Genomic DNA, 243793 nt, shown 5'->3' on the forward strand with positions numbered 1-243793 from the left:
ATGAACATTTATGGTCTGATTAAAAATTTTTATCACCTTAAATGGTGTTGATGTTTCCTAAAGTAGGACCAACAGATTGTTGAATTGTTCCCCCCTTTTTAGAAACAGATCGTACATCAAAATTTTAATGGAGCAACTTGCATGCGAGTTTTAATCTCTCATCCAGTTTGAAACAAAGAATATACGCAAAAGTTAATTAGGGTAGATTTGGCTATCTAAATGTTTAAAACTTCTTTTACAAATACTATAAACATACATAAAAATAGAAATGGTGAACTAGGAAAGAATATTTGCCACACAAAGAGCAGTCAAAATCTGACTGCTTCTAACTGAGTGATTATTAACCCATGCCACTAAAGCCAGAGGTGGGAGGAAAAGTTGGGACTTGAGTGAACTGGAAAATCACACAGAAGAGAGGTGCATGACCCATGATCATGAATATATAGAACTGGCAATAAGATGCATACAAACGGAAATAAAAAGGTAGTGTTTCCCATTTATTAAACTGGAAAAAACCAATGAGTACTAAGAGGTATTAATGAGCATGTGACATTGCTGCTGGAGAAAATGTCAGTTGTTGCAACTTAGTCATTCAGGGCACTGGCGAAGGAGATAGTTCATTGGGTAAAAGTACTCACTGAGTTTGATGGGAAGTCAAACAAAAAGCCAGATCCTGTGGCAGGCACCTGTAATCACAGCTCTCCTCCAGCAAGAGGGGAAGCAGAGAGAGGAGAATCACCCAGAAGCTCCCAGGTCAGGTTGGTCTGGAATACACAACATAAATGCAAGACAAGTTATTCTCCGACTGCTACCCCATTGGTATGACTCGTGTATGTTTGTACTCATGCGAGCATACATACACATGTTAAATTAAAATAATTAAAGGATACATTAAAACCTATAAAGATGTCTTAATGTGGATAAGTTTTGATTCAACAAGGGATGACACTGTTCCAAGACTTACCCAAGTAATCTACTTTCACCAAAGAAGCTCTACCTCCTAGAATTTCTTCAACTTTCCAGAACTGGACTTCTCAGCTTGGAGCCAAGCATCCAAAACATATGAAGGTATTTCATATTCAATCCATAGTGACTTCAATTTTTGAGCTAGCAAGCTTCAACTAAGGAATAAAGAAGAAAGTAGGCTGTTTCCTAATTTTCTGAGAAATCGCCACACTGACATCCAAAGGTGTTTACCAGCTTGCATTCCCACCAGCAATACAGGAGTGTTCCATTTACCCTACAACCTCTCCAGCATAAGTGTTTTTGATCTTGGTCATTCTTACAGGTGTAAGATGGAATCTCAGAGTTGTTTTAATTTGCATTTCTCTGATGACTAAGGATGTCGAACATTTCCTTAAGTGATTTTCAGCCATTTTATATTCCTCTGTTGAGAGTTCTCTGTTTAGATCTGTACTCCATTTTTTTATTAGATTATTTGTTCTTTTGATGATCAATTTCTTAAGTTCTTTGTATATTTTGGAGATAAGACCTCTGTCTGAAGTGGGGTTGGTGAAGATCTTTTCCCATTCTATAGGCTGTCATTTTATCTTGTTGACTGTGTCCATTGTTTTACAGAAGCTTTTCAGTTTCAGGAGGTCCCATTTATTAATTGTTTCTCTCAGTGTCTGTGCTACTGTGGTTATATTTAGGAAGTGGTCTCCTGTGCCAATGCGTTCAAGTATACTTCCCACTTTCTCTTCTATAAGGTTCAGTGTGGCTGGCTTTATGTTGAGGTCTTTGGTCCATTTGGACTTGAGTTTTGTGCATGGTGATAGATATGGGTCTATTTTCATTCTTCTACGTGTTGATATCCAGTTATGCCAGCACCACTCGTTAAACATGCTTTCTTTTTTCCATTTGAAATTTTTTGCTTCTTTGTCAAAAACCAGGTGTCCAAAGGTGTGTGGATTAACATCCGCGTCTTGGATTCGGTTCCATTGGTCCTCTTGTCTGTTCTCATGACAATACCGGGCTGTTTTCAGAAGTGTAGCTCTGTAGTAGAGTTTGAAGTCAGGGATTGTGATGCCTCCAGAATTTCTTTTATTGTACAGGATTATTTTGGCTATCCTGTTTTTGTTTTTGTTTTTTTTTTTTAGGTTTTTTTTTGATTTTCCATATGAAATTGAGTACTGTTCTTTCGAGGTCTGTGAAGAATTTCTCTGGGATTTTGATGAGCATTGCATTGAATCTGTAGATTGCTTTTGGTAAGACTGCCATTTTTACTAAGTTACTTCTACCTACCCAAGAGCATGGGAGATCTTCTGGTGTCTCCTTAAATTTCTTTCTTCAAAGATTTAAAGTTCTTGTCATACAAGTCTTCCACTTGTTTGGTTAGAGTTAGTCTGAGATACTTTATGCTATTTGTAGCTATTGGGAAGGATGATGTTTCTTTGATATCTTTCTTGGCCCATTTATCATCTGTGTAAAGGAGGGCTACTGATTTTTTTTAGTTAATCTTGTATCCTACATTACTGAAAGTGTTTATGAGTTGTAGAACTTGCTTAGTAAAATTTTTTGGGTCTCTTATGTAAACTATCATGTCATCAGCAAACAGCAAGAATTTGGCTTCTTTTCCGATTTGTACTCTCTGCCTGTCAGTATCGCCTGTCCTTGCTCCTGCCTTGCTATTGGCTGCTCTTTATTAGACCAGAAGGTGTTTTAGACAGGAAAAGAATCACAGCTTCATAGAGTTAAACAAATGCAGCATAAACAAAAGTCACACACCTTAAAATAATATTTTCCAGCAACAAGCCCCTTTTCTTTAAAAAAAAATTCACAAAACTCTAATTTGAGGATAATTTACAGATGGGCTATTTTAATCACTAACAATGTAAGATGTTTATTCCAAGTACTCTTAAAATATTGCTTACACTGTGATGATGCAAACCCAGAGACGTGCTTAACTCAAGGACCAAAGAGAATTTCTGGGAAATTCTTAGGCTCTCCAAAACAAATTTATGCAGAAACAAAGACACTCTTGTTATTAATGTATGAAAGGGGATATGGGTACATCTTTTTAAAAATGATTAATCACAGATCTGATAGAATGGCTCAGTGGATAAAGATGTTGCCAAACCAGATGACCTAAGTTTTATCCTAGAACCCAATGAGAAGGAGGGAACTGACTCCAGCCAGTTGCCCTCTGACCTTCACATAGATGCTACAATCTCCATATGGTATTGTGGCATGCTCAAGCCTTGCTACACACACGCACGCACGCACGTGTGTGCATGTGTGTAATAAAAATTAATTGCAACTGTGGTTTGCTCTGCCTTGCACTAAATTACGTTTAGAAACATGATTCCCGTGCCTTACTGAGTCTGACACTACGTTAGCCTGTTACAGAAACGCGGCCCCTGCTTGTTTTCATCTCCCTCACATTTACAATGTCCTGCAGGGTGGTGGTGTTAAATTTAATTTGTCAGTCTACATTTAATTTTACAAGAATCTGAATCACTCTGCTGAATAAGCAAAAATTGCCTGGCACGGGCTTTGGTGATTCAGATTGAGAAGTCACAGCTGAACTAAAAAAATATGCTGCCAGGAGTATTTCCCCCCATTTTCCTCCCTTGTAATTTTAGTGGTGCAAATGAAAGGACTGTTTTCCCTGTAACAATGGTGTCCTTGTTAGGAAGGGCTTTAAAACACCACTCAGCTCTACTGACACCACCTAATTAAACGCTTACTAGAACAAAACTGCCAACAGTTCTAAATTCAAAGAATGCAACCCCATCTCGTGGCAGATAGTAAAGGTGATCTCCCCCCAGTGTGTAGCTTCATTCCCACGTCGGGAACCCTTGTTCATCGGCCATTTTCTTGCAGAGAAGCATCATTAATCTGTAAGACTTACCACAATAGCGTATTATTTTCCTCAACAGAGGCTGCCATTGAGACTGCGTATTATCAAGGCAGCTGTCCAATTAAGTTTTGACAAAGGATTAGGGAGTCATATGAGTCCCTAACAGCTGTGCCAGCTAGGATAAAGCAATGGCTCCCAGATCATATGTTTCTTGGGGTACAGAAGGATACAATATATTCTTTACCCACACAGCAAGAAGTTAATAATTGAAGGGAAAATCAAATTAGACGCAAAACCTCCTTTAACTGAGTACAAGCATTGTGTGACTAACAGTGGAGAATGAAAAGAAATATGAACTATTACCCATGTTCTCAGGATGGCCACCATAGTCTCAGAGGCATGGTTAAAACATGCAAGAAAACTGAAAACTTCAATTAAAAAAAATGAAGCACTGAAAAAACACCACAGGGATGTAGCTTGGTAGTAGAGAGCTTGCCTAGTATGTGTGGGCCCTGAAAAGAAAGAGAGAGAGAGGAGCAGGGGAGTGGGGGAAGGTTGAAGAGAAAAGAGAAAATACAAGTGACTGTTAGTTCATGAGTTGTTCCATTATGTTGGCTGCTGTGGAAGTTTGAAAGCAAGAAACATAGGGGCCAGAGACTAAAGAAGAAAGGAACAAGCCTTTAATCCCAGCACTTGGGAGGCAGAGGCAGGCGGATCTCTGTGAGGTCGAGACCAGCCTGGTCTACAGAGCTTGTTCCAGGACAGGCTCCAAAGCCACAGAGAAACCCTGTCTCAAAAAACCAAAAAAAAAAAGGAACACATTAACAGCTCACATTGCCTCTAGGTGTAGTAGGGCATGCCTTTAATTCTAGCGAGGTATTTGAGAGGCTGAGGCAGGCAGATCTCTGTGAGTTCAAAGTCAGCCTGGTCTACAGAGCAAGTTTCAGGACAGCCAGAGATACACTGTGACTGACCCCCCCCCTCTAAAATAGATAGATAAATAAATAATCAGTGAAGACCTTAAAGACTAGTTGAAAGTGAGTAAGAAAATTTGGAGTAACCTAGGAGATCTTCTTCTACTTCAAGTTTCTTAAACTTACCTGGTAAAAATATTTATTTGATGAAACTTCTAAACAATGAAATTCTCCAAAATCTTTATCTCCCCTGCTACCAAAAGAAATATATATATATATATATATATATATATATATATATATTATAAGTTAAGCAGTGATCTCAGCAAATAAAACATTAAACAAATACTAAAAATTAGAAATAAATGCAGAGTAACAAAAGTTTGTGTTTGTGTGTGTTTGTGTATGTATATGTGAGCGTGTGTACATATGTGTGTATGTGCAAACAAGGACTTTTCATTCATTTCCTGGCTGTCCAGACCCAAATAATCACACAGAAACTATATTAGTTACAACACTATTTGGCCTATTAGCTCAGGCTTCTTATTAACTAACTATAACATCTCAAATGAGCCTATTTCTATTAATCTGTGTATCACCACAAGGCTGTAGCCTACGGGTAAGTTTCTGGGGTCTGTCTCCATCAGCAGTACATGGCGTATCTTTGGTTCCACCTTCTTTCTCTCTGTATCTTTGTTTGAACTTCCTGCCTAGCTATATTCTGTCTTGCTATAGGTCAAAGCAGCTTCTTTATTAACCAATGGTAATGGAACATATTCACAACATATAGAGAGAAATCCCACATAGAGCAAGTGCGTGTTTTTAAGTATGTGGAAGTGTATGTGTGTGTGAATGTGTATATGGATGTGTGTGTGCATATGTGTGTGGGGTGTGTGTGTGTGTGTGTGTGTGTGTGTGTACAAATAGTAATTGGCAGAACAGACCAGGCAGGGGCCAGAGCTAAAGAGTTATTCCCCAGTGTTTCTTACACAATGAACCTTAGAGTGATACCTTATATGGACTGCACTAAAGTATCGAAGCAAATAGCCAACTAAACTGTAACTCTGAAGCCTTCCTTGCCCCAGCATTACTGATTACCACCACATGTTCAATTCATTTTGTAAAGCCTCTAACTGGAGACATGAACCATGAATCTTGAGGAGTCCCCTGTGGGTTGTGTAGCAAGCATGAGTGAAAACACTCAGTGCCTGGAAAATGTAAACCAAGGACATGGAGAGACTCCGCTGCAAGGAGGTGGGAGAAGCTCTCAGCTGCACCTCAGAGCACACAGGCTGACGCTTATTAGATTGTGGCGGACCTCTGTGAGCCCATGACAAAACGAATGCTTCACAGAGGAATTGTGAGCTGCCTTGGAGGACCTTGAAGAAAATCACTGAAAACCAGTTGAGCCCTGAACAAACCACAGAAACAAAAAACTACCGTATGGGGGATAATCTCACTGGTCAGTAGAGTGGAAGACTATCCCCCACTACCAAAGTGAGCTCTTAAGGCCCCTGTGCATTCCTCTGGTCTCTAGGGGTTTCTTTCTTCTTTTTTTTCTCTTTCTTCTTTCTCTTCCTTCCTTCTTTCCTTTCTTCCTTTCTTCATTCCTTTCTTTTTTCCTCCCTTCCTTTCCTCCCCCTCCTGTGTGTATATATATGTGTGCGTATGTATATATATATGTGTGTGTATGTATATATGTATATATATGTGTATATATACGCTTGTATGTTTTTAAAGAAAGAAATGTCTGTTGTCATATTCTAATGAAATTTTAAATTACGACAATTTTCTCTCACAAATACCCCACTTTTAAAGTGTTGGAGCCAGTAAAATGGTTCTGAAGATAAAGGCACTTATCCCTAAAACTATAACATGAGATTGAGCCCATGTGGTGGAGTCAACTATTGCAAATTGTTCTCTGACCTCCACACATGCAAATACACACACACACATGAGAAATAAATGTAAAAAATTAAGATATTGAATGTATGATGTAATTTTATTAGCATCAACTTATAAAATGTAAGTAAAATAATAGGTTTTTTATTAATGGTTTATTTTTTGAGTTACAGAGTGCATTTGTTTTAAATAGCAACAACAGAATCTATCAGAAATTCAAATTTTTATTAAATTGTTTACAGTAAAGTTTTCTAAAAGCTTTATGTTTGTTTCATTTGGCTTTGCTTGGGTTTTGTTCTTGGTATAACTTAAAGAACAGAGAGTTTGACATTTTCCATAGGATAAAATTATTAATAAGGATGTCAATCATCTTGATAAAAAGAAAGCTTTTTGATAATCTGTTAGAAGATATACGTAGGCAGTAAGGCTTGCCTGCTAACAGTATTTCACCAATGTGAGGGCTGGGCCATTCTTAGTCTGTGAGCTTCAAATTCTTAGAGATAAATACATGTATAATCATTATGATTTTTCACTTTATTTTTTACGGGCATGGACATTTTGCCTGAAAGCATACATAAATACTACTTACATGCCTGATGCCAAGGGAAGCCAGAAACGGGCATTGGATCCCCTGGAACAGAGGTTACAGATTGTTGTGAACTGTCATATGGGTTCTAAAACTTGAACCTGAATAGTCTGGAAGAGTAGGCAGTGCTCTTAACTGCTGAGTCAGAGCCCTCTGTAATATTTTATGAAATAAAAGAAGGAAGGAAATGAACTTCTTTTCAGTGCTGATCAGAATACAAATGCAACCATAACACATTGTAAGCTTGGTAGCTTATATGTAAGAGAAGTTCATTGCTCCTAGCTCTGGAGGTTGAGAAGTCCACAGAGGAGATGGTACATGTCTGGAGATTTATCTTCTCATGGGATAGCAAGGCTAACTTGCTCTCTGGAATCTCTTTTATAAGGTAATAATGTATTCATGAGGGTCCCACCCTCATGACCAACCTAACTCCCAAAGGCTTCACATCTTAACACTCATGTTGTGGGTTCAGTTTCAATATTTGAATGTCAGGAGGACAAATTGCGTATATGAGTCTGATACATCATATATCTAGTGATGTGTTCCCATGAGTATTTATTCGGTGTGTTTATTTACTGTTTTCACCAACTGTAGTTTAAGATAACAAAGAAATGCCATCTACTGAATCCAGCATTGGACTTTTTTGCAAAAAAAAATTTTCATGCAGGTCTTTGAGGTGTTTTGAACCCAAATTTTCAAGTAAAAAAAGAATGTATCAAAGAAGCTAAGTAGCTTTCAGCGGTTAGAAACAGATGAAGCCAAATTTTGGACTTGGGTTTATTGCTGTCTAGAATTTTTATTTTTAATCATTGGACTATAGTTAAATGTCTCTCCAGAGTTTTTGTGGTTATTATTGGTTTATGATGTAAAATGGCAATCTTATGCTATTTTCCAGACAGAGAACCTGGTGTCAAATAGGCCAGACAAAGGGAAGTCTCATGTGTTTAGTTTTTCTCTTTTCTTTGCCTCTAGAGTCAGTATGCACACATGTGTGGGGGTGTGCTTGCACATGTGTGTGAACCTGAAGGAGCAAAGTCAATGGCCAGTGTCTTCCTCAGTCCCTCTCCACCCTATATGTTTTTCAGCGTGGCCTGGAGCTCACTGATTCATCTATCCAGGCTGACCAGCAAGCACTAGGATCCTCTTGTCCCTGCCTAGTCTCAGTCTTGGGTTCTTTCTATATTTTTAAGGTTATATTTTTAAACACATATTTGTGTATGTATCTTTGTGTATGTCACATATGTGATACCCTTGGGGCCCCAAAGACGGTATAATATCTAGTTGCAGGTGGCTGTGAACTTCCAGTATGGGTACTAGGAGCTAAACGCGTGTCTCCTACAACGGTAGAAAGTACTGCTGACACTTCTCTCCAGCCCCCAGTCTTGGGTTCTTTGTTGAACCCGAGCCATTAACTCTTCTACAAATGCCTCTCAAACCACAGGGTTCTCTCCGGTCCACACACATAGCTTATCTTGCCCGCATTTAAGTGATACTAACTCAGACTTACAGCGTTAGTCCTTGTCGTATGCCTGCGGTAAGTGAATAAGCCCAGATAGCAACTGGGAATGCTGAGCAAAACTCCCTGGCTATTCCAAAACAGTTTCTGTCAGCAGAAACCACGCTTGCATTTTGAACATTTTTATTTTACCTTATTTGGAAATTTACAAAATGGAATACAGAGATACTTCTCCGAAAAAAAAAGAGCTTAGTGTTCACAAATATTTGTTGAGATTAAAAAAAAAAATAAAGTCCTGTTCTGAAGATGCTAAGAACAGGTCACATTAATAAGTACAATTTCCATTTTTCTGTCAAAGCCAAGTAAAATTTCTTACTGTTTTTCAATGAAGAAAAGCACCATCTCCAATAACAATAATAACAAGGCTTTAGTAACAAACTCACAAGTGGAGGGCTTTTATTGAAACATTTCCTCAGTTATTAAGAAGCAGATTTGTGAGGGGCCTGCAAGGACTCTCTTGCACTGGCCTCTGGAAAATAAGCTAAGAGTTAGAAAGTTTGAGCTGTTTTTTCTTTCTGTGAGTGTGCGCAGTTTTTGTTCCCGTCATTGGAAGGAAGCCCTCAGAGATGATGAGGCCAAGAAGAATGCAGAGCTCGAGTCTGAGCCCTGTGACAAAGCAGTGACCCCGACTTTTCCCTGCTTCAGGTCCAGCTGTTTTAGCCTCTGAGAGGCCCCCTCGTGAGGACCTGAAGGTGGGCCAGGATGCTGCCCGGGACCTTTAAAACTAAGCCTATGTTCATACTAATTTCACCCAGCTACTGTTCCCTTTGATGTAGAGCTAACTTATCTGACTCCTCCCTCCCCCACCCTATCCTTTCTGTGGCATAAAGGACAATTAGAGGCCCATCAACGCACACCGCAAATTGAGCAAAGAGTCCCAGAACAGAAACGGGCTCTAGGCCCACATGGTGGGAGCAGGGTTCAGCCGGCTCAGCACAGCTTCCATTCAGAAGGGCCCAAACTCTGTTGATGAAATCTATCGTCCAAGACAAGACGCGGGCAAATCCTTCGTCCTAAAAAGGGCAGAACTCAGAAGGGTAGAGTGGGGAGAATGAGTCACTGGCAGCTGTTGAGAACCTTAGCTAGCCTCTATTTTGGATTCAACTCTCCTTTATTTACCTCCAAGGCCAATTGACTGGCTCAAACCTAGACTGCTGAGGCCCGACTCAGCGTTTTGGACACCACAGACCAGAGCAGGACTAGGGGACCTTTCTAACAAGTTCTCAGGAGACATTGCTTAGAAATAGCACACTTCAGGCAGTACTTCAGAGAACCCAAAGCCAACTTATTTACATAAGAAGCCAGCAAGACTTTAAAAATATATATATATATATATATATATATATATATGATATGCAGAAAGGGGCACTGCTGACAGATGGGGTAAGATGTCATCACAAGGACAAACTTTATCCAACAAAAGACATCCCCACCTCGCCCGTCCTGGGGGAACCAGTTCATTGTGTAGGTAACAGAGTCCCGTTAGCTTTGAACTTGAAATCTCAGTCCACTGTCTAAGATGATGACTCTTCTCTAGTCAGCCACTTTTCTACTGGGCAACTTTATCCATATGAAATTGGAAATGCGATACATCGCTCCTACCAGGGTGTCACACACATCAAATGAAATGGTTTACAAGCTTTAACGCAACGACTCAAGCGTAGTAAGGTTTTAACACACCCCCAACAATACGGATTACGTCATAATTAAACTGACAGTACTTTGATAGTGTTGTGTAGCCAACACATACTCAGCAAAGGTTAAGTTATCCCATTTTCAGATTTAGAAACTGAGGCACTGAGGAGTTAAGTTCCTTAACTAAGGAGGTCTTAGGGAGTCTCTGAAGATGTACTCTTGGGGACTCCGTGGCCATCAGTGTCCTCCCCGACAATGTGATTGGAACCAGATCTAGATAACCCTCCCTCCCAAGAACCTGGCCGCATGCCTCAGGATAGAAGGTAGTATTATTTCGCCAGGCCTCCTGGAGTCTCTCTCAGCCCCTTCTGGCCACATACTGCTGTGTGCTGTTTGTGTCTGAAATGGAAAATTTCTGTAATACAATACCCAGCTCTGATCCCCACAGACTCTCAAATAATCCTATTTTTTTTTCATTCTAATTCTTTGCTTTGGGTTAAAATATGACTTCATGTCCCAGCACTCTCAGCAGATTCAGAAACACCACAGAATTCAAACCTGTCTGGTTCTTAAGAGGTCTAAAGAATTAATTTTGCTTTTCTGGAAAGGGAGAGCAATGAACGAGGAAAGAGGAGAGAAACGGTTCCGGAGCCATTGCTCTGAGCACCTCTTCTTCATCCCCAGCACAGGGGAGATACTCAATCTCCAGCAACTCCCACCCCGTAGCCCAGAGAAAGTCAGGAAGCCGTAGCTGCCACTAACTTTAGGACCAACCCTGAAATGAATGGTGGGCAATGGAAATCTCCGGAAGTCACTCACCTCCTATCGCCCTTCCTTTCTAGAAGACCAACTCTTCACGTTATGACGTGGTTCCAGCCCTGTCTGTCCCCTTCGGTGGACTCCAATATGTTAGCACTTCTTATTGGCCTGAAAAAATTTGAACTTGAGATCCTGGCCTAGTACCCAAAGTGGCAATACTTTTACAAGGCAGCTTCATCATTATAAGATCAGAAATGTGATACACCTGATCTCATTAGATTGTCATAAGTATCAAACGGAATCATGTTCGAGAAACTTTGTCACGGTGGTTCAAGCACAGTACAGCTTTGATACATGCCAGCAGTAAGTACTACGTATTAATTAAACTAGCATTACATATCTGTGTATATATGTATATATAGCCAGCACATAATTTTGTGCTCCACAACGTCTGAGGCTTTATACTCTTCATCTTTCTCTTGCTGCAAGAAAGGGAGTCAAGCTGGAATCTGATTTCATCTCCCCAGATTCCCACGTTAAAATTTTATCCCCCTCAATGCTGTAGTAGTAGCTGGTTTGTGCCCTTGTCACATAGATACACACTGAGCAGGCCTCTTCCGCTAGCCAGGAAAGAGACGTCCTCATCAGTCGGCAAGCTTACAAGAGCCTTGACTTTAGATTTGCCATCCCCCAAACCTAAGAGAAATAAAATTTCTGTTGCTTCTATGGTACCCATCTAGGATGTATCCTTATGACAACCCTGAACAAATCTGCTTAAGAAAATATAATACCCTATAGACAGGAAGAAGACTGATCTTCTGGCAGCAGTATAGCACTGGCATTGGACATACCTGAACTTGACCCTGATGCGACTTCTCAAGTTGCCTGGCCTTGCACAAGCTTTGGAATGTCTTTGAAATCCAGCGTTCTGTTTGCATAGTGGAGATAACAGAACAAACCTCATAGGGTTACAGGGAAGACATAGTGCAACAATGTTTGGAAAGTACTTGACTTCTGGTCTCTAGCCCAGAAATGGATTCTCTTCTGTGACAGAAAGTCCCCCTGACCCCCACTGCTCTACTCCATGGAACTGACTAGAATAATTGCAACATCTGGGATTCTTACCCAAAGCAGTTTTCTCAGTAAGTAACAAAGTACAAGGGAAAACAGTCTAGCCCTTCGCATTTTTTGCCTCTTGTGTAAAGTGTGCCTCCGTGTACAATTTATAAATTGATGTGTGGTTATCGATTTAGGGACGAGGGTATCTTGGACCTAGACCTCTTCAAGTTCAAAAGCAATTACACTTTTGTCCCCTGTAGCTAATAGATGCCACAATCGAATTTTGTCTGATGTCATAGGCAGCAGGATCAAAGTGAACCCCCAACACTCACGTTTCCAGAAGGTTTAAAATTGTGTGCTGAGGCAGATGGCAGCACTCTAAATTCCAGGGAGCAGTTTGTTTCCGATTGTCATAAAACTGGGCTGCAGTGATTCCCTCAATAAAGGTGCAGGCGTCCATGAGAGGGGCTTGGACCTCAAGTCAGGTCCGAGAATGGTACTTACACTTGGACCCTCACCTCCCATCCTTTGATGACTCAGACTTCCTTTACCCAGTCTTAATTTATCCTTGCTGAGTGAGAACATGCTAATCCCCCAATGATGTCATTCTAGAAGGAATTTCTCAGTCTCAGCTGCTGAGAGTTGAAAATCCTTCACAGGCCTCTCCTTTTCAGGGCCCAGAAGAGCATACATACCAGAGACACTCCTATCAAAGCTTGACTCCCAAGCAAGTTGGAATTTAGCCTTTTCTGCACAGCCCTGAAGCACCCTTAGCCTTCAGCTCATCCCACCACACCAATGTTTTGAAGGTTCTCAGTTCTGTTTAATGTGCTTCCTAAGAAGTGGGAGAAAGGAGTAAGGCTGCCATTCAAAATGCTGATGGGTAAGGGAGGTACCCAAGACACAGGTGTAGAAAGCTATGGAAAGTAGTGGCTTTTTGTAGAATACCCTGCCTTTCTTCCTGGTCACTGGTTCCTTCCAAATACAATTGCAAAAGTGATTTATAGCTAAAGTCCGTGTACAAAGTTATTTTTCAGTTGAGAAAATGAACCTCAGATGTCAGGGAGGAAACACACATCCAGAAATCACTTTTGTGTTAGTTGCCAATAAAGAGGAAAACTAATTTAATATCCAGTCTGTGCTATTTTAACTCTATCCCTTGGATATGAAGTTAAGGCTTAAAAGCAAGGAGATACTAAGTTCTCTTCTCTGCTTCCTAAATCACTCTGCTGTGTTAGTCACCTTCAGACTTGAAGTGAAGACCAGAGCTAGCCAAAAGCCAGTGACTCTCCAGAAACTGAAGCTTGGGGAGAGGGGATTCCATTCTTTGAAACAAGAAGAGGTGAAGGAGGAAAAGGGAATGAATGAAGAAGAATACACTTTTATATTTCCTTGTTCCTCTTTCTTTCTCTCCACATGTAGATACCCTCTCACACACAAGCATAGATATGCTCTATACATATACTATCCCACATACATTCACAGATACCTTGTCATACACATGCACAGATGTGCTCTACATATAAACCTCTAACACACATGCACAAATATGGTCTATACATACACCCTCTCACACACATGCACAGATATGTTCTACACATATACCCTCTCACACACATGCACAGATACGTTCTACACATATACCCTCTCACACACATGCACAGATATAGTCTATACTTACACCCTCTCACACACATGCACAGATATGTTCTACACATATACCCTCTCACACACATGCACAGATACGTTCTACACATATACCTTCTCACACACATGCACAGATACGTTCTACACATATACCCTCTCACACACATGCACAGATATAGTCTATACTTACACCCTCTCACACACATGCACAGATATGTTCTACATATAAACCCTCCCACACATATGCACAGATATGCTCTGTACTTATACCCTCCCACATGCATTCACAGACACCTCTCATACACATGTGCAGATATACTTTGTGCATATATCTGTACATGTACAAAAAAGAAAAGGAATGAATGAGATGAGAGGATGGGATTATTACTTGTGAGCTATATTTATAGATGATTTTCATTGATATAGATTCTTATATATTGATACAAATTCAAATTATATTTTTTATATCGAATATACTCCTATTTCTGTTTACAATATTGGTATGCAAAGTTGTTCTGTCATATTGTATGCATGCATGTTTCTACCTCTATTTAAGATATTTTATATATTGTTGCAATTTTAGAATATATTTATCATATTGTACTATACATTTCTACTTCTGATCAAGATATTTATATATATTGTTTACACTTTAAGGTCAATGTCCTAATTTGCTGCACATTTGCTTAAAGACTGTTTAATTTTTTAAATATGAAGTCTTAGTCTTTAAGTTGAGAATTAGAGGTCAATAGTCATACATGTTTGTGATATTTATAGTTAGACTAGTCAGGTTCTTTAGATGCATAGAGGTTGTATTACACATAGGTAGGTAATCTTCAAACACGTCAAAGAACTGTAGAATGAATATGGCATTTAAATAACAGGATTCTGTTATCGTGAGACATTATTGCTCCTGGAAGTACTGATCTATTCCTGAAAGAGTGTAAGGCACTGAAGACACTCCTTTTGGAGCTTATTTTCTGCTTGACAAAACTGGCCTTTGAGCAAAGAACTGCCCCTGCCTCAACTACTGACAAAATGCATTGTGCCCAACTATATAAGCAAGATACAAGCAAAAATGACTGCCAAACATTGCCTAGACAGGGTAAGACAGCTTTTCAAATTTTCCTGCTTTTGAAAATGGTCTGTCAGATACTATAGGCCTTAGTCAAATTTGGTTACCCCAACATTGTAAATGAGACTTTGGGTGATTGACCAGGTAGCCAGTTGTCTCTGTCATTTCTTGCATCTTTTGGAAGCTGCCTGATTGCATTTACTATTAACTCAGATAATATTATTCCCTTCCTGGGTCTTTGATAGGGTTGAAGATTAGATAGTCATAGTTACTTTCCTCTCATGAATTAGCCAAGTTATTTCGAATATAAGACTTAGACTCCTTAGAATAGGGTAACTATTGAAACATTTAGCATATGTTTCTGTCAGGGAACAGCCTCTATGAAAATACCTCATGCCAGGGTAAAGGCATGGGGATTAGAAATATAGTAAAGAATATGAAGACACAAATAAACATAATAAAACAAAGAAACATATAGGATAGTATCAGGAGGGTGCTTTTGTGAGTACTGAAAACTTGCCTGCATTTAATTTCCAACTGCTTAAAATATCCTGACCCCATAAAGTAGGAGTAAGACAAAAGATAGCATTAACATGGTACAAAGAAATGAACATACCAATTGAAAGTCACGGGTTACATTCATATTTAAATATGCTGTTTCTAGAACAAAACAAGTCATGCTTACACCCTAGACCAAAATATTTCTGTAGGTAAACCACTCCCTGGAATGGAATAACATGGAATCCCATGTTATTTCCATAAAGGGAACTGGAACTTAGTTGGATCCTTAGACTTTTGTTTGAGGTAGGAACAAATCTATTTCTGGAGCACAGGGTCTGGCAATTGGCCACACCTGTTGACAATAACCTTGGGAGATCAGAACTCTCTGAACAGCTTGGTGGGGCCTTTGTTTGTGGTAAAAGCAGAATAACCTTGAAGGAACTAGAGACAAGTACCAACTCTCTGACTTTTGGCCTTTTGGGACCTCCACATGTTTCTTGTTTAATGTTGTTCATGCTGGTTGTAATTCTAATTTTTAGGTAGGTTCTTGCCTCTTCTTTTCCTTGAACAATACTTGATATTTGTTCTTATTGTATATAGTTTTGTATTAGACTTAGAATTCTCTTATTAGACAAAAGGGAGAGTTATGAGAACTCCTTCAGACAATAGCCTTTAAGATACTGGACCACTTTGGGCATGGCCTCATGTACTATAAGTGCAAACAAAGAGCATGCACAGCCCTCTTTTCTGATGGATTCAGTTCCAGTTCCTAGTGTACACAGAGGAACATAGATTGCTATTCTTACTGTGAGGTTATCCTAAATAAATAAACCTTGTCTTACTCCATTCCAGGATATCGTGGAACTCTTTGGTACTACTACATATACCCTCCCACATGCATTCACACACATGCACAGATATATACTCTACATATACCCTCTCACATGCATTCACAGACACCCGCTCTCACACATGCACAGATATATTCTGTACATATAACCTCCCGCATACATTTATAGACACCCACTCACACATAAGAACAAACACCGTCTCACACACTTATGAATTTGCATAAACACACACATACTACAGAGGGGAAGAAGAGTAATCCCAAGTGTTAGGATAAAACTAAAATGGTGCCATTTTCTGAATGGCTGTAGCAGCAGAAGGCGACAAAGGCAGCCATTCCAGGCAGGGAACCATGTGGCGGGTGAAATTCAGAAACCTAATAGGCACACCATGCAAAATGAACTTGGATATTTATTTAGTGGGTTATGGAGAAGAAAGGAAAAGAGGGGAAGGGGAGAAGGGAGAAAAGCAGAGAGGCAGAGAGAGGGAGAGAAAGAGAAACAGAGAGGGGGAGAGAAGAAGTGGGAAGAAGAGAGAGAGGCAGAAGCTGCCTCTTCTGAAGAGAACCAGAAAGGAAGGAAGTCAGGCTGGAAGTGGAAGAAAGATCTGCTTGCCTCAGCAGATGGAAGAGGGGAAGGAGTGGGCAGGGCTTGTTTCTAAAAGGGACAAGACAGACCATTACATTCCCATCTCTTTTTTTATAATAAAAAGGCAGGAGGTTAGGCACAACAGGTTAAAGAAATTGGGACTGCAGATTCTCAAGACTACTTGTGGGCATCATCTTGGCAGGAGAACCTGAGAAAGCTGGTCATATCCTGGTATAGCTGGTCTCTTTGCTCCTGTCTGGTGTTTGCATTATGAAAATGTCTGGTGTCTTTTTTACCTGTTTACGGTATTGGCAGAACAGAGGACTAAGTTAAGTTTAGGAGAAAAAAAAATTAGGACCATGGAATTGAGAGGGATGTTTCTGACTAGTTTAAGGTAGATCTTTTAATTTGGCTTCCTGGAACTCACAAGAATTTTTTGAATTAGTGAAAATGTAAGTTTTAAGCAGCAGTATATTTATATCAGAATGACTGTGACAGATTTTTTTTGCATAATGAAAAAATATCTTTAAGACTATGAAAGGCAGTGTTATTCTTTCGGTCCCTGCCCTAGCCCCGCCCACTCCTTTTTTACCTCTGACCTCCACTGCCATCTCTCCCTCTCTCTCCTTCTGTTTTCTCCCGGTATACACACGGGGCTTTGCTCTCTCCTCCTTTTCTCTCTCTCTTTCTTTCTCTCTCTCTCTCTCTCTCTCTCTCTCTCTCTCTCTCCCTTTCTCTCTCTCTCTCTCCCTTAATAATTGTTTATGGCTATTTTCTGTGTTTATGTGTCTGTTACCCGCCACCACCGCCCATTCAGCACGTGCCCTCCCACTAGTGGGAAACTGTAGCCGCTTGTCGCATGGCAGGCTTTGCCAGCCCACCTGGGGATCTTGCAGGGACTGACAACCATCTCTGCTGGGCCAGCAGCTGCACCTCAAACATCTTAGAAACTTCTTAGGAATAAGAGGCAACATGAGAAAAAAATTTGTTAACTTGTATTTGTCCTCACACCTTAATAACTTGTACTTGTATTTTACTGAAATTTAGTGAGGTTGTCCTTTTAAACTAACAAAACCTTTCAACTGTCAAACAGATCTTTGAGAAGGATAAAATTTTACTTGAGGAGTTATTGATCAAAAAACTACAGATAACTTACTTGGTTGGCACCCAGAGCTACTCCTCACGGTCCTCCACAGGCACTGAGGGTCATATTTACCTTTTGCTGTTTAACAGAGTCTACCAGGCACCAGAAGATCCTTTGGGCTAAGGAATCTGTAGGAAGACAAGCCTGCCTTGACCTGAGCAGCTAGGCTGTTGATTCTGGTAATTCTGTCCACTGTCTGGAGATCTTCAGTTTAGATGAAAGGCAGTTTTTCCCAATGGTCGGAACTTGGCAGTTGAAGTGAATTGTGAATGGATGTTGTTTTCTGTTCATCTGTCTTCTGTCTTCTTTGGAAGAAATAGAGTACTGCTGCTAGGAGCCAACCTGTCTTTTTTTGTTATGAAAAGTTTTTTAATAATTAAATATTTAAATGCCATATTCCCTAGATTTCTGAGTAATTGAAGGCTGTTTACTGGGTATAGATAAGTTTTAGAATCTGCCTAGAGAGCTAGACCCAAGTTTGACTGTACTGGCTCACAACTTAACAGGTAAAGCAATTTTGGATTAAAAGACTTAAAAGTACATACCAATTTAAAGCATGAAACTTATCACTTTGTAGTCTGGAATGAGATAAAATGAGCAAACAATTATAACATTTAACAGTAAACATGGGTGTATTTAAATTACACGTATGCACATACACACACAGAGTGAACAGGATTTGGGAAAAATGGGTGCTTTTGATAAGCCCTACCAAAGGCATGCCACTGCACAAAATACACAGCACTGAGAGAACAGACAGGGAATACCTCAGTAAAGATGGTGAGACATGGTCACCTGACCCAGCTCTTAGTTAAGATGGTGGGAAAGTTACCTGACCTCAGTTAAGATGGTCACCTGACCTCAGTAAAAATGGTGGTAGTCACATGTTGTATGGAAAAGCCACATTTTTTGAACCACGGGAGTTTTAGACATAATAACAAGAGAGACCTAGTGGTGTGATCCACCCTGTTGCCAAGCCACCACACCACAAGCCGCACCACAGGCCATGGCAGAAAACAAAGACTGGAATTGAAAACAGCTGTCTCACGAATCTGACTAATCTTGTCTGTTTTGTGGCATTAACAGTAGTGGTAGCAGGGATAGTTTGAGAAAAAGTGGAGCTGATGGGACACTGGCAGAGCATTCACAGGTGGGTGGCTGATAGTTTGAGGGTTTATATCATAGCTGAAAACAGCGAACAAACACTGCAAGACCTATAGAAAAACATCTCCTCTGGGTGAACAGGTTGGGTGTTAAAGCCTGACTGGCTCCAGTCTGGGTAACTTGAAAGCCAGAGGCTAGAGTCTGCCCTAAGCGGTCTCTCATGGTGGGGACCACTTATGAGTGGTCCAAAAGAAAAGAAAAAGAAAAGAAGAAGAAAGAAGAAAGAAAAAATCCAAGGGACCCTCGGCCTCAAATTGAATGCACTGCACAGCATACGCAGTGTTAGCGCAGGAAGACCAATCCAGTTAGTCTGGTCACGTTTTTAGCTATGAGAAGCAACCAGAGATGAATGTTAGCAAAGGGCTCAACTGTAGCCGTGGAGGCTGTGGTTGGCTGACTGGAAGGGGAAAACTCACCACCGAAGCTGCTGGTGTGTGTCGAGGTCGGGTTTAGGCAGATAGAATGCAGAGCTGTTGTGAAGAAAGCTGGTCCTGGAGCCCAGGGTTCCACGCATCCTTAGCTGGCCTGCCTGTGGGCGGGAAAGAACATGAGAGAGCCTGGCCTAGTCAGGAGCACCAAATGTTATGGTAAAACTAAAATGGTACCCTTCTCTGAGTACCATACTCTCCAGTGGGCAGCAGGCCAAGAGAACATGGTGGGCCATGAAGGTAGCCATCCCAGGCAGGGGGCCCTGTGATGGGTGAGAGACAGAGACCTATTAGGCATTCCATGCAGAGTGAGGTTGGATGTTTATTTTGTGGGTTGTGGAGGGGAAAGGCAAAGGGGAAAAGGAAAGAAGGGAGAAGAGCAGAGAGGCAGAGAGAGAAAGAGAAACAGAGAGAGAGAGAGAGAGAGAGAGAGAGAGAGAGAGGAGGGGGGAGGGGGGAAGTGGGGAGAAGGGAGAGAGTCAGAAGCTACCTTTTCCAGAGAGAGTCAGAAAGAAAGGAAGTCAGGCTGGAAGCAGAAGGAAGATCTGCTTGCCTCAGCAGACAGGGGAGGGATTGGGTGGAGCTTGTCTCTTAAAGGGACAAGACAGACATTACACCAAGTCTGAGCCCTGAAGTCTTCTATTTGCTATGCTTACCATTTTCCTTATATTGTCACTTTCTGTAAGCTGAGGCTGATCATAATATTTTTCTCATAGCAAAGGTGTAGGATCAAATAAAACAACTATATATATATATATATATATATATAGTAAACCATAAAAAAGTAATTTAATAACGTGATTTATGGGGCTGGAGAGATGGCTCAGTAGTTAAGAACACTGACTACTCTTCCAGAGGTATTCTCAGGAACCACATGGTGACTCACACCTATCCATAGGAAGAATTAATGTCATCTTTTGGCATAAAGTCATACTTGCAGATAGAACACTCACATAAAATAAATAAAGAAATAAATCTTTAAAAAACTACCTTGGTTCAAGATCCTTCTTAAGAACCAAGTGAAAGCAGAGGACCTTTTCTGAAATTTCCATGTGTAAACACATATGTCTCACAGATAGTTTTAGAGGTGGTTCAGACCCTTTGTAGACCCCAGCATAACACTTGCTCTCAAAGTGCTTATTTAATATCGAATACTCCACCCAGAAAAGTGTGTTATCATGCTATGAGATGCTTTATAATAAGGTAGCCGTTTATCCGGTTAACCTTTACTGGACCATTGCTCGATAGCAGGGGCTACCTGGACACAGACATCCTTGGCTTCAAGAAGTTAATGGTCAAGAAGAACCAGGGCAAAGAGGCCTTCTCACGAGGCCCAAGAAGTTTACCTCACTTTGGCATCTGGCCTTCTGCCTGTCTCTCTCTCTGCTTGCTCTGGTCACAAAGGGCTTGAGAATGACAAGCGAAGAGCAGCTGTGTTCAACTTGGAATTCTCGAGTCTCCTGACCTGAATCCCTGCCATCAGTGGCAAGGCATCTGTAAACATCTGTTGTTTGCCATATCTCACTGCCCTTTGCAGATAGTTGCCATGAAATTGGCAAATCAAATGTATGATGACAAAGAATTTTGGAAAGGCATTTTCACTATGAGCAGAAGTCGCTTTTTTTTTTTTAATTTTCCTGGAATTCAGTTTCAAGCAAGTTGGACACAATCTAGAGGGCAAAAACATATTTTTGTTATTTGCAAACTCAGATAATAATCATGACTTCTGGGTTTAATTGTTGTAGAATTAAACGACAGAGTTTAAACGCACGGTGAAATCTCAACAGTCCTCATAATTTGCTCATCTCATTCTCCACAACTCTGCCTTTGCCACTGTCAGAGACCCATGGATGGCTCCTGATGGGAAATACTCTGTGGTTGACATTTCCTAAATCATTGGGTTATGGGAGTGTGTGTGTGGGGGGGGTGGCTACTAAGTTTCTACAGAAATAGTCAATTCTGTAACACCTCAGTGTTCATTTTTAAACTTTGTGGTTCAGTTTGAGATGAAGTGGATGACACACAGGAAACAGAAATTGATAAGTATTGACAGCATCTGGTAAAAACTGAGAATTGGAAGTTAATTAGGACAAGGAGAATTGATGGCAGATGATCGATCTTGTTTGGTATTTTTCAGGGAGCAGTTATAATAAAAGCAAAGTAGATAGTCTCAACTGGGGACAATGACCCCATATGAGGAAAAGCCTAGGGAAGCCATCAGTGTCACTACCAAGTAATATCCAGGGTGACTGCCTCACAAAGTTTTGAGTCATTTTCACAGAAAACGCCAGAAAGCAAACATAATTTTGCATGAACATGAACTAGGAGCCATGTCCATGGAGGAACACTAAGGGATTCCAACATAAAGTCCTGTTAGGTGAACCTGGACGCCATGACTGGGTTACCAAACCCTAGTGTCCCATAGAGTCCATCAAAATGAGGTTTACAAGTGCTTGTGGTGCACTCTGTAAACAGCGGGCTGATATAATGATGAGGTTGTACAGGAGAGAATTATAAGAAGACAACAGATTACAGTGTGGTCCTAAACCATCCACTAAAGAGCACTCGTTTTCTGCAGACCAAGCACTACTCCGTGAACGATAACAGGCATATCAGGTACAAAAATGCAGGGAATGTAGGGAAACTCTGAGTGCTGATCCCTCCATCAGCTGGTTAACCCTTCTGCCACGCCCTCTCAGGCTGCCACAAACATCAGAATCACTGCCACTGTGCAGGCGGGGTCAACAGGCGTTATGTGCACAAAGGTTGGCAAGATGGCCTGGGATTTAAATGTCTTCTTGACCGCTCTCATCACCCAAATCCACCCCCGAGCTTCGAGCTTGCTCTGCCCTGCCAGCCCTTTAGCATGGCCTTGCTAAGCCCACGTGCAAAGTCCGGAGAGACAATGCTTGGATTCACTTCTGGAATGCTTCCACATACCAACAAACCCACTCCCACTCTTATCTGCACCCGAGGAAGAGATCCAGAAGGGCTCACGGAGCCCTCTGGCCATCAATGAGCAGTTTATAGAGTCTTTAATTAGGAGCCAATGAAAACAATGCTTTTAGTGAACCGCTGCCTCCCTTTAACCCCTGACCCACAGGCAGACACGTGGCAGTGAATGCTGCCAGATGGAATTGAGTCTGGAGATCCACACTTAACAGGACGTTATTTATGACCTAAGAGCAGTGCTCATCCATTATCCTCTGGCTTGACTTGTGCTTAGTGTATGAGTGACTTCAGTCTTGAATGTGACTCCTTTGAGTTTGGATCAGGCCTAGCCTATGAAGGAGAGAGAGGACTTTGTCCCCTCCAAGTTCCCTTGCCAAGCCCAAGGACTGTGCAGAGGATGGGGAAGCCAGCCCAGATCACCAGATCAGGAGGTAACACAGACTGTCTGAAAGGAAACCCAAAGCCCAAATAAACACTCTAATCTGGGTCCGGTACTTTGCTCAGCCCTGCCAACCAAGTATGTCTTTTCCCCATCCGAATGTTTCCTAGCTGCAGATCAAGCATGTGTTAATGTCTAATCCCAAACAACAGAACCGGAGCAGAGGTTATGGTAGCATGATAAAGAATGCTCGGCTTCATGGGTGTGTGTTTGAATTCCCCATTCTCAAGTTTCCCAGGCTGAAAAGTGCCCCTCTAAAAACAGTGTGCCAGGAGTCCCTTGCTCTCTGAATGCATAACACAGTCTATGGCCCGAAGTTTTAAAGAGCTGTTCTTTTGATTTGCTCTGTTTGGTTTATCTTTACCCTGTATGATCTTTAACCAAACATTCAGTAAGTATTTGGGCAGATGGTTGAGAATTTGGAGCAATACATTTAGTCTGAGCAAAGACTGAAAACACAGGGGCTGAGGAGTTGGCTCTCAGGGTAGAGTGCTTGCTGCTTAAGTATGAAGGTCTGATGTTGAGCTCAATACCCATGTGTAAGCTGGGCATGGTGGTACATGGCTATAATCTCAGCACTTTAGAGGTAGACATAACAGGGCTTGCTGGTCAATTAGTCTAGCCAAATTAGGGAGCTCCAGGCCCAGTGAGAGAGCCTGTCTCAAGAAAATAAGGCGAAGAACAGTTGAGGAAGACGCTAACATTGACCACACAGACAGATGCACACATGTGCACACACAGACTCCTAGTCCTGCAGGATTGAATATATCTCTGTGGCAATTGCAACAAGTACAGTAGCTACTTATGTCATGTGGATCAATGAACCCACAGAGATCTACTGTCGGATTTGAATTATTTTACTTTGTAGTAGATCTTCATGTTGTTTTTAAAAATTCACGTTCCTTTTCAGTATTCTCACAAAATACTTTAAAGAAAGGGAAGGATCGTCATTAAGTGGAAAAGCTAGGTAATGAGAAAGACAGTCCAGAGCCACACAGCTGAAGATCTTTGGCTATGTCCCAAGGTCCACTCCTCTGTGGAAGGTGCTTCCTCTGGGAAGGGTTCTCATTACATCATCGATGTACTTTTCCAAATGTCAAACTCCCTGGGGTAGGAAATCTGCCTGGGGAAGCGTTTATCATCCCTCAGCAACCTAGTAGTCAGCTCTTGTAGAAGTTATTCTTTTTTATACCATTTTCCTGGTATGTGTATGTGTGTGTATATACACGCGTGTGTGCGTGCATGAAGGTACGTGTTTTCTCACCTTTCTCTTAAGATTACTAATTAGCAAAACACTGCAAATTTAATTTGACCTCTAATTTGCTACTATTCTAATGCAAATGTCAAGTTGATGTCCTTTGGGAAGCTATGTTTTTCAGGGTGTTTCTCTCAGAAACAATCCTTTTGTCTGAAGTATCTGCACACACAAGCACACGTGCAACATGCAGTATGCCAGATTATAAAATTCTGGAAATACACTTGAAAATGCTGGATAATGTACACAGTTCTTCCATTTACATCGTCCTAAGAAATATTACCGTGCCTGTTTTAGCAATGGAAAAAAATGTATTCAAAGAAAATGACTTTCTAAATATTACATCAGAAATAGAACCAGAAGCCAAAGGAGAAAGAGCACTTCTCATCCGAGGACGTGGTCAGATGTGCCTCTTTGCAGATGAGCAAACAGAAGCCGGTGTAAGAACTTCCTTAGCCAACCATCTCTCCATATACAAGGCAGAGTGCCAGTGACAATGGGCCTCAACAGAGCAACCAGCCTAACAAAGCAGCTGTTGTTGGGGTGAGAAAAGACAGTGAGTCCGGCAGCCTCAGGATGCTTCATTCTGCAGTGTTCAGCATTCTCTTTATTAATGGATGCTGTGGTCGGTTCACTCAGGGAAAACCGTTGGCATTGCAGCAATCCTGGGTTTTGGGAAAGAAGCTGCTGAGTTAGGTACACCTTGTTAATTTCCCAGGGAAGCTGTGAGAAAATTCCATGAGCTAGATGGTATTCATAATACAAACAGGCTGTCTTCGGTTTCTGACCTTCAGGATGGAGGTGTCAGCACTGCTGGTCCCTCCTGAGGGCTGCCTGGGAGATTATTCTTCTTAGCTCCAGTATGGTTTGCCGGGGACCTTGGATGTCTTTGGCTTGTAGATGTACCATCCCTGCAGTCCTTCATCTTTTTGAGTTAAAGCCACCTTCTTAATGAGAACACTGTTTACGTGGAGTTAGAACTTCCTCCCATGACCTCATTTTATCTCAGAGAGATCCTTTCCCCAAATAAGGCCAAAACCACAGGTATCAGGATTGGACTTCAGCACGCTTTGGGAGTACGTCCCCAGCTGCATCCCCAGCTTGCTTTTAATATTTGCATTTTGACAAACCATGGTTAGAATTAGCAACAGAATACTTTGCATACCCCAAAAGAAATCTTAAGAGCTGTACTGAAATGAAGGCTGTGACCTCTCTGAAAATTTATTGTCTTTTATACTGCGACCTTCCATCCATTCCCATTTCCTAGAACAGGGATGACAGAGGACATGCAAGGGGCGTGTGAACATCAATGCCAACATGGACTTTAGGGACCCTTCAGGGGCTGTGAAATCACAGCAGTGTAAAATGCATGTGAGGAAAGATTTGGATCCTGACAGCCTCGACACCTGAAGCTTTGTCCCCAGGATGCGTCTCAGCTGTGTTCAGTGGTCCCTTTCATTCACGGCACTTTTGATGAAGCTCAAACGCCTTAGATGAAACCGTCAACGTCTCAGCAATCATGGATCCTGTGAAAGATGATGCTGTATCTCCGAAAATGTGTCATTTTTCCTAGGAGTCTGCTAAGAAAGCTCCGTAAACTGGATATCTTGAGCAATGCACATTTTAAACATGTGTTTTAAATAAGATCTGTGATGCTGAGATCGAAGGCAAAGTGTGTTTCTAGAATCTTGCGGTCTCTTCATCACTTGACATGGTGCCCATGCCATAGAAATGATCAAACCTATTTACTTGAATTTGGGCAGACAATGAGTCAGTGTATTCCTGTCTTTTTGAACCTCTTATCTGATAGAATGCCTCTACTAGACAGATAGTCAATAAACTTTTGTTCATTATCTGGTTTTATTCACCAGAAGTTTAGCAAGCAAAAACTCTGTAGGAAATTACTGAGTGTTATTATAGGCTTAACATGGGACCAGACTGGCTGGGTTCCTTCCATGAGTTTATTCCTAATATCACAGGATAGCAAAATTTCTTCCCAAATGCTGCCAAGTCATGTCTTGAGTTGGAGATGTCTTTATACATTCTTTCCCCATGTTTGGAAAAGCTATGCTAAGAGAAAGTTCCAGGTAGAGGCCAAGCTGGCTGAACTGTTGAGAAATCTGTAATTGGTTTGATTTTATTTGGTACCATCTAGCCAGGATATTGGATGAGTTACTGATGGCAGTGTTGTGAAGTATAGACTTCCCCACTGCTGCTCTCTGTGTGCAGAAACATCAAAGAAGAGAGAGACAGTGCCCAGGGTGTGCCTTCAAAAGAGACCTCCATGTTTTCCTCTCCTGCTGAGGGCTCTCTCATGAAAGGGATTCTTTCGGTAAAAGCAGTGAGGTGTACCAGGGGGATGGATATGCTATGGGGATACATTTTACAGGACTATTTCCCCAGATCACTGTTAAGTTGCAGAGTCCCTCTCCAAGCTGAGACCCTTCCAGCTTGAGAAATTGACAAAGTAGGAAGAAGAAGAAATGATCCTGAGTCTTGATGCTGATGAACACAGAGTCTCCTGGAAATGGACAGGGATCAGACAGGAAGAGTTTGGGGATACACACGCCTAGGGGCTTGGTGCATTTGCTCTTCAGTGCCGTCTGTCTGAGGGCGTGTTGGGATGAGGAATATGAGAAGCGCAGCATCCTGAGAAAAGACCTCACTGCTGGGGCTTGGGTGCTTTGCAGGCTTTTCTTTGTTCTGTTTTCATCTTTCAATAAAATAAAATAAAGCTGACTTGAGATAATTTCAGTCATATGTGTATCCTAACACTGCACATTTTTTGTCTTGTGAAATTCCTGTGATTTCAAAGAACCCTGTCAATTTTCTAGGCCCCAAATTCATGGTGTTTTTAATTTAAACACAGGGTTCAGCAATCCTAGCCCTAAAAGAAATATTTTCGTGGTCCAGTTCTTTTATCAACTCCACATCTTGGGTGTGGTTTCATTGCCCAGCCCAGCATCCCTCTGTGCTGTTGAGAAACAAAACACACTGGCTGGGAAAATATTCTCAATGGACAAGAACCTTCTTTCATCTCACATCAGGGTGTATAGTAGGGAATGGTTTGGGGAAAAATAGGCTAAATTCAGATTTATATTTAATAGTGCTGTGTTTTAAAAAATGAGGGAGCAGGGTTAGGCAGATGGCTCATCCGTATGCTCTTGCAGAGATCCGAGGTTAAGTTTCTCACACTTGAATGACGGCTCACAGTCATACATAGCTCCATTTCCAGGGGATCTGAGGCAGCCTTCTGACTTCCAAGGCCTGCCTGTCATTTTATTAACTGTATGCTTGATCCACACACTTCAAAACAAGCCTTAAGAATCAAAGTCTGAACTATTTTGTTGGGCTTACTTCTCCCATGGATTGAAAAGGTGGCCAACTGTGGAAGAGAATTATGTAGAAAGAAACACAGATGAATCTTTAGGGTGTCTGGTGTCTTAGTTAGGGTTTTATGGCTGTGAAGAGTCATCATGACCACAGCAACTCTTACCAAAAAAATTAATTGGGGCTTGCTTGCATTCAGAGATTTAGTCCATAATCATCATGGCAGGAAGTATGGCAGACATAGTAGCTGGAGAAGGAGTCCAGAGCTCTACATGTGAATAGGCAGAAAGCAATAAGGGGTGGGAGAGAGAGAGAGAGAGAGAGAGAGAGAGAGAGAGAGAGAGAGAGAGAAGGCTTTACCCATTTAAAACCTCAAAGCTCACACCCACTGACACGCTTTCTATAACAAGGCTACACCTCCTAATAGTGCCACTCACTAATGACCAAGCACTCAAATATTTGGGGTCATTTCTATTCAAATCACCATGTCTAGTGAATAAGAACTGAGACTGGGTATGGGCTGCACATGGGTGCTGCAGGTGGAGTCTTGAGATAGCCCAATGCCTCTGTGAGACTGGGGTTTGGAAACAATTGAATGGTATTCAGTTCAGGTGTTCTATGTTCACTCTTAAAGCCTTCTTCAACTTGCACCTTTTAATAATACAGTTCAACTCATGGGCCGAATCTCACTTAATTTGGAGGCTAAACAAAAAGGAATATATAGATGTATAATAATCATGAAACAAAAACTCAAAACCGAAGATAATGAAATGTTCACTTAAAAGCTGAATTAAAGAATAAATTTTAAATATGCTTTTCTCTCATAACTAAGTAAATAAAAGCATCCGCTTTGTTTTTTGCATTTTTCTACAATTGCTCATTTGGGAACCCATTTATATCTTATTGTTAAGTTGATGAGAGCTTAGATATTTACTGGGTTTCTGGACATAAGCATTCATTCCTCAAAGAAACTCTAAATTCATTGTTTTGCTATAAACTTAGCCCTGGAGGATTCTCAGAGTGGCGGGTACAGGATCTGGAAAATATTTAGCTTTTTTTCCCCCCGAAGATATTGAGTTCCCCTCTAAAGTTCTGAGGACAACTGTTTCTCAGGCATCTCTGTGACAATACACATCCCTCCAGCTGATTTTGTGACTGCCTGGAGCAGGGAGGGAACTCTAGTAACCACTCTTTGAAAGTCCCTCCTATGGTAGAGGCTACATTCCTATACGAACCTCTAGGGAATTACCTATAAGAAGGAGTATGTATGGATTTGGGGATGACACTATTTTAATACATAAATTCTTTGAATAAATAAGAGTTGAAATCGCTCTAAGTCTTTCCTTGTCAATTAAGTAGGACTGGAGAAGAAAGCAAATAGGAAAAGAGAAATGACAGAAAATCAAAATTATTAAAATGGAATCACTATTGCTTCCTAAATGGGTCGTGTCTTCTTACGTGACAATCTAGAATATATATGCAGGATATAATTTGATGTTAATATTCAGATTAAAATTTAGGCTCACTATTTGTGGTATTTCTTTTCTCTTGTTTTGTAACAAATGACCATTTAGTGAGTCATTGGAAATCAGGGCTCTTCCCAATGTGAATTTGCGAAAATGAAAACTCTAGAGATACTTTCTTTTTGTTTGCCTTCCTTTCACTTTCCATCTTTGTATGATTTCTCTCAACTGATCTTTTTCCCTTCAAAAGATACTAGCTTGGTATACATCATACTCCCAATTCATTTGATACTGTCTGTACAACACAATGGGGAAAAATTGTCAGACATATTATGTTAGTTAATTGTCAAGTCCGGCCCAACTGGTTCGTATGTTCCTCAGAAGGAGAGTCAGGATGAGGAAAGCAGTAGACAGGAGACAGAAGATACAATTGGGAGGGCTTCCAGTGAATGCTGTAACAAAAATTTATTACTCACGATCCTTATACACCCCAATCAAAAGGGGAGGGCACAAGACTTCCATGATACAAAGAACAAGCAAGTATAATTACCTCTTTACATCTCAAAATACCTGGTAACCACACACTAAGTCAAACAACCTGTTGCCTGACTTTTGAGGAGCAAAGCACTCAGTAGCCACATCTTTGGTCAAACATCCTGTTGTTTGTCCTTGAAGAGGTTTAAACTCTCTTACCTATAGTCAAGATGGACTGTATTCAAAACTGTGGGCCCTCACATTGAATTTCATAAGATCCCAAGAAATGTGTAACATTATCTACAGGACAAAACTGTGGGTACTAAAACTTCTAACTGGCTTTTCCATCTCTCTCCTAAAGAGGTAGCTGCTGCTGTGGCTCCTCTTTTCTCCCCCTGCCACTCTTTTCCTCTCTGTCTGTCTCTCTGCTTCTTTCCTTGTCTCTATTCTCCCTCCTTCTCCTCTTCCCTTCTATAACCCACTAAATAAATATCCAACCTCAAAAAAAAAAAAAAAACCCTGATTCCAGATGGGAAACATGTGATTTCACCCCTTATATATGGTGCACATTCTTCTCTATTATTGTCTTCTCTTTTTCTGGCTTAATTAAACAGGCTTTTTAGTAAGTCCATAAAAACTAACAGACACCAGTAAATAGATGTTTTATGCATGGAAACTAAGTTTTGTACTACAACTCAACTGACTTCCTATAATATGTGTGAGTATGAGTCTTCATTTGAAAAAAATGTAGATACTATTATTGGTTGATTGGAGTCCTGCCAATTTGAAATGACAACCCCTAGAACCTCACAATGCAACTGTCTTAGTTACTTTTCTATTGCTGTAAAGAGATGTCATGACTAAGACAACTTAGAGAAGAAACAGTTTACTGGAGCTTACAGTTTCAGGATGTCAGTCAGTGACCATGTTGGATGGCAGCATGGCAGTAGGCAGGCAGATTTGGCCCTGGAGCAGTAACCGAAAGCTTATATCTTTATCTGCAAGACTGAGGCAGAGAGAGAGAGAGAGAGAGAGAGAGAGAGAGAGAGAGAGAACTGGGGATGTCATGAGCTTTTAAAACCTCAAAGTCCACCCTCAGTGACATCCCTCCTCCAACAAGACCACACCTCCTAATCCTTCCCAAACAGTTCTACCAACTGGGGACTAGGTATTAAATAGTTGATCCTACAGTGAGCATACAGTGTGCTTTCCTGGGTCACAAGGACAGATGGTCTGAGTCCTGAATACAATGTGTTCTCCTGTGTTGCATGGGGAGACTTCACTGTGATCTGAGTCCTGAATACAATGTGTTCTCCTGTGTTGCATGGGGAGACTTCACTGTGATCTGAGTCCTGAATACAATGTGTTCTCCTGTGTTGCATGGGGATACCTCACTGTGCTCTGGGTTCTGAACATAGAATATGAGCATTTTGCACTGAATGCCATCATGCCACACAATGTCAAGGGATACAGCCTGGAATACCCCAACTTGGATACTTTCATGTTATGATTTTCATGGGTTTTTGCTTGATTGTTTGATATTTTCTATTTGTACAAAGTTTTCCAGTCCTAGAAAAATAGAATGGTTTTATTTCAGAAAGCAAATGCTTTGAGATCTTCCTACTATATCTCATCTAGTGTGCCTTTAGATTGATTGGGTTAGAAGGCCTTATTTTAAAAGTTGATTTTGGGTTGTTGGCTTGAGCTTTGTTTTTAGAAATAGTAAATGATTTTTGGCTTGAGATTAGAACAGATCCTAAAAGTTTCTGAGATGGTCAGAAGCCTCCTTCTAATATTTTATACTATTTATTTATTTATTTATGCAAAGCAACAGACTCAGCATGATTGACCGTAAAACCAAAACACCAATCAACTCTGCAAAATGTTGAGATAAAGCATCAAATATTTGACAAATCTTTAATTATTCATACCAAAATAAGTGAACACATTCATCTCATTAGTATGTAAGTTTGCCCTCATCATTGAAAACAGCAAAATTTTATCTGTATACAAAAGTTATTTTAAGACAAATATGTGATTTATTATCAATATAAGTTTGACATATATATATATATGCCTGGGATTATATAAACTATCTCAGACAAAAGGTGGTCATGGGTGGAAAAAGTTAAGAAGTCCTGCATTAGGCCACTCACACGGCTTCTCTTTTACTACTTTTAAAATAGCGAGGCTCTCAGTTTGAGCAATAGCCTGAAGACCTGGTAGTATGGGAAACTTGAGGTGTTGGTCCCTATTCTCAGAACCTTGGTTTAGAGCTAAGGGGAGGCATGCACTGGTGTCTAGATGATGCTGGTCCATGGACCACATGTTAATAATCATCGTTCTTTATAATGTATGCATGCTTCGACTTTTACTGGCATTTCTACAACCACTTAGACATTTCTAGAAAACTATTTGCAGGCTCAAATCCAACTCCTCAGTCATTATCGGTCATTGGCAATCCCATCCGCTGGTCTATTTAGGATAATAACCCAATCAGCTGTTGCTGCTGAGAGGCTGAATCATGCCATCCAACATTTGCCTGTGTGTCATTCTCCCTTTTGCAGACTTTACATGTAGAACATCTGGAGACTCTAACGTGAATCTGGTTCACAAAAAGTGGACCCAAAAGTTTATTTATAAGTCAGGTAGTTGTTACAGTGAATTATTTGGTTTAAACTCCATGCTATACATTAGTAGAAAGGCTAATAAATCCAGCCAAAGAGGTCAGATTAGACTAAATGTTAGGGTTAAAACATACATTGCTTTTTTTTTTTCTGGTGAAATCCCAATGAGCTATTGTCATGGAATATTAGTTAAGATGTGTTACATTCATTTATGCTGTGGAACATTTGTTTAATGATGCAAAGATGTATTGCATTCTTTAATGTTGCATTTGTTTGACTCTGTGAAGCTGTGTTACTTTGCCTGTCTAAAACAACTGATTGATATAATAAAGAGCTGAGTAGCCAATAGCTAAACAGGAGAGATATAGGCAAGGCTACCAAGCAGAGAATATAAAGAAGAGAGAATTATGAGAAGCAGGAGAAAAAGAAGAGAAGGATGCCAGGGGGCAGTCATCCAACCACACAGTCAGCTACAGAATAAGAAGGAAAGAAAGACATATAGAATAAAGAAAGGTAAAATCCCAGAGGCAAAATGTAGATGAGAAAATTTAAGTTAAGAAAAACTGACTAGAAACAAGCCAAGCAGGGCATTCATAAGTATGAATAAGTCTCCCTGTATCTATTTGGGAACCAGTTGACAGATTCCCAAAGCTCAAAAAGGTAAAAAAAAAAAAAAAAAAAAAAAAAAAAAAAAAAAAAAAAAAAAAAAACAAGCTACAAACTATGACATGCTTGCACCTTTGGAGACTAGGCAGATGATCCAAATACACAGCTAACATTAAAATAATGTTTCTCCAGTGAAACTCTCACCATCCAGCTTAGACTGGCCTTGAACTCACGATTTTCACACCAGCCTACCATGCTGAGATGAAATCCTAGATCTTGATAGGCATTTTCATATGTGAGTATATTATTTAGATGCTAGGATTTTTCTGTGAGACTTCATATGTAAGTTCCTTTACACTACACAATCTTGACTTTCTCCTGAGTTCAGTAAATACACATATTGTTGATGCTTAATAACCATTTAACCAAAGAGTGGATGATCATTGATACTTGTGCAGCATGCAGAATGTTTTCACTACGCATTAGAAAATATGAATTTTCTTGGAAGTTAATTTTCAGCTTTTCGGACACAAATTTGCATCCTTGCCTCTTTCACAATGACGTCACCACTGAGAAATACCTATCTGGTAAAAATTCCAAAATATGATCTCTTGTGCAAAAGGCAGCTATTGATCATGGTAATCAAGTCTTTAAAATCTCCCTAGCTTGCTCTCTTTCTTCTCTCTTTAAACCCTAAAGCTACTCCCAAGCCCACCTTCACACTCCACTGGGATTCTATTTCATACTGCTCCTTTTCCTTTTTCTTTTTTTTTCCAAGTTTTTTCCAAGTCTACATTAAACACCTCAAAAAAGGATTTAATGTATATATGTGTTGGTATAGTATAGCACTGTTTGAATCGGTATTTATAGACTGACCTTATGCAACCTATATTTTTGTATTCCATTTTCTTTTTTGGTTATGTTTTTTTCTTCATACTTTATACTGCTTTTTTTTTCTTCTCTGTTTTCAATTGCTATCCTGAAACAGAACTTTCTAAAATTCCAGAGCTTCACATTTCTTAAATTTCTTGCTCGGCTTTATGTGTTTATTTCTAGAAACTGTGCTTACTGGAGTTCTAAAACTGGTGGCTCCAGTCTGAGGGTCGTGGGAAAATCCCAGCTGCTCCTAAAGAGATCCCTAGAGCCCTTCAATGGATGTGTGTGTTTATCACTTGTCTCGTTGCTGTGACAAACACCTGGCAGAGTCCGCTTAAGGAAGGAAAGGTTTATTTTGGCCCACAGCTCAAAGGGTCGTCCATTCTGGCAGAGAAGGGACGATGACAGGCATGACCTTGACATTGCTGAGTCTGCAGTCAGGAAGAAGGGACTTACGTATTTTTAGATTTGACTAGCCTTTTCCTTTTGTGCAGTCTAGGACCCCAGCTGATGGACTTGTGTTGCTCACAGTCAGACTGAGTCTTCCAATCTCATTTCAACATGCCCAGATGTTTGTCTTCAAGCAATTCTAAGTCCTGTGAGAGTCACCGTAGTCACTATCAGATTATGCCACCCCCTTTACCCTACAGCATGGAGGAGCCAACACAGATTACTTGGAGCAAGCCTACTGACCCTTCGCCGACCATCCAGGGAGGGAAACATAAACATACGTAAAGAGCCCTTCTAATTTAGACAGCAGTAGTCTTGTTCTTGAACTCCAGCAAGATCACAGAGAGGATGTTAAATATTAAATAGCCAAGTAGTGACCCAAAAAAATCTTGCCTTGATCGCCCAGGTGGGAAGGTGATTTGAAAAGGTGAAAGTAATGTCAACTCAAAACCCAACATCAGGTGAGCATCAAGGAGTTTGAGGAGCCAAGCCACAGAGAGGATGCAGCAATTCAGAGTATGTACTGAGTTCAGGGAATCCAGCATCCTCTTCTGGCCTCCAAAGGTACTGTACTCATGTACACACACACACACACACACACACACACACACACACACTCACACTCACACACACACACACTCATTTAAAAGTAAAAATAAAATATTTTTAAAAGGAGTTCCATTTCAACAAATCTCATGATGAATTTTAGATTCATTATTATCGAAATGACAAGTTAATGACCATAGAAAAGTTATATTGAGTAAATTTCAAAAAATTCTATGAGTATATTAAAGGTCCCCACTCAACGAACAATCTCCCTGGCATGTGAGAATCCTCACGCCGCCTGGTGTCATGTAGTTGATAATTTTAATGCTTTTCAAAAATGCCAAGATTATCAAAGTGGGAAGTAAAATATGCTGGTTAACAGAATCAAGATTAAAAAGTGAGAAATATTTTACCAGGCAATAAAAATAAAAGAGCCAACATTCCATGTACTCAAGATTAAGGCCATGTGTCCAAACAGTGGCTTTTATTAGTCAAGTATCATCCATGCTAAATGTTTTAAAAATCAGAAAACACAAACAAGTAACTAGAATGGGAATGGCAGTATGGTAGTCATTAGGACAGTCTGCAGAAATTGCAAATTTCTGAGCTCATTATGGATCGCACTTCTTACTCCCTTTGAAGTACAACATGATCTTGTGATTTTTACTGAACAACAAAATAGTGGAAGAATCAAGTTCTGTGTACAAGTTGGCCTGCATTTTCCAGCACTGAGAGAAGCTTCTGAGGCCCCATCTTCTGGGTCTCTAGCAGCCAGGGCCCCTCTTATAAACCATATTGGCAAATGTCACAAACTCTGTTTTGTTGGATTTAGTAATTGAAATAGGGGACTAGTTGTCACTGCCACATAGTCTGACCCCTTTTGAGCAAGAAAAAGCATTTCTCACCTTTTTAGAACATAGGTACTACCCATCCATCCATATGCATTATAACCTATAAGAAATGTCATCCTGTACTTTGTGGCACATTGTTTCCATTCATTATATAATAAACTTATTTGTGTGTGTGTGTGTGTGTGTGTGTATTTGCATGTATGAGGTCACATGCTTGTGTGAGGTGTACATGTGCTTGTAGGTAGACATGCTTGTGAGGGACTGAGGTTGATATTGGTTGTCTTTCTCAATAATACTCCACTTTATTATTGAGCCCAAGTCTCTTCCCTAACCTGAAGCTTATCAGTTCCAGCCAGTCCAGTGAGTCAGCATGGCCCTGGGATCCCATCGCTGCCTTTTAAGTGCTGGAAGTGCTGGACTTACAAGAAGCTCCTAAATCAAGCTAGCTTTGCCATGAGTTGTGGACCCCACGCTTGTGTAGCAAACATGGTTTCCACTGAGCCATCTCCCAAGCACTGTAAATAGATTTTTTTTTTAAGATTTGTTTATTAAGTATACAGTGTTCTGCCTCTATACACGCCTGCAGGCCAGAAGAGGGCACCAGATCTCATTACAGAAGGTTGTGAGCCATCATGTGGTTGCTGGGAATTAAACTCAGGACCTTTGGAAGAGGAGGCAGTGCTCTTAAGCACTGAGCCATCTCTCTAGCTCCCTGTAAACATATTTTTATAACATCAGCTTCATAACTGAAAAGTCATAACGGTCCATTATTTAGACATGTTGACCATTAGTCAAACAATCTCCAATTGTTAGAACTTTGCTTTTCCTATTTTTTAAATACAGTATAGGGTGATCTCTGTGATAAAACTCTGTGGATATATCTTTAATAATTCCCTTAGGATGAATCAGGAAAAGTGATATTAGGAGAACTAAGCTTATTGCCTTCTAAAGCTTTTACAGCATATATAAAAACTTACCAAAATAAGCAATACAAATGCATGGTCTCACCAACTGTCTATGAGAAAGTCTCGGGGTTTTTTTCTCCAGAAACTTTAATAGAATATTATATTCGCCACTGTTTTCATTTCACCAAGATGACTTTGGAGGCACCTTTGGGAACTGGCTTGTTTGACTATTTTATTGTGTGTCTTCATTTTAAATCTTCATTTATGACTCATTTCTTTATGTTATTCATCCATCTTTCCCAGCATCCATGTAAAAAGCTAGGCACAAGCACATGTATTCCTGTTATCAATGCCATGGGAGGCAAAAACAGGAGTATTTTTGGCATGTGATTGTTGCCAAGTGGATTTGAGTTTCAGAGAACAACCAACCCTGTCTCAAGGGAATATAGTTCAGAGAGATGAAGCTGGACATCCAATGCCCTCTTCTGGTTTTTACTCATCCATGGGCATACACAAAAGGGCACACACATGATATAGATAGATGATAGATAGATAGATAGATAGATAGATAGATAGATAGATAGATGATAGATGTATACATACATATATAGATACATAAATAGACACACAAATAAAAAACAAACAAATAAATTAAGTAACTGGAACCTCTCTTCCCTGCCCCTCTAAAAAGACCTAAAAAGATTTTGTCAATGTGGCTGCTAACTGAAGTCAGGGCATGTACTAGTCAAGTATCCTACCACTAAACTACACCCCCAACCTAACATGTAAAGTTTTGGAATTACCTAATACTGAACAAGAAGCAATTGGTTTAAAATAGCAAATAAATTAATGTAATTTAGGCTTCTTTAGCAAAAATCCAGGGCATACACAATAGAATAAATAATTCCACTACCTTCTCTGTTTGATTATATCTACAATCAAATTGGGACATAATAACCTGGATGAGAGACAGAGACAGGCAACCAGAACAGAGATGGTTCTGGAAACCAGATCTCTTAAAACAGGAATATTGTAGTTAGAAAAGAGATTTGTGTTAACAATGAAAATTGCAGGGCTGAGGAGACCACTCAGAGAGCACAGTACTTGTTGGACAAGCATGAGGATCTGAGTTCAAGTCCCAAGAATCTGTGTAAAAGTCAGGTGCTTTTGCAACTCTAAACCCAGCACTAGATGACGGAAGCAGGCAGATTCTAGGGGTTCACTGGTCCACCAGTCTAGTCAAAGCATCAACCTTGCTACCACCAAAAGACTCCCTCTACTAATGAGAGACCCTGTTTTAAAACAAGGAAAGTCCTTTCAAAGATCTCACAGTTTGGCAGTGATGACTGCTTCAAAGACCTACAATTATCCTGCTACGTTATGATTGTCTTGGATATTTTCAATGTATTGACAAGGATAGCTACCAACTAGTTCAGTCTCAGAACAAAGGTCTAGATGTTGCCAGAACTAATGGAGTCAGAGCCTGGTCTCTGGAGCCCTAACAAGCTAGACTGCCCTCCACAAGCCCAGCAATAAGCAAGTAATAGTGAAATTTTCAAACAAAAATAGAAACCAACATATCCATGTGGGGAAGAGGAACAAAGAGGTCACTGACTCCTCAAATCTGTCTCTGAGGGGTACTGAGATGAGGGTATGTTTAAAGGCAAGAGGTATACACAGCTAAGCAAGACTGGTCATGAGGAGTCTCTCTGTCCCTATCTGGGTCCCAGTTTCTCCTTCAAGATGATCTGACACGTGATCTAATCTGTGTGAAAGGCAGGTTTTCCCACTGGCTGGCTCCAGACTTCAGTCCTTTTTTCTCCCAGCGTGAGATTCCTGGAGAAATTCTAATTTCTCAGGAACCGCTGTTTGAACAGTCTGATAGCGCAAAGGTCTCTTTAGAATTAATCTTCATTCCTTCCAGGACAGTTACAAGAATGGTACTTCAGCATCTTTCTTCCCCTTCCTGGTGAGCACAATTCTTCCCTTTCAACTAGCGTTGCCTATTCGTCATATGAAGACACTCTGAACGCTGCCCCAAGGTTCAAAGCAGAGACCGACTCACAGCTACTGATTTAAGGTGACAAAGCCTCTGGAGGCCCAACTTGTAAAAGCATAAACATTCTCCTTGGGCTCTTCCTGATGAATACTTTCTCAGGACATTTGTCATGGTGCCTGGCATACCTAAGATTTCCCAGAATCATCTGGAAATCAAACTTAAACAGATGCCTTTCCTGTCCTTTTGCTGCCTGTTCAGTCAGGACATTTTGTTTCAAGGGAGGGTCAGTGACACATCTGTACAGGAGTCACCAGGTGTGTGAGTCAGTGATTTGGCAATGGGAGAGGGGATTATGTTATCTCCACCTAACCTGCTCAGAGGAGGTTACTCATCATCCCCTTAGAGACTTAGGGAAGGATTCTCACATCATTCTGCTTTGGAGCACTTGCCCCCGGATTCCCATATTGTGAAATTCCAACTCTTGTTTCCTTAGAGACAACCTGGCAGGGTCTAAATCAGAGCAAATGAAGAGACAATACAGTACTTGACATAATGGAGCACTCCAAGATCCCCCACATCCCCCAACGCAGTTGTTTCTCCCATTCCTAAATTTCAAATACAAACATGTCCATGGATGGACAGGAACTCAAGAGAGGCAAGAACACTTACAGCCATTGTTTAAGTGGCCTTAGAGCTATGCTGAAACAGAGCTCAGAGCCCACACATCAGTCTCTAAATCTTTTATTTTGCAGTGGGTTTTAATAACTTACTTTTTTTTTTTTTAACAAGTTCCCAATGAGGCTTGAACTGGTGGCCTAGGGACCAAGCTCTGAGCACCACCACTCTGGGAGGTACTGAGATTCTGATGAATGCCTCCCTGTAGGGATCTTCCCTGCCACAGGGTGGCTTCTGTGTTTACTAGACGGCTTCCTGGTGAGCTCTATCAGAAACAGAAGGATGCAGAGATAGTTAGAGTCCTCATTGAACCAAATGGAAAGATAAGAATACAATAGAGACTTTTGACTCATGTTCTAAACCAACAGCATCCACTCTAGACTATTTCCTAGGGTTTGCTGAGGAGGTGCAGCTTGAAATTCCAGGACTTGAGAAACTGAGATAGGAGGATGGTGAGTTTGAAGCCTCCCTACGCAATATAACAAGGCAGGCGTGGTTATGGTATAATATACAAATACATATGAATAAATAAAGTAATGCATTTGCATATATGGTATATAACATGCTGTTTTGATACTTATGCACATAGTCAAATGATACACATACACATAGTTAAATTAGTCAAATAATTTATCTCTCATTGCTACCTGTGTAGCAGAAGAGCTTAAAATCTGTTTCCCTAGCAAATTTCCAGCGTACAGTCCATTACTAACCACCACTCCTGTACTAGACTTTAGATCTCCAGGCTTATATAACCACCTCACATAATGATTTTATTTAACATTAATTCCATCTTTTCATCAACCTCCACTTAAAGCATGTAGGCATCATCACTGAGGAAAATGAACCGTTCAAAAGTCTAATGCAAGCAAGGGATAGGCTTAAAATACGGGTGAACTAACAATGACTTCAGGGTCTTGTGAAGACCGGTCGATGTCTTTCAGAATCATAGCAGCTTTTCTCAATTCAGGAATGTTCTTTCTGAATGAAGTGTCTAAGCAACTGGTGGCCTAACGTGAATGAGTTTGGGGAAATAGAGGCAGATCCTCTAGGGTGATGCTTTGAGCCAGTGGTGGACATTTCTCTCCTCCCTCAGAAGCACCTAGTTTCTGAGCTCCGGTGGGTTGGTTGGTTACTGTGGTGTCAATGGAAGCTGAAAATCAATAGTCTTGCTTTATTTTGAGTGGTCCATAGACAGCCTAAGACTCCACCTTACACTTCTCATCCATGTGACTTCAATCTACTGAAGGGGGAGATGGTCCCTATTTTCAAAGGTTTAATAGATGATCAAATTTGCTGTATGTTCTAAAGTATTCCGTGTTAGACTTTACTTAATGAACAGTTAATCTCAGATAAAATGGTCTTTGTCAATTACATTTCTTGCTCTTTCTTCAGTCCTCATAAAAGATCTCTCTCCCTCTGGATTCTTTCCTGCACTTGGGTCTCAAACTCTGGAAATGACAGTTCCCTCCACTCTGCCAAGTGTCGACTCCTCTGTCATTTCAAGGTCAGAGTGGTGTGTGCGCTTGTTTCCTGGGTTTCCAAAGCCATTGCTAATGGCTTGAGCTCACACTAGGCTTTCTCTCTCAGTCTTTTGGGCTCTGCTTGTAGCTCTGCATGTTTCCTGCTGTTCCATTTTGCCTTAAAGAAGACAGTGAACTTTATGGAAGAAAGGTCAAGCATTCCATAGCCACAAGCCAGAAAAAAGACCACCCCAGGGTACAGTCACTGGCAACCTACCCGGGCTATTCAAGGATAGATCCAATTCAATAATGGACTCCTCAAAAATAGAACCAAGTGGAAGACACACCAAATATTTTTGAACAAATACAGTTTTTGTTAAGCTCCCAAAACAAACCTTTAAAAGTAATTGGCAAAAATTAAGCTAATATTATAAATAAGCAATAAATCCTCTAATCTAGAAAAGACTGGAATGAGAACATACATGAACTCTGGATCAAGACTTCTAGCTACAAATAGGCTCCTTGCTTTAATCAACATTATCTCCCCACGCATTCTGGTCAGTGGGAAATGGTAGGACCTTTCAGCCATAACTGTGCTGAATTAACAAGATCAATGCACTTAGACACAGAAACTGGAAGCAGAGGACCTTGACGCTCCTTGCATGAATGAGACTTCCAGTGGCCACTTGGATGCATGCTTTACTGCTTCTCATGAACGCAATGGTGGTAGATCTGGAGCTCTTAACTTTTATTAAGTATTTTGTAAACTTATTCGAAGTACACATGTACAGAGGAGATCAGAGGATAACTTGTAAGAATCAATTCTCTCCTTCTATCATGTGAGTCTCAGAACTTGAATTCAGATCAGCAAGATTCTTTACCTAATGAGCTATGTCTGTGACCCCAGTACAGTTTTAAATAGTGTTGACCACATGGTCTCTAAATGACAAGAGGACTATTCTAATGGTCATCTGCTTCTTCCCTATTTACTTCTCTCATTTGTCATTTCTCTTCAAAGAGTCACAGGTAAGACGGTGACTTTGGCATGGCTTCCTAGACACAGGGTGGTGCATTCAAAATGCCTACAGCTTGTAGGAACAGTCAGCAGCCAGAGAATAGGCGCTCGGTAAATACAGGCTCTCTTCTTACTTGTCAGCAGAGAAACAGTACCACAGGACTGTGGGCCACTGGAGTCAAACATCAACACATCAAATCCCTACGTGGTACTTTTACAGATTGCACTTCCCCCAGTTATCACAGCAGGGTTTTCAACTAGGCAACAGACAGAACAGGGTCCTTCATGCCTGGCCCATGGAAGAAGGCCCTGATAAACAACTAATTATACTCACAGTTCCAGGTTCTATCAGACTCCTGGCATCAGATGAGAAGTTTCTTTGAAGAAAAGACTAGGCTTGAATAGAACTCCTTATTAGCCTGTCCTCTCAGAAGGGATAATAATATGTTCCACAAGAACTAGGTGGTCATTTGTTCAACCAACAATTAAATAAGCACCACCATGGTTGCTTACATGATTGACTGACACCTTCTTGTGTGGACAGAGGTTAAAAGAGCGAAACTGTTTTCCCAATAGATGCGTTCTCTTTTAAAGAAGGAGGAGAAAGAGGAAGAGGAGGGGGAGGAGGGGCAGGACTGAATAGTTGGCCATGTATACATGCACTGTACTGTTGTGGAAGAGGCCGTGGGCTTTGAGTCCAGAATGGCCTGAGTTCACATTTCCTTACTAATCTTGTGGACTTAGGAAAGTTCACAGTAACTTTTCTGAGATGCGTTTTTTTTTTTTTTCTCACTATAAGATAGTAATGTTAACACGTTACCTCGTGAGGTTAGGGATTACAGCAAATAATCTATATTGTGTGCTTAGTCCATGCATGGAATAATAATAGAGCCATATCTACTGCACAGGAGTCCATGCTGCCATCACTGAATCTAGTGTCCTGAGTATATTTGCTTGGTCCTTACTTTCACTGACTAAACAACATAAAGTCGAGCCTTAGGCACCTCCATTACATGGTAAAAGACTCATTAATCTCCATTTTACAGGTAATATTTACTTATGAATGAGTACACACAACCCATGCCCAGAGAGTCAGCCCACCCCTGATACTGCCAGGAGTACCAGGATCCACAGGCCAGATGACCCAGAGAGGGGGAAATTGTCAATGTATTGATGCCGGCCAATATTCTGCTATCCACTGATTGGTGCCTAACCCAATTGTCATCAGAGATGGGTCATCCAGGAACTGATGGAGGCAGATGCAGAGACCCACAGCCAAATATTAGGTGGAGTTTAGGGAGTCCTGCAGAAGAGGAGGAGAAAGGATTATAGGAGCCAGAGGGATCAAGGACACCACAGGAAGGCTCACACAATCAACAAACCTTGGCTGATAGGGACTTGCAGAGATGGAACCAACAGCCAGGGAGCCTGCATTAAACTGATCTGGGCACTCTGCATATATGTTACAGTTGTGTAGCTTGGTCCTCTTATGGGACTCCTAACAGTGGGTACAGGGGCCGTCTCCAAGTTTTATTGGCTCTAAGGACCCTACTCCTCATACTGGGTCACCTTGTGCAGCCTTACTACATGGGGAGGTGCCTAGTCTTACTGTAACCTGTATGCCATGGTTTGTTTATCCTCATGGGTAACCTTCCCTTTCCTAAACAGAAACTGTGAAGCAGCGGATTGGGGGGTGAGAATAGAGGTGAGGGAGGCTGGGAGGAAAAGGAGGGGGAGAAACTGTGGCCAGGATGTAAAAGAAAATTATTACAAAAAAAAACTTAAAAAAGAAAGAAAAATTCCGAAAACTATGACTCCTTGGATTCCTGGGCTATCATATTGTTAAGTCTGTGATCATCCAGATCCTTCACAGCTTTGAGATGGTGTCCCATCACTTCAAAGGGGTTATCATGCCCATCGATTTGAAGGCTCCATTAGGTATAAGACCTTTAATTTGCCTTTGGATCTCAGTGCCTGAAAGGTGTTCAGCTAGGCAGCTCCTAGAAGGCAGAAGTCTGGCCTTCTAATGCTTGCTCCTGTTTAGAGATAGACCTGTCATCATTCTCCATGGTGTGAGGGCCCAACAGAATGTCTGTGAATATTCCATTTATCCTGATAGAAATTAAAGTGATTATACATTTGGTAAATTGCTAATAAAAAGACTTCTACTATCACAATACAGAGGATAGTTCTAGCTCTTTGAAAACCACACTCATCCCTGCCCACATTCCAGACACCTCCTTTCCAACTACCAAAAAGCTTTTTCAGGTAGATATCGCTCTTCTAATAATGAACCAACTGCTGAGGTCCTTGAGAACTTTACTCTTCACCTTCCAGAAGTTTCTGTGCCCTGATTAGAGTCTTCACACTCTCTCCACAGCACTTGAGACATTAGAGCTCTCTCTGGGTTGCTGAGTGATCCCAGATCGGGACTCCCAGATTGTGCCCCGGAGAACTAATAATATATCTGCCACCTCCTAAGCACAGTGGTTCCTAGGGGAGGCAACCTTCCCAGGAGACGTTTGTCTGGTAAGGCGAGTATAGGGTGAGGCAGTCGCCGGAGTGAAATACCCTGCACCTAGAGCAACAGCACAGAGCTAACAGCCATCTCTAGCCCAAGCCCTGTTCTGATGCGAAGGGATCCACTTTTAACCTGGTTTTCTTTCTTAAAAACAGTAATTCAACAAAGACATGACTATTCGAAGGAAAATTAATATAGATAAACACATTTTAGAAGTAAACATTTTTCAGAAAACTGACATATATTGTTAATACAATAAAATAATTTTAAGTCTTATGAATAACATTGGAAGTAAATGGTTGTTATTAGACAAAATTATTTCCTGATGAGTCCTAAATAGTGTGTTTGCTATGTGAAGTTAAACACAACATTTTACTAATGTGCTCATGGCTTTGATGGAAAACATTTTGTACCAGACTCCTGTTGAGCAGGTGCCAGGATTGGTTTCTCTAGAGTGGGCATGCTGGGTCTTGGACAAGTGACTCCATGGTGATGGCTCCATTTTCCTAGGTCAGTCCTGCTAAGGTCTAACTCATCTGGGCACTCGTACATTTTGCAACAATGCATATTGGAAGATTTTCTCATTATTGATCAATGAATCAAGATTCCTATTAAGTAACTTCAGTGAACAGAAATCCAATTAAGAGAAGGGAAGATATAAATGTTTGGAAGCCACTTATAGATATTATATCTATCCTTAGAAAAGATTAAACAATTTATATTCTCACCAAAACGAGTGCCTAGTTCCCCGTGACCTAAATTGTTCTAGCCATCTGAAGCAATGGAAGGGGATAGCCTGGGCTGAGAAGCCTCCGTTCCTAAGCTCTGAATGGCAAAGCATATGGTTAATACTTGCCATGCTCATCTTTGCCCAAGGCCTGCCCGCTTTCATCTGATGTTGGGAGATGGGTTATGAAGCACGGGGAGGTGGCTAAAGAGCCATCTGGAATGCCTTTGCCACCACTGCCTTTGATGGTTTCCAGATGGAGAATGGACCACGTGCTCTCCAGCTGTTTTCTGTTCACTTCAGCCACAGCCCTCTGTGCAATAACATCACATCTTCTTTTCATTGCCATTCTAAGTATTACTGGTTCTCTACCACCATCGCCATGAACAGAACCAAATAATGCCTGGTAAATGTTTAGGGTGCCGTAAGAACCAACTATAAACCAGCATAGCACCCCATCCCGCAGATAGTCTGCTAGTTTTGAAAAGAAAGCTTAGTTCTGTCTCCACCCTTGTCATGAGAAATTACATCTCAGCAACGCCGAAGAGCCTCTTTTTCCCAAAACTAACACGAGAGAGAAATGACGGAGGAGAGGATGTGCTGCCTAGGAAACCCAGTTCGTTAGACAATCACATTGTCCAAGCCTGTGGTTCGTAACATCCACTCAAACACATCTTCCTACATCCACACCTGCCAACTTCTCACAGTTTCTACACTAGTGGGAAATGTTTAAAATACAAATCAGAGTGTAGAAGTAAACAAAGAATCTCCATCCTGAGCTCCACAGAACCACATAGTTCCCAGCCTTAGTCCCTATTCCTCTTCCCTACTTGCTTTACATGAGCACATTTGCTGGTTTTTATATCACACTTAGCTCCTGTTTTTATTTTTAAGCAATTTTAAGATTTTTTTATTCTAAATGCTTATTTGTGTTTTTCTTTAATTTCTTTTTTCTTTTATTGGAAATATTTTTATGCAATGTATTCTGATTACAGTTTCCCTTTCCTCATCTCCTCCCAATTCCTCTCTACTTCCTCACCCCCCCCCAACCACACCTTTTCTGTCTCTCATTAGAAAACAAACAGGCATTTAAGGATTAATAATGAAATAAAATAAAAAGAAGCAAACTGGAATAGAACTAAACAAATTAACAGTAAAAAGAAAGAGAGAGAGAGAGAGAGAGAGAGAGAGAGAGAGAGAGAAATAAAAAACATAGGAAACAAATACACACAAAAAGACACAGACTGGCATGCATGAAAATTCCATAAAGAATTCAGAACTGGTTTTATCCCAGGCTTTTCCAGACCCAGGCCAGCTGGTCTTGGTGAGTTCCCAGTAGAACATCCCCATTGTCTCAGTGTGTGGGTGCACCCCTCGCGGTCCTGAGTTCTTGCTCGTGCTCTCTCTCCTTCTGCTCCTGATTTGGACCTTGAGATTTCTGTCCTGTGCTCCAATGTGGGTCTCTGTCTCTGTCTCCTTTCATCACTTGCTGAAGGTTAATATTCAGGAGGATGCCTATATGTTTTTCTTTGGCTTCTCCTTATTTAGTTTCTCTAGGATCACTAATTATAGGCTCAATGTCCTGGGTCTGGAAAAGCCTGGGATAAAACCGGACTCTCTGAACATAGCGGACAATGAGGACTACTGAGAACTCAAGAATAATGGCAATGGGTTTCTGATCCTACTGCACGTACTGGCTTTGGGGGAGCCTAGGCAGTTTGGATGCTCACCTTACTAGACCTGGATGGAGGTGGGAGTTCCTTGGACTTCCCACAGGTCAGGGAACTCTGATTGCTTTTCGGGCTGGGGGGGGGACTTAATTGGGGGAGGGGGAGGGAAATGGGAGGCGGTAGCGGGGAAGAGACAGAAATCTTTAATAAATAAATAAATTTAAAAAAAAAGAATTCAGAACTGGAAGCCATAATATATACATAAAGGACCTGTAAGGTTTAAAAAAAAAAGGAGAATAAAAGTAAAAAGAAAAAGGAGGAGGAGAAGAAAAAAGGAGAAGGAGGAAAAGAAGGAGAAACCCCACATAAATAATCACAAGACAAATAACCTGTTTCAAAATCTCAGAATTCCCATACCTTTCCGGTTGAAATCTTTTCTAACCACCTCCTATTCATACCTCACATCTTTACTTAATGCCGCTCTCTTAGCAAAGCTTCACTGACTGCTGGCCAGAGTGGTCCTGATCCAGCTCCTCTCGCGCCCTTTATTGATCTTTCTAACAATGTCGGTTTGCCACTGACTATGTGGTCATGTGATTATTTATTGATTTTCTGTATTCCAAACATTGCCCACATATGGCCAGGGTCTACCAGATTATAGGGAGCTGAGCAATTAATGAATGAAAACGGATGGAGTTTTGCAAGGTTTAAGTCTTCTTTAGGAGCACCCCCAGTAGTCATAGCAGGTTCTTGTGCATCCTCACTCCATCCCAACTCTCCTCTCAGACACTGGGTAACAAGGGGCCCAGGCATTGGGAGAGCCTTCCTGTTTCATATTATCATTGCCTGCCATGCTTGAAAGCAATTCAATCCATGTGTGAGATTCCATAAGGCATGTCATGAGACAAAAGCAAAAATGCCTTAGCTCTATATTTGCTGCCCTTGATGTCTTTTTAAAATCTGTCCTATTTGGGGCGTTTTTGATGCTTGGGATACCTCTGTAATGTGACAAATATGTTCGCAAGCAGCCTCCACAACCAGCCTCCATCAGCTCGTTCCTGTTTCCATACCATCTCAGAAAGCACAGACATGCAAAATCTCCCAAACCTTACAGGCACCAGAACGAAGGCTCACCCAAAGCTGCCAAGCAATGATAACATAATGATATAGAGAAATGAAAAACAAGACAGGTTTCTGAGAACTTGATCTAGAGCAGGCTTCTGCACTTTTCTGTTATTAAAAAACGAGGCAGTGGAGCCTGGGGAAGCAAGATGTCTCGGAAGGTAAGGGTGCTTGATGCTAAGCCTAACGGCCTAGATCCCAAGGTGGAAGGAGCGTGCCTGCTCCAGAAAATTGCCTTCTTCCCTCTGCCTATGTGATATGGAAGTGTACACACACACTTGTGCACACATGTGTTGCACACTCACAATAATAACAATGAATAAAACTTTAAATAGTTGAATATGAGGTCACATTAAAGGGCTGGTACAGAACTGACATACATAGTTCCTCCAATCCATCTAGGTAATTTGCAGAGGGAGTGCACATTGAAATGTAAAGCTTTTGGGGGGGAAAAGGGGGGGGATTATTCAGGGTTTCAGGACAATAGGCCTATGCAAGTCTACAGTCTCAGACTCACAAAGGTCAAAGCCGGCTCCCAGTGTGGTCATGAACAGGGGTTGGATCAGAGAGCAAGTGAACTTCTCAACAGCAATTTATAACACAGCAGTATTTGACCATAAAAAAGAAAACCGTGATCCATGCTGCAACCCAGAGTAGATGTTATACTATGTGAAAGAAACCAGACGAGAAAAGTCGGGGATTACATCGTTCCATTTGTGTGAAACATCCAAAGAGCCATGTCTGGACAGAGAGAAGGCAGATCTGGGGTTGTCTCTCTACAGCTGGGAGAACGCACGCATAGAGAGAGACTGCTGTGACATATTCGTATGGTTGGTTTCGGTATTTTTAGAGTGATGAAAACCTTCTGATAGATTAGATTTGTGGTAGTTATGCGACTTGTGAAAATACCAAAAATCCCTGGACCGTTCATTTTTAAAGTGTGATTATTAAGAGTAAGAGAGCTATACCTCAGTGTAAGGCAGTAAGCTTCCATTGAGACATACAAGTGACATGCTTTTGAAAAAAAATCAAATTTCTGAGTAAGTGTGAGCATGAGCCTAACACCAAATTCTTGGCTCCTGACTATGGCTTTTCCCAGCCTTGGAGGTGACCTCCCAGAATTCTGCAGGGCATCTCCACCTGCAAGCTTCCACAGAGTACAGTTCACGTGTCTAAGAAACCTCTCAGATGGAAGCATAAATTTACCAGTAGCTACATTCATTTCTAGTGGCTCTAATCACTATACATGCTGTATAAAGCAGAGAAACCACCAGGATGAAAACCTTCCAGAAAGCTCATTTTTTTCTGCTATCCTAGATACCATCCAAGTAACCTTTGCATCCCAGCTCTTACCTGGAAACCAAAATACCTCACAGCCTCTTACCTGCCTGTAGTGCAGCAGGAGACCTTGGGATATTCACTTCCTGTTTTCTCCAGTTGAGTTTGTTTCTAAGCCAACACAGAGCAATATGATGTGTGAACTCTTGGGAAATGCCTGGTATTTGTCCTTCAGGGGAAACATTAACTCTTACTAATTGAATGAATGCAAAATAGAGCAAGCACAGCTTGTCCTTATTTGTGGATCACAGAAGAGTTCTGAGATTTCTTTTCCTTTCCACGGGCATTCATTTGCTGCAGTAGAGGGAGGCAAACAATACACTTATCTCTTTTGAAGGAAAGGAAATGACCATAGCACTTAAATTTCCACCTTGTAGCTCCTAGTTAATTATTCTCTTTTGCTCCTTCAAAGGAATCAAGCAATCTTTCCTGGACTTATTTTTCTTGCCTGGAGCGGGTTGGGAGGTAGGGGATTATGGGAACATGGGCTTTTTGTCATTTCAGAAAAAGGTAAAAGTTAAGGTCCCTCTTTCAAGGTTTGCCTTCAAGGTTAAAATGGTGGCTGACCCTGGAAAAAGGAAAGGAAGAAATACAACATAAAATAGGAATATTGGATTAGGGAGCCCCCACAGAAGCTAGAGATTCATTTGTAAAAGTTTTTTTTCAGGGAGGGAGTTTTGTCCCCTTTCCCGGTGTTATGAATACCGCACAAGTGGGACCCTGGCGGGTGAGGGCATGGGCAGGAGACAAACACACCATACAGACAGAGCTTGAGGTGGAGGTTGTTGAGATAAAGGGAATGCAGGAGGAAAGAGAACGGGAAAGAGAGAGACAGAGGAAGAGAGAGACAGAGGGGGCGGGAAGAAAAAGAAGAAGAGAAAGACAGACAAAAAGCTCCCTCCTCAAAGAAAATGGCAGAAAGGAAGAGAGAGGAAGTAGGCAGGACTTATCTCTTAAAGGGACCTTTTGTAGGTGGGTACAAGAACCCTGGACTGGCCAGGGTCCTGCCTGTGTGCGTCCCACCAGAGCCAGGGCAGGACAGTCTAATGCCTGAATCCTACCACCAGGCACAGCGAAAGTGTGGCCTCTGTCCTTGGTCTGAAAAGGAATGTTCTGATTTTGAAATAATAACCCTGTGCTACTTGGGAGTGGAGAACACGGAGGACAAAAGGCCCGCGTTTCTTTTGCGAAGCAGAGAGCAGAGCAGCAACTAGCCTCATTTCCGTGGTTCTTCAAACTGCATCAGAATGCCTCTGCCCCAGTGATCGCTACGGAATGGAATGTAAGGTTGTGACTAATGAATTCTCTGCAATCCCCAGACCAGTTCTGCTGGATCCTGACTTCTAGGGTTCCTGTCTGCTCTGGTCTGGTCTAACTGAGCCTCCCTCCAAGGCACACCCTCCTTTGCTTGCAGAACTTCTGGGGTGGCTCAGAAATAGTCTCACCACCACTAGACAGCCAGGAATTGGAACTGTGGGAATGTCTCAAGTCTTGACACCAGCCTTTGAATGGAGTTTTCAGTGAGCTCAAGATAACTGAATGGGGCTCCATTTTGCCCATCAGCAATCAGTGGATATGGTGTGGGGGAGGGAGGATACAAGATGGGAAAGGCGGGATTCAGGTTCTTTTTCTGCTTAAGTCTGTAGCAATGCACATTGTATGTTGAGCATACCCCCAATACCATGCCACAGCATCCCACTTCTCCCCCCTCTCTCTCACACCGGAGAGTCTCCTTTGTCTTCTTAGGCAATTTCACATCACAAATATGTACATGACTTAATATAGCTATATGAGGAGCCTATATATAACCTAGGAGCCACTTCTGAGAGAAAACACAGCATTTCTCTTCCTATGACTACTGAACAACACACCTTAGATTCTCTGACCCCAGCTATACTATGGATTTAAGTTAGCCTCAAGCAGTGGTTCTCAACCTTCTTTAATGCTGTGACCCTTTAAAAAAATTCTTCAGGTTATGGTGACCCCAACCATGAAATTATTTTTTTTGTTACTTCATAACTGTAATTTCGCTGCTGTTATAAATCATAAGTTGATCAAATCATAAAATTTGATATGCAGGATATCTGACCTGAAAAGGGCTGCAACCCACAGATTGAGAACCACTGTCCTAGAGTTAAACAAAATTATCTAAGTCAATACCTACTTTATAGTAAAATGTCTGTACCAAGTGGTTCATTGAATAATATACTGAAAGCAAAAGTCACGATGGTCATACGAATGCATTTTCATGCCATTGAAACATTATGTTGAACCATCAAAATTGGAGACTGTCTACATATTGAGATACTCTTTTCATATATAGGCAGCTGCTTGATTTTGTTGAATGTATATATGTATTTATGTACCTATCCCCAAACTCCAGTTCAGAATGTTCCAGAAAATGTGTTCCCTCATGCCTCCATAGCAGGTAATCCTTCTCCCAACCCTAAACAACTGCCAATACATGCCCTATAGCTTTACTATAAAAATATGATTAACAGCCTTGTTTTTATCCTTTGAGCTTTTCTCTTCTTTTTGAATTCTTAAGATGAAAAAAAAAAAACCAAAGTCAAAATAGTGAGGGACTCGCTAGAGACTCACGTCAGCCCTAAGTCCAGGGAAGAGCATGCATTGCAGGTCCTCAGTAAGGCACTAGTCCACAATCCTACCACCCTGTGAGGACACAGAGAACCAATGCAGAGATGCCATGCATGGGCATCAGAGATGCTGCGATGCCCAGGCAAACAACTAAATGTCTCTGAAGCTGTTCTCCTCATATACTATGAGGATAATAATGCCCAATGCATAGCTCTGATGTGAAGGATGAATTAATATACAAAGTGCATGACACAGGCTAGACAAGCTTTAGAAATGGCTGTTCCCCATCTTTAGCGAATGATGGTTACTCTTGGCTAGACAGTCATTTAAAGCACATTTTGAGATAAATAATACAAGGAGAGAATATGGTAAGTGAAGAATAGAATTGAAACACTGACTCCACTAAGTTTTAATCAAAGAGTGAGTCTCAGAGATGCACTGTAGAGACTGCTTTGCTCAATGCATTCAGCTGAACGCTGCTCCATTTCCTTGCTAGACTATGTACGCTTCTGTTTTTTTTCTTTTATCTTTTTCTAGGTTTTGGTTTTGGTTGGTTGGTTGGTTGGTTGGGCTTTTTGTTTGTGTGTTCGCTTGTTGCCTAATTTTAAGTTTCACTCAGTATTTCTCAGTTATAACTAAATATTCAAATCAGCTAGGGAATGTTTTAAAAATTACCCATGCCTGGGCCTAAGCCCAGAAATTCTGATTCAGGATTAGGAGGATCTCAAAGCTTCCCTTGGTTTTAGTAATGTCTAACCACTACACAGAGCCCACGACTGAATCAAAACATGATTTGTTTAGGAGGTTTTAGCAATGGTCTCTCAACTGTAGACTAGATTGCCTCACAGTACACGACTTCTGACATCAAAGGAAGACACCAGCTGCAAGACCCAGATGTGTCATAACTTTCTTGTTTTTCTAATGGTAAGATGATTATATGATCTTGCATGAAGGTCTTTTGTGAGTGACAGAGATGATTTCCATTTGGAAAAAGGCTTTCCTTCACCTTCAGGTCCTCTGATGCCTCATCTGCCAACAGTCAGAGTTAGCTGTTTAAATCCTAATGGTCTGGAGTGGTAGGTGTATCTCTCAAGAGTCTGAAATGCAAGACAAAACAGACTGTTCCTCTAACTAAAAGCTCTGCCTACCTATGAAGCCCAGACAAGCCTCAAGTCTCTTGCTCTCCTTGGTCTTCAAATAGTTTATAAAACAAGTAGAGTTTATCTTATGAATGCTAAGGAATTTTCCAGGTACTACAATGTTGCAGTTTTCATGACTAATATAATCATAAAAAATTACTCAGGGTCTTGTTGTTAACTTTATTGCTAGTGTTTAAACAAGGGGAAAAAAGAAAAGCATATCTCAAAAGCAAGCATTTCATTCTTTATTAAAATCATCGGTGCAGACATGTAAATAACATATTTTGTTTGAGTGGCATATTTAAGTTTTACTTCTCAGGAAATGCAAGGGCTCTATATTTTGTAGAAGGAACTGATAGCTATCTAATCAAGGAATTGCTACATTGATAAATCATTAGTCTGTACAGATAAGGTACTGGCTCATTAATTAGTTTATTAATTGACCAACTATCTTATCATAAAATGGAGCATGACATTAGTTGTTACTCGATGAAATGATCAGGAGACCCGAGTGATGTGTGCATCCCTGGGAAAATCTCTCTTCGGTTCACATAGCTCCAAGTGCCAGAAGAAAGTTCTCCTGTGGAACTAAAGGAGAGTTTGTTTAAAGAAAGGAAAACAACTTTAAATAGTAAAATAAATATTTTCCTCTGCCTGGGGGTGACCTGTACTCAACCTCTTCCCTATGAAAAGGCTGTCTCCGAGCCTGTGGTTTTGCGGTATGTCAATAATTCTGAAGAGTCTGCCTGCATTCAGGCACGGGCCTCTTCCAAGCCACACTTGGACTACACTTGCCCACTTTTACCATAGATAACATAGACACACTCACTAAGTCCCTCTTTTTAAAAAAATGAGTTCTCTTTATTTAATGCCAACTACAACTATATGTCAGGTTTTTACCCTTGAAATACCTGGAGGAGATTCCACCTTCCTCATTTCTAAGGCACAGCTTATCTGATGGACAGCTCTGCTGCCTATTGGTACTAGAGTTGCAGGAAATTCGGGTCAGTGAGATAATATATATGAAATAAGAGTCACTGTGAATTGAATTTATTGGTCTAGTCAGCTGCAGAGGCTTGAGGACAGCAATAATGCTGCAATCAAAGAAAGTGTTCAAATGCAGGAAGTTAAGCAAAGCCTCAGGGAAATGATATAGGGTCCTTGTTAGACACTGTAAGATAGGTAGTTCTGGGGTTACAGTTAACAATTCAGTGGTGTGCATTTGAAATTCTGTTATGTGTTTTTAAAAATCTAAGGCAGGGCTGGAAATGTCCTATAGTATAGCACTTGCCTAGCATGTGTGAGGCCCAAGTTCAGTCAACATAAACAGACAGACAAATAAATAGGTAGACAGATAGACAGACAGATAAATATAGACAGATAGGTAGATAAATTTATGAGAGCTAGATAGAAGATAGATAGATAGATAGATAGATAGATAGATAGATAGATAGAATAGAATAAGGCAGGGTTTGATGCGTCAGATCATTTGCTGAAAATCCCAGGGGAGCCTCCCTGGTGCATCACTATCACTCCAGTATTGTGCACTCTGGAAGAAGCTAAAAACCAAAATAGTCAAATGAAAAATTCTTCAAACAAAGGCTATTCCCACTGACCAAACACTGGATGTGTGAGACGGGAATTTGTGTCCCAGGAGGGGACTCATTGGGGCCACACTACTGTGCATTTTTATGTGTGCTACTGAAGCTAGATCTGTTACTCCTGGCTCCCTTAGTCAGCTTAGTCTGTCATGGTGAAATACTGCATACTGAATGGCGGGAGCACCAGAAAACTTTTTCACACAGATCTAGCAACTGGAAAGTCCAAAGTCAGGGTTCCAGCACGGCCAGTTCCTGGCAACGCTCTTTTTATAATGTGGCAAGCCCATGTCCATGCTCATGGACAAATCCATAGATCACATGAATCATGTGTGACTAGTATGAGCACTTGAGAAGTGGAGAAGAGAGGATCAGGGACTCAAGGTCATCTTGGCTAATGAGTTGAAGGCTAAACTTGGCTATATAAGACCTTGTCTCAGAAACAAACAGAAAATAATGAAATCTACAGGAGAAAGACCCTACCTATACTCTTTTAACCTTAATTACGCTCTAAAAGTCCTCTTCAAAGGCGGTCACTTCGGAGAGTAGAACTTCAAGACGGAAATCAGGGGAAATACACGTTCAGGCCATAGTAGGGACATAGGAAGTCACACAGATGATGCCCAAAGGCAAAAATGGTTTCATTCTTCAAAACCAATGTCTTAGTTAGGGTTACTGTTGCCATGATGAAATACCTCGACCAAAAAGCAAATTGAGGAGGAAAGGGTTTATTTGGCTTGCACTTCTACTCTGTAGTCTATTATTAAAGGAAGCCAAGACAAGAATTTAAACCCACAGGCAGGAGCTGATTCAGCGCCCATGGAAGCATGCTGCTCACTGGCTTGCTCTACCTGCTTTCTTTTAGAACCCAGGACCACTAGCTCAGGGATGCCACCACCCACAATGGGCTTGGCCCTTCCATAGCAATCACCAATTAAGAAAATGCCTAATGACTTGCTCATAACTGGACCTTTTTTATTTTATTTTATTTTATTTCTATGTAACAGCACTGGCTATCCTGGAACTTACTCTGTAGACCAGGCTAGCCTCGAACTCACAGAGATCTGCCTGCCTCTGCCTCCCAAGTGCTGGGGTTAAAGGTGTGTGCCACCACCTCATGGCTATAGCTGGATCTTATAGAGGCATTTTCTTAATTGAGGCTCCTTCCTCTCTCATGACTCTAGTCTATGTCAAGTTGACATAAAACTAACCAGTACAAGCAACACACGTTTAAAAGTACTTTACAAATGCCTTTTATTATTATTATTACTATTATTATGTTAACATTATTATTTTGTTATTCTGAGACAGGATTTCACCACAGAAATCAGGTTGGTCTTGAACCTGTGATCCTACTGCCTGCCTTCTGAGAGCTGGAATTAGGAGCCTAAACTAGCATGCCCAGTTTTTGACAACAGATCCTTTTGTCCATGTTTAATTGTTTTGAAGAGAGATAGTATGTAATTAAAAGAAAGGAAGAAAAGGAGTGAGGACTTAGAGAGAGAGAGAGAACAATGGGAGGGGAGGTTGGGTGACTTGCTTGGGTGATGGTTGCAGGTTCTCCAAACCAGCAATCAGAGAAGACACATGAAAGATTCCCAAAGACCTGGCATGCTGGGCAAATGACACAAATACACACTCCAGGACACCTACAGAGTCTGTCTCTAAGAGCAGCCCCGTCTCTGTCACCATGGAACAGAGTGGATTCAAACGTGAGGCATGTGAAAGAGGAGACGGAGCCAGGAGCCATCCTGAGTCATCAGAGCAGTGCTTAGGGTTGAAGCAACTGGCCACGCCTGTTAGAGCAGCGCCCTTAGGAATGCACTGCCCTTAGCACTCACTGATAAAATCAAAATACCTACAAAACCAGAAACTTCACCTCAGTTAAGGAGTCTTTGCAAGGCCTGGTATTTGCAGAAAGCAGGATGTAGTCATTAGCATGGGAAACCCCAAGCCCCTTCATCAAGTGATAAGAACTTGTTGGGCTAAAGTCAGAAGGCACAGAGTCTCTGCTGAAGACGTAGTTTGGTTTCCTCACCACTGAATGAGACAGGACTGGGGCTGGGAATCTCAAATTCTGCTACAGGTAAGACTTCGTTATATAATTTATTTTCAGTATAAGTTTACTGACCTGTAGTCTCCCACCTCGACCCCACTATCCCTCACACACCACACCACACACACATACACACACACTCACACACATACACGCACACGCGCACACACACACACACAACAAAACCTCACACAGAAAAAAAAATAAGTTTTGTTTTTCATCTTGGAAAACTCAAGGTCTGGTTCCCAGTTTGGCCAGTTCCTGACAATCCTCTATTCATAACAAAATCCAAAATTTTGCATTATTTTCTATTTTGTTATTTCCTGAAATCCTCTCGTTATGATACATGTGGTCATACACACACACACACACACACACACACACACACACACACACACGCCCCTTGAGAAACAATGACCCAGATGTCTTTAAAAGTCCTTTTCTCCAGATCTCATTGTTATTGTAGGGTCATAGCCTGGCTACTAATAGTCTCAATAAACAAAGCTTGACCACCTTTGTCCAACATGCTAATTAAAGAGAAAAATGATAGCAAAAAGCAGGGAAAAGAAACTTAATTCAATGCGGCCACTGTGGGAAAAGGAAGAGATTAAGATTTCCAGGGACCCAGAGTCCATCTTCAGGGCACTGATATGAGGTACAGATTTAAATAGAAGGCCAATAGGATGCATAATTAATTAATCCTGTTCAAGATGTGGTCCAGCCCATCATTGCCTTCCCTCGGGTCTATGCTGAAAAGCAGTCCAACACGTTCTCAGAACTTGGTAGAGTAACTTCTTGAGAGGTAGATTCTTCCTCTAGCAAGCAGGACTTTAGCCTTTCTCTTCCCTAGCACGAGATTCCTGTGGAAGTCTAATTCTTGGGGTCATTATTCCAATAGTCTGAAAGCCAAAGGAAGGAGTACTTTATCATTCTTTAGAATATCTTCATTCCTGCCAAGGAAGTTAAGTTATAATTTTATGTTGTAAATTTTTATTCATAATCACAAAAAGAGTTGTTATGGTTGTATATACATATGTGCATGTGTGGGCACTAACATGCCTTGATGGTGTGGGACGTCCTTCTACCTATGTGTTGCTTTTATTGGTTATTGAATAAAGAAACTGTCTTGGCCTGTGATAGGGAAAAAGACTATCGCTAGGCAGGGAAAACTAAAGTGAATGCTGAGAGAAAGGAGGCGGGTCAAAGAGAAGCCATGGAGCCCTGCCGGAGCTGGACAGAACTTTAGCCAATAAGCGACTGTCACATGGAGATACACAGATTAATAGAAATGGGTTAAATTAAGATGTAAGAGCTAGCCAGTAAAAAACTAGAGCTAATGGGCTAAGCAGTATTTTAAATAATATAGTTTCTGTGTGATTATTTCAGGGCTAAGCCCCTCCTCCATCACCTTGACTCATGTAAGATCAGAGAATCAGTTCTTTCCTTCCACCATAAATTCCTGAGTTTAACTTAGGTCCTCAAGTTTGCATGATAAGCGCTTGACCCACTGAGCCATCTCACCAGGCACAATTTCAGGTTTTTAAGGTCTATCTATGCAGAGCAAGCATATTAGGCCTGCTTTTCTGATGCATCTGGAGCAGTTTTTTCAAAACAAGTTTATTTGCTTACACTATGAAACAAGCTGATAAGACGAACTTAAAAAGGACAGAAGAGAGCAAAGGACCACATCTGAGCTGTTTTCAAGGCTGCTACCTTTAACCTGCACAGGCTGGTGATTTTTTTCAGCAGTGTGTATTCAAAGCATACCCTAGTGTAAGAGAAAATTGCTTGGAAAGTTCTCTGTCATTCTTTCAAAAATCTTCTGCTCTCCTTCTCTTCCTGCTCAGAACCTGATTTCCAAAACCCAGATAAAAACCAGAAACCCCTAAGAACTTCACTGATATGGCTTACCTCCAAGTTCATTTCCAAAGCCATGAATACTTGGACAAGAAAGGTTTATTTTTCTTCACAAAGCACTGTATTCACTCTGAAGGTGTTGCCAGGTGATATGAATATCATTTGTGTGTCAAAGGCACCTTGCTGTGACCACTGTTTTCAGTTTATATGAACAGAGCTCAAGACAGATGCCTTGGACAGAGGCTGCTGCACACAGGTTGTAAATTGATGAAAGTTAAATAACCGAAACTTAGTATTTTATCAGCTCCATATGCAAAAGGGAATTGTGGAAGGACATCATGCTTGAGTTTGTCTAGTGGTGGCTGGATACTGTCCCTGAACTGGCCTTCCTTCTAGGAGACCCTAAGAAACACTGTGACCCTCTAGCTAAAGGCAGGGCTTACGGAGGTCAGGTGATTAATGGCGTTTTGACTGAAGTCTAACTCACAGCATGTCCAGTGGGTCCCCAAGTCCATTCTGTGGTTGTTTCCCCAGTTCCAGAATGAATAACTGGAATACATACACTTAGACGTTGGCAGAATTCCTACATTGGTTCCCTAACCTGTGGAGTGAGGGTTATTATGGTTGGAAAAGGCCAAAAGGAAGCCGCTGGAATCACCGCTACCAAGGAAAACAGTGAACTAAAGACAGTATTGCATTCCTGGAGGATTTGCAGAAATTACTGCCCCTGTAAAAGACTTGAAAGATGTGGAGGTGGTGGTTCTGCCGCAACTCCATTTAACTGTGCTAGCTAACCTGTACAGAGTCCAGAAGAATGTCAGTTGGCCATTGCAAGCTTAATCAAGCAGTAATTCTGGTTGCAGCCGCTGCACCAGAGTGATGCTTTGACTGAGGTAAAGTGCCTTTACTTAATCCACCTCCTGGAGCATGGTATACAGCTACTGATCAAGAAAATGCCTTTTCGTCACTGCTGGACCGTGAGGACCATCGGAAGCATTTGATCTCAGCTGGCAAGGCCAGCAGTATACCTTAATAGATTTACCTCAAAGGTGCACTAACCCTGCAGCCCTGTGTCATAAGTTAGCTTGAAGGGATCCTGATTGTCTTTTCTACAAAATATCAAACTGGTGCCCTATATGGATGACATTATGATGATTGGACCAAGTGAGCAGAAGGTAGCAACCACTTTGAACTTGTTGGTAACACATATGCACATTAGCGAATGAGAAATAAACTCCACCAAACTCTAAGGGCCTTCTACCCCATTGGAATTCTAGAAAACCAGTGGTGTAGGGCAAACATCAATGAATTTTTTTTTCATAATGGGTAGTTTCGTAATTGAGCTGTTCAACTTCAGAAGGAAGCAATGAAGAAAGGAGAAATAACAACCTCTGTAGGACATTCTCAGTGGGCCTCTTGCATTCTAGGAAGTCTTCTTCCAACTCAGGGTCTGCTCCCTTACTACAAATCACTCTAGAACAGTTCTTCCCTGATTTTACTTCCACAGTCAGTACCTGAGAAGACTGTCCTTGAGGGAAGGACACGGCTGGGGGTGCGGCAGACCACCCAATAACACTTGTTTTTTGTCTTTCTGCAACGAAAGTTAATGAATATAGATAGCTTGGCATCAGACAAATTAATGTTTTACATCTCTCCATCTGTTTTCAAATCTTGTACCAATGATTTACTAGACAGAAGAGACAGCAGCTTTCCCTGTGGGAAACCCGGGGTGGAGGTGGTAGCTTGGAAAAGAAGTTATGGTCATGAGTTAGTAGGGGCGGGTGAAAGGGGGAGAGAGTGTAGGTGTGTGTGATGTGTGCTCACATGCTTCAGCTTATGTGGATGGCCAACTCTGTTGGTTTGGAGTTGGTTCTCAACTTCTGTCTTCACATGGGTTCTGGAGTTCAACCTGATGTCATCTGGCTTGTATCATCCGTTAGCAAAAGCCATTACCAGTTGAGCCAACTCATCAGCCACATATATCTCTCTTTCAATATTCTTGGAACATCTCCAAAGAAGAATACATCTTGAATTTTGCTTGAAGTAAAATTTCCATTCAAGTATTTTTTTTCAGTTAGAGGTTAGTCACAAAATTTCAGCTTGAAAGAATAGTTTAAGGATCTATTATCCAACATTGTGACTATAATTAATAATATTTTGTTCTGTTTTGTAAAAAAAAAGTATGTGTGTGTTTCATATATATGCATGTGTGTGCCCCCCAAGAGGCCAGAAGAAGGAGTCAGCTGCCCCTGGAAATGGAGTTATAGGCTTCAGAGAGCTACCACTGGGGTGCTGAACTGAACCCAGGTCTTTGTGAGAACAAGAGTTCTTTTTATCTTTTTTTTTCTTTTCCTTTTTTTTTTTTAAGTTTTTTGAGACAAGGATTCTCTGTAGCTTTGGAGCCTGTCCTGGAGCTAGCTCTTGTAGACCAGGCTGGCTTCGAACTCATAGAGATCCTCCTGCCTCTGCCTCCCAAGTGCTGAGATTAATACCATGCGGCACAACTGCCTGGCTAGAACAAGTGTTTTTAAGCACTGAGTCATCACTCCACTCTCAGCCTCTAATATTTTGTTCTAAAAAATTATTGAGAGGCAAGGTTTTAAGTCTTCTCACAACAAAAAAAAATGACAAACTTGGTGAAGTAATGCATATGTAATTAGCTGTTTTGTTATCCACAATGCAAACATATTTCAAAACTCATATCATACATGATAAACAAAAGCTTTTAATTTGCCAGTTAAAAATCAGTGATCTAGAATGTGTCTAACTCGATATTTTGGAGGCTCGGGAAGTTTTTGGTTTGTTTGTTTTGAAACAGGGAAAGAAAAAGGTCATTTTTCATTTATTTGGACTTTCTTCCCTTTTAGATTTTAGTCAGTCTCTAACAAACAAAATAACTAACTGGGAGCAGGAAAGTTAATGACTTACAGTTCAAGCGAACCTCATAGACATGCTTTTTTATACCAAACTTCTCCAGCTATCAGGAGGAAGAAGATGTAAACTTTAGGCGTGAAAGTCCACAGCACAGAATGGTACACAAAACTGAAAGTTATGCAGAGACAGAACAGCTGGAAGGCAAGGACAGCAAAGAGTGGCAGAAACTGCTCTAGCCACAGAACAGCTGGAAAAATTGCATGCATTTCACCGTGCTGAGATTTCATCTTTGCCACCATTTCTTGAACGAAACAATTATTGCTTTCTTATGTCTACCATGTATTGTGAGTATAATGTTTAAACCACTTAGCTATAGACTGTAGACTTTTACGGAAGGGGCTCAAACCAGTTGTGTGTCGGATAACCCAAGACACAGGCTATCTATTTCCTTCCATGTTCTTTCTTCAAAGGTCTCATATTTGCTTCAAGGGAGATCTAAATAGACTCTCACAGTGTGCTGTAGTAAACATAAGTCTGCTTCACACATATGCAATTGGAGTCCAACTGAAAGGTGGGACAAGCCAGGTTTTTCAAAACGTGAGATATGGCACCACATCAGAATCTAACTTGGGGTCTCTTGTGGCTTTCTTGGCCTAGTTCCCAATATGGGCTTCTGTCACAGCATACATTTTCTCATAGTGAGATCTTCTGTAAGTGTCCTGCCACCCTTGCCCAAGAGCTCTAGGGACGGAGTTTGTCTCCAATAGCTCAGGACAGCTTTCTCTATTTAAGACAGAGGTTTGGTCGGAGCACTATTGTCATGGTTTCTCACTGTTATGGTTGAAGATGGTCTTGCAACATCTAAGCTTTTTATGCTATTGTCCTCAATAGCCTGAGCCTTCCTGACACTAGAGGAAAACTCCCAGTAGGGAGCCAAAGTTTATTCTCTTGGGACATGCTCTGTAAGCCTGAGACTAGTCAAGACAAGATGAATCCTAAGGAGGTCTGCCATCAGCGCCATGTTGTACCACAAACATCACTATAAATCTTTTTGTTATTGATTTTTTGTTTGTTTATTATTTTGAGACAAAGTTTCAATTAACCCGGGCTAGCCTTAACTCCTGATTCTTGTCTTTAGCTTTTGAGCACTACATTACAGACAGGTGAGTCTCAAACCTTAGTTCAAGGTTGACTGTGCTCTGTAAGGTTGGTTTTACCTCACAAATTTTGCTTGTGGCTCCTTCATTGTTCTTTCCAGTACTCATGTCCACCTGTCTTAATTTGGACTGCAGTATCAAACTACCGTGAAGTAGTTCATTTAAGGAATGTATTTATTCTATCGTCTGGAAGGTAGAATTCCAAGATCACAGTGCCAACATAGTTGGCATCTGATGAGGGATCATTTCTCAGCTAGGAATGGCTTCTCTTTCACTGTGCTCTAAGGAGACAGAAATGAAGAAGACGGTGGAGCAGGGTAGCTCTCTCCTGTTTCTCCTTATTAACGCACGAATTATATCATGAAACTCTCATCTTCGTGACCTCAGCTAAGCCTAAATATCTCCCTAAGCACTCCATTTCCCTTGGGAAATTAAGGTCTGAGCATAAGAATTAGTGAGAACAAACTTTAGCATGTAATACCTTAGTTCACAGTGATACATGTTTCTGACATGGAAGATGGAGAACACTAACCAGTAAGTTGTTCTGCAACATCCATAAAAATCCAGGACTGACATCATTGAAATTCCATTTTCTTCATGAGTCGTGGAAGACCTAGCTGCACCTTGATTGCATGATGGAATAGGAGATCTCTCTTTTTCTGTACTGATTGTCCTTACCCTTATAACATTAGGTAAGAAAGCTGCCTTTTCAACTTAGAAGATTATATTTTTTTAATCTTTTTAAGAGAACTTAGGTCTTAGAGTATTTTGAGAAGTTAGCTAAAATACACCCAAACTAAAGTGTCCTAGAAATAGCATTAATACTTTTTCTACAGATATACTATACTTTTTCTAGACACCCTCTACTTTTCTCAGTGTTTGTCCTCCAGAGTATTCCCCAGTCTCATATCGTGGCTCGTATTGATTTTCTTTTATCTATTTTCCCCAAAGATAAACAAATGTCAATTAGACTCATGCATCTCTTGACACATCTATATTTATCAAATAAATTTTTAAGTTGGAAATCAAACGAAGCTAGAGAGACCTCATTGAGCAACCATAACTGGCATGGCTCGTTGGTCATGAGATTTTGGAGAAAAGTAGTATTCAAGTAGACAGTCTGGACAAAAGGAACATTGGACTAATGTCAAACTGCCCTTGCTCTAGTGGCTGGAGGTGACTTTCCTTTGTTTTCTTTGAGTTTCCAGAGAAGGATTTAGCCAGATCCTTTTGCCTTTATCACATATAGAATCAGGGTTGCCAGGGGAACTGGCAGTCGGCCTTTATGTAAGTCCCATATCCCTTCCTTGTTGTGATAATTGACAGAGATAGTGTAGAACTCATAGACAGATGGTGTAGAGCCCATAGACAGATGGTTGCCCGTATACTGTGTCTAAATTCTTAAAAGTTAAAATGAGGTTTAAGCATGGTTAAAACCTCATTTTGGTATCTTCCAATTTTGATTAAAAAATAACTTGCAAATAAGACTCAGATTTAGAATTCTCAAATTTCTTGGAATTGTATAGAATATATTAATGTTTGGATAATTAGGCCTGGATTAGTGTGAAACTTTTCTAGGTTAAGTATTAGACACATTTTATACCTCACTGTGCCTTGCATAGGTTGCACATATACTACTTTCACATCTAAAGGTTTCCCCACATTGGCTACAAGTAGTCTTACAACCATCCCTCAGTTATAACTGTAAATACCCTTTGAGAAAACAGACCCTTCAGGTCCTGAACAGAAAGTAGGACTGTGATTTCTTCTTTTAACATCCCCAACTTGGAGGAAATATAGGTCAGAAAGAAGGGTAGCACCATGAAAGGATGGCCAGAGGAGCATGGCCAGTATAAAGTTTTCATAGTGACTGATGAGGCAGGTAGCCTTTGGTTCAAGCCTCGCTGTTCCTTTTTATCTTCAAATTACATATCTACACAGCTAACTAACCATGAATCAAAGATATTTGGAAAGAATTGCATTTTCCCTGAATATGTATAATTTTCTTATCATTTTTTCATTAAGAATTATGTTATTTATATAGCATATGCTATATACTTATATATAGCATATACAATATATTATAAATAAACTAGAAATGTCTTCATTACACAGATGTGTGTTTGTAAGCTGTAAGGAAACACTCTTGCAATTTATATAAGGGCCTTGAGTATCCACACAGTTGTGGCTGTGAATAATATTCTTCTGTGATGTAGCCATCACAGTCATAATCAGAGTTGGCAGGGGACATGGGGAGGGGGTGGTCCCCTAGCCTAAAACTTTTTTTGAGACCCAGATTCTTTTGTTGGCCTTTTCTGACTAGATCACAGGGAATCTGGACCCAGTCCTCAGTGATAACCGGAGATGGCTGTACAAGGGTGGTGCTTTAGTTTGTCAACAGCGAGAGTTGTCAGGTTGCTAAGTCACTTTAGAATTAAAATAGCAGCATATCAGTAGGACAAATTCCAGAGCCAGGCAAAATTCCTCCTCTAGACAGCTGCTGCCAAAAAGTGCCATTTGGGAAACTCCAAATTCTACAAAGCTTTCTTCCAAGGGCCTCAGAATGTCTCCTTCTCTGTTGACATCAGAGAAGGTTTGCTGCTCAGTCGGAGAATGGAAGTGAATCTGAGAACAAGATCAGCTTCGTCAATGCCGTTATGGCAGGACCAAAAGAAACATAATGAGACAGAACCAAAAGAAACACAGAGCCCATCACCTCCATGAACTTTACATGCCTTTTGTGAAATCTTCCAATACCTCGCGACCTGGGCCCAGGAGCCTGAGAGACGGGCTCTTCCATGGTTCCAAGTCCGTGAAGTGGAGAGTATAGAACGGTTGTGTATTACTCCAGAAAATCCAGAAAAACAGAACCAATAGAAGGAGAGACAGAATGAGATAAGAAAAGAGACAGAGAGGAAAGGGGAAAGAGAAAGAGAAGGAAACAGGAAAGGGGGAGAGAGGAACATTTAAACAAATTTAAAAAAAAAACACATATTGATGAGATCTAGAAATTCGAAAACTGCAAAGTAAATTAGCAGGCTAAAACTCTATGGAAGCATTTCAGTTGCAGTTCAAGCCCTGGAGCTGGCAAAAATTCCCGATTTTCCCCTTAGAGCCTCCAACTAATTGAATGAGTTGCTGTGAATGTATCTGCTTTGGAAGAAGTCCTTATTAAAAGTTTAAATGCTAAATGCATTGAAGGGGTTCCTTCGCAGCAATATCGAAGCTAGTGTTTAACAAAACAGTTTCTTGTCCTCCTCAAGTTGACTCACGAGGCTAACCACCACGGGCGTCACGGCTAAAGCATTCTTGGAGGCGATATCAGGTAATTCTAGTAAAACTCAGACCGTGTTTGCCAAGTGTTCTCAAGTTTTTAAAGTTGTACTTGTATGCGTCCATCTTTCCACTCTAGCTAGGAAAATACTGCTAGCCTCCGAGAGAGCAATGGGAAGGAGCTCCAGGTTTGATTTCTGTCCCAGGTTGCTGGCAGGCAAACTGCCCTGTGCTGAGGTGTCATATAACCCCCACGAGGTAGCAGCTTTACGAGGCATGACTGCATTTCCACAGACACAGTGTAAGGCCAATTGTCAGGACATTCTGTATTTGGCAAATTGGGCCAATGAACCAAACCTCATAAATAAAAGCAAGTCAGGTTACTTATAATTATGCTTCCAGACCACTTTCTGAGGCCAGACACTCAGGACATAAAGTTACATACTCATTTCTCACACAGCACTTTTCCTGGCTTCTTCTTCGCTTTCCATTAGAAAGGAAAGTATCTGTTTTTAAAAGGTACTTTTCACTTACACATGATATCTTATGTGTGCATATTTGTCTGTGTGCCATCTGGATTAATTCGTGGCTCATTAAGGGTTTTAAATCAAGTTTGCCAAGCTCTGTAGACACTCAAGTTAGAACTCACAAAGAGTTTATTAAAGAAGATGAGAGAAATAGATGTATAGGCTGGGAAGTGGTAACTCTAAAAATGATAACAATAGCGTGTATTCAAACTAACAGGTGGATTATGTATACATCAATTTTACTTAAATGTGACAGATGGGGCCATTTATTGCTATAACATTGCCAATGTCTAAATTATTTACCAGTGAATCACAGACAATAACCCAAGAGGCCAAGACTCAGCAGTTTATTTCCTTGTGGAAAATGGCAGGGGGTTAAGAAGGGTGCCCCTCGGGGGCTTCTCAGTTCTGGGATATCGAGGAGCCGGGAGAGCTTCTCTAGACTTACAGAGCGGCCTCAGTTGCTTGAATGGAAACTAATCTTCAGCAGTCACCACAGCACCTCAGGTGTCTGCAATATGTTCACCATAATTTAGTTTTATGTGTACCATCACAACAGAAGTCCAAGACAAGGGATCAAAGCCAAGGCCTAGGATCTCTTCTGAGTTCTCAGAAACAGTGACAAAAGGGAAGGGAAAGTCTGAATTCAAATGACTTGAGTTTTTGTCTTAACTTTTCCATCATTTATGGAAAGTTCACCCATGTAGACAACACCAAGGTCACAAAAAGACTGTGTTTCCTACATACCATATCTCAGACATAGTAGTACAAATAAATATATAAAGGACATTATTGTTGCCTTTCATCAACTCTAGCTTTAGATATCAAAACAAATATAAATAATTGTCATTAGGTATCCCTTCTAGGCCTCCCTGTGAGTACCAAACTTTTTAAAGTTAACTAAACATAGGGTAGTATAAAAATAACCAGCACAGGCTCTATTCCAACAAATGCATTCTTAGGTTCGAGAGTATAGGACAACGCTCCTGAAAACTAGTTGACCTTGCTCAAATCTCTTTATAAAATACTATTCAATTTACATGTAACCTATATACACTCTCCTGTGTACTTTTTAGAATATGTAAAATACCTGAAACAATACCACAGCTATAAACATAATCATACTACGTCATTAAAGCAGTAAAAGCAAGCACAAATTGCTCAACATGTTCAATATAGATACAATGTTTTTCAAATATTTTTCAATTAATCATGGCAGAACCACAGATATGGGGGTCTGGCTGTACTCTTAACTGTAACATAGTTGGTTAAGTCCTAGATTTATATGACAATGGCATATGGGCAGAGAAGGGGGCCTCTGAAGCAGTAAGCACTTGTCTTGCCTGGGAGGAGCCTCTGATGTCATATCAGAGATGCTCAGAGAAATGACCACAGTGATCAGTGGCAGGTAGGATGACCGGGATGCTGGCTGCTCAGTCAGGGTTTCTTCCAGAGCAGCTGCAAGCCTGGGGACCTAGGGTCTGAAAGGGTGGTGGCAGTGGTGAAGACGCTTCAATACCCTTCTCCTTGGGCCCAGAGTCAGTCATTGAAAGGATCTGTAGTTCCAAGAGTTTCCATGGGGTCAAAGAGGGGGTGAATGGGTCTCCTAAAATGTACACTCCATTTGTCCTGGGTTTGTATGCTTCTTCTGTCATTGTTTTAAAGACTTGATAATTTTGCATTTTAATTAGCAACTTAAAGTTTCAAACGAAGCTGTCCAACATCGTACTGTTCACAGAAAGGTATTAATCACTGAATGGAAACTCCCAAGTCTGAGGACGAAAAACATGTAAGCCCAACAACACCCCTAATCTCTGATTTCAAGAGCCCTCTCAGAGAAGCCCTGTGGTGCAGTCTGTGAAGTCCCCGGGTCAGCCCTTACACTTGCACACTGACCAAATACTCTGCTGGACTTCCACAAACTACGCAAAAGGCCTACGTATTAACACCTGCACATAGAGAGCGAAATCCCTGGCAAATGAACTGGAGACGGGTATAAAAACCATGATCCGTATGCATTTATTAACATATTTTGAATTGTTAGGATGACCTACCATTGCATAATGTAGACTTGTATGATGAGTTCACCAATCATTGAGAAGCTGAAAGAAAATGTATTTTCTTGATTTCTCTAAGACTGTTCTGATGTCCCTAACCAGTCCCCTGGCCTCAAGGTAGCTGAGCAGTGCATGGATGGGGTGGGGGTGGGGGGGCAGAGGCGGCAGGGAGTGAAGATTTAGCTTCTTCGTACCTCTTACTTGTCTCTGTGTCACGTGGTTTCATCTTGGACCTTTCAACACCCTTCCTTCTCTAGACTGAGTTCCAGGATGGTGTGAGCAGTGGTTCTCAACTTTCCTAAAGCTGTGACCCTCTGGTTCCTTAGGATGTGTGGATCCCAGCTATAAAAGTATTCTCATTGGTACTTCATAACTCATCTTGCTACTGTTGTGATTCATAATGTAAATATTTTTAGAGATAGAGGTTTGCCAAAGGGGTCATGACCCACAGATTGAGAACCATTGGTGTACTAGCTGACTGTCTTGATGTAGCCTGGGGAAAATATATTTCTAGGACCTTGGCTGTGCCCCCACAGGTCTTTGCTGTCCTCTTCAGTGTCATGGTGGATCTGGGTTGTTTTCTGGTGATTGTTGTGCTGGCGTTGCTGCTGAAGGCAGGCTGCAGCTGGTTGTGTTCATAATGTACAGTGTGCTTCTCTCAGCTCATTTAGGCCCAGGAATTTCCCTTGATGACCCAGTCCTTCCTGAGTCCTCACCAGAGATGCAAACCCTGCCTGGGGTCTATCACACTTTCTCCCGGACACAGTTACAGGTCAGGTTTGCTTTGGAATTCCAAGCTCCGGGGTCACTGGCCTTGACGCTGAGCGTCAGGGAACTTTTCCTGGGACGAGTGGGTGGGAGTACTGAGTCTGTCTGCACTCTTTGGAGACATTGCTCAATTCCATGTTGTCTCAGTTTATTCTCCACTGTTTTTACTTCCTTGTAGCCTCCAGGTTTGGCTTGATTTGCATCCCCACGAAGAATTATGCTGAAGTTGTAGTTCTCAGTACTTTGGATTGTGTTCTTATTTGGAAATAGGATTTTTAAAATATTAAAATCAAGATAAAGTCAAATAGAAGATGGGTCCTTATTCCAAATATTACTGATGTCTTTATTTAAAAAAGAAAGAAAGAAAGCATGGCAGGGTGGTGCAAGCCTGTAGGCCCAGCATGTGGGAGCTGGAGGCAAGAAGCTCAGGAGGTCAAGATCATTTATAGCTAAACTTGCTAACTTCAGCTCATGAGCCTGGGCTGCACGAGACTGTCTCAAAACAGCCACAGTGATGAGGAGAGAGACACAGAGAAAAGACACTAAGAGAAAACATCGTGCTGCGATGGAGACTGTCTGAGGTGCTGTGGCCCCAAGTCAAGTACTTCCAAGGATTTGAGCTCAGAGGAAACAAGAGAGCACAGAAGGCACGACCTTGTCAGTCCCTCAAAGTTGGACTTGTAGCTTCAACCATGAAACCATAAATTCCATGGTTTTTAAGACAAACACCTTGTAGACCTCCGTTGTAGCAACTCTGGGAAGCCATTATTCATTCCATCCAGGGCTGAAGAGGGATCTCCTGAGAGGAAGCCTCCACTTCGAGCAAGAAGTGGGACAAGCAATAAGTTCTTGTCCACCTAACATTGCTGTATATCACACCAACCTTTCAACCTTGAGGGCCAGGCCTGCAGACCACTTCCTGCATCCTCTCTCTCCTCCTGGAAATCCAGCGGGACACAAAGGGATGCAAAGATGCTTTGGAGTCTTCCTTTCCTATCTGATTCTGAAAGTCTGTTTTCCAAAACTCTACAATCCAAACCACTAAGCCCACTCATTGGTAGGTTAAAGAAAAGACAAAGGAAAATGATGAAAAAAATTAATTTAGGATATATTTCACTCTCAAAACACCCACAAAACAAATTTTCCGGTATTTGAAACTTACGCTTTGTGGCAAATTCAGATTTTCTGCTTTGGATAGCAGAAGCTGGGTCATTCACTCACCCTGACAATTCCAAACCTTGTGTACACCAGAGGATTATCTTGTGTATCTTTCTGTGGTGAGCAAAACATCCCAACGTCAAAAATACAGGAGAGCAGGGTAGTTAGGCTGTGGGCTGTGGCTCTGTTGCTTCCCGATTTCTAGACACACATAACCATCTTGTCCTTGAGAGAGGAGGGCATTCTTACCATGCCCTCTGGTCCTTCCCAAGTAGTTGTCCTCCAGTTTCGTCTGGAAGACTGGGTCAGTAGCCCCTCACAGATGCACTGTAAGTCATGCTGGTCTCAAGGAACCAACATGAGTTTGATGCCTTGGAAATAAATTATCTGATTCTTTTGGTGACTCAGTTTTAGTATATATGCTAAGTCACATGGTGAATTTGCACTCACTGTATAGGAGGTCATTACTCTTGGCCTTCAGCGTTCCAGGGACCTTTACTTTTATTGCCCTGTCAACAGAGTTGTGAGTTTGCCGGGGTGTTCCCTCCTTCCTGACTCAGGCTACATTTCTCAGTGACCTGGTTACTGAAAAGTAATCTCACGATGTTTCCCACAGTTGGTTCTGGAGTTGGTGCAGGTCCTAAAACAGAATAGGCTTTCCAGGTAAAGAGCTTTCTGCCCTTGGGGACACTTTAGGAAAGGAGATTTTGCCACACTGGAAGCTAAAGTAGAAGCATGTGGTCCTGTGTTGCAGCTGAGAGCTGTCATCCAGCAGTGAGAAGAACCATTCTGAGGATGAAAACTGAGTTCTACGGAGAGCAAGGACAGAAAACTTGCAGGGCAAATTAACCGAAATCCCAAAGAATCTATAGTGTCCCATAATAAAAACCAGTGTCTTTCCATTGCGAACTTTACCCGGGCATTTAAAAGTATGTCCTATGTGGAAATGCCTGAACAATGTAGCCTTTTACTTATCTTTTATTCATCTCTCATCTACTAGATACTGACTGTAGTTTTCCCTCCCTCCCCTTCCCCAGTCTCTCTACCTCCAATCCCTTCTCCCCCAAGTTGATCCCAACTCCACCCCTGTCAGAAAAGAGCAGGCCTCCCAGGGACAGCTACAATAAGACCAGGCTGGTCACATCAAAGCTGGCTGAGACAACCCAGTAGGAGGAAAAGGGTCTAACAAGCAGGCAAAAGAGTCAGAGATAGTCTTTTATTTACTGCGACATCAGCAATTCCTTGCTTCTGGCTGTTCTTGAACCTGTGGAGGAAGTGTTCCTGGAGGTTTTTCTTGTAGACTCTGTCTTTACATCAACTTTTGATTGTCTTTTCTAATCTTTGAGAGCTTAGCATTCAGCCTGTAAATCCAAAGTGTGACTGGTCCATGGTATAGTCCAGATGAAATGTTTCTAGTTTTCAACATTGGACTGTTAACATTATTAATAGTCTATAGTTGAGAAAATAGGAAAACTCCCTAGTCCCGGGAATACAACGACAGGTAGATCCCTGGAGCTTCTGGCCAACTAGTCTAGCTGAAGGGATAAGTGCCAGGTCCAGTGAGAAAGACCCTGTCTCTGAAAACAAGGTTAGAGAAATGATAGAAGACATCCAGTGTTGATTCCTGGCCTCCTCACATGCAAACACCCACCCAACCCCAGCACAATTCACAGCTCCACACTGCACCTCAACTCCTCCTACAGACCACATGTACCATACTATACACACATACTCACACCACACACACACCTCCCATATACCATACACCCACATACACCACACCACACACACCGCCCATATACCATACACCCACATACACCACACCACACACACCGCCCACGCACTGCATACCACACAGACACACCTGTGTACTTGAGCATGCCCGTACCCACACTTGAACACATATACATACATGCATTATATACACACACAGCATAAAAACTAAGAAAATAAAAATTTGTATAAGCCTACAAATTTTCATTATTCAAGCTTTCACCATAGACACAAGTCACCATAGAACAATCAGACAAACATGTAAATGGTTATGATTCTTCTCTTCTAAATCATAACCAGTCAATGTAGCCAATACAGCCTACATTGCTAAAATATGAGGTTCTCATACTGTGAAAAGGAAAGGACTGGGAGAGGTTAAGATATTTTTTTTCAAAAGATTCCACCATTTTAAAACTCATCGTGTAGAGGAATACCTCAGAAAAGCATACCTCTCACGCATGGGACAGAGAGACGAGAAGTAGATATTCTCCACTGATGGGACATACAGGCTAAAGTTTCTATTTTTAGTAAGTCCTAAGTGCTCCATCTTGCTTTTCACTTGATGCTCTCATTCTGGGCTCACTGAAGTCATTATCCTGGAAGAGAGCTGAGAAAGCAAAGGAGGCTGAAGTGTAGCCAGATGCTCTGTGATTTGGGGACTTAACTTTTAAAAATAATTATTTGGAATAAAACTTGAGCTGTCTTTAAGTTCATTCATCGGTCATTTCTTTTCATCATGTTTAGTATTACTTACATTAATACATCATAATATTAAGTATTTGATGATCTAATCAAATAAGTCTTTTAAATAAAGCATCAAAATATATACTCAGATAAAACTCCTTCAATATGAAAGTTGCTGAAGTCATTCAGTTAGTCAGAGGTCCAAGCCCAAGACATTTTGGGTAAGTTCACTCACAAAACTATATTTCAAAAATGTTTTTCCAAGGCATGTAGGTTACCTTAAGTACTTCTGCATTTTGTTTCTTTGCTTAAACATTGAAAAATTTTGGCAACTTCAAAAGAAATTGTGCCCAACATTTCCCCACAAATATGGAGAGTTCTTCATAGGGGAAATCAACATAAAATCCTTAGTAGGAGAAAGGGGAAACCCTTGAAGACCAGCAGGAATGTCCTAAGTGTGCTCCACGCCCAGGTAGGAAAGCACCAGCTCTGCCGTTCCACATTCCTTCCGCAGTGCTGCCTGGAGAGGTGTGGTCATGTGGTGATGGAGTGGGTGTGAGCCAATCAGCCGAATCAGTGCCCTTTTGGCAGAGGGCTCTATGTCTCTATTCCAGCACGCAGACTACTTCTGGGAGCAAACAGACTGCATAGCTGGCCTTTCTAATTATAGGATGGCATCCAGACAAGACTTGCTTGGTTGTTTGGAATCACCTTTTGTCTTTAATCCCATTACCTCTTACAAGCGCAAGTCCCATACATTGGCAAAGAAAAATAGCACTGGTGGGTTTCCTTCCAAAACTAGAAGGTTTAGAAAGAGCAAAGCTAACACAAGTGTTGAAATACAATTCTAAATTGATAGATATTTGCTTATTCGTTCTAAATGAATATAAAGCAATGGAATCCACTTTACCTTATTAATACAAACAGGTAAAAATTATGTCTGAATGGTTTCAAGGACTAAAGCTCACTAACTTAAGGCAGTTGACATGTGATGCTAGAGTCTATATCGTGTACCTCCTTTTCCTTCTCTGCCGGCCTAGTCACTCTGCAAGCACCTCTGTGCCCCCCAAGAATGCTAGCACAGAGGCAGCCATGCACTAGCTGGCAAACGGAAGTTATTGATTACAACCTCCCATCCATCTAAATGGAATCATGCATCAACTATGCATTGTCAGTATCTGATTAACGATGAATGATCCAAAGCAAAGGGTATAACAAAAATGAGTTTCTGCCACGATAATTTTAGTTAGATTTTCCAGGCTATTTAAGGTGAAAATTAAAATTTACTCTATGAAGCTGTGGGGGTGGGGCAGGCATGGCTTAGTGGATAAACTGGTTGCTGTTTAAGTGTGGGGTCTGAGTTCGGATCCCCGGAATGGATGGAAAAGGCAGGCAATCATGGCAGTCTTCCTATAATCTCAGTGCACAGGAGGTAAAGACGGGGATTTCCAGGGCCAGACTGTCCAGCTGGACGAGGTGAACTGATGAGCCCTGCCTTGGGAAAGGAAGTGAAATGCAATAGAAGATGATGCCTGATGTCAACCTCTGGCCTATGAACACGCGTGCGCGCGCACACACACACACACACACACACACACACACACACACACACACGGCATATAGACGTGGGGGAGGGGAATCTTCTCATCTCTAAAATAAAATTAAGAGTTGAAATATATTTTGTAAAAACTCACTCTATGTGTTTATATGGCTAAAATTTGGCCAAGGAAATATTAATTTGATCATCTACGTACCAGCTGTCTTTTGCGATTGCAAAGGGTGGTATACACTGTTTCGATGATGGTTTTATTGTTTCAATGAGAAAAGGCAACTCTTTGGAACGAACTGAAAGCTAACCTTAGGATCAGGTTAGAGCCTCTGACGGACACCCGTCTAAGGAAACACTTTGTAAAGTGGTAGGAAGTTTTTTTTACAAGGCCCAGAGCTATCTGAATGGGAACTGGTCAGAAAGGCCTGAGTTTCTCCCCTGTTCGCTGCCTGCCAGCCTAACACCCTCAGAAGAGTTTTAACTCCATAAGCCTTGTTTTCTCATATGGTGGAAGAGCATCAGAGGCCCTAGAGTGTGTGTTCAGTGTATGTGACCGAGGGCAGAAATGTAATCATGTTATTAGGATTGATCCTTTGCAGGGCTTGAATGGGCTGAAGACACCAAAAGCAGTATTTCCTCAAACATGCTTGGAAACAATGAGGAGATAGACACGGACGTCTGGCACAGGGAGATAAAAACGTCATCTCCATTACTCAGAAGCTCACAAAGTTTGGCACAGCTTAGGCGCATGACAAGGAAGCCCTGTGAACGGTGCACCCCAGAATGAGATGCTCATAGCCACCTGCCCCCGTCCAGGAGGGTTTTCGTGTGTAAAAGGCAGCCAGCAATTGTAACTTCTATGGTCAGCTGGCTCCCAGCTATGAAGAATCAGTTTATTTTTCCAACACAACAATGAGACAATTGACCCTTCTCAAGAACAGGGTGAATCAAGTGGGGAAGAGAAGCCAACAGTAACGAAGTCCACGTACTGTAAACACACAGCCAAGGGAAGCTGCTCTGCCCTGCCCCCGACGGCAGCACAGCACATGCTCAGATCGATTTAGAAGACAGCACTGTCCCACAAGCGACAGCAAAACTGGATCACAAAGAAACCCCCATGTCACATCTGTCGATAGATCATCGTTTGGTTTCCTCTCTCTTAACTTTTTCTGTTCGGCTGGTCTATGAACACAGGTCGCCGAGGATGTTTAGATAATTTTCCTCCTTGGTTCTGAGACTAGAGCCTACGGACTGTTACATGCTAGGCCAGCGTGCACTACTTCTGAGCCTGTCTCGCGGTCCTGGGTAAGATGCTCTGAAGCCTTTCATATGGCTTTAACTTCTAGAGCCCTTAAACTATCCCCTTTTACTCTACCCAAGTAAACCCAAGCCTCAGACACCCAGAGAATGAAGACTCCTGGTTTCCTGGTTTCCTGGTTCCCAAAGCATGCAGCATCCTCTTCTCTCACATGGAGAAACAGAAACATGACCGCTGGCCAGATCAAAGGAACAGCAGACAAATATTTATAATGCTGCTTTTCTCTCTAATTTTCAATCTTTTTTTCTGATAGTTATGTGACTTTTCACCCAGAGTTTAAGATTTGTGTCCTTAGCATTAGACCCAAGACACCGACTTTAAAAGGTCGTGGATTCAGGGCAGGGTCACTTGTCTTCTTTTTTCTCTCAGCTCCCGACACCATCACCCTGAAGTCTTTGATTGGCAGAGGGTAGAACTGGACAAGGCTGGAAAAATTGTCCAAATCCACGAACACACAGAAAACCAAACCAAGGCAGCAGAGGGATTCGCTCTCTTCCCAACGGGGAATCCCCAGTTTTCTCGATCTTCTAGTCTCTGAAAGAAAAAAAATTAATCCTTGCATTTCTCATAATTCCACTTTTTTATCTATCTGAAGCCAAGAAGACTGCTCATATTATTAATTGTAAACTCACAATATAAATTGTTAAACTTTTATTACACAGTATTTTACATTTTTTCGTCTCCAAACTGACAGAATTATTACAAGAAATGGGACTTGCTTATGACTCTAATATTTAATTTGATTCAGATTCATAGTTGATCACCGACTATAGAATTTTTTTTTCTTCCAGATTTTCAAGACAGGGTTTCTCTGCGTGTACTCCTGGCTGTCCTGGAGCTCACTCTGTAGACCAGGCTGGCCTCGAACTCCCAGAGATCTGCCTGCCTCTGCCTCCCAAGTGCTGGGATTAAATGTGTGCCTGTGCCACCACCGCCCAGCCCAACTGCAGGTTTTAGCTAAGCTATTGTGAATAAATATGAATTAATAATACTGTCCCCTCCCCAGAGCCACATTACATGATGCATATAAAGCTACTAAAATTCGTGGAAGACCTTTATATTTTCTGCATTTTACTTTATATTTTACTTCCGACAATCAGAGATAGCATTCACCCTTTCTCCTCTCTCTTCCAGGCTTCCATGAGGTTAATAAAGAAAGCATAAAGTCATTTCTAAAGAAACTTCCCATTTACTGGTTATAATTGTTTGGCCACCACTAGTCCATGAAGAGAAACTGGTTTTCTTTTTAGGAAAAACTGAAAAAAATTAAAACAAACCAAGCTTGTTTTCTATTATTGTGAAATTATCTTGCCTATGAGTAGTGATTTTGAAAAGAATGCATATGGTTTCATGAGTTTGTATAAATCCTTTGTTTTTAAAAGTCATAAATGAGCGAAATGGGGAGAGCAACTCAGCCCACGTGCTTGTGAATATGAAGGGCTGTGGGAAGCATAGGAAATCAAGCTTCATCCCTAGTTTTGAAGAGAGGGGGAGAGGACTCTTAAAAATCCTTATATTACTAAAACTCTGCATAAAAGGAAACTGTAGACAGTAAAATCACAGAGACAACAGACTCTACAAAACAATTTGCGCATGCATTTTATCATCTCTAAGGAGTCACTTACATTATCTCACACAATACAAATGAAATACCGAGCAGGATTTAAAAAGAGGCTTTTGCGCATTTCAGAATTGTCTTGTTAGGCTTTGGAGACAGCGTTCACGTCGTGAAACATCCACGTGTTTCTTTTCCTCAAAGCCATCTGCAGTGGTAAAGCTAAAGGGCTTCTACTGGAGCATATTCTAGAGTCGATGAGCTAACAGGGCCTCCTTCGCAAGCATTTCCTTACGAGCCTCAATTTAAATCCATCTGGAGAAGTAATCAGCAGTCATGCAATAAAACACTGCTTTATAGCGCACCACTATGATACCCCATGTGGGAATGATTTTTATAATACGCTTGCACTCTCCTTAATATATTCCAGTATACAACTGTTCAAGGACAAATTTCAATAAATACCGAGTGTCCTTCATAAGAATAGACAGATAGAGCTATTCATCTATAGCCATCTATGTAAACAGATGTAGCTGAAATGAATATGCAATACATATAGTTACAATGGTAAGTGCACATACACCGTAAGTTAAGATATGAGCAAGTCCAAAGTTGGGAGATGAGATCATATGGATTGATATCCTAAGTAGGATATTGTACTGCTTTCCAGCTCTTGTATGGGGTGGAAAGCCAAGAGGTGGGTATTGGTAGAATAGATGGTGAAGTAAGCTTCCTTTTAGAGAGACCTTTCCTCCAGTCCTGGGATCAGACACCAGGAAGGATGACCTAGGTTCGGGACCCACAGTGCTAACTTAGGAACCTTGCTTTCACCCTATGACTCGGGCTGTAATCAATTCATTCCACATTGACAACATCTCTTGTCTGAGTCCTTACAAAACACCAAAGCCTAGGAAGCCTGGCCAGCAGGACATCCTTGGCTGCTGCCAGCAACTGCTGCAGCTCTACCCACAATCCAAGGCTTTGGGTCAGCCCCCACTTACTACCAAATACAGTTAATCTGCTTCTAGTCACCAGCTTTGCCCAGAATCCAGGAATCTATACAGTTGTTACTTTTCTGTCCATTGTGCTATTTGCTTGTAATGGTTTGAATTTTGAAAATGTAATGTGTTCTCACCTTTTCATTAGCACACACACACACAAACACAGAAAGACAGTGGGAGAGAGAAAGAATTATACAAATAAATTAGTATAGGGATTTTAATGCCACACTATTCTTAGTATCCAGAAGAGTATGGCGTCTATCTATCGTTATTCTTTTATGACATTTAGACTTTCCTTCTGCTTCTAACAAATATCAGATGTCATGTAATAAAAGAGCGGAAGGGGGCCTAACTGGAGGGAAAATGGCACCAGCTGCAAAGGAGGTGCGGAGACGGGGGTGCAGTAGTAGAACAAAGTGTAATAACACGTGGAAGAGGATATCATGGTGAGGCCCATCCATCACTCCGTGTGCTCATCTAAAATCTTAGCTGAAGGAAGAAAAAAATAAGATGTCATAACTTGTACTGACCTTGGCTCTTTTCACTTAAGTCTCGCAATTCAGCAGAGGGGACAGTGCCATCCCCTCTCACAGTATTCCATCTTCCCATAGTCTCATTGAAGGCTATCAAGTTTTTATATTGGTTAGCACAATATACTTTTACTATCATTTTTTGAATACAGCATTGTGTAGCTGAGATGGCCCAATTATAGAATATCCTATGTGAACAAATTTCAATAAATGTTGTCCAATTACTGAAACTGTTTTGGACATTTCTTTCTTTTAGTCAAATGTCCTTTAAGCATTCCAGAACAGTCTATTAAGGCCTTCTAAACATCCTTTGTCTTTGTAGTATCAGCCTGTGATTTATTCCTGACCTGACATGCATCCAGCTACATTTTTTTTTTCGGTTCATCATATCCTGGATTTAGTTTCCTGACTGCTTTTCACATATCCGGTCTCTCATATATCCAGTCCCACTACCGCTATATCAACCCTCTCAGAACTTAACCTTCTGAGAGTCTGTAAGGCTCTGAGAGTCTGTAAGGCTCTGTGAGCTCTCAGTGCCGAAAGTGAGCCTTTGTTGTACACTCAAGACCCTCTCAGTTGAGCTGGACGCCTACTTTTCTGCTGGTTTCTTTTGTTTAAAACTGAGAGGGGAGAGTAAGGAAAGAACCGAGGAAGGAAGGGAGAGAGAAAGGGAGAGAGGGAAGAGGGAGGGAGGGATGACAGAGACAGAGAGACAGAAAAAGACAGAGAGAAACAACCATGAACCATACAATCTGAGACACTGTAGCCGGGGTTCTCAATTTCCTAACACTGCCAACCTTTAATGTAGTTCCTCATGTTGTGGTGATCACCAACCATGAAGTTATTTTGTTGCTACTTCATAACTGTCATTTTTCTAGCGTTATGACTCATCATGTAAATATTTTTTGGAGACAGAGGTTTGCTGAAGGAGCCATGACCCACAGAATGAGAATTGTTATGCTATAGCGTCTCTTAAATATTTGATCCATTGATAATTTCCAAAAAGAGGAAATTGAAGACCAAGGGGGTGACAGACTCCCTACCACACAGCTGTGATGGCCAGAGGCTAAGTGCCACATCTGAATGCTAGTGCATGTCATGACTCTGTTTCAGTTCAAGCCAACAAATGTTTAGACAACACACACCACGTGGAAAGCACTTCATTAAGTGTTACAAATGCCTAAAGATTGAAAAGAATAATGGGTATGTGACGCTTGAGAATAGGGTTTTTCTCCCCAGTATCACCAGTACTTTGTGCCAAGAGACCCCCAACAAGAGCTGGTTAAAAGTTTTAGTTCCTTCGTTTAAGAAAGACACTCCACAACTAAGCATTAAAACAATGACATTTGAGTTGCTCACAGGTCTGCTCAGAGGAAGCAGCTTCTCTGTCCCACCAGACATCAGCTGGAGTCATTCAAGGGCAAGTCTAGAAGTCATCTGGTCTGGCTCACTCATCTAGTTCATGCTAGCTCTCAGTTGGAGGTTGGGGGGAGGGAGAAACCTGTATCTATTCCTTTTAGGAATTTAAACTGATGCAGGCCCTGTGGAAGTCAGTGTGAAAGTTCCTCAGAAAACTAAAAATGGACCTCCCACGTGATGTAGCTCAAGGCAAATGGAGCTCAGCCATGACTGTATACATATGTCTACTACAGCACAACACCCAGTTAAAGGAATCAGCCTAGGTTAGCTAGCAGGTGAATGGATAAAGAAAGTGAGGGACAGAAACACAGTGGAGTTTTACTCCAATATCAAGAAGAAGACAACCATGCCATTTTCAGAAGAACAGATGCCACCGGAGACCTTCACTGAAATGAGTCAGACCCCAAAAGACAAATGTTTACTCTCTCTCTTGTTTGTGGATTCTAGATTTTGCAAAAGTTACATAAAATCAGTTGGGTACTCATGACATGCAAGTTGAAGCAAACTGTTTGGGGAAGCAAACGGGGACCTGCAGCAAAGAAGAGAAAAATGGGATGGCATGGAGAATACTGCCCCAGGACAAGAGCGGCTTGGGCTAGAATGTCTCTGCGAGCCCCATTATTGTGTTTAGTGAATACATGCCAACAAAAAGAGTTCAAAATTACTTTACTTTAAAAATAACAGTAGCAGAAAGGCAGCAGGTTCTGCTGATGAAAGGGATTCTGGGAAATAGAATGTCAGTTATTTTTAAGTGCCTCCTCAGCCTGGGCACTGAGGACTGTGAAATCTAGACTGTTCCATAAAAAGAGAAATGGGAACTTTCAATGTGATGTGTTTACTCTGGCTCACTGTTGGAGGAGATGGGGGAAATACGCAGTCATATTTGGGAAAGACTGTTCAGAAGATATAATAAAGATAGATACTCTCCAATAAGTCATAACGATTATGAGGCAGTATAGGAAGGGAGTTTATGGGGGACAGGAGAGTAAAAGGGGCCTGTCTTCCCAGAATCTGGCTGAAGCTTCTCATTAGCTGGGAAGCAGAACTCCAGAACAACCACCAGCATTTACTGTGGAGGCCGCCAGCACAGAGCTGATGCTTATTTCATTCACAGGCATGTTGTGCGAAAGTGGCAGTGAGCCAGGCTGTAGGCTGCAATGTGTATGACCTTGAGGCGGAATCGACCTCAACCCTTTCTTCAGCGCTCACACTTGGATGTACCCCACCTACTTTGTGCACCTCTTTTTCTCTTAGGCTTCATGTTTACGCTTATATTAGAATATCTTTCATAAAATTTCTAACTTGGCTCCATAAAATGGCTAGTTCCCTGAAATTCTCTTCTGTGTCAACCAAACCATGAACCCTGGTTTGGTCTGAGCTGAAGTTCCTAGAACTCGGGACAGTGGTTTCTCAACCTCCCTATTACTATCACCCTTTAATACAGTTCCTCATGCTGTAGGGACCTCAACCATACAATTAATTTTATTGCTACTTCATAAGTGCAATTTAGCTACTGTTATGAATTGTAGTGTAAAAATCTGTATTTTCTTTCCAATGGTCTTAAGTGACAACTATGCAAGGGTCATTCCCATCCTAACCCACAGGGGACCTTCTCAGGCTGCTGAGAGTAACAGGTGAGAGCTGTGTCTCCTTTGACTCTATCCCCAGAGGCTGAGAAAGTTGGCTATTCATGGAACAATACACTTCGAGCAACTTTCAGAGTCAATATGGATGAAAATTAATGATTTTATTTCCAAAAATATTAATTACAAAAAAAACCTACAGGCTTTGCATTTAAAGAAATATAAACAAACACTCTATGTAATAATCTGGCAGGTTTATAGAAAATGTCCACTGAGCCTGAGGCAATAGGGTAGTGACCTCCAAGGAACACGCACTAGCACAAAAGGGACAGAGGTGCTCCCAGCAAGCCTGGCTAGCATTTACTAGAAGGACAGACTTTTTGACAAACTTACTTGGAAAGGAGTCAGATCTGAAATCCATTTTCCAGTTGCGCTTTGGATCTAGAAAGATTCAGGGAAGAGTGACTGGACTAACGTATTCCTATATTTATAGCCAGCTTCAAAGCTTTTATGCTTCATATAAGATAAAGCATGACATCACTTCCAGGTTCCGCTCCACGCTCACTTAATTAGCCATTTTATGTGTCTGGCAAGATGGGGTTTTGTTCGTGGTCTCTGTGTTTGCATTTTTCATGAGTTTTTAATTGGGCAGTGGAGGGAAAGAGGATGAAGAAGTCTATGAGAGGCCACATGCTGCGTTCCTCCAGGCTGAGGAAAGGCTAAAGAGACATGGCATCCAAATGGGACATGTGTTTCTAGACTGGAGATGACTGGGACAATTGATGAAACTTGGGCTTTCCTGTTTCCTGTTTGGATCCTTCAGCTGTGGTTGTTTGATGTGCGCTCTCTGAATGATTACACGTTAAAGTCTGCAGGCGTCTTGGGCACTATGTGCACAGCTCATTTCCAAGAAGAAAAAAAAAATCTTTGTGCTGTTCTTGTAATTTGCCTGGTTTATTATTGACTTTCTCAGGTTCTCAATGTAAGCAGCTCTCATCTATTGGATATAGGTTTGTTTCTTGGTTTCTACTTTCTACTCCTATTGTGCTCCTTGAGCAACTCCCAGGTAAGCAGCAGAAGTAGTGAGCACACCATTCCTTTTTAACCTGAGTGGAAGCCCCTCTACTACTTCCCCATAGCATTTATTTTTGGAGCAAGGTATTGTGTTTAGAAAGTACAATCAATTCTTATTCTCTTGGGTGTGTTTTTTTTAATCAGCAACAGGGTCATATGTTTATCAGAAATTTTATTCTGTATACATCTGGAGATAATCATGTGATTATTCTTATATCTTATATATTTTCTACCATATTTAGATGAACAGATTTTTGTCATATCGAGTCATTCTTGCACTTCAACAGCAAATCTTACCTTGTTGTGATTCCTCTTTTTTATTATTGTATTTGTGTGTGCCTGTGCAATTGTATGCAAGTGTGTGCATATGTGTGCTGGTGCCCACAGACGCCAGAAGAAAGCACTGGAACCTAGTGAGCTGAGTCAGAGGTAGTTATGAGAGGACCAACATGGGTTCTAGAAACCAAACTCCAATCCTGTGCAAGAGCAGTGCTCTTGACCTTGGAGTCATCCTTCTGGCCCCATAGCAGATCTTCTAGTACAAATAGATCCTGTATTCTAAAAGTTAATCTAATTATTAAGTAGTATTTACAGTGGTGTTTGATGATCAGTTGTAAATATATTTACATGTTATAATTAGTTTCAGCTATTTTTTGGACAGCAATGTCCATGAAAAGGGGATTGTTAATAAGAAAAGACAAGGGAAAGAGGATTATGTAGAGACAGAGAGGCCTGACTTTAAGCCCCATAGACACTGAGGATCTAATTGATGACTGATGTTATTATTTGATCAATGACAGTATTTAGCTCTTGCCTCTGCCAATTTTATTTTCTTGAAACCTCAACCTTCTCTTTTTAAGACTATTTGGAGCAGTTTCAACTTTGTAAAGCACACACATCCTGTAACTGCTGATTTGCTTATGATGCACATTTCATTAACATAGAATCACATAGGACCAGGGAGGTGCCTGCATGGGTAAAAGCTCTTGTACCCAAGTCTAATGCCTTGAGTTTGATCCCTCAATGTATATGATTGGAAGCTGAGAAATTAGTCCTGCAAGTTGTCCTCTGACGTCCATATACATCCCTTGGCATACATGTACCCTCATGCATTCACAGATAAATAAATGTTTTTAAAAATTAAATGAAAGCATAGAATCACAAAATATGTCACATTCTTTACTGTCTTCTTTTACTTGATGTTATCAAGTGTCCCAGGTTCAGCTATAATAAAAATAATGTGATATTGTATCTTTCTGGCTGACAATGTCCTGCTGCATAGATAAATGACATCTGACTTATTCACACCTGTGCAATGACATCTGGGTTGCCTACACTATTTGGCTCTTGGAAGTAATGACAGTAACACTTTCATCCAAGATGTTGTACAGAATGCTTCATTTTTGGGGAGTGTGTACATAGGAATGGAACTTCTTAACCCCATGGAAGCTCTGTATTTAACTCTTTTTTTTCTTTCTTCTCCTCCTCTTCTTCTTCTTCTTCTTCTTCTCCTCCTCCTCTTCTTCTTCTTCTTCTTCTTCTTCTTCTTCTTCTTCTTTTCTTTTTCCATGTCTCCCCATTCACAATACAGACCAGGCACAGTGGCCTGGGCTGAGGTGTACATGGGGTGGCTTTGTTATGCCTCCTCTTTCTATACAGCCAGTGTAAGAACACAGCCTGTGGTAAGCACAAGGAGGCTTTTAACTCTTAAATGTAGATCTTTTAAACTCTCTTTCTCTGTGTCTCTGAGTCTGTCTGTCTGTCTCTCTTTTTATGTGTGTGTGGTGTGTCATGTGTGTGCATCACATGAGTGTGGATGCCCTCAGAGGCCAGAAAAAGGCATCAAATTCTCAAATTCCCATAGCTGGAGTTACAGGTGGTTGTGAGCCACCTGATGTGGATGCTGAGATCTGACCTTGGGTCCTCTACAAGAACAGGAATCACTCTGAGCCACTAGGCTATCTCTGTATCCCATCTATGCTTAGCTTTTTAAGAAGTTGACCTGCTATTGTAAACACCCACATTCTGCATCTACACAAAGAACACGTGAGCATTCTCATCTCATAATTTCCTCACCTCCTCCAACACTGGATATGGTATCTTCTTCATTACAGCAACCATGCCGTGTGTGAGTTGCTATTATACATATTATACCCTGGTGTGCATTTCCCATTTGGGTCATGATATTCAGCATTTCTTTCTGTGCTTCTTGGATGTCCATACCTTTTCCTTAAAAACTTTGTCTAGCCCTAGCATTAAAAGAGTTTGATCTTTAAGAGCTCTTATACAAGACAGTAGTGGCTCATGCCTTTAATTCCAGCCCAAGGGAGACAGAACCAGATAGATTTCTGAGTTCGAGGCCAACCTGGTCTACAGAGCAAAATCAAGGACAGCCAGGGCTATAAAGAGAAACACTGTCTCAAAAAACAACAAAAAAGTTCTTGATATAGTGTACATTGAAATCTCCTATTGGATGTGTGGTTTGCCAATATTTTCTTCTGAGGCTGTGTTTTTCCCTTTCTTGTTGGAACTGTTTGCAGGACAGGGCTTTGGCACTTTTCTTTTTAATATGTATAGAAGTTCATAGGTCAGCATTTGTCTCCTGTGAGAGGCAATAAGAGTCCTCAGCCTGGTGGACTTCCAGTGAAGTTTGTCCTTGTACCTCGTTGACAAAAGGAATGAGAGTATGAAAATCTCCCACTGGTGAGTTCCTGACCCAGGCCCGTTGTCTACCTGATATCTCCCTTCTTCTCCTTCTAGTTATTCCTGGAAGTGGTGCTAACCAAGACCAACACACCAACTCTGTTCTCAGCCATGTTTTTCCTCTCTCCTCTCAGGATCTTTCTTAGTCTTCTCTCCTTGGTTTTTCTTCTTGATCTTTCTCTTCCCTCAGCCCCTGTGCTAGCTTGACTTGCTTACTCCCATCTCAGGAAATAAGGAACATTTCAAGGTCTACATCCCCCCTCGAAACACATCCCCAATAACCATCTTTACTCCTCATTTCATTCTGCAGATACTTTACAGCTAAGTAGTCCGAAGTTGAACCTCTCTCTCTCTCTCTCTCTCTCTCTCTCTCTCTCTCTCTCTCTCTGTCACTCCACATCTGTTCCATTTCCTGTATTTCTAGTCTCAGATAATGGCCCCCTCATCTATCACTTAGCCAAATTACAAAAATGCTTTCCTTTGTGCCTCCTATCAGTACCAATAAATCATGCATCGCACTGCCTTACTGAGTTTTAGTTCCTGTGTATCTCAGTCTACGATTGCTTTCTTTTAAAAAATGTCTTTTAAATTGTGTGTGCACGCACATGCATTTGTGAGTACACAGTACTGGTGCCCATGGAGGTCAAACTTATTGGATTCCTCTGAAGTTGGAGTTGCAGGCAGCTCGTTGTGAGCCACCTGACATTGGTGCTGAGAAGCAAACTTGGGTTCTCTGCAAGAGCAGTACACAGTCCTAACCACTGAGCCAGATTTCTCTCACCATGGGTCTTGTTTTCTTCAATAAGTGCCCAGCTTCATTTTTTTTAGCTTCTTACCTTTACAATTTGTAGATTTTTCTATTTAATTTTCTACATCCAGTTCTACTGCCATTGAAAATTAGTTCTTCTTGATATATCAAGAAGAATTGAAATCAAACTTGTTGCTTTTTCAACATTTGATTTGGAGATAGGGGTTCAATGTACTTTATGAGATAATGTATGTTTCTGGTTCTGTGGTTTCTGACAACCCTGTGACTTTCCCTCAGCCCATATCTCTTTGTGTAAAATGTACATGGTAATGCTGAGCCTGGAGTGTCATTGTGGGAATGAAATGAGAAATTATTTTGCACAGTGTGTGCATAAAAATAGGAGCCACTGTATGCTAATAGAATCCCTCCATCTCCCCCAGACTGACGAGAATGCTGGGCACATGAAAACTATGGGATCCTGACTGAAAGTCAAGAGTCTCTCAGCAAGTCCTTTTGAACAAGGATACAGTTTCCTTCTCTGAAACATCAGGTTTTGCAAAAGCTAAAATAAGCAATATAAAACAAAATACTTAAGAGGGTGGGTGTTAAATGCTAAGCATAGAATGAAAAGTAGAAAATAAAACAACAGCTAACCCAAGGAACTTGACCTAACTGTTGCTCTCTCTGTTCATTTCCCTTTTTGCAAGTTTTCAATTCCCATGGTTTTTGGAACGCATAGTCAAGTGTGGTATGAAAATACTAAATAAAAAACTCCCCTCACAAACAACTCACACGTTTTGAATTTCACTCCCTTCAGATGAACATTAAAAAAAATCATTCTATCAAATTTCATCTTGTCTTTGAGAGGAACCTTTGTCCAGAGCATCCACAGTACATATTCTACACTCCACTAACCACTTAGCAGTTGTCTTTGTTAGACTGGTGTTTGTTGTGTTGTAATATTTCTTGTTTTGTTCACTCATAGTCTGGGGAGAGAAGATTGCTATGGTCTAACTGTGAAATATCTCCCACAGGAGCATGTACGTTACCACCTGCTTCCCAGTCGGTAGCCCATGTATGGGAGGAACCTTCGGGACTTGAAGCCTAGCTGGTAGACATGGGCCATAGGGTCAGAGCCCAAGCATCGCAGTTCAGCTGGGCTTCAAGCCCAGTTTCTTTTCTTCCTGAACACTACCATATACTCGCATTATAATGGTCATGAACTGTTCATGTTGCTATGCCTCTTCACTGTCATGATGGACAGAATCCCCTGAACCATGAGTCAGAATAAATTCTTCCTCCTAAGTGGTCTGTGTTAGGAATGCTGGGACGTGATGAGGAAAACATTCAAAACTGGGATGAGGCAATTATGATATGCCAAGGAAAAGCCTTTGTTTTTAACTCTGTAAGAAAGTAAAAATTAAAATCATATAGCAAAGATGCTAAGAAATAAGTGATTTTGCTAGAATGGGAGAAAAAATTCACATAACTTTTGTTACAGTATTTCATTCTTTTATTACTTTAATATTTAATATTAGTAATAATTTTATGGCATATATAGACTTTGATGCTATCTACATTTCAGGCTTCCACAAGGCTCCTTTGAGTGTAGCCCTAAGGAGTAAAATAGAGCTATTTATTTGTTTGCTGGTGTCCACTTTTAAAGGAAGATAACTGCTCTACCCCAAGTCTGTGCTTTTGTTGATGGTAATGAGGCTGCTATTTATGTTGATGTTCTAAGGAAGAGTCAGTGATGAGGAACCATGTTGACCTCAGGATGTCTGCTTTTCAACTCCAACAGCAGTTACAGTTTCCCAGATGTTCAACATCTGGGCTTCACAATGAAGCATTGTCGACCTGTGGTTTCCATAGGTCACTTCAGCTTTCAACTTCCCAATCATAGCATCTATTTTTTTTCTTGGTGAGAACAGGTAGACATGGATCCCAAGATCTCCTCTGAGAATCATCACATGACTCTGATGGAAGAAGAAGATGAACCAAGAGAGGAGCCCAAGGATGATGGAGCTGGTGACCTACAACACTTTGGTGAGAACTGTCTTTATCTATACATAGTTCTTTAATGCTTCTCTTGACTCACTAATGCATATTAGGATTGAACTATATGCTACTTACTTGTCTTTTGCTGTGGCAAAGTATCATGACCAAGGCAACTTCTAGAGAAAAGGAGTTTATTTGCACACACAATTCCAGAGGCATAAGAGTCCATCATGGCACAGAGGCTTGGCAGAAAGCAGTAGGCATGGCAGCTGGAGCAGAAGCTGAGAGCTTACATCTTGACCTGCAAGTATAAAGTAGAAAAAGCAAGTTAGAATTGGTTCAAGTCTTTAAACTCAAAAGGACTTCTGCCTTTGATTGACATAAGTCTTCCAACAAGACTGCATCTCTTAAACCTCCCAAACAGTGTCACCAACTAGGAACCAAGGGTTCACATACATGGGCCCACTGGGGACACTCTCATCCAAACCACCATTATCTGGAATTCTCAAGTATAAATTGCAAGAATATAGCAAGTACAAGAAATATGGAAAGTAGCCAGAGGCAGGCAAACCCAGCATGTTTCTTTAGTTAAGTGCTATTTTATAGGCCAGTTCCCTACCTCACCAAAAACATGTTGAAGATAAGTTTAAATAAAGGTAGCTACTGTAGAGAGGTAATATCCATTAGTCTTTTTAAATCAACATTCACACAAAAAGGAGTGTTTTGGGTTATGGGTACAGAGAAAGGCACCAGGAATTGGCCCTAACAGAACACTGATCCTGTTGTTTCCTCTCAGGAAGGGTCAAGCTGTACTCAAATCATTCCACCTCACAAGGCTATAGTACTGGGTAAAATCCCAAAAAGGTATTCTCCACTCTTTGAAAGCAACAAATGGACTCATAAAATGTGTATGTTCTTCATTAATTTTATTCTGTATCAAGTCATCAAGTAACTACAGGATTTGGAGATACACGAGGTAGCATGTGTATCCCCTGAGGTCATCTCTGTGCTCAAGAATCCCCTTGTGTTAGGAAACTAATTTCAAATGAGATTCAGTATTTCATTTAGTCATTCTGGATAGCTCTAGAATCAAGGTGTTAAACGGAAAGCTTCTATGCTAAGGTTCTCTAGAAAAAAAAGAAAATGAAAGCAAATATAGGTTCATATTCACCTTCTCTCTCCCTCCTCCTTTCTCTCCTTCTTTCTTTCCCTTGACTGTACTTCTGTGTTAACAGAGGAAATCCTCTTATTCTTCTGTGAGAGTCTGCAAGTCTGTAATTGGTAGGGAGTGTATATCTTGAGACTTAGGATAAAAGAGAAAGGTTGCAGCATGGCAGTGTGAAATACTTTGATACTTTGCTGCCTAGCCAAGACCAGACATGGAGCTGGCAAAACCTTTCTAAAGAAGACAGCTTTTCAGTTGACCAGCATTGGGTAAACTGATTCTGAAGATGAGAAGAGTGGGATGCATGTGACCAGTTCCCTCTGAGGATGGAATTCCTATTGGTAGAAAGGAAAGAGAGAATATGGCAGTCTGTTAGGGAGGAGATAACCTGGAGTAACCAGAGGCTTACCTCCATGTCCTTACTCTCAGGCTCCACTGAGGACTCTTGAAGAGTTTCATAGATGTAGTAATGAGATTAGATTTTCATTATGGATGACTGGTTTATATAATCATTCATTCAACAAAAATGTTACAGTGTTTCTGTCATATCTGAGTCACAGGAGTGACTGGGTAGGGCTGGTTAGATACCTACCCCCACAAAGCTGGAATGTTGTGGAAAAGGAAGGAAATGGATAAAAATAATTAAATTTTTTAATTAGTGGTGTTGAGATTAGAAGTTTCATGTGGTGATGTAGGAGGGTCATCTGTCTATGTGTTACTTTCATTGGTTAATAAAGAAACTTCCTTGGCTTTTTGATAGGGCAAAAATTAGATGGGTGGAGTAGACTGAACAGAATGCTGGGAGAAAGAAAGCAGAGTCAGTCAGACGCCATGATTCTTCGACCCAAGACGAATGTAGGCTAGAATCTTCCCCGGTAAGACACCACCTCGTGGTGCTACACAGATTATTAGAAATGGGTTAATCAAGATGTGAGAATTAGCCAATAAGAAGTTAGAACTAATGGGCCAGGCAGTGTTTAAATGAATACAATTCATGTGTTATTATTTCAGGTGTAAATCTCGTCGTGCGGGATCTGGGTGGGAAGGCATACCTCCACTCCTTCTACAATTTGGGGAATTATCATTCCAGTATTTGCTGTCTATGCCTCTTGAGACTTGACATCCAACAATAAACTCAAGCTTCAAAACATGAATTAATGGGCTTTCTATGACTCAGTTCATAAAAGCATCTGCTGACAAGCCTAAAGATTTGATTTTCATCCCTAGGACCCACAAGGTAGGAGGAAAATAAACAATTCCCATAATTTATCCTCTGAATTGCATACTCTCACATGTGTGTTCATGTCCTAGAGTGCACATGCATGCATGGGCATATGCACAAAATACATGAAAATTTTAAAGATTTGTTTATTCTATTTTATGTATATGAGTGTTTTGCTTGCTTGAATGTCTGTTCACCTTGCCTATGCCTGATGTGAGAGGTCAGAAGAGAATATTAAATCCCCCAGAACTGGAGTTGTGAGCTGCCATGTATAATGGGAATTAACCCTGGGTCATTTGAATGCATAACAAATGCTCCTAACGCTGCCATCTCTCTGGCTCCAATATATATATATAGTTTTAAAGACAAACAAACAAACAAACTTGAGCAGTTCCTTAGCAATCTCCCTACACTTGCTCACATCTAAGATCAAAGACTCTTTGGATCTTAGGTTTGATACATCCGGTCTTTTTCCCAACCTGTGGATGTTAGCTTCCCCTTCAGAGTCTCACATCTTTCCCTGCTTTGCTGAGTCTTGCACTTAATCAACACCCACTGTCCATCCATCCCCAGGCCGGGTAAGCCTCCATTGCCCCTTCGCTCTTAGGATTTATCCTAGCCATCTGAAGGAAGAAATAGGTGTTAAAATAACAAATGATCCGTGAAGAAAGTGAGATAGAGAGAAGAGAACCGCTGAAAGATATGCGGGAGGTCAAACTGAAATGTGTAGCTTGGTGACGGAGTGCGTCTGCTGTGCGACAGATTCTCGCCCCAGTGCTGCTGAACAACCAAATGAACAAATGCTACCGAGGGTTAGAAAGAATAAAGATCTTTTCCAGATCGAGCAGTTGGGCGACTAGATATGAGGCTAATCTTCCATTAATTAATTGCAGAACACAACAAAGAAGACGACAGGGGTGGGCCAGGGGAAGGCGATAATGACCTCCATTTGTGTGGTCCCCTTATGCTGAAGGGGTATGCATGTTGGCGCATGCGGTGCCTGACCCCCCACACTCCTCCAATGCACCCCTGCCATCCTTCTTTCTTGAACTGAGAGCTGTGAGATTTGAGGGGAAAAGAAAGGCTTGATATCGCCAATAGACCACAGAGTTAGGTATTTGCAAAGTCACTGAACATTTTGCAAGAAATGCTAATGGCCCATGAAAGCTACAACTCTCTTTTGGGAAGTAATTGTCAGTGAATTATTCATCACGGGTAGCATTATACTCCACGGATATGGACCCCTCAAAACTGCCTTGTAAGGAATTTTCCACATGGATAGTCACTTTGATAACCTTTGGATGTGGGACCAAAGCAGCTTTCTTCATCAAGGAACACTAAACAGCCTAAGAACTTTTGTTGATTGCTCATTAGCGCCCAGCCGACGTGGAGGGTGAGACTCTATGTATTTTCTCCTCCAGCACTTCAGTTGTGGGGCAAGGAGGCAATAGAGGAGGTCCTCAGACCAAACCTAGGATTTATTTTTTGGAGGAAATAGATCCCCAGAAAACTCTATCCTAATTCTGGTGCACTCTTCAGAAATACGCACATATGCTTTTTGAATGGCAAATTCATTCCACTGTCTATAACGTCCCTCTTATACATTAAGTTGTGAAACTTCTAGTAATGCTAATATTAATCATGAAGGTATTGTTCCTTCCAATAATTATGCCAGAGCTCTAGAGATGTCTTTTGGTTGTTTCTTTTGTTTTGTTTTTGTCTTGTGGACTGTTTTGTTTTGTGAGACAGGGTCTCACCATGTCACCCAGGTTGACCCAGAACTCATGATGTCCTTTCTCAATCTCCTGCATGCTGGGATTACAGTTCTGCACTACCATGCCAGTCTCTCTAGAAATTATGTCAGTCTTGTAAATATAATACTGATACCTAACGAGTCAATCTCTGGAGATCAGAAATAAGAGAATGTCCTACAAAAGACTTTTGTTCTTGTGTGTTTGTGTTCTCATTTAAACACAATAAATGTATTCCAATCATCTTCTTCAGGGATGACTTGTAATTTACAGAAATTCCCTTTCTTGAGAACAGTTAGAAATTCAAGTAAGTCTAAAAATATGGTAGCATTGTCAGTATTGGAATCAGTTCCTTAATCTACTGAAACACATTGGGCTCTAAACCTTAATCTCTGTTCAGAGATAGAGGCCACATAATTATGGATTGAATGGCTGGCTTTCTCAATCTCTTGAGAGAAACACTGAACATATCCCTGTAAAGTGGGACATTTGAAAATGGTCAAGCAAGCAGGCCTGAGCCTCTAGGGACACAGTTGAGTATATCCCCAAATTCCAGTCCACCTGTCTTAATTAGGTTTTCTATTGCTCTGAAGGGACACCATAACCACAGCAAGTTTTTTGTTTCGAGACAGGGTTTCACTGTAGTTTTAGAGCCTGTCCTGGAACTAGCTCTTGTAGACCATGCTGGTCTCGAACTCACAGAGATCCACCTACTTTTACCTCCCCAGTGCTGGGATTAAAGACATGCACCACCACTACCCAGCTTGACCACAGCAACTCTTCTAAAGGAGAACATTTTATTGGGGCTGGCCTACAGTTTCAGAGGTTTTGTTATTATCATCATGGCAGGAAACATGGCAGAATACATGATGCTGGAGAGGTAGCTAAGAGTTCTGCATCTGGATCTGTAGGCAGTAGGAAGAGAGAAACTCTGGGCCTGGTTTGAACTCTGGACTTTGAAGTGACACACTTCCTCCAACGAGACCACACCTCCCAATAATGCCTCTCCCTGTGGGCCTTCAGGGACCATTTTCATTCAAACCACCAAACTGACCTTTGATCCAAAAACTCAATCAGACCTGCTTCATGCATATTTCTGTAAGAACTTTAAGATCTCTAACCGTGAAGTCATTATAGCATGAGAACAGTAAGATGGTGGTGAGAAATGGGTGCAATTTCAGTGTCCAAACTGTGCACCTGAGAATGTCCAATTGAGCATCCTTAAGAACAGAAGCACCTCAAGTTTAACACAGGAAATAGCATTTCCAGGGTTTTATTGGAGTATAAATTTTGCAGTTGGAACACACTTTTCTCTTGCATCCTTTCTCTGTATAATCAGGTCCTCCTTCCTATAGTTAGTGTTTGTCAGGCAAAGAAAAACTTAGAACAACTTAGAACAAGGATATGATATAACTCAAATGGTATTAGATGTGAAGTCTGCATTTCAATTTCGCATCTCCCCAACCTCCACTCCCAAATCTGCTCCCAACTTCTTAAATCGTACCCCCTTCTCCCTCACTTTCATTTTCTCTACAGGCACACAAAATAAACCACTTTGATGCATAAATTTGTCGGAGCAATTGGATTTAGACCTTTCTTTTAAATAGAAGACAAATCTTGTAATTGCTTAAACTTAAAGCATCACTTTGAGCATTATTATCTGATGTTCCAAAGAGATTTAAAAAAAAAAAATGAGGCATTTAGCCAGGCAGTGGTGATGCATGCTTTTAATTCTGACACTCAGGAGGCAGAAGCAGGTGGATCTCTGAGTCTGAGGCCAGCCTAGTGAGTTCCAGGATGGTCAGGGCTACACAGAGAAAGCTGTCTCAAAAAAGAGCCACACACCCCCAAAAAGAATTCCAACCCCTCTTCCCAACAAAAACAAAAACAAGGCATTTGTCTTCCTGTGCCCTTGGTAGGTTAAACTGAGTCTATTTTAATTTTGGTTTATTTTCTTTCGTTAGTCTGGGTAACTAATATTTATAGTGTACCTACTTAAGTAAGTATTTGAGAATATAGAGTCAAAAATCTAAACAGCCAATAAAGTTATTGAAATGAATATACTTCAAAGACACAGAAAAGGTAGAAGAGGTTAAAAAAATCCTTGCTATTATTATAGAATGATATGATAGAAGCTTGCCTCTGTGCTTCCTCGAAATCCTGGTATGAAAAGAACCATTTGTTTAAGTAGTTCTTCTTAACAATGGTGGCAAGTTTGTGTAGAAAAGGGTGACAGCTTTTCTAAGAAATGAAAGTATGTACATTTTGAAGGGAGAGACCAATTGTCCTGGCACTATGTTCTAAAAGGAATACATGAAGTGGCACGCAGCCTACCCAGGACAATGTGCATCATAACGACTAATGCCATAAGCGACAGCTCCACAGAAGGGCAAGGTGGCTGCAGACTTTTCTTTTGATTGCTCCCTTTGTGCTATCATCTGTGTGTGTGGGGGGGGGGGGGGGTGGCGAGGTCTGGACATCATCATCTTAGATCATAGGATGAGGACTGTTTTTTTTTTGAATAGTCATTTATTTCTCCCTGATGGTAAACAATGCATTCCAATTGCTTAGCTAGGAACAAATCATGATTTAAACCTAGGTCTGCCTGCCTCCAGATCAACTGTCTTTCTTCAGCACTCTGAAAATTTTACGAGTCTTGAGATAGTTGTAACACTGAAGGAGAAAGCAGTCCAGACAGTTGCTGCAAGCATTGGAGGCTGACTCAAGGCTGTAAAGATTTGGTAGCTCTCACTGCAGAGAAAGGAAGAGATATATTAAGTCAAGACGTAAAATTCCAGTCAGCTTCAAATAGTCTTCGTAAATGACAAGAAACAATTGCAAAATTATTCCAAGCATTTCAAAGTTTCTTATATGTCTGCAATACTAACATTGGAAGGCTGGGGCAGAAGGATCACAGACTTAAAGACAGTCTAGACTCTGTGAGATTGTGTCAATAACAACAATAAAAATATAAATTCCTAGTGGAACAATTCATGTATAATTATTTTTAATATTTTTTGAGAATTTCATATAATCTAATTTGATTATAATCTTTCTCTTTCCTCAATTTCTCCCAGATCTTCCTCTACAAAATTCACAATTAAAAATAAAAAATACACAAAAAGACATCAAGTTGAATTTGTGTTGGTCACTGACACCTAAATGTGGGGGCCTGTCCTAGACTGTTGATACACCAGGTGTTATTCCCTTGAAGAAAATGGATTTTCCCTCTCAGCAAGTAGTTTCTTGGCTAAGGGTGGATCAGTGTGCCCACGCCACTTTCTCCTTGGAGGAATTTCATCTGGCTTGAATGTGTGTGCATTATGTGTGTGCTATCTCAGTCCCTGTGAGTTCATATGTACATCAGCTCTGTTTTGTCTGGAAGACACGTTATTGGATTCATCTGCCCGCTCTGACTCTTACAATCTATTGATGACGGAGTACTCCAGAGTCTGTCACTCTTTTCTTTCCGCTGTTCAGTTGTGAATCTTTCTGTTCATTATCACCTACAGCTTGAAGAAACTTCTCTGATGAGAAGTGAGTGGTGCAATGGTTTATAGGCATAGCACTATGTTATTAGGGGGCATTTTAGTGCTATGTTCATTGAGCAAAATAATAGTAGGAGGTTTTCCCCTAGGGTTCATGGCCAGCATTTCTAGCCTCAGATTCTTGGCCTCATTAACTGTGTTAGGAATAGTTTCTATCTCATGAAGAATACCTTAAATCCAATCAAAACTTAGTTACTTACCTTCATAATATGTGCACCACTCTGATTTGTATTACATATCACTGTTATGTAAGATATTCCCACTATTACAAGAGTCCTACATCATTCTCCTTAGCAATGATTTCAACTCCCATCTGAAAATAGATGGCTGCTTTTTTAAGAAAGGCACATCTTGCAGGCAGCAAGCTATTATAGCTCACAGGGTCTGTAACTGGGTGAAATTGATAATTACTTTTACCCACTAGTATAGCACCTTCCAGCTCTATGAACAACAGTCAGTAGGGGTGAAACGTCTGGTAGAACACCAGCCCAATTTCTCCGTGTTCTGTGTCAGAAGGATGTGGGGTCTTTAGCAGTATGGTCTAACCATCAGGCTATGAGGGGTAACTAATAGTACTGACAATGACCTTTAATGTTTGGCCAGGGAATCTATGGCCAACAACTCAAAAGGATGGAGCTGGAAGTATTTCTATGTATGATGTCTAGTTGTGGTATTTTCTTTCCCATTATAGGATTACCTCCACATAAACTTCATTTATTTTTGCATTTGAGAATGTTTTTATACTAGGAGTCTTTCCAACAAGCCTTTATTATTAGCTCTTCTCCATTTTCCCTCCTATACCTTTCTCTACCATTCCCCACTCTGTGTAATCTTGCTGTTTTATTTTGCCTTTTATTCCCTGTCACTTTATAATCTATTTCCCCTCTTTGGAAGACCCTCTCCTCCCCTCTGGTCCCTTAGTAGTTACCTAACCTCTGTGGATTTCTAGATAAAACACACATTTCTAAAGCATGACAGCTAACGTCCACATAGGAGTAAAAACATACATGCTTATCTTTCTGGGTCCATGTGACCTCACTCAGAATGGTTGTTTCCAGCTCCATTCATTTACCTCAAATTTCATAATTTCATTTCCCTTAACCCCCAAATAATCCTATTGTGAAAACATACTACGTTTTCATGATCCACACATCGACTGATGGACAGCCAGGCTGTTTCCAGTTTTGGCCCTTATGAGTAGAATAGCAGTGAGCATGGAGGAGCAAGCTTCTCTGTGTAAGATGGAGTGGTCTTTAGTACAGCTCTATCTTGTGGTAAATCAGTTTTTAGTGTTTTGAGTAATCTCCACATATCCTGTCGTAGTGGATGCTCCAGGTTGCTCTCCCATCAGGAGCAAAGAAGTGTTGCCTCCTTCCTGCATCCCCAGTAACATCTCTGTGATTTGTTTTACTGATCGTGGCCATTCTGACTGGATAAAATCTCCAAGTAGTTTTAACATTGCTTGCCCTGATGACTAAAGATACTGACCCTTTAAGTTTTCCTCAGTCTTATCTTCAGAAAGTACACTTTAGCTCTGTAGCCCATTTTTAAATTAAATTGTTCATTTTCTTGATGTTCAGTTTCTTTGTTTATTATTTCTTTATTCTACTTACTAACCTCTGTCAGATGTATAGGTGGTAAAGGTTTTTTTCCTCATTCTATAGGCTGCCTTTTCACTTTAATGACAGTGTCCTTGGGTACCCAGAAGAGTTTTAGTTTTGTGAGGTCCCATTAATTAATTATTGACCTTAATGTCTGTGCTATCAGGGTTCTGATAAAAAGACCTTTTCTGTGCTGATGAATTTAAGCGCATTCCCTACTATCTTTTGTATCAGATTTGTGTTAGCTGGTCTTATGCTGAGGACTTTGATCCATTTGTAATTGATTTTTGTATAAAGTGATAGTTTGGATCTGTTTGCATTTTTCTACACGCAGCTAACTGGTTTGACCAGCACCATTTGTTGAAGATGCTGTCTTTTCTCCAATGAATATATATTCTTGGCTTCTTTATTAAAAATCAGGTGTCCATGGGTGTGTGAACTTATGTTCATGTCTTCAATTCTATTTCATTGATCAATGTGTCTGTTTTTATGACAGTGCCATGCTGTCTTTATTACTATGTCTCTGGACATAACTTAAAATTAGGAATGGCAATGCCCCCAGCCATTCTTTTATTGTTAGAATTATTTTAGCTGTCGTGTGTGTGTGTGTGTGTGTGTGTGTGTGTGTGTCAGAGAGAGAGAGACAGAGACAAAACTTTACTTTTCCCCACTTGAGAAGTTGAAGTCAGATAAGAACAAATTTTATAATTAGTTTGATCCCAGAGAGGTAAACAATGACGGGAGGAATGCTGTGCAGTTTCCAGCCTGCACCCTAAGTGGATGACTAGGAATGGCAGAGGCTAGGAGAAAAGGCTCTGATTTATAACGAAAGAGAGAATTTTACAAAACAACAACAACAACAACAAAAATCATATGTGGGTTGGGGGTTGTAGCACAATTGGTAACACTCTTGCCTGGCAGGCACAAAGCCCTGGGCTCAATGCTCAGTATTCCATAAAGTGGGTATAACAGGGCCAGCAATCCCAGCATTCAGATGATGGAGGTGTGAGTTTTAGAAGTTCAAAACCAGTGTCAGTGAGTTATTTAAAATAAATAAGTAAATATAAGATAAAATGGGCCTCAGAATATGGAAAGGTAAAAGACGGGAGCTTGGGTCCTTCTCTAAGTGAGTCTGACACTGCTGCTGGTAGCAGTTATTTACGGAGTGACCACCCCCATGTGTTAGGAGATTAAAGGTCTCCTTTTAACACTTAATTTAATTTCATTTACCACTTGTACCTTCGGGTGGATCTCTTCTGTCTTCAGGCTGCCCTGGTATTAAAAAACAGAGGGAAAACCACACTGACTCATCAAGAGAAGCTCTGCTGCCTTGAATGACTTTAAAAATCACATGAAATAAGTACTTTCTGATAGTCCCTCTCTCTATCTCCCCAGCCCTAGAGTGTGATTCACGTAAATATGAATAATATGACCCCTTGTCCCGTGAGGAATGTAGCTATCATCAGAGACAGCAGGACGGTGGACATTAGCTTTGTCTACTGATTAGGAATTAGTCACTCTGCAGACATTCCTCTGATGGTATTCATGCTAGAGAAGAGGTGAGGTAGCATTTAAGGGTGTAGGCACTCTAGACTCCTGCTGTGTCCGCTCAGACTCTGCCTCTACTATTTTACATGCTTGGGCAAATGTGACTTCCTGGTGTCTTCTTTTTTCCCTTACAATGTGGACACAGTAGCATGGTGTCCATTATAGTATCAAGCACTTCTCTATACCACCATATATTTAGAAGATGATCCATACAGTAATTGTTTTTTTAATAAATATCAGTGATATTTTTCTCAGTCATGAATATTAGCAATTTAAATATAGCTTGTTTGTGTATACTATGTTAGTGCATATATTCCTTGCAGAGTAATTATCTAGGCTAAGTATGTTAGTTACCGCATTTTCGACAGGGAAACATCTGTAAGCATTGGGTCAAAGTTGGCTTTCGTTCATGCATGTGTACTCTATGTCAGGGAACATTCTAGGTGTGTTAGTGATACAGCATGTGAAGGAACAGATAAAAATCCCTGTCTGTCTGGAACTTCCATTCCAGAGAAACTAACACAGATACTAATGTTAATTTAGAACTATGCTTTGTGACTTCTACAGTTTACGCCAAGAGATCAGGAATGTTACCCAAAAGCCCCCTGGTTGAAGACTTGGTCCCCAGCTTACCGTATTGTTGAGGGGAGATGGAAGATTTAAGAAGTAAAACCCTAAACCCACTGTGATGCTGTACAGCTTTAATCCCAGGACTCCGGAGGCAGAGGTAGGCAGATCTCTGAATTCAGGTCATCTTGGTCTACACAAGGAGTCCTAGGCCAACCAGTGAAATATGGTGACCATATCTTAATGTCTTTTAAAAAAAGAAAAGAAAAATAAAATGGAAGGTAGAAGTCACTGAAGAGATGGTAATATCAGCCACCAGCCTCACCCTCTTGTTCCTAGGAATGAGGTGAGGAATTGGATATGCTGCCTTGTCACAGACCAAAAGCAACAGAGCCAGTCAGTTTTGTCCTGAAACCTCCAAAACTGGGAGCCAAACAAACCTTTCCCTTTATGAGTTTATCATCTCAGATATTCGTTACAGTAACAGAAAGATGACTGACACATGAGACTACAAATTACAATTACAAAACGGAGAAATGTGTTGATATGCAAAGTTCATCTTAAACTTTAAGAAGAGTGGTCAGGAAAGGCATGAGTAACATCGTTAAATTTGAGCAAAGGAAGTGAGGGGCCAAGCTATACAGATGCAGTGGTGTGTGGAGGGTTGGGGAGCTTGGGACAGATAGGCTGCTAGCTCAGGGATCCTGAGGCAGATGCAGTTTCCAGAAAACAAAAGCAGGGATATCAAGGAGGACATGGTATCGAGAACTGGGTGAGAGAAACAGGAGGTGATATTAGAGAAGAGTGGGTCAGCAATGTTCTTCTAGGCCCCCACATGGCTTTTGCTTGAACTGAATAGGGTCACCACGGAATTTTAAGGAAAGGAGTAGATTGTGTCGCCTAACATTTTACAGTGATCACCCTGGTGTCTGGGCTGACAATATCCTGTAAGAGAGCGAGGGTCAAGCCAAGACAGTATGGCAGATGAGATCTAGACGAGATTAGCAGTGAGGTCGTCAAGTAGCTGAATTCTTACTTTATTTTAGAAAAAGCAGGAAAGACTTCCTGAGGTATTGGAGAGAAATTAAATTTGAGGATGATGTAAAGTTTTAGATCTGATATGGGGATGACTTCAGTTGGAAAGGAGTGGTTGGAGACAGGGGAAAACGTTTCAGGGAATCAGCATTGAGAACAGTAACTACTAGGTCAGCAGGTAGCCACATGGGCACCTGCCAGGGGCCTGAGATTATATGAGGAGAGGGTTGGTCTGGAGATGCAATGCGTGAATAGTGGACACATGATGGGATTTAGTTCCATGGGGCAGAAAGACAGCAGTAATGGAAGCAGTAGATTGAATATAGGTCCCAAACCTGAACTCTGGGTACTCAGCCATTAGGCCAAAGGAAACAAGAAGACGGAAGAAACTAGATTTCAGCTGGTAATTGCTGCACGGGAGTGAGAGGTGTCCCCCCACCCTCGGTGCTAAGAAAACAGTACTGGAATTTGCTTATACTGAGTTATATGAGCAGTCACTGGTGCCTTCTCCCTACCCCACACAACTGATCCCTCCACTCCCATCTGTCCTGCCTCTAGTCCAATCACAAAATCTGTTCCAGTTCCCCTTCCCAGGGAGATCCATGCATCCCCCCCATAGAGCCCTCCTTTTTCCTACCCTCTCTGGGACTATGGAATGTAGCTTGATTACCATTTACTTAACAGCTAACACTTATTTTTAAGTGAGTACATTCCATGTTTGTCTTTCTGGGTCTGGGTTGCCTCACTCACGATGAATTTTTTTTCTAGTTCCATCCATTTGCCTACAAATTTCATGATGTCATTGTCTTTAACAGCTGAGTCATACAGCTTTGTGTAAATGTGCCACTTTCTTCAGTCATTGGTTGAGGACATCTAGGTTGTTTCCAGTTTCTGGCTATTGTGGATGAAACTTCAATGAACAAAGCTGAGCAACCGTCCTTGTGGTAGGATGGAGGGTCCCTTAGGTATATGCCCAAGAGTAGTACAGCTGGATTTTATGGTAGATCGATTCACAATTTTCTGAGGAACCACCACATTGATTTCAATAGGCAGTCTTCAGTGTTTTAAGTCAGGTCTTCACTACGTAGCTCAGGCTGGTCCCAAATTGTTGTGAGGCCCAAACTTGTCTGGAACTCTTGATCCTCTTGCATCAGCTTCTCAAAGACTAGGATTAACCTCAGGTACCACCAGGCCTGTGAAGGAGCAATCTTTCAGTTGTGAGCTTCAAGCTCAAGGGGACACAATAAAGGCAACTTTTGAATGGAGTAAATGAGAAGGCAGAAAGTGGACAGAGTTTCTTTTCTTTTTTTTTTTTTTTGGACAGAGTTTCTTAATTCTTGAAAGGTGTTTTGTTATTGTTAAGCCTTAAGTGAATAGAAACGTAAACAAAGGCTAGAGTGTCTTATATTTATTGAGATGTTATAAGTGATTTTAAGTTGATGTGAATTTATTACTGTGGAATAAATGCTACTGGGGTGGTGATGAGCAGAGAATACTCGAAAATGCTAACCAATCTTATAGCATAAATTAAAAGTCAAACTTTAGGGACTGATGAGGTTGTTTAGCTTCTAAGAGCTGCACCGCCCTTGTAGAGGATCGGAGTCTAGTTGTCAAAGCTCACTTCGAGAGGTTCATAACCGTTTCTTCTTCCCCCACTGCCCCCTTACCTGCACGTGCACACACATACACAAAACACACATACATATAAATAGTAAAATATATTTAATTTAAAACTTTGGACTTTTACTTACACAAATGTAACATTTTAAACAGACATTCCGTTAAGTGAGTGTACTCACAGCTCAGACATTTTGCATACACGAAGCAGAGGCTGATTAATTCCCTCGTGGCGCAGGCATCACCGGTACCTCTGTTGCTATGCTACCGTCTTGGAGACATCCTTGCTGGTAGCTAAAACAACTTGTCCAGGCTACATGGTTATTAATTGGAGTTTGCAGGTCCTTGTGCTTTCCTTACCCTGTGAGTTCCTCCAGGGTTGTCTTTCATCGTTGAAACCCCACTTTGCAAAGAGCTACACTTGCGCGTGTCAACATGGACTATGGGTGTCCCCAGTCTATTCCAGTCTATTTCATAACCTCCCAGGGAAGCAATGGTGGAAAAAGTCTACATTAGTTTTCACTGGTTATGTTAACTATATGGAAAACACAGAACCGTTTATGAGACACCATGCCAAAGAAATCAGTACCACGGAGTTTGAAGTCTCCTGACCCCAGGCTGTTCCATTGCTGTTTGGCACAGCTGCTTTTCTGACGCATCAGGTAAACCTGCCCCGGGGGAAGAACAGTGTCTGGCAGAGGCGCGGTCACCTGGAGTTTCACAGAGCAGAAACTTCATCATTGGGGAAGAAATCACGACCCGAGGACGTGTGTTCTCCCGTCCATTGAGAGAGAGAGAGAGAGAGAGAGAGAGAGAGAGAGAGAGAGAGAGAGAGAGAGAGAGAGACCAAGCACAAAGGTTTCCACTACACTGCTGCGAACACAGCTTTGAGAAAGTGGAGCCGGATGATGGGACGAACAGCCAGCCCACTTCTGCAGCAGTAAAAGCACCAACCACTTTGCCGTCCAGGAGCAGGAAGGCTCCGGGACTTCCCAGCTGGAACCCGGAGGACCCGCTTGCTGGGCTTCAGAAGGGGGTCGGGGCCGGGACTGAGCTACGTGGAGTCCACCATCGCGGTCCGAGGGGCGCTGCTGAGTGTGGCACAGAGCAAAGCGGTGCGTTTGCCTTCTGTAGTCGCCGGCCCTCGGTGGCCTTGTCACCTCAAGTGAGTAGGGGGCTGCAGTGGGCCTGGAGGAGCGCGCTGAGTTGCCTTTGCGCACCCTGGTGGCTGCTTGGGGACACAGACTCCCCCGCAGCCGAATTGGTAGCCGCCTGTCGCGCCGCGGAGGTCGGGGGCGGAGAGGAGGCGGTGGCTGCCCCCACCGGGAGGGGCGCCTGGAGTGCGCGGTGCTCGTCTGTAAGAACTGGCTGGCTGCAAGGCTGTGGCGGCAGTGGCGGCTGCGGCGACTGCGGGAGGGGAACCGGGCTAGGACTCCCTAGGGAGGGAGAACCCGGGCGAGGGCCAGGCCCTAAGGCAGCGGGACCCGTGGAGAGAACTGCGGCTCCAAAGAAAGATGAGTTGGTGAGTGGGCGCCTTGGGCGCAGATTTTCTTTGCAAGGGAAGCAAGCTGTAGGGACAAAAGCCCGGGCAGGGGTCGGTAAAGCCCGAACCGTACAGCCCTAGGATACTCTGCCCCCCCCCCCCCCCCCCCATGCATAACGATGTGGAGTAGAGGGCTTGTGAGGAAGTGGTGTCCAGTAGGGATAACGCATCCAGAGTGGTTGTGGCGAAAAGGCAGGGTTTAATTAAGGGTCCCGAAGGTTACTTTCGCGGAAACTCGAGATTGATTAAGCAGAGATGTGGACCCCGGGGAAAGAGAAAGTCCACAGCTAGATTATGGGACTCCGAGAGGATCTTTTTGAATTAGGCTTCTAGACTAACTCTTTTAGTACTTTGTTTCTAGACTGAGGCTGCAGGGTGAGCCTCCCGACCGAGATTCTCACCAGGAGCTCTTGATGGCGATTCAGCTATCATTTCCCTAAACGTTGATGGTGTGGTGCTCCCTTTGCCCTTAGTGACGGCAGGCAGCCGTAAGTTCTGGGATCATTTCGAGCCTCAGTTTCACCAGCTCCCTTCACGGCAGGGAGCAGCTGAACTGTTCTTGGTGCGCTCAGTAACTTTGCCTTAGCTATCAGCACTTGAAGCAACTCCTGCCACTGCCAGGAAATTAAAAGGCTGACGGGCTGTCCCTTCCCGGATTGGGATTTCCTGTTTGGAAAAGTTTAACAAATCCAATCTCCTTCCAGCGGTCCCTCCCTTACCTTTCTCTCTTAAGTGAGGGGGATAGACTCCTGCAGCCTTTTCTGTGTACCGACTAGCCCTGGAAATCCTTTAGCCCGGCCCAGCCCTTTTCCCTGGAAGTCTTCCTTTTGTGGTTCTGAAATAACTCGAGATCTCTAGGATGCTAGTTATAGCCAGTCGCAGCTGTGAGCGGTCTAGAAGAGACATAAAATGTGGAGTCCGTTAGTATAAATATTTGCCAGCCACGTTTCCCTCCAGAATCTGAATGTGTGATTTACAGATGTAAATTTTCAACTATGATGCTTGTAACTAAGCTTCCAACGTGGGCTTAATTTGGACGTTTGAGATTTTTTTTTCCCCCTCTGGGCTTCAAATGTCTGGATTTAGCTGGGAGGCTCCAAATATGGTCCACAGCTCCATAGGGTTAAACTTTTGCCCTTGGGCGCACTTGAATTCTTTGTTCTTGGTAGGATAGCAACAGGGTAGTTGGATTTGGGATAAATAAACCTTTAGAGTGGCCTAGTATTTTAACAGAATATGCCTAGTGTCATTGGCTTCAATTGGGTAAATATTTGTTTTAATAGAGAGCTAAGGTTCTCTGAAAAGCAACAGTTGGGTCTTTCCAGGTTCCCTGTTCATATCTCGGACTTAGTTGTTTAAAAGATCTTTATTTGTTTATTTTTTCCTGATAAATTTATCGTGGAATTCAAACATCGGGAATCATTAAGAAACTCTGTGCAGTGTCTCCAAACTTGGACCAAGGCCTTTAAAGGGGGGGGGGGGGGGGGAGTCGGCTTTTGCTCTCAGCGAATGTAGCGTTTACTCCTGAGGCAGGGAAGTTTGCAAACCCTAGCCCTCTCACAAGCGGCAAAATGAGATGTTTGCTTAAGAGCAGTCATCTTCGCCGTCAATGTTCAGGCTCAATCGGTTTCCCTGCAGCCGGCAGCTGCTGCTCTTTCGGGGTGCGAATGACTGCAGAGATGTCTGCTCGATCCTACGGGGGGGGGGGGGGTGGGGGGGGGGGAGACAAGAAAAGCTAGATAAGAAGATGGGTGAAGACTTAACACACCTCTTCAACCACACTGGTCAAAGCTGAGCGCTTTAGCTGCCTTTCCCAGGACAGGGAGGAAAAAGCCAAACTTGACCAAACCCTGATCTTCACTACTTTCATCAGTGTTGAAGACTCTGGGCATGGTGGGCTGTGGAGTATAATGAAGAAATCACGTCAGGAGTCTCGATGAGTTTTGCCTAAGCAAAAGCAGCTGGGGTTGTGGCTACACTAGGTGACCTTACAGGACGCTACATTTCAGCCAGGGACAGAGAGGCAGTGACGCAGGTGACAGGGAAAGACAAGAGCTTTATACGGCTTCCAAGAATACCTGTGTCACTAAGTCTCTCTGTGCTTAACTATTAGTTGTGGGAATGCCGTCCATCTGAAACACAGACGCCTCCCCCTCCCGAGGGATGTGTTTGTCTTAAATCCTTGCAGTAGTTCCCAGGAAGAGGAGGTGGCATCCGGTCTGAAGGCAATCCTGGCAAACTGTATTTTGGTTATGACAGCTGAGGGTAGGGAAATGCAGCCAGTGTCTGTTGAATAGAGATCTGGGATGCTGTTAAATATCCTGCAACGTCCAGAACACACAGAGGCCTATCTAGACCAAGCCCTGTTCTAGAGCGTTCCCCTAAGTCAGTCAGATGTTAGTAAATTAGGGATCTTCATTTAATTTGGGTCTTCACCCGATTTCTTGTTGCTCAACACAGGCTGTGTCTTAGAAGCCTTTTCACCTGCAGTGGCCCCTCCTGTCCTCGGCACTAAGAGTCTTAGACTGTACGGCTGATCCTTGTTGGGTTTTCTTAATGTTTTTGAATTGGCTTAACGTTGACTTTGAGCGCAAGGGAGCCTGGGTGACCGACGTTCAGATCTCACTTCATAGGTGATATGCCCATAAAGACTGATAAGACCTTGAGTGAGTTAGGGGAAGACCCAGCTCTAGTTAGAGCCTGAAATTAGAGAATTTAATAATTGATATTCAGGAAGGCCAGATTTAAAAGCAAAGAAACAATAACAATCTTCTTTTTTTCCTTTTATCAGAAACCAAAAACCAACCAGACTTGACCCTTTGTGAGAGTTTAGCAACACCATTCCTCACGAGAAAATCAAGTCGTGGATGGGGGTGATGATGTAAGCTCTGGTGACTATGGAGCATATGCCTGGGTGTGTGTGACCTGTGACACCACTCCTGAGGCCTGCACTATCTTTTCCATGTCAAAGTGAGCAACAGATGGTCCCACAGACGCAGCAGATGCTGCCTTTGATCGCAGGTACAAAGCAGAGCATCTGAGTGTCTCCCCCTCTGCTCTCTGCTCTACGAGTTGGGATCAGAGCACGTGAATGGACAGGGTTATCTCAGACACCAGGGGAGAGGGGAAGCCTCCTGAGCAGGGAGGGGGAAAGATGCCTGGCAGCTATGGAAGTGAGCTGGCTTGGGAGCAGTTGATGGGTAGGTGGGTGGGTGGGGGAGATCCAAACGCTGATGGGTGTGTGTGTACAATGCATTCCCTTGTATCAAACTCAGATTAGAAATCTGAAGACAATTCAAGCTTGACCACTGGGGGCAAGCTGGGGAAAATAATTGTGGGAGTAAAAGGAACCTTAGAAATCTCACCACGCTGGGGTGTAGCTCAGCTGGTAACATGCTTGCCTCCTAAGCAGGAAGCCCTAGGTTTGCTTCTCAGAATCACAAAAGAAGCAGGGGTGGTGGTAGGTAATTCCAGTCTTGTCAGGCGGTAGAAGCCAGGGCTTCTACCAGGAGTTCAAGGTCATACCTGAACAGTGGCAAGCTTAAAGCTGGCCTGGACCCTATCTCAACAGACAAACAAACAAACAAACAAATAAACAAAACTTAGTGTCTCATTTGCAGTTTTATAGGTCCCCTTCTGTAATCTCAGGATTAAAGAAGCTGAGGTAGGAGGATTGCTACGCCAGAACTGTGAAAGTATTTAATTAGGGGACTCACCTACAGTTTCAGGGGGCTAGTCCATGGTGGGAAGCTGGTAGGCATGGCACTGGGGCACTGGGGCACTGGGGCAGTAGCTGAGAAGTTTACATGCTGATCAGCAGGCAGAAGTGGGGGCTGGGTGGGGGCAAACTGAGACTGTCTTGGAATGTTCTTTTGAAACCTCAAAGCCCCACCCCAGCCACACTCCTCTTTCACCAGGGCTAATAATCTCCTAAACATTCCTAAATTCTTCAACTAGGGACTAATATAAATGAGCCTATGGGGCCGTTTTCATTCACACCACCACAGTTAGACAGTGAATACTAAATCAGAGGCAGACAGAGAGTCTCTTTCTAAAATACAGAATTCACTTATCTGAAGCCATTACCCCAAGCCTTACACAGGGTTTGGCAATGACAGGACAGAAGGAATTTTCTGACCTCTGCTCCTCCACTTATCCTGAACCATATAGTGTCTACCATTCCATCTGTTTTCTTAGTGGTAAAGATTTGGTAATAAGATAAAGTTATTGCTAACTTCTTGTTAGAGTTTAGTGGGTATGAAATTACCGAATGACTGTTTCTAGAAAGGAATTACCTCAGTGAGTTTTTTTTCCTCTGTTGTTGATCTTTTGTTGCTTTGCTTTGGTAGAAGGGTTCATTCTGTAGCCCAGGTTAGCCTGGAACCTACTTTGTATCCCAGGCTTACCTCAAACTCTCCAGGAAACTGAAATCACAGGCATGAGCCACCCTGCCTGTGTCTTCGATGAGCTTTTGGGTATCAGGAAAGTTGTACCTGTATGGCCTGTTTCAGTTACAAATGGCAACACCCACTAATTGGTTTACATTACTAGTGCTAGACATTAGGCCTGTGGTTATGGATTCAAGTCCTGGGTGCAAAGTGCTCCTTCTGATCCTCATATCCGGGAGGTTCGGTGATGTGGGAGTGTCATATATCAATCTGTTGATTTCATTGGTTAAGCAATAAAGAAACTACTTGGCCCTCATAGGTTAAAACATAGGTGGGTGGAGTAAACAGAACAGAATGCTGGGAGGAAGAGGAAGTGAGCTCAGACTGGACAGCTCTGCTCTCTGGAGCAGAGACACCATGCTCCCCTCTCCTGGGTGGACACGGGGATAGCTCTGCTCTCTGGGGCACACGTGATGAAGCTCCGACCCAGGATGGACGTAGGCTAGAATCTCCCTGGTAAGCCACCTCGTGGGCTACAGCAGATTATTAGAAATGGGCTAGTCCAGGTGCGAGAGTTAGCCTAGAAGAGGCTAGATAGAAATGGGCCAAGCAGTGTTTAAATGAATACAGTTTGTGTGTTGTTATTTCGGGGCATAAGCTAGCCAGGCGGCTGGGGTGCTGGGGACGCAGCCCCACCTCTCTTATTACAACAGTTCGGTTGATACAGAAAAGGTTTTGGGGTGCCTTTCCTGGGGGAGGTCAAAGCTCCATAAGCTGTTAAGAGATGGTCTTATGTTGGCAGCTAGCCATGAGGTGCCTCTCAAAGAGAAACATATGGAGACATTTAGGATGAAGTCTGAAAGGACTGGCTCTCTGGAGATCTGCCCCCTGCAGGCTCTTCACGAGAGGGAGGTAGCAACCTTTTAGTTTTCACCTTCCAACTGGTCATTCTTGTCACCCCACTTTCCAGCCCTGATATACTGCCACGACAGGAGACTTTAGCAATTAAGACAAGAAAGTTAGTGGCTGAAAATATTTCCTAGGATTTGAAGAATGTGTCTCTTGTCTTTTAAAAACAAATAAAGGCAAAGGGAGTGGTTCATGTCTTTCAAATACCTTCAGCAAGAATTTGTGTTTGTCTCATATAGGAAATTAATCTCCCAGGAGTTAATTTGCAAAATAGATAGGCCTGTGATGTTTAGGGGTGGGTCTTACACATCGCCGAAATCCAGCTTTGTGTTGTATCTACTTTAAAAGCAAGATTTCTGAAGCATTCTGGTAGTCAGTGGTCAGGGAAATAAACCCAAGGGTAAAAATCATCACGTGGGGGTGTGGGAAGGCCAAGGACTTCCGAAGCTTGCTGGGAAGAAGCAGACAAATAACACAAGACAATAGGCCAAACTTTATAGACAGTTTTAGTACATATAAGAACTCTTTCTTAAATGTGCCCAGTTGATCTTCTTAGATGTAGTATGTTTCCTTATCCATACAAGCCAGTATTTAGTATGGCTACCTTAAGCGGGGTCAGCGTTTTCTAAGACCTGCCACTGTACAGGGCAGGGCAAACTGGTGTTTATTGTTTTAGAACAATTGTTTGCACACTGTTGGTGACTTCTCCAGATTGGTAGTGTGATCGGGAATTAGCCTATCAAATTATGAAAAGGAGGAAATTACAAGAGTTCTCTAAGATTCACTTCTTGACCCCCTTGCACGGGTAAATTCAGAGCAAATAAAACTGATGGAACCCGCCTCCTTCATTCTTTTGCCCGACTCAGACCCAGTGTGAGTAGCCAAGAGGTATTCCAAAGCGCTGCGAAGAGGTGTCTGGCTGCCACACTGCTTGCATCATTGCTGAAGTAGGTTTTCAAAAACAACTTCAGATTTATTAAGGAAATTACAAGACTTAGGAATGCAGACAAAATATGTCTTGTATACGATGTTGAACCAGCTTCTATGCGATACTGCATTAGCGTAGTTTTGACCAGAACTCACTGGGTTCTACTGAGATATTTACCATGCCCTTGGCATGCCATGGGGAGCAGAGCAGGGAAAGCTTTGCCGAGTTAGGTAGCTGCTATCTTATCACTAAAACATGCTTGTGTTCTGTGGTCATTTCCATTTCCTGCATTATGTAACAGGCACTCTTGGGCGATTTAACCAGTAATCTTTGGAAGTGCAGAACCTTGGGGTGCAAGCAGTGTCTAGTTCACTCTCAGCATGTCAAACATTGGCAAACTTCTGCTTCAACAAGATGGAGACAGATGAATGACTCAGTCAGTCCCTGTATTACTACTTTTAGTTGGTGGACACAGACAGAGGTCTGACCTCCTGACTCCTGTCCTTGGTAAGCTGTCCAGTGTTCTTTGTACTGGATTACCCATTTCAATAAAAGGAATATCTGACAATAACCATTTCCTTTATTAGGTCTTCTGGGTAGGGATATTAAAACAAACAAACAAACAAACAAAAACCAACATTGAGGGCCTGGAGACATGGCTCAACAATAAGAGCACTTCCTGCCTTTCTGGACAACCAAGTACCCATGGGCCCTTTGCAATTGATTCACATCTTCCTTAACTCCAGCTCCAAGGGCTCTGACGCCCTCTTCTGGTCTCCTGAATCACGTGCACACACATCTTAGCTATTCTTTTTCTCTCTCTGTCTCTCTCTCTGTCTCTCTCTGTCTCTGTCTCTCTCCCTCTCTCTCTCTCTCCTCTCCCTCTCACATGCAAACACACAAGTAAAAATAAATGTGAAGGTTTTGAAAACACAGCACTGGTTAAAAGTAAATTGAACTTAGCTAAGTGTTTACTGATCTTCGTAGGGTCAAGGATTCCCCCTTTCCTGTAGCGAGGGGTCGAAAGGCAGGTTGTAAAAGAGAAAAAAATGGGTGTCTTACAACATCCACCCTACATAATCAACTGTTAAAGTAATGAAGAAATTATGCCACCGCTGTAACTTTTTGTTTTGTAGTGTGGTTGTGAACCCCACAGTGATTTTTCTTCTCTGAAAAAAATTAACCTAGGTTGTGAGCCTCACAGTGATTTTTCTTCTCTGAAAAAATTAACCTAGGGGGGGTAAGGTTGAGAAACCGGTATGTGGGTGTCTGCTTGTTATGGGGTGCATATAGGAAATTACTCTGAAGCTGTTCTCGGTTCTCTCTTCTCAACTTTACTGAAAGCCCTTTTATCCACTGAGCTGTCTCACTGGCCCACAGAGTGACATCTCACTCAACTGACCTCTTGCATGACGGTGTCAAATAAGACTAAGTTGCCTTATAATGCGGGTCCAGCTACCTGCATGAGGCCACATTCTGTGATGCTCTCAGTGATGAAATCAACTATCTGTGTATTTCTCAGAATGTGTATTTCTCTACTGACCATCCTTTTAAAGTTCATCCACCTGAGTTTTTGAGTTAACAGGGAAAACATGTGTGGGGCGGGGGTGGGGAGCATAGTGGTAGAGCATTGGTTGATCATGCCTAAAACCTTGAATATGATCTCTCAGCCCAGGGATAGCGTGGCATTAAAAGCATTCCCACTGTGGGAGACAGCGCTGACTTACATTTGTCCCCTCTCCTAGAACCTACACATTCTCTAACCATTGCCAGATCATAATATTAGGTAAATTTCAATCTGGGAAATGTTATTTGGAAAAAGCATGCTGGGATCTGAACAGCAAGCACTTTGCCATGGCAACCAAACCACCACCCCAGCCCCTGTCTGTTTTTATTTTCACTATATAGTTCAGGCTCCCCTAGGAAGCCTAGGCTGACAGCAAACTTCAGATCCTCCAGCCTCTGATTTGTCGCCTCCTGCTTGGGGCAAGGGTTTTTACTTGAACACAGATGTGGCTGAAATTTAGGTATTCTATCTGGCATTATCTTGTGAGAGTCTTTAATAAAATAGCCTACTTATTTATAATCTTGGCAATGCATTTGCTTTCAAATTCTCCTGGGTACTTTAGAAAGAAATCATCCTTTAAAGAATTTGATTTAGTATAATAAGCTAGGATTCATGCAAGCTGCTGAGACCCACTCCTTTTTTGTATAGAGTGAGCCATTATAATTTATGTCAGTATATAGATTTTATTTTTATTTAGTCTGGCTACAGTACATATATGCATGTGTATATAAATTATATATATTACCTTTTTTAATTTATTTAACTTTTTGGAAAGATATTTTACTGTAGTTTTTTTTTTTTTTTTTTTTTCCCCCGAGACAGGGTTTCCTGTGTAGCTTTGGAGCCTGTCCTGGAACTAGCTCTTGTAGACCAGGCTGGCCTCAAACTTACAGAGATCCACCTGCCTCTGTCTCCCATGTGCTGGGATTAAAGGTGTGCAGGACCAGTGCCCGGCTCATTGTAGAAAATTTAAGCATACACAAAATGTAAAACACACATTAAGTGAGAGCCGGCTGTGATGATGTACGCCTTTCATTCCAGCACTCAGGAGGCAGAGGCAAGCAGATCTCTGTGAGTTCGAGGCCACCCTGGTCTACAAAACGAGTTCCAGTACAACACTGTTACACGCAGAAATCCTGTCTTGAAAAAGCAAATGTATACCATAGCGACCCTGATACCTAGAGCCCAGATTGCTTCCGTTTGTTAATTTGGTTTCATGTGGAGACCCCATTTTCTCCTGAGTATGGATTGTTACAAACCATGTCCCCAACACCTAGCTATTCATCTAGTTACACTGTGGCTCTAGGCAGTTGTGAGCTTTAAAAAACATGTCATTGCACCTTTGAAAACAGCAATGCGTCTGACTTTCAGTCAGCATTCTAATTCTGGTTGTATCAAGCATTTTTTAACAATTTTTAAGCCGATGGATAGGCTGCAAACCGTGCACGCCTATTGCATGTCATTGTTAAGTCTCTTGGGTCTTTTAACCTGGAATAGCTCCTTTTCAAGACTGGATTTTCTCCCCTCTTCTTCCCCCACTATGACTGAACACATGTTTTTTGTTTTGGGCCTTTCCCCCACTATACCCTCTAGTATTCTAGAATTAAGTGAAGGCCTTTTCATGGTAAGATTTTGTTGATGTGATGGTTTTTGAGACCTTTCACTTTGTAGACCAGGCTGGCCTTGAACTTATAACCCTCCTACCTTGGCTTTCCTTGCTGGGATTACAGATGTGTGCTGCCCTAGGAGGTCTTTGGTGTTTTTAATAGAACATTCTTTTGGGCAAGTTGTTTAGCAGGTAAAGATGCTTGCTTTTACAAAGTTATCATCTGATCTTCCCATGCAGGTTGTGGAATGTGCACCCAGCATATCCTGCGTGTACGCACACAAACAGCAATACCAAAAAGAGCATTCTTTTGTCCCTTGTGATTTCTACAGTGAAAGACAGCATACTTCTAATTTGAATAATCTTGAACTTTAATTTATTATACATTTACTCATTGAATCTGCTATCTTTTCACATATTGCTAAGATTTCTTAAATAACTGTTTAAACCCACTTGTGAGTCTAATTAAAAAAAACTTACGCCTTGATAATTTAGGTAAAACTTGGGATTTTGCCAGTGGGAGGGATCTTCAGTGACCCCCGTCACCCATTTTCTGAGGCCAAATCTGCCTTCTATCTCCCTCCCCCACTACAAAGACTTATCACAGGAAACAGCAGCCAAATTCCTTGGATAGTCTAAGGAATGTTGTAAAGTTCCTGCAGACAAGCATTTTATTGAAGGGACTAGCACAAAACCTCTTTTTAAAAGAAACCTATAATTGGCCCTGTAGCTCTTTGACTGTGTCTTCTAAGTTCTCAAGCTTTGGTCCCAGGAACTGATAAAATACAACAATCCAGAGTAAGCTGCTTCTCATCTGAGAAAGAGCCTTACTTGTAGTATGGACGTTGGCTGTAGACTGTGATCGCTGTTAGACTCTTCTGGGTACTGTCTGCAGTGTTCATTACAGAGTTTAGATTTCAGTACGAAGAGGCACCTAGGGGGAGCTGGAAGGAGTGGTAGCCCCAGGTTAGGTTCCTCTCTGGTGACAAGAAGAAACTGAAGTTGCCTTTCCCCTTGTGGCCAGGTTTCTTCTGTGTTATCTTCATCTCCCGTTGCCTTCCATTCCTTTCTCTTCCTTGTGGAGTCATGTGTCATGTTTGTTTCTCTTTCCTTAATCATCATTCTTCTTTTGGATGGCTTTAGAAAACGATAAAGTAAAAAAATTTAAAAAAGGCAAAAGAAAGAAACCCTGTAGTCAGTGGAGACATCACCTGAGCATTCTGACCCCTGGTGGCCCAACCCCTTCTCCCCAGGCCTGGTGTTAATCCCCCTCAACATTGGCTGTGCCTGAGGATGCTTCAAGTCTGGTTTCAGAAGGATCGTCTCTGGGTGCTACAAAAAGGCTTTGTGTGTTTTAGGCTGCTGTGGATATGTGGACAATGAGTTCTTGTCTGTATGTGTGTACACACTAAGGGTTGCAGCTGTCCGTCCGTTGTAAAAGGTACAGCCTTGTAGAGTAGAACAAGGTCTTTGTTCAGTCATTAAAAATACATCCCCCCCCCTTGGGACTGCTTTTCTTGGATCTCCTAGAGACAATGAAGCCTCTTCATTGGAGATCATCAGCCTACTTATGTGAGTCTAGTGGTTATTTTACCCATATTCTTGAGCAAAGAATGTGATTCAAAGGGAAAGGGTTGGAATCCATTTGTTGAAGAAAACAGAACAATAAGAATACTATGTCTATAGCAGGGCAGTGGTGGCGTGTGCCTTTAATCCCAGCACTCTGGAGGCAGAGGCAGGCAGATCTCTGACTTCAAGACCAGCCTGGTCTACAGAGCGAATATAGAATAGTCAGAATTACACAGAGAAACTATCTTGAAAGGCAAAACCAAACCAAACAAGCAAACAAACAAAAAAAACAGTATGTCTACTAATGTTTTCATCATCTGTCTTGGGACGTAAAACCATGATTGAGGAGGAGGAGTTTGAAGGAGTAGAGGTTTGAAAGCCAGGATGAGGAAGAAGCAAAGCCGGGTCCTGTGGAGATGAGACTGGGACAATGGGATGAAGGCAGCTCTCCCTGGAGAGAGGCCTGGGAGCGTTTGCTGGGAGGGAGTGTTTACAAATGGCTGTGGGGACATGTGGAGAGGTGAGCCTTGTTTGCAGAGATGGAGCAGAAGGGTTCAGGGCCAAGACTAGTTATTTGTAAAGTTTGTAGTCAGGGCACTGAGAAGACCAAAGGGTTAATGGAGAACAAGGGTTGCTAGGCAGCATTTGCCTTCTGAAAGGGGACTAGGGGAGAGGGGCAAGTGTTTGTTTCTGAGGCTGTAGTTAGTACACTCTTCCTCACGTTCTGATGCCATCAGGAGAAAGAAAGGGAGAAATTTGAGTGTCCATTGTTCTCCCTTATAAAGCATAGGCCCTGTGTTTAAAATAGACTTTTCAACTTTTCCCTTCAGTCCTCTCAAAGTATCCTCCCAGGCCCTATCAACTGTCAGTGGTTGCCACAGAAATAAGCCATAAAACTCCTATGAGGAAGGGCCCTGCTTCTGAGGGGCTTCTTAACTGACCACGAATTCAATTACATATCATCAGTACATGCTTTAATCCTAACAGTGCCATATCGTAAACATCAGTGCTGACAGTTAAGCCTGCCTCTGGACCACCAGCATGCTGGAGAGCCTTCATACCAGGCATCAACCACAGTCCGCCACAAAACACAGGGCCAGTCCCCGCCCCACCCCCAGCTCCAGAGCTCTGGAAGGACAAGGGATGAACTCGAGCCATTATATTATGGACATTTTGGCCTACACTTTGTGGACTTTTAAAAGTTGGCTCTCCTAAAGTTGCTTCTGCCCACCAATATGACATGGCATGTTTTCCACTGCCCTATCGTTACCTTTGCATTGTTTCTAGGACCGGTTCCTGCTGTATTGGGTGATCCTCAGAGGTGGGTATGTATTGTAGGAACCCTCCAAAGTCACTTAATTGGCTAGAACCAATGGGATGCTTGCACCTGTCAGCTAGACCTTAAGTCCTCTTCTGTCTCACAGCACAGCAAACCCTTTGTTTTAAAAAGCCTGGCTCTCTGGGTGTACCTTCTTTAGCTGGAAATATGACAATGCACACTCCTCTGGTGATGGCTACCTCGTAACTTCACTATTGGAGAGTTACGGTTTGAATGAGATGAGCTTCATTGTCATCTGGTGTGAGAGGAGCCAGAGAATTGTTTTAAAAGACAATTTCAACCATACCGCAGAGAAACGACTCTCTGAAGAAACATTTAACAACGTTCCTTTAGACAACTGCTTGAAGTAATTTTCTCCTCCATGGGAAAAAGTGCTGTGGTTTTTCAGTAACATCTTTCAAAAGGCTGCTACGTCCTAACTTTCTGGTATTTTCTGATTGACAGTAAGATGAATGTGTGTTTTAGGTGGTAAGATAGCCTGAGTACTGGAAGGATTAAACTTATGGATCAGAAAGTAAATGCAAGCGTTTCAGCACACATTAGCTTCTTTCCTGTTTAGACTTCCCCAAGCTGTCCTTCCTCGCAGATGGGCACCAGATGCATTCCTTCGGCTCACAGACCTTCTGTGGCTATGTATAGAGGAAAGTGAGTAACCATTATATCCTTTGGGTCTGTTTTGCTTTCCCAATAACACAATGCAGGGATCTCACCGTTTCACCAAGACCTCGTCTTTGTTCACGTAAAATGTTCAGGAAACTCCAAGCGCACACAGCAGCCTTGAACATAAAGATGGCTGTAAACTCAGGATTTCCTTCAGTTCTTTTCTTATGTGTTTGCTGTCCCTCTCCTTTCTCTTGCTTGTGCTGCTTTGGTGAGGAGTCCTTGCAGCCTTCATCTTTTTCTCCCACTAGCCCAGCTCTTCCTTTTCCACCTTAAACCCAACTGTCGTCTCTGATGCGTTCTGCCTGCTGTCCTATCCTCAACTGCTTGGGGAATTCATCAAAACAGTCCCACTTGGGTCTTTACGCCTGCCTCTCAGGCCCTTGCTTCTACCCTATCCACGCACATACTGGCCTGCAGTTCCTAGCCATTTCCTATTTCTAGGCCTCTGGTCATGGGATCACACCTCACAGGAACAGTGCTCTGGATGTAGGGAGGAGAGAGGTGTCTACAGCTATTGATGTTCCTCACGCAGCTAGAAAGACCTCATCTGTCTGGCTGATTTCCTTTAGGGTGAAGTTGGTATTCAGGACTAAGAGGTACCAAGTTCAGGTAAATATGCACATGTATTCAGCTAGGCAGACAAACTCAGTTTCAAAATACAAATAAATGAAATAGTTATCTGTATCAGATGATAAATCTTTAAAATTAGTATATTTGTTATTTTTTATTTATGTGACAAAATACCTGACAGGAATCCCCTTAAGGAAGGACAGATGTGATGGAGGAAGGTCACTGGCTAATAAAGGAACTGCCTTGGCCCATTTTATTGGTTAGGACATAGGTAGGTGGAGAAAACAGATCAGAACGCTGCGAGGAAGAGGAAGTGAGCTCAGAGACTCGGCAGCTCTGCTCGCTGGAGCAGAGACGCCATGCCCCACTCCCGGGATGAAGCTCCAAATCAGGATGGACATAGGCTAGAATCTCCCCGGTAAGCGCACCTTGGGGTGCTACACACAGATGAATAGAAATGAGCTAAATTAATATGTGAGAATTAGCCTAGAAGAGAATGGGCCAAGCAGTGTTTAAAAGAATACAGTGTCCGTGTAATTATTTCGGGGCATAAGCTAGCCGAGCAGGCAGCCGGGGTGCTGGGGATGCAGCCCCGCCACTCTTATTACTACAGTTGGCGCCCAACGTGGGGCTAAACCCACTTAAAAAACCTGAGAAGGCTTAAAAATAAGGGAGAGAGAGTTTAACACAGATTTTTGCTGTTTGTTGGTGGTGTGCTGTAGAGAGATTTCCTGATTCGGCAACAGTAGCAGAAAAAAACACTGTGTCATTTTAAAGCGCGACTTCCTGGGGCTGTGCCGCCATTGTGATCTCTGTCTGGCTCTTGACATGAGACAGAAACTCCAGAAACTCTGGGTTTTTCTCTTACTAACAGGCTTGGAATTGGAGAGGGACTGAGCCAGAGTCCAACTTCAAAACCAGCTTTATAAATTTAGAAATATGGTTTAATATTACTTACACAACCCATTCAGTTGTCTTGATATTTCCTATTGGGCAGGTATTTTTCCATCTGTCAGTATCCAAACATCCAGGGTCCCTTGAATTTCTCAAAGATGAGTGTTATTTCCCTTCTCAGATCTTTGATGGGGTTGAAGACTATATAAATGTAGTTACTTTCTCTCATGACTTGGCCAAGTTATTTATTATACAAGACCTAAGCTAGTTAGAATAGGATATTTGTACTTATTGTATATAATTTCATAGTAGGTTTAGAACTCTCTTATTTAAACAAAAGGGGGAGGTGTTGCGGGAGGTCCTCCCACTCCTCCAGCCTATCACCACTGAGGTACCAGCCCATTGGGGAGTGGTTTCTCTCCCTTTAAAAAAGCGGCCACTTCCCTCTCCTCTCTCTCTTCACTTCCTGCTCCGCCGGCGACTAGACTCCTTTCCTGGTTACGTAGAGGGCTGTTGCCTGGGACAGTGATCTGTAAGTTTTTTCCCCTTTAAATACCACCTTAATAATCATAACCCCAAATTGGTGTGGCATTGTTTGTGACTTACGCCTTCACAGATGCATTTGGCTTGTTTTTTAAGGGGATACAGTCCATCATTGCGAAGAGAAAAGTATGGCTGTAGGAATGAGAAACTGTTGGTCACATTGATCTACAGTTAGGAAGCAGTGAACCAGAAGTGGTGTACCCCAAAATCCTTCCCACGGTGAGCTACTTCCTCTACCACCTAAAGTTTCCACAACCATCACAAACAGAGCCACTTCTGGTAACCAAGTATTCAAACACAAGAATCTGATCAAGTTAAAAACAAGATGGTCTGGGTGGTAGGGACACATGCTTTTAATCCCAGTGGGAGGCAGAGGCAGGAGGGTCTCTGTGAATTCTAAGCCAGTTTGGTGTACAAAACATGTTCTAAAACAGCCAGGGCTGTTACACAGGGAAACCCTGTCTTCAAAAACAAAACAAAAAAGCCAAGATGGTAGTATATTTCAATATCTTATGCCAGATTATTGCCAAAAAAAAAATCAAAATGCATGCAATGTAAATTGGTATGAAATCACTAGTAATATTACCACCCCGGGTAAAATCAGTAGTAACTTTTGGTGGGAGTATTTTCAGTCCATTGCTTCTAGTGTGGGAGGAGGGTATGCACTGGGGGCAAAAGATGCTGGTTTATGGGGTACAACAGTGGAACAGTAAGACGTATAAGGTTTGGAATATGGATGAAGAGCAGCGCTGATTGGATTTGCCGACAGATGGAATGAGGAGAGAAGTAGACATGATGGAGACCATGGTGACTCCAATTTCTGCCCTGAGCACTGTAAGATAACTGTCAGCAGTGCACCGGAGGTCCCTGTGTTTATAATCAATGTTTGTGGATGTAGTTAGGAAAACTAACTATACTCACTGAATGATTTGATGCATATTATATGAATATACTTTGTAGTATAAAATATACTCTAAATGTAGTGTTCATGATATTAAATGATGACAGGTGTTAAAATGATTGCACATTTTGATACCTGTGCTTAACTGTAGCTATTCCACTTATCACTGGGCATTTTGGGTGCTTTTTCCTATGCAATAAATTACACTGAAAGTCCTCAGGACCCATCTCTTTTCTTACTTCCTCAGTCCTGAGATATTTCAGTTGGGAGAACTGGCTGAGGCTTACTAAGATTTCTAAATGACAGACCAACCAGGGGTGAAGGGAATTCTGGAAAAGACCGGCTAGCGGTTGTCTTACTGTCACGTCCCCAGGACCATGGCAAGGAATGTCTAAACCCAGACTAATGTTGCCTTCAAGGTTGGAATTGTCTTGTGGGAGACGGACATTGGCCACAGGCAATGAAGGACCTGTAGGAGCCAGATAGCAAGGCCATTGGGAACCAAATTTTAAGTATAACTTCAATGCTTTATGAGATTTTTAATTTTTTTAGCTATTCTTTAAAAGCACACCATTTTAGGGTTGAAGAGATGGCTCAGCAGTTAAGAGCACTGGCTGCTATCTCAAAGGTCCAGAGTTCAATACCCAGCAGTCACATGGGTGAGATCGTAGAGTTTCCTCCTTTGACATGTATGCAAACATGTAGGTAAAACACTGTTTATATAACAAATAAATAAATCTAAAAATACACAACATTGTAACATAAAGCTTTGAGAATAGTGAATCCAAGGTAGAATTTCTGGGGCAGAGCACGGGACTGTAGCTCTGTATAGGCAAATCCAGGGATCATCCGGAAGAAAGTAGGGAAATTCTCCTGACCTCAGCCTGTGGGTAAGAAGCAGTTCCATGCTGAGTTACTTGAGTTTGCTTGGGGAATCTGAGGCTAAACAAAGAGAATGAAGTCTTCCCCTTATGGTCTGAGGATCGATGCAACTGAAAAATGTTTTGAGTTTTTTGCCTATAGAACAATGGGAGTTAGCAGGTGACTGTAAGATAAAAATTCTAGACATCCTTTACATCGAACATTGGCGTCCAAGGCTGGAGGAAAGTCTTAGCCCTGCATGTACTTATTAAAATTGTGTTTTCATATTTAGTATCTAAAAATAGCTCCTATCACTCAGAATTAGAAACCTTTTCATTTTCATTTCTAGTTTTTATTCAAGAATCTTTTCATAGATTAAAACTTTATGTCAATGTTTGAATCTAAGACTCAAAACATATACTTCCTTTTGAAAAAAATATTATTCATGGAAGATAGTATCCTACTTTGTCTCTTGAGTGATGGGTGGTGTTTGATAGATGGACCAGAGGCTCAGAGTGTTTCTGTTAGAGAAGAGGGCTCACTACCTAACATAAGCACAACACATTCAGGGTACCAAGGAATTCAAATCATAGAATAATGTAGGGTTTTGGCTATGAGACAACCAACTTGAGGACACCCTTTGGTCTTGTATGTCTTGCCTCTTTCTGACAAGCCCAGGAACTTCCAGCTTTCTACTTAAGAAGTGAACTTCCACCTTGTTCCTCCAATGAACCGCTCTTCAGCCCTCCTGCAGGATCCCTGCATAACACAAACTTTCCTCTTCTGTCAAGATACGGATTTTGTTTCTTCGGGACTGAGCTGGTAATGAGTTTAGCAGACACATCTAAAGGAAGAGCTATTGAGTGTTTCTTTTAGGGATACACAAGATATTCAGGAAGCAGATGATTTTCCTAAGACTAGCGCACCAAGGGGAAAATGGCCGTCTTTACATAGCAGCCTAATCCTGCACTGTCATCTCACTAGAGATTTATTTCCTTCAAATTCCGTTGTTGTCATCTTGAGTTATTTTTTTTTTTGTACCAAAAATATACATCCCTGATCCGTGGTGCTTATTTTTCAGCTTCTAGTACACTTTCATATTTTTTTTATCTAAAACTTTTTCCTTTTTCCTTTTACAGGGTCCAGCAATATCATGGCAGGAGATAACCACATACGGAAGCAGCTGGAATTACAAAATGGTAGCTTAGAGGAAGGATTTGTGGTACGTTCCCCGGAGATCGAGCCGCAGAACATGATGGAGAGCCTAAGCCCGAGGAAATATTCATCCAGTCTGAAGTTTAAAGCCAACGGGGACTATTCTGGCTCATATTTAACCCTCTCCCAACCTGTGTCCACCAAGAGAAGCCCTTCTCCTTTGGGCACCAGTGTTAGGAGCAGCCCCTCCTTGGTCAAACTCCAGGGAAGCAAACAGTTTTGTGATGGAACTGATAAAAACATTTCCATGAAGCCTCCTACTTCGTTCCTCAGCTCCGCAACCTCTCTTGGGGGTTATCCACTTGGGAGAGCAGATTTGGATCATTATACTGGCCGGGAAAGTGAGAGGTCCTCCAGGTTCTCAGAGAAGCCCCCCTATTCCAGATACAGCTCTAGGAATAAATCACATGATAATGTCTACTTTCTCGGGGGGCTGGAAGGAAGAAAAGCCTCTGGCTCTCTCTTGACCATGTGGAATGGAGGTTCCTTGAGCAGCGCTGGCTCAGCACCCGTCAGCAGATCTGGGGCAGCAAGCATGCCCTCAAGCCCAAAGCAAGCTAGGAAAATGAACTTACAGGACAACTTGCCACTTCAACCCCGCTTAAGCCGGCACAAGGAGCCAGCCTCTGAAAATATCAGCGTGAGAACAAGGAAGTATTCAGGGAGCAGCCTCAGTAACATGGGTGCCTATAGCCGATCGCTTCCCAGGTTGTATAAAGCCACAGACAGCCAGATGCCGCCTCTCAGCCTGCCTCCAAGAAATTCCCTGGGCAATTCCAAACGAGGTCAGTTAGGGGAAAAGGATCTACCTCATAGCATAGTGGATAATGACAATTACCTTAACTTTTCTTCTCTAAGCTCAGGAGCTTCACCCTATAAAACCTCTCTGTCAGAGGGAAATCCTTATGTAAGCTCCACCCTCAGTGTCCCTGCCAGCCCTCGCGTGGCTCGGAAGATGCTCCTGGCCTCCACCTCTTCAGAGGACTTTGATAGGGCTTCTTACTCAGGGACCAGCCCGAGTCATTCCTTCATCTCTGGAGAACCAGACCGAGTGCCTGTAGCCAGGAGGAACTTCTCTTGTGGATCTATCGAGTTGGATGATTCTGATCTGGAAAGCCTACGACAGTCCTCAGAAACTCCCCAGCCCGTCCTTCGAGAACGGAAAAGCAGCATCAGCTCCATTTCAGGCCGCGACGATCTGATGGATTATCACCGCCGACAGAGGGAAGAAAGACTCAGGGAGCAGGAGATGGAGCGCCTGGTAATCTTCCTCTTCTGACCTTGACTTACATCCGCAGGGTTGGAGACAGAATCCCAGGGTACATGTAGGGGTGTGGAATATGGACCAGCCAGGCACTGTTGTTCATACTGCCTCTTGCTCTCTGTCCCACCTAACTCTTCCTTGGCTACTGTTGTGGGACATCTGTGGGCATTTTAAAATTTCCAAAGCCCACCAAAGCTAGAGCCTTCCGTTTATTTAGTTCTGCAGAGGTCTTCTGTTCCTTTGCCTTTTCTCTCCCTTATCATCATCTCCCCCCACTCTTTTTTTTCATGTGCTAGGGATGGGACCCAAGGACTTGCACAACACTAGACATTCTGGGAAAAGTGAATGTCTAGTTGCGAATTTTGCTGAATGTCTTCTGTCCTGTGAATTTTTCTGAGACTGTGAGGAAGTGGCAGTGGTACTCATGGCATGAAACTCCCTGGTATGTACTTAGGACAGAAGTAGTCAGTGAGATAATAACCTAAGAATTTGTAGAGCAAGTCGTCTGGAAAGGTGAAGGGTGTCCCAGCGCAGTAAAGCTCAGGTTCTTCTCCCCACACTGTCCACATCACACCAGACTCTGTTCAGCTATGCTGCTTCTTCACACAGCCCCTCCTCCAAACACAAAATGCACTGAGTTCACTCCCTTTTTCAATTTAAAATGAGCTTATGCTTAAAAGTGAAAAATACATTGAAAGTAAAAGGACGAGGATGAAAGGAAAGATTTCCCAGTAGCCCCATTGATGAACGGGAACATTAAGGGTTATTTTTCTGGTCTCTTTTAGTGGGTTTTTATTTTAGAATGAGTTCCTGTCAGGGACTGTTTTGCTTCGCTAGTGATTAATGACTTCCTTAATGAGAGAAGCTATGGCATGGTTTACAAAAGTGTAAGATCATCAAAGGTCTTTTAATTGCTCAAAAAAGTATGTTGGAATAAGGTTTCTCAAGCACATGGAAAAATTGATTTGTGCCTACAGTTATAGGGACAGAAACCATCTACACTATGCAACATTTGTTTGCTATTTCAGAACAAGAATCACATGTCACTCAAAGTTTTGGTAAGTTTATGCTCTTCCTAGCTAAGACTAGTAGGTAAAAACACATATGCATACCTCTGGATAATTAAATGCTCATTGTGGATATCAGTTAAGCAGCACTCCAGTAGGACTTTCTCTTTGCTGTCATAAATCATCACTAGAGATAACCCATGATCACAAAAAAGTTTTGTGTCTAGGCTTGATCCTTGGATATAATTCAGAAACCCATTCAGTTAGCAAATGGGTTCTTGTACATGCATCTGTACTGTGCTAAGCAACTTAGTAATTGGTAATTTACTCTGGAATTTAGAAGAGCCTTTCCTATGAAATTTTTCACTCTGGAGGCCTTCCTTTAGAAGGAAAACCAACCAGGAACTTGATATGCCTTGAGTTTCACCTTCAGTATATGTAAATGCTGGTGACTTTCTCTGTTCTACAGATTCCCCACATCTAAGGCTCCTCACAGTCCCAGTAGTGACTTTACTTGTTGCTTGAAAGGCCGGAACTTGATAAATCATGAACAAGTTCAACTTTTTCGGTGGTCTTGATGATATTGTTAGGAATACTACTTGTAATCCGTTTTTCTTATTAATGGCTTGTTATAGTATCCAAAAATGAGACTTATCTATCACAAAGGACCACACTGAATGCTCTTTCTATTACTTTTGCATAATATCTGAAGTAACTTATAAAGAGGCATTATCAGCCCAAGCGGTGGTGGCCATGCCTTTAATCCCAGCACTTGAGAGAGAGAGGCATCGAACTCAATGAGATCGAGTCCAGCCAGGTCTACAGAGCAAGTTCCAGGACAGGATCCAAAGCTAGTTTCGAAAACCAACAAAATAACCCACCAACAAACAAAAAGTTATTTTGACTTCCAGTTTTGGATTCATTTGCCCCATTGCTTCTGGGCAATGCATTATGGCAGGGAACATAGTGGAGCAAAGCTGCCCATCTTCTGAACCAGATGCAATGAAAAGAGGGAGCCACTAGGGTTCCCCAATCCTCTCCCAATGACACACCCCAACAACTAGAAGTTCTTTCACAAGGTTCTAGTTCTGAATTTCCACCAATCATAATAGCTTTAAACACTGCAACCTTTGGGATGCTTAGGACTGATTCTTTTGTATACTAAAGAAAAAAAAATTAGCTCATACAGAAATAGAATTTTGTCTTTTAAAATACATAAAGATATATCTCCATTAGCATTAAGCCTGAAAATTACTTTTTATGGTACTAAATCCTTGCTTCAAAGGCATTTACATAGAACACATTTTTATTGCTTTTTTTTCCATTTTTTTATTGAGAAAAGGAGAAAAAAAAACAAGTTTCCACCTCCTCCCAGCCTCCCATTTCCCTCCTCCTCCTCCCACCCTTCTCCCCCTCCTCCCACCCTTCTCCCCCTCCCCCCACTCCTCTCCCCATCCCTCTCCAGTCCAAAGAGCAGTCAGGGTTCCCTGCCCTGTGGTAAGTCCTAGGTCCTCCCCTCTCCATCCATTTCTAGGAAGGTGAACATCCAAACTGGCTAGGCTCCCACAAAGCCAGCACATTACGTAGGTTCAAAACCCCGTGCCATTGTCCTTGGCTTCTCATCAGCCCTCATTGTTCGCCATGCTCAGAGAGTCCAGTTTTATCCCATGCTTTTTCAGTCACAGTCCAGCTGGCCTTGGTGAGCTCCCAATAGATCAGCTTCCCTGTCTCAGTGGGTGGGTGCACCCCTCGTGGTCCCGACTTCTTTGCTCATGTTCTCCCTCCTTCTGCTCCTCATTGGGACCTTGGGAGCTCAGTCCAGTGCTCCAGTGTGGGTCTCTGTCTCTATCTCCATCCATCACCAGATGAAGGTTCTATGATGATATGCAAGATATTCGTCAGTATTGCCATAGGATAGGGTCATTTCAGTTTCCCTATCCTCAGCTGCCCAAGGGGACCTGGGGACCTTGGCTTGGGCATCTGGGAGCCACTCTAGGTTCAAGTCTCTTGCCAACTCTAAGGTGGCTCCCGTAACTAAGAATTGTGCTTCCGTGCTCCCCTATCCAACCTTCCTTTATCCCAATCCTCCTTTTTCCCCAAGTTCCCCCCATTCTCCCCTTCTCCCTTTACTCTCCCCATCTCCCCTTACCACCATCCCACCCCACCCCCAAGATCTCAATTTTCTCCCCGGCCATTTTGTCTACTTCCCATAGCCAAGAGAACAACTATATGTTTTTCCTTTGGTTCACCTTCTTACTTAGCTTCTTTGGGATCACCAATTGTAGACTCCGTGACCCTTGTTTATGGCTAGAAACCAAATATGAGTGAGTACATCCCATATTCATCTTTTTGGGTCTGGGTTACCTCACTCAGGATAGTGTTTTCTATTTCCATCCATTTGCATGCAAAATTTGAGAAGTCATTGTTTTTTACCGCAGCGTAGTACTCTAGTGTGTATGTATTCCATACTTTCTTCATCCATTCTTCCATTGAAGGGCATCTAGGTTGTTTCCAGGTTCTGGCTATTACAAATAATACTGCTATGAACATAGTTGAACAAATGCTCTTGTCATATGATCGGGCATCTCTTGGGTATATTCCCAGGAGTGGTATTGCTGGGTCCAGGGGTAGGTTGATCCCGAATTTCCTGAGAAACCGAAACACCGATTTCCAAAGTGGTTGCACAAGATTGCATTCCCACCAGCAATGGATGAGGGTACCCCTTCCTCCACAGCCTCTCCAGCAAAGGCTATCATTGGAGTTTTTTATTTTAGCCATTCTGACAGGTGTAAGATGATATCTCAAAGTTGTTTTGATTTGCATTTCCCTGATCGCAAAGGAGGTTGAGCATGACCTTAAGTGTCTTTTGGCCATTTGAACTTCCTATGCTGAGAATTCTCTGTTCAGTTCAGTGCCCCATTTTTTAATTGGGTTAATTAGCATTTTAAAGTCTAGTTTCCTGAGTTCTCTATATATTTTGGAGATCAGACCTTTGTCTGTTGCGGGGTTGGTGAAGATCTTCTCCCAGTCAGTAGGTTGCCTTTTTGTCTTGGTGACAGTGTCCTTTGCTTTACAGAAGCTTCTCAGTTTTAGTAGGTCCCATTTATTCAATGTTGCCCTTAAAGTCTGTGCTGCTGGGGTTACACATAGGAAGCGATCTCCTGTGCCCATGTCCTGTAGGGTACTTCCCACTTTCTCTTCTATCAGGTTCAATGTGTTCTGACTGATAGTGAGGTCTTTAATCCATTTGGACTTGAGTTTTGTGCATGGTGATAGATATGGGTCTATTTTCATTCTTCTACAGGTTGACATCCAGTTATGCCAGCACCATTTGTTGAAGATGCTTTCTTTCTTCCATTGTATACTTTTAGCTCCTTTATCAAAAATGAGGTGTTCATAGGTTTGTGGGTTAAAATTCGGGTCTTCTATACGATTCCATTGGTCGACTTCTCTGTTTTTATGCCAGTACCACACTGTTTTCATCACTGTAGCTCTGTAATAGAGTTTGAAGTCAGGGATGGTAATACCTCCAGACAATCCTTATTGTATAGGATTGTTTTGGCTATCCTGGGTTTTTTGTTTTTCCATATAAAGTTGATTATTGTCCTCTCAAGATCTGTGAAGAATTTTGATGGGACCCTGATGGGGATTGCATTGAATCTATAAATTGCCTTTGGTAGAATTGCCATTTTTACTATGTTGATCCTCCCAATCCAAGAGCAAGGGAGGTACTTCCATTTTCTGGTATACTCCTCAGTTTCTTTCTTCAATGCCTTAAAGTTCTTGTCAAATAGATCTTTCACTTCCTTGGTTAGAGTTACCCCAAGATATTTTATGCTGTTTGTGGCGATCGTGAAAGGTAAAGCTTCTCTGATTTCCCTCTCTGCTTCCATATCCTTTGTGTATAAGAGGGCAACTGATTTTTTGGAGTTGATCTTGTATCCTGCCACATTACTAAAGCTGTTATCAGCTGTAGGAGTTCTTTGGTGGAGTTTTGGGGGTCGCTTATGTACACTATCATATCATCTGCAAATAACGAAAGTTTAACTTCTTCCTTTCCAATTCAAATCCCCTTGATCCCCTTATGTTGTCTTATTGCTATTGCTAGAACTTCAAGTACTATATTGAAGAGGTATGGCGAGAGTGGACAGCCTTGTCGTGTTCCTGAGTTTAGTGGGATGGCTTTAAGTTTCTCTCCATTTAATTTGATGTTAGCTGTCGGCTTGCTGTATATAGCTTTTATTATATTTAGGTATGACCCTTGTATCCCTAATCTCTCCAATACTTTTATCATAAAGGGATGTTGAATTTTGTCAAATGCTTTTTCAGCATCTAATAAAATGTTCATATGTTTTTTTTCTTTCAGTTTATTTATATGCTGGATTACATTGATAGATTTTCATATGTTGAACCAGCCCTGCATCCCTGGGATGAAGCCTACTTGATCATAATGGATAATTTTTCTAATGTGTTCTTGGATACGGTTTGCCAGTATTTTGTTGAGGATTTTTGCGTCGATGTTCATGAGTGAGATTGGCCTGTAATTCTCTTTCTTGGTTGAGTCTTTGTGTGCTTTTGGTATCAGAGTGACTGTAGCTTCATAAAAGGAATTTGGTAATGACTCTTCTGTTTCTATATTGTGAAATACATTAAGGAGTATAGGTATTAGTTCTTCTTGGAAGTTCTGGTAGAATTCCGCATTGAAACCATCTGGTCCTGGCTTTTTTTGGTAGGGAGGTTTTTGATGACCTCTTCTAATTCTTCGCGAATAACAGGTCTGTTTAGATTGTTCACCTGGTCCTGGTGTAACTTTGGTATATGGTATTTATCTAAAAAAGTGTCCATTTCCTTTACATTTTCCAGTTTTGTGGCATATAGGTTTTTGTAGTAAGATCTAATGATTCTCTGAATTTCCTCTGTGTCTGTGGTTATGTCCCCCTTTTCATTTCTGATCTTATTAATTTGCAAATTCTCTCTCTGCCGTTTGATTAGTTTGGATAGGGGTTTGTCAATCTTGTTGATTTTCTCCAGGAACCAGCTTTTTGTTTCATTGATTCTTTGTATTGTTTTCTGTGTTTCTATTTTGTTGATTTCAGCCCTCAGTTTGATTATTTCCAGTCTTCTACTCCTCCTAGGTGAGTCTGCTTCTTTTTTTTCTAGAGCTTTCAGGTGGGCTGTTAAGTCTCCAATGTGAACTTTCTCTGTTTTCTTTAAGTGGGCACTTAGTGCTATGAACTTTCCTCTTAGGACTGCTTTCATAGTGTCCCATAAGTTTAAGTATGTTGTTTCTTTATTTTCATTGAATTCCAGGAAGACTTTAATTTCTTTCTTAATTTCTTCCTTAATCCAGGTATGGTTCAGTAGTTGACTGTTCAGTTTCCATGAGTTTGTAGGCTTTCTGGGGGTAGCATTGTTGTTGAATTCTAACTTTAATCCATGGTGATCTGATAAGACACAGGTGGCTACTAATATTTTTTTGTAACTGTGGAAGTTTGCTTTGTTACCGACTATGTGGTCGATTTTTGAGAAGGTTCCATGAGCAGCAGAGAAGAAGGTATATTCTTTCCTATTTGGGTGGAAAGTTCTATAGATGTCTGTTAAGTCCATTTGATTCATTACCTCCATTAATTCTCTTATTTCTCTGTTAGGTTTCTGTCTGATTGACCTGTCCATTGGTGAGAGAGGAGTGTTGAAGTCTCCTACTATTAGTGTGTGCGGTTTGATGGCTGCCTTGAGTTTTAGCAATGTTTCTTTTATGTACGTGGGTGCTTTTATATTAGGGGCATAGATGTTCAGGATTGAGACTTCATCCTGATGAACTGTTCCTGTTATGAGTATAAAATGCCCCTCTCCATCTCTTCTGATTGATTTAAGTTTGAAGTCTACTTTGTTAGAGATTAGTATTGCCACACTTGCTTGTTTCTTAGGTCCATTTGCTTGATAAGTCTTTTCCCAGCCCTTTACTCTGAGTAGGTGCCTGTCTTTGTGGTTGAGGTGTGTTTCTTGTAAACAGCAGAATGTTGGATCCTGTTTTCGTATCCAATCTCTTAGCCTGCGCCTTTTAATAGGTGAGTTAAGTCCATTGACATTAAGTGATATTAATGACCAGTGGTTGTTAACGCCGGTCATTTTTTTAGTAGTAGAGTTTGTGTGTTTCCCTTCTTTGATTTGTGTTTGTGAAGGGTCTCTAGACGTCTGAGTTATTGTGGTCATTGTTGGACTCCTTGGTTAGTGATTTTCCTTCTATTACTTTCTGTTACTTTCTGTAAGGCTGGATTTGTGGCTGCGTATTGTTTAAATTTGTTTTTATCCTGGAAAATTTTGTTTTCTCCATTTATAGTGAACAAAAGCTTGGCTGGGTATAGTAATCTGGGCTTGCATCCATGGTCTCTTAGTTTCTGCAGTACGTCTATCCAGGACCTTCTGGCTTTCATGGTTTCCATGGAGAAGTCAGGTGTAAGTCTGATAGGTTTACCTTTATAAGTAATTTGGCCTTTTTCCTTTGCAGCTCTTAATATTCTTTCCTTATTCAGTATGCTTTGTGTTTTGATAATTATATGGCGAGGGGATGTTTTTTTTTGATTCAGCTTATTCGGTGTTCTATATGCTTCTTGCACCTTCATAGGTATATCTTTCTTTAGGTTGGGAAAGTTTTCTTCTATAATTTTATTAAATATATTTTCTGGACCATTGAGCTGCACTTCTTCTCTTTCTTCTACTCCTATTATTCTTAGGTTTGGTCTTTTTATTGTGTTCCATATTTCCTGAATATTTTGTGATGAGAGTTTGTTGGACTTGCTGTTTTCTTTGATCAGTGTGTTTATTTTCTCTATGGCATCTTCAGAATCTGAGATTCTTTCTTCTAACTCTTGTATTCTGTTGGTTATGCTTGTTTCTGTAGACTCTGTTTATTTACTTAAATTTTCCATGTCCAGCCGGCCCTCTGTTTGTGTTTTCTTCTTTGCCTCCAGTTCAGTTTTCAAGTCTTGAACTGTTTCCATTATCTGTTTGATTGTTTTTCCTTGGTTTTCTAGGGTATCATTCACTGATTTATTCAATTCTTCAAACTTTCTGTTATATTTCTCATCCATTTCTATAAGGGTGTTTTTTACATGCTGTTTAAGGGCATCAACCACTTTCATGAAGTCAATCTTTTCTACTTCTTCTTGATTAAGGTGTTCATGTCCTCCCGTTGTGAGGTCGCTGGTTTCTGGTGGCTTCATGTTGCTTTTCAGCTTGTTGGGCGAATTCTTGCCTTGACGTCTGCCCATCTCTTCTTCCAAATGCTCCCTTATGAATCTTCTTTTATCAGATCAGGTCTCCTTGCCTACCCAACGCTGGCTCTCCCCAACGTTGGCTCTCCTGGCGCCAAGAGATCAGGTCTCCGTGCTGGTTGGGCAGCTTGCAAACAAAGTGCCTACCTCCAATGCTGTCTCTCCTGGCGCCGAGAGATCAGGCCTCCGTGCTGGTGGGCAGGTTGCAAACAAAGCGCCTACCCTGCTTGGTGCAGGCAGGCGATAGAAACAAAGGGAGTCCCGCCCGCTTGAGTGCCCCGAGGATTCGATCCCAGTGCCCAGACAGGCTGAGCTGGGTGATGTTATTTGCAGAAAGAGGACAGTGGGGCCGAAGTGGGGAGGGTTCCGGATGGGAGCTGGGTGGGCTAGGAAGAAAGAGGAGGTATGCAGGGAGTGGAGGCCCTGCAGAGAGCCCAAGAAGGATAGGGGGCCAAGAAACCTCTGAGCTCCTCTTCCAAGGCTGGTGCTGCAGAGCCAGAAACTCACCCCAAGGCTGTCTCTCCTGGTGCCGAGAGCTTTATTGCTTTTTATAAGCATGAACTAAAATTCTTCAAAATCGGTCTCATTCCAGGGCAAACAGCTGAATTTGAGTTTTCTATCAACAGTGTACTTATCATTCTTTATGTTTTTTCTCAAAAAACCTTTATGAGAAAACCATAAGAATATTTCAACTTTGGGCTGGAGAGATAGTTCAGTGAGTAAGGGCCTCTCTTCTGCAAACATGAGAAAGTAAGTTCAAATCTCCAGCACCCATGTAAAAAGCTAGGCTGATCTTTGCCTGCTGTAGCCCCAGCCCTGGGAGACAGAGACAGGTACTGAGATCTCACTGGCCTCCCAACTGAAATGGTGAATTTCTCGTTCAGCGAGAGATGCTATCTCATCAATGAGGCAGAAAGCCACTGAAAAAGACACTCAGCATCCTTCCCTGACTTCCATATACCACTTATACCACACTCACATACTCAGCATATGTACACATTGCACACACATACATTACACATACACCACACTCAAAATAGTATACTTTCTGCTGAACATTAACATTCTATTATTTTTCCTTTAAAATTAATGTTATTAATGTATGTATGTTATGCATGTGTGTGTACATATGTGCTGTAAAGTGTGTGTTTGTGTATGTGCGTGTAGATCGGAGGACAACTTTGTGGAGTTGCTTCTTTCCTTGCATTTTTATTAGGGCTTCAGGGATCTGATTTGAGTCACCCAGCTTTGGAAGAAGTGCTTATACCTGCTGATCCTTCTTGCTGCCTCTGTATTGTTTTTTCATAGACAGAATTTTCAGGTATTGAAAACCAGTGGAACCAAGATTTGGGCTTCAAACATATAATTTTGAGTTTCAATTTTAACTTCAGACCTTTATTACTTCCTTTTAAATTCTGGAACAACCAGGCCAGGTCATAGAAGCAAAACTATTTAATTGAAATACACTAGAGATTGTAGTATACAGGGATTAAATATGCAGAGATTAAAGTTTTGTGTAACATAGGCCAGCCTTGAACGCCACATGTAGCCAAAGCTTCTACCTCACAAGGGCTAGGATTAGAGACACACATGACCAGGCCTGGCCTTGACTGTCCAGCTCACTTTCTCAGAGAACAATGCTGGTGAATGAACAGTTTGTGTGGGAAAGGGCTTTGCTTAAGATGGAAGAATAAAGTAGCACACTTTGTTTTCTTGGAAACTGGAAATGTTTGATTTACTTATATGCTCTTTAGTAGCTATAAACCAATCGGAGCACCAGGCTCCTGCAGTCTTTTTTATTGTTGTCCTTGAGAGACAGGGAAAATGTTTCCCCTGCACACAGCAATTTCTTCTTTCTCAAGGACTTAACACGAATTCTACTTCTTCAGCTACAAGCCCCGAGTACACAGCGACACACAAAATGTCTCTCCTGTAAGGCCCAGTGTTCTTTTATTTGACACAAAAATATATTCCTGGTTAGATACAGACAAATTATAAATCACAACTACAAAGAAATACTCTGCCATCTCTCACCTGTCCAGGCTGGGTTTCAGTCTTAAGTGACAGTCAATCAATGACCAAAGCAAAATCCAGAAGCGGGAATACTGCTAACCACCGATGGGGACAGCCATTGGCTGTGGGACGATCCAGCCTATTACCTATCACATTTATTTAAAAAGCCGAAGAAAAAATGTCAATAGTGGAGAACCAGGAAAATGAAAATTTCACAATCAGTAGAGGCAACATTTTACTGACTTTTTAAATTTATTCCAGAAGCCAAGAAAAGACAGGCCTGGTCTGCCAGCTAATGCCATGCGCTCGCTCTACGGGCATCGAGGGTCAGGTAACTCCCAGAGCGAATCCACTTGAAGGCTGCAGTCTCAGAGAGCAAACACCCTCTGATCTGAGCGCAGAGTGGGTAAACGCTGACAAGTTAATTAGCCCATTACTATGGAAACCATGCATCAGAAAGCGGGGTCACAAGTACAGTACTAATATTCTTAACTTGGTTATGTGTTTTTTTCTAACTTGTTCAATTTTGGTTGAAAACCCAAGATAAGTAAACTTATCTTTAAAGGTAAAACCGTAATTATGAACCTCTAAGGGCTTATTAGTGAAATGTAATCGCTCCAAGTCTGTATTAAATAGCCTCCAAACTGTCGTGTTATTTGAGAAGTTTTGATTTTAATATTTTTTTTCTATCTTTTTTGTTCTTAGCTGCCTATTCATTTCTAAGCATCTTTCCTGCCCTTGCCTACATATTCCCTTCTGCATCATGTGTGTGTGTGTGTGTGTGTGTGTGTGTGTGTGTGTGTGTGTGTTTTAGAAACCAGGCTTAGGGCTTTGATTTAATTGTTTTGCTCTGTGTGCATGTGAGGTCTTAGGATGGTGCTCTTCTCACAAGTGTGCACATGTGAGGCTGTGGAGCTTCAGACGGCCATTTCGGCTGCTCAGTAGGCATTTCAAGCCTCTCCTGCTGAGCTGTGGTCCAAGGAGAATTGGGATGCTGACTGACCAATAAGATGTTCCCCAGGCTAGCGAAACCACTATTAAGTGATTAGATTTCATCCGTTTGATATCTGCGTGTTCTTAATCATCCAGATGTAGCCATGGCCCAGGTATTTTAAATAGAGAAAATTAAAAGCTTACATTTAACTCTGTCTCAAATAAGTGCATTGTTTGGCAGCATCGTCCAAAGCATCTGCATCCTATTGTGGAGGACCAGTGGGTTCTGCAGATTGCACTGTGGCTGGGCAGTGTTTTCCTTTGGGTTGATGGTAGTCATTTGCAAGGCTTGGTAAACAGGGTTGCTGTGGTTTAGAACTGCACGGGGCCACATTTGCTGCTTGGTTCCTAAACATGTTGTAATAGAATGCCAGCGCTCCTTGAGGCACACCATGAAATGTGGTTTGCTGGGATTCTTTTTTAATCATAGTGGACGAGACTCCCCGAGGCTAAGGTTTGCTTGTCTGGAAGCTACATATCGGTATTTCCATAAGTCATATGACATGCCCGAGTCAGCAGTTCCTTGGTACGGGGAAGGTATTTTCTGATTGTAGTGTCTCTTCCAGCACTTTATGATGAAAGAACGTCCGTTTGTAAGTGGCTAGGCTGGTGTTTGCCTTGTTTACTGCTGAGATTGGCCTACAGTCTGATGACTGGGGTACTGGGGGTCTCATACACATTTTTTTTTTTTTAGAGAGTAATCCATTTTTTTTTTCTGTCCAGTTTGACATCTATCCCAGTTTTCCTCATTCTTTAGCTGTTGGTTACATCTTGGTCCCTAGACAATATGAGTTGTTTTTCTTTCAAATGAAAAAAAAAAGATGAAAAGACTTATTTTTCCATGTTTTGGAAATTTTGTAGCATTTCATAATAGAATTCATGTAAGAACAGGAGAGAGAGAGAGAGAGAGAGAGAGAGAGAGAGAGAGAGAGAGAGAGAGAAGTGAATTGGAGAGATGGCTCAGTGGTTAAGAGAACACATACTGCTCTTTCTGAGGATCTGAGTTCCATTCCCAGCACCCACATCCGGTGGCTCACAACTGCCTGGAACCCCAGCTCCGGGGGGCACTGGTTACCTCAGGCATCTGTGGGCACTTGCATTCATGTGCTTTGTGCATATACCCACACACATAATTAAAATAATAAAAAGAGTATGTGTATCTATCTTATCTTACACACACACACTCACAAACACGAATTTAGTATATCGAATTCTATATATGACCGAATGTTGCCCACTCCCATCATGGCCCCCTGCATGCTGCTGAGCCCTGCAACCTGGTGGAGCTTCTCAGTCAGAGGAGTGGGAACCTCAGGATAAGGGGACTAATGGTGAGTGTCAGTCTGAGGGTGAGGCCTGGACGCTCTCCTGTAGAGTCGCTGCTGTGAGGCCCTGTTGAAAGACTGAAGAAGCTGGGATCTGATCTCCACGGGTGATGACAACAGCAATAGATGCTCTCACCCGGGAAGAGCAGAGCTCAGATGACTGGCTTCTTCCTTCTTAAGCTTTTTGTCCCACTGGAACCCCAAGCCTACAGAGACACATGTCATCCCATTTCAATCAAGTTGACAACCAAACTATCATGTTTTTGTTTCTTTGTTGTTGTTTTGAGTAAGGATTTGTGCTCTCCAGGGTCTTATGAGAACCAAGGCTGTGGGTCCCAGCGGGTCCCAGAATCTTGTGTATGCCCTGTTGGTCAGATCATAGATCTGATATTTTTAAAATTAAATAAGAGTGTGATTGAACATATTTAAGAAATGTTTATATTTATACAATCCATTTGCTTGTTTTCCAGTCTTCTAATGCAAACACGGATACTGTTTTAAAGATCAGAGCTAATGTTATTCAATTTGTTCACCAAGACATAGTTGTGTAGTAATCCAAAACTGGGGAGCACGGAGAGGCCACATCCATGTCAGTTGTGAAGTTCTGCGCATCTCTTCCTGTTCGTGCTTTCCCTGCTTCCTGTGACTCCTTCCCAGGCAAAACAGCTCAAAGCATCTATTTCTTTGTGCCAGAGCCAGGCTGAATTAAATTTGACAGTCTTTCTTGGTTGCACAGGAGAAGAGGTAGGCTTTGTCTCTAAGAGAATGCCTATTGTTGCTTTATTGCAGCATTAATCTTTTTTTTTTATCTTACCAAGAGGGTCTTTGAAACATAAAAGCAAGCTTAAGTGTGGAAGATGATTTTGTCCTCCCAATCCCCCCGAAACAGTTTGCCCTCCCAACATGGCCCTTCTGCTTGCCATATCCTGACTGTACTTTTTAGCAAGTTAGCCGGATGAACTGCAAAGGGTGTGAGAGGCTGGTCTGTGTAGCAAATGAGCTCAGTGGCTTGGGGTTCTTAAAGCAACATTCAGAGATGCTGACTGTCTTTGTATTCTGGGTTAGACTAGCCATCAGCTGACTTACTCTTAGGGGGCAGGCTGAGAACCGAGTTGAGTGATTTCTGTGGAACCTTTCCTGAGCTTCTGCATTTGAAGTTGCCCGTGATTCCCCACCACTCTCTTTCTTCCTCCACTTTCAGGCACTGCTGGGGCCAGCTTAGAAATAGAATGCAAGCCAAACAAAGAGTCATTCTAAATGTTCTTACATTAAGGAAAGCTTTTTAAAAAGTAGGTGAAACTGAGTATACAGCATTGGGCAGAGCAGAATTAGGTCAACAGTTCTGTCTATATCCAAATAAGCTATGCTCCTAAGCAAACAGCTTTCCTTGGTCTCAGAATAAATAAATCTATAACCACTGGGTAATATAGAGAACCAACTTGGTCCACTGGAGGACAAGGTGAGTGCTTTCTCTCTTCATCTTTAAATTAAAAATTAATGGCATATACATAGGCATTCATTAAATATTTAAGGATCAATCATTAAGAAACTAGAACCATCCATTTTCTTCTGTGAACTGAAAGGAAAAAGAATTGCCACACCTTTCCTCTCTTCCTCCTCTATTGGAGACAGACATGCAGGAAAGGCGTATGGAAGGAAACAGCAGTCAGCATTAATTTAATGATGTCACATGAGGGCCATGCAGAGCTAAGACCAATGTAATTCTATATTGCAGTAAGCTGTGGCAGAGATGGTTAAAAGCAGGCTGCTCTATGCTTGACAGCAAACCCTAGGTTCTTCTATTACAGTGGCAGTACAAGCTCCGGCCTCTTGAGGGTGCCATGCATTCAGAAATGTTTCTCAGAAGGTGAGCACTGAGGATTCTGAATCATCAAAGCTCTTTCCTCTTGGCTGTCTGCTAAATACAGCAGGCTTCTTTGACTGAAGAGAGCCCTGCGTGCCATGAAGGCAGTTATGGAAGAAACACTTTTAAATAAGAAAGAAAGCTCCTGAAAAAAAAAATTCATGGGCGAAGTGTGCAAAAGTTAAAAGAAAATTGAAAATACCTTATATTGACACCAACAGTACCTGAGCTCTTGACTGTTGACTTTTCAGGAAGTGTGTATCTAAATTAGAAGGGTTTTTCTTTTTTTTTTTCTTTTAATGGATCTGCCTTTAAAAAACTATTCTCCTAGGAGAATAGGTTTCAGTGACTTCAGGTTAATGTGATAATGCTTACTAATCTTTTCCTATTCTAGAAAGGCTCATGGGAAGTTTCACAACAGACGTTGTTCCTAAAATTTGAGACTGATATTTTAAGAAGCAAAGAAACCAGTATCACCATAGAAAAACATTCGTCAATTCATTCATGGGCAGTTTCCTAGTTTGTTTCTATTGCTGTGAGAAAGAGCACGGGGAGGAAGAGGTTCCTTGGCTTATGCATACACACCACAGCCCTTTATTGAGAGAACTCGGGACTGGAATTCAAGCAGGGACCGGAGGCAGAACCTGAGTAGAGGCCACGGAGGAATACTACTTACTATCTTGCTCTCTATAGCTTGCTCAGCCTGCTTTCTTACATAACTCAAAACCATCTGCCCAGGGATGCCACTGCCGAGAGTGGGCTGGACCCTTCCATGTCAATCATCAATCATGAAAACGCTCCACAGTCTTGCCCGCAGACGAGCCTGATGGGGACATTTTCTCAGTTGAGGTCCCCTCTTCTTACATGACTCTAGCTTGTGTCAAAGTTGACAAAATTCTAACCAACACAGGAATTTTTTATTTCAGTTTTTTAATCTCATTGTGCAGATTCAGATCTGCTGGAAGGGGTCTGCTTTGAAATATTGAACACTCTATTTTCAGGGAATTGTAGATTCACATGCAAATATTAAAATTTCTAAGATTAGAAATTTTAGAAGATAGGTTTATCTTTTACTCAATTTCCTGCAAAGTATCTTGCAATAGCATAGGAGGACAGGGCATTCACGCAGGCAAGGCACTGCAGCAGGCTCTGCCATGTTGGCCTTTTAAAAGCCACACCCATTTCCCCTCTTAGTAATCAAATCCACTCGTTATTTGAATAACTGTGTCCTTTTTATAATGACGACGGTCTGTAACCTACAGGCTTGACTTTTGTCACCTAGCCCTGTTCTCTGGAGACCGAGTCATGGGTTTGTATGCTGTTGTTCCCCCATGCCCTACAGTAATGCAGGAGGCAAAGAGAACCCCAGACTCATACTTATGGTTTTGGCTTAACAAGTTCTCACTATATAGCCCTGGCGGACATGGAATCGATATGCATACCATGCCGGTCCCAAGCTCACTGAGATGTACCTCCCTCTGCCTTCTAAGTGCTGGGATTAAAGGCATGCGCCAGCACACCAAACTCTTTTGTTGTTTTTCCTTTTCTTTTCAGATAGGGTTTCATGTAGCCCAGGCTGTCTCGACCTTCTGATCTTCCTGTCTCTACTTCCCACATGCTGAGAGCACGGGTGTGCATCGCCATGATTAACTTAGACAATGCTTAGGATCAAACTGAGAGCTTTGTGTAGACTAGACAGGCACCCCCAGCTCACTTCTGTCTTTAAAAAAAAGTAACTTCATTAAAGAATTTTAGTTACATATTTTTATTTGCTAACTTTGGGGTGTGTGTGTGTGTGTGTATGTTTGCACTTGGGCCACACCATGTCTGTGGAGGTCAGAGTACAACTTGCAAGAGTCATAGTCTCCTCTTCTACCATGTGGGCCCTGGTTGTTGAACGCAGGTTTTGAGACAGGTGTCATCGTACTAGCTACATTATTGTGCCCCCTCACCCCACACCATTCTCTACATCCCTTGCTAATCTGCCTTTCTCTGTCCTCTTTTCCATGGCCTTTTCGTTTTACATAAAACACGCAGAAGTTAAGAGGAAGAGGGAAGAGTGTGTCTCCTTCCTCTTCCCAGGGGCTGAAATGAGGAAGATTAGCTTTAGGAAGTTCAGAACAGCCACAGGCTTGGCTCAAATGAAGTCCATTTAGCTTTAGGGGGATCTTTTTGTGTGGCATGTCCTATTGAAATAATTTGTTTTAAATGAGTTGATGTTCCTCATTCAACATTGCTACAATCATACCCTTGCTCTGGGATTGTCATTTGGACTTTGAGAAGAGACAGAATCTGTGGAAAATGCTGAGCTGGCTTAAAAGCGCCTTTTTAGTTATAATTATTTATTTATTTTTTAATTGCTCTTTTAGCAGATGTGCAGTTGGGCTCTGAGACGTGCTAGGCAGACTGCAGTTTCACAAGTCGTCCTTGGAGAAAGGGAAATGCCATCACGTTCCTAACATTCCCAAATGCAGACGCATTTCCTGTGTATAAGACATCGTGAGAAGTTTTTAAATTTTAACATAAGAGCATTTTTCATGTTTGCTGGCTCATTACCTACATTACAATGATTTTCTTGGTGACAGCCCACTTTCTCGTTTTACATGTAGTTTTCTTACATTTTTCTTTGTCTTTTTCATGCGTGAAGAATTACTACATTTTAAGAGAAGGTAAATAAAGGGCTTTTTGGTGATTTATTTTTGTTTTATGTGTGCGAATTTGTGCTTGCATTTGCTTATGTGTACCGCATGCATGCCTGGCAGCTCTAGAGGCCAAAAAGGAGAACTTTGGCTCCCCAGAAACTGGGGTTACAGATGGTTGTGAGCCATTATGTGGGTGCTGAGAACTGAACCCAGGTCCTCTAAGAGGAGCTGCCTTTAACTGCTGAGTTGTCTCTCTGGACCCAAGGATAGAGCTTTAGAATGTAAAGATTTAATCATCTGGATACCAACTACAAACCAGTTTTCACTGAACAAAATATAATGTATGCAAACTTCACAACCCACGTGCTTGCCCGTTGACTTTAAATGACAAAATGTTTCAAAAAGATAGGGATCTAGAGGATCCTAGTGAAAAAGGTCTGCTGGCCATGGTTAAAATGAGTTTGCCTAACAAAAGACAAATAATTGACAGATGGAAATGTTAGCTGAAAAAAATTGCTGGGTAGAAATTACTAGAATTAGTTTAATTATATTGCAATAGGCATGTTTGATATGTGTGAAAATAAAATGTAACACTACCTCAGCATATATATATGTATATGAATCTAGTATAAATCTATAGTTCTATACTACATTATTACGTATATTAATAAGTAAATACATTTTTAATAATTAAAGTATTTTTCTTTTTACCTCTTTTAAAATTACTAGCCCTTCTAACACAGGGACACAGCTAGAAAGAGAAGTGGAGGCAATAGGTTTGAGGGAGACATAGCACACGTGTGTAAGAGTAAAATGCGTGTTTGGAGAACTGTGTGGTGACGAGATGCTGAATGTCTTTGAGTATAAGCAAAGGCAGGAAGTGACAAACTGCTCAGGCTTTTGCATGATGCGATTACTCAGCTGACCTCTGAGGTTCTAAGGCAGAGCCCAGGGCAATGTGAGTAGCACCCCGGGTTTTATGTCACGGATGGCTGTATATTAGAAAATGGATTTTGGCAAGACTAATTCTTTCTCGAATCTACTCCATTGGATTTAACGTGCTGCGGGAAATATATGTTCGTCTGTATTGGTGAGAATAGAGGCACGAATGAATATCAGTGAGATGTTCCAGCGATTTCCTCCAGGTTACTCTAACGGTGGGAGAGACGTCTCATCTCAGCCTAGCCCTGTGGTGTAGCTCTGTAGTTATCCTGTTCCAAACACTAAGCTGAAACCAAGGCACATGCCTTGCATGAAGCAGCAATGGTTTACCCAGAACCAGAATTCAAACTCTAGGGTCAAAATATTAGGACATTTAAGCAAGATGGTCTTCATCCCCTTAGGCAATGGGTTGTTTTTATTTCAGTATACTTAGTATCTTGAAGGAATATTGAAAATCAGAGTTAAATGTCTTAGTTATTTATGTCTTATTCCCATGATGATGATTATTATTATGGAGGAGAATAAGTGCATTAAAATAAAATCTTCACATTAATTTGCACATAACAGGCGTTTGGTGATCAGTTAGTATTTGCCACCTTCCAAAAACCTTCAATTGCTTCTCAACCACATAAAGCTATTGAACTTCCATTTTGTTGATGTGCCCCACCCAAGCTTATCCCTGCTCATGTGCTCCATTCCAGCTCATTCCTATTGATGGGCACAGCTTCTAGCTCAACTCCATTGATGTGCCCCACTCCAGCTTGTCCCTGCTCATGTGCCCCATTCCAGCTCAGTCCTATTGATGGGCACAGATTCTAGCTCAACTCCATTGATGTGCCCCACTCCAGCTCATCCCTGCTCATGTGCCCCAATCCAGCTCAACCCTACTACTGAGCATGGAGTCAATTCTATTTAAAGCAAAGGTGGTAGAATAAGGTACTTCCTTGGCTCTGAGTCTGAAAGTAGACTTCTCAGATAGTCTTTAATATTCTTAGTTTTGAAGGTATTTTTATAAAACCAAATAACAAGAACAAGGTACTTATATCTTAATAGCTTCTTAATCAGACTATTTGTCTCAAATTGAGCAGAACAGTAGAAAGGCAAGTTTGGGTAAATGGGAAGGCCAGTTACAAGGTGAAATGATTCTTTCTCTACACAGTGCTTTATTTCTTATACAACCCGCAGGTCCAGGAGTTCCTAAGCCAGCATCACATTCAATAATTCATTAGAAGTTCTCACAGAACAGAACTCTCTGTAATAATGGTTACAGTTCTAGACACTGGAGAAAGTAATCAATAGATGTCAGCCAAAGGAAGAAGCCCACAGGGCAGAGTGCAGAGGGTAACCGAAGTGGTACTTGCATCATTCTCTCCAAGGTGAGTCAGGATGCATTGTTCTACCAGCCTTGGACAGTGGTAGGTGGCAGGACACACACACACACACACACACACACACACACACACACACACCAGAGAAGATGTTGTTTATAGAATTTGTATTGTGTCTTTGTCATGTTGGCATTGCTCATTGATGACTGACTGGTCATAGAGTTTCAGTCTTCTTGTTGAATGTTGGGCCCTGATCCAAGGCTTCCCAAGGAAATCACATGACTAGTCTTTCTGCAGTCTCCAACATCCGTCCTGTATTCCTTAGATAGTACTAACTCTGCCCTAAACAAAGGTTGCTCTTTGGACAAAGCTAAATGTTTATTCAGTGAATAACTGAAGATTCTTTACCAAGATCCTTGTGTCTCTTCTCTCCAAGTTTTGGACCAGTTTTCCTGATAAAATGAAGCATAAATTATCAGTCGTAATGAATTTCTGTAGGGGAAAAAAAGAATGCAATAAATGTCAGAGGTTTAAAATAACATAGAGCTATTTATTCTATATATACTTCATGGCCACTGTAGGTTGATTAAGACCTCTGCGCCACCCTGTCATGGGTTCAAGACTGATGGAGCCAGCACTAGCTGGTGGGGTCAGGGTGCCATAGCTAAGGAAGCCGTGCAAAAAATCTTTCCTACTTGTTGTACTGGGCAACCACTCATTGCTTCCTGCACTTCATCAGATCTGAAGGCCATTTATTTGGTGCTATGGTAGAGAAAAACCATTTTGACCATGGTCCCAAAGAGAAAGTGTTAATTCCCCAGTTATTAACCTCAAGGGATTTAAATGTAGGAAGGATTACACACACACACACATACACACACACACACACACACACACACACACACACACACACACACACGAGAGAGAGAGAGAGAGAGAGAGAGAGAGAGAGAGAGAGAGAGACTTGTAACTATTTAAATGCTGGGATTATAGGCATCCATCACCTTCCCCAAGCCAGGCCTACTTAATTAAGCCATTAGCATGTGCTCCTGGCATCCTGGAGCTTCTTCCACCTCTTCTCATTCTGCCAGTCGTTTTAGATCTCTTATGCTTTGCCACTGAGCTACGTTTCCATCCTTAATCCATGGGGTTTTGCATAAGTCTCTGTGGATTGCTGTTTCTTTAGCTGGTCACTCTTTTGTGCCTCCTCTTAAAATATGAGTGAAGAAGGGCTCTTCCTTTTCACCTGCCTATCCTATATACACCAACAGGAAGCAAGTCACTTGATAGATTTTTGCCAAACTCATGATTATGGAGACAGTGAACCCCTCGCAGTAAAAAAAAGAGAAAAGTGAGCCATACCCACCTGTCAAAGCGGTAGAAAAAGAAGAGAGAGAAGAACTTCTTTTGTAACTACACAGGATGACACTTTTTCTGTGAATAATTGACCCAGCATACTCTAACAAATCATCTAGCAGGCATTTCATTCCTGTTTTATGCATTGGTAGCTGGTTTTCTGCATACTTTATTTACTCAGTATTTTCCCAGTCTTGTGGGCTAGACCAGCAGATGATGGCTTCAGGGGGAATGGGTGGTTTTTTACTATCCCACTTAGGGTATGCAATGTCAGAAATGATTTTCTGAAGTAAAGTTTGGAAATAAAAATTTATTACTGACACTCAACACATGTTAATGTCTCTGGCCAAAGAATTGCACAATAATATTTTCATTGCATTTTCTAAACTATTAGGAACCCTTCAAAACATCCTTGTTATATGTGGGTTACAGAGATAGGAGAATGGAAATAAGAAAGGAGAGAGAAAATGTTTTTACAATCATTTTGCTTTCTAAACAGTTAACGTCACAGTGACTTTTGGCATCTGGGCTGGCAGCCACCAGTCTTCTGAATGGGAGAATACTGATGTGGGACCCTGGGGAGGGTGATGTGGAGATCTCAAAGCAGGCCACCCCCAGCTTGGCACTTTGCAATGCAAAGCTTCAAGGAAGACCTCATCTCAGATAGGGGTTTGTGCCCTGGCTTGAGGCATACAGGAAATGTGGAGGCTCCCCATGAGATGACTAGTGTGGAACCCAACACCAGAATGGTTCAAGCTGAAGGGAGAAGCTTCTAGAGGGTCACTTCAGCCCAGGGCTTTCCTTAAAAGGCTTCCTGGAGCGCTTTCTGAGACGCTCTGCTGACTCCCTTCTGACGCACTTCTCGGCATCAGCTTATTTTTCTTCCGTGTAGCTTTTAAGAGGCCAGTGTGTCTCGGCACCACATGGATCGCTTTTAGGTTTGTCGGCAGCAGTGCTGCATGCGTGTCTGATTCAATCTGGACAGATTGGCTGTGAATGGGGTGATAAGAATAGCGAGACACATACCAGTAGACCAAACTTCCTGTGCACAAGCCTTTGAATACTCCCTCTCACTGTCTGAAATAGCATCTATCTTAGGGATGGGATCATTTATTCCCCCTGAAATTAAGCAACAGCCCAGGCAGCAGAGGCAACTATTTTGGGAAGGAGATGTTGGGGGAATGTTGCTGTGTCTCCTAGTCTAGACAGGAGTACCTTCTCTTCATCTGAAGATCATACTGTTTATTAGGGTCCTGGTAAATGCAAATCGGTAATATCAGATAATCCCAGTGGCAAGGCTACTGTGAGCATCCTGTGTGGTCTATGAAGACCTAGACTGAGTCTAGATGCTTCAACTTAAACCCAAATTGCAGAAAGGGGGGTTTTCTCCAGAGACTCAGTCCCCGGTACAGATGTTGTAGGGAAGGGTAAGATAAAACTAACCCCTGTCCCTTTCTTCTTACCTAAGCTGTCACAGAGTGTTTTTTTATGGATTTATGTGTAGACTTTTCTTTATTGTCAGGGGAGTTTAAAGTAAGTCAATAGATGCTATGTCCCCATAGGGCCGAGGTGGGTAGGACTTGGCAGTTGGTGGCAGCTGCAGAGATAAATAACGGCCAGGGCTCCTGGATGAAAGAAGTCAGGCTTGTACAGCTATGAGTGCCTGCCTGGGAAGAGGCCATGAGGACAGACCTGCAGCTGGAGCCCAGAAGTCCAAGCAGTGACAGGGAGGTGGGAGTCCACAGGGACCAGTTCAATGGACTTTTTGATGGAGTTATTACTCTTTTAGAGGGAGGGGGCTACTTCAAAGGGCATACGTACGTCAGATACACTTTAAATGAGCTCTGATTTTTGTCAGTTAGTGCATTGAATGGAAACCAGGGAGCCACAGCGGTGTGTTACTTCTCTGTTTGTTGCTACTGCTCTGAGCTTGCCTTCCCAGATCAGCTGCAACTAGAACGAAAATAAGCGGAACGGTGTGCAGAATATGTTCCTATTTTATTACCGATCGCCAGTTTGCCAAGTGTTTTCCTAGGGGGGCTTTTGAAGTCTCTTTCCAATGTGGTAGAATTTAATCGCAACAGATGGCCTTCGGTTTGGGTTTTTGTTTCCATTGCGGCATTAAATTTATGTGGGGCTCCCCACCCCAGGCAAGGCTGTCTAGGCTTATGAGAACCATTTGGTAAATTATTTCCTGCTGTTCATAACTATGTTATTAATTTGCTTAAAATTATAAATGTCTACGTTCTTATATGGAATCTGGTGAGGGGCCAGCTTGTGAGTGGCATTATTTGAGACCTTGATGGCCTGTGGCCTTTTTTTTTTTTTTTAAAGTCAATGATCATTTTATTTTCCTGCTACATGAATCACACTTTCAGTGATTTTGGATTTTAAGATATATTGATGTTGTTCTATCTGGACCTGATGTTCTTTGTTTTATTGCAACAATTATACATCTTAATTATATATTATTTATTTATTTGTCTTTCTGTGTGTGTTCATATTTGTTCATATGGAACAAATATGGAAGTCGCTCTCTCTTTTCATCATGGAAGTCCTAGGGATTGAACTCAGGTCACCCGACTGGTCAGTCAGGCCTTTTCTAACTGAGCCATCCCTCTAAACCCAGACATACATTTAAAAGATAGTTTTGTTCATAGTTTTGTTACACGGTGACCAGTCATTATTAAAAGCTTTGAAATTTTCGTTGCAAAAAAAATAAATGAAGACACAGACAAAGACTATGCACTGAAAGATAGTTTAAATGCCATGTTTCTCTTGGTGTGTCTAACAGTAAGAGAACATTTCGCTGTGAAGTTAGGGTGTTTGTGATAAGCCCAAGTGTTAAACCTGTAATGTTGGAAGAGCTAGTTGTTGTTAACAGTGGGTTAGGAGAAGGAGGGAAATAAGACTGCATAGAATATTGAGGTTTAAAGAAAGCTCTTCATTGGAGGCATGATAAACCAAGGGGATGCTTGTTAGAATCTGATGTATGCTATACTCAGCCCAGGTATATACCGGGAAGGGCAGTCAGCTGACTCCATGTTTAGGGGAGAAACCAGGAACCACAAAGAGTTCTATCTAGTCCTTAAATGCAGCCAGAGAAGGTGTTGGAAGCCAGATGTGGTTTGTCCATACTATTCCCAGCCTTCAAGAGGGGCGGGTTATGAGTTTAAGGATATACAACAAGAGATCCTATCTCAAAAAGGAAGAGAGGAATGGAGGAAGGGAGGGCAGGCAGGAGGAAGGACATCTGTGGATCAGTATGTGAAAAAGCCCTCCAGCCCTGCAGTCAGTCTGGAGTTGTCTCCATTCTGTCACCCTCAGTGACCTTGCCTCCTTCCTTGCTGTAGGAGCGGCAGCGACTGGAGACCATCCTCAGTCTGTGTGCTGAGTACACGAAGCCCGAGGGCCGCCGCCTGTCCGCTGGCACCACCGTGGCCGATGTGCAGAAAATCAACAAGGAGCTGGAGAAGCTGCAGCTGTCCGATGAGGAGTCTGTGTTTGAGGAGGCTCTGCTGTGCCCCGACGCCAGGTACAGGTGCCATCGGAAAGGCTCTCTCCAGGATGTTGACATTGCGGGCTTTGGGAGCCTCAGTCACAGTGCCAGCTTCCTGGCGCCCAGGGGCAGCAGGAATGATGAACTGCTTGGTGACCTCACCAGGACGCCCCCACCATCCTCATCTGCGTTTCTGAAAACATCCAACGAGTCCTCCTACCTCAGTATCCTACCGAAGGTAATGTTGGGTGGAAAGATCACAACTCGGGCCTAGGACCGTGCTATGCTTTCACAGGGACATGAGAGGTTGCTCACGGGCATTTTCTTGACATTGGAGTACAGGTTCCATGGAAGAGGTGGCAGAGTGCAGTAAATTAGGGAGAGCACTGTAAAGCAGTGGTTCTCAACCTGTGGGTTGTGATCCCTTTTGGGGGGGTCAATGGACCCTCTCATAGGGGTTACCCAAGACCATCAGAAAACACAGATATTTCCATTCCAATTCCTAACAGTGGCAAAACTGTAGTTCTGAGGTAGCAACAAAAGTAATTGTGTCGTTGGCGGACACCACAACATGAAGAACTGTGTTAAAGGGTCACAACGTTAGGAAGGCTGAACACCAATGCTGGAAAGTAACATTGGCTCTGTGAAGATGTAGCCATCTGTCCTGCATCTTCTCCCCGCCTCTCTCAGCTGTACCCTTCAGAAGTGCAGCTCTGTGTCTTGTTGACTTGTTACGTTGCCTGTGCATTGATTTGTACACACACCCACTGCTCTCTGTGGCCTCCCACCATTACAGGGGTGTCTGTGTCTACTACACGGACCTATTTTGTTCTTCAAAATCCTGGTGGAAATTTTTTATCCATTGGATTCTTAAAATTTTTTATTGAGCATGCTTTAGTTGGTGAGTTTCATCATGAAACTTTCACACACAGCTGCGATGTAATTGGGTCATATTCCTCTCCTCTGCTACCCTTCCTTTTCCTTGTCCCTTCCCAGTTTCTCACTCCACTTTCTTCCTAGTTCCTAGTCGACTCACCTACTCCTCCTATGTCATATATGAAAAAAAGCATGCGAGACTTGAGTTATTTCACTTAACATGGTTGTCTCCAGTTTCAACCATTATCCTGTGGATAACTTCTTTCCTTCTTGTGGCTAGATGATGCTGTATTGACTTGTGTGTGTGTGTGTGTGTGTGTGTGTATACTAAAATATGTATATATATATTTTTCTCTATACTTTCATCTGTTGATCAGCATTGAGCCTGACTCCTAAGTTATCTGTACTAAACAGTGAGACTGTACACACGGATGTGAAGCTCTCTCTGTGGGCTGTTGACTTGAAATCCTTAGGGTATGTACTCAGGAGTGGTCTTGCTGGATCATAGAGAAGTTGTATTTTTAATGTTTTGGGGGATCTCCATACTGATTTCTGTAGTGGCTGTCCTAAATTACATTTCACCATCAATGGGTAAGTTCTCTTCTCCCCCAGTTCACCACACACCCTTGCCAGCCCTTATCTCCTTGATGATAGACATTCCAAGACAGGCGAGATGGCATGCCAATATACTTTTTAAACTTTGCTTTCCCTGATACATTATTGTTTGCATTAGGATTAAAGGGGGGACCATGCATATTATTCCTAGTTTGGAATGATAAAATTTGCATGTAGCCATTTTCTATGATACGCATTTTTATATACTTGTCTCTGTTGGGTCACTTACTGGAAGTGGAATGACTAAAATTAAAACTCAGTCTCCTGAGTTCTGGGGTTACAGGTATGAGTCACTATGCCGGGCTAGTACATTATTTGTTTTATGTATGAACATACCCAAGCTTGTATTCCTTTAAGAATATGGTTGATAGAGGCAGTTGGGAAAAGCTGGGGGTGGAAGAGGTGGTCTGCCCCAGGGAAGAGCACATGCCCAGTATCAAATGGTCAGTCTTGAAACACACACACACACACACACACACACACACACACACCCCATCATACTGACTCAACGGATTACTTTTAAGGCTGTATATGTATATAGATATATGTGTGTAATAACGAGTGAGAAAAGAGGCCCTGCATTCTAATGAGAGTGGGGAATGTCATGTGAGAGGGTTTGAAGGTAGAAAAGGGAAGGAATAATTGCTATAATTATATTATAATCTCAAAAAATTAAAAAAATATTCTTCTGCTGCACACTTTCACTACTAGTTTATGGTCACAATTTATTCCCTATGCTTTTGTGAAGTTTATGTACTGCCAGTTTTTCAATTTTTCAACTAATAGGTGTTTTAAATTTATCTTTAATTATACATAAAATAGGTACCTTTTTGTATTTTAAAGTATTTTTCATTTTGTCCTCTCTCTTCAAAACTTACTTGTCCAAGCTTTACTGAATTATAAGGAATGCTTGTTGGTAGCAAGTTAGCATTTGTTGTGAGAGGACTTTCCTGTGGCTTTATTCATGACCCATTTTAGAAATGTAATATTTACTGGTAGTCATAACTATTACTAGTCTTCTGATTGCGTATTGGTTTACAAATATCTTCCAAGTTTGAGGGTTTTAAAAATGAAGCTCTGTGACTTTCTTAGTGTTATTTTTTTCCCATAGATTAAGAATTTTTGTTTTCTAGGATGGTTTCTAGAATTTTTCTACCGTCTTTTCTACAAAGAGGCTACTTAGAATTAAAGATACATTTCATTTAGCTAAATTAAATTACCAAAATAAGAGGGAAAAATGCTACCACAAGTATGAGGTAGGTTTATTTATTTAAAAACAAATAGGGTTTACTAATTAAAGTAGGTCTTAATATAATGCCATCTTGAAATTGTGTCCCTCATGGCAACAGAAAAATAACAAAAGATCCATTAATGAAGAAGGCATTGGTTCCCTGGGACTGGAGTTACAGATGCTTCTCAGCAACCATGTTTTTGGGAATTGAACCTGGGTCCTCTATAAGAGGAAGAAGTGCTTTTAACCCTTAAGCCATCTCTCCAGCCCAATATTGGTTCTTTAAGAAAAACATCAGGGGTATAATTCAGTGGTTAAAAGGTTCGCGCAGGACCCTGGGTTTAATGCCCAGCACTACCCACAAAAAGAAGACACACACACACACACACACACACACACACACACACGCATACACACATGACCAACCCTGAACAAAAATGCAAATATTAATAGTAGCAGTATTGACTTTAAAAAGGTACATTAGAATTTGACATCATGGTACTAAGTCCTAAAACTAGTGTTCACAAGGATTTGAAGAAGCTCATATGTGCAATTTTATTTTTTTACTTTAACTATATAGCAATACTTTTCTTACATATTGCTGAGCACCTCCGGCTACATGTCAGGACTGTGGCGGATTACATGCATTGTGTTCATCAGTCACTTCTCCTTTCTCAGTAGCATGTTTGGCTTTCCTGCTGGCATGCTGAAACTTAGCAATTAGGATGAAAAGATGGAGGGAGGATGGAGGAATGAAAAGTTACTGTGTTGAGGCTGAAGAGATGATGGCTCAGTGCTTATGAGCACTGACTGCTCTTCCAGAGGACCTGGGTACGATTACCAGCATCCACGTGGCAGGAAACAGTCTTCTGTCCTCCACTTCCAGGGAATGAGATGTACTCTTCTGGTTTCCATGGATACTATATGCACACGGTACAGAGGCCTACATGAAAACAAAACACCTGTATACATAAATTAATATATTTTTTGAACAAGTTATTGGATACTCAGGAAAAGTAAGCGACCCCTCTGAGACCTTGGCCAATTGTCATCAGTCACTTCCTTACAGATTTGTGCCTTTCCATCAGTTTCATTTCCTAATCTCCTTTATAGAGAGTGGCTTGATTTTGTTAAAATCGTTGAGCTGTGCAGTCTAAAGGCAGTCTTCTGGGAGAAGGCTCTGACAAGCTTGTCTAAACAAATAGATCCTGTCAGAGGTTTTCATTTGCTCAGATAAGGTTTTGTGGAAGTGGAGCCCCTGGAGATGCTGCAGGATCTATTGTCTCGGACTATGTTGGTAGATACAGAAAACATGGAGCTCATCTCAGATGGCTACCAAGCACATTAGGGTGCAAATGAGAGGGGGATGGGTGACAGGAGGTAGGTGTTCATCTGCTTTTCAAAAACAGGCGCATGATAACTCAAGAGCAGAAACAGGAAACTTAGACAAATCTCCTGGCCCTCAATGTGGAGTGTCTGTCCTTCCTTTCCTAGTACTGTGCTCCTGGATTATTTGCTTCATGAAGTATGGTGCTTGTTAAGCTGGTAGGTGGGAAAGTTGACAAGAGAGGACTAGTTTAAAAAACAACAACAACAACAACAAAAAAAAAAACACTCAAAATCTGTCCTGAAAAAGATTTTTATGATCTTTGGGACACCTGAAATTTGCCAGTCAGGACCTTAGATTCCCTAACACTGAAAGGTGTTTGTGTCCTTGGCTATACACTCATCTGAATGTTCTCTGTGACCCTATCTAGCACCGTCTGAGGCAGCTGACTCATAGACAGCTCCTGACCTATTTTTCAGTAATTGTTCTATCTACAGTGCAAAGCCACGCACCTCTGCAGGCTGCCCGAGGTCTACAAAGAGTGGCGGGAGAAGAAATCGTCTTATTCCTACCCTCTTCTTTTTCTCTCCGTTGACCAAGTTACCTCCAAGATGATGTCTTTGCTCCTGCACATACTGGTGCAGTTCTACACCTTACTATAAAAATACAGCCCACAACTGAATAGAGGGTAATAAGTTTACAAATTTCACCTTTTTGTTACCATGTAATTAAAGCTATCCATCTCCTGTCTCGGGTTTGGTTCTCCACTGATTTTCTCTATTCTGTTAATTAATGAGATTGCAATAAAACTTTTCTTCCATTCTGTCTCAAAGCATTCAGTTTGGTGGCTGGAGAGCTATCTCACAGGTTAAGAGTATTTGCTGCTCCCACAGAGGATTTGGGTTTGATTCCCAGTACCCACCTCAGATGGCCCACAGCTGGTATAACTCCAGTTCCAGGGGATTTGACGGTCTCCTTGGGCACAGATATGCATTCAGGCAAAACAGACAAAAAAAAAATCTTCAAACAAATGAAATCATTCAGTTTTAAAATGCCTCTTGAATTTATCCCAACAGCTTCCAAAAAATCCTTGTTTGTACCCTTATTGCAGAAAGCAGCTTCTAAATATGCCCATTGTGATAGAGTTTCTAAAATCTCTGAGTCATGTAAACACTTAGCATATCTATTGTTAATTATCTTCCCTCCTTGCCCTACAAAGTGTACAGACTGTGAGCTTGTTTTGTCTTCTCTTGGTGCTTTGTTTCCACTGGTGACAGATATATTTAAACCATGTTGGAAGTAGAAACCTAATATGCAATGCTGGCCCGACAGGATACTTTAGGGCCTTTCCTGCTGCATTTACTAGGCAGTGATGTTGGGCACCCTTCACTGTTAGACATTCCTCCCAGCCCTAACCAAGCACCTGAGTATGAGACAACAAACTCCACTCTTCTTGATGGAAAGGTCAGCAGTTGTTTAGTTTGTTGGTGAGATAGTGGATAAAATGACAATACAAAAACTAAATGTCGAAGCTCGAAAGGCCCGTGTGTCTTTGTTCTAACCTACTGAGATATAGATTTTATATATTTTTTAAAATTTTCTATTGTTTCTCTGTGGATTTCACATCTTACACCCCGATTCGCTTCATCTACCCATTTTCTCATATCCTCCCTCTTCCCTTGCAAGCTTCCCCAAAAATAAAATAAAATTTAAAAGAAATCTCATCTTGTCATGGAAGCTGTAGTGTGAGTCCCAGTGAGGTAGTGTCTGTCTTTGTAGTCACAGCTGGCCTACAATTCACTGGAGCAGACTGATGATCTTAAATTCACAGAGATCTGCTTGTCTCTGCCTCAGGATGCTGGGATTAAAGATGTGCACCACCATACTGGGCCAAGATTTTTAATTTTTACTCATTCAGTCTCCTTTTGGAACTACAAAATAGGGTAATGAAATTAAGACTATGGGTGAATAATGTTGAATATGACTCGGTAGACATTTTTAAAAGTTATATCAGGATTAGGGAACAAATTAAATGAACCCAGTAAAGTTCTCCTAGGTGCAGTGATTGTCTGAATACAATAATTACTATGATGTTTGTATGGTTGGTTGGTTGTTTGCTTGGTTGGTTGGTTGGTTGATTGTTCCATCGTTTGTTTGCTTGGTTGGTTGGTTTGTTGGATGGTTGGTTGGTTTGGTTTGGTTTTCTGAGACCTGGTCTGCTATGTGGCCCTGGCTGGCCTCATCCTTGCTGTGTGAATCAGGCTGTTCAGGAAGTAGCAACAGTTCTTCCCTCATTCTGGGGTTGCCACCATGTCCTGTGAATGGTCCTTTTAACTATTAAAGAAGACTCCTCAAGAATTTACTGAATTGGGGTGCTGTTTGCATTTTTGAGTTGTGGGATATCTGGTCATAACTTACTCATCCAAAAATCACTTTCTTCCAAGAGATATGTAAAAATTAAATATTATTATAACACCCTGGCATCTCTCTTCATATGTAAAGTTTTCTATCTCCTCCAGGAGACACTCAAGATAGCTAATCCAAAGTCCTAGGGAGAAGAGGCAGTTTTGATACAGTCTGTTTTCTTTTTAAGCAGTGGGCATGTTGGGCTTTGTACATCATCTATAGCATTTCTTTCTTCCCCTACCCCCAGTGTACTATTAAATGGATGAGATCATAAAAATACACTGTCCCTCCAGGTGTTGAACATTCTCATTGCTTTCCTTGAATCCTGGGCTATCCCATGAACTCAATGGTAACCAGTATCTTATTTTCTGTTCCGTTGATGTCTTAACCATGTACAAAGACTGTCTATAAGATGAGGTTAGTGAAGAGTGAACTAATACAATACACGGGGCATCCACTAGAAGTATCAAATATGCCTCTTGACATTGAATGGCATGACCATGTCAAAACTGATGTCTGCCTTGTGTTAGAAGAGAATAAATAAGTACAAATATTTATTCAGAGGCAGCCCGCATAGCAAGACCTAGCAGTGTGGCTGCTACAGGTGGAGCTTCTAAGGAAGCCAGCAACATAGCAACAAGCAGATCGCCTGAAGGAGGGTGTCAAAGGCCCTGCCTCGTCTCTGGTTCCCTGCTGTGTGTGTTGAACTTTATAACACTGGAGAAGCTACTTCACCTCTGCCTTCTGCCACTTCCTGGTCTGGAGAGCCTCTTAGTCCTTTGAGCAGTAAAAGGATATACATTTGTGAATGGAAGTTGGTTTGTTGGCTCTCGTCTGGCTATATAATTGCGTAGAGCAGCGTAGTCTCTGTGAGAAAATACATCGTGGGTCAATGAAACTGCCCCAGGTGCTCTTTAAAATGCTTTTCTACCGATATATTTCATTTGGTAGAGAAAGATTTCATGTAGCTCAGGCTGGCCCTCCCAGGCATTCCATGTGGAGCAACATGGACACATTAATCCTTGGAGCTGCTTTTTCAGTCAAATAGGAAAATTCTAGAACTGAAGTGTGGATAACCCATGTCTGTTTTTGCTTGATCACAGACCCCAGAGGATATAGGTGAGGAACAGAGGACTCAGGAGTTGGCTGCAATGGAAGATGCCCGGATGGTTATTCTGAACAACCTTGAGGAACTTGAACAGAAAATCAAAGATATAAATGACCAAATGGATGAATCCTCCAGAGAGGTATAAGCTGGGAGCTCACCGTTTACTCTGTCCCTTTTCTCTTTTTTCCCATCAGCTTAGATAGTTCTTCTCATTGTGGAAGAAGCCTGAGAAGTGAATTCACAGAGATCAACATGAGCAAACGCTTGTTCAGTGGGAATCATTTGTAGAGTGCCCTGCCCCACATTGTGTGTGTGAGTGTGTGTGCACGTGTGTGTGTTTGTGTGTGTGTATGCTGTGAAATCTGATGATATAAACATATTAAGCCAGCTTTAATTCACTTTATATCTAGCCAAACTTTTTTGATTTGTACAATATGTGCTTTTGCAGTTTGCAAGGCCAGTTGCTAAATTATCCTCTATTTATGAAGTATTCAAGTTCAAATTCAGCTAACATTTTCTGAGCATTCTTACTATGCATTAGTATCACGTAGGTATTATTAAAAGATTCACTTCACATGTGAATTAAACAGGAAGCCAACTTTCTACAGATTTGCAGAACAGGAGGTAGACTCGCTCATTTTGTAGAAGTAGAAGGTAATGACACACTTAATATTGCCATCGTATGGAGTGGCAGAAAGCATGGAATCGTGCCTGGCGTGAGAGGCAGAGTCAGCACTCACAGATGGTGCCCAGTGAGGGGACTGGAGTCCTCACCTGTCATCTCCTGTACTAGCCCCCCGCCCCCCGGAATCCTCTAGGAATGTGGGCCTCTCTTATGGGGGCTGGGATAATGCTCACTCCTCCAACTCCAGGGACAAGGACCAGCTGGCTGTATTCCAGGCAGCTTACTCTTGAGCTAAAGCCTAGGCAATTAGGCCAAATATTACTGAGGAGAGGTGGCCATAGAAAAGTGAAGTGTTCAGGGGACTAGCTTTTTAAGCCAATACATAATGGGCTGCCCCAGCTTTCTTAGGCAGGCACCCCAGATTTCATGCCTGAACCCCACAGTCTGACTGGTCAGTAACACTTGTTGAGAATCTGTTAAACCTGCACCTCAGCGGTGGGCAGCCGTTCCTGAAGGTGAAATGTTTCTGAGCTTTCTTTTTTGTCCTTAGTTGGATATGGAATGTGCTCTTTTGGATGGAGAGCAGAAATCCGAGACGGCTGAGCTCATGAAGGAGAAGGAGATTCTGGATCATCTGAACCGGAAAATCACAGAACTGGAAAAGAACATCGTAGGCGAAAAGACCAAGGTAAACGGACGATATTAGAATGTGTTTTCTACGGGAAAGGCAGGTGTTCCGACTACTGGAATTTAAATGTTAAATGGAATTGCATGATTTGGGCTAAATAATGTGGCTTTAGAAAAAAGTTCTAAGGTCCTCTGTTGTCACAAGCAAACAAACAAAAAAAAGCAAAGACATGCCAGGTAACAGACAGTAGATGCTGAGAAACCCTGATATGTCACGGCAGCCTGGTCTTGCGTATGAGTAAGTTCCTTTTCCCCATTAACCTTTGCTGAGTCTACCATTTTTTGTTTGTTTGTTTGCTCTAATTGTTTATTATTTTTAGTGCACCGAGTATATATCACTGGAGCCCTTGCAGGGTGGCTTGGGCATAGTCAAACAGTGGCTCCTCATTTCTGTTTACTTTTCTGTTCATTAATAAGATGAATGGTGTCCATTCATCTCAATTTCCCGGCCTTGCCATTGTCACCAATGCAAGTGCACTGTTCCTTGAACAAAGGTGCTGCTGTCTTCAGGGGCGGTCCCCACACACTGCCAAGTGATCTGCAGGCCACAGGTGACACCGTGCTGAGGTCTTATTTATGTGTTTCAGGCCGCAACGTGAACATTAGCTGATGGCCACTAGGGAAAACATGGAAAATAATTGGCAGAACTTAGAATTAAAAGTGTTAGTTTGTTGGTGGGGAATTTCCCCTTCGTGGAGATAGTATGCATTCCTCTTCCCTTATGATTTAGGAACAGCTGGACTAAGCCTAAAATTCCAAATTGGGTTAGCAAGAAAGAAACAAGATTTGACACATTCTTCCCTGTCTATCGAGTTCTCTATTAGACAAAGAAAAACAGCAACAACAACAACAAAAAGTTTCAATTTGAGTAAGTTCTACTGCTCATGTGACTTCCTTTTACGACCCCTGTGTGTTTGAGACCTGTAAACAAGGGCATTGGATCTCATTGCCAAAGGCTGAGCTCAGAATCACTTGATGAGAACCGGAAGCTGCTGTACACATTCCACTTCATTTTCTGATTTTCTGGATGTCAAAATTAATTACTGCATAGCCTTTTCATTTCAAACTTCATGTACGCTTCTTCTACGACCAGCCTTGGAAATTCCAAAGAACCTATTTGGATAGTGGACATGTTTTTCTCTAACTCACAGTCAAATCAAAGAGTTAAGTCAATGTCCCTGATGTATGGGACTGGGGAGACGGATGGGTCAGAAAGGGAGAACCTTAGCTGTGCAAGCTTGGCCACCTGAGCTAGGGTCTTTTGAACCCAAGGGAAAAGGCAGACATGGAGGCATGTGTCTGTAATGCCAGCATTCTTTTAGCAAGATGGGAAGTGGAGGCAGGAGACTCCCCAAGAAGCTCTTGGGCCAGGTAGCCTGGAATCCACAACACAGTGGCAAAACAAGAAAGACCATGGCTCAAAGTGAAAGAAACGACTAACAGCTGATGTTCTCTGACTCCCACATGTACGCCATGGCATGTGAGTGCTCCCCCCCAACACACACACACACTGGAGGTGTATGGGCAGTCTCAGTTAATGCCTTATCTTCTCATTCCCAGCCTTTGTATTGAGATATCCAGAAACTTGTGTTGGTGGTATCAAATATCTTGTTTGGGTATTCAAAGGTATCAATTAAATTGATTGTAGTAATTAATCATACTGCAGTTTGATGGAAACCTCGTGGGGCCTGAGAATAGGGCATTGTGTTCCCTGTGGACACTCTGCCTCTCCCACCAGTGTGACTTTATCTGTGCATAGCTCACCTATAGATCTGTCTCCACATCACATGTCATTGGCATCAGACTCACAAAAGTGAAGCAAGTTGGGCTGATGCTGGGTCTGACTTCCCAGGGAAAGCTGGGCTGTGTTTGAGACCTAAGGTAGAGGTGAAAATCCCACAGCATTGGCAGAAACAAACCCAGAAGGCCGCTTCATTCCACCATCCCTCCTGCCAAGCTATTCAAGAAGGAAGTTCAGGGCATGGAGCAGATCCTGCAGCTGTTAGGGGATTAGTGGGCTTTGGCAGGTGAAATTATTGTCTCTCACCACATGATATGAAAAATGTCAAAAACTGGATAAGGGGCTCCCAAGGAGGACTGGGGGGCAGGGGACTGGAAACAAAGGCTGGACCAGATGGGTGACACTACACATTCTAAACAGCCACAGCCGAACAGCATTTTCTGACGCAGGAATTCCTGACCTCTGCGTTCAGCCGACCCCTGCTGCCTCTCAGGTCTTCAGCATTTCTGCACAAAACTTGCCAGTTTACCACACCTGTATGGGTACCATACTGCTGTTATTATCTTAGAATATCATCAGTTAAAATAGATACCCTCGCTCCGCATCCCAAACTTCTCAGACGATTTACCGGCAGACACTGTGTCTCCTCTTTATTTGCCGATTCAGCATCCTTCCCATTCCATTTGGCTTAGTCTCCACCACGCCATCGAATTTCTCCTTTTAAGACTCCCATGGACTTCAGCTCTTCCCAGCCCACTCTGGGCCTTTCAGACTCTTGTGAACATTTTTTTTTTCTCTTAGCTTCTCCCCGCCCCCCAGCCTTCTCCAACTTTGCCCTATAGCTCATCCTTTTCTGGTATTCTTTCTCTTGCATTATGTTTGTGGGGGAGGGGCAGTGCACATGTGTACAGGCTCCTGTGAAGGGCACAAGTCAACCTTGGGTGTTGTTCTTCAGGCCCCGTCTGCTGTGTTCTTTAAAAATATTATTCTGTTTGTGAACACTCTATGGCACGTGTGTGGAGGTCAGAAAACAGCTTATAGGAGTTGGTACTTGCCTTCCGCCATGTGGATTATCGGGAACAAAACTGGTCATCGGGTTATACAGGAAATTAGTGCCCTTGCCTGCTGAGGCATCGCCCTGGTTCCCACCTTGTTTCTTTGAGGCAGGGTCTCTCACTGGCCTGTAAGTCATCAATTAAGCTAGGTTGGTTGGCCAGGGAACCCCAGAGATCACTGTCCCTGTCTTCCCAGCGTGCCACCACATACCGACATTTTTAAATGTGGGTTTGGAGATCCTTCTGTTTTCCATGGCAAACACTTTATTGAGTGAGATATTTCCTCGGCTTCCCTCCTCTTACTCTCATCTCTCTAATATCTACCTACGTTCTGAATTTAGAGGGCCACGGCTTCAAACAACCTGGAATGCCAGTGAGCGACATGCGTGCATGCCCATGCCTCCTTTCTGAACTGACACTCCCCACAGGTGTTGCCTAGCAGCTTCCCCCCAGCACACCTCCACCATGCGACTCTTGATCTCCTACTCCTTGTGGTCCACCTCTGCGGCCCCTCCACTTATGTCCTCTCCATACACATCCTCCAGCTTTCTGAATCTAAGCTTTCACTTCTACCTGTTTGACGGCTCCAGCAGGAACCTGGATCCTGACTTTAACGCCCCGCTTCACCATAACCCATGACCACAGCGTTTCTTGGTTACCAGAGACTTTACGTCTCCCTGGCAACATTCTCTTTGATGAATTCGCTTCTTGTTGCCCTTTGTCTTTTACCTCTTCAGCCCCTTTCCTTCCCTTCCCTTTCTTAGCCCATTCCCTTCACATTTATCAGCCATGCTAATCATACTAGTTCTTTGTTTTTAAATAGAAATTAGATCACAGAATTCTTTTCAATCTAATCCAAATTACACCGAGATGTAGCATGGGAACTGTTATACATACCTAAATTTTCCTGTGGACTGTCACCCTCGTCCCCCACTTGACACCAGTTTCACCAGGGCTTTCTTACTGTTCTGAGCTCCGTCCTCTCTCTGCCTCACCACCTCCCACCCAGGCCATTCTCAGCTTTCCCCACCTGGATCTCTCTTGCCACAGTACGCACTGTTTCTGTCTTCAAGGATACAGCTTTACTGTTAGTTTTCCAGAAAGGTTCCCCATAGTCTCTAGTCGAGCTCCTCCTTCCCTCTATTGTTCTTTTATTCCTTTTATCATCCTACCTTATTATTTGCATTTGGGGGGATTATTAGATATTTATTTCCCTCTCCAGCCAACTAGACAGGAGAAGCACTGTTACCGCTGTTTATCCAGCTTGTAGTAGCTTCCAAAGAGCTGCCCAGTGTGCTCTGGGAATATTGTCCTTGGACTCCCCTGCTACAGCCAGTCCAGGCTGGACATGACAAAAGGCAACTGAGCCAAACACCTGCCGGAGAGCTGTGTGTAGCCAAGTGTCAGGACAGCTGGGATCGGCTGCTCAGGTGCGCATGCCAAAAGCCTGTGCTCACAGTGCCAGGCGAGCCAGAGTGTAAGACAGAAGGAGGAAGTGGCCTTTGCCCTTCTGGATTGTGTTTCCCTTTCCACACACCTGTTACTTTGCTCAGACATGAAGTGGGGAACAAGGAAAGTAAAACCCAAAGATATCCCTAGTGGGCAAGCTCTGATTCAGTTGCTTCCAGCATGTCTTCTCATTCTGATCTACTTCTGTTCTATTTTCTTTCTTGAGATTTTATTAACTTTTATTGCATGTATAGCATATTCTGCCTGAATATATGTCTGTGCACGGTGTGTGCAGTCCCCATGGAGTCAAGAGAAGGCATCAGAATCCCCCTGGAACTGGAGTTTTATATAGATGGTTGTGAGCCATTGTGTGGTTATTGGTTATTGAACCCTGGTCTTCTGGAGCAGAAGTCAGTGCTCTTAACTACATATTCATCTCTCTAGCCCCCTGCACTAGCTTGTTGCAGACAAGGGAGGCCTAGAAGCACAGAAAACTGCTTAATATCATAACAGAATTTAGATCTTGATATGAAATTACTGACAGTGTTTCCTTGGCCCTCGAGACTAGTCTTTCATTTTAATCATTTTACCTGGTTTGGGGACTATTTTATTTTACTTACTTAAAATTGTACATATTAGACATGGCAATTATATGTCACTATATAAAATGTCAAATATACATGTAATTCTACATATATGATAAAATATGGATAATATATTATATTGTACATTTACTGAACTTTTGTTGTTGCTTCCTGGTCTACCTTTCACTCCTCTCAAGGAACCATGGTCAGTTTGTTTGACGGTGACTCTTGAGATAAAGGTCCCTGACTGTTGCTATTCTGGGATAGTAACCATATCACACACACAACCACTACAAACATGGATAAACCCTGAACAAATGTGAGTCCCTAACTTCAGCAGGAACTCAGAAGGGATGTTTATTTAGTAAGGCAATAAACCAAGAGCCCGTCATCTTTTTTTTTGGGTCTTATTAAGAAAGGGGAGGAGACTGCTTACCTTGACGACAAGGCGGGGAGGCTACGCGCCCCCTATACCCAAACTCTTACATTCCCCATAAACCAGGCTGGGTTTGGAAAGGTTGAGAATTCTCCTACTTTTCTCTATTCCTTTTTCAAAAACAAAGCTTGATTTAGAAGAAAGTGTGGAAGTCTGCTATATATGTTTTTTTCTTCTATCTTTGTCTATTTTTGACTATATTAAAAATAACTTCCCAACTTCCTCTTTTTGGAGATCTGTGTTTCTGCATTCGTCTGTGTATGTTAGACTAGAACAAGTACAATAATCACGAGGGCGCAAAATCGGACATGGTCTTTAAAGAGAAGGCCCTACTTCCTCCCTTTTCGTAAAGTCTCTCCATTACCCAGATGGTAACCATAAAACTCAAGCCGTCCTTCCCTTTGAAGACGGACCCTTTGTCTCCTCATGCTTTGGTGTCCACATTGTGACACTGTGGCTGTCCTCATCTACACACACTGAGCTCTGAGCTGAGGCGTGGGCTGTGATCTACTCCTGGATGACAACGAAAGCTTTGATAGCCTAGCTTTTCTATCAAAATATTTTCTATCTAAGCAAATATTGCTGCATGTGAAGTGCGTTTATTTCTTGTTATTATCTTGCCAAAGTACCTGCTGCTTCCTCCCTGCCTTTCTTTCCTTGGGGAAGGGGACGGAGGGGGAGAAGGCAGCCGGGCCTGGCTCACATTCCTCTGAGGTGTTAATACCGGGACCACAGCACATTTGCCAGGTCACAGTCAGGGTTAAGAGGAACTGGCCCTTCCAGGGCCTCTTTCTTACATTTCAAAGTCAGCTCCTGGCTAAAGGAAGTGGAATTAGATCATGGGATGTGGGGATTAAACCAGCTGGATTCCAGATAGGTCTTTTTTTTTTTTCCCTAGTGATTTTGATTACAGAAGTCCTCTCTTGAGATTTACCTGTTTTTATACACAGAATACTTAACTGTTAACTGTGAAGTGATTGCAGGTTTGAAACCTTGGCTCATCTGTTGGCTAATCTGTGAGTCTATCCCAAGCCAACACAGGCTTTCAGGAACAGGAAGGAAAGGGCTGCTCACTGTGTTTGAGGAAAGCTCTAGAAGGTCCTCCCCTTGGCATGCAGGACTTAGGTATCACAGGTTTAACACCTTGCTGCATCAGTTCAAACCTGAGCAGGAGCACCACATACCAATGCAGCCTGAGCACCTTCTTGTGTGCTGTGGTCTAAGAGAAGGCATTTGAAAATTACAGAAGTGGACTTTAATTCTTTTTTGGTTTTTCAAGACAGGCTTTCTCTGTACTTTGGAACCTATCCTGGAACTAGCTCTTGTAGAGCAGGCTGGCCTCAAACTCAAAGAGATCTTCCTGACTCTGTCTCCCAAGTGCTGGTATTAAAGGCATGCACCACCACTGCCTGGCGAATTTAATTCTTGATAATATTTGCCCCCCTCCTTTTTTTAAAGAGTTCAATCCAGAGAAATTATGCTATCCCACTACAGAGAAATTCAAGTATAAACTGATGGTAGCTATTGGGGAACCCTCAAGAGCCTGAAAATGAGATAGTACTTTTAGAAAGGAAGATATGGGACTACAGAGGTGGCTCCAAGTTAAGAGCGCTTGCTGCTCCTGCAAAGGACTGGACTCCAGCTCACAGCACCTACATAGAGCAGCTCACAACAGCCAGTGCCAGGCCTCCTCCAGCTTCTGTGGGCATCCAAGTGCATGTACACTTGATACCATTTTTAAAAAGCTAGTAAAATTGGAAGAAGTAGCAAATTTAAGTACCAGAAAATCCGTTATGCTTGAACATCAGGTAAATCGAGAATATCTTTAATCTATTCCTCCGGCAATTCTTAGATCATGCTTATACTAAAATCTGAGCTATTCATTTGAAATCAAATGTAACTTGATGTCCTTTATTTTATCTGGCATCTTTTTAGGGTGACGTTGAAGCACCTGCTTATGAAGAGTTGCAGGCTTACATGTGTGGTACAATGATCTTTGTCATTGTACTTAGGATATTTTTGGTATACCATTGGAAATTTGCCATTGGAATTTACAGAAAGTCAGCAAGTTAAATTTCAGTTTCCCTCTTCAAAAATACAGCCAAGAAGAGGACAACTTATGTAAATCTTTTAACCAAAAGACCTATCATGATAAAGACTTCTTCCTTTAACAAATGTTGGCCACTCTTGCATATGAATTCACATTGTTTAAAGTAAACTTAAACAGACTCCTGGTCATGCGTATGATTTGGAAATAGTCATTGGCACCTGAGCTTGAACTCTACCCTCCTTCCTGGATGTTACTGGACTGTAGGATCTGTCACAGTTCATTCTTTGGGAATTTACTCATAAGAGAGACATTTTGTTGTTGTTGTTGTTGTTGGGTTTTTGTTATTGTTTTTTGAAGATTTATTTATTTATTATATATACAGTGTTCTTCTTGCACCCGGAAGAGGGCACCAGATCTTATTATAGTTATGAGCCACCATGTGGTTACTGGGAATTGAACTCAAGAACCCTGGAAAACAGTCAGTGGTGTTAACCTTTGAGCCATCTCTCCAGTCCCAGAGAGGCTTCTTATGCTCTGAAGTTCAGACTGTAGGATCAATTACTTTAGAAAGTTTCTTTTCTTTTCTTTTCTTTTTTTCTTTTTTTTTTTTTTTTGAGTGTGCTATACTTTGAGAGCATGGATACATGTGTACCGTGACCCTAAAGTGAGATCAGAAGGCCACCTTGAGTTTTCATCCTCATCAGTTGAGATGAGCCTTTGGTCACTGCAGCAGACACCAGCCCAGCTGACCCCCGGGCTACTGCAGATGCCACCTTCCACCTCGCTGGAGGAGTGATGGCATTACAGTCACATGCTATCATATCACATCTGCCTCACGTGGGCTCTGGACACTCAGACTCGGGACCTCAATCTTGAATTGTTTCCCCAGCCCATACAAACGATTTGATTGATTTTGAATTATTGGCTGGTGTCCTTAGAAAAATAAAGTTATAAACGCCTTTGCCTCTCCTAGTTCCAGACGACTAAGCCAGAAGTTCTCAATCTGGCAACATGGAGGAAAAGCAGAAAGATTATTTAAAAATGTTTCTCAGTCTGTCTTAAATCTCAGTTTCTGACTGAGTGGAGGTTTGAAAATAGGATGTGGAAATCCCTACTGTACTATTCCGTACAGTAACCAGGGCAGGGAACCACAGGGCTAAAAGTATTTTGCAGTAGCCGGGCGGTGGTGGCGCACGCCTTTAATCCCAGCACTCGGGAGGCAGAGGCAGGCAGATCTCTGGGAGTTCGAGGCCAGCCTGGTCTACAAGAGCTAGTTCCAGGACAGGAACCAAAAAAAGCTACGGAGAAACCCTGTCTCGAAAAATCAAAAAAAAAAAAAGTATTTTGCAGTGAAAAGAGAATGAACAGCCTTCTTTTGTCCATCTTCCATTCTCTTTTCATCTTTCCTGAGTGATTGAACAAGTCCTCTGCAAAAACAAATACAGTCAGCTGTCTGCATCCTTGCATTCCACATCCACAGATTCAACTAGCTAAGAGTCAATAATACTAAAAACAGCAACAGGCATCTGTACTAAACACACGTAGAGTTCCCATCATTATTCCTCGCCCAATTCCGTCTAACAACTGTTTGCACATCATTTGAATTGTATTAAATATAATAAATAATCTAGAGGTGATTTAAGCTGTGCAGAAGGATCGAGTGGGTTACATGCACATGCTACACCATTTTGTAAAAAGTTTGAGCATGTGTGGACTTTGTTAACCTTGGTGATCTCAAGCAATCTCTTCAAGGTATTGAGGGACAACTGCACAAGCCAGCATTTATGCAATGATTTCTACTATCTGTGAGTAACTTACCATTAACTTTATACAAGTAGAAACTTTAGAAAGAGCTGCCTTAAATGTTCAATACAGGCAGGACCTAGTAATGGGCATTGACCCAACTGAATTTTGCCCCTGCATTGCCAGCAAACAAGGTCAACCCAGAACAGAAAATGGTTCCTAAAGGAGCAGCCAACCTCTGAGGTCATATTATTCTGTTCTTGGATTTACGACTGTCTCCTTGTAAAATGGATTTTTGCTGGAGAATAGCCTGTCTTTATATAACCTTATTTTTCAACAAAGAAAAATTCATTACATTTTAAAGTCATTTATTTCTTTAACATTGACTTAAATCTTAAATGAAAAAATAAGCCTTTTAAAAAAAAACATCATATTCATTTCTACTTTGGTGTTTGGAAAATACAACTATGTCTATTGTCTGTAGAATAGGGGTCTAGTCTATAGGACTCTCATAAGCCTGGGAAAGGGAATAACCCTCCATTTTCATAATTTGCATGTGGAAAGCAAGAAATTCCTGAACTCTAGAATATTTATTATTTCTTTCCTTCCTTGTGGAAGGTGATGTGCTAGTTAAGAAGTCCCTTCAATAATTTTCCTTTGAAAACTTCCTGCACTATCAATAGAACAGAGGACTATTAATTTCTTTCTGGCCCAAAGTTGTTCTACCCAGAGCTCCCAGGGAGTGATGTCACCTCTGCAGTCAGCTTGAGCCCACCTGCCACTAATCCTCCCTGCATCCTCCCCTCTCTCACTTCCTCTGTCCTGGCTTTGGCCCCACTGAATTTCTGCTCTGGGAGCAGCCTAGTAGTCAGACACTGGCTCACAGGGAGAAGCTGCAGAAGGCTCAGATGGTGCCTGCTTGCATAATTCTCTTAACTGCGCCCTTGTATGGAATTGTGAAACGCTTCCAGCATCTCCGACAGAAGAAACTATGTAAACATGAGGTACTTCTCTTTTTCCTCCTCAAGTTATTTGTGTTTATTTTTAACAATTAGGAATACTGAGCACATAGAGCAATGCTTTGGTAGTGTCTTCAGATTTGAGATTTGTGTTGCCCAGCAGTGGTTTTCTTCCTATATTACCCAATATCTTAATATAGCATTACTGTTTTCTATCAGAATAGCTTTACATTGTAGGTCTTTCCCCTTTGATATTTAATGATAAAGTGTAGTCTTTGATTTTTTTTTAACTTTCTTAACTTTCTGTGTAGAACAGCCTGATGACACGGTATTTAGAAATAGAACTCTTTGGATACACTTCTGCTGTGTGAATCAGATTGGCTTTGATTCACCGGAAATAAATAACATTTTCTTAGCTGGAAATCAGCAAGCGTTGTGTGTTGCTGTTTCTATTAAGGGACAGATATTGATTCTGAAACCAATGAGTGGACCTTGCAGGTACTGGTGCATTATACTCTTCGTACACAGCTTCTCTCTTACCTGTGCCCTGGGTTTCTCCTAACCACACAGTGGGCCAGTGGACCAATGGAGCCTGGAGGAATTGTCTTGTTGTTTGTTAACGTGGTTGTGGAATTATCCTAAATGGGGTAGGGTTTGCAAGTTTATGACCTCCTGGTTCAATTATTTTGAGGAGAATAAAACGATTTCATAAAATACCTTTGAAAATTTAAAATCACCTCAAAAAAAGTGGAGACTCACCTGAATCCAGATGGATGTTAATGTTAGCCCGCTTTAGGTTTGAACCATAACATCTCTCTCAAGAGTCTAGGTATGTGTCTATGGAGGAAATTGTGGCCATTTTTATAAAAAAAAATTACAGAATGGCCATTGTCACAGAACTACTTCAAATCATCATCTTTGTAAAGGACCTTTCATTATACCTTACTGATGAGGGTCAAATCACAGGGGATTTCTTTACACTGAAAGTCACACACGAGAGAATCTTGCCAAAGCTTCCCTTCAAATAGTGTTCAATTCAAGAGGGGCTCCTTGGGCCACACCACCGCTGCATATAATATCTGCCAGTTAGATCACGGAGTCACTTCGGCATGTGTGACACAGAGGGATTTAACTGTCTCTTCCTCCTTTTCTCTGCTGGTCTTGGGCTCTCTCCTTCATTTCCCAGTCTGCTTCTTCATTGCTTTTCCTTTGTGTGTGTGTGTGGTGGGGGGTCACTGTAAGGACACCTGTGTCTGCAGGGTCAGGGTCTCAGCCTTGTGTCCAGTCTGCCTGATTTCCCTCCATCTCTGCTAGAGTTGGTCTGGCAATCGTTTCTCCTCTCTCGGTGTCTTCATTAGAACTTTTCTCTGGATGTTGTCGTTTTATCTCTGAGCTCTCCCCATTGCTAGAACCCTTTCATATGAGGAGGCTGCCAGGAGTGTGTCTAAAGCACTTCCGACCCGAGAACAGACTGCAGTAGTTTCCCGAAGCTGTCCAGCAAATGCTCTAGCAGTTCAGAGCATGACAGTACCTCAAGGGAAATAAATAGTCCCCTTCTCTTATCCAGTTTTCTGACAGAGGACTCTTGGCCAGGATAGCATATGATGTGGTTGGCATTTCTTGTTCCTTGAGGACCACTAACCAGCATTCACCCTCCCCATTGCCCCCCATATGTGGTAGCAGGAAGGAGGGAAGGAAGAATGGCAGGCGATCGTCACTACGCAGTGAAGGAGGCCGGCTGAAGAAGGCAGGGTCTTCCATTCTGCTTTTATCTCCTTGCCGTAACCACTAACAAGCTTTGTTTGTTCATTCCTAGTGTATACTTGTGCCTGTTTGTTACCACCGGGGGATGCCCGCTAGCACCTGCCTGGGGTGTGAAGGTTAATGTCCGTTCTTCTATTTTCTGATTTCTGAACTTCAGGAGAAGGTAAAGCTTGATGCTGAGAGGGAAAAGCTAGAGAGGCTTCAGGAGCTTTACTCCGAGCAGAAGACCCAGCTGGACAATTGTCCTGAGTCCATGAGGGAGCAGTTACAGCAACAACTCAAGAGGGTCAGTAGAAAGCAGGAATGTACCGCTTGTTTGCTTTGTTTGGTTTTTCGTTTGTTTGTTTGTTTTTTCCTTTGCTGTTACGTTCCGCTTATCTGTGACTTACCACTTCACATAGCGTACGTTTGCCTAAGTTCTAGTTTTTAGGTCCTTGAAAATAGAAATATGCGTGCTAACAGTGTGTATGGTTTGGTGTCAATCAGTTGAAAGATTACCTTGGTGGACTTCTGTCTCCAGTTTATAGTGCAAACATGCTTCTGGAGACCTTCATGGTAACTAATGAGAAATCATTCCTGACTTGTAAATGTCATGAAGATTGTAGCATTTAAATTAAGTGGCATCTTCCTCTACTGCAGAGTGAGTACTGTTTGTCCTTGAATGTCTTTCTTCTTAGTTTGATTTCATGCTCTATTTAAAAATTACCGTAGGCTGTTTGCACGACCCCCTTGGCACTTTTCTTCCTGCTGTTTAGAGACATCGCGCTTATTAGTATGGTGAAAATAAACACCAGTATCAAAGATGCAGAGTATCGCAGATGCCTTCGACATCTTCTCACATGGGCATCTTAACTGCTGAAAGGGTCCTGGAGCATGGGCCTGCTAGTTGAATGTTATCAGCTCTTTCTCCTATTCCTACTGCAGGCAGGGTTGAAAGGAGCCTGCTGATTACTTTCTGGAAAGAGACCTCGTAAGTGGATGACTTCACAAGCGCTGGCATGGCCATGCATTATTTCAGATTATCTTGACAACTGGGTCATCTCTGAACCAGCAGCTCAAATCAACAGTGATCCCTGGGAAGTAGGCATTAGCAAACTTGTGCCTCTCAAGGAATCACAGGAATGGGAATTAGTCTTAAGTGAGTAACAATGTATGATTTCACTTGAGTAGACAAGAAACGTCCCTTTATCTTTTAAGAATAAGTGAGAAGAAAATTCACTCATTTCAAGTAGTACACTTGAAACAAATTCTGTGATCTTTTTACAAAAAACCTTTGATATTTAATGGAACGTTGCTAGGCAATGAGAAATCAGAGTTAAAACTGTTTCAAGTATTGCAGAGGTTCTATTTTAAGAAGGTAGGTATGGTGCTGTATGCCTAGAACCCTAGAGGCCAGCCCGGTCTTGATAGTGCATTCTACCCAGCTAGAGCTGCATGGCAAGACCTTGTCTCAAACAAACACACATGAAAAAGTATCTGATGCAGACAATTTAAACTACAACACAGCACACGGCACTTGTTTTGCAATCATATGTAAAGGATGTTTTAACAAGCCATCTTTCTCCTTCACTTATTTTTCTTCTGTAAAGCTGAACTCACTGCCCAGAAAACAAAACAAAGCCAAACAAAAAAACTTAGCTGTTCCTCGCTATCATAGTTCTTTGCTATCATAGTACTTTTCTATAAAAATAATTTTAAAAAGACTAATATTTTAGATTGAAATTATGTTTATGCCAGTTCACATAAGAGATGGGCATGCTGGATTTTATCTTTGTTTCTTATGTTTTAAAAAACCCTGCTTTTTGCTGATGATTTAGCACTGTCTTCATGATTTTTGTCTAGGGTATGGATTTTATTCTTTCTTTCCTCTAGTTGCTCACAAATCTGTGTTCTTCATAAGCCTTGCTTCTAGAGTCTGTTAGGAACTTGAAGTTGCTAATATCATTAATGACTTCGTATTATCTGATTCTGTAGAATAAGTGCTACGTCTGTCTATGCTCTAGGAATCACACCCCACAGAAGGAAGGAAATGATATGAAAGTGGTTCCATCAGCAAAAAACAGAGACTCCTTCCTCATCCTCTCCCAACAGAAGGAAAAAAACCTAACTTAGGCCGACTTTCCTTAGCTCGTGATAGCATGTGCTCCCCCTCAGAGTCAAAGACCTCATAATTCTATTGCCTAGGCCTCAGGCCTGTGTAACCCTTCACTGGCTTCTTGGCTTGACCAGTAGAAATTTGCCCAAGTTCATCCATATTAGGAACCTCCCGTGTTGTCATGGCGCATTTCTCTTCAGACCACAAAAGCTTCCCAGAGGCATAAACTAGAGTCAATAGTCTATTTTCTGACAAAGAGGATAAGTAAAATCATCTTCTTAAGCTGGGTGCTGCCTGGAAAACTCGGGCTGAACTGTCTTGGTCGAGTAACTTGTGCACTCCGAACATCTTATCAGCAAACACTGCTTCAGCCAAACATGCAGGCAATGGCGGTGGCTCCTGCTGGCTGTGTAGTCCGGAGAGGCTTGCCAATCCCCGGCTGCTATCAGGGACAAGGAGAAAGCTGAGATTAAGAGAGCCTTTTACTTATCAGGGTACTTTTTTCTGTTAAGGTGGCTGAGGCAGACACATAGCTGTGATGGTATTCTAATGCAGTTTATAATAGTTGTTCTTCTAGATTCTCAATCTGTGGGTTGTGACCCCTTTGGGGGGTCACATATCAGACATTCTGTATAGCAAATATTTATATCATGATTCATGACAGGGGCAAAATTACAGTTATGAAGTAGCAACAGAATAAATTTATGGTTGCAGGTTCCACACCATGAGGAACTGCACTAAAGGGTTGCAGCTTTAGGAAGATGGAGAATTACTGGTCTAGACAGCTGATTTGGGGTTTTTTTTTTGACTTTAAAAATTGTATGCAGTGGCACCTATAACTGAAAGTGCCCTTTTCCATCACTGCCTAAAAAAATTTTTTTCCCATAGTCTAAGAAAAGTCATTTAACTTCTGTGGCCCTCACAGCCTTTCTGTGTGAGAAGGAAAGTTGACACGCTTGCCCCTTTTCATTCGGCAGAACAGGAGGCCTGTTTGACTCCACCGTGTGATATGGAGAGAGGCCGCTCGCTCTGTGCCCCATTTCAGTTTGCCTCCAGAGTTGGACTTAACCATCACACCCAGCCATACTACATCTGTTCTCACTCTGTCCCCCTGTTGGGCAATGAAAACCTAAAGATCTGCTTGTAAAAATTTGCCTTTAAAAACTCAAAAAACCAAAGTTCTTCCACAAGAACGGGCTGGCACCAGGTGTTTTCGGGAAGCAGCTGTTGCATGTCTCCGTTGCCCTCTCAGCTGCCAGCCAGTAGAGGGATGCCATCAAGTGCTGTCCTTCCGGGGAGTGCAAGCTTTGTTCCAGTTTTCATTCAGTGTCACATGTATTTGACTGAGAGCTGCCCGTGTCTGTTCCCCTCGTCTCAAACTATGCCTGTCTCAAATTCCACTTCCAATGTCTCACTAGCAGCATTTTTTAAAGACCTTATTCCCCCTCCCCAAAGCTTTGCTTCCAGCATTTATGTGCACGCTAAGTTGCCTGAGGAGCCGGTCACACTCATGGAACCTGGGTGCTGAGCTTAGATGCGTGTTCAGCTTTTCCACCCCATGCGCTATTATCTTCATTCAGTGCTTTAAATATCCCCCACAAACCAATGGGCGACTCTGTCGCTGTCGTTCAGGGATACAACACATGTTCTATAGTGACCACATGTGGAGTAAGAGTGTGTACTGTGAGCCATAGGTGCACTTTAAAGATGATTCCTAAGAGAACGGGTGGACTCCAAATTTGTTGTCTTAATTACCTTTAACCCCAAATTAAGCTTAATTAGAAGAGCTTGAAAACTGAGTTATATGTACTTGTATGACTAAGTATATGTATCATCTAGTACATTATTCCAAGACTGCAGACATTTTGTTCAAGATCAACATTTTAATTCTCCCTTAATTTCTGGAATTAAACAATTTTAATAAACTGAAATATTAGTCATTGTCTAGACATCGAGATATTGAGATACCCTTGGAAAACCAAAGAGTGTGTATTTGTATTCAAATTTTCTTAAAACATCTTCATAGTTCACTTTTTAAAATTTGGCCTAGATGAATTAGTATCATTCTCCCCCTACCACCCTACACACACACACACACACACCTCCTGCAGAGAGAGAGACTCACAACTCAAGATCCTCTGCCTCACCTTCCTGAGTGCTGGGATTATAGAAATGTGCTACCACACCCAATTCGGAATGTTTTTCAGATAGTGTTTTCCTCTCCTGCGTGTCCTAGCCAAGGTGCATCAGCATATTCACCTTGTTGGTATGGTTCTGTCTGTAATTTCATGGCAACCAGGACCTTTCTGTGACTCATCTCTAGAGTATAATTTACTGCAGAGACAGAAATGTTCCATCTGACTAGAAAACACCATACTTTATCAGTGAATGAAACCCAGAAGGAGGACGAGTTAGTGATGCATCATTTCTCAAATCATTCCTATAAACTCTCTAAGATGCTGTAACTAAACAGCAGCATCAAGGAAAGCCCTAAATGTCTCAGCTCTGCAGAGCCCTTAGCCACACTGTCCAACTGCCTCTTCCCTTTGGCCAAATATTTTTAGGTTATAATTTTAAAAATGTGCTACACAGACCACATTTGTAATTCTGTTAGTGACACTCAGAATAAAGGATTGTTTTCTTTAACGGACTCAGGAAGAATTTGTACAATGTGTCCCAACCCTAGCACAAAGAGTGAGTACATTCCTGTTGCAGGAACATTCAGAGCTTGAGGAACACCTTTTCATTTCGTCATCTTTGAGCTTCCTTAACTGCTTTCAACGTTATTTATGGGGCAGTGGTGCCTAACTTTTTGAATCTCTTAATTAGGGTTACTATTGCTATTTTAAAACACTGTGACCAAAGCAACTTGGGTAGGAAAGGGTTTATTTGGTTTATATGCCACAAGTCAAAGTCCACTGAGGGAAGCCAAGGCAGAAACTCAAGCAGGGTAGGATCCTGGATCCAGGAGCTGATGCAGAGGTCTTGGGGGCATGTTGCTTACTGGCTTGTTCAGTCTGCTTTCTTATAGAATTCAGAACCACCAGCCAAGGGGTGTTCCCTCCCCTATCCCAAGGTTGTTCCCTCTCCTATCAATATCTAATTAAAAAGATGCCCTTCAGTCTGCCTAAAGCTCAGTTTCAGTTTGGGTGAGGCATTTTTAAGGTCCTCCTCTCTGATGATGCTAACTTGTATCATGTTGACATAAGCCAGTAGCACAATCTCCCTGTTCCCATTGAGAGCTCTGCTTCTGCTCTTTGCAGCCAAGGGATTTGTGCACAATTGTAATGGATCCTTAAAGGCTCAGTGAAAGGATCTTGCTCTCCAAATGCGTTTTTTTAGATGTATTTTTTAAAATGGTGTGTTTGTCCATGTCTCTGTGTGGATATGTGCATGTGAGTCCAGGTGCACTCAGATGCCCAAAGAGGGCATTAGATCCCCCTGAAGTGGGCTGCCCCGCATGGGTGCTGGAAACCAAAGTCAGGACGTCTGGAAGAGCAACATGTGCTTTAACCTGCTGAGCCATCCTTCCAGCACACCAAATGAGATTTTAGGGAGTTTTATGCTCACAGCAAAACTGAGGAGAACAGTCAGAGGCTTCCCACACGTTCCGTGCCTCATACAGGTGTAGGCCTTGGTTTTACTGTTCCTTCCTAAACTACTGCCTTCCCAACAGAGTTCATGTTCAGGTGCTGCTGAGTGCTCCTTTCAATCAGATTTCTCAAGCATGTAACCCTCCTCTATAATATGTATTCAATTACATAATGATATATAATAAACATTTATTGCATGAATGCTCAACATTTATATATTTTAACTTATGTAGATATGCTTTTCTACTTGTGTGTACATTAGAAAACATTTGTTAAGAAATTCAGCTGGGTATGGTAGCACATCCCCGTAATCCTAGGACTAAGGAGGCTGAGGGACGATGGTGAGCTACGGGTGTGGAGCTATAGAGAGAGACCCTCTCCAGAGAGAGAGAGAGAGAGAAAAAGAGAGAGAGGGAGGGGGAGAGGAAGAGGGAAGGAGAGAGAGAGAGACCTGGGGGGGGGGCAGGGCAAAGAAAGGAAAAGAAATAGGGAAGATATAAGAGGAAACAAAATTGAAAAAAAACAAACAAACAAACCAATAAACCTAAAATGACTTACTGTTTTCTCCTTATACTCCGGTAGATTATGTTACCACATTTGGGGTCCCCTTAAAGGTCTCTGATCTACTTCTGGACTAACTTGTGAGCTATTTTATTAGTTTATTTTATAATTCATATGTAAACGGTGGGAAAGAGAATTTAGGGTTTTTTTTGTTTGTTTGTTTGTTTGTTTTTTGTTTTGTTTTGGTTTTGGTTTTTTGAGACAAGGTTTCTCTGCAACTTTGGAGCCTGTCCTAGAACTAGCTCTTGTAGACCTGGCTGGCCTCGAACTCACAGAGATCCGCCTGCCTCTGCCTCCCAAGTGTTGGGATTAAAGGCGTGCGCCACCACCACCTGGCTAACAGTGATTTTTCTTAAGAGACTGTTGGTCTGTAAATAACATCTAGGTTGTTTATGGAAATCTTTTTATATTTCAATGTCCATCTGAAGCCACCTAGTGGCTTTAAAGAAAAAGATTTACATACACAGAAAAACAAAAATTGTTGGTGAAGTGCAAAGTGCCCTCTGCACCGTAGGCCCACCACTTTCTCTACCAGCCACTGCTGGGCTTACCTCCATCACCTCTTTCTAGCCCCATGTAGTAGTAACCAGACATCTGCATGGGAATGAGAACTTCTCATTGCTGTTTCTTCATACTGGGAAGGCCGCAGCCACTCTGGTGGGCTTCATTTTCCTTCCATTTTCTCCAAAGGATGCTGACCTGCTGGATGTCGAGAGCAAACACTTTGAAGACTTGGAATTCCAGCAGCTTGAGCGTGAGAGCCGTCTGGATGAGGAAAAGGAGAATTTGACGCAACAGCTCCTGAGGGAGGTGGCAGAGTATCAACGCAACATCGTTGCTAGGAAGGTAGTTTGCTAGGTGATGTTGATGTGAACAGTGAAAGTTTAGTCTTTCCCGTGATGCAGTAATCATGGTCATTCATACACCTCGTCTGCCGCTACGTCTGAGAATCCTTTTCTGTTAATCACATTTGCCCTGCAACAGACGCTGCTGTGCGCTCTATGAATTGAGACGTGTTACAGGTGCTGTTACAATGTTATAGAGGTGTTAGTGGAACACACACACCCTTTTTTATTACTTGCATAAAAACCAAGTCACAGATAACCAGCTATTTGTTTCAAATCCCTCCCTCTGGCAGTTAGAATAATTCAGTGAACAAAATCTAGTTGGAAATTTTCTCTCTCCATTGATTAATAATCTCCAATGTTACCTGGGAGCCTGTTACCATTAGCAACAGACCAGTGGAAAACCATTCTGATTACTGTGGACTCCACCCAGGCCCGAGCATCTAGATACCTAGCTCAGAATTTAGCATTTATTTCAGAAATTGTCAGTATACCCTAGGACATTGCACTAATTTGGTAAAATTGAAGGATAAAGTTGATGGGAATAAAAAAGGGCAGAAAAAGCGACTTCTGCTTTAATAGAGAAATTCTTTTGTTTTTTTCACCGGCATGTTAAAAACAAATCAATTCATGGTCTAAAACAGGATTTCCTTCTGACTGAATTCTGGATATTTAAGAATAATCTTTCATGTCTTGTGACCTGCACTGGCTGTAAGTTGAGCTTGGTCAGTCAAAGTCAACGTTTCATAGCCATGGTGGTCATGGTGGGCCACTGTCAACTAAAGTGTGGGTGGTGTCACTCGGGTTCTAAAGCCCCTTTTCTTGCCCGGGACAAACTGGCAAACCCCTGATTGTCTCATGTGTCTCTCTACCATGACTTCTGTCTCCCAGGAAAAGATTTCCGCACTGAAAAAGCAAGCCAGTCACATTGTTCAGCAGGCTCAGAGGGAACAAGATCACTTCGTAAAAGAGAAGAACAACCTAATAATGATGCTCCAAAGAGTGAGTCCTTCCTGCTGCATGGTGGTGACAGCAATGACAGTTTCTGGCTGGGGGAGGGATGCTGTTTCCGGTGTCATGCCTTTACACTTCCTATGCCTTCTTCCGCATTGGTAGCAATGCTCGCTGATGATTACCGACAACTCAGAGAGTAAGCAAGGAGGTTTCCCTCACGTCATTTCATCCCTGAAAGAACTATGGCAGATCTGCACTTTCTCTTATTTCCTTAGGAAAAAAGTCAGACTTCTCGTCAAGTAGTTAAAGATATTCTAACAATAATTTATGGTAGATGTAAGGGGAAATGTTCTTTATCCTGCTGTTAAATACTTTGGCTCAAGTCCTCCAGTGTTTCCAGCTGCAATTTTCTGTGTGTGGGGTCTTCCTCATGAATGTCACACTGAAGTTAGTTTGACTTAGTTGTATCTGGAAGTACTCGGTTAGCTTGGTTAGAAGAGCACCAGCATCCTCTCTTGGGCCCACGTCCTTATTTGTCCCAGTAAAGTGACTCATAAAAAGGATTCCTAGGACGAAGAGAAAGAAAAAAACAAACAAAAGCCATAGCCACAACTTGGACCTGACCCATGGTATAATTTTAGGAGTAAGATACCAAATACCAAAGCTGATGGAGCCCCAACCTGGGGACAGGATATTGGGGTAGTGGAAACTCTGTAACCCACTTATATACTGGAAGCTTCTTCCTGCTCTTTTCAGCTCCCCCAAACCTCTGAATGGTACTGTGGTCCCCTCCCCTGCCCTGCTCTGTGGGTCTGACTCTGTCTCCATTCAGCCATCCATAACCACTGTTCCCATTGTACACAATATTCAAAATCACAGCTTAAATTACACACTATCATATATGCTTAAGTGGTTGTTGAAATTTTAAGGAGAAAACCAAACCAAAAATACCTATATAGTAGATTTTTTTATAAATAAGCAAATGAGTTTATAGACAACAGAATTCCTCATGCTCACCTTACTAGACCTGGATGGAGGTGGATGGTCCTTGGACTTCCCACAGGGCAGGGAACCCTGATTGCTCTTTGGGCTGACGAGGGAGGGGGACTTGATTGGGGGAGGGGGAGGGAAATGGGAGGGGGTGGCGGGGAAGAGACAGAAATCTTTAATAAATAAATAAATAAAATATATATGTGATAAAGAAAATATATGTGATAAATACATATATAATATGTTTATAAATATATGAATAGTTATGATCATAATAAACATATATAAAAATAAAAATAGAGAAAATTTAATCTGATTATGAAAATTATGGTTCATAAGTAATAAGAACCCCATAACTATATCTGTAAGTACCTTTCAGTCTCAGTCAACATTCCAACAGACTTCTTTTTTTTTTTTGTAGAAATGGGAGAAAAGTTTGGGCTAAAATTTAAGCTGATTTTCCTTAATATGAATGCCGCATTTCTGGTTTGGCCTTCTTGCTAAAATACACTAGAAGCCTTTCCATAGTCATTCACAGACAGACCCAGAACAGTAAGCACGTTCAATCAGCCCAATGTAAACATTCCCAGGTGAACCTGAAAGACATCCTGCTGCCTCAGTCAGATCTCATGCTCAGCAAGTGTCGTTGTGTACTGTTTAGTGCCGTGTGTGTGTGTGTGTGTATGTGTGTGTGACTGTATCTGTGTGTGTATATTTTGTTGGTGACTTTACTGTTGAAAGGGCTCACAAATGGTGCTAAAGTATTGTCAAGCACCCCCAAGAACAGAAGACTGTGGTATATTTGGGTGTCCTATACACTTTGTGTTTAGACACTGGTTATAATGTTGTTGGGTGCCAGGCAAGTGTGAGTGAAATAAGAATGTGCCACTTAAGGTGTTTCAAACAGTCACACACAAAAAACCAAGCTGCAATTTGACAAATGGATGAAATGTTCCCATTAAGTAAGGCATAGTGGTACACTTGTAACCTTAACATCTGGAAGCCTAAACCAGGAGAAATGTAAACTCAAAATTCAACCTGGGCTCCATATTGATATTGCCATATCCTGCCTCAAAACTAACTTAACAAGAGGGCAGTGAACTAGCTGAGCTGGTGCAAGCCTGGTGACCAGAGTCCCATCCCTGGAGGTCATGAAGGGGTAGGAAGAAGAGAATGGGCTTCCCAAAGCTGTCTTTTGATCTTTGTCCATCCACCACAGCATTGGTACAGGAGTGTGCATACTGAATGACACCACACATGCACACACCACATGTGAAACAATAATAAAATAAATGAAATAAAAACTTAGAAAGAAAGGAGATGGAGGAAGAGGTTGAGGTTAGTATGTAAGCAACAGTGTGACTCAACTTCTCATCACCTAAAATGATTCCAATCATTATCATAAAGCGTGAAAAATTCAAGTGCCAATGAGAACATGGATGAGTAAAAGCAGCCACACCTTGGTGATGCACCTTAGGAGAACTGCCTCCAAGTTTCTTTTCCAGCTCTGACTGTGTATCCACCTTGGACCCAGGATTCCTAGTGGATATTTACCCAGGAGAAATGAAAGTATGTCTTTATAATCGATGTGTACAAAGATGTGTACAAAACTGCTTGAAGTAGCTTTTGCACAACAACCCCCCATCATTCTGCTGAAGCAATATCAGGAGAACTGTGAATTAACAAAATATCATGCATGTGCTAAAGTCCTCCTCAGCATGCTGTAGGGGTGAACTATGTAAGCTCTGGCACTGTGGGGTAAAGCTGGTACAGGAGTGTGTGCATACTGAATGACTCCATTTCTGTCATGCTGGAGAAGAAGGAAGGCAGTGCGCCAAGAAAACCAGAGCAGTGCTTGACGTCTGTGCTTGGGCTTGAATGAAGGGGGCCATGAATGTGTCTAGGGTGATAGAAATGTTTTTTATCTTGGCTGCAGTGCTATTCTGTTTGTTCAAAATGATCAGTTATATACCTAAGGTCTTTGAATTTTATTGTTATGTAAATTATACCATGGAAAATAATATACCTCATAAATATTTTCCTAGAGGTTAATGTTTGATTAACCTAAGATGGATTGTGGACCTTAACATAAAAAAAATGAATGCTGTGAAGTTTTCAAAAGAAATGTACCCATGGATTATGAGGTTATATTGTCAGAAGCCACATGAGTATGTGTGTGTTACTTCGGGAAATGAAACTTTGAGTGTAGAAAATACCCAAAAGATGAAGGTTGAGAAGGCCCCGAGGAACTGAGCATCCCTCCTTCCATTGTGTTGCTGTTTGTTTTCAGTAGTCTAATGTAGCCCACGCTAGCATTAATTAATTATACAGTTGAGGCTGACCATGAACTCCTGACCCTCATTCCTTCACCTCCCTAGTGCTGCAATTACAGGCCGGTACCACCAACCCTGGCTCCTCTTGCCATTTTCTGCTTCAATTAGCACATCCTGTCTTCCCCTTAAGACTACTGTCACTTTGTAAAAGTGACACCATTCATCTTGAATGATAGGCTATCTAACTGAATATGTTTGGGAAATTGCTCATGCATCGTATCAGCAGACGGCAGGTGAGAACTGTAATGACAAGCCTTTACTGAGTGTCAGGGAAGGAAATAGAAATGGGCGTATCTGGGATTTCGATGTTTGTCTCGAGCATAATAGATTTTGTATGTCTTCAGGAAAAAGAGAATCTTTGTCATTTGGAAAAGAAGTACTCCAGCCTCACTGGGGGGAAAGGATTTCCTATTAACCCCAATACTCTGAAAGAGGTAAGTTTTCTAAGTCCACTCATGACAATTTGGAAGTCAGATATACCTCAGTTTTGTATAAATCAACTAATAGAAACCTTAGCTTAAGTGACTTGGGAAAACTCATAATGTTTGATAAATTTCTTGCCATTCCTTATTTATGCATCAAGGAGTCTAGATGTTATTTTTATGTGTAAGGCACATGCATGTTTGTGTGCGTCAAGATGCATCTGCTTGTCTTGACAGTGACTTTGGGAGGTCCCTTGAGTCTTACATTCTCCTCTCTCCCTTCCTCATCCTTTCTCCCTCTTTTTCTTTTTCTCATGAGTCTTATAGAATATGCAAATGACCCCGAGAATTTGAGAAGATGGTTTGTTTTTCTCCTCCTTTGGTTTACCTTTTCCTTTCACATGGGAGCCCGTTTGCATTGACCACACACACTCTTTAACAATCATCCTCTTATCCACAGTATCACTCTTGCCCAGATATTCTTTCCCAGAGCTACACTGATAGAATATCTTCACTCTGCTTTGAAAGAGAATGATGCCAATAATAAAGTCACTTTCTCTATAATGACTTATAAACTAAGGAAAAGGGTTGTTGCTACCTTAAAAATTTGCCTAGCCAAAAGAAAGAATGCTTTTACTTATAAGAAAGCAGAGTGAAGAATTCATAGCTAGAAAACTGTGTATGTGCGTGTACGTGTGCATGCACACTTATTCATACATGGGAAGATATATGAAATAAAATGTTCATCATAATAAGTGCGACCATGTTTGTATCTTAGAAGCATTTGAAAAATATTTTTATAGCAGATTTTTTTTTTAGGTCATAACATTTCATAGTTTTCATTATTAGGAACATATAACTAGCAAGGTCAGTGAGGGAAATGTGGCTGTGAATGAAACTTACAGGCATAAGATAAGATCACTGAGGTGTGAGGTAGGCTTCATGAGCTGTGTTAATGAAACATGGCTTGTATGCACGTTTTGATTAGCCACTAAGTGGTTTTAAGTAGGGAGACAACATTATTTGATATCCATTTGTAAAGGTCACTCTGGGCCACTCAGAAACCACTGGGTCAGAAACTGCTACAGTGGTCGAGGTCAGAGCTTAGATTCCAGCAATGGCGGTGAGATGGAAAGTTGATTGGATTCATATGTATTTTACAAATAGAATTGAAAGTTCTTGCTGATACATTGGATTAAATGGTGAGACAACAAAGGAACATTCAAGAACAATGCATGTTCCCAATTTCCAGGTGAGGTGAATGGCTAATGCTTCTTGCCGGGGTATCTGAAGATGAAGAAAGAGTAGGTTATAGCGCTACTCGGAGGTTGACCTTAATCACTCTTAGGGCTATGGTAGCAAGTGGATCACATGGATCTTTTGTCCTTTCTGTCTGTCCCCAGATAGGGTAAAATCATTCCTGTCCTGTTGATGAGTTGGTCTTCGCTTTTTCTGAAGACTCCTGGGTGTCAGAGATATATTGACATTTTTTGCTATTTTCTACCACATCTCTGTAGTATCTGCACATTCTAAACAAGAAGACTTGACTTGTACAATGTTTTGACTTCCTGATTCCCAATCTTCTTGCTTTCAATTTCCTCTTCTCTCTTTTCTCCCCCAGCCTCCTTCTGAAGAGTGATCAATTTATAACCAGATTCTTTGCAGAGCACCCACATCTGACAGAGAAAAATTTTGGAAGCAATTAAACTATATGGTCTAAGACTCATAAAAGGGAATTTTCAAAGCCCAACTTAAAAGCGTTTTAGCAGACAAGCTAAAGAATAACTCAAAGATGTTAACGTACTTTCTGATCCATTACCACAGATAAAATGAAACTGGTCAGCCAAATTCAACCCTTCCTTCCTTCGGCTGAACCACATAAAGCTTCACCTGTGTCCCCTTCTGCTGTGTAAGACTTTAGGACATTGGTTGACAGCACTCACCCCCGCTATCTCTGCTGTAATGATGGGCTGTCCATGCAGCCTTTTGTTTCCAGGCTAGAGTTTTTGCTGCATGGAGTCGCTTTACTAGTGGTTCCATCATTAATGGTCTAAAAATAGAACCACAAGGCCAAACTGACTGTTATTTTATTCTTTTCTTCATATGTTTCATTGGTGTGGCAAAAATCTTGATTGACTTGAGTAATTGCTTCCCATGAAAATCATTTTAAGTGCCTTTTCCACAAAGATACGTTAGGAGTTTTGATTCAAGGATTTTGATTCATGGGCGTTTTCTTTAAGCTACAGACGCAACTGGGTTACTGAGTTCAGAACAACTGAAACGTGTCAGTCCTAGCAACAAGAGCCTGAGTTGGGGAAATTACCTTGAGTGGTAGCACCACTTAGTGGTAGATTGCAACTCTGCCCGAGGCCTGCGTCTACACACATGAATGTTAAGAGTGTCATCCTTCTCATTCTTCCTGGACTGAAATACCCCAAACTAAATCCCACTAAAGCTAAGTTGCTATTTTTAGAAACGTTTTCTTGATACAAAACCCAGTAGTCCATCAGCCCACTTAATCTGACTTTGTAATTTTCCAAAGACGGAAAAGAGAGATGATGCATATTTTGTGGAAAAGACTCGTCAATCAGAGAGTGAGTGATCACATTGTCTATTGTGTATCTGATTGTTCAATACATGTATAGAGATAATGCCATTCCATTGACAGAATTATGCTGAGACCTCTGGACGTTTATTGTATGGTCATCTCGATTTCAGCGGAAATTATGTTTAATACTTTGAATGATATTTTCCAAGATTGAGCACTGCAAATCCATTCTCATTGCTGATCATTCACTTAATGAGACATTGCGTGGTGCCCAGGTACCTGGCTGTGTTGCGCTCAGCTAACTCATTGAACTGGGAACATTAATACTCTCGCATGCCTCAGCTTTTGCTTCCCTTGTGTTTAACTTCTGAATTCCTCCTTTTAGGGCTATATCAGTGTAAATGAGATTAATGAGCCATGTGGCAATTCCACGAATCTATCCCCTTCCACTCAGTTCCCTGCTGATGCTGATGCTGCTGTCACTGAGCCTGCCTCGGCTGTGCTGGTGAGCCAGCCCCAGAGTCCAGAGGTGTGTGGGCATGTGTTTCATTCATTCACTGCTTTTTCTCATGTCAGAAATTAACCCACAGTTCACTGAAAATAAGCAAAATGAGTATATGTGCTCCGAGGGGCCAGAATGATGCTGAGTTTATGAATTAGACCATATTTGGGGTGTGGGAGATGGGAAAACACTGTTCACACAAAAAAATGTTAGAAACCATGAAATGTGTGGTAATAGTGGGGGCTAGACATAATTGCCAATAAGTAAGGTCAATGTCTTAGCAATCTAACCAAACCTAATTTTAATTAGATTCAAACTCATTGGTTTGAATCCCCTTTCTCAGATGGGTTTTGTGGTCTATTTTGCTTGGCAATATTGAATCACTCTTTAATTGTTATGCTTTTTTAAGCATAACATTTCATGTTAAGCGTTCCTGGGAGTGGCCAGTGAAGTGCAGCCTAAATTCTTCCCACTGGTCACATGGCCTGCGGTGTGGGACTTTAGCAAGAGGGTAAATGGAAAGATGGTGCGCGCCATTTGTGATTTTGTGATCAATGCACAGCAAGTCCGAGCAAAGAGATTACAGATTCCGTGCCTCTGTCTCTTCCATCCTCTCATCTCACAGTGGCCTGTGTATCCCTCTTTTTTCTCCTATAAAGCAAAGAGCAGCCGTCTGTTCTGGATTTCTGTTTCCTTCCACCCTTTCTCTTCATCCTGTCACTCCACCTTCATCAGCCGCTTGGCCTGAAGTTATGGCTACATCTGTCGATCCTTTCCCTTTAAATGACACACCTCCTCCTCTGCCAGCTAAGAAACACAGAAGGCAACAGCAGCTGGAGCAACAGGTAACTAGAAAGGTAGACAGACCTTTCCTTTTAATGTGATGGCGGTCTCATTAGCAGCTTCATTCAGAACAGACAACACCTTTGGTGGCAAAGCTGTCAGTTTTCAAATCTGTTGCCTTATGCCCAGTATTAACAGACCAATTTCAATGGAGGGTCTTACTTAGTTCATCAAATTCTGAAAACCAAAGCCTAGGAATTTATCCCATTTGTTCACAGTGAAAACAAAGTATTCTGATTCTGTTTCTAACTGAAATCAGAAACGAATCATCCAAACACTGAGGTTTGTGTCATGGTGATGTGGGTTCTCTAACCACGCATTCCAGCTCTGCCACCTTCTAGCTGCAGGACCAGATTCCTCCCTTATGAAACAGGCAGAATAGCAAGCTCACAGGATTGTGACAAGAGCCGAATGAGATCATGAATGTGGAGCATCAAACCCAGCAATTCGGAGGAAACTGAATAAATACTAGCTGCTGGAAATATATTATTATAAAGTTAAAATCCAAGACATCACTGGCATGCATTCGTTTTTATGTATTTCAAAAGGCTGAGATTAGCACTACAGTGATCTATCCAAAGGACACTTTATTATGAAGTCATTTTACTATCCAAGACATTTCAGGGAGTGTAGAGAGATCAAGCAAAATTTGGATGTGTTAAGATGGTAAAAATCTTGCCTTAGAAATCTGACTGAAGAAAGAAAGATGTAGTCTATTGGAGCATTTAAATATGAGAGATTACTCAGGAATCTCCTTGGCCATGAGGTTTTAACATGGAAGTAACTTAGGTGGAAGGCATCTATGAAAGCCTTATGCTGGGTTTGGAGTATATATGATTGTGGGGTTACTATTCTACATCAGCTTTCCTGTTATTGCCCATTCTCTTCATTCTCTTCTGTTTCCTACTTCTTGTCCCCCTCACTGGGGTCTGTGTCACCACACAGAGCTCTCTAGATACAGGAAGTGCGGAATCGCTAACTTGCTTTGTCCGCCTGCTTTCCTCTATCCACCCAGCGGGACCATCACAGCAATGGTGACCATTCTGGCAATTTGTAAACAGCACTATAGAAGTAAAAGGTGGATTTTCTCAAAGAAAAATACAGAAATAAATAATTTCCATTGTCACATCAAAAGCTAACTCTAATCTGCCAGTGTAAAAGAAACTTCAAAATCCAGCTTCCAAAGTTCCTGAGTGCCTTGCTTCTGCGTTGTGTCGGTGATGTGTGTCAGTCAGTCAAGTTTTGCTGTTCTGCTTTGCATTTGCATTTAAAGCACTTTAGGAGTCTGGAAGAAAGGAAAAAGCAGCACAAAGAAGGTCTCTATCTGAGTGACACTTTGCCTCGAAAGAAAACCACTCCTTCCATCTCCCCACACTTCAGCAGTGCCACCATGGGGAGAAGCAGCACCCCGAAGGTAGGACTCAGAAGAGCCGAGGCCTTCTCTTTCTATGACATCTTCTTATAGTCGCCAACAAAGGCAGAGCCTTTGAAATGCAAAAATAACTGAATACTTTGCCATTACATTTGCTTATTGCGCAGATATGGCAACCAAATTGCTTCTTCTGTCCCATTCTGAGGGTATTTGGAATTACACATTCTAGACGGGAAGAGTGTATTTCCGGCCACCACAGTACAGGTGATGGGTATTGTACTCCGTACTCACAGGACAGATATTCTCTGTACTCACAACAGAGATCCTGCGCTTCGGGAATTACAGTACTCAGTAGTTACCGGTGGCATCTGCGTGCCTAGTACCAGGCTTAGCCCTTTGTTTGACTCTAGCACCACTATGTAAGTGCTTACTCGTCACTACCCTAATAGTGGGTAAACTGAGGAAGAGGAGGAAGGAGAAGCTAAGTGACAGCCCAAGATCCCTCAGCTGGAAACTGGAGGAGTCAGAATATGAAATCTGGTGGCCTGATGCATGTACCCTCTGCTGGCGTGCACAGAGGGATATTGGAGAAATGGGAGGTGGATAGAAGGGAAGCTTTTGGTGGAGTGGACTTTCAGCCCTTCTCACATCCATATTTAGAGTAACTTTATTGTAATCTATTTTACAAGTTGGTGTTTTCAATGGACTTTATTCACTTGAAAGATTTAGCAATGTAAAAAAATAAGAACGGTGCATGCTGATGCACAATGCAGTGCTGCACTCGGGAGTCTGAAGCAGGAGGTCGGGATGAGTTTGAGCCTGCCTGGCCTACAGAGTCAGACCCTATCTCAAACAAGCATGCTAAAGCCAGTGGATCTTAGTGGGTTTCAGCATAGCGAAGTGTAGAGAGAAACTGGAACATCTGGGCACGGATGGCTGCTCTCTGCAGTTTTGCATGGTGTGCATGCATCCTGTTCATGCACCTGCCCTCTGCACCTTCTGCATGAGGACCTTTCTGTCGCTCTCACGAGGCTGTGGACAGTGTCTTTCTCTGCCCATCTTCTCTTTAGAAATTGTTGCCATCGGAGGACGTGCTGTTGATACTGAATCCGCAGCAGAGTTTCTTGAGAGGGACAGTGGGTGACTAGCCTTTACCACTTGGCATCGAGAATTAGAACTTAAGACCAACCATCTCGGCCCTTTGCCCTTAGAGAGGAGGTTGAAACCAGGAGTGTGCACTCCCGGAGTACCACTTGAGATTCAGTTTACCTTGCCTGAAGTGTTCTCCCTGCTTCTCTTAGGCTCACCTGCCTCTGGGACAGAGCAACAGCTGTGGCAGTGTGCTCCCCCACTCGCTGGCAACCATGACGAAGGATTCAGAGTCTCGCAGGATGCTCAGAGGTATGTGGCCTTTAAATCACATGTCATGGTCTTCTTTAAAGCCTGAGAATTCCCCAGGGAGAGGCAATGAGAACAAAGTTGGGGATGGTAGAGGGAAGATCAACCATGTCCTAAATTTCAATATTGGTATATTGCCATTGGGAAAGGATGTGTGTGACATCATCTTTGTAATAAGGTAACACTTCCCTGTTTATACACCTGTTTATACAAATTCAGTCAAACTTCCATACTGAAAAGGCCTTGACAGAAATACTAACCTTCCCATTTGACTAAGAGAAAGAAAAGGAAAATCACTGAAATGTTGAGAAATTTCCAGGGCACTTAACCAAGACTAGAGTCTTGTCTGTGGCTGGCACACTATGCTAAATGACCCTTCACTTGAGTCAATGGATTGACATTGTTAATGGGCCCAGAAGAGAATTTCTTTGAGCCTTTTGGTTATAAGCTTGAGCACTTCGACTGTATATTCAGGTTTTAGTATGAGTTCTTTGAAACAACATATTACATGTGTAATTTGGTTATCAGATAGTATTTAAAGGAGACTGAAAGAAGTTACTAAATGTCATTCCAGATGCAAGACTTACTGAAATAAAGTTACTCTGCTAGTACAGTAGTGTATATCAATAAATCATATTGGCTTTAGTTTTTCAGTGGACTTGTCCTAGATACCAAGAATGCAAATGAATGGCATATTATTCAACTTTGAAATGCTTGGGATATAGAGAGAAGGGAGGGAGACATGTTACAGATGATTTTAATACAATGTTAAACAGTGTTGGAGGTCTGTTGACGATATCAAGAGCAAAACTGGCAGACATCTGACCATCAAATGCATTTGTGAATTGATGGATTGAAATCTTGCCCTTTATGTGAATTAAAATTGAATTCCGACTCCTACCTTTTGGGGTCAGGGGTATTTTAAACAGTTGGAAACTGGTTAAACATGGATGAATTCCCAGTACCCACTGAAAAATTCCCTCCCCATACTATCCTTTAAAAAAATTGAATTCTGATTGATGGGCTTCTCTGCTGATGGTATTAGGGTATCATGTGTGTGCATCATACACACACATACATACACTTACATACTACATATGCATATATATGTATGTATATGCTTATATAAACAGTGCATGTGATATGTATATTACTAAAATGAGGTTTTAAATCAGTATTAGGAGTCATTTAATTAAGGAAGCAAACATTAAATTTTTTCTGGGTAGTAAACCCCTGTATTTCTAGCACTCAGGAGACTGAGACAGGAGGATCACAAATTGGTGGTCAGCCTGAACTACACAGTGACACATTGTCTCACAAGAAGGAGTTAATAAAGCTGGACAAGGTGACATATGCCTGTAATCTCCCAACTTGGGGGGGTGGCAGGAGGGTTCAGGATTTCAAGGTCAGCCTGGGCTAGGTAGCAAAAAGGGTTAAGGCAGGCTATAGTGTTCATCTGAGGTTTATATTAGTACTATTTAAATAAAATATACTTGATTAGACTTCTGTTTTATTTATTATAATTTCTTAAGATAGTAAAAATATTTCTTAGTATTCACAATAAGCATAGAAGTCTATTTTAGCTCCTACTCATTTCTGTTAACTTGAAGGTCAATTCTGTTTTCTGTTGAACCATTTTTTCTGTAATATTAATAGGCTGTCCTTAAAAATGTGTATCCCACTCTAGTGGAAGGAATCCAAGCTTGACTTGGCTGTGCGACTGAGACCTTTCTGCATATTCATGAATTTTCCATCTTGCATATGCATGAGCTCTCGGTATTCCAGTGATTTAGGGAAAGGTGGAACACTAGGAGAGGGAAGCGGGATCAGAAATTACTACTACAAGTTCTGTAGTAGTTTTTTTCTACTATTAGCTCTTTGCTCTTTGGGGGTCTAACACCCAGCTCCCTAATAAGCACATGGAGCTTATTCTTACTTATGAATGCCCTGCCTTAGTTTGGCTTATTTCTAGTCAACTTTTCTTAAATTATCCCGTCTACCTCTTGCCTCTGGGCTTTCACCTTTTTCCGTTTCTATCTATCTTTTCTTTCCTTCCTATTCCATGTCTGACTGTATGACCTGGTGCCTGGCCCATCATCCTTCTCTCCTCCTTTTCTTGTTTCTTCTTCTCTCTTTCTCCTTTTCTCTATTCTCTCTGCCTGGCAGCCCCACCTATCCCTCTCCTGCCTAGCTATTGGCCGTTCAGTTCTTTGGTAGACCAATCAGGTATTTTAGGCAGGCAACATAACACAGCTTCACAGAGTTAAACAAATGCAACATAAAAGAATGCAACACATCTTTGCATCATTAAAAAAAAAATCCACAACATAAATGAATGTAACACATCTTAAACTAATATTCCATAACACAGTACCAAGAAAAAATATGTATATTAGAGAGCATGGAAAGCTGGGTTTTATACTAAATGAGTAGATCCATTAAATTGAGAGTTGTTTGCAGTGTCATGCATCCAGGTTCTTATGAGAAGGTGATGAAGCTAGGAAATTTCTGGTCTACTTTCTAATCTGCATTTCCCTTAAATAATGGGATAGTTTAGTAAAGAGAACCTAAGCCAACCCTCTGAGTCATATTACGGACGTAGGCTCTGCAAAGTCTACTATCTGGTTTATCTTTGGTGTTCTTGTTCTCCTTTGCCATGACTTTTGTGCACTTGAGAGGACTGTAGCTTCAGGCTTTATTGCACTTCTGAAGTAGTGTCCTGCTTAGAGCTTTATGAGACTCTGCTGGGATGGTGTTGAAGAAGGTGTATTGTACATGTGCTGATCCTAGTTCTCTGGAAACTCAGCCTTCTCCTCTACCCAGAGGAGGAATGGCCAGGGATGAGATTTCTTCAAGCCACAGCAGATGGTAAAAATTGGCAGGAGTTTACACAAAGCCCATATGGGTGTCTCAGAGAGACCAGGAGGGGTGAATCATGCATTCATTTAGAATTGTTTCCACAGCACTTGTTGATGGCATTTAAATAGCAAATGCGATTAAAACTGCAGCCTGGACAAATTTGTATCTACTATGTTTTCATTATGTCAAATTTAGTAGACTTCATCATTTACTTTTGATGTACACAATTAACTAAAGTGCACCATTCTTTTGCTGCTATTCATAATGGATATATCAAGGATGATGGTGTAAGTATAAGCCTTTTACAATCAGTACTGTTCTCATAGCACTGACAATGTGACTCCAGGAACATTAAAAGGAACAGAGTTCAAAAGGCGAGAGCTGAGGACCTGGCCTTCTGAAGTTGCAGAGGTCATTGGCTTTTTTTTATACAGCTTGTCAACTATTCTTTATAAACTTTAGAACAAATGAATCTTTTATCCTTTTTTTTCCTTTTTTTTTCTTTTTGTTAAATGCAGGAAAGCCCAAGAAAGGTATGACAGCCTCCTTGTGTGGTATTTTTGTTTCCAGCAAATATGGAAAGGTCACTGCCAAGTCATCTTTTTGACTTGCTCTGATTTTGAGGTTTACAATGGTGGATGTTTAGTCTGGTTGTTCCTTTTATCCAATAGGGGGAAAATGCTGTACATTTTTAAGGAACACAATGGTCATGACAGCTGCTGTTCCTGCAAAGGCAGCTGCATGACTTTTTGTTGGGGCTTTTATAACAAGTTCAGACCATGCAGGAGACACAGATGCTTGACAGCATTCATTTGTAAGGTTCATTGTAGCCTGACATTCATTGGAGGGGCTACTTAGATACAAGAGTGGGCATCAAATGTATACACGCTCCCTCTCCTTATAAGAGGCCAGGTGGACATACAGGCAAGTGGGTTTGGGAAACTCTGGTGTGTTTGTTTCATTTAAGCTCCTTGGGTAAGAAAGACTTTGGTGGGTGAAGAAAAGTGTAAACACCTGGCTTGAATAAGTAAGATGGCTGGCTACTGGTGAGGTTAGGGAGCAAGACATAGTGTAAGAAAGAACTTGTTATAAAGTTTCATGGGCTGTGCATAAAATAACTGAATGGCATCTCAAATCTGGGTTGATCTAATGATATTTATGTGTATGGGTCTTTTGCCTGCATGTATTCTTGTGCACCATATGTGGGCCTAGTGCCCAAGGATTTCAGAAGAGGGCATAGCTCCTCGATCTGGAGTTACAGAAAGTTATGTACAGCCATGTGGGTTTTAGGAATGGAACCCAGGTCCCTTTTCAGAGCAGCCAGTGCTCTTAACCATTGATCCACCTTTCCAGCTGCTTGAATAGGAAATTTTACCCTAAGTTCTTGAATACTATTCGTTACTATCTGCTTGAGAAAAAATGATTTTATAAATATAATCTTGTTTTTCATTATTATTGTCATTACTATTTTCTGATTGGTGAATATTTGTAAACGTTTTTTTTCTTTTGTAGCAAATCTCTTTATTTTCTAACTATGCATGTCTCATGAGTCTTTTTAAAAATCTTCAGTTTTCCTCTCTAATCTTAGATTGGATGTAAAATGTAACTATCATTTCTGTTCATCTGCTGTTATTACTAATATGTCTATGAGTGCATGTCGGGGTGGATACTTCCCCATGCCCATGTCAGCCTTTCTGACCCTGTATCTTTCCCTTTCTCTGCCTTTCTCTCCCTCCCCTCCTGACTTGTCCATTCTTCTGGCTGTGGACTGTCTTTAGGAAGGATGAATTCCTCAGCAGGTGAGCTGTGACTGGGTCCTTGTCAGAAGCACACACTATTTCATCCTAAGCCCTGGTTGTAATCGTAAATCATCCTGGTTTCCACATTAAGACACAGATAGCCCTAAAGATATATCATATGTGTTTGAAATATGGTGGGAAAACTACGTATCCCGTGTGGTTAATTCACAAGAGAACTTTGGGCACTGATAAGCCAGAATTCATTTAAATTAGCATTAAAAATAAAAAAAAAATGACTGGTCTTTGTGCTCCAATCTGATGACTTTCCTGGGCAAGGAAGAGGGTTGAGGCAGTTGTTTCCTAGTACATTTTGTACTATGGAACAAGCCTAGGCATGGCTTCTTGCTTTGCAGACCTTAGAGCTACCTCTCCACACAGTACATTCAAGAGCCTTTGCTTTTATTTTTTTAAGCTCTTCTCATTCCCGAACATTGTCCTTGCTATATAACTAAGAAAAAAAAAAAAAAAACACAAAACCAAATGGATTTGGGTTGAGAACCTCTGGAGTTTCCTAAGTTAGCTCTCTTTCTCCATCCCTAAAAGGAGATGAATTTCTGCTTGAGTGCTCAGATAGCTGAAGTTCAGAGATGAAAGGTGAATTCATTCAGTGTCAATTTTATGATGTCTTTGGGTTACATAAGCAGGCGCTCTGCTGTGAGCAGGACACCCCATCTTCCTCACAGAGCCTCCCTGACTGGAAACACAGGCCAGTTTGCGGCTGCTCCACTGCCTCTCCTGACCCAGCAGTCCTGGGGCTGCCTTTCTCTCAAGCTCTCCAAGCTCTGATGTTTCCTTTACAAAAAGTACCCATGCCTTTGGATGATCAGATCTGAGCTCCAGTCCCCAAACCATCCCACTTGCATGCAATTCTAAGATTACGAGGGAGAGAGCTATGTTCTCCTTTATTGACTCATTTGTTGCCTTTATTTAAATAAAACATCTTGGTATTTATTCCAGGTTGAGCTGGAACTCACAATAATTGTACTGCCTCAGCCTCTTGAGTGTTGTGGTTACAGGGGCACACCTACCATGCCACAGCCATGCCCTTATTTGTAATGGTGGGAGTATTATTGTTGAAAATTGTCTGGCAGAGAACGCCATCTCAGGTTGACAGTTGTAAGAGACACAACTCTTGTAACAACTCTTGGTTGGCAGTGTTGAGTAACTTGGTGAAGTGAACCTCGTTCACACTGGAAACGGTTTCCTTATCCAGAGGTTTTGTCATTCAAGCAGCTGTAGAACTTTAAGACCCTATTCTGCTATTGGAATGAATGTGCAAGCCCCTTGTACACAGAGCAAAACTCAGCAAATTTAGGGCTGGTCTGTGGAGCTGAGGTCCCCAAGCCACAAGTGGCTCACATTGTAGTGTAGCTGTTCTTTGTGCACATGCCTGAAAACTCTGGGTGTTTTAGTTCCCTGCCTCTCTCACCTGAAGCTATAAACTCATTTTCTTAGTCTGTGATATTTCTGAAGAAAACAAAACCCAGAATTCTGGAGATTGGAGAGGCAAGTCATGAGAAGAACGAGCCCTTCCTTTTTTTTTTTTTTTTTTTTTTTTTCTTTTCTGTCCCCAGAATGTGTTAATTCCTCCTCCGGATTGACTTTTCCTCACTGAAGAAAGCTCTTTGTGAGAGGGTGGGAGGAGGGGTTGGCATAGAAATCAAGGCCAGGGATGTAATTCTCATGCTCTAAATTACACGAATGTCTTTGAAGAACCTGTCTTCCATGTCGTTGATACCAGTGTGGAGGCTTTCTATCCTTCAGCATTGTCTAAAAGTCATAAGGAAATAATTGCGTGTAGCCTTTTCAAATAATTTCTCTTGTCATTTTCCCTTCCTTTCCTAATGAATATCTGGAAATGATGTAAAAGGAACAATTCATAATTCCAAAACTTCAAGTGTAAAAGGTAAATATCTGAGTGATGACTTCCTTGCCTTTCTTTGAAACAGTGACACAGAGGGCACACTAGGAATGCCTGGCTTTGTGACGCTCTGTGCACTGATCACTGCTGTAAGGATGCTGTGTCTGCTTCCCAGTGTGCCTCTGTGCTTTACCTCTTTCCCTAGGTCCCTGATAAGTGTCTGTAATTTATAACAGCAGATCGGGTGCAGAAATCTCATTTTCTGAGAGATACATCCATTTGAATAGCAGTTTCACATAAGGCCTCCAGAACCATACAAATACAAAGGGCACAGAAATACGCATGTCACTCATAAATTTTATATAACCTTTGAATAGATGATACTTTATTAAGGCATCATGGGTGAGGATTTCATTTCTAAACAAATATAGGTCAGCAGTTGTGGAAGCTGTTTTGTTTGGTTTATTTTATGGGTTTTTGTTGTTGTTGTTGGTATTGTTGTTTTATTTCTTTTTGTCTCCTTTAGGCCACCTTTTCCCCCCTTAATTAAAATCCTCATTGAAAGGTAGCTCCCAGGAAAAGATGCCATATTAAGTGGTCTTGTAAACTCTTAATAGGCCTGCTGTTAAATCTCTGGTTAATGGGAAAGAGATTTTTCTCTTATCAGAAAAAAATGATTAAACTATGGGAAAACATTTTGATGAACTTGGGGATTTTTCAGTTCTGTCCCTGCTTCCTGTGTATGTACGGCAGAGAATTGAAAGAAGGTAGTGTGGCGTTTAATACACAAAGGTAGCTATAGCAATAACTCCTGGTAAGGCAGTGACCTCATATGCCAGCTGTCAGAGTACAAGGGAAAAGAAAATGCCTTTCATTTACGGTGCTTTTGATCCTGTTGATACTCACATTTTCAAACAGCAGGCAGCAGTTAGCTAAGGGCTGACTGTTAGAGTGGGGAAAGGAAGGCAGTATAGCAAGGAGAAGGAGCCTGGCCATGGCAAGGATTACTGACTAGGAGTATTTTAAATAAGTAATTGGCAGACAAGAGAAATTGGAGGAGGACAAAGAGAGAACAAAAGGCAGAGAGAGAGAAAGACTATGAAAGAGACAAATGCCGACTGCATCTGAAACAGATGAAAACATTACAGACACTGAAAAACACACATTTTTCAACCCTTACCCCTGCAAAATCCACTTGCTGTTTTGTGACTGTTCCTAAAATCTGAAAGCAGTTGCAGGAGTGACTGTCCTATAATGCTGACATTGCACTGGGTATCACGTTGCCTTCATTTAAACACAGTTATTTCTAGAGGATTCTGAGCCCTTAATTGTGCTTCTGTTTCTGGGGATTGTGCATGCATGTGTGCATGTGTGTGCATGCATATGTGTGTATGTCTTTTAATGTCTTGATGTATTGCTATCATGTCTGCTGAGTTGTAGGGATGGGATTTAAGAAGTGCCAAGTGATCCCACTGACAAATAAAATCGCTCACATGATCACTTCTTTCAAATTCTTGCTCACATTGGGCATGACATTGTTTGTTTGATCTTCTTGACTTCAGACTATTTTAGGCCAGTGTCCACATTTCACGTGCAGATGTTTCTCATTGCTGGCTTGAGTGTGTAGAGTTATGGGATTCTGATCTTGATAAATAAGACACATTTACATATTTATGGCTTTCTCCTTAGGTTATAATCACCAACAGATGAGTGAAGGACAAAGACAGAAACCTGAATTTTACAGCCGCACAGCATCTGAGTCAAATGTCTACTTGAATAGTTTCCATTACCCAGATCACAGCTACAAGGACCAGGCCTATGATACGTTGAGCCTGGACAGCTCGGATAGCATGGAGACCAGCATTTCTGCCTGTTCTCCAGACAATATCTCTAGGTAAGGCTTGATGAAAACCACGTCCCGGTTTCAAACATAAACTCATCAGTTTGAGGCATAATGTATATTATAATTAGATATAAAAATACAGTGCAACACTAGAGACCTGTTTTGTCTGACCCTTGTGTTTATTGACAGTCTAAATAAAGAGCAAAGCCAATGCCAGCTCCAGTCATGTTCTGGTAGTCATGAAAATGATGTTTCGACAGAAACAGAAGGCGAAGGTGCCCACAACTGAGTAACTCTATCACTCGACACATGGCTTTTTGTGACATAATAAACCACAAAACCAAGCTTGTGTCACTAGAATTTCAGAATGGAATTACTTCTTTAATAGACATATAATTTTGGGATATTTTAATGCATAGTTTAAAAAAAATCTTCAGCACAGCAATTTTTGTTTTTAGTCCTCGATTGTTTGTGTACCAGCTTCAAGACAACTAAGGCCTGCTTCCCAGAACACCTTCCAAATAGTCTCTGTACTACTTTGTTCTGTGGACTTCATCATGGTGTCTTTCAGCATAAGGAGTAAAAGCTTACCTTAAAAATAACATGCTTTTTACAATTTTCAGATTTATTTATTTTTATTTTATGAATATGAGTGTTTTTCCCTGCATATATATCTGTACTCTATGTGTGCCTGACTCCTTTGGAGGCCTGAAGGGGACATACCTTGGAGTTACTGGCAGGCCTATACTTAGTTAATTAGTTACAGACAGCTACTACATATAGTCAAGATAGGTGCTGGGAATTTAACCCAGGTCTTCTGGAGGGGCAAAACATGCTCTTAACAATAAGCCATCCATCCAGCCCATAAGATGTACTTTCAAGGTAGTTATTGGCATTGGAGCGGGACTCTACTTTATACTCTACTTTAGTTGGTATTTTCTACTTTAGGTTCATTTTTTTTCTTGACATTTTGAGTTAAGCCCTTAGTGATATCTGACCATGAGCAAAAGTTATCTGCAACTGCCAGCACAATAGGACCAGTCCTGGGTAAAACAGCTATGGACAGTAATGGGACTGTGCACAATGACTTACCAGAAATAGTAACTCTGCAGGAATATTGTCATACAGAGATCTAAGGGACAGATGTGTCTCACCAGACACACACAAATTATGTGAAATGATGGATATGTTAATGAGTTTGATTTTTGTAATCATTTTACAATATATGCAAATACGATATTATCACATTTTTATACCATAAATATGTATACTTGTCGGTTACACTCATACTCGATAAAGCTGAAAAACAAGACAAGTAAACAAACAAAAACAGTAAATAATAAAATCTAAATGAATATAAATTGTATAAAATGTGACAAGTGAGGTCAGTTTTGGTGAATTTCTTTTGTGTATAGGTACGTGTGTGTGTGTGTGTGTGTGTGTGTGTGTGTGTGTGATGCTGAGTATGAAACCCACAGCTTCATGTACCCTAGGCAAGTGCTCTACCATTTAGCTATAGCCCCAGTCCTAATTTTTTAATGGGGGGGGGGGGTTGAAGAACTGTAATTTATTTATTTGCGACACAGTCATACAAGTGTCATCGCGGGAAGCAGCACGAAATATGCATATATTTGTATGCTCTTGTATGGCCTGCTGTAGTAAAAGGAAAAAGAAAAGAAAACAATAAAGTCCTTGTATTCTGTTTCTCAGGGTAAAGCACCTGGGTAAAAATTGGCCCCAACACATACTGCACCCAGTTGTTAGGCCTGTGAGATCCCAATGGCCCTTTGGCAGTTCCCACTCCCTTGTCTGCTCCTAGTGGGACGGCAGTTTTGAGAAGATAAGCTATGTGCTCTGGGAAACTAGGGTCCTTCATCTCTTCAGAACAGGAGCCATCTTATGTTTGATTTTTGCCAAAAATAGTTGAGGAGGCTGGATGTGGTGTCTCACACCTGTAAATCCCAGCTCTTAAAAGTCAAGGTAGGAAGTTGGTGAGTTCCAGGCCAGACTGTGACTCAAGGTTCATACTGGCCTGGGTAGATGATTCAGTCCATGTAGTACTTGCCATACAACACTGGGATTTGAATTCGATCCCTATAACCTGGATGGATGGGTGGGTGGATGGGTGGGTGGATGGATGGATGGATGGATGGGTGGGTGGATGGATGGATGGATGGGTGGGTGGGTGGGTGGATGGATGGATGGATAGAGATGATAGGTAGATGATAGATAGGTAGATGATAGATAGGTAGATAGATAGATCATACATACACACACACACACACACACATATACCTACCTACATATATACATAGAAAGATGCCAGGTGTGACAGCATAGATCTGGAATCCCAGTAAGGAGAGGCAGAGCCAGATCCCTGGGATTAAAGAGTCATTCAGTCTAATTGGGAAGTTCTAGGGTGGTGTGGGACTCTCACAAAGCTAAGTAGAGGGCTCCTGAAGAACACCATCTCTGGTCTCTACATACATGCACAGAACACATGTATCCCACGTACACACACACAGGTGTCCATGTACATATATTATTGAGTCATGCTTTATATGATGTACTCTAATGACCTGAAGGGCTCTGTGTATTCCCCTTTGTACAAACTTTTATTTTTATACACTTTCTATGAATGACAAACAAAACAGCCTGTCCATTCTCAAGTGAGCCTAGAAACAAGGTAGGGGCTTGAGTGAGCACAGCACACTGTGCAGGACACAGCAGAGCTCTCCATGAATGAAACATCTGGATATACGACCTCTGACCTAGACCCTGGCTGTTCTTGCAGCTCGCACTTTTTTGTCTTTTTCCCTCTACCTGTTGGGGTGATGTCGTTTCTAAGATGCATTTCTTTTACAGCTCTTGGATCCCTTTGTGCATTTCCCCCATTAATTAACAGGGGAGGGAAGGCTCTGACCAAAACTGACCACCCCTTACTCAGTGCGCCTGTACAAGTCACTTTGACATTGGTATCATTTAAAAAGTAAAAGGCCCACACACACAAAGTACAGCAAGCTACAGGGGCAACACTGAAGACCGTGACTTCAGACATTAGGCATTGTTTACATAGACCGTGACGATAGTCTAGTTCATACAATGATGGGACAGTCAGTAGCTGAAGGGAAGCTCACATGGCTGTCGCTGTTAGACATGAAGGCTGCATTTTGGATTCATACTTTGTAAGATTCAACTTTGCCTTCTTTGCTTCTAACCGGTTTACACTGGTCTTGTCTTGCATGCCCATTTTTGACTCCTGTACTGAGATCAATCAATCTCAGCTATGATTTTTCAGAGATGAATTGATTTACCCCTTAAGACCAATGACTCATGTGTCCTTCAAATTGTATGTTTTGATTGTGACATGAAACCTGGCTCCGTGTGTGTGTGTGTGTGTGTGTGTGTGTGTATGTGTGTGTGAGACACACACACACAAGGAGATATCTAATATGTAATTTTAGTGTGTGTATCTGAGAGACTTATCAGGCTGAACAAATGTGGTTTTCTAAAAATATATTTGCATTAATTCTTTTAGAATTTCACATATGCATACAATGTATTTTAGTCACAAAGCTCCTCCATGATTCCTCTCCTTTGGCAAATATTCTTAAGAGGTTTTTTCTATTCGCACCAGTGCCAGCACATCCAATATTGCCAGGATAGAAGAAATGGAGAGACTCTTGAAACAGGCTCACGCGGAAAAGACCCGGCTACTTGAATCCAGGGTAAGGCAGAGCTCCTGCCAGGAGCTGGTGATGGGCATGGGTCTAGGAGCCCTACACTTGGCAGCAGCATTCCTTCAAGGCCATGACTGAGCACTGTGAACTTGGGTAGCCACTCAGCCTCCTTTCCTAGCCAAATGGAAAGGTACAAAAGAGATGGCTTCAGGGCCCTTTGCTGTGCTTTTATGCCCAGGAACTTCACGTGTGTGTCTGTGTTTTTGCAGAGAACGAAAATGACAATGGATGTTTTCTACCGTGTTTCCCCTTTGCTGGCCATGTAGATGTTTTCTTGAGAAAATTGGAAAAATGTCATTTCTTTATGTGTCCTCTTGTTCTTCCCAACTCATGCTGACCTCACTATTGTGAAATTCAAAACCCCCACGTTATTGTGAGTTTATTTCAGGCCAGAATCAGAACTTCCTTAGGAATCCCCCCCACCCCCAACGCCTTTGCATCCTGCCCTGAGGGCACCTCCTTTCCTTTTCCACTTCCCACAAAGCCTCCTCTGTGACCTCCAGCCAGGAAGCTACAGAGCAATAACAGGAATTGGAAGGACCTGTGGCCTTCACCCAGGACAGTCTCCCAGAGAAAAGCCTAAACTGCATGGCTAATATTGCACAGAGGTTTGCAAGGAAGTTCGAAATGCCTGCGTGTACTTACAAGCCCCATTTTCACTGAAGACTAGTATTTAATTGTTGGCATAGATGACTTTGGGAGCTATGCAGAAGGTGATCGTGATTTATGTTAGTCCAGGCTATATACTTTAAGAAACTAGGATACAACATGAAAACTGTCTAATGATAATTGGAGTTTGAGTATTTATTAGCTGGTCCCTTCAAGTGTAGGTGTCATTTCTGCAAGTAATTCTATATATGATAATTAGGAACGGGAAATGGAAGCCAAAAAACGAGCGCTGGAAGAAGAAAAACGACGCCGGGAAATCCTGGAAAAACGACTGCAAGAAGAAACCAGCCAGAGGCAGAAGTTAATAGAAAAAGAAGTGAAAATAAGAGAAAAACAAAGGGCACAGGTTGGTCAATGTGGATACATACGTGCAGGTTGCCCCCTGGTGGTCATTTTGTAGAAGACATTCATTTTGTCTGAATACCTAGTGCTTAAGGTGTATGTGGGTTAGTATGCAGGCTGTGTTCATTTTAGAACTTCTAGAGAACTGCCAAGCAACTGACACTTTCCTCTACTCACATGTGACTCACATGTTTTATTCCCTTGTTGAGAGAGAGAGAGAGAGACAGAGAGAGAGAGAGACCTCCATCTACTCTCTGGATGCATTTCAAAGGAGAATATGTTTTGTACTGCTTTGAATATTGCTATTGGAGTAGTTTTTAAAAACACAGACAGGGGACCAGAGAGATGTCCCGGCAGTTAAGAGGACTTCTTTATCTTCCAGAGTACTGGAGTTATGCTCCCAGCCAGCGCTCATGTTCGACAGCTCACAAACTGCCTGTTCCTGTAATTCCAGCTCCATGGGGCCCAATACCCAATGGACTCTTCTGGAACAGTACTCAAGTGCATATTTACACACACACACACACACACACACACAAAATTAAAGGTTAAAAAATCAAATTAAGAATGTTAAAAAACATATATATGTATAAATAGGTGATAGCTTGGAATATATATAATATATATATATATATATAATATATAAATATATGTGTACATAGCTTATAATACTATATATATATATATATTATCTTGCAAACTAAAAACTGTGATGGAGGAAAGATTCTTTCAGGCAACCTCTAGAAGCAAACTTTCCAAAACAGGATAAACTTAAATTGTACCAGCCCACTTTCCTAGTGTGGTAGTAGTATCCCCCCCCCCCCCCACTTTTTTCTCTAACCACATATGTCCTCTTTCCTATACCAATCTATAATACTGCTCCTTCAGTTAACAAACAAACAAATTTAGGAAAAATATCCATTTGGTTTGGCTCTCTTTCTGGGTCAGTGTAGATTTAAATCCCTGCTCTCTTCACTCTAGCCGCATCATTATATATATTTCCTGAGGATAAAGAAAAAAATACTGCAGCCTGTAAAGCTCACATTCATTTCATCAAAGTTGGTCGTTCATCCAGTAGACGCAAAGGCATTATTTCCCTCATCCGCTCCAGTTGCTGTCTGGGTTTAATCCTACAGCGCCTGGCTGCTGTCTTTAAATTTTTATGTGGACTGGGACTTTGGCAAGCCTGTGGCAGCTGCCTTACAGGGAAGGTAAAACACTGAGGAAAAGTGGAAACTGAAATGGATTCTTTCATTGGACTATACTCTGACCTCTGCTAAACTCTGATGGTCATCATAAAGACAGAGAAGGTCATCCATGCCTGGAATTCTGAAGTCAAACCAAAGGGCAGAATTCTATTTTAAACTTGACTATAAGCTTTTCCTCCCACTATACGATTAGAGCATTTCCCCAGAGCAAAAGCATGCAATTATTTAGCAGAATTTTAGAGAGAGAGGGAGAGAGAGAGAGAGAGAGAGAGAGAGAGAGTGCATTAGGAAGCAGCATCCGTGGTGAACCTTGGCCCTTGCCATTAGGAAAACAAGACATCTGTGTACGTTCCCTGGGGCCTCTGCTCCCATACAGCTTCCCACTTTAGCTCAAGGATCGATTCTACCTCAGTTTATTTTAACTTCTCTTTTCAAAGAATATACCTTAACTCCATGGGATCTTCTGGGGGTCATGCCTACCATACAGTGTCTGTTCAATCAGACCGTGTGTGGATGACCTTAGAACTGTATTGTGTTGTTGTGGGGGAAGGAGCAGCTGGATGGCAGCTGTCTCACTCCCTACACGGCCTCTGGGCTGACTTCTCTGATGTTCCGCTGGTGAGGTCTTTTCATCCTCTCTTCTGCCCCTCTCAAGGAACAGAATCAACAGGCCTGCTTTCAGGCACCGCTTCTCTAATGGAGTACCCTGATTAAACGTCTGCTGCTTAGGCTCCCATGACAAGTGCTTTGTTTACCTTGGGTCCTTGTGAATTACTTGGCATCTTAAGGCTTTGGCTCTACCTGTCCTTCTCGCATCTAACATGTGATCTGAAATGAAACAGTTCTCTGTAGCGGAAATGGGTTTTGCTCTTTTCCAGGCTCGTCCTCTGACTCGCTATCTGCCTGTCCGGAAGGAAGACTTCGATTTGCGGAGTCATGTGGAGACAGCGGGCCACAATATTGACACCTGTTTTCATGTGTCAATCACAGAGAAGACCTGCCGAGGATACCTCATCAAAATGGGTGGAAAAATTAAAACGTGGAAGAAACGCTGGTTTGTTTTTGACCGGAATAAGCGGACATTTTCTTATTATGCAGGTGAGTGATAAAACAAATTGAAGCAATGCATTCAAATCTACTAAAAATAAAAGAAAACAGAAATTCATCATCTGAACCAGAAAATTTTCAAGGCTGAGACAGTAGGATCCATTTGGACCCATAAATGTGAGACTAACCTAGGCAACGTGGTGAGACCCTGTCTCAAAAAGAAAAGAAACAGAAAAAGAGAGAGAAAAGAAAGAAAGGAAGGAAGGAAAGAAAGAAAGAAAGACTGGCTGATATATAAAATAATGGCAATGATAGCTTGGTAGGCATACATTATATTTTGTATCCATATTTATACAGTTGAATATGTTATGAATTTCAATTTTTACAAATAGAAATCATGTGACTTTAAAAATGTGAATCAATCTATTCTATTTCTGAAATAACAGCCCCAATACATATTAAATGGAATGTATATTTACATTAAATTATTGCCCTTTAAACCACGAGGCCAGAGAAAATACCCCATTAGTATGTATTTACTTTTTGCCATATGTCCTATTTAGATTACACAGAGCCAAGCAGCCCTTGTTGCCAGTCGTTGAGCTGTGCTTTGTAAGGTACTCGGACCTCTCAAGTATAGAGAGTAGAGCTCATCAGCAAACTAGGGAATAAGAAAGCATTCATTAAGTGTTGAAAGCAGTTTGGGAGTCTTACATGCTTAACCATGGGAAGCATACTCTACCGAATCTTATGAAACATAACATAACTGGTTAAAAAGGGTCTGTGATGGGGCACAGTCATACATAATTGCAGTCTCATCACGCAACGGATAGAAACAGAATGGTGAGTCTGAAGCCAGCCTGGGCTACATAGCCAGAAACCCTGTCTACAAGCAACAAAATAAACGAGTTAGCATCTAATTTACTTGTGCACTGAATGCGAAACATGCCCGTTACAGACATTAGCATAGTCTAAGTCTCTTCAGCTGCTAAGAAGGGGTGGTGTACCACCCTGGTTCCCATATTTCGGGGTCACTGTGGAAGCACTTAGGAGAGCATAGTCAGAATCACAATTTGCACTGGGCATGGGATGAGAAGCCAGAACCATTGGATAAAAGGAAATATTGCCCAAGGAGTCCCAGGCCTGTGGTGAAGAAGCAGCCTGAGACCCACACCTTTCAGAGAGGGGCTCCAGTTAACTCTGAAGTTGCTGGTTAGAGCTAATGGCCTGGCCCTCATAGGAGCCTGCTTTTTGTCCGGAGTTTCATAAAGGTCAAGAGTAACAACCTCAGTGCAAATAGGAAAGATACCTGCTTCATAAGAAATCCAATGTAGCATCCATCAACACATGGGCATGGTTGTGTGGCAAGCTAGTATTTATAGACAGCCTCACTCAGAATGTTCCAACAGAGAAGATTCAAAGGCCTTCGAAGAGAGAGCATCTTCATTACCCCATGTTTTTCTGGTCTGTGAGCCTGTTTCCAGTTTTGTGTACATCAATCAGGTGTGTGGTTCAGGTATCCTACTAACCTCCTTCCCTCTAACCCATGCAAGACCTGCTTCTATTGAAACTCTGGATAGTTGATTTTTCTGTTTTATTTTAAGTAGCAAGTTTCTGGCATATTCAAAGCCCTAGTACCCAAACTGAAAAGAAATAGTCCTCCAGCTCTTCTGCATTCACTTCGGAAGTGACTGAGCAGTAGAACGGCCTTGGGTAGATGCTGCCTTGGCCCTGTTCACTGCTGTCAATCATTAGCTGTGTGTGCTCTACATGGCCCAACCCCCATCCCTTTTCCAAACACCCTCAAGCATAGGCAAAGATCCATTTCTAACCACTCACAAAGATGTAGCTCAGGCTAGCCTTGACCCTACAAAAGCCACACCCCCTTGGCTTCTCATCAAAGTAAATGGCCTCACTACAGGCAAACAGAGTGCTGAAAACCTTTAAAGAGCACTGGAACTCTGTCATGCGTGACCTTGCCCTTTGTACTCAGCTCTTCAAGAGAGCCTCTAGAGAAAACAGGCCTAGGAAGAGGTCTGTAAGCTGCTGAGAGAGAAAGTGAATTGAAGTATCTCACCCACATCCATGCTGATCCCTCAGTTCACAGTGTGGTGAGAAGTTCATGTTTTTTCAGAGTACATTCTCCCTGACGAGATGGCCTGAAAACAAAACGTCATTCCCCAGTTTTCTGCCTACAGGGAACACTGGCATTTTACTTTTGTCTCCAGATTTTAATCTTACATGTGTTGGGAGCAAACAAGGTGTTACTGCATTCCCTCGAATTAACTGCAGGATCTTTTCCAAGAAATGTTTGAAAGCTGCGCTGACCTTCTCTCTCAACTGACTCTGGCTGGAATCCACCGAGCATGGTATTAATTAAAACAATATTTTCCAATGAAGAGCCAAAGCAAACATACGCAACTATGGCCCCTGGTCAGTTATGTTAGGGAAGACTGGGTTCTGGGCCGGTGTTTATGAGCCAGCTCTGTATTAGTGGAGAAAAGGAGGCGTTTACTCAGTGAAAATACTAATATTCAATGAAGCCTGCATACGAAAAGTCTCTTTCCTGCCATGTGTTCCAGTCTCCCACTGGCAAACCTAAAATAGATTCTATACATTGTGTACACACATACACAACACACATACGCACACATACAATTTGATTTTCTCACTGTGCTAAAGCTAAAAACCTTATGGCCGTGGACTGTTAGAGAAAGCTAAGTCTGACTTACTTTCCTAACTGCTTTTACACAGTTTGAGTCCAGAGTTATCCAGACTGCTCATGTCACAGCATAGAAGATTTTTTCCTTGTGAATGTGTGCAGGTACTGCCATTGTTTCAACAGCTAAGGTGACCCGCTGTGTGGCTAGCCAGTCATTCATCAGTCTCTTGTTCAGACTCAAGCAGGACTCCTGTGTCAGTCAACACAGACCCAGAGCAGCCGCTGCTTGTGACTTCATTGCTTAAATAAATAAATAAAGTTTCGAAGTAAAACATGAGAAGAGGGTCTGTGCATCTTTAGCTGGGTTGTTTTCCTGGTTGCTCTCTAATGGGAGTGGTCTCTCCCATGTTCCTCCCAACAAGTGCTGGCAGCCGCTTCCCTTGTCCTCATACCTACACCCTCGGAAGATGGTCGTTTAATAGGACACAGAGAGGTGGTGATTGACTGGGTGGTTGTTTCAGTGGCTATTTTGTTTTGTTCTTTAATCTCAGTGCTCAGCAGGGAGAGAGAGGCAGGCCTGCAAGCTTGAGGCTAGCCTGGTCTACATAGTGAGTTCTAGGGCAGCCTTAGCTATGTAGAGAGACACTACCTCAAAATAAATAAACAAATAAATCAATGGCCAAATGCATTTAAAATAAAGGAAACATTAACCCTATTCTTGGACAGTTTCACACACGTGTAAGATGAATTGCTGTCAATCGCTCCTGTATTCACCCTGTCTTGTCCTCTACTGATCTCCTTCCCACACTCATGGCTTTTTATTTTGTGACCCACTGAGTTTAACCAGAGCCATCTATTCACACAGATGTTTGCGGCTGTCCACTGGAGCCTGATGGGCTCACCTAGGTTATCTGAATTAATCTAAGATAATTTATTGTTAGATAAATATTTTAATGAGGATAATTAATCACGAACCTGAGATTTTTCCTGTTCATCTAAAGTACTTCACACTCATATATCTTTGCAGACAAGCATGAGGCTAAATTAAAGGGAGTGATATACTTTCAAGCCATTGAAGAAGTGTATTATGATCACCTCAAGAATGCTAATAAGGTAAATATCAATTTCCTCAGTTTCTGCAACTTTTTCCCCTGGGGCCCTTTGTACTCCAGGCAACTGCTTTATCCTTAGTCCTTTTTCATGTTCTGTTTTTGAGACAGGGTCTCACTGTCATAAGCCACACATTGGGGTGACATCTGTTGGGGTTCAGCCCCCACAAAATTTGCACGTTCCAGGGTAGAGCAAGAGGATTAGAATCATTAAGCAAAAGGAACAGAGATATGAGAGAAATAAGAGACAGAAACACAGAACAGCACTGGAAGGGAAATTCAGTGAATACTGAACCTGCCCGCGTTTGTTTTCCACACGCTTACATACTCCACTCTAAAAGAGGAGGAGGAGGCAACAGATTTCCATAGCATGATATAAGGAATAGACCAAGTATCCTTCCTGCAGGTAGCCAGTCCCTGGAACCTTCTGCCAATCTCCTCTGAAGGAGCAGGAACAGCAAGGTGGAGTGGATCCACCTCTCTACTCAAAATACTAGTTAACCACACACTGGGTCAGGAGCTCGTTTGTAGCCACGCCTGTTGTCAACAACTTTGAGAGAGCAAGAATAAGTTCAGACTCTGTGACCTTAGTCAAAGAGGAATAGGCTCACACCTGTGGGTCCCCATAGTCTCACTCTGTGGCCTGGACTTGCTTTGAACTTGCAATGTCCCTACTTCAGCCAGCCTCCTGAGTAGGTGGTGTCATGAGCATCTGCAACTAATACTTGATAATTTCTGTAATTTGAATATGTAATCGAGGTAGGTTATTTGGGGATTTTAAATGATTTAGAGGTTGTGGTCTCACATGATGGACAAAATGTTCAGAACACTGCTGCAAGTTAAAATTGAAAATACACAGGGTAAATGGTGGATGTTTAGGGATAAAGTCATGATGACATAAGGAAAGGTGCTGGATGTAACGGTCTGGGAGACACTCACAAGCTGCTATGCAAGCATTTTTGAAGGGAACTATTCTATATATATTATTCTATATATAATATATATGAAGGCAGGTCATAACGTATCAGGACCTTTAAAAGGTCAGGAATAACTCTTATTATTCTCCCATCAGCTAGACACCATGCTTTACCAACTAGTTAGTGAATCTGTGAGCTCTGCATGAGAGTTCTTATAGAAAAGCCAGACAAATGGCCCATACTGAGGAAGGTGGAAGGGGCCTCCGGAGGGGAAAGTTGTAGTGTAGCATAAAATACCTTTATAAATTTCTGTCAAGGGCAGCTTTTAAAGCATAAGAACCTTCACATGCCGTTGCCGATGCTCAACTTTCCAAGTGTCTCTTTGACATTCTGTTCTTGTTTTAATTGCAGAGTCCGAACCCACTACTCACCTTTAGCGTGAAGACACACGACAGAATCTATTACATGGTGGCTCCTTCCCCGGAGGCCATGCGGATCTGGATGGATGTCATAGTGACTGGAGCAGAAGGATACACGCACTTCCTGTTGTAATGAACTCCGGCAATGGTCCACTTCAGGGCAGACCGCAGTAGTCTCTCGCAAGAATGAAGCCATATCCTGTCTCAGATGGCAAGGCCCAACAGACGTCCCTTTAGCTGCGTGCACTCAGAACTCTTCATACTGGGAAGCCTGTTGTACAAAAGAAAGCAGGACTCATGACGACAGAACTGCAGCTCCCTTGACAAACCAAAACCAAAACACTATTTTCATAAGAGCATCATTTAGATGCGAATTTCTCATACACTCTTTTTATCAGTTGATGTTGGTTCAATACACTGAACGGTTTACACTATGTCTGTAAATATGTACTTAGAAATATACTATTTTAGCACCCAAATCATTACCATTGGTAATCAGCTGCCTTCTTTGTAGGAAGTAGCATTTTATAAAAAATTAGCAAATAATAATTTAGAAGGCAACATATTTTAGACATTTTGCCTTAATTTTTAAATACTGCCCCCCAAACCAAAGACATGGCTTGCCTCCTGTTTAACATCAATGTTACTCTCTCAATACTCTTTAAAATGGATTGTGATGTCAATTCTGTAGTGCCTCCCACCACGGAAGCTACTGTGCACTTATAGTAAATCAGGTTCATAAAAAAAAACTTTTTAAAAAGGAAAAAAAAAGCTCCTTGTTTTTAGAAAAGGCCATCTCAGAAAACAGAAACCTGCAATATCTGGCAGTTGTAATTAAGGAGACTGCTTAGTGGGGGAAGCCTGTTCTGTTGAAGATGTGCTCATTCCTGGTGCTGAGAATAAAGGCAACCAGCAGCCAATTTCCTTTAGACTGCCCGCTTCCTCGTGCTCATGGGGCAGAGCTGTTAACTGCACCCTGACATGGCATAACTATGAAGCCATCTCTGGTTCGCTGAAAAACAGAACCATTCAAATATCTTTATTTTGAAGACAACCAAAATTCAAAGTAATGTTCTCTATGCTATATCTTTTTAGTTCAATCTCTACAGATAGCCTTGTTTCTAGAGCTATTTTTTTTTTATTTTAATGAAGTGACTTCGGGCAAGTCTCTTTTATAGTCATTCTCCAAGTGCCATTTATTTTAGTTGTTGTGTTTTGTGTTTGTAAGTATGAATGAACTCTTTCCGAATACATGCCGAATAGATAGAAGTAGAAAATAATGCCATTACTTACTTGTACACGTGAAATGATTAGAAATGTCCACAAAACTTTGTCAAGCCTGACTGGGTACAATTTTTTTTTAAACTTACAGTGTACTTTTATACCCATATATATGTTACCACTAATAAGATTTTGCAACTGGATGATGCCAGGTTTTACTTGAATAATGAGGAAGAAATATCATGACTGTAGGAGGTATTTTTTCAGCTGTGATTTCTGCAGCAGTCCCCTTCAACTCTTGTGATCTAAAACATTAAAATGCAATTGCTAAGATCTGGTTGATTGATGTAAAGACACAGCTTTTCTGTACTGTACTTTTCCCATAGGACGGTAAGGGTATTCTAATCAGTTTGCATGTCTGAACCTTTTAGATATGTGTGCTAAATGTATTGAGTTTGGATTAAAGTGTTGACCTGATTTCACATTTGAAAGTAATCTCTCTCTCTCTCTCTCTCTCTCTCTCTCTCTCTCTGTCTCTCTCTCTGTCTCTCTCTCTCTCTCTCACACACACACAACCTATCTGTAATATAACAGAGGATGAATTAATCAGCAAAAGCTAGCAGTAGAATCTACATAATGGTAGATATGCGCTGATATTGATTACATTCCTATCACTGACAAAATGAGGTAAACGCTGAACATCTTACATGTCACTCTCATCCGTTTGTATTGATTAGCTATTGCTTCCCTAAAAGGTGCAATGCAAACATGAAGGAAAGTCTGAGGCTTCACTTGGTGGGGACCTCTTCTGGGTGTCAGACAGAGAAGCTGCCTTCAAAAAAAAAAATGTCCTTTTACTTTTGTATGCTGATGAAAGAAACAATGACCAAGAAAAACCTTCACAACTGTTTGGCTTCAAGCTCACTACTGTCAGAGAAACGCTTTTGACAGTGCCACGAAACCACTTAGGTTTCTGATTTGTTTTGCTGGTAAGAGTGGATTGAGAAAGGAATCCATGGGTTCCCCCTTTTATGTGTATATACAGTACTTCCTTCGTTAGGATAAATCACAAGATTTTTCAAATTCTGCTACATATAAAGTACAAGGAGACACTCAAAAATAGAGTGCAGAAAGGGATGGAGGCCGACAATATCAAGGATAAGTTTGTGCTGTTAAGATACACAAATGAGGTAGAATTCATTGGATAAATTTACCTTTCTGACTCAGTTCTTTGGCATCTCTACCCATCCTGGTCCTATATCCGAACTGGCAAAATGGGTCTGTGAAAACTCCCATTTTGATCCTGGCCATGGATCATACCAATGACTTGAGAGACAGTGACCGGCAAACAGTTTTGTTGACATGGAGCTGGCAGAAGGAAGCAGAAGAACTTTCATTCAGATTCCATGGGATTTGTGGGAGTCTCATTTTAGCATATCCAGGTGGGCATCTGGCTACTTCATGCAATAATGAGCTCTCTTGATGTTTCCATGCTGTTCGCAGTCATGAGGAGTCCCTATAACCTCAAAAGGGAACATACAGCTATGCTCTGTTCCTCAATGTCTTCTCATGTTTCCAGGCAAAGATGACTTTAATTAGATAATTTAGGAATTGGGGCATAGGTAAGTGAAGCAAAACCAAAATGATTTTTTTAAAAAAAGATCTATTTTGTCTTTATTAAGCTTCTCCCGTGTGTTCTAACAGATCATGTTCTCAAGACTTCAAAGACATGCCTGGCTTTAACTCTGGTACCAATAACTGCTCCCAAATCTCTAAAGGAATAGAGTCCAAGTTTGTTTCTGTCGTTGTGATAAATGGCATGACCAAAGCCAACTTAAGGGAGAAAAGAGTTTATTTAGCTTACAGGGCACTGAGGAAAGCCAAGGCAGGGAATCATGGCAGAGGCTTGAAGCAGCGACCAAGGAGGAATATTGCTTACCAGTTTGCTCCTAGGCTCACATTCAGCTGCCTTTCTTAAAACAGCACAGACACACCACCAGGAGATGTACCGCCCACAGTGGGCTAGGCCCTCTTACACCTCTTACATCAGTCAACAATTAAGAACGTGCCGGACAGACTGAGTACAGGCCAATCTGATGAACATGGGCATTTGTCAGTTAAGGTTCCTTCTTCCTAGATGCTCGAAGCTGACAAAACTAACCAAGACAGTGACATGGTTTTACCTGAAGTATTGCACTAGGTACAATAATTTCAACCAGAATACACAAGATAAGGCATATACAGTGATACTTGACCCCTCCCATATTATTTTGAAGGATGTCAGATTCCAGAGATCCTAGTATCACAGTATTAGAGCCATTGATTGCTCCCTGCCTTGTTTTTCATCTTAAAATAAAATGGTGCTGTCTAAGGTAAACACGACCTTACGAACCCGTGTTCTTTTTATTTAGGTCAGTCAGAAGCGTTGGGTCGTAGTTCAAAGAGTACCGGGAATTATGCGCGTTGTAACAAACACGACCGGATTGCCTGACAAAAGGCTAGTAGCCACTCACCTAGCAGCCCTGTGTCTCCAGTATCTTTGCTTGTGGCTGCTCCTTATTTGAATTTTTGACAATCTGCTGAGTAAATGTTTGGGAAGAGCAAAGAATGCCCGATGCTACTCCAATGATGTGAATTTTAGATTAAGGTCGCCTCTTGGAAACCTTGCTCGCACAGGCTGAAGCGCAGCCTTGGGGACTGGTAATGCAGGAAGCCTAGCAATTCTTGTCACGGGTCTTTGGGTCCTCGGGATAACATGGTTTCCCTTCTATGAACGTTCAATTCGGCCCTGGCTCCTCGCCGAGACTTCCGCAGCCCACTGTGAAGAAAGCCGGCCAAGGCCGCCCCAATGTCACAAGCCAGACGCCCTTTGGGGAGATAAACAGCCTAACAGAAGGTGGCCTGGCAGACTCCCCCGTGAGCCTGCGGCTCCGCTCCAGATGCAAATCCCGCGCGACGCAGCGTAAGCCCCCCCCCCCCCCCCCCCCCCCCCCCCCCCGCCTTCCTGCGGACTGCGCGTGTGTGACCTCGGGTCCCCGCGATCCGCGCGGGCCTGTGGCGGGCGCAGGGGCGGCTGGGAAGATGGCGGCCTGGGTACCCTGTCGGAGGTGGGGGTGGGCGGCTGTGTCCTTTGGCCGGCCCCGAGGCCCGATCGCTGCTTCGCTAGCTCGAAAGCCCCCAAGGGCTTGGTGGCTGCCAGGTTAGTGTACGGGAAGAAGGCGGGGCTCGGGCTCGCCCGGCATTGGTCCGGTGCCCGCCCGCCGAGAGGGGCTTGGCGCTGCATTCAAAACTGTGTGGCTCTCGGCACCCTGAGCACTTCTGGGGAGGGCTGGCAGAGGCGGCTTTCTGCTGGGGCCCTGGGCCGTTCTTGGAGGTCCTTGAGTGCGATTTACACAGCGATTTAAGGAGCGTTTGCGTTCTCTGAATCAAACGCCAAGACCAGAAAAAAATAAATTCAGATATGCATGTGATGTATTCGGTTATTACCTGCCTCTAGAGCTTTCCATACCGATGTTTTGATAAATGTTTAGCCCTGCCCATGGTTGACTTGAGGAAACATACAGAAGGAGGCATGTTCTTTGTAGGTGTAGATGTCATCTTTGGACCTAATATCTGATTTTCTTCTCAAAAGAAATTCTTGAAACATTGTTAAAACAAAACAGAAAGAACCCTTCAGGGAGAGGCAAAGTGGCATATTTAAATCTAAATGTTAAGTGCTACTGTCCAGGATAATCACGTGGTGCCAACATGAAGATTTTTTTTTTGTTGAGCCCGTCTTTTGTTTCACTGAACTTTCTGCCTCATTGTGTACTTTGGAAAAGTATGATTGGTCCTTGCTCTAAGAAAGTAAATTTTGATGAAACTTTAAAACATACTCGAAGCCTATTTTGATTTTCCTATCAATAAGTTAAAGTTAAGATTTGAAAATGTGATTTTCCAAAATTAATTTTACAAACTATAATTCATGCTTTGTGTACTTTGTTTAGCTTGCAGACAAAAGGTATCACTCTGTTTCCTTAACCGACCAGACCTTCCAAGCCTGGCTTATAAGAAGCTAAAAGGCAAAACCCCAGGAATTATCTTCATCCCGGGCTATCTTTCTGATATGAATGGTAAAAAGGCACTGGCAATTGAGGAGTTTTGCAGATCTCTAGGTCACGCCTGTATAAGGTAGGAACAATACATATCAGAGAATATATTACCATTTAGCACCATAATAGAGCCAACTCAAGTAAATGCCAGCATTTTAGTAGATGAATTTATTTCAGTAGTGTATAGACTTTCATCTTGTAGTTTAGGGTCTTTAAGGTCTTTGTGCCATGCTGGCTAGATTCGCAGAAAAGGGTACCGTAAGGGAACTATCAACTAAGTTCTAAATATACAGTAATCTGTATGGCAAAAACACATATGCTCTTTGAGTTTCTTGAAATCGCTTGTGTTGATGGATTTTCTACTAAAGACATAGAATTTATTTGATCACTGTTTTATTCCTTTCTAAAATAGATATTTAGGACTGAGAGTATATAGCTCAGGGGTAGAGCTTGTGTTTAGCATAAAATCCTGGATCCAATCCCTAGCACAACTCACACACAAAAAAAGTATTTTTAAAAGTAATATAACATTATAAGATTGATATTGTAATTTACATTTCTGTTTTCTTTTACTTACATTATCTAAATGTATGTGAACATAAACAAGGTTTATGTTTAGTTAAAACTTAATTTCATATTTGTTTCTTTCTTTTCACTCAGATATCTTAATAAAAATGTATTCATATAACAAAATTTGTTAGGTTTATCAAATTTTTTGATATTTTAATTTTAAGAAGGGAATATAGTTTAATGGGGAAAACATTGACATAGAAATGAAGAAATAAGGATTGAGAGCAGAATTCTTTCAGTAACTGATGAAACAAATCAGTAACACACAGTAGACACATGTTTGTTATCCAATAAGAGAAAGCTGGACCAAAGATAATTTCTGAGTTTTTTTCCTAGTGCTCACATCCTAAAAATCTATTCATTTAAATGTTTAAAAAGGTCTCATTAATATTCGTTCAGTAATTCTAGAAAATACAGCTCCATATAAAACTTTTTTTAAACAAAGATTTTTTATTTATTCATTTATTATTTATACAATATTCTGTCTGTGTGTATGTCCTCAGACCAGAAGAGGGCACCGGACCTCATTACAGATGGTTGTGAGCCAGCATGTGGTTGCTGGGAATTGAACTCAGAACCTTTGGAAGAGCAGGCAGTGCCCTTAACTTCTGAGCTGTCTCTCCAGCCCCTCCATATAAAACTTTTAGGTAGGCATTATCTGTTCAGTATAGTTGCAGAAATTTTGTCTTTCAGAGGGATTTAGTCTAATTCCTTTGGTCAGACTAGCAAATTTATTTTTCTCCATTCTCAAATATATTTTAAAATCTCTTGATTTAATTTACTTTGAAGACTAAAGCTTCATAATATATTAATAGTAAAGCATTGTACTTGCCCTTAAGCAAGGAATGAAAATATTTGGAGGTTATTAGGCAGAAGTACTCATCAGAATGTGATTCAAAAAAGAAGAAATTACCTAAGGCGAGAGACACTGAAGAGGGAAATGGATGGACAAGACAAGGAACTCTGAAAGAAAATAAAGATGTGGGTAGAAGGGCAGTTCTGTCTGTGGAGAGAGACCTCTGAGGAGAATATTCAAACAATCAGAAATATTGCTGTCATTGCTTTTTTTGTCTGAAAAATAATTTAATAAAGAAATGAGCATTTTAGGACTGGGCAGATGGCTCAGTGAATAAAGCGCTTTCTGCACAAGTGTGGGCTCTCTGAATCCAGCCTGCGGGAGAGCAGGTGGGTGTGGCCACCCACCAGGAATCCCTGGTGCATTTATAAGGCAGAGAAGGGAATCTCCTACGCAAGCTGGTTAGCCAGACTAGCTGCAAAGTGAGCCTCTGATTCAGTGTATAAGGTGGAGAGTGATCAAGGAAGAGACTGGATGTCAGCCTCTGGCCCCTGCAAATGTGTGCATGTGCTGTGTACACCCCCACACATGGAAACACATACAGCAAAACATACATAAAAATAGAAATCACTGTTTTACTAGTTCTTGAATTCCATTTCAGATTGAGTTATAGCCAGTTCCAGGCATAATGTAGTTTTCTGCATATTGGATGCTATATAAATATGCATTTTTGAACTATAGCCCTTTCACCACAGATTTTTTTAATAAGTTCTTTTTGTGTAGCATTAAAATGGTGGTGAGTGTAAAGCAGCCTTCCAAATGTGTGAGCATGACCATGCATGCTTGTGTGCATGCATGTGGAAGCCAGGAGACAACCTTGGTTGTTATTTTTCAGGAGTCATTCACCCTGTTGTCAGAGACAAGGTTTCTCACTGGTTGGAAGCTTGTCAAGTAGGCTAGACTGACTGGCCAGGGAGCTCCTGGGATCCACCTGTCTGTCTCTCCAGCACAGGTACTGAATGAGGAAAGTTCTCCAGATGAAGGGAGGTGACTTAAAGAGTGGCGAGAAGTTTGGTGGGGAGTTTTCTAGGCAGTGGAATAGCATGCAAAAGCTCATAGTTATAAAGGGGTTCAGCCAGGAATTGGGAGTAGTTCCAAATGACTGGGGATTTTGATAACTTGGGGACATGATAAGGTACTTCATAATTTATTGAAGAAAAGGTAAAATTCAGAGATTAGACAGTCTTTGAACTTGGATCCCTAGGAAAATTTAGAAGGAAGAGTTCATGATGAAGTTGATTCTAGTCCTATGTAGCAGTAATTGCTAGGAAGACAATAAGACAGTATTAGAGCGTAGAGCTGTGAAAGAAGCAGTTTTAGCGTGGGAATGATGAGAGCTTTTCATGAGCTCCAGTGTTTGAGCTGAAGGAGTGAGTGATTCGAGGGATACCTAATGGACATCTGGAGGTAGAGGTATGCCAAGCAGAGGTGAAAGTCCATGATGCAGGAATGTGAATGACTCACACCTCTAACTTCAGGAGTGACAGAGAGAATTCAATGGGAAGGGAAAGAGAGCTCTGGAAACTGAGGTCAGAGTGGTAGTCAGGGAAGTATGGTAAGGGCTTTGAGTTTTATTAAATATACAAAACATGTACGCTGATATTTCATTTAAAAGGATCATTCTGACTGTGGGAATAGGCTATGAGGATGAAATACAGCAATGACAGTTGAGATAATAACGTACTAAGGGTAGCAGTAGAATAGGTAAGAAAGTGATTGACGTGAGAGGTACTCGGAAGGTCCCAGTAGAGTTTGCTAGAATGCATCTTGAGTGATGTTCGGCTGTGGTTTTGTCACTGTAGTAATGAAGAATGTCCTAATTTGCTTTAAAAATCGAAGAAGCAGGCATGGACAAATGTCCACATAAATATATATTTTCTCTTCTTCCAGGTTTGACTACTCAGGAATTGGAAATTCAGATGGTAACTTAGCAGAATGCACAGTGGGGAAGTGGAGAAAGGATGTCCTCTCTATACTTGATGATGTAGCTGAAGGGCCACAGGTAACTGTTTTTGCTAAGTAGAATGATTTTTGACTCAAGTAATGTTTGATTTGTTTCTTTAAGTATATCAACTGATAATATTTTGTCAGTTATGATTTTGATAAACAAATTTGATTTAAAATTGTTGTTTTACTTTCTAGTAAGCAATAAGTACTTCTCATTGAACAAAGTTTGTTTTCATAGTTCGATATTATAGACATAAGGGCTCTGCAAAAGTTATATTGGGAGACGGAGGTAGGCAGATTTCTAATTGTGAGGCCCGACTGGTCTGCAAAGCAAGATCCAGCACAGCAAGAACTGCACAGGAGAAACAAAAAAGAAAAACAAAGAACTGTTACAGTAGTTATACTTGAATTTTCCTTCGTGTTCCACATTAAAAGTCTAGGATCCACATGGATATGTAAAATACAAAGTCCATACATTTCTGTTCAGCCATTCTCTTTATAGACTAGTATGAGAATCTTGTTGAAAGCCGTCCATATTTGTTTTTAGATACTGGTCGGATCTAGCCTTGGTGGATGGCTCATGCTGCATGCTGCAATTGCACGGCCTGAAAAGGTCGCAGCTCTTATTGGTATAGCTACTGCTGCAGACGGCCTGGTGACACAGTTCCGTGCGCTTTCTGTTGAGGTAAGTCATGAGCCGTTTGGCAACCCCAGTGACTGCCTTCTGACATTCTTCTGCCTTTTCTCTCTGGGCTTATGCACTGGCTGTGTCTATCTTACTATAGTGACCATCTGTCTTTGCTGCTCTTTTGTGCCGTCTCTTGTCTTTTCTCATGGCTCCTTGTAAACATTCTGTGAAGTCATGAGCCCAGTTCCAAGAGGAAGATCACTAAGACTTGCTAGTGAACTTGAGCATCAAGTTCAGAGGTTAGACATAGCTGCAAAAGGACTGAGAGTGGAGAATGATAGAAGACACCCCTGCCCCTCTCCTGACCTTCATGTGCATGCGTACTGGTACATACAGCAGACAGGCATATACATCAGCAACACACACTGTGCTTCTTTTTTTTAAGTCAACCAGCAATGGGTAGTGTTCCTGAGGAATGCCACCTGAGGTTCTACACGCTTACATATAAACTTAACCTCATGAGAGTCCTGATAGTTTCTGTCAGAGCTGAACTTCAGTGTTAGTCTTCCCTGTACTTGTCTCTGATATCTGGATTTTTTTCACTTTTTTTTTTCTCATTGCTCAAGTTTTTCTTACTGTTTCTTCTTTGTGAATCTGAAACTGACCCATTGCTTCATGCTCTTTGTTGCCAGTCTTTCTCTGTCTGACCAGCCAGCTCCCAAATAAACGACATGGAGACTTCTTATTAATTATGAAAGCTCAACAGATAGCTTGGGCTTGTTTCTAACTAGTTCTTATAACTTCATTTATTCATTTCTATTCATCTGTGTGTTGCCACATGACTTGTGGCTTTTACCTCTTTTCTTGCATGTCTGTTCTCTCTGCCTCCATAGGTGACTCTGCCCTCTTCTCAGAGTTGTTGCTGCCCCGAAAATCCTGCCTGGCTATTGGCCGTTTAGCTTTTTGTTAAACAAATCAGAGTAACATTTCTTCATAGTGTACAAAAAGATTATTCCACAACACCTCTTGACCCACCAATGCAATGCTTTCCATGATAGGAAATTTTCTCAAGGATGTTATAGCTCGAAAAGGAGTTCCTTGAACACCTTTGTTTGTTTGTTTTAACTTATTGTAAATTACAAGATCTATGCACATTCTTTGCACATATATGTAACTAGATTGTTCAGCATGTGGATAAGGTAGAAATTAAAAATCAATTGTAAGATGTCTTAGGTGGGGTTAGTATTGCTGAGATAAAACTCCATGACCAAAAGCAACTTAGGGAGGAAAGAAAGGGTCTATCTCATCTTACAACTCTCAGGTCACACTCTATCACTGGGAGAAAGTCAGGACAGGACCTGAAAGCAGGAACTGAAGCAAAAGCCACGGAGACATGCTTCTTCCTTGCTTGCACTTGGTGTACTCATCATGCTTCCTTAACAATTCAGGACCTTCTGCTTAGGTTTGCCACCAGCTACGGTGAGCTGATCATCAGTTATTGATCAATAAAAGGAGCTACAGACTTGCCTGTAGGCCAGTATTAGGGAGGTATTTTCTCAGTTGACAGATCCCCTTCCCAAATGACTAGCTTTTGTCAAGCTGTTGCAAAACTGAACAGCACAGAGGAAAGTACAGGGACACTGAGAACACTGCCTCCCCATTCATCACTAGACCTAAGGTGTCAAGAGAGCCAAAGTGGGAAGCTTTGCCAACTTCCCAAAGCTTAGGGCTATTATGTGCAGAGTTTCTCATTATTATCTAGAAAGAACTGTCTGTGATCACTGTCTTCTTCATGTTTTAGAGGATCTCAAAGTTCATAGGCATTTGGAATCTAAGCAACTAAAAACCATATTGCCTTGGTAAAGTTTCTTCTTAGAGTATAACTCATGCATGTATCCTATACAATTTCTCTTGTAGCACAAATTCTAATTGGTATTAATAATAAAAGCCCTGAATTAGATATAGGAGTTAATGCTGAAGATCAGAGAAGTAAAGCGGCCAGCCCCTAGTGATGGAGGAAGGTCATTGCCTAATAAAGAAACTGCATTGGCCCATTTGATAGGCCAGCCTTTAGGTGGATGGAGTAAACAGAACAGAATGCTGGGAGGAAGAGGAAGTAAGCTCATACGCCTTAGCTCTGCTCTCTGGGGCAGATGCGATGAAGCTCCGACCCAGGATGGACGTAGGCTAGAATCTTCCCAGTAAGCGCACCTTGGGGTGCAACACACATTAATAGAAATGGGTAATCAAGATGTAAGAATTAGCCAGTAAGAAGCTAGAGCAAATGGGCCAGGCAGTGTTTAAATCAATACAATTTGTGTGTTGTTATTTTGGGGCATAAGCTAGCCAGGCAGCGGGAGCTGGGTGGCAGGAATGCAGCCCGCAGCTCCCACAACACCCTAGATAGTTCTCACCTCTACCAATGCTCAGACCAAAGGGGAGATACTGACCTCAGACTGCACTGCTCCTCAGATTGCCTATACTGCATTGAGCTCCTGTCTCCTGCCTTATAGCCCTCTCTCCACCCAGCCGTTTCACTTCTCTCTCCACTTCCCTAGTTCTGGGATTAAAGACGTGTGATTCTAAGTGCTGGGATTACCTTTGTTTGAGCTCTGTTTCTCTTTTAGACAGGACCAGTTTTGTGTAACCCAGGGTGGTTTTGAACTAACATCTGTCTGTCCCCTGAGTCCTGGGATTAAAGGTGTGTGCCACCACTAACTGGCCTCTAGTGGCTTAGCTCTGCTCTCTGATCTTCAGGCAAGCTTTATTTGTTAAAAACAAACAAAATATCACTATATTCTCTTGGTAATTCTATCTTACTTATTGCCAAACTTTTTTAAAGTTTAGTTGGAAAAAACTTTGTTCTTCAAATGAACTATATACCTTTGGTTTGAGGCCAGATAACAAGTGGGAATCAGGGATGCTTAAAATGAAACTTAACTAATTGAGTATGTTCATAACTAGCATAGGTGGAACAAAGTTTTCGTTACTGGAGTACAGTACAGTGTTGCTTGAGAATAACTGGTGTGATAAGTTGTTCTGTGCTTTCATTGGTTAATGAATAAAGCTGTTTTGGCCTGTGACTTAGCAGAATAGAGCTAGGTAGGAAAACTAAACTGAATGCTGGGAGAAAGAAGGTGGAGTCAGTGGATGCCACCTTGTAGCCACTGCCACGGAAGACAGACATGCCAGAGCCTTGCTGGTGAGCCACAGCAGCATGGACATGCCAGAGCCTTGCTGGTGAGCCACAGCAGCATGGACATGCCAGAGCCTTGCTGGTGAGCCACAGCAGCATGGTGATACACAGATTAATAGAAATGGGCTAATTTAAGATACGAGTTAGCCAGAAATACGCTTAAGCTATTAGCCAAACTATGCAGATAATATAGTTTCTGAGTGATTGTTTCGTGGACTGAACAGCTGAGAATGAACAAGCGGCCTCCGTCAAAAGATACCTGTCATTTTTGCTTTAAAAGCTTGTTTTGCATTTGTGATACTAACAAGGTTTACAAAATTTTATTGATTTTTTTTCAATACTCTGGAAATAGGAATTTATAAGCATTTAAAATCTTTTTTGGAAGTTTAAAAAACATATATATACTAAATAAGTAAAATGCATAGAAAACTATGTAAATATATAATTGATAATATGTTTTACATGTTATAAACTTTAAAAAAAAATTGGAAAACTATTGGAAGAAAATAAATTAGAATAATAATGAAATAGCCATAAAGTGGGATTATAGTGATTTTTAATGTACTTTTATGTGTTTTCTATTTTGCATAGAAAATTCCAATTTTTGAAAAGTTTTATTTTTAACTGTGTGTGTGCCAGTGCATATGTGTGCAGGTATGTGCAGTTAGTGTGGTGCCCATGAAGGCCTAAAGAGGATGTCAGATCCCTTGGAGCTGGAGTTACAGACCATGAGGTGCCCATTGTGGGTTCTGAGACCCCAGCTGGGTCTTATGCAAGATCTGGAAGCATTTTTAACTGCTGAGCCATCATTCCAGCCCCCAAATTCCAATTTTTAATTAGAAAAATTATTTAACACAAATAATATAAAAATGCTCAAATAATGTTAATGTTTTATTTTATCAGACTCTCTAGAAGTATTATTGTTTAGCTTTCATGAGCATTTCTAAGGCTTCTTAATGTGTTATCCAAAAACCAGTAAATTCGCATCCCTAGAATGTTGACAGATAGAAGCTATGCAGTTTTAAAACTTTCTTTCAACCTAAATTACGTAATTGTTTTGAAATTTCAAAAACAATTACTCTAAGATTTGCTTTGTATAAACATCACTGTCTTGGGACCAATATCCAGAAATTACTGTACTTTTCTCCCCTTCCAGCTTCCCTTTCAAGTTGGGGTAAAGTAGACCTTGATACAAGAACGTGTATGGGGGGCTGGAGAGATGGCTCAGTGGTTAAGAGTGTTGGCTGCTCTTCCAGAGGTCCTGAGTTCAATTCCCAGCAACCACATGGTGGCTCACAGCCATCTGTAATGAGATCTGTCACCTTCTTCTGGCGTACAGGCATACATGGAGGCAGAATGTTGTATACATAATAAATAAATAAATCTTAAAAAAAAAAACTTGTATGGTAGGAAAATCTGAGTTTGAGTTTGATTGCTAGGTCAAACAGTTCTGTCTTTGGACATTGAATATGACATTTAACTGTAAGCCTTATTTCTTTTATAAAAGTAGAGTAATTATGTGCCTTGCATGCAGTAATTAATTTTTGTTTTCTTTTGATGGGGTCTCTCTATGTTACTCTGATTGGCCTAGAACTTGAACTTTGTAGAACAGACTGGCCTCCAACTGACAGATCCACCTGCCTCTGCCTGGTACTGAGATTAAAAGTGTGTGCCCCACCTGGCCCAATGTTTGATGATCACTCTTGTTGTTCCTGTGTTGCCTCTGCCCTTTCCCTTAAGGACTGCCTTTCTCAGACTCTTCAGGTCTGCTACTGGGGTTATTTATATTCATGTTTCTATTTTTCCCCCTAGGCGCAAAAGGAAATAGAAGTGAAAGGGGAGTGGACCTTACCATCTATATACAACGAAGAAGGATTTTACCACGTTCCATACAGTTTCATTAAAGAAGCGGAACACCACTGCTTGTTACATAGCCCCATTCCTGTGACCTGCCCTGTGCGCTTGCTCCATGGCATGAAGGACGACATAATGCCTTGGCACACGTCTCTGCAGGTCGCTGACCGAATTGTCGGCCCAGATGTAGATGTCATCCTTCGGAAAAACAGTGACCACAGGATGAAGGAAAAAGCAGATATTCATCTGCTTGTTTGCACTATTGATGACTTGATTGACAAGCTGTCAACTGTAGTTCACTAGAATCACACTTGTGATTGCTATGCACTCTAATGCACTCAGAAGATTCAAAGAATGGTAGTAAATCAAAGACCCAGATACATTAGGGTTTATCTCTTTTATTTTGTAAATATCCAATAAGTATTTATTTAATGATGTCTTTGCACAGCTACACAAATTGTGACAAAAGTATTAGCTGCTGTTTGGAAAATTTTTTCCTTCCTTTTATTGTTGATCTTTTTCCCATTAAAGTAGTACCTATTTTTTTATTCAAGAGATATTTACCTTTCTTATGCATACTTTAGCGGTGCCAGCACTTATGTTCCCTTCTACTACAATAAAGCTTGAATATTTTGTTTTTTGTTTGGTACCATTATATATGGAAGTTTGTAAAATTTTGATTTTAAAATGCAACTCACAAAATAGAGGAAGATGTGGTGTAGGAGATTCTTCTGTCTATGTGTTGCTTTCATTGGTTGAATGAAGAAACTGCCTTGGCCCTTTGATGGGGCAGCCCTTAGGTGGAGTAGACAGAACTGAATGCTGGGAGGGAGAGAGTGAGAGAGAGCCGCCATGGAGATGCCAGGTCAGACATGCTGAATCTTTCCCGATAAGCCACGAACTCGTGGTGACATACAGATTATTAGAAATGGGTTGAATCAAGATGTGAGAGTTAGCCAATAAGAGGTTAGAGCTAATGGGCCAGGCAGTGATTTATTAGTACAATTTCTGTGTGATTATTTTGGATGTAAGCTAGCTGGGTGGCCGGGGCGAAAAGCAGGCCCTCTCTCCCACAACAAAGATGTTTATTGCAATAAATTTTAAATTATTCTAAAATGTCTACAACATAATATAGTTGGAAAAAATGAGAATACCATGCTATATTTGAAACTAAAATTACTATTTAATTTTTTAAGGTTAACTTTTATAATGATGTTAAAGGTATTCTTGACTTTTGAATTCTCATTTTTATGGGAGTCGTCCAGTTTTTAACATTTTTCTACTTCACATGTAAAATAATGGGTATTATAATTTCTGACACATCTGTCATGTCATTGTACCTCACTCATCTATATCCCACTGCTCTGCCTTGTCTGTCTCACTCTCTGCTTTTCTCCATGCCTTTCCTCAGGCTCCTGCCCTGAAGTCATGTCTCTGTGTGAGAGACAACATAAGAGAGTTCTCTTTCCCTCTCCCACTTCCCTTCCGTGCTCCCCTTTCCCCTTTAGACCCTTGTCTGTACATAGTCTGTTTTCTCCAGCCATCTCATATGTGTATTTAAATCTATATTCTCCGTATGAGAAAAAAACACACTTTCCATACCTAACGTATTTCACTTTACAGAACCTCATTTCTACCCATTTTCCTGCAAACATGCCTTCTATTTAAATGGTATTCACCTAATAATGCATTTATTTTTATAGAATGGTTGGTAAGACTGAAGTGAAAAAAGTGATCTTTTTGTATTAGTCCTGTTTTCGAGAATACTTTCTACCAGTCTACCTTAAGTATAAAGCCGTGTGATTACCTGAGTTAGAAGTGGCAGAAGTGTGGTCAGTAAAGCAACAGAAAAGTTAGTATAAAGCATGCTTCTTAATAGCCACTGGGATACTGATATTGATATATATATTAGTCTTTATATAAAGTTATGGTTTTTTTAGTTACTAATTTTGGCTAGACTGTAGTCTTCATGAGTTATGTGTAAGTTATTAAGTTGAACACCTGACTAGTAAAGTGAGTATATAAAGACTTCTAAACGAGCGAGAGTCAGCAGATGGTAAACCTGGTTCAAAGGACAGTTTAAGAAATGGGTATTTATAGCCATTGGAAAAGGTTGCTAAAATTCCTGTGCAGGAAAGTGGTAGAGCTGGTGGGTAGATCCTCCTGAAAAACATACTTTATGAGTTGGCTGTTGGCTGTCTGGGAACTTGGGTTTCAGGGACTCCCACTATGGCCAGCACTGATCACAGTAGCTCTCTGTACTTGCATTACCTCTATAAACACTGGTTTGTGCTGAACCCTGCTTTCTTCCCAGGTGCCCAGAATATTGGTATATGTGGAGAGGGGACTACCTCTGAGTCATTTGATAAAAGCCATTGATGCTGACTATTAACAAGCTTCCTTTGGACAACATCACATGAGCTGTCACAGCTCTTTGCTGGAGACCCAGTTTCAGCCTGAGTGACTCCAGTATGGATTCTTGGAAGCTCTCCCCCAGTTTCCCTGGACTTCACCCCATGTGCCTTTTTCCTTTGCTCACTCTGCTTTGGATCCTTTCTTTCAAATCAGTAGTGAAAGGAGCTGTATGGTGAGTTCTGTGCATTCTAGCAAGTCTGCTCACCTGGGGTGGTCTCAGGACCCCCTGATACCCATGCAATTGAACTCATACACGATTATCTCTTCTCGCGGAGAAAAATCATAAAACAACAAAACATGAATCCTGTGAGCCTTGTTTCCTTGAGCTAGGAGTGGGGCCATTTGGGGACACCTTTGGCTACACATTGCTAGGCATGAAGAGTATTGGAAAACGGAAAGGACAAGGTCCCTGCCCATTGGAGTTCTTTAGGGTTAAGCAAAATGTAATGAAGTGGCAGAGTCAGCATGTGTCAATGCAGCAATAAAATCCAAACTAAGACCGGCTGCATCCCCGCACATGGACTAATCTGTAATAGCAGATTTCCCTTGAGCTTTGGTTGTCTCATCTGCAAAATGGTGTAAACCTAGATAGTAGATAGAACTAGTAAAGATGCATGACGTGTTTAGAACAGTGAAGTGCAAGTGGTGTGATATTCCTGATTTTGTCTTCTGCACGGAATATGGTCCAGCGAGGAGCTGATGGACATCAACCCATAATGCTATGATGGAAAAGAGCTAAGCAAGGAAGCCAAAGGATATTTCCTAACAGAAAGATCCTAAATTGGCATATTTTTGTCATGTATGTTCAAATAACCAATGACTTACCTCCCAATATTTGTTTTTACAGAAGGAAAACCTCTTAGACTTTAGTTTGGCAGGAGTTGACATAACAGAATTCAAATGAGGTTATCTTGATATTTTCACCACCAAATGGAACTTCTAGCGTGCCCAGTGCTAGGAATAGGATACAGCTAAAGGAATTGTCGGTCAAAGGAGCCCCATGGAAATCCTCAGACAACTCAGGCTATTGCTAACGCTATACCACAACCCATGGTAATGCCCCATTGCTGATGACAACTCCTACATAGTTCATTGAACATGGAGAAGTTGAACTGGCTCCTAGCTGGAGCCTTCATCTCTACTGACTCATGTTTGTGGTACTGGAGGCTGCGCTGCACACTACCAAAATAGGTAAACCATCAGCCCAGCTACAAACCCTGTAAATGACAACAGTGACCTACCTACGTGATACACCGGGACAATAGTGGCACAAATGTGGGAGTAACCAAGTACTCTGATTGGGTGTAAGGCCTATTCCAACAGATAGAAGCCATGACTAACACTGCTCAAGTGACCAAGAACCTGAGACTACATAGCTATATGTCTAGGGGAAAACCAAACTATTGTTCTGCTAAAGGAACATAGCAATAAAATGACTCCTAATGACATTCTGCTAGTCAGCCATCAGCCGAGAAGCTTCCACTTCCAGTAGAGAGTTACTATTAAAAAGACCAACAACTGCACAATGTATAGAGAGTAATAGATTTTAGAACACTTAGTCCTAAAATGGGTGTCTTCATCAGACCCCTCCCTTCAGAGCTTGGGCAATTATTTGGAAGAGGAGGTAGGAAGAGTGTAAGAGTCAGAGGGAACAACTGACACCAAGGAGACAGTGTCTTGTAGGCACCGCAGGATTGACTTACATAACAACTTAGAAACCATGGTAGTATGCACAGGGTCTCAGCACTGGGTGGGTGGGAGAGGAAGTGGACATGAGCTCTCATTCCCAAGCAAGAAGCTGTCTTCAGTTGATAACTGATTGCAAAGGAAAAATCCATTTTCTCCAATGGAATCTCACTGGGTATGTAAACCACACTTAAGTATAGGTCCCATGCCCAGCATAGATGGCCAACACAAACCTATCTCAATGATAATTTTGTAGATTTTTTTCCTATTATTTTGTTTGGCATTTTTCTTTTTTAAGCTTGCTGGGCTTTTGATTGTATATTGTGGTTTCCAATTTTGTATTTTTCTGACTTTATTTTGTGTGCCTGTGTTTGATATGTGTGTTTCTTGTGCTTTTTTATTTTTGTTTATTATTCTGGATTTTTTTTTTAATTTTCCTGTTTTCCAAAGAGAGAGTGAGAGAAGGCGGGTATGGAATTAGATGTGGGTCTAGGAAACGATGGGGAGGAGAAACTGTGATCAGAATATACCGTATGAAAAAAATATTTTCAATAAAAAATTAATAGGGTTCAGTGTGTTGTAGCCCATTATTGACTCTCTCTCCCTCCCCCCCCCCTCTCTGCATGTGTGTGTGTTTTATACTCAGGCCATTCCTTTTTCTGAATTGCTCTGTGCTGTGTATGCAATGGCATGTGAAATGTATGAACACACAGCAGCTCCATGTGCCTTATCTTGAATTTCAGTGTGATTTTCTAAGTGGCATGCACCTACTAAACATTTTGAACATGGACAATGAGATTGGATATGGCAAATTATCAAGAACAGAAATGCTAATCAAAGATGTATGCCTTTGAAATATTTCCTGATGCAAATCTATACAGTATGCAGGTCTCTGAGCAGCCAGTGAGAAGCCTGGGGAAGAAAGTGCCCCGAGTAAGGCTGCGTTTTGTAAGCATGGTGATAGAGCTGGAAAAGCGCTACCGTTCCTAGGACAGTTCCTGGAGTGAGGATGCCAAATGGATTCGGGAGAGTTGACAAAGAGCACTGAGTGGTCGTGCACATGCCACTTGAGAGGCAGAAGCAGGTGAGTCTCTGAGTTCAAGACTAACCTGATCTACAGAGCAAATTCTAAGAAAGCCAGGACAACCCAGATTAAACCTGTCTCAAAACAAAAGAAGAGAATGAAAACGCATAAACTCATTTTCTAGAAGGAAAAAGAGTAAGTGAGCTTTAACTACAGCCATGCTTTGCTATTTCAGAGATTAGTTCCAGCTCCCCCTGAGGCTATCAAAATTGCAAAAGACTTAAGTCCCTCAGGGAGGACAGAGAACTGTTCACATAGTGCCTTTAACGCATGCGCATCACCCAGAACACTTCATTTCTAGAGTACTTAGACCAACACAGCGCCAAGACATATGATTCTTAGGCTGTATCTCTTAAGAGACAATAAGGAAACGTACATTTTCAATATATAATACCTCTTCTTTTCTTCCCCTTCCCCTCCCCTGCTTCAGGATGGCCTCAAACTCGTGGTCCTGCTTCAACCTTCTAATCCTGGGATTACAGACATTCACTGTACTGCTATGCCAGGCTCCAGACAAGGGTTTGATTTGACTTGCTCTTTCTTTCTTTCTTTCTTTCTTTCTTCCTTTCTTTCTTTCTTTCTTTCTTTTTTCTTTTTTGTTGCTGTTCTTTATATTTTTAGTTGGATCTTGAATGCAGAATCTTTAGAAATGGAGGGCCAACCATCTGTTTTGGAGATCTAAAGGTAGTTTTCATGTTCATGTGTGTGTACCTGCATGAATTCATGTGCAACGCATGCATACAAGTGCCAGAGGAGGCCAGAAGGCAGTACTTGAATTCCTTGATTTATGAAAAAATATGTTATAAAGACTATATCTAGAAAAAAATGCAAGCAAGTTTTTAAATTAAATGTACATTTTAGGGAATATATTATCTTTCATTTTATCTTGGTTATGCTGAATTTTCAGGAGGATTCTGATAGCTTAACTTTCTTCACCTAACTAAAGAAGTTCACTTGGTCCTCATTCATAGCTGTCTTCATTGCACAAGGTCTGAGGCCTCTGGGGCTTGTCAGTTTCTCTAGGAAGCCCTTGACTCAGCCCCATTCCTCTTTTTCTCGGATGCTAGCTCCTAGGTTCTCTGTCATAAGAGTCGTGTGTCTGTACCTTGTGGATAGAATATCCTGTCTTGAAATCCTCAGCAGGTATTCCAGCCGTTTTCTTTCAAAGCACAGATGAGCTTGGACTTGGCATCATTTATCCTCCAACATCGCTGAGTTCCCCAGTCCTCTCCTCTCCTTGCCCAGCTTGTCATGCTAATTTTCCTTTAGTTCTGCCCTTGGCACTCTTTTCATGTTACTTCCTTGAGCAGCATCACCGGGTTTATGGGTTTAACTACTACCTGCAAGCAGGTGACTCAAGCATATTTCTACCTGAGTGCCAGACCAATAAAACAACCGCCCAGTGAACTCCACGGATCAGAGGACTCTCAAAGCAGCAGGACCACACTTTATTATCTCTCTCCTTTGTAAGCTACCCTGCCTGTGCGTCCTTCTGCGGTTCATGGCAGCAGCATGAACTTTGCAACGGCAGATAGTGTGAATCTTGTTCTTTTTACCCAGCTAAGATCTGGTGGTTTTCTTTGTCTGGAAGAAGAGCAAACTCCTTTGCATGGCAAATCAATGTCAGGATGGTAAGTGCTTTAACAACCGGCTTTTTTACTGCTGGCACTTGCCATCAGCCCTGGCATATGTATGTATCCCCATCAAGACTGCTTTCAAATTGTCTCTATGACATCCCTGAAAGCAAAGCTGAGAAGAAGTGTCCAGGAGCAAACAATCACATAGTATTTATATCCTATAGAAACATAAACACAATTATCCTCAAGAAAACAATAATTATTGGGCAATGTAGCTAAAAGAAAGAACAATTCATTTTGAGTTTTTTTATCCTTGTAATATAATTATTTATGTAATCTGATAACTAATAATGTAAAAGTTTACTAACAGACCTTCAATATTCCTGGAAACTTAACCTTGGATCCTTGTAAGCATACTGCTTTATTACCTGGAGCCTGACTGGCGTTCCTGCCCTAGTTTTCTGTGTATTCCATTTAACCGACGATTTGCTGATACTAAAACTTTTTCACCTTTTTAAAAATAAATATTAACTTTAAATATTTATTTTATGTGCATGAGTGTTTTGCCTGCATGTATATCTGTGCGATACATGCATGCAATGCATGCTCACAATGCCTACAGAGGCCAGAAAGGGGAACTCGGGTTACAGGAAATTGTTAACTGCCATGTGGGTGCTAGGAATCGAACCTGGGCTCTCTGGAAGGGCAGCCAGTTCTCTTAACCACTGAGCAATCCCTGCAGCCCCATTTTCCCACCTTTATAAACAAGTTGTCTCTACCGGCAACAATCCACAGCTCTTCTGCCTTATGTACTCATCTGACAAATAACATACTTATCATCCAGTGCTTAAAGTCATTTTCCCTAGCTCTCTATTCCCTTCCTCTAAACACACCATACCATCTGGCTGGCGTTTCCTGCTGACAAGGTTAGCTTTGGTGCTAGACCTACTTAGTATGTTTCATTAAATTTTTTTGCATCTCACATACATACATACATACATAAGCCGTTTTTTAAAAAATGTTAAAGCTGGACCTCATGGTTTCATGCCTGTAATCCCAGTGTTCAGGGATCAAAATTTTAAGCTAGCCTCAGCTACACTGGGAGAACCTGTCTTTAAAAAATTAGGTTATTGAAGCAAATTACTATAATGCTAATAGGCTTCAAGCAAATGCAAAGTTGAACTAATTTCCATTGTCATCCTCCACAGCATTAAGCAGTTTTTCTCTGAAGGCTTCACCGGGATTATGGACACTTATATCCTGCTGCGCCTCCTCTTTGCATGGAATCCTTTCTAGAACTATGGGCTTAATCATTCATGTAAAACATACCAACTATTTGGTTATCATATAATGGAAACTGCCCAAAAGTTTCAAAAGAAGAGGAGGAAGAGGATCAGGGAGAAAAGGAGGAATAGAGGGAAGAGGAGGAAGAGAAGCAAGGGGAGGAACAGGAGGAGGAAAAGCAGGAGGAGGAGGAGCAGCAGGAAGAGGAGAAGCAGAAGGAGGAGGAGGAGGAGGAGAAGGAGGAGTAGAGGGAAGAGGAGGAAGAGCAGAAGGAGGAGAAGCAGCAGGAGGAGCAGGAGGAGGAGAAGCTGCAGGAGGAGGAGAAGCAGGAGGAGTAGGAGGAGGATGAGGAAGACTGTTCTCTTTGGAATTGCATCTAGGAGTGAAGAAAAGACACATGCTTTCTCTGTGAGCTTCTGCCCCTGAGTTCCAGGTTGGAACTTCCATTATTGCTGTCACCCATGAAGCGGACTAGAGACTTCCATGGTTCTGCAGATGATCTTCTTGCAGCATGCATTTCCTTCTCCTCCCAAGCTCCAAATCTCTAAGACAGCTAGCTCTGTGTCTTTGGGACTTCTTCAATTGAGCTATTAAAAAGCATCAAAGCCTGCATTCCTTAGCTTGCTTTTTCTCTTTAAACTAATGTTCTAAAAGCTGGTCTGTTTCTCACCTCCCAGTTCTTTCTCTCCAGGCTCTCAGCTACTCACCAGGAAGTGCCTCAAGCAAACCGGTCACTTATCTGCTAAGCAGGGATGTTTTCATTAGAACAGTCCTCAACTAGCGTAAGATGTTTCTGGGTACATGTGTTGTCTGAGAGTAACTTCGTGTTTGGCTCTAACCAATCAACACAGGGACAATGACCATCTCCTCATTAGAACTGCTTAATCTATGGTCTTGAGCCAATTTATTGGCACATTGTGAAACCATAATTATTTTGTTTCAGGTTCAATCTTTGGCACGACTTAAACACTTGATAAATATTTGTTAAGTGAAGGTATAAACCAAGCAAAGTACCCAGGGACGTACACAAAACAGCTAAAGTGAGAAGTCATCTTTACCCTCAAACATCTTATACTTGGGAGCAAACTGCTAAGCTCTTTCGCTCTTAAGACGTGTTCAGGCCAGCTTGAACCAAATGATTTTTCCTCATGTTTTGTCTGCCTCCCCCAGTGTTAAGTGACTCTTAAATGCGTGTCCCTGGCACCTTCGACATCCTTATCTAAAATAGACAAAGACTGCGATTTTCCAGAACTTTTAGAACACTCACTGACTTGTGTTGACTCACAAAATCTGCCCTATATATTTCCAGTTTAAAGTAACATTTAAAAGGTTTATTTCTTGAATAGAGCCAAACCAAGCCACAGAGGTTTCCCACGGGTTGGAAGTTTCTGGATGAAACTGGGTTGACAGCTAAAGTAAATGATTGCAGCTTCCAGTGTTCCCCACCCCCACCCCATCCTGTCCGGGTAACAACTGTCACTTCAGTACAAGGTTAAAGTGGTCTGACTATTCCTGGCAGATGGGCACTTAGCAGAAAGGACCCTACCAGAGACCCAGGTCCCCTCAGGCAGCTGTGTGGGGCCTTGGATACAATGCTGGGATCCCCAGAGGAGGAGAAAGGATTGTGGTGCAGAGAAAGAGGCTCCCAGCGGGAGGCAGGCGGGTTTGCCTGACTAGGAGAGGGCTGTCTTTGGAGGGCTCTTAGCAACAGCCCTGATTTGACCCGCCTTAGCCGTGAGAAAATCAAATCAGAGCGCCTTGCTTCCAGACTCCACACACCATCAGCGGGCGATTGTCGAGGCACCCTTTCTCCTGCCTGTTAATTACCTGCCCTGGGAATCTCACGCAAAGTGCTGCTGAGAGGGGGAGCAAGCAACCATCGCCCACCCTCAACCCAGCCCCCGACTGCCTGGGGGTTCAGGCTCTCGAGTGAGTCCCTGTACATCATCCAGTCTGCCTGACAGGCAGGACTGAAAGGGGGATTTCAGCCCCCCTGGGTCGGTCGGAGCTTTATTCTAGAGTCCATGGCGCGTGGCTGCGCTTTTCTTTCTCATTTGTAGGTGAAACCCCATTGGCTTCATTGGCTCCTTGATTTAAACCACGCCCGGCTTTCTGTCCGCTTTGCTGCTGCTGGGCTCGGCCTCCCTGCCACATCCCAGCCGGGTTCTCAGGAAACCCGGGGGCTGCTGTGGCTGCTATTGTGTGGATGCCGCGCGTGTCCTCTCTTCTCTTCCAGAGATGGCTAACAGGGGCCCGAGCTATGGCTTAAGCCGAGAGGTGCAGGAGAAGATCGAGCAGAAGTATGATGCGGACCTGGAGAACAAGCTGGTGGACTGGATCATCCTGCAGTGTGCTGAGGATATAGAGCACCCGCCCCCGGGCAGGGCCCATTTTCAGAAATGGTTGATGGACGGGACGGTAAGCCGGGCAGGGATATTGGTTGCTGGAGCGGTGGAAAGAAGTCCTCTTGGGGCCCTTTCTTTCTATGTGAGGGCCCGGGGGGAAATCCTCTGTTGCCAAGATATGGGTCTCACCGGGAGGACCGGGGATGCCTTTATTTCTCTCGGGCAGTGAGATGAGGGCTCCCTGTACAATTTCCTAGCTAGTTTAGAGGATTCTCCACCCATCTGAGCATCAAGCTTCCTGCTAAACTGTAAGCAAAATTGAAGCCCTTCGGATATTTCCACGGAGAATAGAGCTAAGTGCAGGCGTTTGATCTCCTTTGACTTCTTGGTGCATCAGCCTTTCTGGGGCTTTTCTTACCCGCAGGGGAACCCGCTGGTTACGTGGTGAAACAAAGGAAAGAGTCAGGCTAATCAACTTCTTATCCTCCGGGGATGCTGAGCCCCTTGGAAAGGCTCAGGGGCTTTGGAGCGGAAAAGGAATCCTTTTTTGATAGTGGGGTTCCTTTCTGTCTAGATGCTGTGTGTTTGGGTTCCAGGAGGACAGCTCAGCTCAGTGGAACAAGCCGGTCTTTTCTGGCAGCTTGTGATTTACTGTTACATAACTGTGATCCCACCCATGTTTTGGGTAGACCAAGGCTTGCTTGGCTTCGTCTTTTCAGAGTCCGTGAGAAGACCCAACTCAGTTCTTTCACACGTCATAAACTCATATAGGATGAGTTAGTGAAGAGGGCAGATCCCAGAAAGCAGATCACAATCCTCCCACTTCCCCACCAGCCTCCAACGCATCCTCCATTAAGAGTCTGAGATCATGTCCTCATCCCTCAGCATCATTTCCAATGAGAGAATCGGATTCCGGTTGCAGGACTGTGGTCAGCTGTAGCCTGAGAATGGGATCCCTGGGGTCTTCTTCTGTGTTTAATGTGGGAGCGTGTGTGTGTGTGTGTGTGTGTGTGTGTGTGTGTGTGTAGATGCACCATTCACTTCTGACTTGTGACATTTATTGCAAAGGCAAACACTGATTTTCTGTCCCCGCGTTCCCTTCAGGTCCTGTGCAAGCTGATAAACAGTTTATATCCACCAGGACAAGAACCCATCCCCAAGATCTCAGAGTCAAAGATGGCTTTTAAGCAGATGGAGCAAATCTCCCAGTTCCTGAAAGCGGCCGAGGTCTATGGTGTCAGGACCACAGACATTTTTCAAACAGTGGATCTATGGGAAGGTAAACAGCCCTTCTGTCTTTGGGTCTGTTTCCCCTGGACTCCCGTTCCCATACCTCCTCCTTTCTTTATCATCTGTTTGTAAAAGCCACTTACATAGGGCTTCCTGGCACTGCTTGCGGGAGGGAAGTCCGTTCTCAGTTGTCACCCCATGGGCAGTGTTGTCCTTCCTGCTTGTGGTGCTTTATGCTGAGGATATGGCAAGTACCTCAGCAAACTAAAAGTGTACACAGAGAAGTAAACTGGTTACATGCGTGTCTATTTCTCTAGTTAGCCGTTCATAACAAATCACATTTCGTGGAAAAGAAGGGAGGCAGGCGTGAGTGAGTGTTCTTCTGACTCACCAGCAGTGGGGCTTACAGACAAAGCCATCTGCTCCTCTGTCACTCAATCTGAGAGAAAACAAGAGAGTGCTCCATCTTTCTGTTAAACAACTATCCAGAGCACAGTGACTGTATCTTCTAGGTGGATGTTATCCAGAGCACAGTGACTGTATCTTCTAGGTGGATGTTATCCAGAGCACAGTGACTGTATCTTCTAGGTGGATGTTCTCCAGAGCACAGTGACTGTATCTTCTAGGTGGGCATTATCCAGAGCACAGTGACTGTATCTTCTAGATGGATGTTATCCAGATCACAGTGACTGTATCTTCTAGATGGATGTTATCCAGAGCACAGTGACTGTAGCTTCTAGATGGGTATTATCCAGAGCACAGTGACTGTATCTTCTAGGTGGATGTTCTCCAGAGCACAGTGACTGTATCTTCTAGGTGGGTATTATCCAGAGCACAGTGACTGTATCTTCTAGATGGATGTTATCCAGATCACAGTGACTGTGTCTTCTAGGTGGGTATTATCCAGAGCATAGTGACTGTATCTTCTAGGTGGATGTTATCCAGATCACAGTGACTGTATCGTCTAGGTGGGTATTATCCAGAGCACAGTGACTGTATCTTCTAGATGGATGTTATCCAGAGCACAGTGACTGTATCTTCTGGGTGGGTATTATCCAGATCACAGTGACTGTATCTTCTAGGTGGGTATTATCCAGAGGACAGTGACTGTATCTTCTAGGTGGGCATTATCCAGAGCACAGTGACTGTATCTTCTAGATGGATGTTATCCAGATCACAGTGACTGTGTCTTCTAGGTGGGTATTATCCAGAGCATAGTGACTGTATCTTCTAGGTGGATGTTATCCAGATCACAGTGACTGTATCGTCTAGGTGGGTATTATCCAGAGCACAGTGACTGTATCTTCTAGGTGGGTATTATCCAGATCACAGTGATTGTATCTTCTAAGTGAATATTCTATTCGGGGAGACTACCAGATGGTTTTTTTCATTCACATTTGTGAATTGACTTGGAGAGAAATATCTCACAAAGCTATATAGATCAAAGCTTAGCTATGGAACTATTTAGCAATCCACCATGTTGAAGAAAAGGATGTGTAATGCAGGTATTGCTGGAGAATCTGAGGGACCAATAGCCATGTGGCGTCCAGTCCCCTTTAGTGAAAATGGGCATGTTAGTCCATACACTAGCCCTGCCTGAGGCACAGAGGGGCTGTCTAATTGCCAGATTGATTGACACACTCATTGTCACTGGCTGTCATCACAGGGCAACCCACAGACTCCCTTGGGTGGTTCTGCCGACACAGAGGGTAGACTAATGTTACTTTGATCAAGAGCCATGGGTATCCTAAACAGAGGACAGTCTGCTCAGATCATTATAAAGAAAAAAATTCACCTCCTCCATCCTCACAATGACCTCATGCCTCCATTCAAAGAGGGCTTTATTACATGCTTTTTGCATAAGTGAACAGTTCAAACCCAAAGAGGCCAGGGGTCTTGTATTTTTTCTAGTACCTCAGATATCTGAAATTCTGGCTAGGCCACCAGACCTCATGGGCATCTGCCTCCAATTCTCCATGGGATGGCTCCAGTAAGGCTTGATTCCCAGGTCAGGATAATGGTGACTGTCCACAGTTAATACAGTTTCGTTTCACTGATATTCCTCTTCTCTAGAAGCACATATAAGAGCTTTCCTGAACAATGACACACAGTTCTTCCAACTAAACTATGAAGGGAATTTTTTCAACCTCCTCATTGCATAGATAATGACACCTGCCTGCCCTTGTCATGTGTGTTCCACAGAATTCATAGTTCACAGTCCTGAGCGCCACCCTGGGCTCTGAAGCCAAAACAGAAAACCTTATTTAACAGGCCACACCATGCTTTGGCCAGGGGCCTTAGCATCCTTCATCTCTACCATCAATGTCCTGGATGCGTCACGTCAGTGACTAACTGTTGATGCCAGGGAGCCAGGGGAGGATGGAGAAGGATGAATCAAAGCCAAGTGAAACCAAGAGATAAGGAGTTAGAGCAAATGACAGAAACCCTGGTGAGCCCTCAAGTGCAGGATGTACGTAAGAGGAAGGGCACTGGAGGTACCTGGGAGGTCGAGTCTAAAGGGAGCCTACCCATCTACATTAGGGAAGGGCTAGCGTTACTTCCTTTCCCCCTTTATCCAAACACTATAGAGAGGGGCGCTATACTTGGGAGGGGGGACTTTAAAAGAGGGAAGAGAGAAGGAGCAGTACTTCTGGGTGGGCAGCATGCGTGGCAGTCTACACACCTGCCATAACCTGTGTTAGACACTCCTGGGAAAAGAAGACAGCTAGGAGGCATAAATGTTAGCAAAGCAACCTGAGATGCAGCTCTGGAATATGATAATGCTTCTAGATAAAATGTAAGACAGACAATAAAAGTCATCATTCACCATACCTCAACCCATCCCTGCCCCCAGTGCAGAAGAGGAGGACTTTAAATGAAATATGGAGACTCTCAAGGCACTGTGATTGACAGGTCACAGAAACACTAGAACTACACAAAGGTGGGGATGTGCAAGAGAGCTGACAGCAGGGAGACAGATGCTGAGGACTTTCCAGATGACTTGCTGGAAGCCCCAAGGAGCTGAGATTGAAGATGATGTCTCGGGCGAGAGACTTGATACTTCCCAGGATCCCTGTCTGGAGTTCAGGCCAGAGCTGTTTCCCGGACCGAGGAGCGTAGGAGTGGAAAGCAACTTGCTTTGAACAGGGAAGTGGGTGGGATGGACTTGGTGGCTGGCACAGATGGCGGACTGAGCATGGGAGGGGCTGGTCCTTTCTGCATGATGTGGTTGGGTGACTAAACTGTAGTCAAAGAGCAGGGTTGGCGTGTGTTTGTGTGACATGTCTGCGTGAGGATGTACACACTCTCTGTCACATAGATATCAGACGTCAGACTAGCCGTGTGCACAGCTCGTCACTTCTACCGTTCCGCTCCCTGACCGAGGTTGCAATCCTGCCCTCACACTTTAGTTCCTCCCGCTATTTCATGATTCCCTGTATCACAGTTGCGGGGGCTGTGGCTGCTGTGGGTCCAGCCCCCATTCTAACTGGACACTTCCCTTCCTCCTCTGCAGGTAGTTTATGCCTGGCTGCTCTCAGTACCACATTTCCTCTGCTTGGCACGTTTCTTCTAAATATGGTTCTTTTTGCTCACAGTGCCTTCCCAAGCTGCTTCTAGGTTGCAGATCAGCAAACCTGCAGAAGCCCAGGTTTGCCAAATGCCTTCTTGTTTAAGCTTCCATTACTCATATAGGTGGGGCCCCAGAAGTCGCCACCATTCTTGAACCCCCTTTTGGTACATTGTTTGGAAGAGACCTGGAGCCAGCAAGGATGCAAGGGTTTTCACAAAGATATCCAGGTGACAACTTGATCATGGAGATAATACAAAGTTACCAAAGCCTTCACTGGGGAAGGGCCAGAGTGACCTTCATTGTTGGTTACAGGAAAGGCAAGGGCCACTGCAAAGAATGGAAGGGGACGGGAAGAGCCCCTCTGTGAAGAGAAAAGGTAAATGGTCTGACAGGTTCCTTTTAGATCTGGAGCAGATGCCGGAGAAGGGCAGGGGTGGGGCTGTTTCAGCTCTGACTCAGGAGAGGATAGTACAGGCAAGCCTGCAGCGTCTTTGCTATGAGTACCAGAGAGGAGACTGGAGAAAGGAAGCAACAATAAACCGAGTCTGTATGTGTATAAGAGAGAGAAGACACACAAGGAAAAGTGAGAAGCTGGTCTGAGGTCTGGTCAGAAAAGCTGCAGTGGGACTGTCCTATGAGGTGGGGTGGAGTCAGGCTCCCAAAGCAGAAACTAGAGAACCTGGACCGAGCCTGTGCGCCATCACTTCTCAGCTAAAGTGTCTTAGCCTTGAATTTCTCCTGCATCAAATGGGCCTAAGAGAACCTATTTTATGTTATTGGTCTGGGGAACAAAGGAAGTGATGGGTTAGAAACTCTCAGATGGTGCCTGACAAGGAATAGCATAAGTATCGTCAGTGGCCTGCCCTTTCTGGGTTAATAGGAAGGGTGGGGACTGGATGGCCATAGACTCCTCTATAAAAGATGGATTTGCTTAATTATCACACTTACAAGCTGATAGGATTGCCTGGATGACTGTCAACCTGGCAGTCATTCATGCGGGTTACCTTATTGACAGAAGACATTGAATTTGTCATCTGTCCCTATGATACATTGCATTGCCAATGTCAGATCTGGGAGCCCTCGGTAGAATGAAAATAGCATGGGTTTTAGAGTAGACACATTGAAAACCGTCTTCCAATGCATCCTAGCTGTGTGACTCTGTTTACAGTTCTCAGCTGCCTAGAGTCTTGGTTTTCTTCTGTGTAGTGGTCTAGCAACCCCAACCCCTAAAGGAATTGTATGGAACAAAAATGTTAACTCTCCAGCACAATATATGATCCCTAGTTGCCTAATAAATGTCGACTTTTCTTCTGCTTCAGTAAGCTCATCAGCAATAACCTTTGGGGCCTATTTGTATAAGCACTTAGTGTCAGATGTTAAGAATTCCAAAACGTCAGCGCAGACAATACTCAAAGAGCAATCAGCCTGATTATTCTTCTCAACAGTTGCACTGATGGAGGATAATGGCTGCATGGTTTTATGTTGTCTGTTCTTTTCTCCTGATGATGGGAGTTAGAGAGGTGTTATTTACACGGAAGGGTAGAGCCTGGAAGGTTCACGTGTACTCTCTCAGGAGGTGTCACTATGTGTACTGTTCCTCAACAGCAGAAGCTGAAGACTCATTTCTCCTAGCCGGAGATGGGTTTGGGGATACAGCATGGTACCCACAGTGACCTGAGCTATGACAAATGCCCACTCCTCCACCCTCCTTTCCCATGGCAGCACCCTCAGCTGCGTTCACTCGGAAGGGCTGCTGACCATTGTATTTTGTGAGCTTTTCCTTTAGCTTCAATCTCCAACACGCATCACAGGCACGTGGTCTGACTGACAGACATGTTCCTGACATGTTAAATCTGCAACAAGGCCCAAGTATCTTCATTTCTTACCAATTTGTAGGTGACGCTGCTTCTGCTCTCCTGGGAGCCCCACTTTGAGAGCTACTACCTTACAGTTTCTTTTCCCACTGGCCAGAATGAAAACAACAAAGTCCATAAAATTCAGAGAGAATGCTCAGCTTATTTCTGAGTGCCATTTCTCCCTGGCCTGCAGCGGCATTTTCATAGGGAGGTGGGAAGTGATTTTTCTATCACAGCTTGCTTTCTCTGTGATGCGTATATTAAAAATCAGCTTCTAAGAGTTCACAGACTTGGTCAAGACTAATAGAAAATAGCAGTTCTGAAACAAATAATTTAAGGCTGACTTTTGTGTTAAAAATAGAATAGAAAATAGTGTCAAATCTCACTTTTCCTACTCAAAAGACTTCTGCATTGCCTTTATTTTTCCATTTTTTCTTCTCATTTGTGTTCATCTTTTGTTTTTAATTAAGAATAATTTTTTTGTACAATATATCCTGATTATAGCTTCTCCTCCCTCCACTGCTCCCAGTTCCTCTCCATTTTCCCTCCCCTCTGGATCCATTCCCTTTCTGTCTCTCATTATGGACGGTCAGGCGTCTAAGAGATAGCAACCAAACATGATGAAATAAACTATAATAAGATGAAGCAAAAACTTTCATATTGAAGTTGTACATGGCAGCCCAATAGGAAGAAAAGAGTCCCAAAGCAGTATGTCTGCTTGCTTTCACAATTAGGGGTCCCATAAAAATACTAAGTTAATTATCTATCTATCTATCTATCTATCTATCTATCTATCTATCTATCTATCTATCATCTATAAGACCTGGTGTAGATTCATGTAAGACATGCATAAGATATCTTGAGTGTAAACTTAAACTTTATAAGCACCAAGTTAGGACATTACAAGGCAGAACTCTGGGCTCCACTCCTCAAGGCTTATTGATTAGCAGTTTGGGGTTTATGGCTATTTTGAGGTGTTATTATTTTGTGATAATACAGAATGAATACAGTGTGAATGATGGCACTTGGGAGGCTGAGGCAGGTGGATCATCATAATTCAAGGTCTGTTTGGGCTATAGAGGGAGGACCTAATTGATAGATAGATAGATAGATAGATAGATAGATAGATAGATAAATGAGGGGGTTGGGGAGGGAAAGAAATCGGAAGCAGTGACTCCTACACTGTTAAGTATAATGTGCCTTGATGCACACATAGCCTCTCCATGTAATCCTGTCCATTTGGGTGATATTATACCACCTGTATAATCTGTAAACCTTCAATGAAGCCTTGCATCACCCAAGGCCCACACTCTACAGTCGGGTTTCCTCTTCCAGTCTACAACAGTACATTCTGAGAGTTTAGACAAATGTGTCCACTTTTATAGGATTGTGCAGCATACTTTTGCTACCCTAAAAATCTTCTGTGGCCCATCATTTTATCTTTTTCCATTATCAGTCCCAGTGATCTGCTCCTCTTGCTGTCTATCTGGTTTTGTCCTTTGTAGGATGTCACATCATGCTGTGTGCTGTCTGTTCAGATTCTATTAGCTCTGCTGTAAAACCCATCAATTTCTCATGATAAAGGAATAGAAGAACCCAGGCAGCCTGTTGGTGCAAGCTTGCCTTCCTCTGCCTGAGCCACTTTCCTTCTCAGGGACAGTAGCAAATTCTTATGTCATCACCAGGACTGATTCGTTCCTGCTCTGCTTGCTTGAAGACAACTGTCAACATCTGAACAGTCTGTCTTTCGGGATTGCATTTCTTTATTTTCTTGGGAGAACGGTATTTAGAGGAAGTAATCAGGCTGACATGAAGAGTCATAGCGTTTGCCAAAGTGTCCAGGATGGCTTTCAGGAATCAAAGAGATGCTAAGGAGGCAGACTTCCAGCTTGGATCAAAGTGCTTCTAATGATCAGTTTTGTTCTTTGGACTTTGCGAAAGATGTCTCTGAAGGGAGGAGTTATTGCTTAACAAAATGCATGTAGTTCTTAGCACTCATCAGCTAGAACTAAGAGTTTAGAGTGGGGCTTATAGGTCTATCTGACCACATAAGGACTGTGCTGGAAGATTACCCCAGAATCGGAATTCAGGCACTCGGGCTGCTGATGGTCACAGCACATCACAGTCACCAAACAAAGCCTGTGTTTTGGTGGGTGGAGTAAACAGAACAGAATGCTGGGAGGAAGAGGAAGTGAGCTCAGATGCCAGGCCACTGCTCTCTGAGGCAGACGCGATGAAGCTCCAATCCAGGATGGACGTAGGCTAGAATCTTCCCGGTAAGCGCACCTTGGGTGCTACACACATTATTAGAAATGGGCTAGTCCAAGTGTGAGAGTTAGCTAAGAAGAGGCTAGATATAATGGGCCAAGTAGTGTTTAAAAGAATACAATTTGTGTGTTGTTATTTCAGGGCATAAGCTAGCCAGGAGGTCAGGAGCTGGATGGGCAGGAACGCAGCCCGCAGCTTCTTCAACATACAGGTTTATCTTTCACAGCAGCCTATGATATAGAGACAGTTACAGAAAGGAATTTCGTGTCTGGAAGAGAAAAGTTGTCCTCGCTGCCATCTCTGCCTTTCTTCTCTCCAAATTCTTAGTGGTTATTTTTAAATCCTTCCCTTGCCATCTACTGCGGATACTCCACTCACCATCACCCCAGCAGCTGAGTCTGAGAGAATATCCACTGCAGAATTTCCTATACCCACAGCCATCCCCACCAGCCTCAAGCTCCAGGCAATTGCCCTGTAATGAGTGTCGGACATAGGGTGGAGGAAACCACGTGAAAAAAGGAGACTCTTACCTCTCTTCTTGGAACATATGAGCATCCTGAACAGGACCTCCTTAAAGGCCATAATTGCTGATTTCATTACAGTTCCTGCTCCCTTCTCTGCCCTTCCCTTGTAACTCTGTATTCCCCAGGGGCTGAGTTGCAAAAAGTGCACCAAGGAGACCACAGATGCTCACTGGGTCCTACCAGAACCTTTGCCTTTCTGCTGCTCCTGTCCCAGGTCCCCACAGCCTCTTTCTCTCTCTTTTAGTTCAGTGCCTTTATCTCCCTCATTTATGCTTTGTGCAAATCTTTGATCCACCCACACCAGCAGCACCTTCCCTAGTGTGAGATTTGCCGTCCTCTGTAAAGGAGGGAGGGAAGAGGATGGAAGGAGCTGGCTGGTTGGAAGGCTCAGCTGCCTTCTCTAGGGGCAATCGTGTGACCATGTCCCCACCCCTTATGTGAGACTCCCCGATGCCCCCTCCCCTGCTTTGTTCTCTCTCACACATGGGCCAGTGATGTACTGTCTCCATTAGTCCCTTTCATGCATCACTTGTGCCTTGAGTGCTTTCTGTGTTGATTTCTTTCTCCATTGGCCTGCGGACCAGAGCACTGGGCGAATACTCAATTTGATGAACAGGGATGATTTTAGACCCTGCTAACCCAGATAAACTAAAAGAGAGAAGCCCCCTTGGGGTCTGGGGCAGAATTACTCTAAGCAACCAATTTTCTGCATTTTTCCTTTCTCTATCCACTCATGAGGAAAGTGTTCTTCTGCAGGCTGTCACCTAGGACCTCCTCATCAGATCACATCAGATCATGGCTGAAGCCATGAAGTCCAGGAGCAGCTAATGCTTGGAGTGTTTATTATACACTTGAATAAACTAGAACAGGGCTTCTTGTGTGAATACAATAATAAGCAAGATTGCAATGGGTTTTATGTCAGAGTCACCCCGGGAAGTGTTATTTAGTACTTCTCCCATGACTGTAGTCACCCATAGCTTCCTCTATATAGAGCTCTTCCCTCTATATAGAAATTCCCTTCTTTTGAAATCCCTGGCACTGACATGCTGGACTTTAACCTCTTCACTGGATTCCAGGGAAGGACATGGCAGCCGTGCAGAGGACTCTGATGGCTCTAGGCAGCGTGGCAGTTACCAAGGATGACGGCTGCTACCGGGGAGAGCCATCCTGGTTTCACAGGTGAGTCCTTCCCTAGAGCTGTCAGACACTGTCTACAAAGAAGCAAACACTTCTGGTCCCACGGCAAGATCCACTGAGAAGGAAGGCGGGTGCTGCCATTCTAGCCGACACCCAATCAGGGCTGAGATGCTTGGGATTTCTCTTAGCTCCTAGCATCTCCCTCTCCCTTGTTCTTTTCCTTCTTTCATCTTTTTAATTCTCTCCTATGCACCTAATGAAGAACAAATTCGTCCCTTTGCCAAATACCATCTCGGTTTGTAACCCAGCAGGTTTACTAACAGCCCCCGCTTTGACTTTCAAAAGCATCCTGGTCTGGGTGATAAATTATATGATTATTTCAGTCTACTGAAACAGACTAGGCCTTTTAGGAACTGTTCCTTAAGCGATCTTTATGGCAGTGACAGTAGAGACAGAGATGTACAAACTGAGGTGTCTGGAGACAGATGACAGGAATGCTTGTAGCAGCTACTCGGTGATTCTTTTTTTCTCATCCTGGAGAAGTATAGAAACACGTAGTTTATGTTCTTTAGATGCCCTTGACCTAAATTCCTCCTAGAAACATATTGAAATCCAGGTCCTAGTTCCAGAATTATTGATGATCCACCACAGTCTGTATGGCTGCAAATCCAAATTTATTCACAGTCATGCTCTTTACCAAAATTTGGCAGCCTCTGGTCAGGAGATAAAGATTGATCCTTGAAAACTCCTAGGTTGATCGGGCAGCAAAACAGAGATTAATCATTGGTCCTATGTGGGAAGGGTGGAACGGGGCTTAGGATATGTTTTGTAAAAGGAGTTAGTTTTGTGAGTAGAGGTACCGGAGAGGGTGAGAAGGTAAAGACTGAGGTGTTCTGAAGAGGAAGAGAAAAAGAGAAGCTGAGATTGAGTTTTCCAGAAGGGCAGTTATGGGTTCCCCTTTCTTTTTTTTTGCTAGAAATTCTAAGAGTCATCTTGGTTCCCAAGTAGACCATAGCTCTAGGTAGGCCATAGTTCATGGTGGGTCAGAGCTCAGTAAGAGTTGTGGGCCAGGGAAGGGTCTGCTGGTGTGTTTGATTGCCTCATATAGAAGCTGTGTATCCGTATCTTGAGGAGGATTTAGAACTGTCACATGACATAGTTCCACCTCACTCTTTCTACCCAGGAAAGCCCAGCAGAATCGGAGAGGATTTTCAGAGGAGCAACTTCGCCAGGGACAGAACGTCATAGGCCTGCAGATGGGCAGCAACAAGGGTGCCTCCCAGGCGGGCATGACGGGGTACGGGATGCCCAGGCAGATCATGTAAGATGCCACATCTTGCCCACCCTGGTAGAGAGGACGAATGCTCCGTACCACAGTCTGTGACAAAGAAATAGGTAGTCACCTGCTCACCTTCTCCTCTTTCTCAAAGCCTTCTGTCCCCTGTTCTTGCAAGTGCTGCACTTCCGCTGGGAATCCACGCTGCCTATTGCTGCCACCCTTTGTTTGTTTAGAACTATGCAAAGACTCCGCTTCCTCTCTCTGACCTCCTGTGCCCTGGGATCTCCGTTCGTTTGATTATTTATTTATTTATTTGACAAAAATTTCTCTCCTTGACTTACAGAACATACCTAATAAACAAATTAGTCTGTGTTCCAGAGTATAACTTCATTCTCTGTCAGGGTCTGTGCCGGCTGGAATGGCTCCTTCCTGCCTCACTCAAGAGGTAGCTGACAAAATGAAATTAGCATAGACTATAGAAAATGGATTAGCTATGAGGAAGCTTGTGCAAGATTATTACGTTTATCTTGGTAATTTCGATGGAAAAATTAGAAATAGTTTTTTCCACTAGAGATCTTAAAGTTAGGTGTCCACAAACACTGCCTTTGACCTACCTACGTTTCTTTAAGTACCTACCGTGTGCTGATGTTAGACTTTGTAA

At 42.0% G+C, this 243793-nt stretch overlaps 3 protein-coding genes, 1 long non-coding RNA gene and 1 other non-coding gene across 14 annotated transcripts; 3 read left to right on the forward strand and 2 right to left on the reverse strand.

Moving 5' to 3' along the window:
• Positions 1-83986: 83986 nt before the first annotated feature.
• On the reverse strand, positions 83987-84119 carry LOC121462095. The gene has a single exon (XR_005976266.1). It is a non-coding gene; the product is annotated as a small nucleolar RNA SNORA51 (small nucleolar RNA).
• A 19190-nt stretch (positions 84120-103309) lies between these two features.
• On the forward strand, positions 103310-208208 carry Phldb2 (pleckstrin homology like domain family B member 2). 10 transcript variants are annotated; one of them, XM_041673333.1, is made up of 21 exons: positions 103310-103445; positions 121344-122680; positions 146781-147164; positions 154485-154628; positions 155665-155802; positions 167740-167868; positions 174522-174677; positions 175568-175678; positions 179298-179387; positions 182309-182452; positions 183085-183270; positions 184542-184682; positions 185942-186041; positions 190676-190696; positions 192567-192602; positions 194247-194451; positions 198038-198128; positions 199009-199155; positions 201238-201457; positions 205096-205181; positions 206506-208208. In XM_041673333.1, the coding sequence occupies exons 2-21, from the start codon at positions 121358-121360 to the stop codon at positions 206644-206646; spliced, it is 3993 nt and encodes a 1330-aa protein (XP_041529267.1). In that variant the 5' UTR covers positions 103310-103445; positions 121344-121357; the 3' UTR covers positions 206647-208208. The 10 variants fall into 10 exon arrangements, with proteins under 10 accessions (XP_041529267.1, XP_041529269.1, XP_041529268.1 ...); XM_041673335.1 differs by lacking the exon at positions 192567-192602; XM_041673334.1 differs by lacking the exon at positions 190676-190696.
• LOC121461955 lies at positions 150532-154706 on the reverse strand. Its single transcript, XR_005976244.1, has 3 exons — positions 154648-154706; positions 151898-151950; positions 150532-150591 (listed from the first exon to the last, which is right to left on the reverse strand). It is a non-coding gene; the product is annotated as an uncharacterized LOC121461955 (long non-coding RNA).
• A 2558-nt stretch (positions 208209-210766) lies between the features above and the next one.
• Positions 210767-221533, forward strand: Abhd10 (abhydrolase domain containing 10, depalmitoylase). Its single transcript, XM_041673187.1, has 5 exons — positions 210767-210933; positions 211721-211904; positions 215142-215253; positions 215746-215883; positions 220835-221533. The coding sequence occupies exons 1-5, from the start codon at positions 210816-210818 to the stop codon at positions 221177-221179; spliced, it is 897 nt and encodes a 298-aa protein (XP_041529121.1). The 5' UTR covers positions 210767-210815; the 3' UTR covers positions 221180-221533.
• Positions 221534-230874: 9341 nt separating this feature from the next.
• On the forward strand, positions 230875-243504 carry Tagln3 (transgelin 3). Its single transcript, XM_041672712.1, has 4 exons — positions 230875-231340; positions 232372-232546; positions 241793-241895; positions 243037-243504. The coding sequence occupies exons 1-4, from the start codon at positions 231161-231163 to the stop codon at positions 243176-243178; spliced, it is 600 nt and encodes a 199-aa protein (XP_041528646.1). The 5' UTR covers positions 230875-231160; the 3' UTR covers positions 243179-243504.
• The last annotated feature ends 289 nt before the right edge of the window (positions 243505-243793 follow it).

This window comes from Microtus oregoni, unplaced genomic scaffold, assembly GCF_018167655.1.
Source record: "Microtus oregoni isolate MIOR12 unplaced genomic scaffold, Mior012 000023F_ref0000262, whole genome shotgun sequence".
NCBI lineage: Eukaryota > Metazoa > Chordata > Mammalia > Rodentia > Cricetidae > Microtus > Microtus oregoni.

What these genes read in the sequence shown, in the direction of transcription:
- Tagln3 (XM_041672712.1), top strand. Translation starts at nt 231,161, where the DNA reads ATGGCTAACAGGGGCCCGAGCTATGGCTTAAGCCGAGAGGTGCAGGAG. An exon ending in AATGGTTGATGGACGGGACG is followed by an intron (nt 231,341 to 232,371) that starts GTAAGCCGGGCA and finishes CGTTCCCTTCAG; the next exon opens with GTCCTGTGCAAGCTGATAAA. An exon ending in AACAGTGGATCTATGGGAAG is followed by an intron (nt 232,547 to 241,792) that starts GTAAACAGCCCT and finishes ACTGGATTCCAG; the next exon opens with GGAAGGACATGGCAGCCGTG.
- Phldb2 (XM_041673333.1), top strand. Translation starts at nt 121,358, where the DNA reads ATGGCAGGAGATAACCACATACGGAAGCAGCTGGAATTACAAAATGGT. An exon ending in TACAGCAACAACTCAAGAGG is followed by an intron (nt 167,869 to 174,521) that starts GTCAGTAGAAAG and finishes TTTTCTCCAAAG; the next exon opens with GATGCTGACCTGCTGGATGT. An exon ending in ACCCCAATACTCTGAAAGAG is followed by an intron (nt 179,388 to 182,308) that starts GTAAGTTTTCTA and finishes TCCTCCTTTTAG; the next exon opens with GGCTATATCAGTGTAAATGA.
- Abhd10 (XM_041673187.1), top strand. Translation starts at nt 210,816, where the DNA reads ATGGCGGCCTGGGTACCCTGTCGGAGGTGGGGGTGGGCGGCTGTGTCC. An exon ending in CTAGGTCACGCCTGTATAAG is followed by an intron (nt 211,905 to 215,141) that starts GTAGGAACAATA and finishes CTCTTCTTCCAG; the next exon opens with GTTTGACTACTCAGGAATTG. An exon ending in TCCGTGCGCTTTCTGTTGAG is followed by an intron (nt 215,884 to 220,834) that starts GTAAGTCATGAG and finishes TTTTCCCCCTAG; the next exon opens with GCGCAAAAGGAAATAGAAGT.